Genomic DNA, 267,162 nt, shown 5'->3' on the forward strand with positions numbered 1-267,162 from the left:
AGTTGGCAAGAAATTCCGTAGCAGCACCGCACCCGCGATGCTAGCAGGAGCGCACCCGCGGTGCTGCTACAGTAGGGTGACCGCACCCGCGGTCTAAACCCAAGCGCACCCGCGGTCCTCGAATCCAGAAAAATAAAGACAATGCCGAAGCATGAGCGCACCCGCGATGCATGACACGACCGCACTCGCGGTCATGCGTGTTGCATGAAAAATGATGCCACGTTTCCAGATTTGCATGCAGTATATATATATCAGAATGACGCGTTTTCCCTCAGAAAACTCAGAATAAGGCCGAAGATTTTGATAGAAAATCCTTACGCCTTTTAGATTGGCGATTGTGGAAGATCCGTCCATCAGGAATTCGAATTTGAACGTAGTACCGTACTCCTCTTGACTCAAGCTACAAAAGGACGTAAGTTTTATTAAGTTTTGAGATGTTTTGAAAATATGATGTTGTCAGAACTGAATAGAATTCAGATATGGTGTTTCTGCTATCGTAGATATTATAGAATTGAAGTCAGATTAAAGAACGAATTGTTTCTGTAATTGTTATGATTTTTGAAAGATATTGACTGAGATTCTATATCAGAATTGTGTTAGTATTCAGAGTATGAATTATATTGACACAGATTATGAGTTCCAGTATTATATTTGTGATGTTCAGATCGACGGAGTTATTCAGATAGTATTGTTATGCCGTCGAAACATCAGTTGATTTAGATTGATCAGAATTAGTATTGATTTAGATTGATCAGATATGATATTGATTGAGATTCATGGTTATAATGTTGATTTGGATCAGATTGTATACCGATTTGAGTATTGATCAGAACAGATTCTGAACTGAGATATATACTGATATTGTATTTCTGTGATTTGTCATTATCAGATTGATATGGACAGATTTGACTTCGAGACTTCGTCTTCGTCAGACCGGGACGACAAAAGTATAAGTCAATGTGGTATTGAGAGATCGACTTGAGTCGGATTAGACTTGAGTTTCCCTAAATCACATACTTTACTTTATTGCATTGATATTTGCATTGATTTGAATGATGTACTTGTTTTCTTGAATTATAGATAGCAGGTATCAGATGAGTAATCTTGTGATAGAAGTTCCTGATAGTGGTGGAATCACCACGGGAACATTGCACGATGTCTCAAGATAATGATATTAGCGATAGAGCTACAGTCCATGACGGATAGGTCAGGACACCGGATGTTGGTTATATCGAGTAATAGGATTGGAATTCTTCTATTACGGAATTCGATATAGGAACACCATATTTGGTTATATCGAGTAATAGGAACAGAGTTCCTTCTATTAAGGAATTCGATATAGGAACACCACATTTGGAAACCGGGATCCCTAGACTAGGATTGAGTCTAGTCTGAGTCTAGTCTGAATTGTAGAATTGTAATTATGTTTCAGATTGTGATACATATTACTGTTACCTGATTACATGTTTTATATTTGTTTATATGATTGCATGTTTCATTGGTTTATACTGGGATTTATTCTCACCGGAGTTATCCGGCTGTTGTCTTGTCTGTATGTGTACATGACAACAGGTGGGACATGATCAGGGTCCAGGAGATGAGGAGAGATCGTGATTAGAGTGGAGGCTCCGGACTTGGATTATGATGTATAATAGGGTTGTAACACTGGACATTAGTTGTTAAACCTTAGTTTATTTTGAATGCCTGCAGTACAGGACTTTTATTGTAGTTTATACTGATATGTATATTTTGTAGATTGTCATTACGTTCCGCATTTAAAAAAAAAATTTAGACCCTGTTTTACAATTGATTAATTAGTCCCAACGATGATTAAGAAAATGATTAGCGTCCGGGTCCCCACATATATATTGATTATAAATTTGTAAAAAGTGATCCTTTAACCGCAGATTATATCATGGCAAAAACTCATGTGAAACGGTCTCACGGGTCATATTTTGTGAGACAGGTCTCTTTTTGGGTCATTCATGAAAAAATATTATTTTTTAATGCTAAGAATATTAATTTTTATTGTGAATATCAGTAGGGTTGACCCGTCTCATAGATAAAGATTCGTGAGACCGTCTCACAAGAAACTTACTCTTATATCAAATAGGGTCCGCATAATATGTATTGATTATTATAAATAAAAATATGGTATATGGAGTTTTAATATAAAATATAATTTGGAAGAGGTATAAAAAAGAAAGACGAAACTGACACGTTTCTCTAAAGAATAAATATCTTTTATTTGGCAAACCTAGCTTTCATGGGGTACCCTCTTGGAGATCAATTAATTCTCTGTTTCATATGTCTCTTTTATCTTTTAATGTGAGCCGCTCGATCTTTGACACGTGGAAAATGAATTCGAAAGTTAGTGTGTTATATAGATTTTCGTGGCATATAGATACATATAATTGTTGGTGAAGTCCTTTTTGTGATCACGAAAGTCTAAAATTGGCTAAATCATTTGAATAATTAGTTGCATGTAACAATAATGTTGGCATTGTATCTTTTTGTAAATAATAATAATAATAATAATAATAATAATAATTATATTGTATTGGGAAGGTATTACGTTCATGTCATTTCATGCTTGTCCTTTTTATTACATTATAAGATATGGGAAAGTAAACGGGGGGTCAATTGTTCATACATTAAACAAATGAATATATGTGTGTAGTACGATTCAACCACTTTTGGCTTTAAGTATCTGGATCAAATCCTAGTTTAAACGACATTCTTTCTTTCTTTATATATATATATATATATATATATATATATATATATATATATATATATATATATATATATATATATATATATATATATATATATATATACCAAGAATGTTGACACAACTACTCCTCAACCTAAAATTTAACAAAACTCCACTACATTCTCCTATATTTGTAATAGTAGGATTGATTGTTACCAATAAATTATATAGTGGTAATATTGTAACTCAAATATTTTTAAAATATTTGTCTAATTGCACTGATTGCAATCAATTAGAATCGAACATATAATATTGTCTCTAATATCAATTGTTATGATCAAACCAGTAGGCCGAAAATATATAGTTGTTTAGCACAGAAGCAACTTTATTTCCTAATAGTCGTGACAATGCAGAGTGCAGCCTACTTGGGTGCTAATGGGTCGGGCTATTAGGTCCATGAGTTCGAGAATATACGTGTGTATCTGCTGATGCTGTCTCATATCCCTTAGAGATCAATCTAAATTTTTTCTTATTGTTGGTCATGTCCCCAACAGATGCAGTATTAAACATTAAGATCTGGCATAACTATTTTACTGCTCACATAGCCAACCAGATCAAGCAGTGCAACGTTAGTAGCTTGAAGTACGAGAACTTCTTAGGAGATTACTCATCTCAGTACTACTCTCATTCATGCACGCTTAATAACCTAACATTCCGTTTAAGAAATATAGAAACATGTTTTTTGGGATTTGTGAACCTATTAACTCTCTTTGATACCAATTATAGGATCAAATATTTGTCTTTTTACTAAAAATTATACTGGTGATAATAGTACAACTCAAACTTTTTTTTATAAAACCGTTAACTAGTTCTAATATCATGTTTCAATTGTCTTACACAACATAAACGATGAGTGCAACCAACAATAAACCTTGTCAAGATTTCCAGCAAACATTGCAGTTTATCAACTGAAACATTAATATTATTATAAAAATGGTTTCTGTTCACGAAAAATATATAACCAAAAACAGCCCTCGATTCAACAGCAAAATAGAAAGCAAACGTAATTCAATAAAACTACCTTTCAATGTTCACGTATTGATATTTCAACATCTAATATTGTACTATTTATATTCACTCTTTAATTATAGATATTACACAACTGATCATACTAGAAAATTGACCATTAAACGAATAAAATAAAAATATTTGAATTAATTTTTTAATTTATAAATTAGTAAAGAAGACTACTATGATCTTATTTGGGAGAGACGAGATTCAAACGTGGAGATAGGATTGCACCGTAATCCAAAGCCATGCAGATTTTATGGCTTACTCCCATGAGCCCTTCGTTATACAACTTTTCAAATAAAAAAAAATCAAAAGTTTGATGATATTTTTTCTGTAACTTTTTTAAAAATGTTTACATTATTATTTTTGCAAAGATATTATTTTTTTAATTATTTTATTTAAAATTTAAAAATCATATAAACAAAAACCACAATTTTAAGAAATTCATATTTTTGAATCAATTGAGTTAAGGGTGACTCGAGAAACCCTTTTTATACTAACAAACAAGCATACTAAATATGATTATAATTATTAAAATTTTAACTTTTTGAACATATTATTATTATTATTAATGTAAATTAGATAAATAACTGATAAATTTGAAAATAAATAAAACATGTGAAAATGAAATGCAGAATTTCCATAAAAATTTGTTAAAGTGAACGATAAGCTAGTAGATTTCTTATATTAAAGAAAAAATAATGCATAATAAAATAAATTTATTTCAATTACATTGAAAATTAAATTTTATTTGAAAGCTTAATGTATATGATAATTATTTTTCAAATAATTTTACATGATAGGCGTGAAGAGATTTTTGTGGAAAGATCAAAATATGTTGGAACCACGACATGATAGAATATACCTGGTTTGTTTTATGTTAATTATTTTAATTTTTTTTCCAAATATTTTTTTTTCTAGGATTTGCATATGGGTTTTTTACTCATATATATAACTTACATATTTTATTCTACAAAATTGATTAACAACATTTTCACTTTCTTCCTTAATAAAGCTTGAATGATTGTGACTGAGAGAAAATATTCGAAGCAAAAATGAAATGAATTTAATATGACAAATAAATTTAAAAGTTTCTAACACATCCAAATTATTCTTATTTTATTATCCAAAAATAATAATAATTCTTATTTTACTAAGTTGTAATTAATCAAGATCTTGAAAAGAGTAAAGTAAGGATATTTTAAGATTTTTAAATTATTAAAGGCTATATATTATATAATATACAGGAAAGAAGGCTGTATTTTAATAGGTTTAATGAAATTTCTTGATTCACCATAGCAGGAGGCATAGTTATGTCAGCAGAGGATTTGCAACCGAGTTGTCTGAAAAATATGTACCAGCCAGCCAGCGATGTGGGAGGCCAGACCGAATCTGTATATAAACACAGATACATACAGGCGCTTGCAAGAAAAGAGCCAAGGGAACAGAGCACATGAATTCGGGAAAATTAACACTAAATCAATATCTTTATTAATCACTTGAAAAATAGATTGAAAGATGCTGAAGAGATCTTATAGAAATGTGAAATCATATAGTAATGTGATGATTTCTCTTACCAGTTATGCAGAAACTTGGAAGAGAGCGGCAAAACCCATGGAATCAAAAAATGACCTCAAGACATAACTTCTTGTCTCATATAGATGAATTGTGGTTAACACTGAAATGATGAGTGTTTATAAATAAATATTCAAATGTATAAATACATCATAATCCAAAGAGAGACCAATCCCTGAAGGACGAAAAGAGAGGCAGAATGCCAAACTTCAGTTCTTGCAATTTATCAGCACAACAGCAAAAAATAGATGGAAGTCTGGAGTCAAGAAACAACCGCGCTAGAGCAACTGATTCGTGGTTGACCTACCCACCCCTGAGATCGTGGGAGACGGGGTTGTTCACGCGCAATTGCATTAAACACAAGATCTCATCGGTTGAACTCTCACAGAAGAAATTGAGAAAGATAAAATAAAGAATTATTTCCTCAACAAAAGAGCAAACATGAGAGGATGAAGTTTCGTAAGGATTCCATTCATTCAGTGGAGTCTATTTCAAAGTCCACTCATTTCTAACAGCATGCATCAGTGAAGGCCATTGGCAACTGGAAGGAGAAGCATCTCGACTGTTAGCCTATATCATTGGTCACAAGGCTTCGAACGTTGCCACTAACGCTCTGTTTTAGCCACATATATTTGTTTTATTTTCGAAGCAGGAAAACCCCTATCCACACCACTGGAATGGCTCCTTCCATGGAAACCAGTCCTACGATGAGACCATTCATTCCCAGCATTGTTCCTGTGAGAAATACCCCCTCTCTGATGACTATGACCAGCAGACTTAACCTGTTGGATGGGCGGACTCTTCTGTAGAATTTGAGCATTTACAGAACTTGCATTCTGGAGTTTGCTATTATGATTGCCATGGCTATCCTCGTGAGGCGTGCCAACCTTACCAGATTCAGCATTGTCGGTGCAAGAAGAGCTATGAATCATCATACCCTGCCCAGATGTGACAACCCCATTGGATCTCTTTGAATCTACTAGCCCAAGTTCAGCAGAAAATGGGGTAATGTTCGATTCTGTGGCAACAGAAAAACTTGGGACACTGACTGATGTTTGAATCTGAGATTCAGAGAACATACTGGCATTTACAGGGTGGTCGACGGAATGCCCATGATGGACTTGAGAAGGAAGTTCAGCTTCTACTCGCGGCTGCAAGGGTGACGAGACTGAGCCATTGGAAGTGGGAATATGCCCCCATTGAGCTTGGACGGACATATCAGGGGCAGACTGAAAAAAGAGAGAACTTAAGTTTTTCTGAACTAGAAGAATTTATATGGGGAAAATGTTTATAAGAGTGCACTGACAAAAAATGCTCTAACAAAATAGAAGAAAAAAATCATCTCGTACGGTTCTATAGCGCTTCCAATCCACTGTCTCATTCCTCAATTTGCAAAGGAGCTACTAAACAAGCTGAAGCAACTAACAGAGGAAGCAGTATCACATATAAGATGATCTACCTTATAGCTTTACTATTATCAAAAACTTGAAAAAAGAAATGATGACTAATATGCAAAATAATAGCACGGTAATTTCAGCAACACAACATGACTTGCAGAAAGAACTAGATTCTTTTACCTGAAATGGAGATAAATTAAACATGGGCAAGGGGGAGGCCATAGGCACTAGTGGAGATCCAGGGGAAAGATGCCGAATGGGAGCCATCATATTGGAAGCATTATGCTGAGTGGACGTCGTATTTATGCCATGCACATCTCCATCATTAACTTGAACAGAAGTTGAAGTATGTCCAGAAGGGATGAAGGTGGTTCCCATAAAACTTAAACCAAATTGCCCATATTGACCAAATTGCCCATATTGTCCAACTGGAGCAAAATGATTGTAGACAACCATATGTGGGGGGCCCTGAACCCCGGGAATGCTTCCAGATGGACTAACTAGACGGCCTGGATACCCAGTTGGAGGATTATAAAATGAGTCCAAACCAGAATGCCATTGCTGCCAGTTACCGATAGGTCCTGAACTGGGTGCTGTACTCTTTTGTGGCTGAGATAATGTGCCAGAAGATTCTTCATGCGGACCAAAAGCAAGAAGTGGACCGCCCAACATTGGATTTACTTCATAAAAAGGTAAGTGGGAAGGACCACCAGAAAAATGAGAAGGCATCTGGGTAGAAGAACTCTGAGAACTTGGCAATGGTGACCACAAGGAGATTTGAGTTGTCTCGACAGAGAGGTCTGCTGGAAGAGAAACGCTTAGCAACTCCTCACCTCTTGAATGATTTACCGATTGCAGACCTCCAATTACACCTGTGAAAAGATGCACATTCAAGATTCTAATTATAATTATAAACATGTAAAGGCCACTCTTAAAGTTGAGTCACACTTCTGTATCACCTGTCGTGATGACATCAATATCAGCACGGGTAAAAGTTTTGGTATCTGGAACATTAGCTGCACTTAATGGCCCCAACCCATTACTGACAAAATCATCAACACAGATGGCAGCGACAGAAGTAGCTGTTGCAGCTTCAGCTTCAGCCTTACAATCTTGTAATGGAACACAGCCATCAGTGGAATGGTTTTCTTTTTCGAAAAAAAGAGAACTATCATTTTCAGCCACTGAAAAGTTGCGAGAGATTTGCACATCGTGTCGATTGGAACCTGGAGCACCAATCCCAAGTGATACTGCACGGCTACTAGGAGGAAGAACAGAAGGAGATGTCACAGCACCTAACATGGAAAAAATATATATATTAGGGGATACACTAATGCCAGAGAAACTACACTTGTAGTAGCGTGAATCTACCAAATTGGATTTTCTCTCCAGCAAGCAAGGAATTGATTGGACTTGCACCAGAAGAAAATTTTTTCTCCTTGACCGAAATGGACATCGTTGGCAAGATGGGATCACTAGCTGTGCTGGAATGACCTCCAACAATAGAATTGTCTGAATTGTATCGCATAGGTTTCATAGCCTCCTCGAGTTCGGTCTGTGTCAGTGACATGACCTACCAGAAATCAAATTCATTGATATACCTTTTAACTTGGAAAAGATGCAAAAAGTCAATTGTCCACAATGTTGACAAGTGCCCTTTTTGTAAACGTTACATAGTTTAAGGTGCTGTCAGCATTTAACAATGGGATGCAAAATAGAAAACTCGAAATGCAGAGGCAACAAGCTATCACTTCAACTTTCCTCTCCAGCTAAAAGGAAGAGATAATTAAACTAATGTTCCACATTCAGTCACTCAACATCGACTTCATCAAGGCTCAGCATGTAAAAAACTCTATTCAGGAAAAAGGACACCCACGACGATCCAAAATAATGATTACAATACATAATTAATATAATCCACGGCCTAATTACCATACTACCAACTGTTAAATTGAAATGCCAATGACTTCGGAAGAGATTAAAATGGGCAGGTTTTTAACTCACTCTCGTTGAATTTCAAAGATACATACTCACATGATGCACCTGGGACATTTCAAGGAACGGCAACCACAATTTAGAAACGAATAGCAACCAGCAGTTATAACTCATCAAAAAGCCAACCGCCTAACAGAAGTTCAACATACCTGTTGGTTCATCCCTGAAGTGCTCCAAGAAGTTGATGACAACTTGATTTGGTTTGTGTCATTGTTTTTATTCTCATATCCTTTTTCGCCACTAGATATAACAGTCATTGAACCTGTTCGGGGCCTACAAAGATGCGTTACAACAAATTAAAAATACCGTTAAATAAGATCCAAAACTTAGAGCTTCTGTGAAGAGGTAAGTACTTGATACTCTGGGATTCGGAATTTATAGGAGTGCCAATTGGGGCCAGAGGTTGGAAAATAGATGTGGTATACCCTGTTGATACTTCATTATGTGCCAACTGATGGCTCTCTGAGACAGCAACATCCAAGCAAGATTCTTGGTTCTCACATGGCATGGCAAGCTCACTTGGGCCTCCAGAGACAATAGAATATGGTTTCCGAGCATGCAATTTGCAAGGTGGCTGCTGAAAAAATGATAGCCATAAGTTTCATAGATAACGAGAAAACATAACCAGCCACATTTCATCCAAAAATTACTAACTGTACTTAGAAAATGAAAAAAAATGCATTGATACCTGTGTGGTGAGTAACTTCGCTTTAATTTCTTTTTCCCTCTGTTCACACAAATCAGTCAACCATTACACACCATCGGAAAAACGCCCAATAGAGATAGGAAAATAATGAGACATATATGCATTGATACCTTTGTGGTGAGTGATTTCGCTTTGATTTCCTTTTCCCTTTGTTCACGTCGATCATTCAACATTTGTCTTTTGGATCTGACTTCAATAAAATCATCCTCATCGCTGGGAGTTTCTATACCAGGTTGCTCATAAACGCGAACAACACCCTTCAGCAAGGGAGCATCAACATCCTCGGAAACCTTTTTTGGTAAATTTGCTTCATTGGTGTAGGAAATGTTTCGACTCTTAAAAGATACATTTTTTCCCATCTCTTTTGCTACCATGTCTCCAGGATTGGCCACCTCCGAATAAATACCATCAGAGACTTCTGCTTTAGTTCTGTGCTTCAGTGGTCTATTAGAAATGTTACCTCTCTTAGACCAGCTTCTTCTAAAATCTCCCATAGCCTTTCCTGCATAACTTGACTTATAATCTAAGCCAGAATCTTTAAAGGAAACCATCAGAGGTCCTTTCCCCCTGTCAATGCTCTCCCGAATTCGAAATTCAGTATGTCGAACAGTCCGTTGAGATCTTCTCTGGAAGCCAGTTGAATTCGTGGGCATACCATTAGTGAAAGATGATCTGGTATCTGCTTTTCTGACTATATAGGAATTGTTCTTTCCCCTGCCACTATACAATCGATCAAGACGTCTAGGTCCACTGAAAATTTTATCCCCAGAAGCAGCGCGAACTGGCAGTTGCATAATCTTCATCTGACTTTCAGATTCCTTTTCTTCGGATGATGGTAAGTAATTCTTTGGAGCTGAGTCATAATGCCCTTTCTCTTCCATCCGACGTAGAGAATTTGATTCCATTTCTTTACCAGTGGCACTTGAAAGACAAGTTGTACGGCCAATATTTTGGTCAGAACGACTCTCTGCTTCCCAAACAGAATTAATTCCCACGGAAAGGCTCCCATGAGATTGCTCAGGTGGTCCTGAAACAAAACCTGGAAGCTTGTTGAACTCGTGTTCTGCCACATTCTGGGCAGAAACATCTGGAGCAGGCTGATTATACATAGAGTCTCCAGTCCTCTGATTCAGATTAAAAGGGACCTGCATGTTAGGCTTAATAAAAGACATTGATTGGGGGGGCATGGGCAATATTCCCTGTGAGATAGGAGATGTATACTGCATCTGGCCAAACTGGAACACTGGGGGCTGCGATGGATCCAAGTAAGTAAAGGATTGACCAACAGGTAGATGGATGTGGAGAGGCATCTGAATGGAACCAATTTGAATTGCCGGCACAGGAGAAGGTATCAAAGATGGACCAGAAAACAGCCCAAACTGTAGTTTAACAGGTAAATCAGTAGGGCTTCCAGCAGAAGATACAGATGATATACTAGTCTGGCCAACAGCAGCTGTGACATCACCCGAACATGCGACTGATTGCTGCAAAGCTAAGCCAGTGCTAACCGAGGAATCAACACAGTCTAAAAGATCTAATGAGGAGGAATAGGAAGCTTCAACAGATTGACCAATAGAACCTTCCGATATCAATTCACTTTCTTTGATCTTAACAGAGGAGGTATTTGCAATTATATTAGACATGTCATTTGCATTCAGAAGGCCCTGTTCTTCAGCAGGAAGCCCATCAATTGGTCCTCTTCTATCCCCTACATCACCTGAAATGTCGGAGATTCCGTATGTTCTATCTTGGGTCCTTGAGCTATTTTCAAAGTCATCACTCGGTATTACCACTTCAACACCCTCGTCAAAGCCTAAGACCACGTTATCCACCATAGCAGATGGCTCTGTTTCTTCAAATTCCAGGGCTTCAAACTTTTTACTCAGCTCAAGATTCTCATCATCGCCATCACGCACTTCATCTTCTTCTATATAACCATCTTCGTCCTCATCATATTCTTCTTGATGTTGCAGTGTATCATCATTTTCAATAGTCCATTCTTCATCCTCGCTAGCAAAACCAGCAACCAATACCGCAGTGCTAGATTTACCATTCAAGACAACAGATCCACTCTCAGCTAAAATATTACCTCTCACTTCTGTTATACCAGATTTTACTGGAGAATCTTCAAATCCATCCAACTCATCATGGGAAAGCTGAGGAGGAGAATTTGGAGGGCTTGAAACAGATAACGATGATTGTGAATCACACCTAGATTTATTGTTTTGAATCTGGTCTTCAGGGGTTATATTTTTAACCTCCACTTCAGGCAGTTGGAGACCCTTTTGATTACTACCATTATAAGATGTCCGCCTAATTGGTAAACTTATTGCAGAATTGGTATATCGAATTTCATCGTCAAGCACAGCCGAGGGGCCAGAATGGTCAATAGGTCGCTCAAAAGGAGCCCTCTGAGATAAATTAAGCGAGGGAGGAGGAAGAACACGAGGCTGTCTCATAGAATTCCTTGCCCTCCCATAAGAATTATCCCTTGACACTGCTCTGCCACCACCAAATGCATCTCTTCTTGGACTGTAATGATCAATCTCCTGTTCCAACGGTGGCGGACAGAAGCTGCCACCATTTTCAAAAGCATCTCTATGAATTATTCCTTTTCTTGCATCAAGAAAGCTTGAAGAACTTTCACTAGGAGGGTAAGGTCTCCAGCTCATCTCGTAAGGCCTGCTAGGAGCAAATGGATCAAATGAAGCTGAAGTTGTCAACTTATCGACCATTCTCTCACCATCTTCCCAAGTATCCAAAGTCCTGGAGAAATCTTTTTCCTTCACTGAAGCTTCTAGTTGCTCATCATTAACCATGTTAGGAGCAGATATATTACCCCTGGAAGCTGAAGCCGCTTGAGCCTCCCTCTTAGCTATCTTAGCTTCCAACTCCAGAAGCTTCAGTTTGGCAGCTTGCTTCCTCCTCTCTTCTTCCACATAAATTCTTCTCATTTCATCCTCCCTGGAAATTCTGTGTTCTTCTGCTATTCGAATTGCCTCTAATCGCTCATGTTCTGCCCTCCATGAAGCTTCTCGGGCTTCCTCTTCAATCCTTCGCTGTCGTACCTCCTCTTCCCTGATCCTTCTTTGTCTCTCCTCCTCCTCTCTTCTAGCTTGCTCCAAAGCTTTTTCTTGTTCTCCAATGATTCTCTGTCTTTCAAGCTCTTGCATTTTCTGAACTCTTTCAAGTTCTGCTTGAAAAGATTCTCTAACGGGATCATGAAAATCAGTTGATTTTGCAGCATCTCTTTTCTTTCTGATAACACCAACAAGGCCACCTGAAAATAAATCCCTTTCATCAAAACCTACAGTTTCATTGCCACGTTGACCCCATCTGTCATATGGACTCTGAGCTACTTTATGAGATAAAACGCTCGGCCTGTGTAAATCAAGATTCCCATCCCAATAACTATCACTCTTCGAATATCCAACATCTCTTCCACGTTCGGAAAACCCATGACTTGTGTCACGCTCATCATCTGCCCAGTCCGACCTTGGATTCATGCGAACTAGCGGTAGTGGAGAAGTAAAATACTCATCCTCTTTACCAGTTCGATCAGCCAGTCGCCCCCTACCTGTCCCACGACCCTCACCAGTGTTCTCTACTGACAAATTTCTGATAGAATTCCACGAAGGCTGCCCTGAAGGCTGTGCATTAGCCAAAGAACCTGAATGATAGATGTCTCTCTTCTTCTGATTGAATTCCTCACCTACAATCTGCTTTTGTTTCTGGTTTGAAAATTCCTTCTGTTTCTGGGATGTCTCAGAAGAGACAGGCCTTGCAGCCTGCAGAGATGGAAAATCCTCACCTTTTAAAACCGTAACTTTTGCGATAGAAGGTACAAAATCCCGTGAGACAGAACCAGAACTGGAACCCACAAGTCCTAACCCATTAGAACGAGCTGAAGGAGGAACATAAGAACCAGTGCCCCGACTTATCACATCCTTAGCTTCCATCGCATCAGTCAAGGGAATATGAGCATTGCTCTCATTCTTTTCGGACAAGGCAGAAACAATTACCGGTTTGGTCCAGCCCACATGCGTTGAAGAAGGCCTCGCTCCACAACCAGGAGCCATACCACGACTGCGGCCGGATGTATCGAATCGCTCGTGTTCTTTCCTCAACGAGGGCAAATTTAAGGGGGGTGGAACAGATAGCTTCGAACCAGACTTCTGAGCAATGCCCCGGTTCTTGGACAAAACCAGCATTCCACCGCCACGGCCCCACCCAACAGCGGAAGCCTGCCCGTGATTGCCTCCACCACCACCATTAAACTGCTGCTGCTGCCCATAAGACTTGTTCAGATTTGCTGACACAAACTTGGAGCCAGGGTTGGCCATCTCCAAACCTAACACGAAGCCAAAACCAGAATCTAGAACCACAGCAAAGCATCAAAACCGAAACCCAAGAACTTCCGTCAAGCTCTTTCTCCCTCCCTCTATTCTCCCCTCCCCAGAAACACAATAAATAACGAATCAACAATCCCACCAATAGATCTCCCTAGCAAACACTGCATAAAATAACTAAATCAAACACAATGGGCTATCACAGTTACGATAATAGTAAAAGAAAACGTTAAAAGAAGTAATCTTTCGGGACGGTCAGCTAATTAGTGTTCATAAATATAATTAATGGTGTAATTGGGAACAAATCGGGGCTAAAGCAAGAAGATGAGCTGCGCGAATCAGAAAATGAGAAGAGCGTACCTCGGACGGCGTAAGACGGAGGACCGTACGATTATTATCGTGAGATCGGAGAGGAGAAGCCCTAAAATAAGCTGCCGACTACAGAATCGAGAAGAGATTATAGATGCTTATAGATCCGGACATGGAGAGGAGTTTGATTTTGTTTTGTTTTTTTTTAATTTATTCACATCACAGCCTAAAATAGATATTATTTGGTTTTCCGATAGCGATTTACGTCGGTAATTTTATTACTTTTATTTACAGATAATATTTATCCCCAAAAAAAAAATTACAAGCTAGCTAGATGTAAAAGCTCATTATAAAATTTTTTAAAAAAAAAAACTATCAAGAAAAGTTATTTTACTAAAGTTTGGAAATAAAAATCATGTTCAAAATATTTTCTTTTTAACTTAATTTTATGGATTTGATGTGGTCAACATTCTATTGTAATATCAGTTCGAACAGAAAAATTAATCCTCAATTGAATTTATTATTTTTTATTAATAATATATTGAAAATATGTATCCCTACTTCTTTTTTAAGAAATAATACTCGCTATCACAATATTGGATAAATTCTTATACTAATATAATAGCTTTCAAACCAAATTAGTCGAATAAACTATGTTGAACAAGTTATGTGAAACAAGCTCCTCAAGAGTATGTTATATAAACTATTGTATCTTTATATGTTTTGTGTGCATATGCACTTAGTGGAACGTATTCAATTCAGAATTTTGATGATTTTTAATGACCTTTCAAATGATAAAATTTTATGGATTTGATAGATTTTTATTGTCTTTTACAGAATCTCTCAGATTTATAAACAGGTTGATGTAGATTCATGTAGACTTTTTTGCAAGATTTTTATAGAACTTTTGTGAATTTTTTTTATTATAGAATTTTATAAATTTTGTACTTAATTATAACATATTATTTTTTATTAATTTCTTTGAATCAATAATTAATTGACATATATAACATATTCAGTTTGAAATAATTTTTCAATATTTATATTAATAAATATATTTAATTATTTAAAATTTAAATCATTTAATCATTATATGTGTATATATATTCAACATTTAATCCTTACATGTGAGTTTGTATGCATTTTTGTAAATTTTTTAAAATACATCAATTGATTAATCTGTAACATTGTTTTTGAATTGATAATATACATGTGAAAAGAATATTATTTAGCATTGCGTGGGGATAATTTTGTATAAAAATATCATATATTACATATTAATTGAAAATGCTAAAAAAATTTAAAAATTCATGGTTGTTGTGAGGCTATTCCATTATTAAGAACTAAACGATATTTTTTTGGATTATCTTTTATTATTATTAAATATTACATTAATTTGTATAAATTATAAATTATAAACCACAAAATCAATTCTAGAATTCAAAATTTCATATAATATTAAATAAAAAATTATTGAATGAACAATCAGCCAAAAAATGAAAAATTTGAAAAAGAAATATGAAAATATATATAGAGATACACTTCGAAAATTTGAAAGAGTGATAGAGATAGATGAGATGAGAGAAGATAAGAAGATATGTGATGTGAAGCGACGAAGAGCAAAATAAATAGATCGTGTATGAATTAGAAGTTTTAAAAATCCATTCAAATCTTTGTGTTGAACCAAATACAATTTTTGACAATTTATAGTTGTATCTTATGTTTCAATGTTTATATGTTAATGAATTTCATGAAGTTATTAAAAGTCTATTGAAAATTTGAATACCTATAGACTTTTATAGAATTTTTAAAAATTAATGTTAAATACCACTTGATTTTTTTAAAACTATATGAAGTATATTTTGAATATCACTAGACTTCTATAGAGTATATAAAAGTCTTCATTGAATACATCTAGACTTTTAAAATCTACAAAAGTCAATAAATTTCCTACATTTAATACCCCCTCCTTAAATAATTATCTACACATGGTAATATTTATTATTTTCAAATTAATTTTTTTTCATATTTTTTAATAGGAGATATAGTAATCTAACATTTTAAAATTATAGATATTTAAAATATAGATAATATAGAATGGTTTTCTTCCGGACTACTTTACATGCACTATATGATATTGAGAGAATGTATTCAATTGTATGATAAACCTTCTTAGTAAAGACAAAAACTTGTATGAGAATGTCGCACAGGTCGTAATTTGTGAGACGGATATCTTATTTGGGTCATCTATGAAAAAATATTACTTTTTATTGTGAATATCGGTGGGGTTGACCCGTATCATAGATAAAGATTCGTGAGACCGTCTCATAAAAGACCTGCTCCTGAGTAAATAGTTTATTTCGAGAAATCAACGCACACATTCAGTAAAGACAAGGAGGCATGGGTGATGATAGTATTAAAATAAGGGTATTTAGACTTCGAATAAAATCAAAAAAACTAAACATCGAACACAACTGAAAGTCGAATTTTGTAGTTCGGATCTAAATGTTAAAATCTAAATTTATTTGGTTCGATTTCGGATTATATATGTCAAAACCAAACTCAACGAAAAAACCGAGATTTCATTAAATTTATAATTTTATTTATAGATATATTTAGTGAATGAAAAGTCATTTTGAATAATTTTTAGTTAATTGTTGTTTATTTGATTCATTTAAACTTTAAATTTAAATGTTTTACTAAGATATCATATAAAAAATAACATATTATATTTTACATTTTATTTATATTATTAATTAAAATACTAGTACTAAAACCAAATTAACCGACTGAAATAATCAAATCGTTTTGGTAGAAGATCGATACTAATGAAAATAGTTTGGATAATGTATTATATATTTTTAAAACCGAAAAAACTGCAATAAAAAACAAAAAATAAAACAGATCGATGAACACCCTAATTAAAACAGCCTTGGCCATTCCAGTGGTGCATGGGCATGATCTATATCTCGGCATGCCAATATTTTGTCAACGTAGTAAAAGAGTGCAGTTCGGTTATCTATCGGGAAGACAGCAGCGAATTAAAGTTGGGGGAACAAGTTTTTCCCTATTGCAGGGAAGGAGGTGATGATAAAATCGATCGTCCAAGCAATTCACTAATTTGTAAAGCCATAGAAAATCAAATGCACAAAATTCTGGTGGGGAACTGATGAGTCACAAAGGAAAATGCATGGTAAAACATGAGAATTCCTATGTCAACCGAAGTGTACTAGTGGACTTGGGTTTCGAAATCTGAAAATTTTCAACATGGCTTTGCTGTCTAAACAAATATGAGGCACTGTGAGATATTCAACCGAAGTATAACATTGCTTCAAGATGGTATCTTCTCAGATTGTAACTGAGGAAATATTGCAAATTCATAGTTCTACTGAGGCTCGGTGTGAGACATGCTTTTTGATGTGTGACACAAAAGGGATTTATTCAGTGAATGAGAGATATTGCCTTGGGGTTGGACGGGATGAAATCCGGATAACCGATCAGAGCGCTCATTGACAAAATGGTGGAAATTTTTTTGATCCCTTGTGATTCCTCATAAGGTCAGAATGTTTTGGCGGGGAGCTACACATGACATACTTCTAACTGAAAGAAACTTGTTAGTACATCATGTTTCAGTCTCTTATATTTGTCCTCTTTGCAATAATCGAGGCGACTCTACCATTCATGCACTATTTAAGAAGGAGAGTGAGTTCGAGTATCTGATTAAGCCTATGCAACATCAAGACAATTTGCAATTGATATGTTGGCTGACGGAAAACTTTCAGAAGAGAGTGATAATTTGATTGTTTGTCGCCGTAGTAAAGAAAATAGAATTTTTTTTCGTCTTTACAAAAAAAATATAAGTTAGCTGTGATACGTTTACTAAAAAAAATCTTTTTTTTTTAGTCTGGGTCGAATGACGGGAATTGAACCCGCACATGGTGGATTCACAATCCACTATCTTGAACCACTTGGCTACATCCACCCGTCTACAATGATTTATATTCTATTACATTATAATTTATTTATATATATTATATATTCAATTTTTTAGATATTGACTTTCGATTAGTTCATATATCTTTTTTCTTTCCATTACAAAAAAAGGACATGCAAAAAGAGTATAGACAAGTACAATACTTTTGTGCGTTTAGTTTGGAGGATTAGGTAGGTTTATATGGCACAATGAGTGTAAAATAGTCGCTAATTATTAATATATACTTAGTATAAAAATAAATTTTTCTATTTTAAGTAATTTACTACCCAAATTACTTACTAAAAAAGAAATACAATATTTAATTAGTTTAATTAATTTTTCTAAAAATAAAATTGGTTGAGTGTTAAAAGTTATCACTACAAGAAGGTTTTTCAATGAACATTAATTTTTTAATCTCAATTACATATTATTTCGAAATTACCTTAATTTGAAAGAATTAATGCGTTGTAGTTTTCTTCCAAAACCATATGTATATTGTATATCTTGAATTGTCTTCTTAAAAATTTAAATAAGACAAAAAAATTAAAAGATACTCTATTCAAAATAGTTTCAAATGAACATTAAATTACTCTCAATAAACATGTATATTATCCTCATAATCAAAAATATTTGACACCCAAAGCATGCAATTCGAGATTTTCATAATTTGAAAGAGTTAATGTATGATATAATTCTGTCAAAAGCATTCAATGTATAATTTTTGTCCCTTGAAAAGTCTTATTTGAATTTAAAATTATAAATAATGCAATATTGCATATTATATTAGAAATCAATTTTATTCTATTTATCTTACTAAATTTATCTACTCCAAGATTGAATTCTGAAATTATTCCTCTTTTCAGCACCATATATGAGTTGAATCCTTCCAAAATGTAATGTTCGTTTAAATTTATATTTGTTCGTTGTTATGAACTACCTACATATGAAAACAACGAGAATGACAAGACACTTTGAAATATGTCTTTAATGATCGAGAAGTAAAAAATATTATTCATCTATTTGTACAAAATTTTAATTATGACGTATTACTAATGTGATAATTTTCTTCTATATTACAAAGTTCACATATACATGATGGTATAAAATTTCCTGTAATGGAAATGATTAAATCAATTCTAAAGAAAACAAGCATCTTAATTATTAGAAGACAGTAAGACGCCTTATAAAATTTATTAAAATTGTTTTGAAATACACATAATAAATGTGAATTAAATAACTTTTTTGATTTATACATAATTTACTTATGATCACATGTTTCAGTTTTCTTTCGAAATAATAGGCTGTTGTGTATATTATAAAAAGATTTTGTAAATAAAATCACAACTCATTTGGATAAAGATATTGATGAAATAATTATTGTTATCATTCAAATGTGTCAAACACGTGTCATGTCACAAAATTGTTTGTGAATGTGGATCTAGGCGAAATTACTGAATTTTTAAAAAAGTATTTCTCATTAATTTTATTGAATGTGATTTAAATTTTTTTCATCACATGTTAAAAAATAATAATATATAGCTTTCGAAAATTAAAGAATTAAATATATATTAAGGTTGGTGGCCGACATCAATACACTTAACACGATAAGCATCATGTCATTGCTTTAGACTAACACAATCTAAAATTTTTTGACAATTATTATTAGCCAAAAAAATTAATCTACATGCGTTGTATTTAAGAATTTTTTTTTAAAATTAACGAAAAATAGTTTTTATTTTTATTTTTTATAATTATATTATTTTTTTCAATTTAAATATCTATTTATTTTCACTAATTTTTAATAATATCATCCCGTGCATCGCACGGGTTAAATACTAGTATTTTTTATAATTCATTTTATTTATATTTAAATGATAATGAAAATATAATTATAAGAAATAATGAATGATTACACTGTAATTTGATATTTAAAAAAAATGGTGAATTTGTCCATAATAAAAGGACAAAAATGGATATATATATTTTGGTATCTTTGACGGTTTCTATCATGTCCTCAACTTTAATAAAATAAAATAGATTCGCAACATCATATTCGGGCAATAGTAATAAATAATTTTGGGTTTCTAAAATGCATCGCTTTTTTTCCCCCAAATACTGCCCATATTATTTTAATACAGAGCTTATATCCAAAACAATTTTAACTCAAACTAATAATTATTAATTGTGTATGTAATTAGCATCTATTCACCAATTGGTCGAACGCAATATTTATCGTCAAAATTGATAAATCATCTTCTAATCATTGTATTATTTTAATTCAGTTTTAACTTCAAAATAACACAATTTATGCTTCAAATATAAAACTCTTCTCCAACCTCGAATATCTTTGAAATATTATTTATTATTTTATTTACAACATTGATTTTATTTCATACAATTATTTTTAATTAAAATAATAAATTTTATATTCAACAAGCTTATGAAAGAGAGATTAATTAAAATAGTAATACAACAAATGATTTAGTAAAAACAATATAAATAAACTAAAAATATTTAAAGATAGATATTGAATTATTTATTGTTAAAAAAATTAAAAATCCAGTCAATACACAAATAAATAAAATAGAGGTTATTAAAAGAGAAATAAAAATGAATAAATAAAACAAAATTACGCTACGCCATGTAGTGCTACTGCTAGGGATCCAGCCCTGCACTATTTGACATGGAGTGTGTTTCATTTGAGACCGTCATACGGATTATAATCTGTGAGACGGGTCAATCTTACTCATATTCACAATAAAAAGTAATACTCTTAGCATAAAAATTAATACTTTAATAGGTGACCCAAATAAGATATTCGTCTCATAAATATGACCTGTGAGACCGTCTCACACAAGTTTTTGTCTTTTGAGACATTTGAACGGTGCAGGGTTGGAGGAAAGACGTTTAAATAGTGCAGTAAAATTTTAAATTTATCCTTTGCAGTGCAGTGTTAAAAGTAAAATTGGCCATTAATTCCCACGTTAATTGTACAATTTTCAGATAGAAAAAATATTTTAGAAAATTGTTATAAAAACAGAAAATTGCGAAACCCCCATGGCTTTCTGATTTTTGCCTTTTAATCTCTTTAAAAAATAATAAAACATTTATAATATTGCATTCAGTTAATAAATTTGACCTCCTTCTCCCGATATTTGTATCAACTTCCATGTCTAATTAGCCTTAATATTATATGAACAAAACAAAACAAACTAGTTGCTTTGGGTTGCTTTGTATGTCGAGTAGATTAGCCTCAGATGGTAAATTAAGCAGATCTCACGGCGCCCCCTCAATATCAAAGAACATTCGGATTCAGTTCGTAACATTTTTTTTCATACGTGATTCGATTTTTGTTAGTAGGCGGTAATCTTTTATTTATTTTGAGAAATCACATAAAAATAAGTGAACCAAATTTATTTCATTCGAATTATTTTATCGATTATAAATGAATGCAAAACTTATTTTTTTTTAATCCTTATTGAAATATAAATCAAATGAATTATAAAAAAATATTATACAAACACGCAACACATGCGTCAGTACAACAGTGTATATAGATTGTTGAGTTTAATAATTGTCCATATTGATCATAACAATCGAAACGTAATACTTGAGTTATTGTACCATTAAAAAAAATTTGAGTTACAATATTAACAACAACTATAATTTTTTGTAAATCGACATGCTCTCTCCTATAATTAGTATCAGACCCGAAATCACAAGTTAAATACTTATATTCTGCAAAAATACAATTATCGAAAAAGATTTTTGGATATAATAATTGTTCATAAAACGTGATACTTGAACTATTCTACTATTTAAAACGATTTGAATTATACTGATATCATCATATGTATCGTATATGGTTTTATGTAAAACGTCGTACACTTGATCTTAAACATATCCATCCGAAATATCCGGATACAACCATAGCATTATTTAAAACGGACGAAAATAGCTACAGCTGAGTCAGAAATAACAATGACTAAAATTTATCTTGCATCACCTTGTGCGATTCAATAATGGATAAATTCTAAACATCGACCTTATCTTTCTCCCCCCCTAAATTCGTAACAAATATTCCATGAATTTGTAATAAAAATATCCGGTCATCAATTTGTGAAGTGTTTTAGCAAAAAAATAAAAATAAAAATAAAAATAAAAATCAGACTAGTGGTTCTTGCATGTACCCACTCAAGATCTCACTGACAAATGTTTTTAAAACAAAATCACCGATGATGCTCGAAGGAAGAAAACGGATACGGCAATCCTCAGTTTAAGTAACAAAAGACTGGATACTAGATATCAGTGAAATTATTGGAACTAGCTAAGTTGAGCTCAAGCCCCATCACTACAAATTCAGAATTCAGTAACACAAGATCTGGACGTGAGATTCTCTTTTATGATGATGCATTTCTTCCAAATTCAAACACCTTTTCGAAAAAGTCGATTTCAAAAAACTAACCGTGGGCTCGTGAATTATTACATCGATGAACCCGAACCCGAGATCCGATCGACAGGAGGCTCAGGCTTCGGATCTGTAGCGATAGAACTTCCCGATGACGTGGAGAGCGGTGACGAAGCCGATGAAGCAGAGACTCATGACAAGAACCATCGTAGGGCTGATTTTCATCCCCGGCGCGTCATCCGTGTAGAAGCGAAGCATGTTGGCACCGGATCCAGCACCGCCGCCGACGTCAGAGGAGGATCCGCTTCCAAGCCTGCGACGGCGCATTCCAGCCGTGGCGGCGGCGGAGCCGCGCGGGGCCGCTCCCACGACACCCGGGCGAGAGGCGGTTCCGGAGGAAGCTTGCGATTGGGAAGAACCGCGTACCATCGTCAATCAATGTACTGGAGGTGTGGGTAAAGGCAATAAATTTTCGGAGAAATCAATAGGATAATCATAATTATATAATATAATATTGAAAATCGGAAGTTGTTTGGATAAACATGATCAGAAATTACTTCGTGAATTGGTGTACCAACGCCGAGGGTGGACTTTACTCAATCTTCAATAGGTCTTTTTTTTTTGTATAGAGAAATTGTCGAGCACTTTACTCAATCTTGAATATGTTATTTTTTAATAGATTTAAATGTGAGATCGTCTCACGTATCATAATCAGTGAGACGGGTCAACCTACCCATATTCACAATAGAAAGTAATAATCTTAGTATAAAAAGAAATACTTTTTAATGGGTGACCCAAATAAGAGACTCGTCTCACAAATATGACTTGTGAGATCGTCTCACACAAGTTTTTACATTTTTTTAATATATTTTTAATTTAGAGATTATGTCTTATTTTAGTAAAGGAATTGGGAAAGTAGATAATATATGACATGTCATCTAGATTTAGGTTTATTAACCGGTGTAATCTCTGAAAAAAGTGATTATTCAACTTAATTTGCCCTAACAAATCGATTCTCGAACCTGTTAAGTACACTTAAATATCTAAGTTTCCAACTAATGATGATGTGTTATGCAAATGATATATACTGTGAATCTTATGTCAAAACTGAGATGTATAATTTTGATTGACAAAAAATGTCTCTTTAGTATGAATCGCATTAAAGCGAAAAATAATATTTTTCATGAGTATCAACTCGATCTATATATTGAACTAATTTTTTTTTTACATAAAAAATAATATTTATTTATAAATTGGATAAAATATATGTTTCAAATAAACGAGGGAAGTAAGAATTATGAGTTAAATTCAGTAGGCCGGAAAATTCAAAACCATCATGGATCATGACCCGATTAATTGGGCTGCGCTAGTTCTGTCCAGAATCCTAGATTTTCCGAGTGGATTGACCTTAATGAAATTTTAAATTTCTGGGTTATGAACTATCTGTAGAAGGGTTATTAACATTAGCCTCCTACAATTATTACTTTTATGATTATTATTTATTTTTCAATTATTATTATTTCCAATATTATTCTATTAATTATTTGATTATATCGTAGGGAAAAAGTAATCGACATAAGCTGAAATATTTATGACAAAGATATATCTGTAATACTTTTTCATGGATTACTCAAATAAGATATATGTCTCATAAAAATATGATCCGTGAGACTGTCTCACACAAATTTTTAGTACTATATATTTTTGTATTGTTATTAATGTCTTACACACGTGATTGTATAATTATTTTTTAAAATTATACTTGTGAGACCCCGAGACTAAAATAGCTTTTATGGCATTTTGGTAAATAAGTTGAAAAATATTCAATTTATTTTGATGGTATTTTCGTAAATAAATTGAAAAATAATCAATTAATTTTAAAGACAAAATAGTAAATAGTGACATATCTTTTTCATATGAAGTTCAAATGATTTGAAACTTGGATATAACATAGAAAACTCAAAGATATAGAAGTTTCATGTTTTGAGTTTTGAAAAATTTGATTGTTTGACTGATCCGAAGGGATATACCGAAGTTAAAATGTTAAATAGTATATATTATATTATTAATAATATAATATAATATTAAAAAATATTAAAAAATAAAAATTGAAGATAAATTCGGAAATGTTGAATGGTGGAAGCAATCGTTTCAACTAGAGAGAAATGAGGAGAGGAAAGAGAAAAGAAATAATAGAGTTTCGGGTTTTCTTTTCGGTCGTGCGACTTATCGGTTTATCCAATTGACGAACCGACTTCAATTTTGAGATCGTTGACATGAGATCTTCGATTTGAGGTATAAATTTTAAAGTTTTGGTGATGCTTGAAATTCGTCGATTTTTAGAATAAATCCGATAAATTGTTAAATCATACGGAAACTGAAGATTGTTGAATAGTGTATGATTTTAATGAAGAAGAGATGATTATAGTGATGTTGTTTTGAATTATTCTCAATTTATTATAATTAGAGAATTTTAATCGTTGGATTGAGATTGAAGAATTATGTGTCGGTTATATATGCGATAGAATAACTGACAAGAAACTAAGTTTTGAAGTCGGAATTGAATTATGTTCTGATTTCGATTTGATATGAATTTTTGAAGTTTCAAAAGATATTTGAAACTTATATTGTTGTTATTGAACATTTGAATGATGTTATTGATTGGAATGAGTGTGTTATTGATGTAGATAAAGTATTATACCGATATCTCCAGGCTACATCAATTGGAAACGAAGAATTGAGGTATGTTGCGACCGGGTAACATACGACAGTTATCTGTATTATATGATATATGATTGGATTGATTGGATTGGAATACATGTCTATATGCCTATTTGTTGATTTGATGTGGCATACATGACATTATGATTTGAATATCGATGTATAAAATAAATATTTTGTTAACACACATCATTTTATGCATACATCGATACATGACATGCACGTTGAGCTATGATCCTTGGATACCTTGATATGATTGGATTGGATTCCGGGGTTTGTGAACACGATCGCTATGCCGGTATTATATGACCCGTAAAGCATAGACAATTGTGGGCCCATATGATTGAATATGAGATTTGGGATTTGATGGCGCTTTGCCGACGCTATCATACGAGTATCCCATATTGGCCGGTGTGCCAGCTCGAGCATTGATTTGATAGCGATTCGATTGATTCTGACATGTGCTCAGTGGATGGGCATTTGACCCTATACCTCCACGACATACATGCATTGCATACCATATATCATTGTTTAGATATCTGTGGTATATATGATTGGTTGTTTCATACGGAGCTTTGCTCACCCCCAAGAAGGGCTGTTGTTGTCTTTGTGTGTGGATAATGGCAGGTACTCCAGGATATCAGGAGACCGGAGAGGGTAACTTTGGAGGGAGCCACAGCTTGGGCTGAGGTTTATGTTTATGTCTTGTTCCCAGTATATATGTATATGTATCTATATACCGGGGCATGTCCCGAGGATATGATTTGTTTGTATGTGATTGACTTTGATTACGTGTGGGCGTGTATTTTGACTTGAGATTAAATACTATTTTTAGTATTCAAATTTTAGAAGAGTTGTTTTGGACTCGTCGTAAAGAAATTTTAAACTCGTTTTCCGCTGTGATTAATTAACCCTAATCAGATTGTGTTGTAACAACGATTAGGAGCTAAGGGCCCACAATACTTGAATTAATTCAATTTATATTAAAAATTAGTACATTGTTATAGAATAATAGCAATAATGTTTAAAATTGTCAAAATAGTAAAATGGATAATTATCAAAATATGTAAAGATTAAAGATAATATTGAAAATTAGTCATATCTGAATATAAATTAAATTAATTATAAAAAAATATTATACAAACCTGTAACAAATACGAAGTTACGCGCGCACGCGCGCGCGCACACACATATATATATTGTAATCAATTTACATTTGTCTATTTTTGTAATAATCAATTTTGGTACCCCGTGTCTCCAAATCATTGAATATCATTAGTTCCCACCATTACCATTTTCCATCCATGTACTCTTTTTTAATACATTCATGCACTTTTTGAATGTATTGATATTGAAAATTAAATTTACAACAGGAAATCATATTTTATTAAATAAATTACATGGAATTAAAATTATTGTTGCTTTTTAGCCAAGAAAATTATATTGTCTTTTCCCATCAATCTTCACAATAATTATGCAAAATATGATTTTTCATCGTAGATTTTATAATTGAAAAATTGGGTTTCGTCTATATTTGATCTACTCAAATATTACATCGATATATGTTATAAAAAAAATCAAAATTGCGGGCACAAAATCGATTAACTGGATAAATTATTATCGATAATTTAGATTTTACGAAAGCAGATTTGTTATTATAATTTATTGATATGCAATTAAAAGGCCCGATTTTATCCCTCACAAACAATAGTTGGATTATTATATGTTGTATATAGACTATTTTTCGTTCTATGATGTGATCAAATATAATCATTAGATCATCGACATATATGTCAACTTTTATAAAAAAAAACGATGAATTCATACGATCTAATGATATTTGAGAAAGAGCGAAACACTTTTCAGTATAGCATAGACTAACACATAATTGTTAAATACTCGAACTAGTCATTTGTACGGTATTGCGTTATAATTTAAACAAATTATATTCGCAGAATATGTTTTACCAAACCGAAATTTTTAGACATTGTTTGATTAGTGTGTGTGCTAATGTGACAAGGGTATATAGTATGAGAATGAAAAATTGAAAAATACGAATAAAATTATTTTTTTAACTTAAATTATTATATAACTCGTACCAAAAAATTATCCCGAACCAACGGGTGGCTAGTGCAAGTGTTATTACATACCAAACCTCCAACAACCAAAAAGGGATACATAATGATAATGACAAGAAACATGTTATGTTAGAATGACGACTCAAAATGGGACAACGACGAGACTCATTTGGTCAAATTGTCAATTCAAAGAGAGAGGCCCACATATAATAAAAAAATCCAGGCCCAAAATATAATGGGCAGGCCCACAAAAGCCCTCGAATCATAGTGAGCCAGCGATTGATGATTAAAGTTGAAGGCCCACCTTTGGGATAATATACGAGACATGTCGGGCTATTGCGAGTGCTGTCAACCACTAAATAACTTCATCCTAACAACACATCATAAGCAAGCTGCGAGGAATCTCGATAGATTTTATGCTGCACTCAGTTGGATATCGTTTGATGGAATGTGTGTAGCATTTCGAGTTCGTGAATACGACGACGCATGGTTTTTTTTTTTTTTTTTATACGGTAAACGATTTTGTTATCCGACTATCGGATCACTAAATCTTGAATTTTCCGGTGCGACTATCTGTACATATACTACTATTATGAAATATATAGTGATAGTTGATTGATAAGTTTTTACCAATTTGGATGGCACATCGCACCGACGAAAGTAGAGGCAGCTGCGGTCTCATTCTTGATTAAAATGGCACCTTTTTATTTGGTCACAATATAAAATAAAAAAGTCCAATTAAGAATCGTGGCCAACTTTAAACAAGTGTCGGAAATGTAATATATCGCTCGGAAACACTCGTACGAAAAGAAGTTACAACCACAATTTGTCTGGAAAATCATCGTAGTTTCCAAAATGTCGGGTTCCGGGCGTCATTGATTTTGTATTTTGCCCTTGTTTTGAAACATATGGCGCAAATTATATCGGACCTAGGAACTTGCATTAAAATTTAAAAAAGATTCCGGGACGAATTTTTATGAGATGTTTTCTGTAAGGATTATTTCGTCAGACAGATATAAAAATAATGAGAATATCAGAATAGAATGAAAAACAGTAAATTTGTGTTTTGTCAGAATTAGGTGTTGTGCCAGATGTTACAACATCTCGGACAACATCTACACGCAGCGGAAAATTAATTTTTATAACACAAATTGATTTGAAATAAATAGATGGACAAGATTAAATATGCACAAGTATAAATACTTGTGCGGTGCCTTATGACAAAAATTAATCACTAGAAAACCACAATGTTTACACAAAAACCTAACACTAGTGATTATGACAAAAATCAATTTTCTCAACAAGTTGAGAAAATAAAGCTTTCTAAAAACAAACAACCAGAATAAAACTAAAAAACAAGAAAGCAAAAAAAACGTGTTGCCCAACAGTAGATCCAAGAGAACCAATCTTCAGCCAACGTCTGCAAGGATGTTGTCTTCGGATGCTCTCAACATTCACGGCAACACTTGATATCGGCAGTCTTTAATGGAACGATGTTCCTCGTGATTTTCTCTGAACTTTAGATCGTGCAAAGTATGTATATGACTCTGGGTGAAAAAGACGGCCACGCCCAACGTCCTAGGTTTTTCCTTTTTATAGATGAGAGTCTTATCTTTTAAGGAAACCTATTAAGCAAGGAAAGTGAGAGTTTTATTAGGAATAAACTCTTTTTAAACATTAAGATCATATCTTATCAATTCACTAAATCTTTTAATATCTCATTAGAAAAGGAAGGCAAAATCAAAACAAATATTTAGTCAATCAAAACAATAAGGAAAATATATCGGAGGAAATAATTAATTATATTAATTGAAAACTTGGAAAACATTATTTCCCTTCAATCTCCTCCTTTTTGCCTTTCTTGGACAAAATGAGATCAAACCCATATATCATTCTTAGTTCATTTTAACTCCCCCTGAGTTCAGGCACTTTTGTCTCCCCCTGAATAAGAAACTGTTAACAGAGGTGTTGTTAGTAAAGGTGACAACATTCAAAGCAACACCTGCACAAGCTCTTGATATATCCAAGCAAAACAAAAGGGAGAGGCAGACTTACACACTAGAAGAGCACAAACAGTTAACACTATAGGAGCATAGACAGTTTAAACAGAAGATCAAAACAGAAAAAAAATTAGTCAGCTCAGCTTAATCAATCCTCATCATCACTATCCTCCTCATCTTCTGTATCAGTGTCATCCTTAGTGCCAGAGGGACCAGCATCATCTCCCCCTTTTTGTCCATGAAAGACTCCAACAGCCAGCAGTGCTTGGATGGTAATAGCTAAATCCTCATAGTAGGCCAAATCAGCTTTGGCTTGTTCAATCTTCTTCAGTGCATGATCGAGAACCATCTGGGCACCAGCTACTGATATTTTCACATAATCAGACAAGGATGGAGTAGCGGTGGTAGGTGCAGACGGACCAGTGGTAGGAGGTACAGTGGTGGAGGAGGAAGGCTGAGTAGGGCCAGTAGCAGGAGGTACCGAGGCAGAGGCACTCCATGGAAGATCAACCTTCCGCTTGCCGTGCATAAGTGCAGAGGCAATCTTGAGCGGATCAGTGGGCAAAGATAAAGGTTCTGTAATGTTCTTAACAAACCCCTGTGACACCAAGATTCCATAAATCAGAGAGGGAAATGGGAGCTTGGATGACTTCAAACCACCAGCAGCGTACTGCAACACTGTGTTGAACACCAGGCGGCCAAAGTTTAAAGTTGAATTCCCAACAGAGAAGAGAGTCAGCGCCTGAGCCTTGGTGACAACAGTGGTATTCGTAGTCGGGGTCCAATTATGGATGGCAATCTTGTGCAGCACCGAATAGAGTGAAGTAAGGGTAGCAGCTGAGACCTTGTGTGGATGGAGAGGAAACTTGCTGACCATGCCACCAGTGAGGACAGAAATTACCTCACCTAAATCCGGAAAAGAGCCTTCAGCAGCAGCAGGTGTATCATAGTGTGCATTGATTACATCGGCTGTGAAGTTGTATACCCTGTTGCGGACAAAAACTTGTCCAAATTTTGCCGATCTTGGATCCCCAACACTTAAAGTAAGATAACCATAAAATTCAAGGATAGCCTTATGACAGTAAGGGAGAACAGAGGAGCAAGTAGAGAACAGACCCCTAGATTTGAGAAACTCAATTAAATTGTACCGATAAAAGGCTTCCACATCCACATTACGCTCCGCAACAAACTCTCGATTTTCATAGAGAGGCCAGTTCGAGAATGCAGTCTCAGAGTAGAACATGGTGTTGTAACAAGTGGCCAAATCATAGGCAGATAGATCAATGTCATCCTCAGTGTTCTCAACATCTGGGGCAACATCCATAGGTTCAGAGTCATTTGCACCACCAGAGATCGCTTCATCAGCAGAGGCACTCTTTGACTGGCTGGAGACGGTCGGATTTGTAGCGGAATGGTGAACAGTAGAGGTTGAAGGAGCCTTTCCCTTCTGATTTTTCAAGTTGGCCATAAATTGGGCCAACGAAATTTCAACCTCATTCTCATCAACAGGATTCTGAGAGGATAATGTGGGAGAAGTGACCGGGTTAGAGGGAGCATCATCGTCATCCTGGATAGAAGACGAGGATGATGAAACCACAGTAACTCGGGGTGCAGGTCTTTTACGAGCAACCAATTCGTAGTCCCCATCAGCGGAGTCATCTCCCGAAGTCTCTGCAGGGTCAATCAACGATGGACGAGTGGATGGTTGCCCTTTGTGCCGAAACCGTTTCCCTGGTGTGAGGTCAGGATTATACCCTGCCTGCCGCTTGGATCGACGAACGGGCGGACGCGGAGGATCGAATACTTGAATGATTGGTGGATTCTCTACGTCAAAGGCATTTCCAGGTTCGCCTGGAGCAATTATCTCCAAAGGGACTGGATCTTCAGTTGTAATTACCAATGGTAGAGGCGATTCGACAGCGGGTGTCGTAGCAGATGTTGTCTCAGTACCGGCAACATTTTCGGTGTGCCCCATTTCACTCCGGATGTCCAGGGGATCAAAACCAGTGCCTGCCATTGATGATAAATTGCAAGTCAGACAGAGAGACAAGAATTTCAGAAGGAAATGCGAGAGTGTTGGTGCAATGTCTTAGGGTTTCTATGGTGAGTGTGAAGTAGGTGAGAAGTGGGGAGACCGATAATCACAATTAAGCGCAAAGGAACTGCCTGTAAGTCTAACGGTAACAAAAATTCAATTTAACCAAATCAGCCGTTAACCCCTTTAATTAAGTACATAGATAATTTCTCGCACAAATTGGATTCAAAAATTCCAGAAGTAACCCACATCGATTATCGCACCACTAGACATCGTGCATCACGAAGATTCGAGAGTTTTGCACAATCTGGATTTTCATCGAATTTTCGTTGTCGAGATACTCATGTCCTCGTGACACAACAATATTCACAATGTTATGTTTATGCATGACCTATTTATGCCTAATAACAGAATGTAACAGAAATAGAAACATGAAAACAAATGTGAGATATGTTTACAGAAGAGGTGTTGTCACAAATGTCGGCAGCATCTTCTGACAACACGTCCAATTCCAACAAAATAATTTTGATTTTTCTGCACACTTGGAGATTTTTTTTTTTTTTTCTGACCATAGAAGTGGCAGCTCCCACACTAGAAGAACGGTCTTCTTTAGGACTCCTCTAGGTAGCTTTTTCCATTTTCTTCTATTTTGCCTTCTGTATTAAATTCAGAAGAGGTAGCTCCCACACTAAAAGCACAGTCTTCATTGGACTCTTTTAGGTAGCTTTTTCCCATCTTTTCTTCTGATACAGAGCATATGCATAATTGATTTTTCTTTTTACTCACTCTTTGCAAGTCACTTTTTGTATGGGACAATGTCATGGAGTACATGATCATCCTTCAACTATTTTGTGATTTAATCAGATTGTTAACCATATCCAAGTGTGTCAAATAAGATAGAATAAGGAATTGTAAGTGTAACAGAAGATTAAGCAACATCATTCCAACACATCATATCACAGAATGCATGAAAATACAGTATGTCTAAATCCTAGAAATGCAAATGCATGTTAGATGTTGTCCGAGATGTTGTAACATCTGGAGAAACATCGATCAATGCTTAATCAGAACACATGCTGAGAGATTTCCTGAGATTGGAGAATCTCTCAAAGTCTAATGCTTTTGTGAATACGTCAGCCAGTTGGTTATTTGTATCAACAAAATCAATTCTAATCAAACCTTGTTCGACTAAGTCTCGAATAAAATGATGCCTTATGTCAATGTGCTTTGTCCGAGAGTGTTGTACTGGATTTTTTGAGATGTTAATTGCACTAGAATTATCACAGTACACCATTAAAGGATCACTCTTAAGACCATAATCCTCTATCATTTGATTCATCCACAGAAGTTGGGTACACGCATTTCCAACTGCTACATATTCAGATTCGGCAGTGGATAAGGACACACAGTTCTGTTTTCGACTATGCCAAGAAATTAAATTATTGCCAAGATAGAAACACACCCCAGAAGTACTTTTTCTATCATCTATATCCCCTGCCCAGTCAGCATCTGAGAATCCTACTAGATTAGAATTTGTTTCATGAGTATACCATAATCCTAGATTAATGGTTCTGGCTATGTATCGTAGGATACGTTTTACAGCTTTTAAATGAGAAATCTTAGGATTAGATTGGTATCTAGCACGTAAACACACACTAAACATTAAGTCAGGGCGGCTAGCAGTCAAGTATAAGAGACTTCCTATGATGCTGCGGTAAAGGGTGTTGTCAACATCTTCGGCCGCAACATCTTTGGATAGTTTTTCATTTGAGCCCATTGGTGTTCTCATGTGCTTGACGTTTTCATTAGCAAATTTCTTAATTAAATTCTTTGCATACTTGCTTTGGCATAAAAAGATGCCGTCATGCATTTGTTTTATTTGCAAACCCAAAAAGTAGTTTAGCTCACCAACCATACTCATTTCAAACATAGATGACATGCACTCAACAAAGTCATTGGCATGCTGTTGTGATGAAGAACCAAAGATCATATCATCGACATAGATCTGACAAATAAGAATCTCACCTTTGGCCTTTTGAATGAAGAGTGTTTTATCTACCTCACCTCGTGTAAATCCGATGTCAAGGAGATAGTCAGTCAACCTCCCATACCATGCACGGGGTGCTTGCTTCAAGCCGTAGAGAGCTTTTTTCAATTTGTACACATGATTTGGATGATGTGGATCCTCAAATCCTTTTGGCTGTCTCACATGAACTTCTTCATTCAAGAACCCGTTCAAGAAGGCACTTTTGACATCCATTTGGAAAAGTTTTATTTTCATGTAGCATGCAATGGCAAGCAAAAGTCGGATTGACTCAATACGGGCAACAGGAGCAAAGGTCTCATCGAAATCAACCCCCTCAACCTGTGTGTACCCCTGAGCAACCAGCCGTGCTTTATTTCGAATGATGTTTCCTGACTCATCAGTTTTGTTTTTAAAAACCCATTTTGATCCAATGATATTGCCATGGTCAGGGGGTGGAACTAGAGTCCACACCTCATTTCGAACAAACTCTTCAAGTTCATCATGCATAGCATCAGTCCAAAATTCGTCTTTTAGTGCTTCCATAACATTTTTTGGTTCAATTTGAGACACAAAGCATGAGAATCTAACCTGCGAGTACATGGTACTCATGCACACAAGTCCAACCATTTTTCGGTAGTCAATTTTATCCTTCTTCCTGGTCTGGATATCTTCACTCATTCCTCCAATGATTTGAGACGACGGGTGGTTCTTTTGGATTTTGCTTGGGATACATGGTCCATCCTCGACTTCCTCATTATCGCTGTGAACATATTCTTGCGATTTGTTGACATCAGTGTCACATGTTGTGCCAGATGTTGTAGCATCTGGAGCAACATCTGTCGTTTTCAGCGGTATTTGAGTTTCTAACAGATCTTCAACATCATCTTCTGCAGTTTTCTTCCTAAGATCTGCACAATCATCAAACACAACATTAATTGATTCCATAATAGTCCTTGTTCTGAGATTAAACATACGATAGGCACGACTATTAGTGGCATATCCGAGAAACAGACACTTATCACTCTTGGAGTCGAACTTAGCCAGTTGATCCCTGTCATTCAAAGTATAACATACACAGCCAAAAACATGAAAGTATCTAAGGTTAGGTTTCTTTCCCATAATGATTTCATAAGAGGTCATGGTTGATCCACTCCTTAGATACACTCTATTTGAAATATGACATGCTGTGTTTAGGGCTTCTGCCCAAAAACGCTTTGCGAGGTTCTTTGAAGTTAACATTACTCTTGCCATTTCTTGCAAAGTCCTGTTCTTACGTTCAGCAATGCCATTCTGTTGCGGTGTTTTTGGTGCTGAAAATTCATGAGAAATACCTTTTCTGTCACAGAATGATGAAAATGAACGATTTTCAAATTCTTTACCGTGATCAGTCTTGATCCTTCTTATCTTCAAACTGTGGAGGTTAGTGATTCTAGTGATCAAGTTTTTGAATACATCGAAAGTATCCGACTTCTCTTTAATAAAATTAACCCATGAGAAACGGGAGAAGTCATCCACACATACGAAAGAGTATTTCTTACCTCCGAGGCTCTCAACTTCCATAGGACCCATAAGGTCCATGTGTAGTAATTCCAGACACCGTGTTGTCCCAGGTGTTGACAACACTGGATGGGACACGTGAGTCTGTTTACCCTTTTGGCAGTCACCGCACACATATGGTATACCAGAGGAGAGATTAGGCATACCTCTTACTGCATCATACTTACTCAAGTTTTTCAGGGTTTTGAAGTTTGCATGTCCTAGTTTTTGATGCCAAAGGTCAAGTTCGGTGATCTGCACATGTTTGCATGAAAGGTCTTCTCCTATTTGGTAGCAATTGTCTGACGACCTTGTACCTGTCATAACACACACATTCGATTCATCAAAGACTTCACAGTTATGTTTATCAAATTTAACAAACAAATTATCATCGCATAGTTGGCTTATGCTTATCAAATTTGAATTCAATCCTTCAACATGAAGCACATTGTGAAGCTTTGGCAATCCTTCAACATTCAGTGTGCCCTTTCCTATAATTCTTCCTTTTGCTCCCCCTCCATAGGTCACTCTACCACATTTTAGTTCAACATACTCGATCAGATGTTCTTTAGACCCCGTCATGTGGCGTGAGCTTCCACTATCAAAGTACCAATGACCTGCAGTATTAGTTTTCAATGAAGTGTAGACAACTTTACAGTGAGTTGTTACCTTTGGGACCCAAATTTGTCTTACTATAGGTCGATGGTGGGAGGTGTTGCGGAAAGTGTTGGACAACATTCGGGGCAACATCTGGCTCGACTTTTGATTCATGCGATCATCCCTGAGTTTAAAACAGTATGGCCTGATATGACCAGGCTTAAAGCAGTAATGACATACGTACCTTCGTTTTCTTTTCCTAGGGATGGGTGCCGCAGATTGTCTTTTTGGAGGAGAGCTTTTGATGGGGGACTTGGATTGAAGTTGTGGAGATGTATCATCTTTTCCTTTCACAAAGACTGTAGACTTGGAAGATTCACCTGTTTCGAACACACTGTCCTTGAACCCTAAGCCTTTCTTGTCATCTCTTCCCATCAAAAGTATGGATTCAAGCTTGGATGTGCTTGTATTAAATTTGGACAGGGTTTCAGTTGCTCTTTGAAGATCTTCTCTGGTCTTACCAAGTTCCAAATCCTTTTTGCTCAAAATTACCTCGAGTTTAGCAACCACTGCTTTTAGATCAGCATTTTCTTTCATCACCGATTTCAGTTCAGCATTTTCTTTCACCAGATTGGCATTAAGCTTGTTTCTTTTGGTCCAATCTTCAAACAGTTCTTCATAAAGCTCTTGGACACTCTCAAGAGTAAGTTCTTCACCTTCAGCCTCCAGATCATCTTCATTCAAGTTTTCAGAAACTGTAGAGTTGAAACAGACTGGTTTTTCACAAATGTTGTGGCCAGGTGTAGCAACACCTAGGGCAACACCCAAAGGATTCACTTGTAGCCAGCGGGTTTCTGTCAGTAGTGCAGTTAGAGAGGTTTGATTGTCTTCATCCGTGGACTTCTCCTCAAGATCAGATTCTTCATCGCTAAGGGATGCATTATACCCTTTGCTCTTGCGTAATCTGTTTGCACATTCGTTGGCGTAGTGACCAAATCCTTGGCATTCTCTACACTGCACAGAATCAGACTTCCTTGATTTGAATTGTCCCTTGCCTTCATTCCTAGTTTGAATTGGTAACTTCGCAGGTAACCTTTGTGACTTTTCAGGAAGACTAGAATGTTTAGAAGGTTGTGTATCCTTTTTCTTTTCCCGGATTCTTTTCAAGTAATCCCCAAATTTCTTTGTGATAAAAGAGATAGAATCCTCACAGAGATCAGAATCGTTGACTTCTTGAGATATTTGTAGAAGTTCATTGTAGGAGTCATTAGAAGTTTGAAGTGCAATTGTCTTCCCTTTGTCCTTTCTTTGCATATCCAGATTCATCTCAAACGTGCGTAGTGAGCTGATAAGATCTTCCACTGACATCTTAGACGTGTCCTTAGCTTCATCTATTGCACAGATTTTTATATTGAATCTTTCAGGCAGAGAACGGAGGATTTTGCTTACTAGACGATCACTGGAGATAGATTCTCCAGCACTGAATGCCTCATTAGCAATCTCCCGTAGACGTCGATCATACTCAAGTATGCTTTCAGATTCCTCCATCCTCATCATTTCGAATTTGGAGGTAAGCATCCTTAATCTGGTTCGTCTCACACTCTCAGACCCTTCGCAATGGCATTGAAGGATATCCCATGCACTTTTAGCCGAAGTACAGTTTGTGATTAAACTGAACATGTTCATATCAACCGATGTGAATATAGCATTCAAAGCCTTTGAGTTATGATTTGAATTTTGCACTTCGTCAGCAGTCCAGTCATTTTCAGGCTTTGGTCGATTGTCCCCCTCTTGATCTGTTGCGACTGGTGGAGTCCATCCGTTGATGACGCGCTGCCATGCCCGTTCATCTAGGGATTTTATGTAGTATCGTATCTTGACCTTCCATAAGCTGTAATTAGTACCATCAAGGACTGGTGGTCGAAGTGCTGCACTTGCAAATGTGATGTCCATTAAATATTTCTGTCAAACAAAACAAAAACCAGAATCAGCACTTAGTATATCAAGAGTTGGCTCTGATACCACTTGTAAGGATTATTTCGTCAGACAGATATAAAAATAATGAGAATATCAGAATAGAATGAAAAACAGTAAATTTGTGTTTTGTCAGAATTAGGTGTTGTGCCAGATGTTACAACATCTCGAACAACATCTACACGCAGCGGAAAATTAACTTTTATAACACAAATTGATTTGAAATAAATAGATGGACAAGATTAAATATGCACAAGTATAAATACTTGTGCGGTGCCTTATGGCAAAAATTAATCACTAGAAAACCACAATGTTTACACAAAAACCTAACACTAGTGATTATGACAAAAATCAATTTTCTCAACAAGTTGAGAAAATAAAGCTTTCTAAAAACAAACAACCAGAATAAAACTAAAAAACAAGAAAGCAAAAAAAACGTGTTGCCCAACAGTAGATCCAAGAGAACCAATCTTCAGCCAACGTCTGCAAGGATGTTGTCTTCGGATGCTCTCAACATTCACGGCAACACTTGATATCGGCAGTCTTTAATGGAACGATGTTCCTCGTGATTTTCTCTGAACTTTAGATCGTGCAAAGTATGTATATGACTCTGGGTGAAAAAGACGGCCACGCCCAACGTCCTAGGTTTTTCCTTTTTATAGATGAGAGCCTTATCTTTTAAGGAAACCTATTAAGCAAGGAAAGTGAGAGTTTTATTAAGAATAAACTCTTTTTAAACATTAAAATCATATCTTATCAATTCACTAAATCTTTTAATATCTTATTAGAAAAGGAAGGCAAAATCAAAACAAATATTTAGTCAATCAAAACAATAAGGAAAATATATCGGAGGAAATAATTAATTATATTATGGAAAACATTATTTCCCTTCATTTTCTAAAATGGTACGAATATTTTGGGTATTATGCAGCATGACATCAAAATATCACCATGACTCCCCTCAAATTTTTAATAATATGTGTATGCGATGGTAAGATTAGTACCCGATTTCCTTATTTTCAAATTTCTCCAATTTAATTTTGTTAGTTTTAATGTTTTATTGTCATTCAGGTTTCATCGGAATTCGAACTATTTATTGAGTTTTTTTTTTAAAAAAATTATTTTACATGATTTTAAACATTTAAATAATCAATTTATTATAATTCGCATCGAACAATGTTTAAATAAAATATTAATATGTACATAAAATATTTGCTCTGGTCCCTCCTAAAATTTTTAATTTTTTTTTTGTAATCAATCTTTATTTTCTGGCTCCGTCCTTACTCTCATGCGATGCGTTTATATATACAAAAGTTATTGTCTTAAATACAGTGATTATTATTTATAAATAAAAATGCTCCTTAACACACATTGATTTGTTTACCAACGAACACAAATAATTTGTTAATATTTATGTTACTGTTCACAGCTTTTTAAGCTTTCACCGATATTGCTTTTCCTTTCTTTTGGTACCTGAACAAACGTCTCAAAAACAACTTTAAACTTCAAAAGACTAAATAGTGGTATGTGGTATGAATTTTTGTTAATTATCAATATTACATTTATATGTTTTGAAAATTATTAATCACTAGTATAAGCACGCAACATGTGAATCGAGACATAATAGATTATATATATATATATATATATATATATATATATATAAAATCTCGAGTTTGGAAAGTGGCTTTGTTATTCGTCCCGTAACTTTCTTTCTTTCTTGATATCATATTTATAATTCCCAAGTTAGTGATAAATTGTGTTGGCAGAAAGCGAGAGATGAAGGAAAAGAGAGAGTACGACGAAAGCGGGGGAGTGAAACATGGGAACCCACCCTACTTCCTCCCCCCGACAAACGTGCATTGTTCCATTAAAGCATTTCTTTATAACTCATCTATCCCTTTCCGGCCATACCTGCACATAACGCCAATTTTACTCCTACACACACACACACACATATATATATATATATATATATATATATATATATATACATATATATATATATATATATATATATATATATATATCCTTTTCTTTTTATTATATTTTAGAAAACATCAATGGACCAAAAGGACTGATGAGAATTATAATCATCTAGCCATGGAAGATATCTTTAGGCGTAGTGACAAAGGTGAAGTCCCGAAAACCCGTATGGTTTTGAGTTCAAATCCTACTTACGTGGGTAATATAAAGTAGTTAGATCAGATATGAAATTTATCATATATATCATTTCCATTTCCCTAATTAATAGGCATTGCACATATATTATCTTATATTTTGAAAACTGTGTTTTGGTTTCTTAGATCTTTATTTGGTAATTATTTCGTATCATAACGTAAGAGCATCCACAAGGGGTGGGTGTTATCTTATAAAAAAACATGGGGTCCACTGTCACATACTCATTATAACGACATATCTCTTTTCTTCACATTCCTTGTAGCATTCAAACTCATTATTTATGGGTCTCACGGTCCACTCAATTATCTTACAATTTTTCATATTAAATAAATATGTTTTAAATATATTTTACATTATTTAAATCATTATTCTAATTTTTAAAATAATCTTACTTCTTAATAAAATAATTTTATTAATTTTAATAAATAATATTAAAAATTCCAACCGTTAAAGAGGAAAAGAAAAATTTTAAAAAATAAAAAACAAATTTTATTTTAAATACACGTGGTTCGCGTGAAAATTTTAAAAAAACAATAAAATAATTCAAAATACGTGGGATCTGCGTGTCAGGGAGGGTTTGTGAAAAACTATCGCAAAGAGCGATGGTTGTTTCAAAACCCGTCACTAATTGTCCAATTTGTTTTAAAAAAAATAAACTAACAGAGGAGAACGCCCCCCTCTCTCTCCTGGTTGGGCATTATAACGCCCATTCACAATGGAGAGGGGTATTAAATGGAGTGTTATAATACCCCCATTTAACACCCATTGTGGATGCTCTAATAAAACCCAAAAAATAGAAGGTTGATGTAGATGAATATTGAGTGACAATAATAATGAAATGAAAGATGACCAAAAACTTATCTTTAGAAAATTTTAAATATGTTATCTCACAAGGGATAATTTACGTAATATGCTAAAATTTAAAATGACATGTTAGACTCTTTTTTTTTTCGGTGATACCTTTTGTCATTCATGAATGATGAATCATAATTCAAATTCATTTTATCATTGGTTTAGTATCATAAATTTCAATTTTGTTGATGATATCAAGGTATTCTCTAACAGTGTATAACATTTATAAATAAATTTGACTTCCACACTTTTTTCGACACACACATTGTGCGCGACAATAAATGTATAATGTAAAAATTTGTGTGAGACAGTCTCACGAGTCGTATTTTGTGAGACCGATATCTTATTTGAGTCATCCATGAAAAAATATTACTTTTTATGCTAAGAGTATTACTTTTTATTGTGAATATCGGTATGATTGATCCGTCTAAGAGATAAAAATTCGTAAGATCGTCTCATAAGAGACCTACTAAATGTATATATAGTGTTACTATATAATTACAATGTTCAATAAAAGTATACATGACATGATTAAGTAAGGCGATGTTCTTTGGAAAACCCATATCAGTGTTTCAATTCTCAAATATTAGAATATATACTGAAAAAATAAATAATATTTTTTTAATATCTGATAAGACGGTCTCAAATATTTTTATTACAGATTGATTAGTATATTATTATCATGAAAAATAATAATTTTTATATAGTTTTTTGAATTTAAAATAATTTTTTTTAAAGATGAGATTCGAACTAAGAAACGTCACATCTGAATTCATTTAATATTGTGTAGGTGTGACCTCTGCGAACAGGCTTTTCAAATACTCGTGCGACAGAGATTAAAGTTTGGACAGTTCCGCTAAAAGTGGGGGATCCGTGGCATTCCTGTCATTATATTCAAACTTTAAGGTCAATTTATTTTGAGAATTTTCAGGCTAAATAGTTGTATACGTTTCATAGATCCAGACGTATTAAAGATCTAGTAACGGGGTGAGCATAGGTGGATTAAAATCGAAAATCCAGTTTTAATGGTTTGGTTTTATCGATTTTTCGACCGATTACGGTTTCAAAATTAAAGAAATTCGATTTTTCGGTTCGATCTACGGTTTTGATCCTTAGAAAACCGAAATAATCGAACCGACCATATTATATTTAACTATAAGACTTTTTGTATAATGAGTTAATAAATGAGCATTAGTCATTTGACAAGTCCAATATTGAAATTTATGACACATATTCTTTTATTGAGAGAACTATTGTTTGAAATTGTATTTCAAATTGTTATTGAAGCTTAGATTCTTAAGTCATACGTGTATTGTAATCATATATGTTCTACTCATCTACTGTTATTGTTTTTTTTTATATGTGTTGCATCCATCCATCAAGCATCAAGTGATGTATAATTTTATTTCTTAATAAAATATTATAAAACCGTATATATCCGACCATATAAACTGAACCGTATTACAAAAAAATAGGACCAAACCGTGATAAAATGGTTTGGTTTTGGACAAGATATATTCAAAACCGAAAACCGAAAAATCGAACCATTATAGAGAAAAATCGGACCGAACCGATCGACGCCAACCCCTAACGAGCAGGTCCTCCAAAGATAAATTCACTTCATAAATATTGTATATTATAATGTTTTGATTATTATGTCAAAACTTAATAAAATACAAACATTTTTTCCATAATGAAATATAACGTGATTAAGGAAATGCAAAAATTTATGTGAGACGGTCTCACGGGTCGTATTTTGTGAGACAAATATCTTATTTGGGTTATTCATGAAAAACTATTAATTTTTATGCTAAGAGTATTACTTTTTATTGTGAATATCGGTGAGTTGACTCGTCTAACAGTTAAAAATTCGTGAAACCGTCTCACAAGAGACCTATTCTTAAGAAAAAATGGAGCGCAAATAATATTGATCGACGATATTTAGCTAATAGAGAAATTTATCTCTAGGGACAAACAGATTTATAATATACGTTATCTTAACCGATTTTTATGGTAAATATCCACTATATCAAAATTCTATATTATATACGTGACAAAATTTTGTTATCGAAACATAAAATAATTAAATTTGATCTTTTTAATTTATTTACGGAGGTAATGTAAGGCCCGAGAATTTGATTATTGTAATCTGAGATTAATCAAGAATGATTTCTTGATTAATTGATGTGGTTATAGACGGAAGGGATTAGACCGGAAAATATGAGAAATGACGCGAAACACATGTGCGAGGGTGTGCATTCGCGCAGATGCGCGACGTGGACAGGCGCACATGCGCGAAGTAGGCAGAATCTTTCGCGCACATGCGCGGCGTGTAAGCGCGCACATGCACGGAATGTCCAGAACCTTGGGCGCATATGCGCCGAGATGGGGGCGCATATGTGCGAGTGGGTGTGTGCACGAGACAGTAAGTCTCGTGCATATGCGCGACAATGGGGCGCGCATATGCGCGAGCACTACATTAGCAATTTCCGGATAAAGCTTCCGGCGCATATGCGCGGATGTTGGGCGCGCATATGCGCGCGGCATGCAACACAAAATAAGCCACTCGCCTTATATGTGCGACGTGTGTGTGTGTATATATATATATATACACACATACATATCAGTTTAAGGAAGGAAACGAGAAGAAAAAGGGAAAACCGAGGGACGTAGAGATTTGGAAATTGTGAACGATCCGCCCGTCTGATTTTGAATTCGAGGACAATATCGTGTTCTTAGCGACGACAGCTACAACATGACGTAAGTTTTGTTACATTTTGACATGCTTTGGAAATATGATATTGTCAGAACTGAATATGAATCATATATGATGTCCTTGACATAATAGACATCGTATAATTGAAGTCAGACTGAAGAACAATTTGTGTATGTAATTGTTATGATTTTTGGAATCGATTTGACTGAAATTTCATATCAGATTTGTATTGTTATTGAGATTATGAGTTGAATTGATACCGATTATGATTTCTGGTATTATATCTGTGATGTTGGGACTGACGGGATTATTGAGACTGTATTGTTATGCCGTCAAAACATCATTTGATTGATATTGATCAGATTCGGTATTGATTTAGATTGTATTGTGTACCGTATGTTGATTGACACCGATTAGAGTGTATTTTAATTCGAATATTGATTAGAACATGTTCCAAATTGAGTCATATATTGATATTGTGTTTGTTCGGTATTATTATTACAGATTGGGAATGGACAGAGTTGGATTCGGGACTTCTTCTTCTGAGCGAGAAGATAAAGGTATAAATTAATGTGGAGTTGGGGTTACACAACTCGAGTGAGGTTTGGCTCGAGTTTCCCTAAATCACATACGTTATTGTATTGCATGAATAATTGCAATGAATGTATTGAAAATGCGTGTTTTCTTGATTGATAGATAACATGTATTAGACAAGTGATCTTGTGACAGAAGCGCATGATAGTGGCGGGATCGCCACGGGCACATTGCACGATGTCACAAGATTGTGTATTGGCGATAGTGCCAGAGTCTGTCACCGGATGATTGGCTATCAATGTGAATAGAATGGTAGCTTCTTCTATTACTGGTGATCGGTACTGTATCGATGTGGATAGAATCATAACTTCTTCTATTACTGATGATCGATATCATATCGATGTGGATAGAATTGGAGTTTCTTCTATTACTGGTGATCGATACTACACCGATGTGGATAGAATCAGAGCTTCTTCTATTACTGGTGATCGATACCATATCGATGTGGATAAAATCAGAATTTCTTCTGTTACTGGTGATCGATATGGAATGCCAACATCTAGGAACCGGGATCCCTAGGATAGGATTGAGTCTAGTCTAAAATGTGGAGTCACGAGTCTAAGTGACAGTTTATATTGATTTGTTTTGATTTATGTTCTTGATGATGGTACATGCTGAGAATATGATGTATTCTCGATATGGTTTATGTGCTGATTTTGATACATGTTATGAATGTTTATTTCATGCTTTTATACTTGTTATATGAAATGCATGTATACATGATTTATACTGAGAATGTAATTCTCACCGGAGTTATCCGGCTGTTGTCTTGTTTGTATGTGTGCATGGCAACAGGTGAGATAGGATCAAAGTCAAGAAGAGAACGAGACTGGACTAGATAGCGTGGAGATCCGGGCTTCAAAGCAACTTAGGATTCAGCACTGATATATAGTTGAACCTAGTTGAATTCTTGTAGATAACACAAGATTGTATGTTTATGTTTAATATGTAATTTGAAGTAAATTACATTACGTTTCGGCTTCGTATTTTAAAAAAAAAAATTTAGACCCTGTTTATACTAATTGATTAATTAGTCATAATTATGATTTAGAACATGATTAGCGTCCGAGTCCCCCACAAATAAAGTGGAGTTTGTTTGCATTGAAAGGCAGAAGACTGATCATGAACAGAACCCTCTTTGTCTTGGTTGGTCTATGGTCTTAATTAAACAACTAAATTATATTTATAATTCATAATAATACAAAAAATATTTATTTGAATGATGAATAATTTTATCCTTTTTTAAATTAAAAATAATCATAATAACAATAATGATAATACTATAAATAGTACAAAACGAGTGGGGTTAGCCAATGGCTGTGGGTTCTGTACTGTCTGACCTTGTCCCCTCCACTTCAAACAGTTCCTTTATTATTATTATTACTAATAAAAAAGTTTTTTTCCCCATAAAATCCAAATGACTGTAAATATATTTCTCAGAAAACTTAGGGGGGTGTATTCAATCTAAATTTTTAATGACTTTTATGGAATTTTAAAATCTAGAGGTATTCAATCTAAACTTTTAATGACTCTATATATGTTTAGTGGTATTCAACATAGATTTTGGTAGAGTTTTAAAAAGTCATGTGATATTCAAACTTGACTTTTTAAAACTCTACAAAAGTCAAGAGGTATCCAAAAAATCCATAGATTTTCAAGGATTCTTATTTTATTATTCATGTACAAACCTTGAAGCCTTATGTACAGTTGCAGAAAATCTAAAATATTCTTCCACATATACCAAAGATTTTGATGGACTTTCTTTTTTGAAAAATACGCTATCTCTCTTCTATCTCAAGTCATCTCTAGGGTTCTTCTCTCTCTCAAAAAAATTTCTTCTATTCAAAGGTATGATTGGTCAATCTTGAATTTATTATATTGCCAATATTTATGTGTAAAAATAGATGAATTGTTGTTTTTTTCTTGAATCATTATGATTATTGTATTTCATAAATTGTTCATTTTAATAAAATTTTATTATGAACTTATAAAAATATTGTTCATTAATATGTTGAATTGACATAAAGAATTGAAATTTTGATTTCAATAAATTGGATAGTTCATTTTTCGTTTTTCACAAATTAAATTTATTTAACCTTTAAATAAGTAAAATTTATTTACATTTTCATGAAATAAAAAAAATTTAAAATTTAATAGGTTATACATGTCCAATAATTATTTAAAAGAAATTAATAAAAAAATAAATCACAATTATAAAAGTTTACAAAAGTTTACAAAAGTCTACAAAAATCTTGAAAAAAAGTCTATAAAAGTCTATGAAATATGTTTTACAATTCCATGAGATTCTATTAAAGTCAATCAAAATCCATCAACTCCACAAAAGTTCACCTTTTAAAAAAAGTCATTAAAAATTTAGATTGAATACACCCCCTTGGTTATATAAACAAATCAAAATAATATATATAATTTTTTTAAAAAAATTAGATATATTGTCCGGGCTTACTAAAAACAGTCACCAAACTCGAAAAGGGGCGCCACTAGATTGGCTTATTTTGCCTTTTGCCTCTGTGCTTCCCGAGCAAGTGTCCATGTCTGCTGAAACTGCTCCCTTCTCACACAACTGCCAATGGGGAAGGAATCATACTTTGAATTTCCTGTTACTGTTTGATGCCATTTCTTGTATTTGCATCTTTTACGAACAAAACTAACTATTCTTGGTGTCCATTTTAATTTCATGTGAAGTTAATTTCACTACACTTTCTGCTTTAAAGGCGCAACCTGTATGTGTTCACCAGTTTGAGGCTTTGTGGGAACACCATAACTATCTAAAAAAAAGGAACTTGATCACTCACAGCGCACCTTGATCAGTATATCTGACTCTTTCTTTTTTTAGTGGGTTTGTGTGAGCTTGGGTGTTTCTGAACAAACGAGAGAAGGTAAAGTTCTGGGGGAACTGATGGAGTTTGATTTGAACCATGCTTTGAGTGAGATAGAGAAGAATACATGTGAAGAAAATGGAGGGAAATGTGATATTGGAGGGTTTGGTGGTTGTCTTCAACGCTGTTTATCCGCTTCAACTTCATCTTGTTCTTCAAATGCTGCATCAGATTCCAGCTTCCCAAGTTCAGAATCTCCTAAATCATCACTGTACGCAGAGTTGTGGCATGCCTGCGCAGGCCCAGTCACCAATTTGCCTGATAAAGGGAGTGTGGTGGTGTATTTTGCTCAAGGGCATATGGAACAGGCTACTTCTGCCTTGCCTTTTCCGCCATTGGAGCTGCCCACTTTTGATCTCCCTCCGCAGATCTTTTGCAGGGTTGCGGATGTTCAGCTACTTGTAAGTTGTTTAGATTCATTCCTAACACCCTTTTGGTTTCACTCTATATGGTAATTTCTTCCACTCTTGTATAGCCATCCTGAGTTTGCCTTTTTCCTTTTTGTTTTGTCTCGAGTAGGCTAACAAAGAAAATGACGAGGTCTACACTCAGCTGACCCTACTTCCTCTACAAGAGGTAAGGATAATTGGTAATTATACTGCTTTAATTGTTTTAAATCTTCCTCTCGATGTTTGTTTTTTAGGCATCTTCCTCTCAATGTTAGCGTGCTTAATTGGTGAATATCTTGTTCCCTCTTACCAGTGACCGTTGTTTCTTAATTCTTGATTACTTCATCTTTTTTTTTTTTAAGTTATTGTGGATTTTCTTTAAATTTGATCTTGTTCTATAAAATATATTTTCAAAAGTCATTGTTTTCCTGCTCTAAATTTAAGTTTGGTGAAAGCTCAATTTCAATTCTTGATACTGTCATGGGATTCATTTAGCTGGTCGGCCTAAAGTTGGAAGGAAAGGAGAAAGAAAACGCAGGAGTTGAAGGGGATGAGAATGGAGCTTTACCCTTAAAGTTGACGTCCCACATGTTCTGCAAAACTCTTACTGCTTCCGATACTAGTACGCACGGAGGGTTTTCGGTTCCTCGTAGAGCTGCTGAAGATTGCTTTCCCCCTCTGGTACAAAATCTTTTGCTTAACATGAATACTCTAACAAGTTCTCATTGTTTTTGCAAGATTCGAGTGAATTTCAGTTTGCATTGTAGGATTATAAAGAGCAAAGGCCCTCTCAAGAACTCAAAGCCAAAGATCTTCAAGGAGTGGAATGGAAGTTCAGACACATTTACAGAGGTATGAGTTTCGATTCTATCTATGGTTTTATGTAGAAAATCATGACAAACTGATTTTAAATCGCAGGCCAGCCAAGGCGGCATTTGCTTACAACAGGGTGGAGTATTTTTGTCAGCCAAAAGAATCTTGTATCGGGAGATGCAATATTGTTTCTGAGGTACATTTTCATCGAAACACGGGACTTCTGGATCCACGCATATTCGCTATACATTTTATGCGTGTGAAATCCTTAGTCCTGTATTTTTAAAAGTATAATTAATTGAAGAAATCAAATGACAGTTCTGATTCTTGCAACAATGTACACTTCATTCTCAATGGTTTTGCTCAGTAGTCCATTGGCACCCAAAAAAATAAAGGTTTTGGAGATAGGTTCTTAATCCTCTTTATTAAGGCATTCATCTAATCTTCTCCGTTGTGATGAATTCAGATTATCGGAAATAAACAGTCTCGTTTTAATTAGTCTTCTGAATGCATCTTATGTGACAATGTAGGGGAGAAGATGGAGACCTGAGATTGGGGATTAGAAGAGCCGCTCGACCAAGAAACGGCCTTCCTGATTCCATCATTAAAAATCAGAATTCTTATCCCAATGTCCTTTCATCAGTAGCCAATGCATTATCAAGCAATATCACATTTCATGTTTTCTATACTCCTAGGTACTATAACGTGCAAATATATTTGAAATAAATTTCTCTGATAGGTTGTGTTTTCATGTTATCCCTTGTGGTTGTAATGGATTATGTTGCACATATGACGCAGGGCAAGCCGTGCTGACTTTGTCGTTCCCCATGAAAAATACGCCAAGTGTACCAGAGGCCAGATACCTATTGGAATGAGATTCAAAATGAAATTTGACTTGGATGATTCTCCAGAAAGAAGGTCCCTTAGACCGCAGATTAATACCTGAGATGTTTTGTCTTTTTGGTGCATTACTATGTGATATATAAATATACTTAGAAGAAGCATCTTTGATCCTGCAGGTTCAGTGGAGTTGTCACTGGAATCAGCGACATGGATCCTTACAGATGGCCAAACTCAAAATGGAGAAGCTTGACGGTATATTAAGATTTTACTTAATATCACAACTGTCACTTTCCATTTACATGACATGATTGCTACTGCCATATAACTTATAGGTTCGTTGGGATGACGATATTGTGAGTAATCACCAAGAACGAGTTTCTCCATGGGACATTGAATTCCCAGGTAATTTTGCGCCTCTGAGCATCCAATCCTCCCCAAAAATCAAGAAACTGAGGTCAAGCCTACTGGCTACCCCAGTTGGGAGCCCGATAGTTGGTATACAGTTTTCAGTTTGTTTTTGGCTTTTGTACTGCGTTATTAACTCTCATTTGGTTGATCCAACTTCATGCGCGACCTTGAAAATGCCGGGTTTTCTTCTATGCAGATGGGGGTGCTCGTTTTGACTTTGGGGAGTCTATAAGATCCTCTAAGGTCTTGCAAGGTCAAGAAAATGTAACTTTAGCGTCACCCGTTTATAAAAGTGACAGGATTAACCACCAGCTCGATTTTGAAACTCATCCTGCGGCAACAAATCTTATATCAAACAAGATGAAAAAAATTAATTACAACGAGTTTGTCAGAAATCGGGCTCCTTCCTCTTTCTCGGGCTTTCTGCAATCCAGTTGGTCACCTGAGGTTTTGCAAGGTCAAGAAATTTGTACACTGAGATCTCTAGCTGGTAAAAATGATACAAATCTCGGTGCTTGGTCCAAGCCTGAACTGGGTGGCAATATTTTCGACGCTCATCAAAATCCTCGACCTTGTTTTTATCCTCTAGCTTCCGAAGGTTCTAGACGCATGCTGTTTCCGCAAAAGGGCGTCTACAGAGCCAGACAAGGCCCTCTTACGCTTTCCAATTTTTCCAATATTCAGACCGGAGATCTCTCATTAGACTCGACCTCCGTTTTAAGTGGAACTTCAAAAGACATAGGAAATGTGCCACTTCTCTCAAATGAGCAGAGGGCGGTGGATGTTATATCAGCACCCCCCACTACAATAAGGCACCTCAAAAAAGTGAATGATGAAAATAAATTGAAGGATAAGGTCCCAGAATGTAAACTTTTCGGGTTTTCACTGGCGGACGATCACATTTCATCTAATTCCCAAGGACCAAGTAAGAGGAGCTGCACAAAGGTAAAACTAAACAAAGGACATTCAAATAACTTTGATGCTCGTTTTGAGAATCTACGGCTAATTTTTCACACACACACATATATATAGGTTCACAAGCAAGGTAGCTTGGTGGGGAGAGCCATCGATCTCTCAAGACTACAAGGTTATGATAACCTGTTGACAGAACTTGAAAGATTGTTTAGCATGGAAGGACTCTTGCGTGATCCCGATAACGGGTGGCGTATTTTGTATACAGACAGCGAGAATGATATGATGGTTGTTGGTGATGATCCATGGCAGTAAGTTCCAAACAGGATAAACATATATATTTTCCTTTAAACGTTTCTATTAACTGTCAAAATCAACTCTTTTCAACTTTTAGACTAGAGCTTCCATGCCAATGAAGCCTGTGGGATCACAAGAAGAAACGAAAATGTTATTTTCCTCATCATTGCTAATTACCTTTTGAGTAGTTAATTAGCAGTATAAAGTTGGCGTCACTAATGGTAAAGGCATCATTCCGATGCTTTTTCGCTATTCGAACACAACATTTTTTGATTGGTCACGTACCATTTCAAATGTTAACTTTTGTGGGATATTCAACTTACACCGCAGTGAATTTATTGAAGTTGTTTCAAAGATCCACATATACACACGAGAGGAAGTGGAGAAACTGAGCATTGGAATAAACAGTGATGACACTCAAAGCTGTTTGGAAGAAGCACCACCCATGACAGATGCATCTGGAGGCCAGTTGGATTCTTCCGCAACTCTTGTTGGGATGTGAATTTATGGGTTGTTGAGCTATTATACAATGCCTGCTGTACTTTTACGTGCTCCTGAGTTAGTTTTTCTGTGTCCATTCTGTTATCGACTATGCGCCCATGCTATCGTCATGTGAACTTAGTTATAATCAGTCTTGTACAATGATCAAATTGTGCGGGCTAATGAGGTGGTTCTGTTGAAATGTGTCGATCGTTGTAATGAAATCTTGACTTCTGAAAAAGGAAAACCAGCAGTGTCTTAAGCTGTCATGCAAAGAATGACAACGATAGATAGGTTGTGTAAGTGTCAATTATTAGCCGTCTTTTTTATTCAGGATGGGATCGAAGTGGCATTGTTTGTTGAAATCGTATGCAATGTTTGTTGTTTACATCTTCTGTGATTCTGTTTCATTTTTTCCATGTACTGATATAATATTTTCCATATGTCTCGTGCGATGCGACAGAGTGAGAGAGCACAAAATATTGCAAATATCTACTTTGAACAATAAACATTTATAGTGATCTATCAACTGTATACAGCTTATCCAAACAACCGGAAGAGGTTCGACATCTGAATTTCTTGATCAATCACAAAACATATTTGCCAGAAATAGAAATCTTCGACACTGGAGTTTTGTGATTACCCTGTCCCCCTGATTTGTAGAGACAAAAGAGGTGGTTAAATAAATTTGACACTAAATTTATAATCTTCATGTTTTTTTCATCAGCTGTCAATTAATTCACCTGACATGCCCCAAATCCAAAACATTTTCTGCCAAGTACGAAATAATACCAGCAAATCACTTGTTTAATTGAAATTAAATAATGTTTGTAATAATATCTTAGAAAATGCTAACATAAGCATTGAGAATCATGATCACATAATGAATGTTTCTACCTGACTTCAGCCTCACTGTTCTTTGGAAAGCTCGCCACCAATTATCGTTCTTCTTATTTCACTGGTGCCGGCTCCAACTTCGTACAACTATGCCTCTCGAAGAGGACGGCCTGTTGGATATTCGGTCAATATTTGATGCATGCCATTCAGATCTTCCAGTAAAGGATCCCATTAAATTATTATAATCTAAGTACAACAATACCCTAAACAAAACCTAAGATAATTTGGTTAGATTGGCAGTCTTATCTAAATTAACAATTTTTTCAAAAAACCAAGTTAACTTTGGCAAAAACTTGTGTGAGACGTCTCACGGGTCGTATTTTATGAGATGAATATCTTATTTGCTTCATCCATGAAAAAATTTTACTTTTTATGCTAAGAGTATTATTTTTTTATTGTGAATATCAATAGGATTGACCCGTCTCACAGATTCTTGAGACTGTCTCACAAGAGACCTACTCGTCAACTTTTAGTCAAACAAAAGTTGTAAATATGGGTGCACCTCTAATGTCAGTTAAAGGCACATAGCCAGGCATGCCTTTCTCTGTTATAAATGCTGTTATTCCTTTCAAGCGAGCAGCCAAATCTGTTTTCGCATAGACAACCTGATTCAATCTGAGTATCAACAATGAGAAATGATGATAATGGAAATGAATTGAGCAAATAGATGTGAATGGTAAGACCTAATCAGCATGTTACAGTATTACACTGATTCTTGAGGTCCACACCAATATACAAAACATCAAGGGACCATATATAATTAAGACATTTTACTGCTCATCAAAGGTTTGACATTTCAGTTCACTCTCATTCAGAAAATTATCTTCAGCTTCCGTCAAAAGCTGTCAGCAAAATTGTCAAACCACTAATATTCATTTCTGCTGCGGCTAACTAACTACAAGAGTACAAGTGGTTTCATAATAAATGTCACAGTGGTGCTAGGTCTCATTTCTAGCACATATTGCATCACACTCTATTTTCTCCACACTTCAGTTATGGAAAAAAGTAAAACCAGTGATAGAATGCCCAATTGAACGACCAGAACCTTACAAGATGAATTTCAATTTTCACATGAAATGTTCTATTTCCCACTACCTACTGAGGCAATTTTCTATCTAACTATTCAGTTGTCATTTCTTTTTAAATACTATTGCATGTATTAAAGAAGCGTTCCCTGAAACTGATGCTAACTCAAAGAAGACAACCCAATTTGAATGATTTAAATTCCAATTTTTCAAATAAATTTATGTGAAGTGAATCATGTTGATTAACAAATTAGCTTTTAAGATTTTATTTAGAGTAACAGAAAGATGAGTTCTCTCCAAAAGTGTCACGACCCGAAACCGAGGTGTGCTATCGACATTGTTTAACAATTTAAAATCGTAAACAACAAGCTACGTAGTACATAAAATAGCCAAAAGACAATCTATTATTACATAAATCAATAATTTTCTTTACTAAACGATTAAAACAAAATGTGAAAGCGTAAAATACGATAATATAATTAAAAGAATAACAAGACTTGTCTTGAATTGGATTGTCTTCAGCACTATCCCAAAAACATTCTTGTTCTTTATCTTCGATTTGATCCTCGTTCTTATCTGGGATGTGAATGTAAGTGGTGAGTATTTGGATAAATACTCAGTAAATGTTACTCCTCTAAGGGGTGAGGCCAAATGAACAGTTATTATCTCCCACCGCATCAGGACCTAAACAAAACATATCAAATATCGGAATTCTTTGTCATTTCTGATTTGAATCATTACAGTGCATTTCAAATGTTTCGAATATGCTTTCAAATATTATAACTAATATAAAACAACAAATTGTTCAAAGATTTTCATAACAAACAGAAACGAATATATCATGCCGATCAAATTTTCAAAGACATACATATATCATTTTTAAAACAATAATAAACCCACTTACTTTTGCAAATCTTGCGCGAAAGAATGCTGCTCGTTTTGGGAACCTAACTTAGCTGCTGCAAGGTTTCGAAATAGCTGTTGGTGGTGTGATTCCTCATAACCTTTGGCCACTATTTATAGGTGAAATAATCAGTTGAAACGGTATATGTTACCATTCATTAATGGTTGTTAATGGACCTTAAATTGGCTGTTACAACTCCTCCAAACTAGCTGCATATGTCCATTTAAATTTTCAAATTTTGAAAGCTGCATGCTTGGGCCGCTAAAATTGGGTCAAATGACCTTTAATCCTCTTTTATTGTGCTGTTATAACTTGCTCAATTCAACTTAGAATTAAACAGAGGAAGAACATTATACACATTTATTCAAAATGCATGAAATAATGCAAGACAAAATTGATTGGGGTTTTCACAAGAAGAGCGTGGGAAACCAGCGGTGATTTGTGCTCATCTCCAAGAAATACTATTACACACATTAATTTTTTTTATTAACTTTTGAATTGTTGAAATAGAATCCATATTAAAAACCATGGGTAAATAGAAATAATTAAAGAAATAATCAGGATTAATTTGTGATGTCTCTACTATGTTATTTTCGGGCAACAATGTATCTTGATATTTTTATTTTATTTTTTTTTAAAAAATATATAATTAATAAAGGATTGAAAGTGAAAGTGGTGTGGATTTGGGTAAGGATAAGAAAGGTGATGGCATTGTGTTCATTGTTGGGCTAAAATCACAACTAAAATACTTAGGTAATTACACCAAAACCTTAAAACATATAACAAGAAACAATTTAAAATCTTAAGTTTCATCATATTTTTCACATTATGAGTTTTTCCAATCGGTCAAAACAGTTACCAAATAAATCCATTGATTTTTCAGGGGTGTAATAGACTAGTCTCCATTAATGTCACACCAAAATAATCATTAACTTTTCATAAGATTTTCAACCACTCTTGTAAAAAAAAATGTAAAATAAAAAAAAAAAAACAAACAAAAAACAAAAAAAAAGGATCCCATTTGCTAAATCTTTTGCTTTTTTTTTGGCTCTTGTTGGATCAATCATGGATTTATGACAAATAGCATGATTACAGAATCACTTTTGTAGGTTTGCAAGCTTTTGGATTAGTTCGAGAGTTTTATCTCGTGTGATGTACCTGACTAACGTGATTTGCAAGATATTGTGTTGATCCGGGAGTTTACCTAATGCATATGGAAAGATAGCGAATATCATTACCCCCAAAAACCCTATATTACCAGGGAAGTTCGGGTTTTCCAAAATAATAGGACAAGAAAGTGACATATAACACTAATAGTTGAGGAAGTTGAACAAGGTCGAAACTTCCAGAAAAACTTGGAAGCTAGTTAACCAATGAGTGTTGAGTTATACGAGGCTTGTTCTCTTTTTTATAAGGCGGGGAATAATCCACAATTATGCTCTTATTGCTAGCTCTTTTTATTTTTTTCTTGGAACTGAAAAAGAAAGAACCGCTTACATAATCAAATCTTGTTCCACAACATATGCTTGATAAAAGTATTAAAATGGCCGAAGATATTTAATCCCTTCTTATCATTTCAGTAGTAATTATATAATTCTATTCTAAGGGGCCTTGGGTGGTGCGTATGAGTAAGAGTGGGATCAGTAGTCGGCCTATGGTTCCGGACGCACGCATAAATGGCTTTGTGGTTAGTAAGGCTCTGGCAGGGACGGAGCCACCCCAAAGGCTGGGTAGGCTCCAGCCCAGGCTAAAAATTTTAGGCCTAAGAATTTTTTTTTATTAACAATTGATTAATAGATCTAAGCTGTTAATTTTGTCCCTCGTCATTTTTGTCCCTCCAGCTCAGCCCAGACTAAAAATTTTTTTGGCCTAAGCTGCAAATTTTGTCCCCTCATCTTTGGTTCTGCCTCTTGTTACCGTAACCACCACCGCTGGCGGAGGAACTCCCGATTGAAATTTATCGATTCATTAAACTTTTTGAGCCCTCATTTGTTGATGTAGATGTCAGTCACTAAGGATCGTGACATGGCATATTTATTTAATTTAATGAAAAAGAAATAGAAGTCACGCAATTATCTTCAAGTACAAAATTGAACTTTTTAAGAGCAGCAAAAATAGACAGGGCCAAGTTTGTCCAATTCTTTAATCAGCTTCTTTGCATTGCAGATTCAGTGTGGTAATTTAGGCTTAAAATAAGCCGTAACGAAGATGTTTATCTTTTAGTATAAATATGAGAAGAGTCTTTATAATGGATGTGGAATTTTATACGAAGATGCCCGCTGGAGGAACTTGACAATAGACCTGCTTATTCTGGAGAATGGACGATGGACTTCCCGTGGAATATCTCCAGCTCTCTTGGTGCCACCATGAGATTAATAATCAGTGACCCACCCGAACATCCAAAGCCGGGTACAATAATTTCTTACTAAATTAATTTTGAAATTTTCTATTTTTGTTAGATTTCGTTATCCATTTATAGCAGCATTGGCTTCGCTTTGCTCGTGTGGTCAGATGAAAAATTGAAAAAAAAATGATAACATAAGATATTTTTTTTTAATTACAATTATTGTAAAATTTAAGTACAATTCCGGAATCATGCATCAAAGTTGAATCTCGTCTTTCGTACCAAACGGTGCCTAAAAGCCGACGATAGTTGTCATTGGCACTCATGAAACGGAATAATTTGGACCGACCTGGAAAACCCAACCTTGTACCAGATTCAACCGAACCAAATAACAAGGAAGGATATGTAACATGTTAATTCTATCATCGGACTTGAGTTCTTTTATGCCAACTGAATATAATTCACCTGAGGTAAACTTGATTGACCGAAAAGATAAACACAAATAATACTCCAACATCCACTAGATTTTTAGAGCATCACATAGCAGATATTATTACCAGTATAATACATATATATCTATATAGAAATTATTTCTATGTTATGAAATATACAGGCTACAATCTCCTTAAGACCACAAGGGAACATGCTTCCCCAACCAACGCCTTCCCGCTAACTTAAAAGCAAAACTAGATGAAATTCTTTCCCATTTTCCAAATAATGCAACTGTCGAATATACAGTTTAGTAGCACTAGACCTGAAAATCACCAAGAAACCTGGCCAAAATGATGAATGCTAACCTGTTTGTGTAGATATATCCTGCCTGGATACAAATTATTCCGGGACCTGATATCAGCATGATGAGTCTTATTGGGGTAGGAAATGAAATGCAGTTAGCACTTTCAATACCAACTCAAAGCAAGAACGAGTCCTGAATCATTTTAGAAAACGTCTTCTCCAATTGGGGGCATCTGACAGCATCGAATGCTGAACTTTTTCGATGCAGATGGTTAAAATATGTTTCCCTTAAATACGCCACTTGATGGCTTTACTCCGATTCTGAATCAATAGATAGATATAATCTAGGTCTTACAGAACGTCTTTGGCGAGGAAATGAAAAGGGACTATCTGATCTTTCTCTAATTGTCTTACCAGACCTATCGTCGTTGTTCATCGCAAGCAACAAAGATGCTGCACATAAAGAAAGAAAAAATTAATGACACAGGCAGGGTGACAATTCTACAAATGGATATCAAAATCGAACCATAAACAACTAACAGATAATTCAATGACATACCCGTGTCTGCTAGTGAACCCAGGGCACCATCCTTTGATTTTAGTTGCTGCCCTCGTCGCAAACCGTTATCGGTTGTAGAATCAACCTGACCAGCTGCACCACCATCGCCCAGCCTAAGAGAAATCCAGTCCTCGTTACGCATGCTACCATGTGAATGGTCTTGATGGTCTCTCATATTAGACTGCGCCACAGGTGCATCAGATGGCCTTGTGGGGAGAAATATTTGAAGCGAAGGATCATTTCCATTGACCGCCAAAGGATTATCCAGTAAGCTGTTATTTATATCTGAACGCTGAGCAGTAGACTCGGGGACGAAGGCTGAGGGTCCCATGCCGGTCTCTGCGGCGGCCAATGCGAAATCATTCATGGTGGATGAACAATTAAGAGAACCATGCTGAATGTCAATTAAAGGATCAGGAACCTCTGCATCAGAATCGAATAACTGAAAGCTAGGGACTCCCTGACTAGTAGAAGGCAACGACCAGATATTGATCCCAAAGTCATCATCGTTTGGGCTGTAAAGGCCGAGGCATGTACCTCCACCATTATCAAGGTTTGTATTATCATAATAAGAATCAGGAATTGCATCTTGTGGACCTGTAAATGGGGCTTCACCAGCATCTGACATAGAATTATTGTAAACTACTTCAGAAGGTATTAACGGCGTAATTTCTTCATCTGAATCACTGAGTACAATAACTTCAATATCCCCAGCTGGTGCAGAAGGATTTCGGTCATTGAATCCACTTGATGGGTCAATGTTCAAAGAAAAAGATTCATAATCAATGCCATTGGCCGTGGAAAAATCGAGGTTTCCACCACCATCTTGGTTGACGCTACCATCCTCGCCATCCCTGCCACTTCCAGTGGCACTACTGCTCATTGGAATTATATTTTGAATCAGAGTTTTGTTCCCAAAATTTTCTTGGAACCTATTTTCCAGTGGGATCCCATGCATTCCATCAGGTTTGTTGAGTTCCCAAAAACCATTTTGGTTTTTTTTAATACCCAGTTTCAGACCAGCATGATTATCAGAACCAACTTCCTGTTTAATTGGTTTAAAGTCAGGTTTCGGTTTTGACTCATTCTCCATGGAGGCAGCACAGATGGTACCATCAGGCAAATGCCATAGCCCAAGCTCTCCAAGACCTCTACAATCGCCATCTGCCTTTACACGCCAAGAACCATCTGGCTTCACCTCAATCTCCGTGACATCTTCCCCACAAGTTCGCATCTATAAAATAAAATGAGAAGGCATAGCATTCATAAGAAAAGAATAACAAGAAATATTCATCATCGAGGCATAATGTAGGTAATACCTGAGATGTGATTCTATTGAAATATGGGTCTATAATAATTTTCTCCAAAGAATAGTTCTTCAAACAAATAGGGCATTGCCACTGGATCCAGTACAACAACAATGGAACACAAGTGAGGAAGAAGGGCAAGATACAATATTTTAACAAGCTGTAAAAGTTAGATGACCATAAAGATATATGTTACTACCGGAGAAATCAGTTACGTGATATTCACAAAAATAGAAATTCAACTACTAGACAAGAAAATCTCTGCAGGAATGCTAAATATATATATATATATATATATATATATATATATATATATATATATATATAGCATCGTTTTACTTGCCTTCCTAGAGCGTTGGTTCATTTCCACGAGAACTTCAAGATCAAAACAGCCCATATGCACACAGGGCTTAAATCTTCCAGCAACCTTCATCCTTAAACCACTCATCTGAAGAATGCACGCACACCAATACAAATTCTAATCAGGTAGGAGAAATAAGCTCAACAAGGTAGTTTTTTTTGAGAATGCATAATCAGAAGCACCGACCATACCCTGATTTCCATCAACAATATAGATGAAGACAAGTCAAGAAACTCAACAAAAATAGTCTTGTATGGAACAAATCAATGACTGTTAACCAAAAACTGATTTAAATAACATATAATATTTAAAAAAATCAAATGTAATTGTACGATGTAGCATCGACAGTGGCAAAATTGACACTTAGTTGATTCATGCGTTAGTAAAAGATGATGATATTTGTATCTATAGATGTCTTAACATATCAGGGATATTGCAAAGTCACAAAAAGCTAAATTTAGAGCATACTAATTGCAATAAGAAACAAGATTCGATCAAGGTAAAAGACGTTAGACCTATTAGTCTTACCACTAGTTCATGTGCAAGGATGAAGAAAGTTTGTCATACGCAATATCAGAATCTCGGAATGCATTCATTGAGGGAGAACACTTGAATGTTGTCTTGTTGCAAATGAAATAGTGGAAGAAGGAAGGTGGAAGGGGAAGAAGGGGCTAGTTTTGAAGGTTGATATTGAAAAAGCATATGATAATGTGGATTATAATTTCCTAGATTTGTTATAAAGGTAGAACGGTTCGGTGAGAGATGGAGAAGGTGTATCAAGGGTCATGTCTCGAATGTGTCATTTTCGATAATGATTAATGGGAGACCAATGGGTAAATTTCAAGCACAAATATGGCTTAGACAAAGGGATTCTTTGTCCCTATTTTTGTTTAACATGGTGGTGGATGTGTTGGAGAGGCTGATTGATAAGGCCAAGGCCATGGACTTAACTAGAGAGATGGTGGTTGGGAGAGATGAGGTAGAGATAACTCATATTCATTTTGCGGATGACACTTTCCTTTGTCAAGAAAGAGAATCGTGTCTGATTTTTGGTGGAAGTTGTGAGGTCGTTTTGTAAAATGCCAACGTTAAAAGTCAATTTGGAAAAAAATGTTTTGTTGGGTCTCCATTACAAAGAATAAGAAGTAGAGGAGCTAGCTCAGCAAATTGGATGTGGTACGTAGAAATGGCCAATTAAGTATTTGGGGTGCCTTTATGAGCAAATCCATTAAAAACTGATTTTGACTAAGATGTCAAAGAAGTTGACAAGTTGGAAGAAAACATTTATGTCAAGAGGGGGGAGGTTAACGTTGATTGCAACTGTTCTGAATGTTTTACCGATGTATTTCATGTCTCGTTTCAGGGTACCAAAAGCAAAGCTGAGGTGATAGAGAAGATTATGTGGGATTTTTTTGGAATGGAGTTGATGGTGAATCACAGTAGTCTCTGGTTGCCTGGAAGCAGGTGTGCAAACCAAAAAATAGAAGGGGTTGCATATTGAGAATATTTGTTAGAGGAATAGGACCATGTTGGGGAAATGGTAGTGGAGGTTTTAAGCAGAAGAAGGGACAAGTGGAAAAAAATTATAGTTAGTAAATACGAGGTACAAGATAATGGATGGAATGCGGGTTAAGCAAGAAACGTGGCGTTCAGATGCCCGTGGAAGTTTATTTCTAGATCTTACTAGACTTTTCATCAATTAGTGACGACGGTGGTTAGTGGAGGTACCAAGGTCAGGTTTTGGGAGGATAGATGGTGGGGGGATTCTTCCTCTCAGGATCTTTATTGTCTTTATTTCAGCTTTTTTCGGTTCATAATATGCCTATATCTCATTTTGCTTTATTTGATAATTCATCATCTTCCCTGTCACGGGACTTCCATTTTCGGAGGGTTTTGATAGATGAGGAGTTGTGTGAGTTGAGTGCGTTATTAGGAGATTTAGATATGATCAGGTTGATTGAAGGGGTAGATGATGTCCGAGTGTGGGGTGAGGATGTGTCAGGTCTCTTTTCAACCAAATCTTTCTTTGAGTCTATCTTTTCGAGCAGTAGCTTTCCCTGTTTTCCATTTTACAGTGTTATTTGGAAAGATCCAGTTCCAAGTTCCAACAAATATTCAAGTATTCTCGTGGACAGCGGTTCTGGGTAAGTTTCCGACTTCGGAGATGATGCAAAAGAGATGGTTCACGCGTGCTCTGTGCCAATTGGTGTGTGTTGTGTCGGAATGATAGGGAGACGCATGATCATATGTTAATTCATTGTACATTCACAAGTGGGTTGTGGGCGAGAGCTTCAAAAATCTGAGATTGGTTTGGGTGGTGCCGAAATCAAAGCAAGATTTATTCGATACAGATCTTGGAGAGTTTCTTGGCAAAAGAGACAGATTTCTTTGGAAAGCATTGGTTCATGGCATATGTTCGTTTGAGTGGATAGAGAGAAATAGATGAATTTTTAACAACATTGAAGATACGAGAAAAGAGTTCTAGGAAAATATCAAGATCAAAATACCTACTTGGCTTGGATCTCATGTAGACTTCCAAATGTCTCAATCTCAGATTTATTGAGAGATTGAACTATTGTATATTATTGATAGGGACTAGGTCTTGTCTAGTATTTTGTCGTGAGTGCATTATTAGTCCGCTTATTATTATTAAAATCTATTAAGTATCTAATAAAATATTGTTTCTTATCAAAAAAAAATTTGCACTAAGAACCAGAAGACCTTAATATCTTATCGATGTAATCTCATTCATTTGAATGCAGTTGACCGTGAAATTTTAAAATGCCAAAAGAAACAGCAAATCTATAGACATCCTCTTTATCAAGTTTCCAGGCCTGAAAGCAACATTCAGCAAAGAAATGCCTGATCTGATGTACAAAAGTGCAGAAAAAGTTTTCTCCATGACAAACCACAAGAAGGTATGTTTGGTTTTGTTTCTGGAAGTTTGGTTTTGGAGAACAAATTTTTGAAAATGTATGGGGAAATCAAATGAACGTTTTGGTTTTGTTTTAGGAAAAAACAAAAAAAAAATACTATAACAGTCAAATAGTATAATTTTTGTCTAGCTATTTATTTTTCTATATTATGCGTGTAAACAATAATTGTAGAAGACATTGTACTACAATATAATATAATATAATATTTGGGTATTTCTCGGGAGAGAAGAAAATTTGAATTACGATAATTATGATGGTGGGAGACGTAAAAATGAGTTTTCAGAAAATAAAAAAATGAGATAACAGCGCCTTTGTTCTTATTTTACAATGGGAAAACTGATGTTTGGAAACAAAACCAATCAATCAATTGATCCAAGGATTCCCAGTATCCCTGAGCCTCATCGATCGCCCTCATCCCTTTCCTCCGGCGCCGGCCATCGGCCGGCGGCGTCATTCAGAACTCTAAAAATCAGATCTCTAGCGTATCGCCTTTCTTCTTTTTTCGCTCAAGCTCTCTTCCGATGTCTTTATCTTTTGTTCCGTCCCTTTCCGATCCTTTAGCTTCTCTCTTTTAATCCGTCCCTTAACCTAAACTTTGTCCCCCTTTAATCTACTACTTTATCCTTTTTACCTTCGCAGTCATTGTGCCCTTCTTCTCAGGTCTTCCGTTAATATGTCATCAGCTAAGAAGTTTATGGGTTTTGCTAGAAACCAATTCAAAAAAAGATACGAGATCAAAGTTGAACAAAAATTGTTCCTAGTCAGCAGAGGAAGGTGGGGTGACTCGATCTTGGTAACTGAAAGAACTAGAAATGCAAGCTACATACTGGAAATGAATATGGAAAGTTTGGATTGGATCATATCAAAACAATGTGATTTCATTAATAAACCACAAGACTGCCCTAGTTTCAATCGATTTAGAGGCAGAGAATCAGTGGTTTATATGCAGAAATTTGTCAACGTTCGAGGAAGCTATTTAGAAATATCTAAGTTAGTTTGGAGAGGAAAGACACAGCGCATCATCATTCCAAGCGGACGTTTCAATGGGGGATGGAAATGGATGGCATCCTATTTGTCTAGGTTCAGGTTAAATGGCAGGGATGCTGCATTGAAATTCAGAGATATTAAACGGCCGATGGACCAACCACAGAGACGGCATAATGTTCGGTTGAATGGCGGTGAAAAGGTAAGTCCAGTTGTGGTAGAGAAGGAACATTTACCAGATATGACATCCAAGGACTGGGATAAGGCTATTATCATCACAAGAGATTGCGTGAACACATCATGGGAATTGGTGTGCAATACACTCGGAAAGGAAATCCAGAGAATGATTGAAGTTTTCCCATTCCAAGCCAACAAGGCAGTATGGTGGCCACATAATGAAGAGGTTGCTGTATTCTATTTGCGTTTGAAGAAATGCTTTCTGGAACGTAAAGTTACTTTGTCCTTTCAGAAATGGAGTCACAATATCAACAGGGAAGAGGAAGTGTTCGAGTGCTGTCACAGTTGGATTCGCGTTTTAGAGATTCCTTGGGATTTATGGTCCAGAGATCTTTTCATTAGCATCGGGGATCAATGTGGCGGTTTGTTAAGCATTAGTCAAGACACGATCCTTTTAAGAGATTTATCAGCAGCAAAGCTAAAAGTTGTGGGCATCGAAGGAGGTTTCATCAATAGGAATGTCCAGATCAAAACTAAAAGAGGACCTATGTTCGTTCGCATTATCGTGGATTCGGTTAAAATATCAGAGTATGACACGCTGGAAAAGAGAACTTACGCTCAAGTGGTGATGAATGCAGTCAGTAATGTGAAAGGCTGGGCCAACAAGGATGGTATCAACGACAACTTTCAAAATGCAGAGGTATCACAGGACATCCAAAACAAACAGGAGGATAACACCACAAACCTTTCAGTAGAAAATCAAGAAGGATTTATCAAGAATAAACAGAAGTGCGAGTCAATGGAAATGCTCAAGTTCAGAGAAAATATTTATCCCAAGATCGTCGAGCAGGATGTTAACGCTGAAAATCGGAGATGTGTTTCAGAACCGTGGTACAGGGGAAAAAACATCAAGATACTGAAAAAGTTAAAGCCGAAAGACGTACATGACTTTCAGAAAGGAAAGATTGACTCTACAAACATTTGTGACACTCAAGAGATTGGACAGCATACCTTAGAAGAGGTTTCTGGCCCTGCTGAAAGGAAATTTGAGCACGTATATCGTAGGAAACAGATCAAGACTCAACAAGATTCAGATCAAATGAGAAAATTAGAAAAATCAAAGATATCAATCCTTGATATCGATAGAGTTTCAGCAATTGGGGAAGAAGGAATTTGGGAGGATCAATCATATCATGGCGCTAAAGAAGACTCTTCAGAAGATGGCGGAGCTTTCAGCGATGCCGACAGTCACATCTCCGATCACTCGGATAAGTCATCAAGAAAATCAATGCAATTCGAGGACTTGGGTGACTTCTTTGATCAGTCTCCGTTGAAGGTACGCAATTTACCCATAAAATCCAATCCTCGTAGTCATCCTAGTCATTCTTCTTCTGTTTCAGATTCTTTTTTTGAGTCGAGGGGTGGGGTGGAGGGCCGGGTTGAGCGGGGAAATTGTTCAAAGTTTAAAAAGTGGGGTTTATCCGGAAATAATTTCTTGGGACATCTTGAGGGGTTGGATAAAGGGGACAATTCAACAGGCTCGGGAAAGCAGGTATTCAGCTTTGAAGACAAGAACTAGTGTCTCAGAATGATGGGTGTGGAGAGGGTAGAACTTAGAAACTTTGATGATGGTGGAAAAATGGCGGATTGTGAGGAAATCGGATGTAGTAAGAGTAATAGGGCTGTAGGAGTGATCTAATGAAAGTTCTATCGTGGAATATTAGAGGAGCAGGATCAGCCACTAAGAGGGGACTGATAAGAGCCGTCATCAACAAAGAAAAACCAGATTTAATAATCTTGCAGGAGACAAAAAAGATTGTGGTGGATAGGAGACTGATTTCTGCTCTTTGGAAATCGAGATTCGTGGAATGGTTAAGCCTCCCTGCTTTGGGAAGGTCGGGGGGGATCATCATTATGTGGGATCCGAGAATTATAAGGGTTAAGGATAATTTGATTGGCGAATTTTCTGTCTCAATTCACATCAACAACGATGCAAATCATGATTGGTGGTTCTCGGCTGTTTACGGCCCGTGCCATCCGAATCTTCGAAATAATTTTTGGGATGAGCTTGCGGGTTTGAGCGTGATATGTGGAGAAAGATGGTGCTTGGGGGGAGACTTTAATGTTGTTACGTCGACTCAGGAGAAAATTAACAGTAGTTCAATGACTTCGAGTATGCAATGCTTTGATAGCTTGATACAGGAACTTCAGCTATGTGATCCGCCTCTACTGAACGGTAAATTCACTTGGTCGAATCTTAGATCTTTTCCCATTTGTTGTCGCCTAGACAGGTTTTTATTCTCGGTGGGTTGGACTGAAATTTACCCATTCTATAGACAATCGCTTTTACCAAGAGTCACTTCGGATCATTTCCCGTTACTGTTAGATTTGGAAAAAACGAAATGGGGACCAACACCTTTCAGATTCGAGAATGCATGGTTGAGGGACTCTCGCTTTAAAAACTTGACACAATTCTGGTGGAATAATTACAATTCTCAAGGATGGGCGGGCTATAGGATGATGATGAAATTAAAATCAATTAAGGGAGATATCAAAAAATGGAACGAAGATGTTTATGGTAAGACGGAGTTGCAAATGGCTGAATTATCGAACAAAATCAGAAGACTTGACAGTTTAGAGGGAGAGGGGAAGGAATCGGTATGTTTGACGGCCGAGAGGAAGGAAGTGAAGATGAGGCTAGAAGAGATGATAAGTCGAAAGAATCTCATGAATTTTCAGAAAAGCAAGATAAACTGGATCAAAGAAGGGGATCGAAATTCCAAATTCTTTCACTCGCTACTTAACTACCGTAAGAGTAAGGCGATCATTGACAAACTCGGGTAATAGAAAGAACTCGGAATGCAAGCTACATGCTGGAACTAGACCGTGAGAGTGCTTACTGGCTGAGGAAGATAATGTGTGATTTCATTATCAACCCAAAATCATATTCAACATTCCACAGAAGGCGTTGGGGAGAAGTTGTGGTTTCTGTGCAGAAGTTTGTCAACAACAGAGGAAGCTACATTGAGGTGTCAAAATTTGAGCGATCCAGTAAGAAGCAGCGAATTATTATTCCAAGCGGAAGATATGAGGAGGGCTGGAAATGTTTGGTGTACTATATTGAAAGAATTTTGAACAACAGTAAGATCAAAGAAACATTGAAGATCAACCAACAACATCGACAATCCTTGTTACGTGGAAAGATTCTTTCAAAACCTACTGACTCAGGCTACATTGATGCCCGCAGAGAATTCCGCCAGTGCTTGACCAAAGAGTGGAGCAAAGCTTTGGTGGTCACGAAGGAATGTGTTAATACTTCATGGGAGATGGTAAAATCAGTCATTGGAAAGGCGGTTGCCAAGAAGATAGAGATTTTCCCTTTCAATGCAAATAAAGCAATGTGGTGGCCGAATAGTGGAGAGGATTTCGAGTTTTATCTGAAAATCAAGAAATGCTTTTTCGAGAAGAGGATTTGCTTGAATTTTGAAAGCTGGAGGAGTGACATCAACACTGATATAGAAGTTTATGAATGCTGTAATAGTTGGATCAGGATTGTTGGACTACCATGGGATATGTGGACAACAGAGATGCTCAAAAGTGTGGGGGAAAGCTGTGGGGGATTGGTTGATATTAGTCAAGATACATTGATGCTCAAGGATTTGGCAGCTGCAAAGATTAAAGTTGTGGGGTTGGAAGGGGGTTTCATTAATAGCTCCTTGACAATTCAAACACTTAATGGGCCCTTGACTGTGCGCATTTATGTTGACTCAATCAACACAGCTGCGTATGAAATTTATGAAAAAAGATCCTATGCTCAGGTAGTAGTTGATGGGGCAAGAAAGTTGGCGGGTTGGGGCAGAGCGAAAAGACCTACTGAGGAAATCGCTGAAAATTTCAAACAACCAGCAGATGTAAGGGAGGTGATGGTCACAACAGCACACAAACAGATTACAAATGTTGGTGAAGATTCAAAACAAAAGCTTACTGGAATAGAAAAGGTTTTAGAAGAACAGGTTCAAGTCCAAGACAAAGCAAGGGAATACAGCAATACTACGATTGTTCAAGGGATAGAAGTCTTTATGGCCAAAAAGAAGGATGGTGAAACGACTTCAAGCAAGGATGGAAGTAAAGGTCCTAAAGTGGTGGGATCAGAACCAACGAGAGGGAGCAAACATATCAGAATACTCAAAAGGGTGAGTCCGAAAGGAGTACACGATTTCAACAAAGGAATAGTTCAGTCTTTGTGCAACAAAAGGAATGAGCATACATGGCGCTGCGATCAACAAAATGCAATCGGTGAACAAGAACAGAATTACCAGATTGTTTATACTAGAAGGAAACCAGGGAAAAAGCTTGATTGGGTTAATGCACAGGAGGAACCATCAACAAAGATCAATACACAGTGGCTGGATGATGAAATATTGCATAAGGAACAGGACAACATATGGGATGACAGGGATTTAACAAAGGACCAAAGCCATGATTTTGAAGAAGACAGTGATTTCAGCGATGCCGGGACTCATATAACCATTACCTCAGACACAACGACACATACCAGCTTGGGTTTGGAGGACATAGGAGATCTCTTCGCATCACCTTCGGCAAAGGTACATCACACAACTACTGTTTCCCATTCTCTTTCTTCCAAGCATTCCCTTCATTCTTCATACCGTTCTTTCAAAATCAAATCTGGGGAGGGGAGATCTACGGAGGTTGAGGGAGTTGATCTGGTTGGTGATAAGTCGGGTATGTTAGGAATTAATAACCACGAGGGTGAGAGGGATAGTAGGGGGTTGACGATGGCCGAAGGTTTAAATGGAGATTATGATTGCTTGAAGATGATGGGAGTTAACAAGGTACAGATCGGGGATGAGTTTATGAGAGAAGGAATGCGTAATTTGGGAAAAGAGGTGATTCCATGAAGATTCTGTCTTGGAATATAAGAGGAGGGGGATCGGCAACGAGGAGAGGATTCATCCGAGATATGTTACGAAAGGAAAAACCAGAGTTAGTTATTCTGCAAGAAACAAAAAAGGAAGTGATTGATAGAAAATTTATATCCAGTGTGTGGAAAACAAGGTTTGTTGATTGGGTTCATCTACCTTCTATTGGATCAGCGGGGGGGATTTTGGTTATGTGGGATCCGAGGGTGGTATCCATCACTGATAATATGATTGGGGAATACACGGTTTCGGTCTGCATAGATAAAAATAATGACTCAAACAGCTGGTGGTTCACAGCTGTTTATGGACCATGCACAGCAACAATGCGGAATAGATTTTGGGATGAGTTGGCGGGATTGCGAGTTTTGTGTGGGGATAAGTGGTGTTTGGGAGGGGATTTCAATGTTGTGAGGTTTCTGAGTGAGAAAATCAACAGCCTATCACAAACAACAAGTATGGCTTGCTTTGATATGTTGATACAGGAACTAGATTTGTGTGACCCACCTCTGATGAATGCTAAATTTACTTGGTCAAATATGAGGACAAATCCTATATGCAGCAGGTTAGACAGGTTTTTGTTTTTGGGAGGGTGGGTGGAATTATTTCCACATTATAAGCAACTTGTTTTACCTCGCATTACATCGGATCATTTCCCAATTGTATTGGAAACACAGAAAATTAAATGGGGGCCTTGTCCTTTCAGATTTGAGAATATGTGGTTGCAAAATGACGGTTTCAAGGATAAATTCTCTATGTGGTGGGATAGCACACAAGTCCAAGGATGGGAGGGCTATAAGTTTATGAGAAAACTTAGGAACATTAAAGAGAAGATCAAAACATGGAATGAGGAGGAGTTCGGGAGGATTGAAATGAGGGAAGCAGAAATGATAAACAAAATTGGGAGTTTGGACGAAAAGGAGAGTGAGGGGAGGGGAAATGCGGAAGACGTGGCTGAAAAAATTAAGTTAAAATGGGAATTGGAAGAATTGGTGTGCCGGCGAAACAGAATGCTCTATCAAAAAGCTAAGATTAAATGGTTAAAACAGGGTGATCGCAACACCAAATTCTTCCATTCATTGTTGAACCACCGAAAAACAAAGGCAATGATTACAAAGCTGGAAATGGATGATGGAGGGATCATAGAGGATGGGGATCAAATAATTCGGTTCATTGTTGATTACTTTCAGAAAATGTACAGCAAGGCAGATGTTGACAGATTTGGGATTCAAGGCGTGGAATGGTCGCCAATTGACGATGATAAGAGGGAACAGCTTGAACAACCTTTCTGTGAAGATGAGATCAAGAAGGCGGTGTTTGATTGTGATAGGAGTAAAGCACCGGGGCCCGATGGTTATACCATGGCGGTCTACCAGGATTGTTGGGATGTACTTAAAGGAGATTTAATCAAGGTATTCACAGAATTTCACGGAGGGGGCATCATTAATGGGTTGACCAATGAAACGTATATATGTTTGATACCTAAGAAGCATGACTCGTTAAAGGTAAGAGATTTCAGGCCAATTAGCCTCACTACGAGCTTGTACAAGATTATTGCAAAAGTTATGGCTACAAGGATGAAAAAGGTGTTGTCACATACTTTGTCAGAATCTCAAAATGCATTTATTGAAGGTAAGCAGATTTTGGACTGTTGTTTGATTGCGAACGAGCTGGTGGAAGAAGGCAGGAAGAAAGCGGAAAAAGGATGGGTTCTGAAAATTGATTTTGAAAAAGCATATGACAATGTTGAATGGGATTTTTTGGATTTCGTCTTAAAAATGAAGGGATTCGGGGAAAGGTGGAGAGGATGGATAAGAGGTTGTGTATCTAATGTATCGTTCTCAATCATGATTAATGGGAGACCAAGGGGGAAATTTAAAGCATTCAAGGGACTTAGACAGGGAGATCCGTTATCACCTTTTTTGTTCAACATGGTTGTGGATGTTTTGGGCAGATTAGTTGACACAGCAAAAGGGAAAAAACTCATCAGTGGAGTCGAAGTAGGGAGAGAAAAGGTGGAAGTGTCTCATATACAGTTTGCGGACGACACATTGTTTTTCGTCAAGAGTGAGGATCACTTGGGATTTTTGGTCAGAATTTTGAGAGCGTTTTGTGATATGTCGGGCTTGAGGATCAACTGGGATAAAAGTGCTTTGATGGGAATTAATCAAGATGCAGTAGTGGGGGAAAATATGGCAAGGGGAATTGGTTGTCGCAGGGAACAATGGCCCATAAAATATTTGGGAGTCCCTCTCGGTGGAAACCCATTACAAGCATCTTTTTGGGAACCTATAATCACTACAATGAAAAAAAGATTGGCATCATGGAAAAAAGCATTTTTGTCTAAGGGAGGTAGACTCACATTGATTGCCGCGGTGTTGAATGCATTGCCTATATACTTTTTGTCTCTTTTCAAGGTACCAAAAGGAATAGGGGGGGCGATGGAAAAGGTAATGAGAGATTTTTTGTGGGATGGGAACGAGGGTGATTCTCATTGTCATATGGTTAGGTGGGAGAAAGTTTGTAGGCCAAAGCAACAAGGAGGGCTGGGCATTGGGAATATTTGTTTACGAAATATAGCTTTAATGGGGAAATGGTGGTGGAGGTTTATTGTTGAAAACGACTCGTTGTGGAAAAGAATAATAAGAAGCAAGTATGGGATGCAAGAAAATGGATGGGATGCGGGGTTGGCTAAGAATGTGACTTTTAGATGTCCGTGGAAGTTCATTTCTAAAACATACCCGACTTATCACCGACTAGTGAGATTAGTGGTTCGAGGGGGGAATAAAATAAGATTCTGGGAGGATATTTGGCTGGGAGTCTCTTCTTTCCGGGAGTTGTTCCCAGCTTTGTTTCGTGTTTCATTGGCACATAATTTACCTATCTCTTATTTTGCTCACCTTGACTGTTCCTCAAATGATTTTTCTTGGGACCTTCATCTCCGTCGATCACTCCGAGAGCAGGAGGTTTCGCAACTTTCATCAATACTTAGCATTCTGCAGGGGGTGAGTTTAGTAGGGGGGGTTGATGATTTTCGGCAGTGGGAGGGGGATCCATCTGGGATATTCTCGGTCAAATCTTTTTTCCAATCTTTTTTCAAAAGAGAGAATGGCGCCCAAGAGTTCAAATTTTTCAATATCATCTGGAAAGTGCCTATTCCTTCAAAGATTCAGATTTTCTCATGGACTGCAATCCTTGCTAAATTACCGACATCGGAGGTGATGCAGAGCAGATATCCTAATTGTTCTTTTTGCCCAAACTGGTGTGTGTTGTGTCGTCAGGAGGTGGAAACACAAGATCATTTGTTCATTCATTGCAAATTCACCCATGCAATGTGGGCAAAGGCTTTGGTGGAATTAAAACTGTTTTGGGTTGTGCCGAGGACAATTAATGACTTGTACAGTACGGATCTTGGCAGTATGCTCGGTAAGAAAGGAAAGATTTTCTGGAGAATGGTGATCCACGGCGTAACATGGGAAATATGGTTGGAGAGAAATAGAAGAATTTTTCAAGAACTAGAAGAAACAACGGAAGAAATCTGGGGGAAAATCAAGTTCGCTTTAGCCAATTGGATTCGAGCAGACAAGAACTTTTATGGAGTCTCTACTTTTGACATTTTAAGAGATTGGTCCTATGTGTATTGTTAAAATTAGAGTTTTCATTTGGCTACAGTGGATTTCTAGCCCACTACTTGTAATGTTTAAAACACAATAATTATCAATAAAATATATGTTTCTCATCAAAAAAAAAAGAGATTGTTTCGATCATTTCTGAATTTTTCACGACACTGTACAGTAAGTCGGGAGAAAAATGTTGGGGTATCGAAGGTGTGAATTGGAGTCCAATTGAAGCCGAGATGAGCAGACAACTTGAACAAAAATTTGAAGAAGACGAGGTAAAAGAGGCAGTCTTCAAGTGTGATGGAGGAAAGAGCCCCGGTCCTGATGGATTTACTCTCGGTTTTTTTCAAGATTGTTGGGATATAGTAAAGTCAGATATCATGTTGGTTTTTCAAGAGTTTTTCAATAATGGCATCGTCAATGGAATCACCAACGAGACTTATTTATGCTTGATTAGAAAGAAGGCCGATTCGTATAAGGTAAAGGATTTCAGACCCATCAGTTTAATAACAAGCATATATAAGATTCTATCCAAAGTCCTAACAGAAAGATTAAAGAGAGTGATGGCGTCAACAATTTCTGAATCCCAAAATGCATTTGTGGAAGGGAGACAAATTCTTGACTGTGGACTTATAGCGAATGAATTGCTAGAAGAGACTAGAATTAAGAAAACAAAAGGATGGGTTTTGAAAGTGGATTTTGAGAAGGCCTATGACAATGTGAGTTGGGAGTTTTTGGATTTTGTTCTAATGATGAAAGGGTTTGGAGATAAATGGAGATCATGGATGAGAGGTTGTGTATCGAAGGTAACATTTTCAGTTATGATCAATGGCCGACCGAGAGGTAAAATCAGGGCTTTCAAAGGTCTTCGTTAAGGAGATCCATTATCTCCCTTTCTATTCAACTTGGTTGTTGATGTGTTGGGAAGATTGATAGACAAAGCTAAGGAATCACAACTTTTAAAGGGGATAGAGGTTGGCAAAGAAATGGTTGAGATATCTCATATCCAGTTTGCGGATGACACGCTATTTTTCGCAAAGAACGACGAACACATAACTTTCTTGGCACAAGTGGTGCGTTCATTTTGTGATATGTCGGGTTTAAAAATCAATTAGGAAAAGAGTGCACTGTTGGGAATTAACCGTGAAAGTTACCAAGTCGAAAGGTTGGCAAGACTTGTGGGATGTGGTACAGAGTCATGGCCTATTACCTATTTGGGTGTACCTTTGGGAGGTAATCCTTTGAAAGCAACATTCTGGCAGCCGGTGGTTGCTAAAATGTCCAGAAAATTGGCCACATGGAAGAAAGCATTTTTGTCAAAAGGGGGTAGATTAACTTTGATACTTTCGGTTTTGAATTCCATGCCCATTTATTACATGTCATTATTCAAGGTTCCAAAATCTGTTGAGGCATCGCTGGATAAGATATCAAGGGATTTTTTATGGGACGGGATGGATGGAGAGAGTCATTTTCATTTGGCCGCATGGGATCAAGTTTGCAAACCAAAGGAAAGAGGTGGATTGGGGATTTCTAAAATCAGTTTCAAAAATACAGCATTGCTTGGGAAGTGGTGGTGGAGATTTTTTCGAGAAGAGGGCACATTGTGGAAAAAAATTATTGTGAGCAAATATGGGTTACAAGAAAACGGTTGGGATGCGGGTTTGGCAAGAAATGTAACGTACCGATGCCCATGGAAATTTATTTCTCGGATACACCCAACTTTTAATAACTTGATTTTAAAAAAGGTGAGAGGAAGGAATAAGGTTAGATTTTGGGAGGACAATTGGGTGGGCGACTCTTCTTTCAAGTTTTGTTTTCCTGCTTTATTTCAGCTTTCTTCTTGTCACAACTTGCCCATCTCTTCTTATGCTCATTTCGAGGGCTCAAATAGCGACCACTCTTGGGATTTTCACTTTAAGAGGGGAGTGAGAGACGTGGAGATTGATCAGCTCACACAGTTATTAGAAGTTTTAGAGCCGGTTAGATTAGTCGAGGGGGTGGATGATTTTATTCAGTGGAGAGGGGACTCGTCGGGTTTGTTCTCGGTTAGTTCTTTCTATGATTCATTTTTCTCTTCCAACCTTCATCCAAAATTTCAACTCTTTGATGCAATCTGGAGAGTTCCTGTTCCTAGTAAGATTCAGTTTTTTTCTTGGTCAACAACTCTGGGTAAGCTACCGACATCGGAGATGATTCAAAAAAGATGCCCCGGGCTTGCGTTGTGTCCAAATTGGTGTGTTCTATGCAGAAACGACTCAGAGTCTCAGGATCACATGTTCATTCACCGTCCATTTTCGACTTCTTTATGGATTAAAGCTTTGCAGGAGTTGCGGTTGTTTTGGGTTACGCCAAAATCAACCAAAGACTTATTCATCATGGATTTGGGACGGACAACAGGCAAGAGAGGAGGAAAATTTTGGCGAGTTGTGGTTCAATGTATATGCTGGACAATTTGGTTGAAGAGAAACCAGAGAATCTTTGAAGACAAAGAAACAGACGTCAACAAATGCTGGGAGAAAATCAAGCTTAATGTCGCCACCTGGATTGGAATTAACAAGGAGTTTAGAAATGTATCGGTTTTTGATTTGATTCGACAATGGGATTTTGTGTATCACTAGATCACTAGTGTGACTTAATGTGTAATTAAGAAGGTCATCTGCTATAATCGATGACTTTTGTAATCTTTTCAATCACTTAAATTAATATTTTGTTTCCTATAAAAAAAAAAACAGTATTTTCCTACTCTACGATCATCAAAATTAGCAACTACCAAAAAAAAATACTGGGATACATATAGATACAAGACCAGAGCACAAAATTATGATAGTTGATACAAAAAGTAAGGAAAATCAGCATAAATAAAAATAATTTGTGATTAAATGGTGGGGGGAGGGGTTCTTTAAATTTACTGATCAGGAGCAAATGCAAAAAAAACTAAACTACTTACAGGACACCGAAGATTGACAGGAATAAAATCAGCAACAACTTCAATATCACTGTCACTATCAGCGTTTTCTGTGGTATCCCCACCACCAACACAACGACGAACACGGGTCAGTGCATCCTCAAATAGCTCACCTTCAGCCTCTTTTGGAATCATGCTTAGGACCTAAGAAAGCGATGGTCAATGTGCCATTATGTCAGCCAATCACAAAAACAGAAACTAGAACAGAAACGCCGAAAAATCACAATTTTTGTTTTGAAGAAATTCAATCAGAAGAATGCAATCATACAAGGTAATGTGCAATCAATCAAAAAATTGAAGAACACGAAAAATTTATAGTGAAGACCTAAAAAATCTTTGTAAACAATGGCCCCTACCACACACCCAAACAAAGGCCATTTATAAATAGACAAGGATACATTACTGTGTATAAATAGCACAGATGGAAGGGAACTAAAAAACGCGATAAGCACATCAGAAAGTCTTGATGATGAGAATCAGACCAGGAAAATCAGAAAAAAAGTGAAATTATCTCATGAATTAATCAAGAAATGACACAAAAACGATAAAAAAAAGTCCAAAATAAAGAGTCCCAGAAGATTAACTAACATGTTGCAGGGTACGCCGCTTTACAATTCTAACTCCCACACAAAATAGACGAGCATCACAGCCTGTCACGGTTATATTATTTATTCCGTCTCTTATGCATGGTGTAATCTACATAAAAACATGGTTATAATAAGAATAGCATAAAAATAAACCAGTGAAAACTGAAAATCCAGAAACAAGGAAGAACATAAAAAAGGAGTAATAAAGAGACAACCAAGCAAAACTGATGTGGAGTGATATTATTCTCATTCTGTGGATAAATTTTCAGATGAGTCCATCATAACAATAATGTGAAGTTTCTATCTTTTATTAGAACTCAACAAAGTTTCTGTATAGTGAACCCAATTAGTTAAAGAAGACCAATACAAATGAAATATTAATTAATCCATGTATTGAAATTGTTGAGGAAAACTTGGATTTGAATTTTCTGGTATACAAAAAGAATAAGCTAAAATGACAGCAGATGGATTCTACCCCGAGTAGTTGGCTCTTCTTTACGGAAAGGCATGCTTTGGCAGGACTACTTCCCAGATAGATGTAAAAAGATGAATTTTTTTTTTGGAACATATATGTCTCAAAATAAAGCACAAGATATATTTTGTAAAAAGAAAGCCTCGTGATAGATGAAGTTCTACCCTGAGTGGTAGGCTCTTCATTATGGAGGAAGCTTTTCTACACCTAGGGATTTACAACTAAGTAGTTTAGACACTTACTTTTCTTTATTTATCGCTTCCATGATGTCTCACACACACACACACAAAAGTTAGATAGCATTTTATTTTTTTATGCTAGTTTCTACTGCCATGTCCAATGGGGGTTATTGTCAACGAGGTCCGAGCAGCATGCTCCTTATTTCCACGTCTCACAGTACAGCACTTCAATTGATGATATAATTTCTTTTCTTTTCTTTTCTTTTTAATGATGTCCCCAACCAATGAAAAATATTGAACAGCTCTGGCTGAATGTGCTTGAAATTATGATTGTCCATTAATAAAAGCAAGAGACGGTTTCAAAGTTTGATAAACAGTTATAGAGACTTGTCAAGAAACTGAAAACTTACAACCGGCCCATCATCTCGACCATTTGCTCCAAGTAGCTGAGAGCCAGGTCTGTTTATTGCTCTCACCGGTACACCTGTGAGGTTAAATAAAAAAAATGGTTATTTAAATAAACAAGAAACGTGAAAGAACATAATAAAGAACATTGGTTGTGTTCAAATTTGAAAAGTATACATCAGAATATACCGTAGGTACTTAGCATTTAGCATATACAAATGATATGTTTTTCATATGTTTTAAAGGACAGAGCATGATTTGCTGTAATGTACACAAAAAACAGTATCATAGATGTTAAATCTCCATGTGTAAGTCAAAAAACATTTTTTTAGCAGGAAATGGATGAAGGGGAAAAATAAACTCTGCTATTTAATAAATCATTGTTTTACAAGGTTGAGCAACCTCAGAAGAAGTAATACCATTGACCTGTAGATCCGCATATTGTGGCCACTGCATCCTAAATGTCACCTTGTCATTAAGAAGCATGCACCATGCCTGGTCAATCAAACCCCAAGTTCAGTATGCAATGAGCATAAATATTATAAACCTGCACAACATAAATTGCTTATATCACAATGAACCCTAACCAAACCTGAATTTCGTATTCTTGTTTTGACAGCAAATCTTTGTCTGCCCTAGAGAGTTGAAATGTTTTTTCAATGCTCTGGCCAGGATTTGAGCTGGAAAATGTCAAATGTCTATCAGTTGCAGTCAGCGAGCAAAACTTGCATGGCCATATAGCAAACATGAAATTACAATCATAAGCATTAAAACAAAGAGATTGAACCATCACTGAATCAGATCCAAGATAAAAGTTATCTTCAGTGGCAAACATATCTCCAGAATGCAGGTCAAGGCAGAGCCCAAATGCACATCATAAGATAATTGAAAAATGAGTTCACACCAAGAAGTATAAAATGATATCCAATCTAAGACAGGCACAATTTTGAATCCCACCATTCTAGACTGGCTGCAGCAAACTAATGTAAAGCAGATATTTGGTGTACACTCTTGAATAATCTTTTCAAATAGCACCAAAAACAAATTCGATGATTCAGTTCGTTCTTAACTTCTTTTTTCTGAAAATCTGTTTTCTGTCAGGTTTCAATTACATTGAAGATTAAGCTTCTGCTTGGTTTTGATTGCTACATCAAGGGCTGATTAACCAAATCGTACCAATAAGTTTTAAAATTTATTTCAGCACACCCAGAAAAGGACAGATACTTGTCGGGGTAAATGAATCCCAAACATGCTATCACTTGTATGAACTGCCTTGACCCAATCAATAATCATGTTAAGATTAATATTATTTACCCTAAAACAAATAACTAAAATCCAACCTATTTCGGGCATGAAAAATAAACCATATAAGCCCAACAGTTTTACAACTAACGGATTGATTGATCATAACTAAGTTGTTTTTGAATGCCACGTTTGGCAAATCAACTCGCTCATAGGAAAACTGATGGCCGTCGAATGGACATACTAATCAATTAAAACCACCTAAAGTGTTACGATAATTTGTGAATTCTTGACGCCAGAATGGCCATATAATCTGGTCCTTGAAAATCTCTAAGCAAGAATAACATATACCAAAAAAGTTGTTAAAATGAAAAAATTACGACACAAATTGTACCAACTTTCTCTATTTCAGGGTTAAAGATTTATTTTGTGTATGTATTTTAATGATGGCCAGAAGAAATGGAAGTTGGAGGGAACTCTATATTAAAAATTTGTGACTTTTAACATAATTATCCCACTCTCCGAAATTCAAAGGTGCTACTTAAACATTTCCCGATTGACAAGCCTAAGTTGGCAATCCAAATTGCTAATACCAGTAATCTCATGATAAACCAAGTGTCATTTAGTCTATAAGTTAAAATTAGGAGCCACCAGCCAAAAATACAAATTCATGTATAGAAATAAATCACTGACAATTGCAGATGATAAACCAATGCATGATATGGACCAAAAGTTTGTATCATATATTCTCTCACTACATATTTTGAACACACCAGTCTGCTATGCATTAACTAATAACTATTGCTTAAATTTTCAAGGTCTTACACGGAGTTAATAGATAGGTAGAAATTGTAATTTGACTTTATGAAAAGTTCTTGGGACATTCAAAAAATGAAATGTTTTAGATACGACTGAAATGGGTAAAAATAATGACAATACCACCCAAACAGTAAACATAATGACAATAACACCCAAACAGTAAACATACACAGGATTGGTAATCTGGTAATCTGCAGACAAGTAAATTAAATAAGTGCCATCCATAGACCATAAGATACTAAGATGGACAACAAAATAGAAGAGATGCGTCGACACTGGAAATTTTCTTTCAACGGATTCCTACATAAATAGGACTGAGCAAATACAAAGTCACTTACATCTGATGGTTAAATTTCAAACTTAAGATAAACGAAGGGATACCATCAGCTTACCCATCTGTTGGAACGTTGGTGATATTCAGCTTTGTAGGATAAAGAGGATGTGAAACTGTCACCCAGAAGCTGCATATGCGAAACAACAAAATCCACCATATTACGGAAGACACAAAAACAAAGGAAAAACAAATTAAGAACAGAGAATTGGGCATTCCTTGACAAATATTAACCCAAAATCACAGGCCAAAATATCTATGAAAACAAGAACTTTTTACCAGGTATAAACAAGTCAATGAAACACATTATCAGATGGTGAGAGTCCCTACCCTTTCGACCACTGGAACTATACACAGAATTTTCCCAAAAAAATATTATTCATTTGCCATTGCCAGGTATACCAGAAGTAACTGTTTGACCAACGTTGTTATTCAGCATATCACTACTGCAGCCTAGTTGAAAGCACCCACTTGATTCAAAAGCTTGTTAAGCAGCAGAAAAATGATTAATATCTATTTTATCAAAGTTCAGATCTTTAAGAAGCAATCTCTTAGGAAAAGTGTGTCAAGAGTCAAGACACGTTGAACCAAGGAAAGTTAGCATTAGATAATGAAACACTCAAATCCTCGAACAACAGAAAATTAAGGCAGATTGTAAAAGAGGGAAATTACGAAACAAATTGACAACAAAGCAAAATTATACCAATGTTTTCCAATTTTTTAATAACCGACTTAATAGAAAAGCTACCAAATGAAAATTGAAAATAAAAAATAACTAGAAACGTGATATCACATAGAAAAGCAACAAGTTCCAGCAAGAACAATAAGCTAGGAATGCACATAGATAGGATCTGAATTCACATAATGAAAATACAAAGAGAAAACATGAAAATAGCCACTTACGGGTCGGCCCGACTTAGCCTACAAATTTCACAATAAAAAATCTCTGGAGTATCTGGTAGAACACCCTCAATAGGTTTCTCCGGAATTACCACACATGCTATATGCTGCCAGACATTGCATCTAGGATCTTCACACTGCTTGAGAACGAATATGGTTAAAAACATTTGGACAGGTCATTGAGGCTCAAAAAACAGTGGTGGCAAAATCCCTACTCCAGCAAGAAAATTACCATAACAAGAGAGATAAATAGTAAACCAAGGATAGAAAAATATGCAGCGTGTAAAACGTACCTTGATCATAGAATCAGTTGGCAGCGTGTTTCCACAGAGACAGTGTATCTTCTCTTTAACATAAGATTCTTCAATTTGTTCTTCAGCTTTTACATTTTTACTATTTGAGACACCTTGTGATTTTGATGCCAAGTCCGCTGTACCTGAAACTTGCATTTTTCTGAAAATAACAGAGAAGCGGCATAAAATCAACTATGGAGCAAAGCAGAATTCAAATTCCATTACATTTTCCATAATTTATCATCCACAGGTGTTGCAACTGTCCGACTCCTGAGTATTACCTCCCACACTTTTCCTCTATCTTTCTTTTCATAAATTTCTTATAAATATCGACACAATAACCACAAATATTTAAGTGAAACACTGTAACTTTACAGACTGGATTGTTTATGATGAAAATACATGAGGAAAACTATGGCTATAATAATTATCTAAGCAAACGGAAGAAATGTGATATGGAGGACCATACGATTCTAATTAGTAAACACATATCTTCATATAATTGTAAGAGAACCAGACATAAAATCACCTGTAAGTGTCATCAACTAGTTTTGCCACTTCCTCTTTTCCAACCGCATTTTTCTTGGCCCACATTACTGAAACTGTTAGACACAACAATAGATTGCATTATGCAAAGCCATGTAGTCAAAGATTTAAAAAGACATGCAGACTTGTGCATAACATTGTCACAAGTTGTGACACCAAAATATCTCATGTTTCAGCGAAAAGAAAAAAAAGATGCATTTTGAATTTTCGTATGTGAATCTGTAATTTGTTTATTATTCAAACAAAGTAAATTTGGACTGAAAGGGTTCTAACCAAAACTTTCGCTTGCACAAAATAGCGTAAGAAATTTAGATCAAAGCCAAATCTTTGAGAAATCAATGAATTTATTGAGGATTTCCGTACAGTTCCTTCCCAATGATTATTGTTGTGTCATTAATCGGCTTGGCGTTTATGAACATGAAAAATCGTTGATGAACAAACTAATTTGTTCAAGAATTGTGCTAATGATGCATGTTAATGATGTAAGGACAAGATTATCAAAACGGACACCAATAAAGAAGATATTACATGCATTGGCTCACAACATGGGATGACCTTCATGGTTTAACTGTGAAACCAATTCAAGGGAGACAGTTAACATGCAATGAGGGAGCCACATGAAACGTTGAGGAATCAACTTATGAAGATTGGGATTAGTTTTTTTCTCATGCAAGTATGCTTCTTTTTAATAGGTTTGGCCAAATCCAAGTTAATATACTACCTAAAATGCACACATGAGACAATCTAGATATACTTAAGCTTCTGATGAAGAAAATTTTTCAGTTCACAAAGTTTTATCTATTTCAAATACAGCAGAATAAGGACATCCCGATACTTGATAATCAATTTGAGGCCAGAGGAGGAGCTATGATAAGTTAAGAAAATGTTTACTTTGTCTGAATATTAGCAGACACAAAATTATCATGTATCCGCTCTTAAATATTTAGCATTAGAATTGAAAATTATTTATTATCTGATCAGTTGCAAGTTGCAACAGTATTGAAAATTAACCCTTTCTATGACAAATTACACAAATTGATGCAAACCTGATACAAGATGAATGCTACATTATTTCTTGATTAAATATGTTAAGAATGACGTTCGATTATAATGAGACATTGATCACTTCCATCATATGATAAAGTAACTTGGGTATCTATAAACAAAATCATCTTTTTTCTTTACCAGGGCAAGTCTTTTAAGCTGAGGTTAAGTTGACAGAAAACATTTTCAGGCTGCGCCATTTTGACATCGTAGTTCAAAAAGCCTAGGATGTAAATCGCCAGACAAGAAACTAATGGCAACTAATCATGGCAAATAATTCCTTTTAGTTTGCAATATATAAGCAGCAAAGGAAATTGGAAGAAACGTAAAACAAGGAATCATCATGTACCTCGGTCATCAGTGAGAATAGCCAATATTCGATCAGCAAGGTCCTGTTCACAACCAATGCACATACATAATTGATGTACTATTCTATTTACTACCAAAAAATGCCTTATTTGATATTTACAAATGTCCAAGAGCTGAAGAGATAATGACATGGATAGTGATGCCAGCAACAAACAATGGTTGCACGAAGCAAAAACTCCTTATTTAGTCTAGAAAATAAATTAATTTAAATGATTCAGATTTTCAAAAACTGAAAAATGGAACACGGAACTTGGAAAATACTTCAATGTATTAGAATTCGCAATAACATGTGACGACCAGATCAAGAAGCTCTCTATTTACATCCATAGGAAAAAAGTCATAAGTTAGGGGAATGAAAACCACAAAAGAAACAAACTGGATATTGAATTGAACCTTCTAAAGTCTGACTTGGCCACAATAAGAAAATAAAAAAAAGGTCAAGGGCAGAGAGGCGCAAAACTTCTATAGTAAGAACTCTCCCACATCAAATATATTTCTTTGATCTAACCTGCTTCTTTCCCTGCTTCGAAAGCCCTAGCTGCGTGAGTACATCCTTGAGCTCCTTTATTCGAAAATATGCTAGTTTGTCCTGCAGAAAAATAAAATAAATAAGTTTAACATAAACATCCCCAACTCCCTTCAAATACAACAAAATAAAAACAAGCCTACAATGTAGATAAATGGAGCAATAATTGACACAATTTCTAGGGAACAGGAGATCCTAATGTGATGTAGGTTCGGTTTTTACTATATTCAATTTGAAAACTTTTGAGAAGATTTTTGTAGGATTTTTTGATATTTTTGAAATGATGTTTGGATGAGAATTTTGAAAAATGATACGACATGTCATGGTAGGCTTTTTTGTAATGATTATATTAAAAATGTGAAATATCAATATGGCAGGTTAATATGTAAGAGAGGGAAAAGGTATGATTATGCAGTAGTTGCATCTTAATATGATTGATTTGAAAATGCAAACTCACAAGTTGATTGAAGACAGGTAAAATCGTGTTTTTCGAAAATTAAGCTCCAATCGACTATTCAATGGGGAAGATCCACTCCAAATCGAAACGGATAAAGCATATTTTCGGAATCAGACACTCAGAGTAACTCAAAACTGCAATGAATCAACGATCTAACACAAGATGCACGGACCATACTGGGTAGAAACATCTATTCTATTCCATAGAGCCACACACCACCATATAACAGTATAATTAGGAATTATAGATATGGTCTACCTGGGAATCCGTCAGAAGTCAATTTTTAGTCAAAAAACACTAGTAGAAGCAACTGATGAGATAAATTATGGTAGAGACTGTTGTAAAAACAGATTAACTGCATCCCGGGTGGGCTTGCTTAGAAATCTAAGCAATGTACAATGATTCAAACAAGACAGGTTCAGGTCAAGACCTCATTATTGAAGATTTTCTAACTTAATTCACACACAAAAAGAGTAAATTCAGCTTATTATCTGATATCACATCAGGTCAAAAGCGAAGATTTTGCTCATTGATTAACTTCCATGACTGTAACCATTTTTCTCGCAAACAGCAATTAGCCGGTGCTTGTTTAAAGATGTTATGCATGAAATACTTGGCAACATTAAGGGACGTGTCCTCATTGCTGAAATGGTTCAGTCAAAAAGCATGTGCAACAGCACAACACCAGTGCAAATGTAACCATGAAGCATCAGCAAATGTTGCCTCCACATAAATCATAATTTATTTAAAATTTGCAGTCACTCTGCAACATTTCCAGCATAGCAATCTAATCTAACAGTAACAAATATAGCAACCATTGTCACGAGACAGAATAACAGACAAAAAAATCGCAGCACATTAGCATAAAAAAGGAAAATAGGATACAATTCCATTCACTAAGAATCAAACAAAATCCTGAATCGAGACTAAATTTACCCTGCAACTTGCCACCAGGTCCATCCTATTAACCCTTCTGGCACTATGCCACAGCCGACCTCAGCAGAAACAGCAAAAAATCAATTACCCTTCCAGCCCATGCATCTCTCCAATTAGCTGATCCATTCCCAAAAAAAAAAAAAAAAAATTGGCGATCACATCATCCGTATTAATGGAACCAAAAAAAAAACATTTTTTTCATTACTTCACGCAAAATCAGTAGCATGGCAATAAAGACATGAGAAAATTTACAATTAAAGCATTTCTCCAAACAAATATGGATTTTTATTTTTTTTGCGAATTACCTGGAAATCTAAAAAAATCGAAAGTCCGCCGGTTGTGTGCGCGATTAGGGTTTTGGAGAGAACAAAGTATCCTTTCAGCTGACCCTTTCTCTCACGCATACAGGTAAGAATTGTATGTTTTTTTACCCAAAAATCATCAGCCGGAAAGAGAACTTCACCAAATTCCGGACGTATCGCCGTTTATAATTTCCGGTTAATTCCTGCAAACATGTCCGGGTCTGGATCGCCTGCTCGCAAGTCCACGCTCAACCATTTTTAAATTATTAATTAAAACATTTTGAGGCCGTGGCATTTTCAGAAGTCAGAACGATCTTTCTTAAAAAAAAAAATTGAAAACAATAATTGGATTAGCTTGTTGTACTTTTATGACATTATGGTACTTTTTCCAGTTTCAAAGTCAAAAAGTCAAACGTACAATCCTTAATGATTCTAGGAAGAAGTACTGTTGTCGTCGTATAGGATTATCCGTTTTGATTCACAGTGGTCTTCCGATTTAGGGCCACTGAGACCGGCGGTTGGGATACCAAAGTGAACAGTACCCTATGGGATATTGACTAACAGGAGGTGAAACGCATTCCATGTTTGGGGAATGCTTTTCAACTCACTCTCCGCATGAGCCCATCTTTAATGAAGAACAGTACTCGTAGATCAATGATGTCCAACATGCAATTTCTATTAAATACTTCACACATTTTTTGGTACTCCTATTTTGCAAGAAAGGTATGGAAATTATCATATCTTAGGTTTGTCTTGAATGGTTTCTGTTTCTCACGAAATTTGCGGGGCGTGTCAGGCACGTGATTGTACCAGATATGGAATAATCCAACTTCCTGTTAAGTGTTGTGTGTTTTGATTCAACCGTCAGTTCTAATTCCCTCGATATGACTTCAAAGTGAAAAATATGAACTGAAGAATATAATGAAATTGTAGAGAAAATCCATGAACAACATCAAATTTAATTTTGTTGTTATGAACTTGAACGACTTTTTTACAAAAAAGTTAGAAGAATATGCCAAAATCTACAGAAAATAGGAGGCTAGAAATTGGGAAATATGCAGATAAAATATTGAGAGAATGGAAGAAGCTTTGTTGCTGCATTGTTGGATGTTTTGTTGTGCTTTTTCTGATATTTCTCTTCTTTTTGCTTAATTATCCAGAGCAGTTTTGACATCTTCCATGATCATTGGACATGGGTCGTGGCTAATGTTCCTCAACAGCTTCGACCATTTGTGGAACAAACCCTCAACCGCTCAATTATTTTGATTAGATGGACTTTAATCTTATGGGCTTTCAATTATTGGGGTTGACACCTGGGCCTAACAGTTCAAAACAAGGTTCGTGATCTATTCCAATTGATTGTGGATTATAACGCAACAACTGAGTTATAGGTGTTCGTATTGATTTGTGAAGTCTCTAGAATGCAAGAAATCTCCATGAATTCCAAGGTAAGGAACAATCTTGTTCGCGTGAATTATATCGCTTTTTCTCTCTGTCAGCACTTGCTTATGGGATGGAACCTACTCGCATTACCCGATGGCAACCATCAATTCCTGGAGTAATAAAAGGTAGTGTGGATGCATCAATTATTACAACTATGGATCGTTTTGGAGTGATAATTGTGGGCAGAGATAGTAGTGAACCATTTAATGTGTTGAAGGTAAGAGTTTTACCCGGGTTGATCGAGTTGGTTCGGGTTCAAGTTCGGGTTAAGAGTTTTCAGGTTGGCTCGGGTTTGGGTTGAGCAATTTTTGAATAATACTACTGCTCAACCGATTCGACCAAAATTTTTAAAATAATGAATGGATAGCGACAAATGATCTAATTCTGTAATTAATAGGTCTTTTAAGACAATGTATCATATTTTTATATCTATAAGACGTGTTGATATGATAAATATATATAATTAAAAATAATATTTTTGATATAAAAAATAATAATTTTATTAGAGATAAGTTTTATAAATGTTTTTGTGTAGTATAACGCTCTATTATTCTCGAAGTTTCGTATTGATTGCGATAAGTAGCTAGTCCAAAAATTGCGCAATGGCAAACGTAAATAGAAAACGTTTAAAATTTGAAAAAATAACACGGTAAGAGAAAAGGGCAGGTAAGACGTGAAGAGAAGTCAACATCAGAGGTGGGGGAACATCGCTCCCACGGAATGAACGCAAAATCTGTCTTCTATATATACGCAATCGGGTGTTTGTGTTTCTGCCTTGTATTTACTGTGAAAGTTGCTAATATAATTGAATCGAGGGAGTTCTTGAAGAAGGAGAAGATGACGATGGAGACTTTTTACATCTCCCATGGCTCGCCAACGCTTTCAATCGACGATTCCCTTCCAGCGCGTGGATTCCTCGAATCATTCCAGAAGAAGGTGTTTCCGGTGAAACCCAAAGCGATTTTGATAATATCCGGCCACTGGGAGACGGCCGATCCAACGGTCAACGCCGTGGAAGGCCCCAGTGAAACCATATACGACTTCTACAACTTCCCGAAGAAAATGTACCAGCTCAAGTACCCGGCTCCCGGCGCTCCGAAATTGGCGAGCAGGGTGAAGGAGCTGCTGTCGGCATCGGGATTTAAGCGCGTGCACGTGGACAAGAAACGGGGGCTGGATCACGGCGCATGGGTGCCGCTGATGCTGATGTACCCGGAGGCGGACATTCCCGTGTGCCAGCTCTCCGTGCAGACGGAGAAGGACGCGTCCCACCATTTTAATATGGGGAAGGCTTTGGCGCCGCTGAAAGACGAAGGTGTTTTAATAATCGGGTCAGGCGCCGCCACCCATAATTTGCGGACTATGAACGGGCAGGCAGGAAATTCGGTGACACCGTGGGCTTACGAGTTCGATAATTGGATCAAGGAAGCTCTTTACGAAGGGAGGTACGAAGACGTGAATGATTATGAAGCCAAGGCGCCGTATGCCAAGGTAGCGCATCCGTGGCCTGACCATTTTTATCCGCTGCACGTGGCGATGGGTGCGGCGGGAGAGAATACGAGAGGTGAGCTTATTCACACCAGCTGGACCGCTGGCACACTTTCTTATTCATCCTACAAGTTCACTGAAAAATCTTGAAATAGCTGATAGTTTGGATACTTGTGTTGTTTGTGATATTCGAATGAAATGTAGCGATGTCTCGCTGTTTGATTTATTCTGTAATTCGTTTGTCAAATTTAGTAAACCAAATAAATAATTCCTCGTAACGTTATCGCGATGCAGAATCAAGAGTTTTTCTTTGACATAACTAGAAATTTGTTTCTGTAGTCCTTGGTTAGCTCGATGTTAAATAATTGTGAAACATTTGAAATTGTTTACGGTCATGCAAGAGCCCGGCACTCGTGCAATCTTTATTTCTATTCCCCCACGAATCCCATGTCCTTCTACGTCAGAAGGATTTGTGCCTTCCCGTCATTTAATTGTAGGAAAATATAGAGGAATTATGATTTTATGATCCATAAGGAGCCGTTCACGCCATTTCAACTTGCGAAAAAGCACTTGGGATCACAGGCTATTCGCCTTTGTACCTTTACCTGGTTCTTGAGAAAGTGCTTTAAGCACAATTGAGAGAAAACAAGAATCATAGTGTGTCTCTGGATCATTTAGAAAGACAAACTATTGCCGAAAGGAGACTTAAAGCAAAGGTATAGGCGTATAGCAATCCTTTATGCTTTACATTTGCATGGTGTATGAGGCTATCAGACCTGGTTGAAAAACCGAAGCTAAATTTCTCAAGGTTTACTGCAGTATCAACATGAATTCTTTTACGAAGGTGGTTAACAGGGCGGAGCCAGAAAATCCAATTTAGGGGACGGAAATAAATATTCTAAATAATTCATACTAAAAAAACACAAATATAGATATAATAATTGACAATGTATGCACAAAGTAAAGTCATCAATGTGTGCTCAATTGCTCATATACCTTCAAAAGTATGATAATTATTAGATTCTCCTAAATAAACGAGAGATCTTTCCTTTCAAAATAACGTCAGCAAAAGCAAAATAACACAAACGCTACCCTTAATTAATTAGAAATCCAAAGATACTCTCGGCATATACGAATACAGAGTCTGCCAAATTTTGGTTCAAGAGTTACATTAAATGTCAGGGCAAAAAGGATAAGTTGCTACATCAAATAATCAAAAGCACTAACGTGCAACTGCAAACCTTAAAAAAGGGCAGAAAATAACAACCCGTGAGTGAGAATATCAAATTAACACTAAGGAGATGAAGAATCTCGAAATCAAAAGATAGTCAAAAAAAAAAACAAAAGAAAGTCATGAAATGAGTTTATCAAGAACAAAAATTTGGTCACGGAACAACAAACTCTCCTGAACAAGAAAATCCGTTCCATTTTAACATCTTTCAACAAGCTGTGTCATGCAGCTCAAAGCTAGCAAAGAACATTGCGCTTGTATATCTGCTAGGATCCTCAAAATGCCATCCCTTATCAAGCTAACTATCTTCGATTGTCAAAGGTGTCTATATCCAGGAAAACATCCCATCTGCATCTAAACGTGATAAATTTGTCGAGCACAACCCAATTGCCACTGCTTTTACATATAAGTAGTTCATATCTTCACAAATTTGGGACACCGAAAGGCGAAAGTTCACAACTATGAGGGAAATCTCAATAAACGTGATATAAATAAAATAATCTACACTGTGGCATGCTAGAGAACTCATGCATCCACTTGCTGGAAGAGGGTAAGAGAAAACAAAAGGTCAAAACCAACTTCATCGAGAAAGTTTACAACTCAGCATCATTGTTGAGTTGAGCTTTTGTAGCTGCCTTCTCTGTTTCTTCCAGTGCAAACGTTTTAAGTGATTCCACATTCCTGGTTCCTGAAACATTCAGTTTTTTATCAAACAGTTAGTATTAGTAAAATCTGGAATTCTTCAGCTCCAGCAATAAGCTTAATACATTTTGAGGTTTTTTATGAATGGAAAATGTATCACAAATTCTCTATAAAAAGAACAACGATAAGAAGGTAATGATGGGCAAATCTCCATATAAACGCACGAGGACTTTTGATCTTGAGAATTATGAGCTACTTTCGTAATCATTTTTACACATGCTTTATTCCCAAACAATGTAGCTCGGACACTCATAATTTTTTTTAAAAGTATCGGACACGAATACGACACGCGGATACATGTATCAGATACGACAAAATCGATGTCGTTGAATTTTTGCATGTTTGACCAGTCGGATACGCTTTGGACACGGCTAGAATACGATATGGACACGGCGGGAACACGTTTTTGGATACGTTTCGAATTTTTGTTCTTTGGTTTTTTCTTTGTAAACCACTGCTCTAAAGTTGTATATTGTATATATTTACATAAATATGTATATATATTTCTACAATATATTTATATAAATATGTGTATCTCTACAATTTTTAATACTAAATATATATGTATATATATATATATATATATATATATATAATATTTCTATATATTTTAATAATTGTCGTATTCTACATTACCCTATCCATGCAACATAGTTCCCAAAACAACTTTATATGAAAAATCGTTCCAAAAATCAGAAAAGCGTGTTCAAAGCTGGGAAGAAAACTTTGGTAGTTGTGGTATCAATTCTCCAAGATGATTTTATTGAACTATTCAAGAAATCTGAAAAATTTTATATCACTGATGCACGGTAAATCACTCCAACAATTTGTATGATTTATTTTCAGAAACCAAGAACTTTTATTTACATGGTCGTTACTAGCTCATTGCAAGATAGTTGGGCAGGCTCATGGGCCCTAGGCCTGACAAATGGAGCAACTCAGATACCTTGATGGTATGGGAGAGTAAGAGTATACTATTCAATTAGGTATTTGCTTATGTTTAATGTAACGGTTTGCCCATCAGAGAAAATATAATTCCGAGCCATTACGCGAAAGGGCATGCCTCTCAAACTTTAAATAATCTTATAGTTGATGATAAAGCTCGCACGAAGGAAGTAATTAATATAATAAACATCAAACAAAAAGTAACTAAAAACTCAAACCGTGAATATAAAATCAAAAAAATCATTACCTTGATATTTCACAACTTCTTCTCCATTATAAAATAACTTGAAAGTAGGATATGAATGAATATCTACTTTAGAGCACACTGATTTATTTGTTCCACAATCAACTTCACCAATCTCAATCTCATCCGCGCCTTCCATCTCCTTTCCCAATTCCTCCCACAGTGTCCCCAAGTTTTTACTGGAGACAAATTAAACCAGAGTTTAGCCAATACCAACTGGCATTCGAGTTTTTACATGCAGACTGATCCTAAAGTTGAAAATAGCATTCATAATTGAAACTTACCAGTGCTTGCACCAAGGAACACAAAACTTTACAAACCATGCCGTGTCTTTCTCCTGAACCTAAATTATACATAAAAAGGACTTTAAAACAAAAAAACAATGGAAGCATGGATACAAAAAGATATCCACAGTACAGAAATAATCTTCATTTTACATAAAACATCCTCAACTCTTATTTTTCCATACCTACCTTTAATCTGGTGCTATTCACTATGCATTGAAGGAGTGAAAAATCCAACAAAAAGATATCTTCGGAAAAAAAGGTAAAGCAAACTAAAATTCGGTTTCACATAAAACAATAAATACAACACAAGAAGGGCATCGAGCAGATCATATAAGGCCACACGCTTCTGATATAACCGCACCACCAGGGCCAATATTTTAATTGTGGTGACCAGACAAATCCAACAAAATTCCAAGGAATATCACGTTAAACAATTATTCAAATATTAGTACAGATCTCTATACGATGATTTCCAAGTACCAAAGCCAAAAGTTACGATCTTGTATAGAAAATAAGATATAGAAACATAAAAATTTTCTTACCTTGTCATTAAAAGTATCGGTTGTTAGGGCAATAACTTCAGCTCTTGCAGAATCATGTTTCGAGCAGAAGAAGAACAAGCAGTATAGCAACAAGATTTGTAGACTACTCAAACGGTGTCGTATCATCGCTTACAACGGCGAGGAATTGACCGGCGTACGGCGATCGTCGCTTACCAGTGAGAGCGTTTGTGTGGAGACTTTGAAATCCCAAATCAGATGTAAATAACCATTTTGGCCTTGTTTTGCAAATGACCCCTGAAATGTCAATTTACGAAAACCACCCTAAAATAGAATTAAGAAAAATATGTTTATAAGAGAATATTATTAGTCTGAGTTTTAAAAAATTAATTTGAATTTAGAAACCTAAAATTTACTCAGTAGGTTTTTAGATAATCTCACGAATCTTTATCTATAAGTCAACTCTACTGATATTTACAATAAAAAATAATATTATTAGCATAAAAAATAATATTTTTCATAGATGATCCAAATAAGATATCCGTCTCACAAAATACGATCCGTGAGATCGTATCACATAAGTTTTTGCCAAACTGAGTAAGTCGTGATACGGTCTCACGAATCTTTATCCCTACCGATATTCAAAATAAAAAGTAATACTCTTAATATAAAAAGTAATATTTTTTCATGAATAACTCAAATAAAAGATTCATCTCACAAAATACGACCCGTGAGACCGTCTCACACAAGTTTTTATCAATATTTAATCCTGACGTTATATACGATATATTTACTCTTACAATCTAAGATCCATGCAATATACCAATAGATGTATTGATAAATAATAAATATTTCATTTTAATGTAACGTGTGGATAAATATTTAGATAAACTTTAATATCCTTACAGGTTGACATTTATGAGAGGTCTGCTTTGTATGATTCTTGTTAAAACATATATACTCGGAAATGTGTGTATGTAACAAGCGCATATCATATATATTTAAATTTATGTTAAATTTTAGATATAATTTTAAAATGTATGATGATTTAAAATTTAAATAGTTTAAGATATATTAGATATAGAAGAAAGAGATTTTCATGATATTTTTATTAGAATGAGTTTTATGTAAGATCGTTATAAAACAAGTTAATTATACTGATATTCATAATAAAAAATAATGATCTTAACATAAAAAATAATATTTTTTTATTGATAACTCAAATAAGAGATCCGTCTCACAGATACGACCCGTGAGACCATCTCACACAAATTTTTGTTTTTTTATTAAATAAAATAGAACTTACATAACATGAGAAGGAATTTTTTTTATATATTTATTATTTATCTAATCTGATTCTTCCAAACATAATATAAGCAGCTCTGATTTAAGAAGCTTACAAATGAACATAAACCAAGGAGAGAAATCACAGTTCGAGTTTATTCACTAGTTTGCAGATGCACAAAACGAACAAGAAAGAACTCGGACTCAAACCATGTCCACTGCCTTGAAGAACCAAAAACATACCAAAAAAAGAAGAAAGAACTAAAAGCCCATAACTATATCATTGCCATAGGTGTCGATAACCTTTGCCATCAACTTTGGTGCTGCTTTTTCCCCGGGTGGTGCTACGGCTGCCGAAGGTAGGATTACCGACTCCTTTTGCGCTCCAAGAATCTCCTTTAACCTATCTTCGCTCAACCCGAATGCTGCTGCGAATTCAGGCCCTCTCATTGTGTCGAGCAGTGAGTTGGCTCCTGCGAGGAATTGAGGCCTGTTATCACGGGCTGATGTGGTGAAGCCAAAGAACTCGAACGGGCCGGTTCTTGAAGCGATTTGGCAAAATGGGAAGTAGCGAGGTATCCAAAAGACGTCGCCTTCTGTTACTTTGGCATTCATCGCTAGAGTTCCGTTGGGGTAGACGATTTGGATGGTGCCGGCTCCTCTCAACACGATTCCGTACTCTGTTGCTCTTGGATTCACGTGGGGTGCCATCATTGATCCCTACGTTCATTTGATTTGGAAGAGAGGCCGATTTATCATTTTGCAATGCAACGAATTAAAGCTTATTAGATCAACTTGTGGATGTGCCAACTACATAGTACGCTAGTGTAGTTCTATAGATCTATGTTATTGCAGGGAAGGACAATTATCAATAATATTAATCATGATAAGATTTTTACCGCAGTGAGATTGACAAGATAAACACCAAAATCATCATGCTTGAGGGGGGAATAATCGGACTCATCCAAAGCAATGCTCCAACCGTAATCGTTCTTGTAGTCGGGCTTCCTATCGTAGATGTTGTAAGAATCCGGCCCCTTGCCAACCCGGCCTCTCTTGTCCCCCCTCTTGCCCGCCTTTCCAAACATAGAGATCAAAAGCTTCCTAAATGACCATGTAGGTTTCGCCTCCTCTTCTTGTTCAAAATCTCCTCCTCTGATCCTAACAACCCTCTTCATATGTGCAAGTTTCTCATCTTGTTCCATGTCCAAAAAATTGGACCACATGCTAGGTGAATGGGGCTCCGAATGAGGCTCTGATAAGTAAACAATGGGACCCTTGTTTTGCCCTGTCAATAGTTCGCTCAATTCGCCTTCCGAAACCTGAAAACCACAGAGTTTAATCAGTTTTCTACTATAATAGGGAAATAAGAGATCAATTTCCACTTACATTGAAGGCTGTTGACAATGTCAAGGGATCAAAACCCGAAAGTACTGATCTTGGATAAGTTCCACCAGCTACGTAGAAAGACTGCAAACAAACACATTACGACAAACATAATGTCAAGAAATTATCATCATTACTGATCCATTACGTTACAAATTAGCGAAGCATCGATCAAGTCCTAGATCATTCAAACAATTTGCAAAATCATTCTTGAAAATGAGGGGGTTACCTGGAATGCATGCCATCCCAAGCTCTCCGACGTATCTATGCTGCACACCACATGAAGCCTCTGCCCTTCTCCTGTATTAATCAAATAAAAAGCCGAGCCCGCCCCAATTCGATATATGTCCCCCATTTTCAAACTTCTTTCCACCAGTTCATCTTTGTATATATTCCCAACTCTGGCTTCCCCTGTTCATACAATCAAATAATTTGGTCTATTTTTCAGCACCACAAGTTCCACAAGGCCGACAATATTCGAACCATCTGGTTCTGTTAGAAATGGAATCCGTTTGGGTAACAGTTTATTCCCGAGAAAAATCAAATGAACAGAGTACAAAAGAAATTGAACTTAATAAAGTATAAAAGGATTGTATATCAGTTGATGTAAAATAAGAAACCAAGTCCAGCTCTCATACGAGTTGTAGTCTAACGACAGTGAACTAATAATTCAAATACTTAAAAAATACCATTTTTTTACAAAAAAACGAACATGCAGAAAACCACAGAGACATCAAACTAAACTTTTGATTCTTTAACTCGCATGAATCGGCCATATCTTTACACATTAACGAACACGCAGAAACCAAATTAAAATTTTACACTACAACTCATATATACTAATGAGCAATCAAGATGAAGATCCACAGTCAGGTATAAACGAACACGTAAAAAGAGTAATTTACAGATATTTATTCACCTCTGCGAATGAAGAGAATGAGGCTGGAATCCAGGTACTGAGGGACGAAAAGGCTTCTGGGCTCCATCGTAATGAAGCCAATATGCATCGGGCTTTTCATAATTCTGCCTCCAAAACCCTTCACCACTTTCATGACCCCGGCATCGGTCTTCACCACATTCTTCGAATCCTGCAACACGAACCAGTCCTCCCCTTCCCGCCGCCCAGACCCACCCTCTTCTCCTCCTTCACCACCCTCTTCCCAGCCCCTTCCACCTCCCTCCCCCCACTCCTCCTCTTCATAAGCAACCGCCGTCGCCGCCAGTGAGAAACACACCAAGAGGGCCAGCACAAACAGTGCCTTGATCTTCCACATTGTTCCTCTCTTCTTCAACTCGATTTGTAGAGTTCTGTTCTAACTTCTTTTTCTTTCTGGGATTTTGAGCTGCGAGAGAGGTCGGCTTATGTAGAGAAAAAAAGGGCACAGATGGCTGCCATGCATGAATTGCTAAGCACGGTGGCATTTTCTGTTGAAGACAGCGGTGTGGGTGAGAAATATCCGCTCCCCCTCCTTGAGACAAGGTCATACATGCATCGACTGACTAATCAATGAATGCCGCTCACTTCCTACATTTTGTATTTTTATTTATTTATTATTACATTCTAATTTCACCTTTTCTTTTGATACAAATTGCCTGTAATAGTTTTTAACTGCTCTTAATTTTTTAAGGTATACATATTTGTTAAAATATATATATTTGATTTCGAGACATATACTCCACATGAAGATATATTTAATGTTTTTATACCTAATATTTTTCAAAATATATAAAATTTAAGAATAAGTGGCAAATAATATATATTTTTTAAATACTTTAAAAATATTTATTTTATTTAGTTTTTTATAATAAAACTTTTAGCTAATGTAATAAAGAATATATCAATTGATTATGTATGGAATATTTCATTGATACAGAGCTAATTCTATTAGGCTTATGGAGAGTCTGATTGGCGTGCATTCAGTATGAATTAAACCTACGAATTCATTCAGTATGAATTAAACCTACGAATTCGTGAGTCGAGCGCTTCGATTATTTCTAAGATTTATAATTCGAATATGCATTTTATAACTTATAGACTCTTAATATATTTATTTTATCAAATATTTGTTAAAATATAAATATATTGTTGCACCACATTTTGTTTCTTTTCTGTCAGACTTTTAGGAGAAGCCGTTTCAACAAAATTCATATAGTATAGCTTGTGGAGTACTTAAGGGATACATTAAGAATGAAGTCATTCTTTTTTCTAAAAAAATATTGTGAATTTGCTTCTGGAGTACTTATGCGATATATTAAGAATTTTTTTTTAAAAAAATGTGTCCATATTTAATTTTTGAGTAGGTATTTTGTGAGACGATCTCATTAATCTTTATCTGTGAGACGAGTCAACCCTACCGATTTTCACAATAAAAAGTAATACTCTCAGCATAAAAAAAATAAAATTTCATGGATAACCCAAATAAGAGATCTGTCTCGCAAAATACGATCCGTGAGACCGTCTCACAAAAATTTTTACATTAATTTTTTTAACAACGAGAGAACTTGGGAGAAATTTACTGGCTACTGATAAATGCCTAAAAAAATAAAGTACTGTTTCAAAAAAAAAATAAAAATAAAAGTAAATTGATTAGCTGTCATTTACCAACCAAACTAACTGAATCAGACCTTAATTAAACGAACCAGGCTACATTTATATTCATGCAGACGGAGGACGAGAAAATGGTCGTGTCCATTACACGAAGCACTTCCTCCATTATAAGTGGATCACGTCTTCCTTAGTTCCCTCAAAACCAGTCGCTGAATCGCCCATAAAATCCTTTGCTACCCCTTCTGATGCGCAAATCCTCATAGAATATTGAGCAGAATGGCATTCATCAAAGTTACCTTTGCCGCCACTTCGTTGTTACATCGGAATGCAAGGCTATTTCGACCTCTTACTCTATTTTCTATTCGAACCGTATATAGGGGAGCCGAGCATCCTGATGTCAAGTTCTCAGGTTCTTTTCTACATCAGAACCGGCGAGTATCATGTGGTCTATCTGTTACGGACCTAATTGATTCGGTAGCATATCTATTTCATTTGGTTCTGCTGAGAATACGAACATTCCACCGTGTACTTTTGTCTTAAAAATCTGTATCATTACAGGAATGGTGTGAAAAACAGAAGGAGTTTTCTCTAACCGAAAGGTCCAGGAAGACTACAGCCATGAAAACAGGCAATGCTCGCCACTCAGCACTTGAGGAAGAGGTGTGAGTTACGTATTGTTCTTTCATACTTTTTACATCATGCCTATTACGTGCATGATCTCAGTTTTCAACCTTTTCATTGTACTAATTTTAGGACTTTCCTTGAGAATCTGGACAGGTGATCAAGAAAATAAAATACCGAATTCGATCAGCTGAAAATGCCTGGGAGAATAAGTTTATGAATTTTATCGTTCATGCAAACGAATTATTAGTTAATGGATTCACACGTGAGTTACCTTTGTAAGTTTAAGATACTATATATCATCTTTACAGTTGTAGAATTCTTTGGATAGTATAGAAATGTATGTGATGTATCTGTAATACTAGGCACTATACACAACAGCCAAAAAACCAAAAATGACTTCAAATTTTCTGTACGTACAGAGTAGGCTTTACACAAGGTGAATGGATGGTGGGAAGAATAGATGTAATTCGAATGTTAAACTCGAACTCTGAGAATTTTCTAATGATCGTTGAAAGGAAAACACGACGGCGAGCAACGCTTCCTGCTGAGCCACAAATCAGAAAGGGGAGGTATAGATTCATTTAAATTTGGCTTCCATAGATATTAACAAATTGCTGAAGCCCTCCACTTCTCTTGTGTTTCGGACAGGTTCCAAACAATGTGCTACAGAATGTTGTGGGACAGTTTAGGTGAATTTACATCGGAAAAGTTCTATGACCACTTTGCATTGAATCCAGAACACATTTTATCACCAGACATTGTAAAGAAAACTGTGAAAGCGGGTTTCCCTTGTGAGGTAAATGGCTCCCTCCTGATCGTGGCTTCCGATGTCATGTTTCTTGCACTAAAGTTGAAACTTGAAATACAAGTATCAATTTACGCCTATTTGTCATAATGGGAGCTCTTCATTTTCGAAGAATTTGAAACCCATCTCATTCGATTCATCTCACATGAATCGTAGAGTTGAGGATTAGTGCGATTTATGAAAATATTTTCCGTTGGCCATGTCATCTCATCTAAAATTTAAAAAGCGTAATATACAATATTAGAATATGTCATAAAGTAGATGAAGAATCGAATGTAAAATAGTGATTATATAGGAAATTTTGAAAGTGGAACAATATGTCGAGGAAAATATTATAAATACTCACTGTACGACCAAATTTCAAGTTTTTGCATTCATCTCTCCTAGGATAAAAAGTTATAACATCCTCAGGATATAAATGTCAAATACATCAAGTACAAGGAAATCCCACCAACATTCCTAGGCCGAATTCGATAGGTGGTACACTGGGTGTCCAACGCAGACTCGAATAGGATCTCCTAATAGGATCTTCACTGCTTCACATCAAACATCCCTATCCGAGTAGTGTACACGTTTCAGCAACATCTAGTGATTTTTTCTTGTTAGCCTATTTTCGCTACCAGCTCTTTATGAACGCATTAGGTGTGATTCGATGTTACCATCACATAAAATGCAGGCTTTGTCAATAGCATACGGCAGCCTATCTCGAGTACGCAGCTTGGAGTGTGCCACCAACCACAATGTGAATTTATGTTTGGGAAGGATACACGAACGGCTGAGCAGAGGTTTCCATGGCCATTTACCAACCTTCTTAGTGAAGAAATCATATGCTTTACCAATTCCCTCACCACTAGAAAACCAGGATTGTAACGTGGTAGAAGCCGCATCAACCGAGCCCATCCGAAGGACAATTTCATCACGAATAGCTATTAGCTGTTTAATCAATGGAGACTCATCCTTATGCCAACCCCAACTCCAAACCCCCCCAACTTTGCTATAAAAATGATTAACCCATCTAATCCACAAACTCTCCTTTCGCATTTGAATCTTCCACAACGTCTTAGCAATCAAAGCCTTGTTCCAACATTTCAGATTCTTAAGTCCCAGCCCTCCATCATCAATCGATTTGCAAAGAGTAACCCAGGCAATGGGTGGGTGCTTCGTTGGCCAAACAAATTTACGACAGAGAGAGTGTATGGAATCAATAATGCAATTGGGGATAGGCAAAATGGAAAGCCAAAAACATTCAATACCTTGCACCACCGATCTAACAAGCTCGATCTTCCCAGCATAAGAGAGTGATTGTCTAGGCCAACTATTAAATTTCGCTGCGATTGATTCCACCAGCTTTGAGTAATCTGAAGATCTCAGATTCCTAGCTGCAAGAGGCACGCCCAAATACCGGAATGGAAGATTTCCCGGGCTGAAACCTGTAATCTGCAATATCTCATCACGAACTCTGTCATCAATGGCAGCCATGTAAATGTTAGATTTCAATAGGTTGACACGCAGTCCCGCCATATCTCCAAAGTTATTCAAGCATTCCATGATCATCGATACACTACGGGTGTCGCCCCTCGAAAGGAGTAATAAGTCATCCGCATAAGCCAAATGAGTGATACGAAGATTAGCGCATTTGGGATGGAAACCGAAGTGAGCTGATCGAGACGTGCGTTTTAGAGACCTAGATAGGACCTCCAAACACAGAGTAAATAAGAATGGTGATAGAGGATCACCCTGTCTAAGCCCCCTCTGTCCTTTGAAATGCCCATGATAATTCCCATTCAAAGAGATGGAGTAGGACGTGGTAGATACACATTCCATGATCCAATCAATAAAAACTCTAGGAAAGTTAAGGCCAGATAATACCTCTTTCAAGAAGGACCAATCCACCGTGTCATAGGCTTTTTGAATGTCCACCTTGAGGATGCAACGCGGTGATCCACGCTTACGTGCATATTTCCTCAAAAGTTCTTGGGCTAGGTGTATATTGTCAACGATAGACCGACCCCGAATAAAGGCAGCTTGTGCCTCGTCAATCAAGGAACCCACAACCTCACCCAATCGCTTAGAGAGGATCTTTGCAATAATTTTGTAGAACACCGTGCAACAAGAAATCGGTCTGAATTCATTCACCGATGAAGAGTCCACCGATTTTGGGATAAGAGCAATAACGGCATGATTCCATTGCTTAAGCAACCGAGCACTCTGAAAGAATTCTTGGACTGCTGATGACCAGTTACTGTTACGGTGAGTCTAAACCAAGATTTGATACAATATCTAAGATATGATCCCATTGTGATAGAATTTTCTTGAGACAGATACGAATTGAAAGGAAATAAAAAATTGCTAATGGAGAACCAATTTCCTTACGACCCTGATTGGGTAACGGGAAAAATGAAGTATCATCTCGAGTTTTTGCGCGGAAAGAGAGAAGCTAGTTGTACCCCACTTGAGGAACGCTGGAAATGTAGCTTCTGCCCATTTTCTTGTGAATGCCCAGCAAACTCTAACTTCAAGCAAACCCGAGATTGAAAGCTCTTTCCTTTTTTATTCCTATGTAAATTGGTTTTTCCCAATACTCTGTTGGCATCCCTCGGAAACACGAAGAGTTTTACTAGTTCAAGCTTCTTTTTGGCTCAGTGTTGTGATACATAACAAATATCAAATCCATAATCAGAACACATGGTGATATTTAACCGATGTCGCGTTGGATGTAGCATCAATGTTAAGTGGACATCGATCAAAACTAGTTTTAAACCTGTAAAATCTATACTGCGCTTGTGATTTATAGCACAACAATGAAAGATAGAATAAAACCGTGATCATGTATAAACTTGTTCATCTTGTACTATAATTTATTGACGCATACCAAAATGTGAACAGTTTCTGAAAGATGGAATCAGAAAAGCTCTCGAAAGTGTTCAATCTAATCCTCGATCCTAAATTGTTCGACTGTTCAAACGAGCAAAAAGTTCAATACAACATGGGGTAAAAGGCAGCACGTGCTTCTCAAAATTGTGGGAGGTGAGAGTTTGTTTATTTGAGAACCAAAACAGAAAAAAGAGCTAAATTGAAAAAAACCACAGTCAAAAGAATTCCAAAATTCCTGTTATAGTAACAGGTGGGTTGATTTCAATCCGAGTAGCCTCACCTTGTTTGAACAAATGAGGTAACATGTTTGCTTCTTTGGCTGCAACTCCTTCAGCAGTCCATATTGTAACATGTGGCCACTCGTTTTTCGAACTTATTTTCTCTCCATCAACAGTGCCAGGCTCTGCTTCTAGTGCTGCTGATCGATCCGAGAAAAACAGCGCAGTTATATTGACAGGGACATTTTGGTTGAGATAGGGACCATAACTGGCTACAGCAGTTACACCATGACTTCTCTTATGAGCTAGGGTGACATGGGCCTTTGTTAAGCTGCTCTTCAAATTCATAGTGTTGAGTATTTCTTCCATTTTCGGGTCCTTTCCACTTGACAGCTTCAGACGTACAGTGCAGAAAAGAATTGTGAATATTCATAGCCTAAGCATACGGGACGCAGGCACTCGAAACAAAACAACAAAAGCACACACAACACACGCATATTATGCAACCATTGATTGATAACACGGGAAAGTAGCATCTGAAAAACTAGACATGAAAAGAAAAACCTATGCCACTCTCCTGTTGCATCTATTTCTTAAACAGATACAAATTACGAATCATTAATCAGCAACAAGCTGTAGGAAAAACTAACTGTTACCAATTACTAATATAATTCATTTTAAAAATATATAAAAATATCATTTGTTTGATCAGGGATTAAGCCTGAGTGGACGACACATAATCCACATCCCCCTCGATCCAAAAAAATTAAAATCACACATGTTCTCCAAACTCGGATTCAATGCTCATATCAAGAAATTAGTCATTATTTTTTAAGTTCTTTAACAAAATGATCTCTCCACAATCAAAAGACAATTCAGGTGATGGCAAAAGGAACTTATGCTTACCCAATTTATTAGTTTATCAATAAAAGTAGCCTTGTCAATGGATTAATCAATAACTCACATTCTCAAGGAGATCTATGATTTCCGACACAGGCAGGCTGACAGCGGAAAAGACGATGGTTCCAAACCTCCGCTTTTCAGTGCTCGGAGCAGCATACTCTCCCTTAACAATTGCTTTTAACTGTTCAAGAACCTTTTCAACGGCAAATCCAAATGGGACCTGGAAACACAGAGTACATTACTAGAACATAATCTTTCCCTACATGGGACCAAAAGCAGAGACTGGAAAGGACATCGATTTTAGAATAAAGGGGAAAGATAAATTCTCTCAGCAACCAAAGCCGAAGGTTGGTACTGCACGTAGGTATGCTACATGATAAATGACAACCATATGTTTTGTAAAGCGTCAACTTGAGCTAATTAAGATTGACGGAGGCTTCATATTTAAATCAACAAAAAGCTAACCTATGGAATGAGAGTTAAATCCACTTGTTTGAATAATCATAAACTAACCTGAATAGAATTGAGATATACAGCATTCCCAAGTAGTGTCTCACGCAATTGCTTCTCCCATTTAACCCATTCATTGGCATATGTTCCTTTGGTGGACTCCAGTCTACCATAAGAAATAATAAAGGAGATATTATCAAACTAAATCCGTCAGTCCATCCAGAGCTCCAAAATTAATACACATGCATGACACTGACCTTCCATGCCTGTTAGTGTGAAGATTGTATAGATTAATCCCCTCCTTCAAAATATATCTCACGGATTCAGGTAGAGAAGATCTTCATATGCAGATAGAAACATAAAAAACTGTAAGTCTACAACAAGATAGGACAATAGAAAGTATGCATACGCCTTCAGGAATATGCTGAAAAGAAACCGGAAAAAAGGGAAAAAGTAGCATTTGAATTTCCTTAAAACCAATCACATGAATGAAGTTACAGCAGATATTATATGCTAATTAATAGCCTAAAGGAAAGTAATAGCCAGAAAAGGTAGGAGTATAGTAGCAGGACATGTAATGCCTTATTTGTTTTCATTGCACTCCATCATGCCTCACAGAGTATCATGCCGACCATTATTCAAATGACAACACCTAAGCTGACCTCTGGGGCCCAAAAAGTGGGTGACTCGTTAATAGACTGCCAGTGATTTCGAACACTGTTATGAACATACTGTGTGCATAATTATGTACTGCACTGCACTTAGTGTGCATAATGAGTTATTGATGTGCCCTACTACATGCTTCCTGTTTACTGCCGTCATAAAATTGCAACAAGACTTTATTCACGGTAGACAATTCAAAAGAAAAAAGAATTCCGGAACTTGTTCTTCAAAGAACAAAATTGAAGTGCATTTATCCCACAGAATAAGCCGAGTAGACAAATAGCAGAAAAGAAGCACAACCCACCACTTTACCTTAAAAATCAACTAAGGTTGACATGCGAAGAATGAAGCCTATTCCAAATCAGGGAGATACTATGAAAATCACAAACCTGTCAGGTTCTAAGAGAGGCATCTTCACAAGCGAGCCAAAACGTTCTATCAGCTCACTCTCAAATTCCTGGCGACTCTGCAAATGTAGGACAATGGCATTGTGAAGTATCTAGTAGAAATGAGACATAAATATCAGAACTACCCAAAACAGCAGTACCTTGCCATCGTATAGGTGATAGAACATTAGCAACACATAACCAGCATTTGGCGATGACTTGTCAAGATTTCCCTTAAAGATGCAAACCAAATTGAATTACAAAGTCTTAATTATGCCGAGAGTGGAGGAGGTGGCAATAGAATAGCAAGATTGATTATTACAGGATGGTTGACACGGTTAAGCACCCGTAACATGAAAACAGCGAGAGCATCAAGAGAGAATGGATTTGACTCGGTTCCTGAAGATGTGAGAGGACAAAGCAGATCCATACATTAGAACAAAGGCAATCAACAACGGAAAAAGTGGACTATTGAAATCTATGTGACTTTTATCAATGATGTAGATCCATCTTGTATGCACATCGGAACAGAGACTAGACAGAAGTATCAAAGAATAAGGTCATCATATAGCATGCATATATCTAAATGATGACAAATGTAAAGAATTCTTAAGTGACGATAAATAAAAGACTAAAGCAATAACAGATAACCTTCCGAATCAGGAATTACTGGAACAGCAGATGCTTTTGTGCTGCGGCACATGTCCTCAATCTACAGGGATAGGTATAGTGAGTTGATCAAACCAAAGTCCAGGATCAACAAAATCACCTACTATTCACTTCTTTTATAGAATAGCCCTAACGAAAATCTAAAGACAAGGAGACAAGACCCAGGGAATGTGGAATGAAGAACAGATGAAAATGAAGAAAAATGAACAAAATAGTCAGTATCCGATGTCCCATCTATATCTTCCAAAGCCAAAAAGATTCTTGGTCGCAACAAGGAACACTGAGAAATCAGCATTGAGATATCGAACATTAATATTTTTAACATAATATGCAGAACACAAACCACCATTCTGTAGTGGACAAGAAACTACAAGCTCTCATGGAATGGGAATGTCGTGCAGAAGTAGTCTGCAGGGGGAGACTAATAATGAAAGATCTAAAAGTATCACCTGTCTCCAAACTTCTTCATTTGGCGCATTTTTGTCTGCAAGCAGAATAGAATATGGTTTCTTACGGCGCTCTTCAGAAACTTTCACCCAATATCTACCTGTCACATTACATGATGCAAATTACACTCAGAGAGATATACGAGTAGTAAGAGGTTTAGGTGTCACGAAAACAATTTGGCAAAGAAATTAATCTTTTCTTCAGGACAAATAGCTACACAGAAATCTTTCAGCTCTGTTTACAATAAAAAACAGTAATCCAGAGGCCCTTCGAGAATATAGAGAGGATTCGAAGACCTAATAAACCAATAAATACACATGCTCAGACATCTGGTGTAATAATTTAAAACAGAGATTGTACGGCAAAATGCATCTTTTCCAATAAATCTCGGCATGCTCTTCGTTTTGTTCATATGCTTCCAAAAAATCCCTTCAGTTGCATCTTGCACAGACGGATGCCTAAATGTTGGATCATAACAGCAAAATGAACTGAATATAAAACTAGAAACATGATTGAGAGTTTCTGTCATCCCACCACAACAAAATATCAAAAATCAGATCATATGCATATAAACACGAAAAACTTCATGTCATCTCTTTCTTAGAACAGAAATTTCGTGGTTGGTGTCTTACTGTTGAATGGTGGCTATTAAATTGTTATGAACAAGAAAATTTCTTTATAAATACCATGATTAGATATCAAAAAAATATAAAAAAATTGTAAAATACTAACCAAATACCTTTAATAAGATCACCCATTAAACTACGAACAGGTCGATCATCACCAAGTCCTCCAGGGGCACCCAATATCTCTTTACAAAGGGCAGACTTAGCACAACCAGGTATTCCTAAGATGCATCAAATAAAGGTACAGGTCAGAAAAATACAAGATTTAGATAAAGGAAATACGGCAAACTTGAGTCATGTAATGGCAGATATTTTATCAAATCCAATAATAAGAAAACCAAACGACATAAATCAATTAAAAAAAACTATTTTAAATGGATCGTGTCGATGTCAAGAACAAGCATGATAATAGAAATGTTCCTGAATTTTTTTAGTTAGGTAGAGTGGGATAGAAAGGTTACTAATAATAGCCATAGATGCATCAGGAGTGCAGGATATCAGCTTCTACCTGGGAAAAAAACAATGAGACCCTCATCCTTCCTAACAGCTTCCTTCACTGTGTATGTTGGACTTAAAGGAGTTATTTCTCTCTCTGGCTCCAGGTCACCCTCTTCGTCTTTGCCTCCCTCAACAATAGCCAAGAAATCTTCAGTTCTCACCAAATTTCCAGCAGATCCTATCAAAGCCTGAGTAAGTGGACTGCGCTTTGCATACTGTTCAAGGAATGGCTCTGCTTCACTGAGATATGTGGATGAAGGCAACTGTTTGTTTCCAAATTTTCTACAAATCGATCCAGCCCTTGACAGAAGTTAAGACATCATTAAATACTGTAACAAAACTCCAGCTGGAAGGTTAAAGGAAATCCAGAAATACCATTCGTCCAGCATTTTGCTTAATTCTTTCTGCTTTGCAGCTGAAGTGTTCCATATCTTCATCTGTCTAGAATGACCACATAATAGTATAGAGATGTAATAAACTATATAAATACTTTAAAAAAATCAAATAGACACGGTGACAATATTCACATTTTCAAGAACATTGCTATCCTTGGCCCTGAATGCGTTCAACATTTTTACTTGTCAGAAATTCTGCTTTAATTCGAAAAAGAATATACCATAACCAGAAGCAAATGCAACACACAACCTAATAAAATAAATCTGTTCAAAATTTTGTTTCGAAATGAGGGTTCCAATAGACACAGAATGGTACTTTTTCCACCGCTATGTTGATATGGATATTATTTTTAAATTAGTATATTGATATGGAGATTAATTTCAAATTAGTATATTATGAATAATTCTTCCAGAAAAAAATAGACTAAAGCAAATAATCACTTATAATTGGTAATAAAAAGGAAGTCTCTACAAAAAGGTGGTATATGATTTTTAAGATGAGACACAAGAAGCTAAGCAACTGATGACACACAATCATTCATATCATTGTCTCAAATAAAATAAAATAAATCATTCAGATAATTCATCTTGAGCATATGCCAGATATTTGACAATTGTCCTCGTACGCTTCCATGATACAAGTAAAGATCAATCGCATAAATTTTGTAGTATAAATGCAACTGAAAAGTGAGGCCACTAGTGAAACCAACCTCAGGTAGTAGGCTTTGTAAGCAGCTGGACCTTCTTTAAAAAGAATTGACAAGCCATTTCGTATCAAAAAGGTCCTTATCTGTAAATTAAAACTATCAAGAAAAATAAAAAATGGCCATTCATTGCTTTTCAAATCACTTTGCACTGTCGCATAAAAGATGGTATGACTCAAGCGAAAACATGACGAGGTCAGAAAATTTCAGCCTGTTTGTTTCTGTTCATCTCATATGCTGATATGCATGTCCATGTCCACATCGGTGCTAGTCAATTTACATAAAGTAAAAGTGTTTAAACTTGATATCCAACTGTTTCAGATGTGCTGATCTTTTTAGTGGGGAATACCACAGAATCAACTAAAACAGCCCATTAGAAGTAGATAGAATGGCGCAAACAAATCTTGTTTATGATTAGGCAGCTAGCTGTCAGTTCCCTTATGATTAACAACCTAGCAACATACCAACACACACAAATCAGATCTTCAGATGCACCACAACTAAGTCTTGCACCATACTTATTTGGTGTTGGTTAGACAATAACCATTTTCTTTATCTCTGCTAAATGCTATGAGATCCACCATTAAAAGGAAAAATCAATTTCACTTTTGAAGATTTTAATCAAACATGTTATTGTTTAAGAAGATTTACCGCGACTTCAAGTCATCATGTTGTTTATCAAATACAACATCCTTAACCAGAAGCTAAATGTTGAAACCAGAAACCGCATATCATTTTCAACTCTACAATCACCTACTTTTTTCATCAATTCATCGTTCAAATAAACTGAAAATTGATCATGAAAATTGGTGACAGTTGACGTTGAGATATTGGTTCATGTTAATCATACTTCCACCTGACTGCTTAAAGAGTTAGATAGCTACATTGGATTGGAAGAACCCAAGCACAAATAAAATTCAATTACTTTTTTCAAGAGATTTGGTCTTCTGAAGAAGATAATTGGACTTTTGCACCTAATTTACATGGAAACTGGTGTCCTATGTTGTGCGTGTGAGAATAAATTCATATAATCAAGTCATGCATTTCTTTTATAGTCTTCAGATAACGTATTCACGGGATAACGAAAAAACTTTAACCACTCGTCAAGATGAAAATGTTTAATGACACACTGACACATAACAGTTTAGCATCATTCCTTCAGCCAAATATTCTATAATTCAGATGATAATCTGCCACCAATATTACAAATAAAAAAGACGAAGGAATTAATCAGCCACTGAATAATGGAATCCAAATCATCTCATAATCTCAGACCTTATATGTAAGAAACTTCAACTTGATCATTAGGTTTGCATCTTCGTCAGCCAAACCATATTTGGCAGATGCACCATTGGTGTCACCATCAGTTTCAACCACCGCATTGTTTTCCGTTGAGAACTCTGTGAGCCTCTCCTTGTTAACTTTGAACAAATTTAGGTCCACAAAAAAACCTGCGCGGGTTTTTTTTTAGTGACCTAAAACTGTTGTCATTTCAAGTATTAGGGAAAAAATGAAAGAACCGAGATAATTAAGCAAAAGAAACCTATAAAAAACAAGAGGGAAAAAAGGATGGTGAAACTAATGATGTGCGGGGGGGCGCGGAGAGATTGGGAAAGTGATGGGTGTGGAATGGTATGCTTCAAATCAATGAAACATGGTACAATCATAAACATTGTTATTAAATAAAAACTGACAGAAAGGCTTCCGACCTTTTCATGTATAAAATAAAGAAACTCAAGCTTGACTCAACATTTAATGCTCTTAAGCACGCGCTAATTCAAGCACACTCGCAAGGCTTACTGGCCGGCTCGTCTTACATACTTACCATGGTCTCCACAGCTGCACTTTGAAGAACAACAAATACATCATAGAGAATGCATTCTTTGAGAAAACAAGGATGTATACCTCGATAAAGTGGCCACAATCCTGGTTTGCACCTGCACGCAACATCTTGATCGATAAAGAATGCAAAGGCTAGGTAGTTGAGCACATAGTTCTTTACTTAAATGGAAGAAAGTGAAAAGTACACACAGGTAAAAGCACACCTCATCTCTTTCTGGTAGCGTCTAAAGGCTGAGTCACTGAATACATGGATTACCATCTTGAAATGAAGATTCTCGCTTGTCACAGAGTTGATCTTATGAAAGTTATGATAGCACTTAAAGGCAGCAGGGAATCGCTTTTCCCTCATTAGACGGACCATTTCCTGATGTATGAGTTTAGTAAAGTTTATATATTGTTGAATTAGAAAACAACAGCGCATCATGTTGAAGAAACTTAGTTATCACTGACCTATGTAGCACGGATACCTTAAATTTTTTTTTTGAAGTATCGGATACGGATACGACACGGATACGGATACGACACGCGGATACGCGTGTTGGATGCCTCAAAATTCGTATCGTTGACTTTGTTTAGGGTTGACCATCCGGATACGTTTTGGACACGGCGAGGACACGCCATGGATACGGCGTGGATACGTTTTTCGGATACGTTTGGGCAAAATCGCTAATATTTAAAAGTTTTAGGGGTTAATTAAAAAAAAGACTAAAAGGAAAATAATTTAAAATAAATTAGGATGGGCTTTTAAATCCCTAAATACATTTGTCCATCTCTTTCATTCCATTTCTGCTCAAGCGTCTCTCAATTCAACCGATATGGATGTTTGATTTCTTTTTACTTGCTTAAGATGAATTTTGCATTTAGTATTTTGTACTTAAGATATTATGATTAATGAAATATTACATCTATCTCTATAATTTTTATTTTTCAATAATAAATTTATATAAATATAAATATATATAATATTTATATATTTTTTAATGATTGTCGTATCCTAGCCGTATCGTGTCTTATATTTTCAAATTTTGACGTGTCGCCATATCCGTATCGTATTCGATACGATACTCGTACCCGTATCCATGCAACATAGTCACTGACATATACTCAATTTTACTAGCCAGGAAAGAATCAGAATACACACATCCCAGAGAATCATGAATCCAATGCAAAAGAACTGTATGAAACGTGTAAAACATCAATGAATAAATGCCTAACATATGTATACACCCCCAAAATGATGATTCACAAACTCCCTCAAGATCCCAGATCATCAAGCTGATTAATAAGAGAATAAACTACCTGAAGTTTTGCAGTGGAAAAATCAGCAGGACGAGATTGCAGAAATTTGGACAAAACTGATCGATCTACATTTCTTGAATGAGATTGAGAGACCTCATGACCAAACCAATCCAAATGATTTGGGCAGAAAGAAGGACCAACACCATTAAGAAGTGCCTTTATTTGCTATAACGTTATAATCAAACATCAAACAAAATACAAATGTGTAATGTTTCAAGTACAATATCAAAGACTGAAAACTGGAATTTCCCAGAAAAGATAATCTTAATTACCTGCTTCTCATCATTTCTATTAGCGGCACAAATTTCCCGTAGGCTAGAACCCAAATGATGATCAGCTGATACAAAATGTGCAACAATGAACATCAATAGAGAAAAAAACTAACAACGAGTAAGCGACCGATATAGAAATGCATCGAGGTAAAATCTCAGGTTGGAACATTTAGTTTAGAGAAGTGAAACATCATTAACACAATTTAACAATGAATGTGAAGCATCAACATAATGTTACTCATATTTGGAGTCCCAAATATTAGTAGGGGAAAACAAGAGATTGATATACATTATAGACTGCTATAGTGTTCTTCATAAATAGATGCATCCTGAGCAAAGACATCTTCAAAAGGAAAAAGTAATTGACTCATGTGCCCATGTATCACAGCAGTTGCATAGTTGATATGATCATAATGTTATATCAAACAACATGGAGATATTTGGAGATACTTCGTCAAACATTCTTAATTATCAGCACTAAGAAAAATGACACATAATCGACAAAATATTTGAACTATTTCCTCGGTTAAATCTTTATACTTGCATCCAAATAAACAACTGACTGGTTGAGGTTTCCAACAAGCCTTTTGAAATGGTACACCTCATAAAAACTTTTATCAGTAAATAGGAAGAATTTTCCAGTCAAAAAATCCTGCTCATATAAAGTCACGATTGAACTCTCCTGACTTAAAGTCATAAAACACCATTCTGTGAGTTCTTAACAGGGAACCTCAACCTGAAACAACCACTGCAAGTGAGGCGTGGAATTAACACTAAATTTGTGGCATATCATATATGATCATACTTTTCCAGATGTTTTTATCAATTAGGAAAATCATAAAGCACACCTCATCAAAGAATGGTAAATTGGGTAGAGCTGAAGTGGGGGCAGAAATGACCACACTTCTCCAAAGAGAACAGGCAAAGGGAACAACCTAGAAGGTCAACTTGAATGACCGTGTGTATTCTCAAATGAAGATATATTCACCTTGAAACAGAATCATTTTTCCAACTAATTCAGTCACGGACAATAAGAATGATGCCCCACAAAAGGATAATTACACAAAGGGCATATTTTTTTCTTCAAGCTATATGTTTGATGTACTCCAAAAAAATACTATAAACTAAATATCTTTTAATAGAATATAATCAGCTCACCTTGAAGGAAAACAGTCTATTTCATGTACAAAAGAAACATGTCCATATAATATAATCAGCTCACCTCCATTTGATGGAGGTGGAGGATAATCTCTCAAAACCTGTTCCATATGTTTTGAGCTCTCATGGCTAACTATTCGAGCCACTAGACCTTCCAAGATTTCTCCCTGCACCTCTACATGGTCTTTTGATCCTGCAGATAATGAAAAGCAAGAGTTCAACTTCGCATTCAACCCAATTGACAAACTATCCTTTCCAGTAACAAATCAATCCATGTTACCGAATTTGAACGTTAAATACGACAGACAGCACCAGGCAAAGCAACAGCAGAGATAAAAAGTAAATGATAAGTATCAAAACTGTCTGCCAATGACACGGGTGTTTTAAGACTCCAGCTTACAATTTCGCACGTATATTAGACAAGTCTCACAGAGCCTGATAGGGAATTTTTAACAAAATGTAGCAAAGAAAGTCATGGATGTGGTCAATTCCATTAAGTGCCTCACAACAACACGGCTACAAAAAAGAGAAGAGGACGATTTTAACAGAGATAATACAGTAATGTTCATGTATTTCTAGCATATGATAGTGACTGCCGTCCGCAATCGTACTCTTGAGACCATATAAAAATATACAAGGAAAAAATGTGATACAAGGACTCGAGTGACAATGTTTGCTGTAACTAAGAAATCTCTCCCTTGCATTTCTATAATCTTTTTATCTCCACTGTTGTATTTTCTCTACGCCATAAATAACTTATTTAAGTATCAGAGAATTCTGTTGGGCAGCCCCAACATAATAATAACAAGAATTGCAGGATATTACGAGAATTTCGAAGAGTAGGCAGCCTAGGATGACTGGTCAATAAGGTTAAACTTGGTCACAGTTTCAAAGTAACATCAAAAGGCATGAACACAACAATCAGAGTATCAGTCAACAGCTAAAAGTAGAAAATAATTTTGCAACATAAATGTAAATGGCTACATAAAAAGTTCCAGTTTCACTCGAAGCATACACCTTACCAAGTACGGATATATCTGCAATGTCATCAAGTGCCTTGCATACAGGTGTAGCCGTTCCTTCCTCACAGAGGGCATCATAAGCAGCAAAAAATGACATCACTGACTTCCTAAAGTGAAATAACATAAAATGAGCAGTGTAAAAAAGTAAAGTTTTGAGTTACTTTTGCTAATGGCTAAATGTATATATTTCAAAATATTGTCATGTATCTTCTAGGGTGATTATAAATAATCAGCCAGTTTGCAAATTATTTTTGCCTAAGTTTTCATCAGAAATTTGAAAATGTAAAAAATTCACATTCAACTCCACAAGCACATTTATCATTGCAACAACTTAGTTCATAACACATGTATCCACCCAAGATCTTCATTTCCATTTATGATTTAAGAAAGATAGCGGAAGAAAAAAATCAATACCTTGTAGAGAATAACCAAATATGATTTGTTGGCAGCCGCCATTTCCGACAAAAAGCAATAATGTCTGGAGTTGGATAGAATTTTGGTTTTCCAGAACCCTAACTCAGTGACTGCAGTAACAACCACTGCCCCAACAAGGAGAAAAGTATCAAGAGTAAGTCCTAAAAATACCAAAAAGATGACAAACCTTTCTTAAACAATTCCACACAAATGTCGAAATGAAAAGCGCAAGCAAAGTGGTAATGGTAGGTTTTTTTTTATAGGAAACATTAAATTATATATATTAAAAAGTTTTTGTTACAAAAGAAGCGGATGAGTAGTCCGCACAGAAGGATAAAACAACACACTATCGTCAAACCATTACAAACTTCCAATCCCTAACAAGATCCGATATAGTGAAATTGTTTAACTCTTTAATCCTTGATGTCGACGATGCAACTCTGAATGTGATAAGCTCCCAAACTTCATTGACATTATTGTTTAAGTCGTTGAAGATTCTGTCATTCCTCTCGAGCCAGAGTGACCAAAAGGTTAAATGAAAGATGACATACCAGAAGACCTTAAATCTTGTACCCGATGATAAACCTGGCTCAATAATGAACATGTCTCGTGCTCTCTCTGAGGAAAAACCCAATAACATATGAGTTCTTGCATCACCATAGTCCAAATAACTCGTGAAAAAGAACAGTGAAGCAATAAATGATCCTGTGTCCTCGTTGTGTTTCTGACATAACGTACATCATTGAGGACTTAAAGCACAAGTCGGCCATCGTCTCTGCACTGAATCTGCTGTAGGAAGTTTACCCAAAGCCATAGTCCACGAGAAAATCTGAATCTTGTGTGGGATAGGAACTTTCCAAATATTCTCATTGCAAGAGAAAACAGGAAAGGATTGGACATGAAAGAAAGACTCATAAAAAGATTTGACCGAGAACACGCCCGAAGAATCCCCCAACCAAACCCTGAAATCCTCAGAACCCACTTGAACCCTAACCGTATCTAGAACACCCTGAAGAATAGTAAATTCCCCCAACTCTGACATCATTGAGATTTCTCCTAAAACACACATCCCATCGGTAAGATTGACTTGCACCTACATCAACATATTCTAAGAAGCAGCGAATAGGTTTATTAGTCAGAGTACAAATAGAATACAAAGAAGGAAAACGATCTCTGAAAGACGTCCCCACTCCCTCCCAAACATCCTCCCAGAAACGAATGAAATTTCCCCCCCTCAAAACAGCCCCACTCAACCTAAGAATTGCCGGGAATGTACGAGAAATATATTTCCAAGGGCTTCTGAATGTATCATTCCTAGACAAACCCAAGTCCCACCCATTTTCTTGAAGACCATAAATGCTTGTTATCACATTTTTCCACAAAGTCTCATTTTCCTTAATACATCTCCACCACCACTTTCCAAGAAGCGCTCTATTTCTCAACACAATAGTCCCCAGCCCCAATCCTCCCTTGTCCTTCGGTCTGCAAACCTGCTCCCACCCAACAACATGACAATGTTTATCCCCATCCATTCCATCCCACAAGAAATCACGCATCATTTTTGCCACCTTAACTGGGACCCTGAACAAAGACATGTAATAGGAAGGCATTGCACTCAACACGGACTTAATAAGAGTAAGTCGACCCCCTTTTGACAAGAACGCCTTCTTCCAACTTGAAAGTTTTTTCGACATCTTAGAAATGATTGGTTCCCAAAGTCTAAAGTCAAAGGCTTACCTCCCAACGGTACCCCGAGGTATTTTATTGGCCAATCTTCTTTTTTACATCCAATTTCATGTGCCAGATCGAGTACTTCATTATCATCGAGATTAATCCCCAGAAGAAAACTTTTTTGAAAATTAATCTTCAACCCCGATTTAAGTCAGAATAATTTAATTATTTCCACTAGTGTCTTCACATGTCTCTTTGTTTGTACCAAGAACAACGTGTCATCTACAAATTGAATATGCAAAATTTCGACTTTTCCTCTCCCCACCACTAACCCTTTTAACTCATCCAAATCCTTAGTCTTGTCAACCAACCTCCCCAAGGCATCAACAACTAAATTGAAAAGAAATGGTGAAAGAGGATCTTCTTGACGAATACCTCTTTCCTCTTTTATATTTCCCCTCGGTTTTCCGTTGATAAAAATCGAAAATGAGACATTTGACACACACCCTCTTATCCACTTCCTCCATCTATCTCCAAACCCTTTCTTATGTAACACGAAACCAAGAAATCTCCAGTCGACATTATCATATGCTTTCTCAAATCAATCTCAAAACCCAACCCGCCTTCTTCTTCTTGCGGTGCTCTTCAACAACTTCATTGGCAACAAGGCAGCAGTCCATAATTTGTCTACCTTAATAAATGCACATTGGTTATCGGCGACTATTTTGCTCAACACTTTCTTAGCTCTGTTAGTCAACACTTTGGCTAAGATTTTATACAAACTTGTTGTCAAATTTATTGGCCGAAAATCATTGACCTTAATGGCGTCTTGTTTCTTAGGAATGAGGCAAATGTACATTTCATTAGTAACGCCATTTACCACCCCTCATTCGAAGAATTCAGCGAAAACTTTCATAAGATCCTCCTTAACCGTTTCTCAATTCTTTTGGTAAAATGCCAATGTGTAACCCGTCAGGCCCTGGAGCTTTGGAACCATCACTCTCAAACACCGTCTTTTTAACTTCAATCTCCGAGAAAGGAATCTCCAGTCCTTCCGCTTCAACCGTATCCAAAAGGCACCACTCCAATCCATCCAACCTCCACATCCCCCTCTGAATTCCTATAAAGATTCCTAAAATATTTGATAATGTTTTCCTCAATTTCCCCCTCGTCCGTAACCAGTGACCCATTTTCCAACTCCACCTTATCTACAATCGATCTACTCCTTCTATTAGTCAACAATGAATGGAAGAATTTTGAATTTTGGTCACCTTCCCTCAACCATCTCAGTTTAGCTTTCTGACTCTCCAATTGGAATCTTTTAAATACCACATTTTTCCAGCTCATATCTCGTTGCCCTTCTCTCGGATTGCAAATTCTCTGACCATCCTCGATCAGATTCTAACTCATCGAAAAGCTCTATCTTGGATCTCAACTCCTCATATCTGACACCTACATCGCCGAATACCTCTTTATTCCAACTCACAATCTGAACTTTCAATTTTTTAAGCTTTGTCATGAATTTATACCCTTCCCAACCTTGATTCACCCCTTCATTCCACGAATTCTGAACCAGGGCTTTAAACTGTGATGTGAAAGCCAAACATTCTCAAATCTAAACGGTGACGGCCCTCATTTCGACTTATTTGTATCAAACATCGCCGGGTAGTGGTCCGAGGTAATCCTGGGTAACACTGTTTGTCTGACGTGAGGGAAAATATCCCTCCATCCATTAGTGAAAAGAAATCTGTCTAGTCGACAACAAATTGGATCCGCCTTGAAATTTGACCACGTGTACTTTGCATTCAACAGTGGAGGGTCATGGAGGCCTAGTTCTCCTATCAATCTGTCAAAACATAGCATACTCGTGGTGGATGTAAGACTGTTCATCTTTTCTCTGGTATTCCTGACCACAGTTGAAGTCACCTCCCAAGCACCATTTATCCTCGCAAATAGAACTCAAACCTGATAATTCATCCCAAAATCTCTCTCTATCTTGCGGCTTAACAGGTCCATAAATCGCCGAGAACTACCAACTGGTATCGTCAACACCCCAAATTCGAATTGAAACTGAAAATTCCCTATCAAGTTATCACTAACCACAACCAACCTCGGATCCCACATGAGTAGTATACCTCCCGCACGTCCTTCCGAGGGCAAAAAGACCCAATCCACGAATCTGGACTTCCACAAGCTAGTCACAAAACACTTATCAATTTGTTCTTTCTTAGTTTCTTGGATCACCACTAATTCCGGATTTGCTTTCCGTATCACCGTTCGAACTAGTTCTCTTTTTTTCACGTCCCCCCTCCCCTGATATTCCAAATGAGAATCTTCATAACAAAACCTCATGACCCTTCAAGGAAAAACCTCTTTCAAAGTTATATTCACACCTCAATCTATTTATTTCCTTCTTCAACAGCACCGTCGCAAACTTCCCCTGATCCCCACAGTTTCCCTCTTCCCGAGATAGCCGAATATCCTTAGAAGCCGGCCCCTTCCTCATCGAATCAAGCGCTTGGAGATTTTCTTTCTCGTGACCCGACAATTCATCTACCCTCTCACCCCCTCCTTCTAACAGGCCACTAGACAACCCCAATGCGTTGAAAGATGAAGGAAAAATTGAATGAAGCTTGAAGGAGTGATTTAGAAATGAGGAATGGAAATTGGTTAGTACCTGTCCCACAGCCGATTTAGCAAATTCAGGTGGATTTGGCGCGGTAGTTGACTACATCCTCCTCGATGAGAACAATCCCTCCATTATCTGTTCCTGCTGTTTGATTTTCAAAGACTCCTGTGACCGCAGCGATCTTTGACTATCAGTGTCAGATAACTGGAATTCATTATCCAGCAAATCATCTTCTGATTCAGTAAGCTCCAAAGGTACTCTGTTCTCTGAGCCATATTTCCCACCATACATATTGTTGACATTGAAGCCGATAGCTGCATCATTCTTCTCATCTTCCCAGCAACTCCCAAATGTCCGATCAGTTCCTCCTTTATTCCTCCTGCAATAAACATTCCCATATTTTGGCAAAAATGGTTATTTATGTCCTTGCACTCTCCATGTTTCTCCGACTCATCATCGGTGTTGTTCATCGATTGTATTGGTGATCTTCTGAATTCTGCTGCAACCTTCGGAACAACTTTATTCAGGATTTTATACACTTTGGCCGCCTTTGCATGCATCGATTATCCTTATGACCCCCTGGACTGCTGTCTTCTGGCTTCGAATCAGAAGTGCCCTGCGTTTCTACCCCTTGCTGGCCATTGTCCCCGCAATTATCATTCACCCTCGTTCCATTGTTCTTCGTTTGGTTCCCTAGAACCCTCGATTCTGCATTTCCTTTGACAGGACATGTTATTTCCTCCTCAGCTCCTCTTTGTGCCTTTAGAATGTTTCTGTTCCCCAATCCCGCCATTGTCCTCTTTCCATTAACCACTGCTTGTGCGTAAGTTTGTCTCTGATAGTGCTCATATGCCCCTGAGTCAAAAGATTCAACCTGAATGTTTATCTCTACAACCCCTCCTGCCAATTGTGTAATCGACCTATTCCGAATAAACCCTCCTTCTAAACCATTAACCTTAATCTTAGCCGCTTCCAAATTGCAGAGGCAGTGTATCTTCGTTAATTTCCAGCAAGCCTCCACAATGCTCCCCAATGACATGAAACGTATCCTTCGACCAAAGGTTCCAAGGTAGTCCAAAGATTAAAACCCAACTGTTGCAACACTTCAGTACCCTATCTCCCGTGTTAATATCCGTCCTCCATTCCTCAAACTCCAAGGTGACCCCATTCTCAAAGAAACCTCTTTTCAACTTAATGAAGTAATTTAAATCTTCCGAGCTCATTGGCCACCATACAGCCTTGTTTGCTTGAAAGAGAAATACCTTAACCTGTTTATTGGTAGATTTCCCAAGGACGTGTTGAACCAGCTCCCAGGGAATTTTCACCCTACCTTTGGTAATCACAATTGCTTCATGCCACTTAATCTCCATCATTTGCTTACCACTATCCTTCGTGTCTATCAACTTCGTTAAATTCAAATCCCTCTCTAAAGCTCCGGCCTCTTGTTTAGCTGAATTGTTTCTCATCAGGTGATTATCACGGACTAACCCAGACGTAAGACCCTACCTCTGATAATTTCCGGCCAACAATTTACCCAATGTAAAGGAAATCTTCTTCCATCCCCTGAGTTATATCTGCTGGGCACAATAGCACTTTGCTTTCTTCCGTTGTAGCTGACTTTGACACCTCAATAAACCTTCCGCGTTTGTTAGCAAATTGTTGCACTGTGAATACCGCTGTTTGTCCCCTAAATCGATGGAACGCCGTTTCTGGAGAAGGGTAACTGACAAATGCATTGATTCTTTGACTTATCCAACGCGCTTCTTCTCTTCCAAAGTCCATCACGTAACTCGTCTTTCTGGTTCTTTCTTCCCACCAGATCGATCTTCCCCCGAAACCCAACCGCAATCTGAAAACCTTGTGTTCAATGTGTATAACTTCATCACAACCAGGTTAAGAGGTAATGTTTCTTTTTTCCCATTCGTCATTTTGTACGACAGATGCGAATCTGATCGAACGAGGTGATCACGGATATCGATGTCAGCGCCGATCGTGAAGAAAGGTATACAAACGACGGGCGAGTAGGAACTCGAATCACTGAAAAGAAAAAGACATAGGTCGGAGAGATGGGTGGTAACGGGATGGGCGAGTGGAAACGGGGTTTTTGTTTTAATTCTTATTATTGGTAATGATAGTTGAGCGATCATGAATCACATGATAACAAGTAAAAATAATTTGCAGAGTATAAAACCCTAACACTAATACACACGTGACAATTTATGATTTAGATCCACCACTATAGTTACATTCCTACCACCTATTTTTGTTTCCTAACCAGAAACGAGAACACATAATGCCATCATCACAAAATCCACCAGTATCCAAAAAATTTGTAAACTGATTACGAAAATCTCATAGGACATATCCGCTCAAATGAGATATAATGATGTCCGATCTAAAATTGAATCCAAGGAGATTTTCTAAGTGTTGACAAAACCATAAAATAGCTGCTGAAAAACCCATAGCAGCTATAAATATTGGGTTTCTGTGCAATTGAAGTTCAAAAAAAAAGGACAAGGCTGATCGACTCACCATAATCTTCACGAGGACGTTGGCCATGGTCCCCTAATACAGCAGTAACCAGCTCCATTGATATGCACATGTGGTTACGCTGAATTAAACAAACAGTAAACATCAGTTTGAGAATTACAGTAAAAAACTATAAAAGAATTAACTCAACGCATACAGATATAAGCAGAAATATTTGCACATGGAAACATAATATGAACTGAAGCTAGAAAGCATGTGATTCATATTGTGATGCATGTGTCAAAGCAATATCAAACTTATAACGGGTAAGCACTGGCTTTTAGATGAAAAACAAACAAGAGCTATGTAGCTTTAACTTTATTCATGCATAAGAAATCTTTATTTAGTTAAATTAATTTCACAAACTTCAACCAAATCAAGGTTTTAAACTTTTCACATTACCACACACCAACCTGTAGACCAAACTAAGGGCTAATGGTACAAACCAAACCCAACCACAAAAATGGGTTGCAGTACTGCATCAACTGAAATTAAAGGTCAATAGCTTTTATTCCATAGCAAAGCTTCATAAAAGTTTTAGCGATTTCCATTAATGATCGAGCACAATCAGGATTTACCTCCAGAAAATCATTGAACTCGGCTTGCTTCATGTTGGCTTGTGAACCCCATGCCTCACGAAACATGCGTCCAAGAACGAAGACACCAACAGCAGTGTAACTTTCGTATGTGCATAGCATTCAACAATCATTAGAAAAACATAAAATAAAGGCAAAGTGTACAACTAAGAGATCTCCAAAACGCCATGGGAACCAAATTAGGCAACTATTGATACTTATCTCCAGTTGCATTATGCCTATGTGACAACATGAATAAGGTCCTTCCACAAACGGACAAAACACATGACTGAAACACGTTAGCATCATGGAAAAAAATTAGGTATGGGAAAAGCCTAGACAGCAGCTTTAATTTTGGTTATTTACTTAGGTGTAACAGATGACAGGGGCCTGGTTTAGCTCCATCAAAAAAGAAATAGTTAGGACAATGTTGAACTTCTACAACAGTGATATAACAGCAATGGTTTAGACAAATTGGTGCATTAAAAAATTTAACCACTTAAAGATTTAGCAGAATTCTCACACTTTTATATGAGACAGTGAAACATAACAAGCATTTTTATAACAAGTATCTAGAAATCCACCAAATCAATTGATACAAACAAAATTTATAGTTACACATTGAAGAGATATAGCACGAAGACAGAACATCACAAGGGAAAAAAATCCAAATATGGGCCCTACATATTTCCATAGCTATTTTTTGCATATGCTCCTCCCTCGTGTCCAGCATACATGAAAAGTGATCCCGAGTGCTTGAGTGAAACCTGTCAAATTTTACAAGAATAAAGCGACAGGGAATGAAAGTGAGTGACTTTTGAGGGTTTGAGAAGTTGGAGCGGGTGAGAAAAATGATGGGAGCCATGCAAAACAGGGTGAAAAAAAGTTTGAAAAGAAGGGCGATTAACCATACTGTGGAAGAATAATAGTTATTATTCAGATTTGATTAGATTTAGAGATTTGATTAGATTTAAGTTAGGATTTGATTAGATTTTAGTTATTCTGTTTCCTTAGTTTATTATTTTGTTTCCTTGCTTGATGGGATCCCATCAACTATAAATTGGACTGTATATTGTTATTGGGAAGATAATAAGAAAAAAGGATCTTTATTCCTACATGGTATCAGAGCCGAACTCGGTACCCTAGCCGCCTCTTTTCTTTCTTATTCGTCCGGCAGAAGTTGTCCCTAGCCGCCTCTTTTTCATTCTTACGGCAGCCCTCATCCGTTCAGCCATACGCATGACTAAATACGGCACTAACTATGGCATGACATCAAATGCCTCCTTCTCGGAAGTCAATTCCCTCGAAGTCAATTCCCCAATCTCCTCCATCCCTGACTTCTCTTCTAATATTGTTACAAACCACAAACTCCGTGGCCAGAATTATCTTCAATGGTCACAATCTGTGTTCATGTATATTTGCGGTAGAGGGAAAGATGGACATCTCACGGGAGAAACTGCGGCTCCGCTAACTACGGATCCCAAACACCGATCTTGGAAGATAGATGATCACCTTGTTATGTCCTGGCTGATAAATTCCATGACCACTTAAGTTGGAGAAAGTTTCCTACTTCACAAAACAGCCAAGGACATATGGGAAGCAGCACTCGAAACATACTCAAGCACAGAAAATACCTCTGAACTACTTGAGGTTGAGACGAAATTGTATGATCTTAAACAAGGGGATATGAACGTTACTCAATACTATAACACTCTCACACGCTACTGGTTGCAACTAGACCTATACGAAGTCCATTCTTGGAGGTGCGCTGATGATTCTGCATTGTATAAGAAGATTGTTGAGCAGAAGAGGACAGTTCGATTTCTCCTTGGCCTAAATAGAGACCTAGATGAAGTCAGGGGGAGAGTCATGGGGATCAAGCCATTTCCGAACCTTAGAGAGGCTTCTGCAGAAGTCAGGAGAGAAGAAAGTAGGAAAAGGTTGATGTTAACAGAAAGTAAACCCGGAGTGGAAGGCTCGGCTTAATTCACTCACAATTCCTCTCAACCCAATAGGTTTGGCAAGGGACGGCCCTGGTGTGAACTGTGAACATTGCAAGAAACTGGGCCATGTCAAGGCTACTTGCTGGAAATTACACGGCAAACCAGTAGATTGGAAGCCATCCAACACTCGGGTTGAGAAAGAAACCCGTGCAAATAATGCCACCACCACAGAGATTAGTACCGAGGGTAGTCCTTTCACTAGAGAGCAAATGGAGGCGTTGCAGAGAATGCTAAATCAAACATCGAGCCCCGGACAACCATCCCACGCACCTGCCGAGTCACACACGGTGCTTCTTGCACACCAAGGTATCATGTCCTACGCTCATATTGTAAAAAATAAATCCTTACAGCCATGGATAATCGACTCAGGGGCCTCATATCACATGACTGGAGACTCCAGCCTCCTAAAAAATTATCGGCCGTGCTCGAATAATTCTGGAGTCCGAATAGCTGATGGCTCCTTATCACCTGTGGCAGGAATAGGATCAATTCATTTGACAAAGGACATTCAAATCTCTTGTGTTCTTTATGTTCCAAAATTGAATTGCAATTTAATCTCTATCAGCCGTCTTACGCGGGATCTTAACTGTGTGACTAAGTTCTATTCCAATTTTTGTGAGTTTCAGGCAGTGGATTCGGGGAAGGTGATTGACAGTGCTGAGATGCATGATGGCCTGTATTTGCTCAAAGAAAATAATCTCCTCAGTAGACAAGTTCACTCACTGAGCCATGATCCTACATCAAATTCAGTCAAGTGTTTTCCAAATTCTGTGTCTTTTTCAAACTTAGCGTCTATTGAAAGCCAAGTTATGTTATGGCATCTTCGCCTTGGTCATCCTAACTTTGATTATATAGGAAAATTGTTTCCCCATCTATTCATTAATAAAAGTTCAAGCGTTTACCAATGTGAATTTTGTCAACTTGCTAAACATACAAGAAGTGTCTATCCGAGCTTACAACACAAACTCTCATCTCCGTTCTCTATAATTCATAGTGATATCTGGGGACCCGCACGCATCAAGAATATTAATGGGGCTAGGTGGTTTGTTACATTCATAGATGATCACACAAGAATTACTTGGACCTTTCTTATGAAGGAAAAATCAGAAACATCCATGATCCATGATCTTCCAAACCTTTCACTCCATGATATCCACCCAATTCCAGAGCAAGATCAAAGTTCTTAAGACTGATAATGCTAAGGATTACTTCAACTCTGTCCTTGGATCTTATTTTTCCAAACACGGCATCATTCACATAAGTTCTTGTGTGGATACCCCACAACAAAATGGAGTAGCAGAAAGGAAAAATAGACACTTACTCGAAGTTGCCCGTGCGATCATGTTCACCAACAATGTCCTAAGTATTTATGGGGAGAGGCTATCCTTACTTCTACCTACCTCATCAATAGGATGCCAAGCCGGGTCTTAAAATTTCAAACTCCTCGTAAGACACTCCTCAATGCTTATCCTCACATTCAGTCTTTTTCTTCAGATCTACCACTCAATGTTTTTGGATGTTCTTCCTTTGTTCACATTCACCAACATCATCGCACTAAATTCGATCCAAGATCTCTAAAATGTATATTTATTGGATACTCCTCCAACCAAAAAGGTTACAAGTGTTACTCTCCAATCACTCGAAGAGTATACAACACCATGAATGTAACATTCTTTGAACATCAGCCCTACTTCTCCAAATCCAACTTCCAAGGGGAAACCCAAACTTCGGATCCTTTTCTAGATATCAATGATCTACCAGCCCAACAAATACCCGATCCTGTGTATCTGCCCGAGCCTGGAATTGTTCCAACCTTGACTGCCCCTACTACTGAAACTGCTCCACTTGATTTAAAACAACCACAAGTCGAAACTCACAACTCCGAACTACGTGTCTATAGAAGGAGAAAACCCATCGAGCATATACAGGACATCATTCCAACTCAGAATTCTCAGTCACCAGCACCAGACTCTCCTGCCCATGATGATTATATGATTGATGATTTAGATCAGCCAATCGCCCATCGAAAAGGTGTTAGAGGGTGCACTACTCATCCTATTGAGAAGCATGTTGCATATGGGAAGCTGCTACCTACATACAGAACATTTATTTCAACTCTTGATAGCATACAAACGCCGAATTCTGTACAAGAAGCTCTAAGGATTCCAGCATGGAAGAAGGCAATTGAAGAGGAGTTTAAGGCTTTGGAAATGAACAATACATGGACTCTTGTAGAACTGCCACATGGCAAGAATCCCGTTGGTTGTAAGTGGGTATTCACAATCACAGTAAAATACAAAGCTGATGGCAGTGTTGAAAGATTCAAGGCTAGACTTGTGGCCAAAGGTTTCACTCAGTCATATGGGATTGACTACCAGGAGACATTTGCTTCAGTTGCCAAACTCAACACAGTTCGAGTTTTACTCTCTCTCGCAGTGAATCTGGATTGGCCTCTTCACCAACTTGATGTAAAAAATGCCTTCCTGAATGGGGATTTAGAAGAAGAAGTTTATATGACCATCCCTCCAGGAATGGAAACCAAGCCAAACAGCAGGTTAGTATGTAAACTTAAAAAGTCCTTGTATGGCCTGAAGCAGTCACCCCGAGCTTGGTTTGATAGGTTTGCTAAGGTTGTGATCGCTAATGAATATCACCAGTGTCAGGCCGATCATACATTGTTCGTAAAAGGCAAACCAGGAGGGAAAATTGCAATTCTCATAGTATATGTTGATGATATCATACTGACAGGAGATGACTCAGAGGAATTATCAGTCTCAAAAATATGTTGGCAGCGGAGTTTGATATCAAGGACCTTGGGAACATGAAGTATTTTCTAGGACTGGAAGTGGCTCGGTCCAAAGAAGGAATTATCATATCCCAGAGAAAATATATACTAGACTTGTTGACCGAAACAGGTTTACTTGGATGCAAACCTGTTGACACACCTATGGATCCTAACAAGAAGATGATCAGAAGAGCGGACAGCAGCCTTGTGGATAAAGGAAGGTATCAGAGACTAGTTGGTAAGCTCATCTATCTATCTCATACTAGACCTGACATTGCGTACTCGATCAGTGTAGTCAGTCAACACATGAACGATCCAAATGAGGATCATATGGAAGCAGTGATTCGAATTTTGAAATACCTGAAGATGACTCCAGGACACGGTCTTCTATTTAGAAAGTTTAAAAATCGGGATGTGGAAATCTACACTGATGCAAGTTGGGCAGGAGAACTAATAGATAGAAGATCAATCACTGGTTATTGTTCATATGTTTGGGGTAACCTAGTGACATGGGGAAGCAAAAAGCAAGCTATTATTTCTCGCAGTAGTGCTGAATCAGAGTACCGTGCCTTGGCATTAGGAATTTGTGAAGGAATGTGGCTTCAAAGGCTGTTAAACTAAAGAGCTCACAGTTCAGATACAAGACAAAGTAAAGATGTTTTGTGATAGTCAAGCTGCCATCAGTATAGCCAAGAATCCTGTTCATCATGACAGAACTAAACATATTGAGATTGATAGACATTTCATATCAGAGAAGGTGAACAATGGAATTGTTCAACTCAGTTATGTCCCAACACAACAGCAGCTTGCAGATATTCTCACCAAAGCCCTTCCAAGAACTGCTTTCAATGAATTAAACTCCAAGCTTGGTTTGCATAACATATACAACCCAGCTTGAGGGGGAGTGTGGAAGAATAATAGTTATTATTCAGATTCGATTAGATTTAGAGATTTGATTAGATTTAAGTTAGGATTTGATTAGATTTTAGTTATTCTGTTTCCTTAGTTTGTTATTCTGTTTCCTTGCTTGATGGGATCCCATCAACTATAAATTGGACTGTATATTGTTATTGGGAAGATAATAAGAAAAAAGGATCTTTATTCCTACACATACCTCCAAGGTAGCTAAACCCGTAGAAACCATTTCGATCATCCTTGTCCTAATCTGTATAAATGACATAAAAACTTGTAAATACAAAGAAATGAATTTTTCGCCTCAAATGCAAACTCGAGATCTCCTCAATCAATACCTGGAAAATCATGTCCACGTATCCCTGAGTTCCACTCGAAATAATAATACGTATTTGTTTAAATGAGTGAAAGAGACGCTTTGGTAAAACGTTCAAAACTCACATAGCTAACAACCGAGGGCATTCGAATATTGTTTTCGGAATTAAAATTTTTAAAAATGGAAGGACAATAAGAAAAGATACATGAGATATATTACCTCTTGATCAGACTTCTCATTTTCGAATTTCGGATAAAATGTAGCTCTAATTTGTGCAATAGAGTACGTTGAGTTGTCCACCGTAAAGTTCTCCAATAAACTACCACTAAACAACTTACTCAAACCAGCATCAGGTTTCTCAGTGGATGCTGTTCGAGTTTTGTTGGCCAAGACTGCCATGCTATCAGCTGGAGCATTGTTGACTTCTGCTGCTGTGGTTCCAATCACTGTTCCGTATGCCTTGGACTTGGGCTTCCATATAGATTTTTTTCCATGAATAGGTGCATGACTTGTCAGCCCAATGTTCCCAAACTGTATTGATGGTTCTGACGCATCAGACTGCTCATTTTTTTCTGCAACACCCAATGAATTGAGCCTGTTTGTGATGATTTCAGTGGTTGCACTAGTAATACTATCCGACACCGAATATGAGGTGGATGGTCTATTTGGATTTGACTTTTCTACCCACCTATGCCCTTTGGAACCTCCACCACGCTACATTTTATGATAAGTTCAGTTACCACCAATCTCCATTTATGGTCGACAGAAAAGCAAGGTATGTTTTGAAAAAAAGGATTAAAAATAACAAGAATCAGCCGTAGTCTACATGAGAAATACAAGAGAACATTCATAACACAATATAGAACCCCATATCAACATTGAAACCAACACACCAACATAATTTGGAAGATGAAAACAATTTCACCACAGTTTACAATGACTGATGGCAGCAAATAAGTTAAAACAATGAATAGACGTGCATGTAGCATGCAAAAATTGAGGTGCAAGGTGCACAAAGTCGCATTGGTGTCACAGGATATTCGCGCAAAACAAAAACATGGGCCTTATCAAAGTGAGGTGCGCTAGCAAGTAATAACCGGTCAATCTTAAAATCTGTATATTTGATGAAAATTTTGTCATTTATCATACAATATCAAAGATAAAAACTGTCAAATGCTGATAGAGCAAATATTTATTGTACGTAAAAATGGATCAGCCCCACATTTAAGGCTAACTTAAAGAGTGTTTTGAGCATTTAAGAGGCGATAAAACTCATGCAGCAACACCGAGACACATACTTTATGGAAGTATTTGCCCTGCTAGCATCTAGGAGAAGCATTGAGCCTTGCGGCCCCTGGAGATATGCGCATGTCTCGAGGACACTTCTAATAACTATGTATTACATACAGCGCACATTATAATCCAGCACCACCCATTCTGTGATAGATATTTTCAAAGAATGTATGCGACAAAAATAGATGAACAGGACTGAACACGGATGCATAAGCGCATAGAGAAAAGTGAGGTACCTGATGACGCGGCATGGTCAATGAGAAAAGCGGCGAGGAATAACCGACATGGTTAAAAAAGATGTGAAGAAGTTGGAAACTTCCACACCGAACGAAAGACAATGATTGAGAACGAGAATATAATTTGGGCGAGAAACCACAGACAATTCTCTGCGACACGGACATCCACCGAGATCGCGATGAAGTATATAAACAGCAAAAAACTGAAACTTTGTGAGATTTTTAAATCGGAAAAAACATGAGAATATCAGCGTCAATTTGCAGAGACCGCCGCCTTTGATCGGAGTGATCTTTCTCAAGTTTCCACTGCTCCAGTCAATCCCAACAGACTCAGAACAGCAAGAAATCTACACAACCTTCATCCCTTCAATAATACAGAACATATTTCATCCAAAACGTGGCACGATTCCTCCTCGCTGCGGCCTTCGCTGTTGGGCTGAATTCAGACAGGTTCTTTGGGCTGGTTTCGTGGGCTTGAACTTCTTGAAAGAATGTTTTGTCTCACCGTTAGGCTTCCAGTTAGAATAAACGGGCGTGAATCGAATGAATCACTCCGAAACCCAGGAGAGATGAAGATTTGCGGATAAATTGGTTTGGGGAAAAGCCAGAAAATAGGCAAAAATGATAAACATTTAACAGTAAAATTAGTAATTTAAATATATGATTTTAAGAAAAAAAAGATTAAAATTATTTTTTAAAATATATATATGATTAAAATTGACATTTTGTAGATATAACTTTGTTTTCCCTAATCCAAATCTTCGAATCACACATCTTTCAGGAAAAAAGAATTCATTGTTTTACTAAAAAGTTTTATTTTTTTTAGAGTACATCTACGATATTGTTCTAAATTATAGAGATATAATGTCATTTATCATGCTACCGACAGTATTTGAGCGTGGACTCGAGATTTACTTATCTCGAATAAAGAAATTACAAAGAAACAATTAAATCTACCTGAGACTCGAATTAAAGACCAACAAATTTCGGGAACTCAACTTTAATCATTGGACCAAGACATCATCTACTAAAAAAATTTAAAATTTAATCTCACTTTCGGGTTTCATGTACAAGCATAGACAATCCACTAAATTGTCATAGTTTTGACGGAACATTTAAAATAAAAGAATTTCTTGTTAATATTAACATATAACTCATCTCCAGGAAAAGCTCTCATCTTACTCCAACTTCTGTATTAAAACATACTAGAGTTTGGTTCGAATGACAAGAGTTTGATCAATAAATAATCCGTCACAATCATTTGTTTTGTAAGATTTTTAGATTTTTAGCTTTTTTTATTATCTTAAAGGCATGCATGTGGCCCACACTGTGCACAAAAAAATGAAGATAATTCGACCTTTCTTTCACCAAGTAATCACTTTTGTAGTTTCCATGATAACGTGATTTTTACTATTTTATCTTTTATAAATTAATATAATATTAAACTTAGACTTTTCAGCATCTGTTTTTTTTTATCTAATATGATCTGTTTTCTTATCTAATATGAAAACAAATAGATAAATTGAAAAACTGTAGTTAAATTGAAAATTCAAAATGTATATTAAAATATAAAATTTTATGCAATAAAATATGATTTCACAATTTTAAAAATCGTCTTAAACCCAATTAACGGACTCACTATTTAATTTTTAATTATTTTTCAAATTATATTATTCAAAATAATAATAAGATGTAAAATAATAATAATAAATGAGAGAACACAAATTATTATCAATAATAAAAAATTAAATAATGATAAATTTATAATTTTTAATGATATTATTATTAATTTAATACTTTTAATTAATGAAGACATATAATTAATTTATGATTAAAAGAATATTCATTTATTAAACGAGAATAAATTTAAAACTAATTTTAGAAAAAAAACAATGATTTTAAAATTAATTATATTTGTATTAATACGAAATAATTTTTATAAATAATTATCTTACAGTCTAATAATAATAATATTTTAATTAGAATGAATTTAAAAATAATAAGTTAATCAATGGTATTTTAAAAAAGTTACAAATGCTATAAACCCAATTAGTAATAAAATAGTAAAAAAATAATAAAAATAATAATAATTAATTGAATATTTTTAAAAATTATTTATTTATTTATTATCATTATTATTTTATTTTCTATTATTTTTTATTTTTTTATTATATTTTAGGTAATTATATACACATAGTGAGGATATTTTGGTCATTTCAAGATAATACACAAAATTAATTCATAATTTTAAAATCATATTAAACATCATATATTTTATCTCACTATGTTATTTATCACTATCTCTCATTTTTAATCACTCTAATTACTAATTATTTATTTATCCTATTATACACATCAAACATATATGTGTATGTCAAATGTACCTAAAAATCACATAAAATTTGATTTTTCGCACACTAAATCCTCTAAACATATACAATTGGTTTTTTGCACCCTAAAATTAATTTTTGGCTCTAAAAATAGAGTGAGTCTCATATAAGACCGTCTCACGGATCATAATCTGTGAGACGGGTCAACCCTGCTCATATTCACAATAAAAAGTAATACTCTTAGCATAAAAAATAATATTTTTTAATGAGTGACCTAAATAAGAGATTCGTCTCACAAATACGACCCGTGAGAACGTCTCACACAAGTTTTTGCCCTAAAAATATTATCAATTGTGTGTGTGTGTGTGTGAACCTGAATTTCCAGCAGCTGCTAGCAATATTCAGTAGCAATGGAAAATTCCAGCATAAGCTAACAATTCCATCAGCACTCATATTTTAGAAGATGATATTTTTCAGCAGACAAAATCCAGCATATAAGATCCAGCAGCAGAAGAGTTCAGTAGCGACATTCCAGCAGCTGCTAGCAATATTCAGTAGCAATGGAAAATTCCAGCATAAGCTAACAATTCCATCAGCACTCATATTTTAGAAGATGATATTTTTCAGCAGACAAAATCCAGCATATAGGATCCAGCAGCAGAAGAGTTCAGTAGCGACATTCCAGCACATAGCTACTGATTCTACTCATTACTTGTAACTGAAGCATTTAACATGGAATAAAGGTTGTTAATGGCAGATTATGATCATTAATTGGAAGACTAACAGTCAGATTTTGGCATATAAATAGCACCCTCAATCTTTGAAATTGTTGTTACCAAAATCTTGAGTTATCACTTGAAATTAGAACTAAGAAAGTGCATTTTTCGAAGCTGTAAAATCCAGTAGCGAGAGCAACCAGAGTTCCAGTAGACTTCAACCAAAATTCTAGCAAATTACGGTAAGTGGGCTTATGTATAAAATATCTTGAAATCAGTTTGTTAATTTCTGTTTTAAAGCACAGTTTATGAATGTTTGATTTCTGATATATGATTTTGAAGCACTGAAACTCCCTAGTGAACTAATGGTAGAAATATATATTCTGAACATTTCTGAATTATGATTCTGGCCTCACCCCTTAGAGTAGAGAACATATAGGGGACTGATATCAGTTTAACCATGAAATTCACTAACGTACTCAGTGCTTACTAATTTTGATTTCTGTTCTGAAACCTGTGATTTCTGAATACTGATTACTGTTCTGAAAATAAGAGTTTTTTTTACATTATTGTATTACTGTTTCTGTAAAAATGATTTTTGAAATCTGGGAGTTATTCCCGCCCCTGCTTACTGAGTGACAATCATATCACTCACCCACCAAACTCATCTCAGATAAGAACGAAGAAGAAATTTTAGAAGAAGAAGAGCAGATCCAATTCTGGGATTGGTGAAGAAGACTATTGTTCTCAGTTTATGTTTATGTTAATTTCGCTGCATCTGTTAAGACGCTGTTATGTCTGATTTTACATTTCCGTTGTAAAACATTATTATTCGAGTTGTAACAGACAATTGATTTATTCTGTATTATGAATAAAAAGACGTTTCTGAATTTTGTACTTATGAGGCTTGTTGTTTTCGAACGTAAATTTGAGAGCAACGCCGGTATCAACCAATCCCTGTCCCGAGGCGTGACAGTGTGTGCACGTGTGATTAAGGACCTAAGGTGTGTAATGTGTAGATTATCCAAATCTCATCCATTGATTAACTAGTCTTTCCATATTAGGAATGAGTCGATGATCAGCAAGTTATTTTCACGCAATGGGCAAGAAATTTTTTACAGAAACTGATTTGAAAATATCATAAGAAGATGAATTTCGTTCTCGATAACAACTTAATCCGCCATCCTAACAAGCTGCTGAAGATGAGCTGTGAGAGCATCATGCATTACAAAACCAAGAATCAAACAGTGTAGGTGCAATAGAGATGAAAAGAATTGAAGTTTACAAGCTCTTCAATTTCTTCGCAATCTGTTGTTTTAGTCCCTCTTTAATTACAGTGCATGTGATACTAAACTAAACTAAATGTCTCAGTTCGACAAATGGTTGGATTCGTGAATCGTAATCATATTTTCTCATGCAAGTACTTGTCTGTATGTATCGTATTCTATACTTTTCGTTAGCTTGCTTCAATTACAATTAAGAAAACCAGAGTAGATATCAAGAAAATCTGTGTTTTCCAGCACCAACGTTTTCAAGCTAAAGTAGAAACATTTTCGCTGTCAATTACCGTATCATTGAACATCCCATCTGTGTTTTGATCCTCACTGATCCAACCTCGATCCACATTTCCGGAAAGAGGGCCTCGAGGGTTCCCGAAAACTGTACTAAACATATGGTGGTGACATTCATCACAGAAGTAGAAATATGTAAAATGGCCTTCATATGGGAGTTTATGCAGCATGGCGTCTGGTAGAACTCGTTGCACAAAATCGCTCATTGATGGAGGGATAACTCTGTCTTCACCTCCCTATTTCAATAGGAATTTCAAATACAAGAAAGATTGTTGGTCTGAAGTGAATAAACATAATAAACAACCATCTAAATAGGTATTTGAAATCCATCATCGAAACTGCTTTCTCTCAAAAGGTCGAGCCCATAGGAAATTGAGCATAAAAAAGTACCACGTTAACACACTCGTGCATCAAGCAATAAAGGTATAGAAACAAGCACCCAAAACTAATTATTTACATATATGGGATTTTGCGCACCAAAAGTTTTTAGAATTTAACCTTATGTCATTGATATCTTCTTGAAATCATTTTATCCAAAAGGTTCGAGATAATGGAAGGTGTGGCCAACAATAGTTTTGTAATTTAACAGAAATGTAAATTGTTAACTAACCTGCCATATGTGTACAGGGCCAAGAAAACCATCAAATCTCTTTTCAGCAGAACCGTAAAGTGATTTAAGCCAAACCATAAGCCCTTTGCCCTTGTGTTTGTTCTGTACTTTGAGGTCTGCAATGCTGAAACCCCAGTTTGAAACTTGCAAGACTGCTTCCTCAACAAATGGTTTCACGTTTAACTGTCGAATTGATTCTTCGACGTCCCTCTGCCAAAAGTCTTGAAACACCTGTCTCTCTGTCAAAGCTCTATCCTATGGATTTGATAAACATATTAACTAAGAACGTATAAAATTCTTTATTACTTTTATGGCTTTTAGTTAAGATGGCTCACCCTTTTCCCAAATGAGATGGAAAGCAAGTTTTCCATCTGACCATGGTTTCCAGAAAGGAAACTTCTACGATAGAAGTATCGAAGTAATCTAGGAAATTTCCGGGCTAAATGGTACGACATTTTCTTCTTGGTTGTCCATTTCCCCCATATTTTTCGTGTCTCTTCCTTAGTCAGTCTGGGTTCATACGGATTAATCATTGGTGCAACCATGATAGCACCTGAAAAATTAACCCAGAATGAGTCAAAATGACATGTAGAAGGCAAGAGTCACTCATTTGGTTTCCACCATGAATCGAAGCAATAGTGGTAACTTTCTTCCGCTCAAATAACAGAAAGACATCAATTAATACATGAACTAACCCGCTATCCTATCAGGAATGTACCGAAGAGCAGCCCAAGCATGCATACTTCCTATAGAATAGCCCACAACCCAAAACTTATCAGTAACATTCACAGCATAAGACAAGTGGAACATATCCAAAGCTGATGACTCGAGATTCCTATCAGGATGAGGATCGCTTTCACCAAAGCCAGGAAGATCGTAGGACACAAGCCGAATACCAAACTCTTGCAGTAAGGAACCCTTGATACCAGGAATTCCTAGGTTTAAAAAAAAAAAAAAAAAGCAGAGCCCACACAAAAAGTTCAGTGAAACTTTTAGCCTTCATTTTTTACTGTACATCAAACTCTATACCAGTCAAACAAAATATGGTTAATATAAAAAAAGTACCTGCAAGTCGAGATGAAAGGAAAGAATGGGAAACAATCATTGAGTATCTAGCTTGATCAGAAGGAATGCCTTGTTCCTGATAGGCTAAGCGTCTCCCATCTGGAAGCAGTATGAGGCTAGCGCTAGTAGGGTGAATCTTCATTTGTTTAACCAAAGGAGTTGTAGGGTGATTAGTATTAACAATTAAAGCTGCAGATCATGTTCATTCTATCAGTTATCAATCTGAACGGACAAAAGAACTATTATTTCATAACACAGCAAATTCCATGTTCAACAACTAATTTAAGACAAAATTTTGCAAACTTGGGTTTATTTTTTATCGACCACCATGTCCAGTCAAGTACGCCCATTGTGCCTTTCATTCCGAGGGAAACTATGGGAATCTAAAAATTTACAAGAGAAGATCGACAACGAAGAAAGTCACATATTTCGAAAGAACTTTGAATAGACTTCCCATCACTATTTTAGTTTAATTGAATCCTCATTCCAAGATCTTACACATTGCTAGATATTAAATCCAATTTAGGATCTTGGAACTACAAGATCTTGAAATAACAACAGTTGCTACAATCAGACCAAATCCTTCCATGTGTTTTGTGCATCCTATCCCCAGAATCTTAAAAAGAATCAGTGCATTTAGATACATGCAGTCCTCCCAATTTGTCCAGAATTCTTTTATAACTTCACAACCAAATAAGACATGGTCAGGAACTACACAACAAGTGATGCCCGTTTAGAGTTCACAACAGCAATTCCTGAAAAATAAACATGCTAGTTTCCACATTAATTTAAATGTGCAATCAAATTTGTGGTAAATTCACTGTATAAGAATCACAGTCCCATTCAAGAAACAGAATCCAATAAAATCCCACAAAACAGGAGCAAATTCACACCGTACCAACACTCACCTGCAAGAGCAAGGATCCAGACACAAGCGATCACGCTCCAAGCATGAAAAGGGTCACGATCCTCTGGCAGGTACCGATTCAAAAACCTCAATTTCGTACAAATCTTGATACATGGCCCCTTAAACTTTCTCATTATCAAAGAATCATCCCGCAACAAGCTCTGCTTCAACACATCCCTCACTCCCTTCCCGAACTCTACACTCATTTCCGCAGCCCCTTTCGCAAACTCGGCCACCTGAAACCTCCAATCTCCAGCAACCGCGGCCGGAGCTCTTCCACCCACTCCGGATGAGCTGTAATCGTCACCATTTTGTCCAACACCCTCGTCAAGAAGAACATTCGTAAATTCCGGTCTCCAGGCCGTTGACTCGTTGACCTCAGACATTAACAGAATTCGACAAATGGGTTCCGAAAGAAAATCCCACAGCGGCGTCAGTTTCAAGCTTTCACACGCTATAATGAAAGCTTATACTCGAATACGATTACAATAGACAAGAGGTTTTCTGGCAACTATTCCATTGTATTCGTACATATGTATTTCTGGCAACTATTCCATTCCATTGTATTCGTACATATGTATGAAATGGACAGCCAAGTCGATCGACAATCAAACGCCGTTTTCTTGATTATTTATATATTATGTAGTCTATAATATAATATTTGCATTAGTTGTTCTTGTTTGTCATTAATGGACAGAGTAGGGGTCCGAACTGCAATGTTCTTGAGCCAGTAGGTAGGAAAAGCAAGCTTGGGCACTGAATCAAGGGCCAGCCTGATGCCACATCGTCAATACTGGCTTTGCGATTATGGGGGTGGTGGGATTGATGACAGCGGCGGTGGCGTCGTCGTGGGGTCCGCCGTGCACGGGGGGCTAACGGCCGTTAACTTGCTGCTGTTCCTCCCAATAAAATTGCTGTGAAAATAGTATTAAAAAATTGGAAATATCTACGTTTAATTTTTCTTAATGTTTGCTTGACTACAAATAACAATTAATTTAAGTTACGGATCTTATATTCAGTCTCTACAGAAAACTCAGTTTGAATTGGTTCAACGTGTTTTTTTTCATTTCAATTTCATCAAAAATTTTAGTCCAAATACGTATATATCGTTGAAATTGTGGCATAAATTTAAATGTTTAGTATCAATAAATTTTAACTCATATATTATTTATATCATATGTAAGACACGAAAACAAAAACAATAAACATATATACAAATCATTGAGATTATCGCACAGATATACAAATGATCCCGGGAATGCTCGGGTCATGGGTCAGGCCCATGAGCGATGCCCAGGTCAGGACAGCCCATCTCCCGAGTGGTTGATTCAGGACATAGCACCAGAGTTCTGGTATAACTTCTCTTCTGACATCTCGAAGCGAGGGAGGCATTTAATGATGTTAACTTAATAAAATACACGCGGCCGACCTGTTAACATTAATGAGTGACTGGACAGATGGGATATGACCCATATATGATTTGACATGTCAGAACAATAGGGTATAATCAGCCGCCCTAGTATATTTAATGCGCACGTCCCAAAAAACGAGGTCATCATTATTTCCTCCACTATAAATACCAGGTTTTGCATTTATTCCTTCATTCAGATATTAATGAACATTTAACACACTCATTTATTGTACACCAATATCACGGCCATCACTTGGCTACATTGGTTTTATTGCTTGAGTACTCTGCTGACTTAAGCATCGGAGTGGCCACGCCGGGGACCCCCTCCGGCGCCCATTCACGTGGTTGTTTTTCTTATTGGCAGATCTTTCAAAGGCAAACGAATAATCTTCTTTCCAGTCCGCCGTCTTAGCTCATATTTCTTCCCGTATTCTTGATAGCTTACCTGGTAGAGTTTCCGACCCGACTCCACTGTTCGACCCGGGTGGCATCAACAAATTTTAAGTATCAACTGAATCACATTATAGTTTTTATATGGAATGTCAAAACTATTTTGGAACAATATGATATATATATTATTAAAAATATGATATAAATGCATGTATTTCAGGTATTAAATGACTTAAATTGAGTATCAATCAACTTAAATTGAGTATGTGTAATATAATATTCGAATTTTTAACTCCGAGGAGTTGAAATAAAAAAACATATCAGACCATAGAATTAGAACTAAGTTTTTCAGATACGACGAGTAAATTATAACATATGTTCGGACTACAGAATCCCAAAGAACCCTTAAATTTATTGCTCAATATATACTGATGTGATTTCGCTGAAATGAATTAGTCGGGTAAGGGGCTCCAACGGGTCAAATCAATAATTTATATTGTTTGAGAATTTGAGTGAAGATAATGGCTGTGATAACACCTGCAAACAAGAAAGGAAACTCGTGAATGGGCGTCGGAGGGGATGTTCTACGTAGCCAGTCCAATGCTTAAGTCAGCAGATTTGAGGATAAATACAAGCAAATATATGTGGTGCGATTCTCGAGATAGTCTGGGTGACTAGGTACCCGGATGATTGTGTGAGTGTCTGGGCTCTCGATTGCCCGGGAAGAGAAGAATTGCCTGGACATTAAGTAATGAGTCGGGTTAATGATGATCCGAATCCTTATGACATATCATCATATACATAATGAAAATAATATTAATGGACAAGAATCATAATATTTTCTTTCACTCTTTGGAATTAAAAAATGGGAAAGAAATCCAACAAAACAGATTATGTCACCGCAAGCGTTAGTTTTTTCGTCGCATTGATCATTGCAATGAATGCAGCGACAATATTCCACTACAGAAGATTATGTCATACCAACTACCATTTTTTTTTGTTGGTGATATCACGTTTCCATTTTTTAATAAATTATCGAACTATATGTAAGTGGGTATAATGGTAAAAACAAAAAAACAAAAAAATTAATTTTTTTAAAATACTACTCTATTTGTAAAAAATAAAGATGGGAAAAATCAGATAAGGCATGACGTTATTGTGCTTCACTCGTAAATATTAAAGAAATTAAAGAAATCAACCTTCCAGCTGCCCTCAATCTCAGCACAATGCCAACAAATATGGTAATTTCTCCATTTACGATGAAGTATTGCAAATGACATATAGAGCAAGTTTTTGATGCCGTGAAAGTGTTCTCCACTGTCAAACACTAATGCTGAGAATTTCGCTACAAATTGACACTCAGCCGGCATTTTAATTAATGGCAGAGGGTTATTTTACTTTTGATGTATATTTTCAAAAAGCAAGAACAGCAGTAACGAAGCAAAAATAATGGATAGGCAGTACAAAATATCTATCGTTCCTGTATCAGGAAATTACGCACAAAACTTGATGAGATATATAGTGCCACTAGCCTTTGGCTCAGTTGGCATGTGCGATGCATTGTGGCATAAATTAATCACTAGAAAATCAAATCGTTTACACAAAAACATATTACTAGTGATTATTATACAAATCAATTTCCTCAACACTTTGAGAAAATAAATCTTTCTAACAACTATCAACAATATTAAAACATCAATAAGAAAGCAAAACTTGATCCTCGAAAATACGATCAATTAGATATAATCTTCAGTCAACATCGTTATGGATGTTGTCTGTAGATGTTGGCAACATGCAGAGCAACATGATGATCACCCCTCTTCAAACAGCAACAGCTTCAAGAATTATCCCTCAATGAGAAATCTTCACACCGTGTATGTAGATCGATATTCAAGGAACCCTTTTCACTGTCCTTGACTCCTTATTTATAGACGAAGAGTTTTAGTCCACAAAGAACCTATTTCATAAGGAAGGTAGAGTTTTATTAGAAATAAACTCTGATTTACTACTATGAGAACCGAAAATCTTTTAATAATATAATGAAATAGTTGTAAGGAAAATTTTTGAGATTTTATTACTATATTTTTGGGTACACATATTTTGAGGAGATATATTGGAATGCATTGGAGATCCAATACTAAGTCAAACATACCATGCAATTTAGAAGCAAATCTCCTCACCTAATCCTCATATTTTCGAAATATTGAGGGGCAAGTGATTAAGGAAGGGATCCCACAAAAGTGGAAGATAAATCAGCAACAATGGCAAGGATATTAGAGTTAATATTAGGAGATTTGACACGATTTTTGGTATGATTTTTGTGCCAAATTTAGCTCCACCCTCTTCCCCTATAAATAGTGCATCAACCCTACTCATTCAAGACACAAATTTTCGAAATTTCTTGCTGCATATTTTCGAAAATTCAACAACTTCTCCTAGCCAAAACTCTGCCGAAAATCTTCCAAGAAAAATCGAGCCGTAGTACCGCCGAGTGAAGAACAAGGAACGATCCACTTCCCGAAGCCGAGCACCTACGTTTTTTTTAGCATCAATAACTACAGTAAGTGGGTTGTTTTAAATGCTTATAAATTCGGTTTTATGCATATGTGATTTTCGTTTTTGTGGTTTAAAAATTCGGTCGAGCTTCGTCTCCCGTCTATACGTTTTTACGAAATTTGATACGTGTATGTGTTGACACTGTGAGGATTCCCTGAAAATGGGTGAAATTCCAACATATGGCCCTTAACAGTGGGATAGAACTGTTTTATGGCCTCGCTCCCTTAGAGGATCAAAACTTAGGGACTGACGTCAGTAAACCGTTGAAAGGTGAAAAATCGCAGTGTTATTACGTTATGGAATTTACGTTACGATTATGAAAAGCATGCTGTACGTTTATGATATGTTTCGAAAATGTTATAAAATTTTCATATTGTGTTCAAAGTCCCCCACTTGCTGAGTATTCCCAAATACTCACTCCCCTTACAACCCTTCCCAGATAAGTCCGAAGAACAGGTTGAGGAAGAAGAGTCGGAACAATTTTGGGGTTGGTGATCTGCCAGATTAGTAATAGGATTTACTTCGAATTTATGATTTAATAATTGTAAGACGCTTCCGCATTATTTACTATTTCGTTGGATTTCGTTATTGTAAAGGCGATGTTTATTTAATTGAAATTATGATATATAAACTGGTTCGGTTTACACACGAAAGGCTTGAAATTATGATATATAAACTGGTTCGGTTTACACACGAAAGGCTTGTTGTTTTTAATTGTTTGATTGATAAACAACGCCGATGTCGACTAACCCCGGTTTTGGGACGTGACAACTACTACCTTATCTCATCAATTCATTCTCACAAATAACATATCTCTGAATATATTTGAATGATTTTCTCGTTATCTAAGAAAGGCAAAATTGTGTTAAACATGAGACTCAATTAAATCAACAAAGAAACAAAATATTAAAGAAATAATTTAAATCAATAAGATATAAAATTGGAAATAATATTTCCCTTCAACTTATTTGTTTTTATGCTCTTGATATGTTTATTTGAGCTATTCTTGTGTTGGATTATGTTTGATGCAGCTAGTCGTTCTGATTAGGAGCATAATTTTATTTGTTTTGTCTATGGATATTTGCTTTCTTTATTATTTCATCCGATCCTAAATTGCAAAATTCTTCGGTACCTTTCATCCACTTCTATGCGCTCATTGCCGTCATCGGTTGTCGCTAGTCTCATGTTCATATCTCAAATAATTCGATTTCTCTCTAATAAGGTCCGGTTAACTTTCAGTGACTGTTTGTAATAATTTTGCGATGTTCTTAATGTGAAATTACGTAAACTCTCATGCTTTTACGCGTAAACAATGTCCGATTTGCGGGTTACAAATGGGACTCTGATAACAATTGCACGGTTTTGCTACTGAATTTAGTGGGAAGCTTTAATTGCGCAAGTTGTTCTCCTATTTTTTTTTTTTTTTTAAAACAGTTAATTCGGTATGATTTTGATTCTTTCCCGGCTGGAAACATCAACTGTTCATTCACGAGAAATCATAAAAGAATCAATCTCGGTTTTTAAAAAGATTGTTGTATAAAAAAAAGGTTCGGTTGGTTACCGAGCGACAAAATGCTCACCTGCCTGCATAGTTCCAACATAAAGTACGTTAAAATTTGATTGGATTTCATTTATATGCACATTGTATTATTAAGTAATTTGAAATACTTAGAATAATTAATTTTTGATATTGTAATCTGTTTTAATAACTATATATATTAATGAAATGATAAAATTTTAATGCAAGTCATTTGTCGCTTAGACCATCTCCAACCCAACATTATGTTGATGTAATACTCCATCATAGTGTGAATTTTTCTTCTCCAACCAAACACCATTTCCTACTCCATTTTGGTGGTGTGCTACAGTATTACACCAAATTTGGTGCAATACTACTGTAGCAATAGCGTAAATCCTTTTTTGTTTTTGTTTTTTTTTTTTTTTTTTTTTATGTTTTTTTAAGTATTAAGCTTAAGTATTTAAGATAATACTATTAAATACTAAAAAAATTAACGTAATTCAAAAAAAATTATTTAATTAAATTTTTAATTCATGTATATTTATAATGAATTTCGATATATACATTATTTTAGATATTAATGATATTTTAATTATTGTGTTTAAAAATATTTTGTGAAATAAATTATTTGTTGTGAATAAAATAATAGAGAATATTATGAGAATATTCTTTTTGGTGTAGAGTTTAGAGTTGATGGGTTGGAGATGAGTTTTAGATTTAGTGTAAGAATTACACTATCTTAAAGTTAGTGTGACATTAAGATAGTGTAATGGGTTGGAGATGACCTAAGTGGATAGAGTCCTTTATTCTTAAACATAAAGTTATACCAAATGAATTATAAAAAATATTGTATAAGTTACACAATGCGTTGTTCTTTTCTTTTATTTTTTATTCATATATCAAATACAGTTAGATCCTCATTATTTATATAATTATATTTTGATCTCCATCTAAATATTAACCAAAAGATTATAAAAAATATTGTATAAATACGCAATGCATGAGTCGGTGTATAAGTTATATTATCAAATTTAAAATATTTTAAAGAAAGAAGAAATTTGCAGACGAAAAAGGAATCAGTCATGATGAGATTGTTAATGTTATCAAAAGTCTGAACGGTTTCCGTCTCCTTGATGCTCAGGTCAGTTTTTTTTGACTTCAGAATTTATTCAGTTTTAATTCAAACTCTAGATTTGATTTAAATTTCCAGCAAATTGGAGAGGTTAAAAGATGTTGAATTCTGTTTACTGTTGTTCAGGAATAAGGATGCTTTATTAGTTTTCATTCAACCGAGGTTGCGATAGTATGTGCTGTCACATGGCAGTTCTATTCATATTCAGACACTTGAACTGAACCAAAACTTTGGGATTGTCGAAAACAATGAAGCCATCATGGTATTTTTGTTCCATCCCTTTCCTCTTGACATTTGCTCTTATAATGCTGGTTTCCCCCTTCGAAAAATCAATTTAGAATATTGTATATATGGTTGCCACCATCACTGTTTGAGAAAAACGAAAAAAAAAAAGGATTGCAATTTGCTTATTCACTTTCATTGTTTTGTAAATATGAACACTTTAATTGCATCATCTATGAGAAGATGGCACTGTTTCTGTTTGCATTATCTCTCTCGACAAGTACTTACTTGACCTTGCAGCTTCTGGAACTTTGATGCCCTTTTCCAACCACAACAACATCCTGCTCGTGATTCACACGATACATTCTTTTTGAAAGGTGTGCTTAGAATTTCATATTTATATTTAGCAGCAATCCAATTAAGTTTTCTGGTTCCATCTTTTAAAGCGAGTAACAATTTAACTATCTTCACTAGCTATGGCTATGAATGGAAGAGAGAAGAAGCCAACAAGAATCTTCTTCGAACTCATACAACTGCTGTTTCCTCCCGGATGCTTTATGCACTTGCGCAGGTTAACTAATCTTTTACCTGGCATGACATTCTAAAGTTTCACCTCTGCTGGATATGCACAAGTGCTTCGTTCCTTCTTAATTGTATATACTGCAAGACTATACTTTGATATATTTATTTTTTGCTGAGCTTTTATCAACCTTCGGGTATTATTTGATGTATGAAAATAAGAAAAAAAATGGACGCGTTACCGGCTAATTTCTGAGCATCATTTTTTTCGTAAAGTACTTTGTTCTTAGAATTGCCTTACTAAGTTATCACTCGAGATGTAGGGGAAATGTTTTTGGTACAAGTAATTCAGTTACTGGCTTTTTTATGTTGCCCTTGAGGTTTTATTTTCCTTTTCCTTTCGCTTCTGTGGGATTTCTTGATTGATCATTTTTTTGCAGGGAACATTTGCTCCAAAAAGTTACTATTCGATAGATCGGGTCTTCATAAATGAAGCTGTGGATCGAACTCACCTTGCTGAATTCCACCAGATAGAAGATATCCCACGTTCTTTAAAGAAGTGTATGTTTAGTTCCATGGCTCGACTAGCCACACCTTGTTAATAATGTTATTCAATTTCTAGCTACATCATGGGAGAAAACAAAAAAGGTGATCTGGTCGCAGTAGTGTGACCTTTAAAAGATGATATGTTTGTTATTGCCAACATCTATATATATACACGTTATATATATACAAAATAGCTGAAGTGGTTGTAGAGGAACGGATTTTTGACATAATTGAAGAAATTTACTTTCCTACTTTGGTTCTATGGGTAGATCTTTTAAGATTGGACCGCCCCGCCAAGCCAAATAGACAGGTTGGGTTGGCGATTTCTTGACCAGTCCAAATGGAGGGGGCTGGGGTGGGTTGTGGAGGGCTGTGGGCCAACCCACCCCCCAACCCGCTAAATATAACGTAACTAAAGAGTGATGGGTTGGCCAGTCCCACCAAATGGCGGGTTGTGATAGGTTGCGTGCCAGCCCGCCCTGCTGGCCCGTTTTCACAACTCATCTATGAGTTCTCTGTAAATCGGAACATTCTCTTTCTATAAACTGATGGCTTTGCTATCTAGTTAGATTGTATTTTCTTTGACTTGAGATGTGAATTGTGCCAGTTATATTTGCTATTCTGAGTATATAGATAATGTTTGTTTCTTTTGGCTGAGTGGTAGTTTTCACTTTTTTCTATGCTTACTTTCAAACTGTCTTACTGTTGGCAGGCTTAATTTGTGATCGCGGACTTACCCTTGAGCATTTGATTGGAGTTTTGCACGACTTCTTTTCTCATCTTGGTAAATACCTAGTGTTCAATGTGTTTGAGCTCAATAGAATTGTATCCAGGGGCGGAGCTACATGCTTTTGTACCCGGGCTGACCCAATTTTTTTAAAAAAATTTATGTGCAAATTTTTTATAATTTTGAAATAATATGATATTAGTCCGGGTACATCAATTTAAAATATTAAAAGATTTTAGAATTAAAAATTATAGTCCAGTCAGAACCATATTTCTGGCTCCGCCACAACACTGAAATAGATTTGACAAGATAAGGTTGCTTAACGTTTAATGAACAAAATAAGAGCGATACACAGAAGCACTTAGCTTTAAAAACAATCACAAGCAGAACATATTTATGTGTTTTTTTAAATAAGTTGTAGTTTTATGCTTTGTATATGATAGAGATTTTTTAAATAATTTAAAGAGAAGTAAAAGCTACATTTTCTGGCTTCTTGACTTGGCTTTTTACATGTTTTTTAGGAGTAACAATCCAACCAAACATCAGTTCTTATATAAACTCTTTTTAACTGAAAAACGTCCTGTTTTAGTAACAGTTTCTTCATTCAAACATGATTGCTGACTATGATTCTCCCATCTTTCCATTTTAGGAATGTCCAAGCTTAAATTCAAACCTGCACATAATCCATATACCGAACCCAGCATGGAAATCTTCAGGTCAGAACCAAAGCATCCCAAGTGGCTAAATCTTTTTACTTTGATAAATAGTCTAACTGAAATTGTTTCACAGCTATCACGAAGGTTTACAGAAATGGGTTGAAATTGGAAACTCGGGCATGTTTAGACCGGAGATGCTTCTTCCTATGGGGCTTCCAGGAGATGTCCATGGGGGCTTTCTCTGGAAAGGTAGTAAATTTTTACACAACCTCAAGTTTTCACTTTACCAAAATGATATATTGTTGTTTTCTTATTATATGTTGTGTTCTGTTTTCTAATTCAACCGCAGTTTTCTGATTAGTCATTCTTATCATGTAGTTTTGCTCTGTCTTAATACCTTTGGATCTCTTTTTTTACCAGACCCACAATGATTCTGTATGGAATCGATAACATCAGAGATCTCTTTGGCCACAAGGTGCGTAAAACTGTCCTTTGGTCGGTGGTGGAGCCAAAAATAAAATTCGAACAATACTGTTGATGTTTCCAAATTGTAAGCGATGTAGCAAGATTCAGAGCACATTGTCTTATCAAATTAGACTGCCTTCGACACAACCCGCTACTGATAAGAATGGTACTTGGGGTGATTTTGCAATTCCATTATAGAGAAATATATGAAATTTTCTCTACAATAGATCTCGAAGTGGTTTTTTTTTTTTTAAATCACTGATTTGATCGTTGAAGATTTGATATCTGAACCAAAAGATGACATTAAATTTGATGTTCAATAACATCTCTACTTAATATTATACATGTGATCTTGCACTTATATACGTGTGATATAATATATGAATATTTTCTGTTACATATGTCTGATAAATTTTTTATTTTAAAATTTGAAACATAGTGTGGTTATGAACTTGACAGTTGAATTGTATGATTTAGCTGAGTGATATGAAGCAGTTTTTTTTATTATTTCTTCCGGAGCAGTTTTCATTTGCCCATATCATGATTTTTTTTTTCTGGATAATTTTTTTTTCAAAAAAAATTGTAAATTAGCTATAAAAAAAATGGGTTGTGTTTGCAATTTTGGAGTAGTCTTACCAAATAGCCGAAGAGACAAAGATTATTCTAGAATTACTTTCTTTGTAAAATAACTAAGATAGGAAATGGATTGTTCCCTCAACCTGTGTTGCATAAATATTCCTATTCATCTTGTCACGTCCCGAAACTCGAGATTTGACACTGACATCGTTTAACAATCACACAATTGAAAAAAACCAGCCTCGTAGCATAGTATAAACCGATAACTAGTTTATTAATCATAATTTTTCAAAAAAACCAAGTCTTACAACTGAAATAAAATAAAATTGCGGAAACGTCTTACATGAAATTTAAAGTACTAAAATTCGAAAATCCCTTTACTAGCCAATCTCGCAATTTCCTTCTTCGACCGCTGGACAGTGGCAGCGCTTCGCTATACTCGAAAATCCTAAGGAGACTAGAGGGGAGACTCTCGAAATTTTGGTGTAATTTTCGAGATACCAGGTCCTCCTATTTATAGGGGTTGGCTGCTATCTTGATCGTATATTGTCCGCGCGTTTAAACTTGAATCAAATCTTCATCGAGAATCGTGATCTATCCATGATCTTGGATGATAATCGAAATCTAAATCTTTTATCTCTATCAAATTTCGAAATTTGCATAATATATACACTGTATAATTTGAATTCTAGGGATTTTATTATCCCTGCTCCATCTTTTATCCCGGTATCTCCATCTCTACTTAAATCTTAGATCTTTATCTGCTTATATTCGAAATTCCTTATTTAATTCTTTGGATGGAGATAGATTTATTCATCCCAAAATTTCAAGTTGCACGATAAATAATACCATCTTAATTTCGAGCTTCAAAATTCTGCACACGATAAAATTATCTACACGACTTAAGTAACCTCAAAAGGAAATCTTATATTCTGAATAATAATAATATCAATATCCAAAATTACATCATCTTAGTATAATCTAATTATTAATCTGATACGATCACGATTGTACAAAATCCCGGATTTTACATATCTTCCACAACGATTGATGCCTATCTATTTTCAACGTTGAGATGCATGAGAAATGGGCCACATTTTTTACCTGGGTTAACAAACATATACTGAAACCATCGGGTGTTTATCCTAAAATATGCATTTTTCCAAAATTTTATTATAATAGCATTCCATTTTTTGGTAGCCTTCTAAATTAAAATCACGTAATATTTTACATATAATATAATATATTACTTTAATATTTTTAAAATATGACACATTTTTGACCCCATGTGCATACGCATACCGGATTTTTAACACATACAACCATCAAACCAGAGACCAAAGTAGGGCTTTGTCCATTTCAATTCAAGAATAGAACCTCGTCCGTTAACTTATATAGGGATTGATTTCCTGCTGCGAAGCAGTTCTTCCATACCAACTTGGTGCTCATGTTCTTAGAGAGAAAGTTTCTTGACTGACTGATCTTGCATCGAAGAAAATATATCAATATAAATTTAGCTTTATTTTCTACAAAACCATCATTCCATTTTTTCACCACCCATTTAATATATGGCTTGTTTAATAGATCATATACTACATTGTCCAATTTTCACTCACTACACCATGGAAAAGCCCAACATCCAACAGAAAAAAGGTTATTCAAATATGAAGTACAAATGCAACCTTTATATTGTCGGCAATAGGTTGTCACGCCTCGATATCGGGATTAGTCGACACCGACGTTGTTCATCAATCACACAATCGAAAAACAACCAGCCTCGAGCATAGTTAAAACGAAACCAGTTTACTCCATAAATTCCAAAATACAAATGTCTTTACAACTGAATAATAAATAATTAATTCGAAAGCGTCTTAAAGAATTTAAAGTATGAAATCTCAAAAATAAATAGCTAAAACATGGCTACTACTAATCTCGTGAATCACCAGCCCCAAAATTGTTCGAACTCCTCTTCCTCAACATGTTCTTCGGATAAATCTAGGGAAGGGAGAATAAGGGTTGAGTATTTTGAGAAATACTCAGCAAGTGGGGTCGTTCGAGCACAACACAGAACATGAAAAATTCGAAACACACAAACATCACAACATGACTTAAACCACATACATAACGTCGACTAGACACTGAGATTCCTCCACTTTCAATGGTTTACTGATATCAGTCCCTAATTTTTACTCCTCTAAGGAGGCGAGGTCATATAGCGGTTACATCCCCACCGCGTAAGGGTCATATCATGGTTGGGATTTATCACATATCGAGTAAAATCCTCACAGTGTCAAAACATAACTTATGCAAAAATCTTAACCAAAAGGGATAGAAGAAAAATTTGCATTCGACCGAATTTTAAAACACGCGAAATGCATAAACAAAAAATTTAAACATTTAAAGCAGCCCACTTACCTTAATTCTTGACGGACAAAAAAACGTGAAAGAGAGGGGGTTCTTGCACTAGAATTTCGAATTCTTTCCTCGGCTTTGGACTGCAGCAAGCGCTTCGATACTCGGAGAACTATGAGAGAAAAGGCTCTAAAATCCTAAGGGAGACTAGAGAGAAACTCGAAAATATTGAGTGATATGAGGTGTGATTTTTGAGTTCAAGGGACTTCCTATTTATAGGGTTGACTGTCATCCTGATCGTGTATTATCTTCGTGTTTGAATTTTCGAATCAAACTTAAATATAAGATAACTATCATTCTTTATCTTTGATCATTGATAATATTTCGATAATTGAGTATTCATCCTTGGATATTTCGAAATTTATACCTTGTCCAGTGTAAAATTTTGAATTTTGTATCCAATTTCTAATATTCGATAGATCTTTTTCCTATATCCACTATTTTAGAAAATCTATAGTTCAAGATTTCGAAATCCTTGATTGAATTATCATCTCGCTTAAATATTTATCCAGGTATATCAATATTATCTCAAATCTTTGATTTTTGTCTGCTCATAAGTTCGAAAATATATGCACAATATTATCTTAGATCTTGAACTCAAAATATTGTACATGATAAAATTATCCACTCGACTTTAGATAATCTTACATCATAAATAATGCGATAAATCTCCAAGATTGCACAAAATCCTAGTACCATTAAATATTATCACGGTTAAACGTAAATCTTGGATTTTACATAGGTGGCAGACTATATTTATCAGGGTTGGTGGCAAAAACGTTAATAAAACGTGGGTTGACATATTTGACTAATAATTCAGACAAAAGACTGGAGACGCGTATACACGGACAATGGACTATATAAATAGAGCTTCCTCCCCTCATTCTGATATTATCCATTTTTCGAGTTTTCTCTCATCTTATAGCATTTTAGTTCTTAGTTCTATAATATTTGTGATATGTTTGTTCTATTATATATATATATATATATATATATATATATATATATATATATATATATATATATATATATATATATATCATCCTCCAAAATTTTAAATATTTAATGTATTACATACAACTTTTTTTATGTATAAATTAATGATGTCATTCCATGAAATCCATGTCTCCTCGCCCCCCTGAACGATCGGGAAATTATATCATCCGTTTAAAAAATGTTCCAATTTTAACAGATTATATTACTTTCAAAAATAATTGTCAAATTACAGTGTTTTTTAAATAATCTATCAAATTATAAATACAAAAATTAAGTGACATTGCCCCGCCAAAATGCAAATTAAACATTAATTTTTTGGCTCCCCGTCTCTTGTACGGCGGGAAAGTGGCAATGTTAACCGATCACATACCGGAATGAGAGAGATTCTAAGATTGTTCGATATAATGGACTGTACAGTTGAAGAGGATTAAAAGATTTGATTGGTACTACTCATATCACGAAGGTGCATCTTCTTTTCGATAGCTCATCACATAAGAACTCCAAAATTATGCGTGCTTGACTTTGGACAATTTTGGGATGGGTGACCTCCTGGGAAGTTTCCCAGGGTACCTGTGAGTGAGGACATAAGCACGCTGGAAAGACATGTCTTGGTACAGTGAGGACAATATTCGAATCTAGGACGTTACAGTTGGTATCAGAGCCGACCTCTCTTAGTACGGTGTTGGTTTAAAAAAAATTACACCCCGCGTATATTTCTCTCCATTTAAACCGTCGCCGATTCAAATTTTTGCGACGGTTTTTAATAAAGTTGTCGCCAGTTTCAAAAAAATTCATTCCCGCCTATTTTTCCCTCCATTTTCTTCCACCACTCTCTATAAATACTTATAAATTCTCACCAATTTCTTCCACTTCACTTCACTACAATTAAAATTTTTTCTCACTTACACGATTTTACAACTTCACAACACTTAAAATTTAAATTTCTTACACGATTTTACCACTTCACAATACTTAAAATTTTTATCTCTTACACGATTGTATCAATTAATAACACAAATTTATTAAATTGTTAAATTTTTTATTTTACCGCACCTATTAATAAAACAGATTTATTAAATTATTTAATTTTTTTTTATTTTACCGAACAAATTAGCGACGGAATTCATACATAGACCGTCGCTAGTTAGCGACAGTTTCTAACATGCATTCCGTCTCTAATTAGCGACAGTTTTAATATATATATATATATATAAAAATATATATATATATAATATATATTATTATTTTATATATATATCTATCTATATATATATTATCTATCTAAATGTTTTGATATGGTGGCACACCTATGGGGTGAGCACCGATGAGGTGTCACTCACCCATTAGATTCACAATTTTTCTATATTTCCATCACATCCAATAGGTGAGTCACACCTCATCGGTGCTCACATAGTTGTGCACGGCAGGTGTACACATATCAAAACTAGATATATATATATATATTATATATTATATATATATATATATATATATATATAATATATGTTAACAAAACTCGTTATTATATTTCTAACATATTTTCACAAGTGTGCAGTTGTTAGATGTCAATTTAGAAGACTTGAGAAGCTGGAATTCAAATGTAGTCAAGTTGAAAATCTAGCGAGCTGTAGTATGTCGATGATATCTTTCAAACCAGCTATGCAAATGATCTACAGACAAACTGGTTGGAAAACCAATTCAATTCTATATTGTTGTTGTTTTTAGATACCGTTGAACATTTAATATATTTTTCAAATACCAAAATATTGCATACAAATGTTTCATAAATGCTTCAATCAAACCATTTTATTATTTCAACTTGCATATCTTTTAAATTAATTTAAATTATTTAATCAGTTTTTTAGAGGGATTATTTTGAATTTTTTCTGCTTGTTTTTTAACCGAACTCAATATAATTTTTCAATGTTCGGTTCATTTTTGAACATTTTAAGAACGAATTGCAGCTCCCATAAAATCTTATTCAAGATATTACATACGGACATTTCTAACGTGATGACATTTCTTGAATTTAAGACCCCAAAAATAACTTAAAATACTATTAACTACGAAGAATTAGTCCAATTTATGTACATCATTACATTTAAATAAAAATAGTTTAGATTTAATTTAAAATAAATAATTCACTAAAATAATATTCAAAATATGTTATATTTACTTATATTTAGATAATAAAAAAAACTTTATTGGAAAAATTATTTTGATTAATGTAATTAAAAATAAAATTCTCACAAGTACAAAAAACCAAGTACAGTATTTTTTTTAGATAATAAAATGAGAAAAGTAAAAATAATTTAGATTTAAAAAAAACTTTATTAAAGAAAAATTATTACTAACATAGTAAAAATATGATTTTATTTTTATAATTAAAATAATATTAATAATTTATATTTATATAATATAAAAAATTAATACATAATTATATATAATATGTGAATACCAAAATATATATTCTTATATATATATATATATATATATATATATATATATATATATATATATTTATACACACACATATAAACACACACACACACAATATAACTTTTGACTTTTGTGTCCTCCGCCTGTACAAGAATTATAAAAAAACACCATGTTTTAATAAAACTTTTTGAAAAATACTATATAATATATATCTGAGAATTCAATCCAATATTTAATGTCAGATATTACATATTATATTATGTCTTCTGTTCGAAGAACAAGACCCTACCTTACGTCTTTTGTTTCATTCCACGTTCGATCAACTTTTACGACAACTATAATTAATTTATAGTTATGTGTAATCTACGGGAAATAGATAAATTAATATTAATTTGGTAAAATTATCCCCACGTCCTAAAAGTCAGATGATATGAACAAAAATACAAATAATAATTTGGTATTTGTCAAATCATTTTGACATATAACTAAAAATATATAAACTAAAATCATTTCTACTTTTTATGCGTAGTTTGTATTTAAAAACATGGTTCATTGTATTTTAAACGAGGTGTAATTTCTGTCACCTATATATATAAATTTATTATTATTTTTAAAAAATCGATAAAATTAATGATGTTTAAATAAATATGATTTTTTTTTACACAGATATACAATATTCTTTATAAATATTTGCCGACCATATAATTTATTTTCGGTCTATTCAATTTATTTACAGAAAAGCGGTCTACTTTTCCAATCAAAGTAGATGGCTACTCGCTGTCAATACTCTAATCCAGCATTTGAATTTTTGTATAATTATTTCGATTAATCAAACAAGATTTAGAAATTGTGGGTTTTTTCCAAAAAAATACTGTATATAAATTTTAATTTTTGTCTTTTTTAAATTGTTCAAGTTCTCTAAATCCATCCAGAGATCATTACTCAGTTGAATGATTTATTTACAATTATTTTTTTTATAAAAAAATAGGACTGAAAAAACGCAATAAATAGTTTCCATCTGTAAAAACCCGAAATCTTGCTACGAGAATAGCTTTATATATTATAGAAAATTTCAGCTCATTTAACACAACGTTTTCGAGTTTCATACAATCATAATCTTGGAAATTTGAATAATCATTGTTCTCCCCTCATTATTGACAATTTATCATCATTTTAATGACTAATTTAAACTGAACTACGATGCTTATTGTTTGACGATTATGTGATTGATGAACAATATTGGTGTCGACTAACGACAGTCTCGGGTGTGACACCATCGAAATTATTGAATTGGCAAATGTTGTTAAATGAATATGTAACAGCTGTTTAAATAGCACATATTCCAAAGTCGAAGACAGAATATAATTATGCTAAGGTTGTCCGCAATCGTTTTTTTTTCAAATATAAAAATAAAATAAAAACAGTACCACAAATTATATAAAGTCGATTTCATACTTGGCCTGCTCAAATGTTGACAACCAATGTAAATCGCGTGAAATATTGAAATGTGATTCCATTTGTACAAAGTATAAACAAACAAATAAATATTAAAAAAACATGCTATTTAATTATCTGGCTATTTAAATGTTTTGCAATATTTATATTATAGCATTCTAAAAACATGACAATGGGACGGGCTGGCCGGCAACTCGCCATTTTGGGAGACCAATTTTTTGTTGAATGTCGCTATAGGTGGTTTGCATTTATTTTGATGGGACATAATATTTTCCACTTAATTCACTAATTTTACGTAACTAAGTAAGTCAAAATTTACATATATAAAATGTAATGTATGTGCATGTCTTGCTGAAATATTTTAGTTTAATGAATCGAAATTAAGCAAAAAAAAAAGTTAATTCGATCGAACAAGAACGTTTAGATGTGTGGTTTAAAAGCTACCAGAAAATTTTTCAAACAATAAAGGAGGCGTCTCAAGTCCAGGGGCGGAGTCAGAATAGTTATTCAGTGTAGGCAATAATATACTACAATTAATAAAGCAAAAAAAAAAAAAAAGACTGGTTAAACAAAAACCATAAATAATGTGTTCTAAGGTTAGAACACTAGCTACACAAAGCCAGAAACATCTGTTAGTTGATGGAAAACGTCAGAAAAATGACAAAAAATATTGCGTACAAAACTGACAATCAAAACAAAATCTGATAGAAAATATAAATTTTACAGACGAAAAATATACATGAATTCATTCTCGATTGCAAAAAAAAAAAAAAACAGTTGAATGATCGAATAATATTGAATGAAGAAATCAATCTTAAATTTCATAAAATTCTGATTTTACTCGGAATATAAAAAATGAGATATTAAGTAATATGAATTGGAATGATTATTAATCAAATCATATGAAATATGGGGCTTATGTGGAAAAAAATTGTATATAATATTACATATTGTCAATCAAAATAGTAGTATCAAGTAAAAAATTTAAAATTTGAGTCTAAACTTTTGGGTCTATAAATTATTGCCAACACTGGGGCTTAGCTGACTCCGTCCATGGTCTCAACACTTGTACATGCCCTGGAATTTCCAGGTCAGAGAGAGAGGCGCATAGACATCTGGCGATGAAAATAGCAAAAATTGTGATTCATCATGGTACATTGTATTCATGATGTCTTTTGACGATTTTAATAAATTATTTGGATAAAGAGACATCTATTAGATGAAATATGTCTCAAATAATCAATACATGTGAACAAAAACATCAAAAAGAACTTTTGATAGTCAAATTTCTGCATATACACATTGCATTTATATTGCTTCTTTCTTTACAAAAGATAGTATAATAAATTGTGTGGTTATTATTTTTACAATTCAGAGCGCTCTTATTTTAAGAAAGAGTTGTTGTATCTTGAGAAAAAATTGTCAAAAACCAAAACACTAATATAAAGCAAAATTTTTCCTCTAAAAAAATATTCAACACACCTCAACTTAAATTTTTCCAAATTTTCATTTTCATTCTCAAATTTAAGGTACATCACCACATAGCCTAACTATAGTATATTGTAGATATTTAATTATTCATATATTTATGTAGTTTTACTATGAACGTGTAGAAAATGTTTTATTGCAATAGCATTACCCAATTTGTTGATTTTCAAAAGTGTACGATAATTTGAAATGATTTTTATTTCTTTTGTATCGATAACATCTCCATGATTTGAAATTATTTTCTTGCTTGGTTTTCTTGGAACAAGCGCTTGTATATATTACAAGTATGGCAACTGCAAAACTGCAAATAATCCTTATATTTATCGATTGATTACAAGAAATTTAAAAATAACTATTTTGAATGTAACGTGAGCCAAGGATAAATAAATCGTCGTTCCAATAGTTAAATGTTTGTTGAGTCCTTATTAAATCGATTTTTTTTTTTTTTTACAGTTTTGATTAACCAAAAAATGTTTGTGCACCCCCTAGCACATATGTGTTTTTCGGATAAAATTCGATATAAAACATTGAAATTTCGAACAAAATATATGAATTTTAAGAAATAAATAATTCTTTTGACTTGACACTAAAATATGATTTTTGAATATTCAAACATGTATAACAATTTTGTTGTTAATGATAAGTCTTTTTCAGATGAAAATTCAGTACTAAACCTTGAAAATATGATATTAATATATGATATTTGAGTATTAAATATTTCATATTGAGAATAATATATGATTTTTGAGTACTCAAACATTACTAACAAATTTTGGTATTAATGACTGTGTTTTTTCCGGATATAAATTGATACAAAAAATTGAATATGTGATATTAATATACAACATTTCAGTATAAAATATCTGGTAATAATATCTGATATTTGAGCGCACAAACAAGTGTGGTAAGTTGATATTAATATAGTTGTTTCAGTTGGATACTCAAAATTTTATCTTTTGTATCAGATCTAAAATAATTTTTTCTGCACTATCATATATATGTTCTAGATTTATGATGTTTTATATCGAATTCCATCTAAAAAAATAATTATGGGAGCAGAGAGTGTATAAATATTTTTGGTGTGAAGCAGATATTGCAAAGAAAGTTTTGATCTGATAGTGACCGAACACACAATTAATTATGTTGTTGGGATTTAAAAGCCAGTCTCACATGTGTTAAACGTATATACCTAATCAAATATAAAGATGTATCTATGTATGTATGAACTTGTGTGTGTATCAATGAGATAAAACAAAATTGTAACAATTGAAGGGAAATAATATTGTCGAGTTTGTTAGAATTATAGAATTAAATTATTTTTCTAATTATATCTTTTCGAATCAATTTAAATTAAGTATGATAATATTATTTGATTTTGCCTTTCTTAAGATTATGAGATAACTGTGCAAATATATTGTTGACTATTGAGATATTATATTTATGAGTTGATAAGATATGATATCAATATTTAAATAGAGTTTATTTCTAATTAAACTCTTTCTTTCCTTGCTTAATAGGTTTCCTTATGAGATAAGACTCTCATCTATAAAAAGAAAAACCTAGAACTTTGATGGGGCCGTTTTTCTACTCGAAGTAATACGAACACTTTGCACGTTCTGATTCTGAGAGAAAATTGCTGTCAACGTTGCTGCTTTGAAGACTGCCGATAATAAGTGTTGTCTTGAATGTTGGGAACATCTGAAGACAACATCTATGAACAAGTTGGCTGAAGACTGTTTTCGTGGATTTCTTTTTTGGCATCACGTTTTTAGCTTTCTTGTTTTAGTTTTATTCTGGTTGATTGTTTTTAGAAAGCATTTGTTTTCTCAACTTGTTGAGAAAATTGTTTTTAGTTTTAATCACTAGTGATAGGTTTTTGTGTAAACGGTTACGTTTTTCTAGTGATTAATTTTGCCCTAAGGCACCGCAAAAGTAGTTATACTTGTGCATATTCAATCTTGTCGATTTATTTATGTCAAGTCAATTTGTGTTATAAAAGTTAATTTTCCGCTGCATTAAGATGTTGTCTGATATGTTGTAACATCTGACACAACATCTAATTCTGATAAAACATGAATTTACTATTTTATATCATATTCTGATATTTTTCATTATTTTCGATACCTGTCAGACAAAATAACCTTACAACAATATATTTCTATTTTACAATCCATAATACGATGCATATATGTGTATGTGTGTGTATGTCTCTACTAATTATAATTTCAGGGAAATCAAGATAAAAATTTTCAAGTCCACGTTGCTTAAAGAAATGGGAGCAAGAAAGGTTGTTGGTCAAACAATTGATTCCATTTTCCTCATCGAATTTTTTAGTTGTTAGATTGGAAAATTCAAACAAACAACCCCCGAGAAAAAAAGAATTCAAATTTTCCGGACCTTATATTCAAAATGTTATCGACTATCAATTTTATTTACTTGGATATAATATGACAAGTGTTTTCACAAGATTTCCAAAAAAAAAAAAGATCGAAGAGAAAAATCTATAGCTTATTTTATACCCAAAAAAAAAGTGAGATACATATTAAAAAATATTAAAAAAAAATCAAGATAGATGAAAGACCAAAGAAAAAGAATCGGAAAAGAGAGGAAAATGGACTATTAAATCGAAAAAAAACTACACATAATTCAGAAAGAAAGAAAGAAGAAAGGTTGATAACGAAGACATGAATTAGTAGGTAACCAAAAAGTTGTTACGAGTTCAACGAATAAAGCAAGAGACGAGACTTAGATTATGACATGTCTCGTCTTTTAAATGATAAAATAACATGGAGGCAAGAAACATGTCTTTGCTTTAGAATAATGATCATTGGAAATTATTAGATTTACCTAACTATAAACTTTTTCTCTAACATTCTCCCTCAATAGTACGATAATACAATCCAAATAGTTTACTTCTGGATTTTGATCTTTATTCTAATTATACAAGAACACAATATCCCACAGAAGTCCAATATGCCTCAATCTTTAATCATGTGAAACTTGATCTCTCGTGTGGAAAGGATCTCCCACAAAGTACCATTGTTGTTGTTGTTTTCATCTATGAAGCTGCTCGAGTTAGTCTCGAAACTATTTAGGTTGTCACTAACATCATCGAACGATGGCTGATCGTCCGACGATATCGCGCGAACCGGTTGTGTCATTTCCATGCAAATGATGGCCATGAGGTTGGTGTATTGGCATTGCATGTTGACAAGCTGTGCTTGTGCTTTGGCTAGTTGTTCTTGGAGTAGACTGACTTGCTTTTGGAGTTGGCAGATTGAGCCTGCGCATCCGTACACAGGATCTCTAAGTCTTGCATTGGCTTCATACACCATGCTACTCACTGCATCAGCTCTTTGTTGCTCGGGAATGTCCTGTAATAAATAATTCAAGAATTTGTCCAATGTTTCAGTTTTTTTTATAAAAAAAATAATAATTTGGGCTGAATATTTAATTTTTAGAAATGTTTGTGTAAGTACTCAGTATAAAATATATATATATACCTGCAGTAACTTGATAATGTTACTCGCGCCAAACACACGGTGAGCCGTAGTGAATTTGAGTGGCTCACTCGGAGGGAAATATGGAGCCAGGATACATTTCTCGACACATCGTCTACGCAAAATCTTGCAAGCAGCACATGGGCTTACAATTACAGATCGCGGAGGAGACGACGGGAGCGAGTGCGCAGCAACTGTTGTTTGTGTTGATTTGCTAAACTCCATTGTTGATAAAGAAATAGAATCCAAGAAATAGAATTTATATTAATTGGAGGGAGTTCCTTTGATTGGCATGCTACACGAATATATTAATGTTATTTATAGGCAAAGGAAAGGGCTTTAAATCCTGTAATTTTCTTTGAAAAGTATTGGCTTTCAAACTCGACGTCACAATGGGACCATGCAGAGTTGTTTGCTTTCCCAGGGTTCGTTGGAATTAGTATCATGACTAAAACATATTGGTTTCAATGCTAAAATTATGAAATTTTAATAAACATGCGAGTGTATAAGTTCATTATATGTATGCAGCTTAGGATTCCATCGATTATATAAGTACTTTTTGAATGATTATTTTTATTTTGACTATTGTATTATCTATGCCCAAATATTTTTCAAATATACAAATGTAGTATATCGCAGAATCATATAATTTTTATCATGTCCATTGCAACGCCTCTGATTCGATAATTCTGCTTATTGTATTAATACAAGTTTCTTCGGCGTACACAAGAAAAATGATTTATAGACATAAGGAAAAAATATATTTCGTATTTTTTTTTTTATTTTTTTGATGATAAAAAAGTTCATCAAAAATAAAGTTGAAATAAATTCACCGAATTATGATAAATTAAGTTTCAGGATTAAAAAAAGAATTGTCTATAAGAAAAAGAAATAATTTAATAATTTTTAAAATATATAAATATTTTTAGTTGATTTCAAAATATTTTTCAATTGTATGATAAAATTTGTGTTAATTAAATGTAATGATTTTTGAGAAAATGATATTGTATATTTGTAAAAAAAAATTCAAGAAATCAAAAGGTAGAAAAAGGAGAATGGGTGCACTGCACGAGTTGGTTTACAACAAAAAAGATTTTGATGTAAGATTTTTCTCCATGTGGGTGCGTGTTGATTATTTTTTAAAAGAATGAAAGGGTGAAAGAACTTTTTCCAAGAAGTGATTATTAGCGGTGTCAATTCGGGTTGGTTGGGTCGGGTTGAGTAGCAGTACTATTCAAAAATTGCTTAACCCGAGCCAAACCGAATCTGAACTCGAATCAACCTGATAAACTCGTTGTGGGGTCTTTAGCTCCTAATCGTTATTACAACACAATCTGATTATGGTTAAGTAATTACAGCGGAAAACGAGTTAAAATTTTCTTTACAATGAGCCCAAAAACGTGTCAACTGTAATTATAATACTAAAAATACTATAAAATATAGTCTCGTTGATCTCAATCACAATATAAAAATAGCCCACATATAATCCAAAAAAACTACAAAAAACCAAACTCATATCCTCGGGACATGCCTCGATATATATAAAGATATATACATATATACTGGGATAAACACTAAACCTCAAATCAACTATGACTCCCTCCAGAAGTACCATTTCTGATCTCCTGGTAACCTGAAGTACTTGTCATTGTCAACATACAAATATAACAACAGCCTCCTCTAGGGTGAGCAAAGCTCAGTCTGAAGCAACCACAATATATACCACAGATATCTAAACAAAGATATATGATATGCAATGCATGTATGTCGTGGAGGTATCAGGTCAAATGCTCATCCACTGATCATATGTCAGAATCAAACAAATCGCTATCAAATCAATGCTCGAGCTGGCACACCGGCCTCAATCAGGGATACTCGTATGATAACGTCGACAAAGCGCCATCAAATCACAAATCTCAATCAATCATCGGGGCCACCAATGATTATGTTTTAAGGGTCACATAATGCCAAACATAATATCGTGTTCACAAACCCCAAAATCAAATCCAATCATAACAAGGTATCCAAGGATCATAGCTCAACGTGTATGTCATGTATGACACATTAAATCAATAAACAAGGCATATAGACATATATTCTCATTCCAATCAATTAAATTAATTCAACATATATCATATGATACAGATACCTGTCGTATGTTACCCGATCGCAACATACCTCAATTCTTTGTTTCCAATTGATGTAGCTTTAAGATTTCAGTATAGAAACTCTATCTACATCAATAACACATTCATTTCAATCAACAATATCATTCAAATTCAATAATATAAGTTTCAAATATCTTTTGAAACTTCGAAAATTCATATCAAATTCAAATCATCGCATAATTCCATTCCGACTTCAAACCTAATTTCCTCGTCAGTTATTCTACCGCATATATAACAGCCAAATAATTCTTCAATCTTAATCTAACGAAGATTATAAAACTTATACCTCAAATCGAAGATCTCGTGTCAACGATCCCAGAACTGAAGTCGGTTCGTCGATTGGATAAACCGATAAGTCGCACGATCGAAAAGAAAATCAAAATTCTTATTTCTCATTCTCGAACCTTCTGTCAAATTTCATAGGTAAGTTATATATATATATATATATATATATATATATATATATATATATATATATATATATATATATATATATATATATATATATATATATATATATTATAATATAATATTTAATATTTTAACATCGGTATATCCTTTTGGACCAGTCTAACGATCAAAATTTTGAAAACTCAAAACATAAAACTTCTATATCTTTGAGCTTATTCAACGTTATATCCAAATTTCAAATCATTTGGACTTCATATAGACCAAAATATATCACTAATTATCATTTTGTCCTTAAAATTAATTCATTATTTTTCAACTTATTTAAGAATGTGCCATCAAAATAAATTGAATATTTTTCAACTTATTTACAAAATACCATCAATACTATTTTATTTTCGGGGTCTCACACTCGTGTAACTTGATTTTGAAATTTTTATAATTTTTTTTAAAAAATAAATAACATAAAAAAATACTTATATTTTAATTTAAACACATAATAATAAAATCTCTCTCATATATAAGATTTAAATTTGAAAATCTAATTGTAGAATAATAAAGTATATTTACTAAATCAAATAAACAATTATTTAAAAAATAAAATATGTTCAAAATAAATAATAAATTATGAAAATTTATGATATAAATATACAATCATATTTTTTCAGACATACAATATATAAAAATATAAGCAATATTTTTATATATTGTATGTCTGAAAAATATATTAATTATATTATTTTAAAAAAAAATAAAATTTTCGGGTCAACTCGAACCAAAACCAACCCGATCATTTTTTTGGGTCAGCTATCGGGGTCCAACTCGATCTGACCCGAACCCGAAAAACCAAACCCAAACTTGATTTTTTTCGGGTTGAACCGTGTGGGGTCGGTGGGTCGTGTCTGATTTTGACATCTCTAGTGATTATAAACTTTTCAAAATAAAGAAGAGTCTCGGTCAGTACGTATTTCACGAAAAATCTACAAAATAACAATATATTTGGATGAATGGCGTGTGATGATTAGCTGTTTTAAGAAACTTGATTTGAGACGGTTCATATACGATATGGATGAATAATTTTTTTTAAAGATTTTGAACGACTAGTGGTGAAGTTATGACTAATATTAAGAATTTTGAACGTCGGCCTTCATGTAGGTGTTGCTCTGCCACCATTATGGGCTTTGGGAGTTGGTTTGCGGGTCGGTTTTGCTCTACAAATCTTAGATCCTTGTATGTTTGACAAACGACCATAACCGATAACTTTTTTAAAAAAATTTCCAGCCATATTTCATATAAAACTTAGTGATAGAGTCTTTGTTTCTTAATTATCAAGTTACAGATTCAATCATTGCTTATGTCTTTTTTTTCTCTTTCTTTTTTCTATTTATTTTTTAATTCATATATCAAAATAGCAGTGTAGTCACTCACTATTTCTTATAATTACATTTTGTTCCTCATTTAAATATAAACGACATGAATTATTAAAAATATTGTACATGCACGCAACACGTGCGTCTGTGTACTAGTATATATTAAAAATTAAAATATAATGTTGTTGGACTGACTTACTATTTAAATTCTTAATTTTTTGTTGTTGGGCTTTTTAGCTTTTATGTGATGAGAATAACTCAAACTTTTTTAAAATTTTCGGTATAGACAGTATTATATCGACATTATCGAAATTTTAGTATAACGAGATTTTTTTGATAAAAACGGTATATAAAATTTCGATACGGTGTCGGTATTCATTTTTCGGTACAGTATACAGTAGTTTTTGGAAGAATCGGTATACCGTATCGAATCAGTCCCATTTTTTTTATACGACACTGTTAGACATATATGCTCATTAGATATTTTCGATATAGGTGAGGAAGATTGAGTGGTGCTGGCTGGCGAAGAGTGCAGTCTAGTGTTGAGAGGCGCTTTTCTACCCCTTTTTATGTTTCCGCGAATTTCTTTCACGTTATGAATTTTACTTGTTAAGTTTAAAAATTTTGTGAAGGAAAATATGCTATGTTTAATTTGTCTAATTATGATTTTATTAAGATTTTAATTTATTTGGAATTGCAATTCTTGGATAAATAATTTTCGTGCATTTAGAAATAAAATATTTTAAAGGCTTTTTTTATTATTATTAAATTTTATGTTAAAGTTTGATGCATGCTTCGAAAATTTGGTGTACAGATTTTACTGAATTTTATTTAGTATTCGGCATGTTAAAAAATTTCCTGCATTCATTTAAAATAAAAGTACAGACGTTTAAGGAACAAAAAATTTGTACAAAACTTTTATTTACAAAAAATATATACTATATAATGTAGTAAAATATTTTAGATATAACAGATCTCCAATCATCGGCAACAATGAGAATTCTGCTCAACCTTTATTGTAATGAAGCAGCAAAGATGAAAGCATGATGAACGGTTTACTTAAAAAAAGATTATACACTTTTTAATCGAAGTTATTATTACATTAATATTCTCAAATAAATGTATATGCCAAATTTTTTTTAGGATTTATAAACATTTCAAAAGACACAAAAACTTCTGTGAGACGGTCTCACAGATCAATTTCGTGGATCGAATATATTATTTGAGTCATCTATGAAAAGTATTAATATTTATGCTAAGAATATTACTTTTTATTATTAATATCGGTAGGATTGACTCGTCTCACAGATAAATATTCGTGAGACCGTCTCACAATAGACCTACTCTACTTTTATATTGAACAACCTACTAAAATTAAACTCAAAAGGGTGACTAATGGAAGAAAATGGATAAAAGCAAAAGGAATTCAAACTTTTAGTTTAGGTTTGCATTTAGGGAGATAATTTGAAATTCATAGATTTCGATTATAATTTTATTGTTGATAATAAAACAATAGATAAAATCTTAAAACCATATATTACTTATTTACACATTTGTTAAATAAAGTATAATGAATTTCAAATATCTCCTTCGTTGGGTGAACTTGAAATCCATAATGATTAACGTGAAACACTATATAAATATGTAATGGCTGAATTTGAAGTTTATGGTGTTTCTTCTCTAAAATTATAAAAATACATTTGAAATCCATGAATTTGAACAATATCAATCCAAATGCAACATTATAGTTTATAAATATAAAGAGGATTTAAGTATAAAATAGTCACTTGAGTTTTATCTTAAGAAGCAACTAATTTTTTGAACTTTTTCTATTATCTATTTATCTATCTATCAATCACCTAAAAGGCACCATCTTTTGTTTCCAAAATTGTTCTTACATCAACATTTTTTTTCAACATTGTCATTGAAATTTATTTTTAATATTACCCATTCAAATTGTACTATGAATCCTCACTAATTTCTGTCAATTATAATTAAATTAAACATAAAATTGTGCATTTAATAAAAATAAAAATAATTTACATAAATATGATTATAATTTTACACATGTTGTCATAATTTACTAATCTATACTATCTTATTAAATGTGAGACCCTATAGTAACTACTTTATAGGACACCAAAATATTTAATTTCATAATTACCTTCTTACCCAATATAAAACTTCTTCTAGGTCACTCCATATTTTACATAGAAAAATATATAAACAATTTTTTTTTTTAAATCGAACAACTCTTCTAAATTGAAAATAATCTTGTATTAATTTTATAGTATTATTTAATCAAATTAAAAATAACAATAACACATACAAGACATGTATATCTTTTACTAGTTCTATATAAAGAATCTCTCTAATAGAGACAAAAATAGGGGTGTCAATCCGGGTGGATTGGGTCGGTTGTGCAATACTACTATTAAAAAATTGCCCAACTCAAACCCAACCTGAACCCGAGCCAACCCAAAAACTCTCAACTCGAACATGGACCCGAATCAACCCGATCAACCTATCAACCCGTATAACTTGGTTTTGAATTTTTTAAAAGAAAATTAAATAAAATTTAAATAACAATAATAAAAATATTTTAATTTAAACACATAATAAAAAAACTTCCCTCATATATAAGATTTAAATTTGAAAGTCTAATCGTAGAAAAATAAAGTATGTTTACTAAATCAAATAAACAACTATCTAAAAAATAAAAAAAAAATGTTCAAAATAAATATTAAATTATGATAAATATACAATAAATATTTTTTTAGACATAAAATATATAAAAAATGCAAGGAATATTTATTAATTATATATATTTTTTAAAAGTTTAAATTTTCGGGTCAACCTAACCCAACCCTCTCATTTTTTTCGGGTCAGCTATCGGATCCAACTTGATCTGACCCGAACATGAAAACCCTAAATCCAAATCTTTTTTTTGGGGGGGGTTGAACTGTGTCGGGTTAGTGGGTCGGGTCAGATTTTGATACCCCTAGACAAAAAAGACATCGTCTTTTTTTTTTTTCCAAAATTGTCCTTATATGTAGTACATATTACACTTTTGCTTTGTCTTTGGGTTTTTTTATTTTATTTATTTCAACATTTTAAATTGCAATTCAGTCATTCGGTAAATTTTAAAATTATGATATGACCATCATCAATTCAAATGACCATATTATCTTTTATTAATTTTTACAACCATGACATCATCCTCGTGTATAATATGATTAAAAATCGGATAATATGAAAATTTTGGCCATGCAAATAAAACGTTAGCGGAAGTATGCAACCAACGATTCCTCGTTTATTAACATTTTCCTAACATGATAAGCGTTTGTACTCATATTTTACCTTTAAATTTTTTTCGTTAACGCACATTTGAAGAATGACAATAATAGAGTTTCCTTTAATGATTATCTCAAGTCATTAGATCATAGTGAAGATAAACATGTGATATATAATATAAAGATAAGTTAAGTATAAATAAGAAGTATGATATTATATTTAATGTTTGGTATAATTTTAATAAGAGTGATTAAATTTATATATTAGATTGTAATGACAAAATTAACCTTATCATAATAAATTTTATAATTTCAAATTTGTTGTTTGAGTTTATATTTCTTATCTGTTAATGCGCCGACAGTGTTTGCATGATTTATTTATTTTTACTTAATTTTATATATTATATAATATGATAATTGAGAACTTAATTTTGTGAGTCAAGTCAAATATAAATTTTTAAGGTTAATCGAATGATACTAATAATTTTATTGAGATTTATACAAATCATTTATATAATTATCTCGAGTTCATTTATATATTTATCATATTATATAATATATAAAAATAAATAAAAAAATTTATTTAATTTTAATTTCTACCTACAAGTAAAATGAGAGAACAATAGGGTTTAGGATTTTTATATATTGAGGGTAATTAAGTCATTTGTGATGTTTTTATCATTAAATTAAAATTATCATATCTCATAAAAGGGATATTTTATCCTATATAAAAATATTTATCACGGGCCTATGATATTATCATGGGCTTTCTAAAAAAATACCAAACATGAGATAAGAGAGGATTATTTATCAATCCTTCTCCTATCTCATGTACCAAACTATACCTATAGGCATAGTTTGGTACACATGATAGGATAAACATGTGATATATAATATAAGGATAAATTAAGGATAAATAAGATGTAAGATATCATAGTTAATGTTTGGTATGTTTTTAATAAGAGTGATTAAATTTATATATTAGATTGTAAAGACAAAATTAACCTTATCATAATAAACTTTATAATTTCAAAGTTGTTGCTTGACTTCATATTTTTTATTTGTTTATGCGTCGATAGTGCTTGCATGATTTTTTTATTTTTACTTAATTTTATATATTATATAATATGATAATTGAGCCTTTGATTTTGTGAGTCAAGTCAAATATCAATTTTTAAGGTTAATCGGGTGATACTAATAATTTTATTGAGATTTATAAAAATCAATTTACATAATTATCATTTTATATAATATATAAAAATAAATAAAAAAATATTTATTTGATTTTAATTTCTACCTAATAACATAGATTTATAAAAATCATTTATAAATTGAGGGTAATTAAGTCATTTGTAGTGTATTTTATTCTTAAATTAAAACTATCACATCTAATAGAAGGGATATTTTATCCTTCAAAAAAATTATTTATCAAGGGCCCATGATATTATCATGAGCTTTTTAAAAATGTATCAAACATTGGATAATCCCTCCTTTACCCTATGTACCAAACTATGCTATAGTGTACATGACCGTCCACAATTTTTTGGCATCAAAACTTAAAAAAATTAAATAATGATAAATATTTTTACTCATAATTTTCAAAGACAATGTTGATTATTTTTGTAAATCGGTTAACAATCTCTTTATTTTGTGGGAAGTCTAGCTACCAATTTGTCCTGAAAATCAAAACAAAATATAATAGTTTAAAAAATAGAAAGTGTATAAAATAATTATGAAAATAGGTAATTTAAAAAGAAACAAAATCAACTTACCAAAAAAAAAATCAATTTAGTAAATGGATTGAATTCATACATACGCGGCTGATGAAGTCTTGATCCAGTGGTTAAGGTTGAGGTTCTTAGATTTATTGGTCTCAGTTCGAGTTCCGCTGATTGAGAGTAGTTTTTCCAATTTATTTAAGTAGAGTTCACGCTCAAGTCTTAGAGCCAGTAGTTACAGTATATCTTTGTAGTCATGAACAATTCATATTTGTATTAAAAAAAAAATTACACGTACACATGGATACAATCAGATCGAACTAATAAACATACCTAATTAGAAATGAGTTTGTTTTGAAACCAAAATATCATTCCAGATATGGGAATTTTCCATGGACAAAAATTACATAATAATATCCACATGCAACACCAATCTCCATTGTCTGCATTTTGTCTTGATTACTTCTCTCACACACACGCGCTCTCTCACCTTCTTCTGTTCGAAAAACCAGGCTCAACGCAAAGACTAGCAAACGCAGCAGGTGCCGTCAAAAAACGAGCTCTTCCTCGGCAGTAATGACTGCCTTTTATCTTCTTTTCTCAAGATTTTTCTGGGTGATTACAATGGCAGCCATTTATGCTCATTGTCTTATTTATTTTGCCGTCTTGGCCTTTTTTTGGTGGTACAATATCCTATTGAAAAGAGCGCAAAATAGTTTAGTAAACTTGATTTTCCATACTTGGTTGTCGCTTGTCATTCCCCACGCTTCCTGAAAATCTGTAGTACTGAATGATCTCTTGAAGCACTCTAGAAAAACAAGAGGGGCAACTGGCAAGTGGAATGCTGCTGTATTTTGAGTTCCATTTTGTGGTCTTGAATCTGTAATACTGAATTAACTCTTTCTTGTTTTAGTGTTTCTTTACCTTTTTCAAAAATAAATAAATAAATAAATTGAGCAAGGATTTCTTCCATGTTTCCTCCTTTTTGGTTGGGTTATAGAGTAGCAGTGTGTAGAATGCGATGATGGCCTCCTTTTGAGCCTCTTTTGGTATGCAGTGTGGTCTCTCTTGCTTGTTTTACTCGCTCTGTATAAAGCATTACTGATAGGTCTTCGATATAGTTTGATAGCTTCGAAACTGCACTAGCAGTAGCATCTTTACAGGCTTTGTTTGTCAAAAGCTTTCGAATATCAGAAAAGGTTGATGGTCCCTTTTCATTTAAGAAATTTTTTCTTTCTTTCCTTTGTTTTCTCCTCTTGCTTGTGTGACTTGCTTTATCTGAACTTCCATTGCTAGTTGGTTTTCAATGTTTTCTTGTTTCGCTTTCATTCACTTGACCACCCCCCGCTCATACTTGTCATTTCTTCCTGTCTTCCTTCTTTTCGTTTCATAGTTGAATGTGCTGTGCGTGTATAATTTGTAGCCGCATTTCGCATAATCTTCTGTGATAACGAGGGATTCTTAATTTGTAAAATGCGCTGAATGGTTTTCAAAATTTCCAAGTGTTCGCACTAGCCAAGAGGCAAACGCCTGTACACTAGGGGCTAGAATGGTCCATTCTCGTGACCATATTGATTAGTACTGGGTATGAAGCAGTCCATGATGCTCGAGTAATCAGTGCTGCAGAAAGACACGCACTTTTATAGTCTATTTTGGTCATACAAGAAAAGAGTGCAGCATACTTAAAATCATGTTGCTTGAGTTTAACCGTGTATTCTACCCGAATGGAGTTAATGTCTCCTTTCAGCTGTGTGACTTGTTCAATTTGAACAGCAGAATGTGTCTTAAATGATCCACTTTGGCTACTTATAGTGCAATAAATTTCTTCGGATTTCAATATTTTCTCTCTTTTTCTGCCCTTTAGCTTGTGTTATTCATGTACTGTTGCAGATCTTGTGGGACAGAAGCATTCAAGTTTCTCTTTTTTTTTGCCAGGAAACATTCAAGTTCTGTGAATGTCAATTTGATAATGTGGCCAGAGAGTATTTGAGCTATGCAGACTCCTAAAACAAGGTGACTTTCTTGTAGCTTTTAGAGAGTGATCATTTTATTAAAATAACTGTCATTCTGGCAAGTCTTATGTGGGAATTATTTAGTTGAAAGATCACATTTTAGTCCTTCAAATGTGTGAGATATTTGTTAAAATTTGGATAAGATCTCAAACTGAAATCCAGTCTACATACCTATGAACAAGAATATGTATGGATCTATATGCAAAAAATTTAAAAACAAGAACAAATTCTAACCTTTCAGCCGTTTATATTGGATTTGAAACAGCTCCTCATAAAATTTCAGAAACACACGTTTCATCTAAACCTCATTCAATTGTTGAAATGGCAATTACATTGGTTTAGTGATCTCATATATGTCACAATTTGTTTTAATTATCTCATGGTAAATCTCGATGTGGTAAGGTTTTTAGTGTAATCCAAACATTTGACTTATTTCCTTAAATATGTGATGTTTCTCATTTTTAACATAATAAATATATTGACTATAAATGAATTATTTTACGAACTTTAATAGAACAGTTCACAATATTTACTTGAATTTGTGATAATTATGCTGCATTAGGCAATTCCTTCGATTTTCGCTTGTTTGTTTAGTCGATATTGTTTTCTTAAGAAAAGCAGCTGCATGGTATACCCTTCATAAGCCTGAGATTCTCTTGCTTGATCCAAATGGCCTTTCCATTCTACTGCTAATATGAAAAGAACTTTTTCTATATCAACTACTTGTGCTCTTTAGTCACATGTTCTATTGTTTCTTCCTTGAGTCTAAACTACAATCCTAAGGGAATGTGATCTCAATATTGACATAGTTACGTACTAACGTGCAAAATCGCGCATACCAGTGGTGATCTTTTTTGGAATAATCATTTACGTGGATTTTGTGCTTCTTTGCTGTAATGCTTTATCATTCTAATGTACCTGGCCAGCTAACTGATCCAAAGATTTATATATATATAGGCATTATTGTTTTCATGTGAACATGTGATGTCCTAACTTCAAACAACATTTTGACCTTCAAAACGTTTCAGATTTAATTTCAATTTTCTTGATGCAGAAACAGCCCCTCTGGAGGGGGCCTAAGAGGACTTCTCCTCGGTCTACTTCCTCAGAAGCATTTCAAAAGAACTCAAGCCCTCGAGCTGCGTCTTCTGAAGGATCCCTAAAGAGTTCTCCAGGAGTCAAAAGCCCAACGGCTCGATATGCAGACCACATTGGATCATCTTCCAACTTAGCCAGTAGAGCACTGAAAGAGAGAAGTCCTAAAGTTGCAGATCGTAAGTCATCTAGGAGTCCAGTCTCTGAGGTATACAAAGTATATCTTACGGATAGTGTTATATTTTGTGATTGTTAAGACCATGATAGTTTGGCTCGTATTAGTCTGAATCATATTATTTGCTGCGTCAATTTGTCTTTCCTTTTCCATTCAACTCTACGGTGGCCATTATTTGAAATTCTGGATCTGCTAATATATCTGAAGATTTTTTCTTGAAGTCAAAAGTCTTTATTTTTGTGAATTTCAGAGTAAGCATCCCGGCGAAGTTTCTGAACTCGAGTCTCAGATTTGTCAGCTGGAGACTGATCTTAAAACCGTGAAGGACCAATTAAGCTCCACTGAGGCATCAAAGGACGAAGCACGGAAAACTGGTGAGGAATCAAACAAACAGCTCTTAGCCCTGTCTGAAATGCTCGAGGGTTCTCAGAATCTACTTTTAGAGCAGTCGGCTACTGAGGAAGTTCATAAGCTAGTGCTTCGCGGGGCATTAGAAGGACATGATCTGGCATTAAAATATGAACTCGAGGCCATCCAAAAACAGTATTCGCATGATTTATCAGCACTAGCTTCTGCTCTTAAGGAGATTAAACAACTTAAATTCCAGCTTGAAATAGTCTCCGAGTCTAAAGCAACTCAGACCAAGCATTCAGAATCTACACGACAAGATTCTGATGCACTGAAAGAACACTTGGGAGAGGCTCACTTACTCGTTGAAGACATGAAGAAACAGCTAAAAGAATGCAAAGATTCTGAAACACATGCACAAAAGCGAGTGGTAGAAACTCTGACTCAGCTTGAAGTTGCTAAAATGATGGTGGAAACACTTAAGTCCGATGGACATAAGACAACGGAAGCATATGAGGATGTAGCTTCTGAGCTTGGCCAGTCGAAGGTTCAAGTTAAATTCTTGGAAGAACTTGTGAGCAAACTCAAGGTTGATATTTGTAACAGAGACTTTGAAAATCAAAAGGAAGATAGTGAGTCTGAAATTGTCAGAAACAGAACCGGGGAAGAATCCATTGAGGCAGAGTTTGCTTATGTGAAAATTGAAGTTGAACAATTAAGCTCAGCTTTAGAAGCTGCTAAGATGAGATTGTTAGAGTAGATGTCCTGCAAGTCAACGGTTGGCTAGGGATTTTATTGACTCAGTTGTAATAAACAATCTTTATTTTAATATAACTTAACTTTGTATGGTCTTGTTATACTTTATCTGTATACCTATGCAAATAACATAGATAAAGTCCTTGATTATGCTTTAATACAAATGAATCGTAATTCGATGTTGAAACTCATTTGTAAACACTGCATATTCTAAATCTGTTCCTAGTCGAGTCAGCCGCCTAAAACAGGGATAAAGGCCGCTTGAGCTCGAGACTAGCATCTGTGATGTTGTGTACTGCGTTTCTTGGTAAGGGCATAGAGATGTCCAAACATGCAGATGGGTAGTCATATGATGATTATACCGAACAACCCTCCTTCGAATTTTCCAAGTGGTTATCATTCATCGAGAGGATAAGTCCGTGGTTATGATTGTACACCATTAGTCCTTACGACCCGGGACAACACCGAGGCTCTATATGCTATGGCTGTGCTTTGACTCGTTTACCGGCTCCAGGAGAGTCATTAGGTGGCGAGGTTGGGTACAGTTGCGACACATATAGGAGCCAGTGCATTGTAGTCGGGGATTCACCGCTCACCTACGGTTGTGGATATCCTGTGTGATCTGATGAAATAATAGTGCATGGAATCTTTGGCCAGAGTATGAGATGTACGTTGGAGAAGGAGTTCTCCAATAGTACACGTGATGCCACTATTATGGTTATCACATAGTTATCGAATTATTATGCAACCCTCGATGAACCAATGATTGCAGATTCGATCGGGATATATGAGATGAAGGGACCGTACTGTACGCTAATCATAATCGACTGGTTCTTGCAGGCACTATCAGTGATACCTATGGGATCATGGGGCGATGCTACTAGACGCTCTTACCATGATCCGATGGGTGCAATCAGAAATGAGTTCTGACATTCTTGATCAAGGTGTTGATGAAAAGAATGAGGCTAACTAGGGTAAGCCCGAATAAAGGATTATGTCCTGAATCACAAAGAGTTGTGAACCTACGGCTAGCTGTATCTCTGAACCATTGAGGGTCACACAAGTATTGGATGTATGTTCCCGTTGAGAGAATAAATTCAAGAAGTTGAATTTATATTATATAGTAAATATTCAAGTAGTTGAATTTATAAAATTTGAAAATTTAATTTATTAAACTCAAATGTTGGGTTTATTAAATATTAAATTTTGGAGGTCATGTAAATTCAAGTAGTTGAATTTATAATTTAAATAATAAATTCAAATGTTGAATTTATAATGTATTTAATTTATTAAGCTCAAAAGTTGAGTTGATTAATTAATAAATTAAATATGGTGGATAATATGTTTAATGGGCTTGTAGGGGTACAAGTCCAACATATTAAATAATTAAAGTTTTAATGGACTTTGATTAAATTAATTAAACTAGTTGGACTAGCTCAATTAATTAAATCAAGCTCATTAATGTTAATTATGTAATTAGGGTTTAATTTAATTATATATAACACAAGCAAACAAAAAAAACCCTAGCCACCACCACACAATCCTACGTGAGCCTCCACTCAAAAGGAAAAGGAATTCGGCCACTTGTTTTGAGAATAGAAAATATTGAGCCGTCACTCAATTTCCTCTCCTACGAAAAATCTCTTTCACGGAGGATTTCATTGAAGAAATTTCGTAGGAAATCAACAAGAGCTAATCCGTTTATACCGGATTAGTTGGAGTCCAGTGATTTATTCACCAAAGGTATAATTTCAACGCCCTATGAATGTTTATGATAAAATCATACGAGCGCCCAAACAATACATTGAATGTCAAGATCTAAAAATTTTAAAACTTCCGTTGCGTTTGGACGTGTAGAAAACCCAGATCTTATAAAGATACGTTGGAGAACAAGCTCAAAACACAGAGAAGATGAGAAATATGGTCGAAATGCTGGAACTTGTAAAATCTACATCAATTCAGTGAGAAGCTGGACTTGAGGAAATCTAAATTTGAAATTCAAGAGTTAAAGGCTAACCTGATTGATAAAGAAACCGAGGTACAAGGTATAAGCGAGGAGAATGAGGGATTGACACTAAAATTCGAGAAGATGCTATCCGGAGTGAGAGAAAATGAACTTGAGTTGGAGCTCGCAAAATCTAAGGCAGATGTAGAAAGTTTTGAAGCCCTGATAGTGGATAAAGAGAGAAAGTGGCTGAGTGCATCTGGGGAAAATGAAACTTTGAGAATGGAAATCAAGAACATCAGCGATTGTAAAGCTAGTGCTAAAGTTGTTTCTGCTCTCAAGTCAACGGGAGCTGCCGAGAGGCAGGCTCTTATAAAGATCCCGTACATGACGGAGGAAGTTGGGAAGAGCAACAGAAGAGCGGCACAAATGGCTGAGCAGCTGGAGGCAGCACAAGCAGCAAATGCAGAGATGGAAACTGAGTTAAGAAGGCTAACTGTTCAGTCAGATCAGTGGAGGAAGGCAGCAGAGGCACCAACCGCAATGCTTTCAGCAGGTAACAACGGACATTTCACGGAGTTAACAGGATCAATGGACAGCAACTGCAGCCCTTGAATGGGAAATATTAATTCTACTTATGCAGATGAGATCGATGAAGATATATTGAAGAAGAAAAATGCCAACTTGTTCAGAAGGTTTGGAGTGTTGAGGAAGAAACAACAGAAATAGGACGGCTCATTTGTTAATGATGATCACTATCTCCTACACCATATGCCTTTTTTTGTTAAACTAGCCACTTTGTTAAGACTATTTACCATGATTTCTTATTCTTATAGACACGCTGTTGTCTCGCTGCCAAGTTCACTCCTCCCATTTCCCCTCTTCAAGTACTTTCTGGACATGGTGATTCAGAATCTTGGTTTATGGTAAACCAATTTGCTACCAGTTATCAGAACAATTTCTGACATTATTATCCATGTTTACAGTTTCTTTACTTTTGCCCTCCTTTACTATTTGTGACTAATATCAGTCGCTTGGTGTTTTCCTCTTCAACTCGTCAATTAGCATGTGAAAAAATGAATTTTCATCATTTTTGTGGATGGATCAATGATGTTTGAGTTCATGTTCTGAAGTCCATCTTGGCAAATCAGAGGAGTTTTGAATTCTTTTCTTTTTCAATACTTCTACGATGGTGTTTCAAATAATAGGATACGAAAGTATAGGCAAAGCTAAAATTCTGAACTATTTTCGTAAAATTGGATTTGAGTATCACTACAATTCACGTTGATGTCTTCGGTACTTGGAAAAATACGAATGATTCTCATAAGCAAAATTGCTCGAATCCATTTTAATATTAACTTTGGGCCTGATTTTTGAAATATTCAACTGGTATAGGAGTAGAAATGGGCCTTAGTCCACTAAATTCAGCCCAATTATGTCCATTTATAAAAGGCCTTTCAAATTAAATTTTTGGATACTCCAAACTCGTATCGGGTACATGTCTGGATCCGAGATTAGGTACCCAGGTGGACCCGTATGCATAGGAATAATTTTTCAATATATTAATATTATATAAATATTGGGTCAGTTTAGATGTATAAGCATTTGGCTTCTAAGCAAAGTTTTTTCATTTTTTTTTAATATTTATAAAAATCTAATCATTTTTTTGTTTGGATATAATAGTTAAAAAAAAGTGTTTTTTTTTCCCGGGTTTTTCCTTCTTAATTTTTGACCAAATTAAAATTCTTATTTTAGGAAAAATAAGCTTTTATTTCAGGCAAAAATTTGTGTGAAACGGTCTCACGAGTCGTATTGTGAGACGGATTTCTTATTTGGTCATCTATGAAAAAGTATTACTTTTTATGCTAAGAGTATTACTTTTTATTGTGAATATCGGTAGGATTGATTAGTCTCACAGATAAAGATTCGTGAGATCGTCTGGTAATAGATCAATTTTTTATTCCAATATGTTTATGAATGACTGATTTAATTTAGCATTAAAATTAAATACATGTTGTCGTGGAATATCATTTTATACCATTCAAACTAGATAGGTGTTTTTTTTCCTGTGGCAGGTTAAGGCATTAATCAGTTGTTGCAATAATTTCAAGCTCTGATTGGCTGACATATTTAGCAGTAATATTGACTGTCCAAAAAATCAGTCTTGTCGACAATGACAACGAGACTATGATTTAAAAAAAACGATTTCATATATTTTCTACGAAAAAGAAAAAAAAAACAAAGAAATAAAATTTCAAAAATAATTATCTGAAATGGGCAGCTGTCCCTTAGTAGAAGGCAAAAATTTAGATCTAATAAAAGTTGAAGTCTTGAATTCAAACATTTTGATCGTAATCGTATGTTGGATAAAAAAATTGGGCAAAAACTTGTGTGAGACGATCTTACAGATCGTATTTTGTGAGACGAATATCTTATTTACGTCATGCATGAAAAAATATTACTTTTTATATAAGCATATTATTTTTTATTGTGAATATCGATAGGGTTAATCGTCTCACAAATAAAGATTTGTGGTATCGTCTCACAAGATACCTACTCAAAATATTGTTGTTTTGATCCTTTAAAATTCGGTTTATTCTTCCTTCTTTCTTTTCATACGATAGAGTTGGAGGACTTTCTGATCTAACTTAACTATTATTTACGTAAATGAGATTTAGAGGGTGTTTTAACTAAACTTATTAAAAACATCTATAAGTTCTTAGAGTTTTATAAGTTGTTTTAAGAGCTTATTTTAAAAATAAATTGTTAAACTGTTCTGATAAAATAAATCTTAAATATGTATATTTGTTTTGAATTATAAGATTTTTTAAATAATAATTACCAAAACACATAACATTATAAAATAATACAATAATTATTTTTAACATTTTATTTATTAAATATTATTTTTTTAACACGATTATAATAATTATCGATATTATTATTACTGCGACAGATATTTTTAATATTAAAATAATAATTATCCATTAAATTAATATAATAAAAATAATATTTTTAAGATTTTAATAAATTATTAAAATTAAATTATTATAATAATAGTAAAAAAATTATCAAACAAATTTTGAGGCTTTATTTATAAGTTCTCAAACATATTACAAGTTGAGCCAAACAACCTCTTAAAACCAAGACCACATGGGTTTTAATAGAGATGTCAATGAGGTGGGTATGGGGCGGGTATTGCTAAACCCAAGACCCGCCCCATGAAGAAAACTCCGACCCATTACCCACCCCACCCCGGTTAAATATTCTTTGGACCCGTCCCACCCCGAATACAAAACGGGACGGGTTAAACCCATGAGACCCGTGAGACCCGAATTTTTTTAAAATGAAAACATTAATCTTCTTTGTCACATTACTAAATTATTAAACAAACAAGCCAATAAGTGCAACACAATAGAAAACTAATCATGTGTTCGACCACACTTAATAATAACAAATAAAATATTTTCACGACATAATGAATTATATATAAAAAAAGTTATTAGCTCTCCAAAAAAATCTTGACATCCCCAAAAATAAGTTATAATAGAACTTAAACAGATCAATATAAAATCAGCGAGTAAAAAAGAATCAGTCATTTCTATGGTTGACCTTGAGGTGAGCTACTAAAAAAATGAAAATTAATAAAACTAATCCTAGAATATTTATATTCACATATATGGGGTGGGTATTATAGGACCCATGACCCGTCTCATACCCACACGGGTCTGAAAAACTGGACCCGAGACCCACCCCATGACCCATTTAGTATGCTTAAACCCGTCCAGATGAGGTGGGTCCATTGCGGGTCTGGGTAAAACCCAGATCCATTGACATCCCTAGGTTTTAAGCCATGTTTTCAAATTGAATCGGATCGACCGGTTCGATAGATAACCGGTCACTAGTCCGATAGATTCATACCTAAAAATTGTTTGAACGGTTAAAATAGTCAAATTGATCAAGAACTGGTCAAACCGACAGTGAACCGGTAAAAAAATAATCGATTCCATTCACTATTAAAAAATTTTGATGAAATTTTAGAGAATTTAATAATTTATATATTTAAGATATTATATGTATTCTTGGTTATACAAATATATGATTATTTGAATTTTGAACAATGTTTAAAATATTATTATTATACTATTAGAGCTTATTTCATTTGTAATTTTTTGTTTAAAATATATATAATTACATTTGATATTTTGATTATATGTATTATATTGTTTAGATTTTAAGTTTTGGTAAATATTTTTGTATGTACAAACTTAAAATTGTTAGAATTAAAAATTTATTTTTTACTATATTATATTATTATTTTATATTATATAACAGTGTTTCGGTCATACCATCTGGTTAAACAATTCTGACCGATTGAACCGTTATTTTAATATAAATCGGTTCGATCATCGATCCGATTTTGAATTCATTGATTTTTAAGTCTTAAGGTCTTATTATCCTTACCATTTGGTAAAAAATCTTAACCAAATTCCATGAATTCTTATGTCATATTATCACACTTTCTTTAATTATCTCATTTTAGAACGTAGTTTTTTCATGGAGAAATTGATTATTTTAACTCATTTCAAAGTTATAATTTAAAGAATAGCTTTTTTTACGAAACATTTTACATTATGTTTTATATAATTGAAATATCCTATATTATCTTTTTTTATTCTAAATTATTTGTTCCAATTCTTTATTGCCTAGTTATTAGGAAAAAAATAAATAAATAAATAAAGAGGCTGATTCATGCTAATTGCCATGTACCTCATTCTCATTCTCCTTCTCCGCCATTGCTCTACATTTATGTTCATTATTTCAAGTAAATTACTTTCAATCATTGTTCAATCCGTGTTCTTAATTTTTATGCACTTATAAACTCGCGTCATTCAATATTTGATTACTAATTGAAATCTAATCTTATAAATATTTAATTAAACATAGGAGGTTCCATCGGAGAGGGTTCGAGTCCACCGTAACCCGATGGCATTCCATCAATTCCAAATAATTAGATCTTAGAACTCGGGTTTATATGATAAGTTTGTATGGTTTCCAAGAACTCAACAAAAGAATTATTTCAACAATCAGCAAGAACACATGAATATACACATTTCAATACATACAAATAAAAAAAATTCAGACATATTTTAATTTCAAAATATTTTTGTTGCAATCAATTTATTGCGAATTTTCCACTCATTAATATATAAAAATATAATAATTCACACATATTTCAATTGCAATAAATCACAAATCATCCACTTATTTCAACTTAAAAATATTCTTAAATAAAAAACCTTAAAATTATGGAAAAATCATGACAATGATCAAGTCAATATATATTCAACAATTTGACAGAAATAAAACTGTTTTGCCATAAACAAAAAATTATCATTATTTGTGTAAAAAAATTATGTGGACAAAAAAAATAAAATTCATAAATATTTGAAGAACTATAATGGATGTGCTTCAAAGCTCCTAGCCATGGAATTGATGAGAGAAAAAAAAGATATTGATGATGAGTAGAGTTTGTTGGAACATTTCATGTTCGCAATCTTCGCATGATTTTGATGCTAACAAAACTTGTTATTTTGTTACTAATAATCTACCTTAGTACGCAGATAGCTAAAACTGAATTAATCAGTTTACGAAGCCACAACTAAAGCTACTGGAAATGCCAACTGAATGAATCAAGTTATCGCTGAAACTGAATCAGTCAAACTGATTAATCAACAAGCAGTTCAGCTGACCGTCAAGCTGATAATTGATTCATCAAGTGAACCTCAGAAGCATGGCCAGCCGATGATGTGTCCAACTGACGAAGAGCCCAACTGAGCAGTTCAACTGAAGAAGTGAAATCAGTTCAACTGACGAGTCAACTGATTTCACTAGCTCAACTGAAGATCAGTTCCACTGACCAGTTCGAAGCATCAGTCAGAATCTTTCAGTTGCAGATCAAGACAAGCTTATTCAAAGTGGATCCAGCTGTGCGTGAAGGTACAAAGTCATTGTCCAGTCAAAGGACAATAATGGACGTTGCATCAGAGCGTTAAAGACAAAGCGCTCCAGAGGGGCAGTCAAAAAGACGAGACACAAATTCCAAGGAGCCGATTCAAATTGCAACAGATACATTATTGAGTCTCACTGAACGGTCGAACTTCGAGCCTATAAGTAGAAGAGAAGATCAGTGAAGACTCAACAAGAAGAAGCAGAAGAAAAAGAATGATATACACAAACAAAAAGCTTCAACAAGAGAGAAAAGAAAAAAACACGCACATTGCACATCAGCTTTCAGAAGCAATCAGCCCAGAGGGACATTTTAAGGTGTTATCTGCTTAGTTTAGAAGCTTACTTCCCTTAGTGTGTGAGAACATCCTTGTTCAGTTCTCACACACAAACACTCTCAACCACTCAAATACAGTGTTGCTCAAATACGTTAAACTTGTGTATGTAGTCTTTGACACATAGACGTTAAAGAAGTGTTGGCTGGAAGGTTATGCCTTCAGTCGTAGCCAGGAGTTCAGTTTAGGCAGTAGTGCAAGTCTTAGCTGAGTGAGTTTGTACAAAGTGTTGCATAAATCAAACTCTTTTAGTGGATCCTACCCGTGGAGAGAGAATAGGTTACGTAAGAGCAGTTGAAGTCTCTGAACATCCATAAACATATCTTGTGTATCTAAATGAGTAATTGTTGTTTTTAAACGGCTTGGATTAGTTAGAGTATCCGTCAGTTCAGTTGTCACCATAACTGAACTTTTCAGTTATTCAGTTTACATAAGTTAAAATGTTTTATAATATAACAGTTTTCTCTACGAAGGATTACTCGGGAATATTCCGCTTGGTTTTTCTATTAAACCAAACTTGATTTAATTTCTCGGTGTTAACATTTTTAGAACATGAGTTATTGTAGCTCATTGGAGAATATTGTGTTTCGAACATCCCTTAGAAGCCCAACACACACGATCCTTCAAGGTTTGAAAGATACTTTTATAATTTCATATAATAAAACGATTATTTTGATATATTAATTTAACGGTAATTTAGAGAAAAATGCACATGTCCATCATTTACTTAAAATTCAGTACCCATAAGTTTTTTTTTGGATTTTGATACCTGACACAAGATCAACTTAATATTTACTACATGTTTCAAGTATTTTTACCTTTTTACCCTTTTTAACTAATAAAAAATTATATAAATTCCTATTTTTGTTGGTCCTTCTATTTCCATTTTCCACTCATCATTCCCGAATATATTTGGATGACATGTACATTGAATTAAAATATTTTTGTATTTTAAAAAAAATTCACAATTAAGCATTGAACTTTTTGAAATACTTTGTTTTACTTGGAAATACTAAATTTGAATTTTAAAATACTTGATTTAGTAAATGACATGCTCGGAATTGGTATTAAAATACTGGAAATTCGAAAATGTAACGCAACTTCACCAAGTGCTCGTATTTCCATCCAAGATCAATTTGGATGACATGTACATTTCATTTAATTATTTTTTTTATTTTTAAAAACACAAATGTGCAACTAAGCATTGAACTTTTTCAAGTAATTAGTTTTACTTGCAAAATACCTAATTTCAGTTTTAAAATACTTGATTTGATAAATGAGATACTCCGAATAGGTATTAAAATACTGGATATTCGAATATGCAATTCAAGTTCACCAAGTGCTCGTATTTCCATCCAAGATCCATTTGGATGACATGTTCATTTTATTTAATTATTTTTTTATTTTTAAAAAAAATTCGCAATTAAGCATTGAACTTTTTCAAGTACTTAATTTTATTTGCGAAATATCTAATTTCAGTTTTAAAATACTTGATTTGGTGATTGAGATACTCATAAAAGTTAATAAAATACTAGATATTCTAGTAGGCAATGTAAGTTCACCAAATGCTCGTATTTCCATCCAAGATGCATTTGGATGACATGTACATTTCCTTTAAATAATTTTTTATTTTTAAAAGAAAAACAAATCCACAACTAAGCATTGAACTTTTTGAAGTACTTATTTTTACTTGCGAAATACATAATTTCAATTTTAAAATACTTGATTTGGTAAATGAAATACTCAGAATGAATATTAAAATACTGAATATTCGAATATGCAACGTAAGTTTACAAAATGCTCGCATTTCCATTCAAGATGCATTTGGATGACATGTTCATTTCATTATTTTTTATTGTAAAAAAAAAACAAATTCGTAACTAAGCATTGAATTTTTTCAAATACTTACTTTTACTTGCGAAATACCTAATTTCAATTTTAAAATACTTGATTTGATAAATGAGATAGTCATAATGAGTATTAAAATACTGGATATTCGAATATGCAACGTAAGTTCACCAAGTGTTGGTCTTTCCTTTAAAGATGCATTTGGACGACATATCTTTCTCATGTGATATCTATTTTGTAAAAAACAAAAAACAAATTTGTAACTAAGCATTGAATTTTTTCAAATATTTATTTTTACTTGAGAAATACCTAATTTCAATTTTAAAATACTTGATTTGATAAATGAGATAATCATAATAGGTATTAAAATACTGGATTTTCAAATATGCAACGTAAGTTTACCAAATATTGGTCTTTTCTTGAAAGATGCATTTGGACGACATATCCTTCTCATGTGATATCTATTTTGTAAAAAAAATATCAGATTCTCAACTAAGCATTAAACTTTTAAAGTACTTAGTTTACTTGATAAGTACTTAATTTCAGTTTCAAAATACTTGATTTCATAAATGAGATGCTCAGAATAGGTAATAAAATACTGGATATTTCTAATATGCATCATAGTGCAATTTCAATGCAATTGAAATTTTAACAAATACATTGTTCATCACTCCTCATGAAATAAAAATAACAATTTATTTCGGTATACAAAGAAAGAACTTACTTTTACTCCGAGACAAGTATGCTACTATATTTTTATTAAAAGTAAGTGCTTATTTTGATCTACAAACAACTTACTCTTACTCCACGATCAATAATGAACTGTGTTCATTTCTTTAAATGACATGAATAAGTATTCTAATAAATCTTAGTTGGAAAAACCAACCATGACTGAATTTAAGTTGCATATTCAAATATCAGTATTATATAACATATTATGAGTATCATATTTAGCAAATCAAGTATTTTAAAATTAAAATTAGGTATTTCGCAAGTAAATGTAAGTATTTCAAAATGTTCAATGCTTAGCGATCGAGCAAAACTTTCATTGTAAAATTCTCAGTAAAAATTAATAATATTAAAGCTCGAAATAATCGCAAGTGCACGATATCAAGTAATAATATAGTGTACAAGAGTATGAATATCATTCCTTTAAGGACTGTATTTCTCAATTATTATTCTCAGTTATTTAATTTTTAGCAGTGATACTTCAGATGATTGTTTACTACTATAATTATTAAAAAAAAACTCAATGAAATGGTTCAAGGATTAAATGATGAAATAAATAAGCTAGAATGATTGATTAAAGTTCAATGATAAATGAATTTGTTGAGAATCTCGGTTCACTTACCTCTTGCTAATCTACTTAATTCGTTCGACAATGATCTATTCTTTCGAAGAGATTTCCTATCCAATTGAACATGCACTCTCAAGCTATGTCAAACTAATTCAACTCAATGAAGTAATTAAATCTCTTTAATTATTTATCAAGGGTGAATTGCATGTCATTTTATTTCGACCTACTGGACTATGACTATCGACGGGTATCCGACTTCATATTTCTATGTAAATTATAAATCCACGAATTATGCTACTCGTTCCTATCAGAGGCTATTCTCTCGAAGAACATTGTCCGGAAATCTTCAAATATTCGCTTCAAACCTATTTTTCTCTTTCAAAGCTTTGTAGATGCTGAAAAGTCCTTGAACATGTCATCCAAATGCATCTTAGAAGGAAATCCGAGCACTTGGTGAACTTACTTTGCATATTCGAATATCCAGTATTTTAATACTCATTATGAGTATCTCATTTACTAAATCAAGTATTTTAAAACTGAAATTACGTATTTCGTAAGTAAAACTAAATACTTGAAAATGTTCAATGCTTAGTTGCAAATTTGTTTTTTTTTACAATAAAAAAACAATTAACTTAAATGAACATGTTATCCAAATGTAGCTTGGATGGAAATGCGAGCATTTGGTGAACTTACGTTGCATATTCGAATATTCAGTATTTTAATATGCATTCTGAGTATCTCATTTACCAAATCAAGTATTTTAAAATTGAAATTAGATATTTCGTAAATAAAAGTAAGTACTTCAAAATGTTCTATACTTAGTTGCGTTTTTCTTAAATAAAGAAAATAATTAAATGAAATGAACATGTCATCCAAATGCATCTTGGATGGAAATGCGAGCACTTGGTGAACTTACGTTGCATATTCGAATATCCAGTATTTTAATACCTATTCTGAGTATCTCATTTGCCAAATCAAGTATTTTAAAATTGAAATTAGGTATTTCGCAAGTAAAACTAAGTACTTGAAAAAGTTCAAAGCTTAGTTACAAATTTGTTTTTTTAACAATAAAAAAATAATTAAATGAAACGAACATATCATCCAAATGCATCTTGGATGAAAATGCGAGCATTTGGTGAACTTACATCGCATATTTTAATATCCAGTATTTTAATACTCATTCTGAGTATTTCATTTACCAAATCAAGTTTTTAAAATTGAAATTAAGTATTTCGCAAGTAAAACTAAGTACTTGAAAATAATTCAATGCTTAGTTGTGAATTTGTTTTTTTTTTTAAAATAACAAAATATTTAAATGAAATGTACATGTCATCCAAATGCATCTTGAATGGAAATGCGATCACTTTGTGAACTTACATTGCCTACTAAAATATCCAGTATTTTATTAACTTTTATGGGTATCTCAATTATCAAATCAAGTATTTTAAAATTGAAATTAGGTATTTCGCAAATAAAAGTAAATACTTCTAAATGTTCAATGCTTAGTTGCGATTTTTTTTGTTTTTTAAATAAAGAAAATAATTAAATGAAATGAACATGTCATCCAAATGCATATTGGATGGAAATGCGAGCATTTGGTGAACTTACGTTGCATATTCGAATATCTAGTATTTGAATACACATTCTGAGTATCTCATTTACCAAATCAAGTATTTTAAAACTGAAATTACGTATTTCGCAAGTAAAACTAAGTACTTGAAAAACTTTAATGCTTAGTTGCAATCTGTTTTTTAACAATAAAAAAATAATTAAATGAAATGAACGTGTCATCCAAATGCATCTTGGATGGAAATGAGAGCATTTGGTTAACTTGCGTTGCATATTCGAATATCCAGTATTTTAATACACATTCTGAGTATTTCATTTATTAAATCAAGTATTTTAAAATTGAAATTAAGTATTTCGTAAGTAAAACTAAGTATTTCAAAAAGTTCAATCTTTAGTTGCGAATTTATTTTTTTTAAAATTAAAATAAAAAAGTAAGTACTTCAAAAACATTCAATGCTTAGTGATCGAGCAAAACTTTCATTGTAAAATTCTTAATAAAATTAATAATATTCAAGCTCGAAATAATCGCAAGTGCACGATGTCAAGTAATAATATAGTGTACAAGATTACATGTATCATTCCTCTAAAGACTGTATTTCTCAATTATTATTCTCAGTTATTCAATTTTAGCAGCGATACTTCAGATGATTGTTTACTACTATAATTATTAAATAAAAACTCAATGAAATGGTTCAAGGATTAAATGATAAAATAAATAAGCTAGAATGATTGATTAATGTTTAATGAGAAATGAATTTGTTGAGAATATCGGTTCACCTACCCCTTACTAATCTACTTAATTCATTTGACAATGATACATGTTTTCGACGAGATTTCCTATCCAATTGAACATGTCCTCTCAAGCTATGTCAAATTAATTAATCTCAGTGAAGTAATTAAATCTCTTTAATTATTTATCAAGGGTGAATTGCATGTCGTTTTATTTCGACCTACTAGACTATAACTATCGACGGGTATCCGACTCCATATTTCTTTGTAAATTGTAAATCCACGGATTATGCTACTCGTTCCTATCACAGACTATTCTCTTGAAGAATATTGTCTGAAAATCTTCAAATCTTCGCTCCAAGTCTTTTTTTCCTCTTTCAAAGCTTTGTATCTGCTGAAAAGTCCTTGAACATGTCATCCAAATGCATCTTAGAAGGAAACCCGAGCACCAGGTGAACTTACGTTGCATATTCAAATATCCAGTATTTTGATACTCATTATGAGTATCTCATTTACCAAATCAAGTATTTTAAAACTGAAATTAGGTATTTCGCAAGTAAAACTAAGTACTTGAAAAAGTTCAATGCTTAGTTGCAAATTTATTTTTTTAACAATAAAAAAACAATTTAATGAAATGAACATGTCATCCAAATGTATCTTGGATAGAAATGCGAGCACTTGGTGAACTTACGTTGCATATTCGAATATCCAGTATTTTAATACTCATTTTGAGTATTTCATTTACCAAATCAAGTATTTTAAAATTGAAATTAGGTATTTCGCAAGTAAAACTAAGTATTTGAAAAAATTCAATGCTTAGTTACAATTTGTTTTTTTAAATAAAGAAAATGATTAAATGAAATGAACATGTCATCCAAATGCATTTTGGATAGAATTACGAGCACTTGGTGAACTTACATTGCATATTCGAATATCTAGTATTTTAATACCTATTCTGAGTATCTCATTTACCAAATCAAGTATTTTAAAATTGAAATTAGGTATTTCGTAAGTACAACTAAGTACTTGAAAAAGTTCAATGCTTAGTTACAAATTTGTTTTTTTAACGATAAAAAATAATTAAATGAAATGAACATGTCATCCAATGTATCTTGGATGGAAATGTGAGCATTTGGTGAACTTACGTTTCATATTTTAATATCCAGCATTTTAATACTCATTCTGAGTATTTTATTTACCAAATCAAGTATTTTAAAATTGAAATTAGGTATTTCGCAAATATAACTAAGTACTTCAACTAGTTCAATGCTTAGTTGCAAATTTATTTATTTTTTTAAATAAAAAATTTAAATGAAATGTAAATGTCATCCAAATGAATCTTACATTGTCTACTAAAATATCTTGTATTTTATTAACTTTTATGAGTATCTCAATTACCAAATCAAGTATTTTAAAATTGAAATTATGTATTTCACAAATAAAAGTAAATACTTCAAAATGTTCAATGCTTAGTTGCGAATTTGTTTTTTTATAAAAAAATAATTAAATGAAATGAACATGTCATCCAAATGTATATTGGGTGAAAATGCGAGCAGTTGGTGAACTTACGTTGCATATTCGAATATCTAGTATTTTAATACACATTCTGAGTATCTCATTTACCAAATCAATTGTTTTAAAATTGAAATTAGGTATTTCGTAAGTAAAACTAAGTACTTGAAAAAGTTCAATGTTTAGTTACAAATTTGTTTTTTTTAACAATTTGAAGTATTCAAATAGCCAAATCAAATATTTGGAACCCCAAAATAGTTATTTTATCGGCCAAAATAATTATTTTTTCTAATTTCATGATGAGTGAGAAACTGTGTTTTTTTTTTAAAATTTTATGACATGATCTATATGCATTTTCAATGAAAAGACCTGCGATTACTCAATTTATGGCGATTGCCTAAATATCCAGTATTTTATTACATATTTAGAGTATTCAAACAACCAAATCAAGCATATGGAACTCCAAAATAGGTACTTTGTAGGTCAAAATAAATACTTAATCTTATTTAATGATGAGTGATGAACTATGTTTTTTTAAAAAATAAAATGACATGAATAAGTCATCCTAATGCATTTTTCATGAAAAGACCCACAATGACTGAATTTGTGGTGATTAATCGAAAATATAGTATTTTTTTACACATTTAGAGTATTCAAAGAGCGAAATCAAGTATCTGAAACATCATAATAGATATTTTGTATGTCAATAAAATAATATATTTATTTAAATAATATAGAGGAAAAATTAAAAAAAATATAGTATTTTATTATACATTTGAAGTATTAAATAGCGAAATCAAGTATCTGAAACACCATAATAGGTATTTTGTATCTCAAAATAAGTATTTACTCTTATTTCATGATAATTTAGAAATAATATTTTTTAAATTATATTTAGATGGAGAAGACAAATGTAATTTTGTGAATAATATAATATATTTATTTAAATAATAGAGGACAAAAATGTAAATTTAAGTTTGTAGGTACCTAAAACTAAAATAATGGCATTGTCAGGTACTATTTCTTAAAAAAAGATGACTAGGTACTGAATCTTAAGTTAAACTTTCACAGATGAATTTTTCACAAATTTACCCTTAATTTAATTGAAGGTTAAAATTAATTATAATAATTGGTAGACACGTATCCAAATGTAACTCCGTACCTAGGCAGTCTTAGCAAAGAGCCAAACCTTGAATTATATGAAATATTAGAATATATATAGTCTACATTTTTTATTATTTTACATGGAATTTGAACTCACGCCCAAATCTTAGTAAGATTTGGTCCGGCAAGAACGTGAAAACTGAGTCGTCCCCTTATTATATAATAATTATAGAATCCCAATCACAATTTTTTTATGAGGTACATCAACCTAAAAATAAGAAACAATTATGAAAGAATATATCTCGAAAACCCCATCAAAAATAAAATATATGAGTATGTACTCTCATTTAATAATATAAGAACATTCTTGAGAACATAACACTGCCAATTCCAAGTACTTTGTCCAGAGTCTCAGATCGTTCACATTATGAACATCAAATTCTTCAGTTGGTCACTTTCTTTACATAACCAAACAAATTTCCCAAAAAACACAACCCAGATCTCATGTTATGCATGGAATATATTTGTGTGGGTCTGCGCACGCGCGTTAAAACCAATGCATACTGATTATATTGACATTGTGTTGATTTATCGATAAAAAAACATGTTAGAACCCGAATATTATATTGTCGAATTCATTTTAAGACCATTCATACGATATATCATGATGACTATCATGTTGTAGATTGCGTCTTGGTAACTCGTGGATCTGGGAAGTTAAAGAGACTTTACGACCAAAAAAAGAAATAAACAGTAAATTTGATTCAAAATGAATCAAATCCCCCTTAGTACAGACCAAATCCATAGGTTTAAGATTAAAATTTAAGTTATAATGACAAAGAAAACAAAATAACCATCAAATCCCTATAACCACCCTTACCCCGCCACTCTTCTTGCATACATGTTTTGATTTTACCCATTTTTAACTATTTCTTACATCAGAGGAGTATTCAAAAGTCCATGCCAATTTGTCGATCCAAGCGCATTATTCCAGCTTGTGTTCACATCCCCTCCAATGTTCTGCCACGGAAATCCCCACAAAACCTTGTTTTCACCTTCTTTCGAGCTGCAGATTTCTTGCTTCACTGTTGCTGTGACGGCTGTGGAACTTGTCGTACCGCTGTTAATTTCCTCAAAACCCATTCCCATTTGGATTCCCAGGTTTCCATTGTACAGATTGTGATTAAACCCAAACGGGTTTTCGAGATATCCACCCCTGACAGAATCAGATCCAAGAACATGATCGTTATAGGGCATGTTTGGATGATTTCCCGTGTTTAAAAAGTCATAATCATCCAGACCCATCTGTCCTTGTTTCTGAAGCCTGGCGAAGGCGAGACTAAGATCATTGGAATCATAGGACACATTCGCCAAACATGGAATGATTGAACCTGGAATCGGGATCAGCGGCTGTTCTTGGCTTGACCGTTTCGATGATGCCGATGATGATGAAGAAGACGAAGACGACGATCTTCTGTTCCTCCTGCAGCCTCCGCCCACCGGAACATTTCTCAAAGTCCCACCTTTTGTCCAATACCTTCTGCAAGATTTACAAAAGTACCTCGGCTGTGAGAGGCTGTAATTGTTGTAATAACAAAACTTGGTGTTGTTTGAGTCGCATCTAGGGCATTTCAGGGCTTGTTCTGCAGGCCTTGGTTTCTTTTCTTGCTGAGGTTTCGAGCAACCCAAAATGCTTTCTAGTGTTTGATCAGAAGCCATTTCCTGCATCATATAGTTGATTTCCAGCTTAAGAAAGACTTATTCATGTTTAGAAAATGAAATCTAACTAGGATCTGCAGAATCAGTCATTTTAACAAACCCATTTCATTTAGCTTCAAGAACACCGAAAGAAACAGAAAACCAGTAAAACACGAACCGATTCTGCACTGTACATTCAAATCAAACCATATTTTCACTCGAACATCAAAGAAAAATACATATAAATACAGACGACACCCACATCCCACCTGGTGTACTTGGAGTTGGTGCTGTGCTTGACTAGAAGAATCCATCCCCATTCACACCTCAGCTTCTCAGAAAATATACCTCAACTTCTGGTACAATTTAACATCAACTATGTGAAAATCATGCAGAGGTATTCATACATATAAATATAAATACTACAAGGACAACAACATATATATACATCTATATATACTGATGGAGAGAGAAGACAGTGTGGGGCTGTGGATACAGAGATAGATTGTGTATGTAATGATTACGGGGCTCGTACTGAAGTTGGGAATAGGGTGGCTGAGGGCCCTTCACAGCTCATCCCACAATCCTCGTTCAAATTTGGACTATAACATTAATTTAATTTTTTACAAAAAAAAATTAGCTTCAAAAAAACTAATTTTTTGGTGAATCTGTTTACCCATTTCAAATTTGTCCTTTCATGCTATTCCGAAATTACGAGTATAATCCTTATTTTTAGTTAATTTACAATTTGTTTGATGCAAATTTGATTCAGAAAAAGATAATTAGAAAGAAAATTCTTCAAAGTAGGGAAAATGAAAAGAAACCGATTAGGGATTTTGATAAATCTATATATAAAAAAAACTCACAAATGAATTTTGTGAAATTATAAATATATATATATATATATATATATATATATATATATATATATATATATTACACTTTTTTTAAAAAAATTCAACACACACTTTTATTTTTATTTTTTATTTCAACCATTCAAATATCAATTTAGTCATTTCATAATTTATCAAATTTTACTTTAGTCCAATAATGATAAAAAAATATTGTACACACGCGCATCGCATGTGCAGAATAACTAGTATTTTTTGAAGTTATATGCTTTCAAGAACAGAGTTGATAGATCTAACATTACCGCGTATCATAATCAATTATATTCTCAAGTCTCATATTATATATATATATATATATATATATATATATATATATATATATATATATATATATATGTGTTGTGTATAAAGTCGAAGATAATAACGTATAAAGTCTGAGTCTGAGAATTGAATTTGGGCAGATTTTGCAGAGTGGGTCCATCGGCGTGGAAAATGCAACGGTATTGGGCCCTACTCGGCAACCATTTGAAACGGACGCCAGAAGGGGGGACCATGCTGCTGCTCCTATCACCTCCATATGTTTCTTGGATCAATTCACTGTTCTACTATTTTGGTTTATTTGTTATTAACGAGTCATTTTTTTATTTTAAATAAATACAAAAAATTTACAAAGAGATCAAATTTACGATGCCAAATCACACACTAGATAATCCGGTTTTTTCATTGCAAATATTTATATTGCACTATTGAAATCGAGATATTTAAAGTAACTATCCTGATATGTAAAACATGTTTTTTAGAAATCAAAAATAAATTCCCTTCATCAAATTACATATAGTTTTTTTATTTAATAAAAATTTCATAAAAACATATTTTAGTTCATTTCTACAACTATCATTCCTAATAAATATTTTTGTTTATTTATTTATACGAAGTTTTAAATGGTTATATCACTTATAACATATAAAATAGGTCTTTGATGTGACCGTCTCGTGAATATATCTCTTCAAAATATTAATCTGCAGTAAGATGGTATCAAAAAATCTCTTCTTTTTTCCTCAAAAATTATTAAGCTCGAGCAATTTTAATGTGTGTGCATGTAATCGTGTGGGAAAGGGACAAATATTTGAGTTGAGTGATTATTTCATATTTTCCATGGCGTGGAAAACGAAATGTTTGACGAGATCGGGCAACTTAATTTGGAATTTTGTGGGCTCTCAATCATGTCTCTTCTGAGCCAAGTGACGTTACGAGTTCTTCACCAAATCTGCTGGTTTTGGGATATGCACCTCAATTATTTTAAGCCCTTGTTTCGTTTCATGTTCTCCATTTTTCGTCTCTCTCTCTAAATAATCCGTAGGTTGAAACGTATTATAGTAATTTGCTCCAACTCCAAAGACAAAGTCCGAGTCCAATGTATAAATAAAAATATGTTTTGACATGAAATAGATATATTCATGAATTTGTTCTCTCCAGATTTTCTAAAGTTTTATTTAACCTCGTATGTTAAAATCGTACCTCCATTATTACATATAGAGTTTTCAAAACGATTAACAGAGTGGGTCCGACTGTAACCTATCACAACCTAGCATTTTGTGAGATTGGACAACCGATCGAGCAATCTAAGAAATTTTTTAGTTATATTATGTGAGTCAAGGCGAGCCGTCACGTCATTTGATCGGGTTGAGAAATTGCCAATCCGATCAATCTATTTGACGAGACGAGTCTAACTAATTTTGACGATTCTAATCACATTTATTTCTATTATAAACTCAAAACAATATAGTTTTCTAATTAAGAATAACCGGAGGCTCGAGAAGGAGGTGAGGAAAGATATTATAATAAGAATGAGGTGAATAAATTTTCAACGCCTAGTTTGAAATATTTAAAGCCATCCTACGAAATAATGTTGTTGGTCACGTTAAATCATGAGAAGTACGTACATATATATAATATATATGTATTATTAATCAAAGTTAAATCCAACAATACAATCATTAGAAAAAATTTGTGTGAAACGATTTCACGGGTCGTATTTTGTGATACAGATATCTTATTTGGGTTATACACGAAAAATATTACTTTTTATGTTAAGAGTATTACTTGTTATTGTGAATATCTCACAGATAAAGATACGTAACACCGTCGTACAAAAGACATATTCACAATCATATATGTTTGTATAAATTTTTTATAATTTCAAAAATATTATTTAAACATACACGTAGCATCATACGTCATATTTATTTTTTATTATATTTTTATCATATCATTTTAATTTATAATTTTGATATTTGTTTTATATGCTAACACACTTTATGTATATCACGACATGTTAGAACAATATTATATAATATACAAAATATAAATCAACCATATTCATGAATAGAATATGCCTCTTGTGAGATGATCTCACGTATCTTTATCTGTGAGACGGGTCAACCCTACCAATATTCACAATAAAAAGTAATACTCTTAGCATGAAAAGTAATAATTTCTTATTGATGATCCAAATAAGAGATCCGTCTAACAAATACGATCCGTGAGACCGTCTCACACAAGTTTTTGTCTCATGAATATTATAATCTCTTCTCCCTTATCAAGCAACACTTAATTTTTGTACTAAATTATTAGTAACATGGAATTGATTCTCTCCATCGATCGATGGATCAAGAAATAAAATCCACACCACATGCCACCCACTAAAGCCCTTAATTATCATCCAATCAAGAAATTTAAAAATCCCCCAAAATAGGGCCTAATCCATATCCGATTTTCTCTTCTCTTCTTTTTCTTTTCCCAACATCTCGATCCAAGATTCTTGAGATTGGTGAGGAAAATCAGCGTCACCCAACAAATATTCGAACATGTCATCTTCTGTCAGCTCGCCATAAACGAACAATGATTGAGTCCACTCTTCATTATCTTGGGATCCCATGAAAATGTCGCGTGTCACACTTTATACATCAATTTCTAAAGACATAATAATAGCAATATAGGAAATATGTTTGGCTGGAAACAAGGCGAGGAAATCTCATTTTTGGTCGATTTTATTTTATGTGGTGTTCGTTTTTTTTAAAATATTTTTCTGTCTAATAACTATTATAAGTAATTGATAAATGAACAGTAAAAATTTCAAACGATTTAAATAGATAAAATAGAAAGTTCATTATATATCTCGGGATGAGGTTTTTCGGGTACTCCAAACCTCAATCCAAAGGACTAAGAGGGAGTAGTCGATCTCTTGTGAGACGGTCTCACGAATCTTTATCTGTGATACGGGTCAATTTTACCGATATTCACAATAAAAAATAATACTGTTATCATAAAAAATAATATTCTTTCATGGATGACTCAAATAAGAGGGAGACATGTTTTTTTAGGTCACATTCCAATTCATGGAAAAAAAAATCGTGGTTCCTTTATATCCTTTAAGATCTACCGTTGGGATACTACTTTGGAACAATCCCTTGTGAAGTATTGGTCTCACGAGATAATGAATATGAAATAATTCTATTGTAATATTTTATGATATACAATCACCTAATGTATTTTCAAAGAGAACACACACTTTTTTAATATATCAGAACAAATATCTTATGAAGTATCTTGTTTTACGAGATCAAAGTATTTCAAAATAAAAAAAGTATTTGACATGCTGATATCATTTATCTAAAAAGTCGGGGAATCTGATGCGATTATAGAATTGAGTTAGAGAGAGTGTTAAAATAAAATCAAAATCTGAAATTTTTGTTATAAACTTAATAATATTATGGCAAAAATTTATATGAGAAGGTCTCACGGGTATAATTTGTGAGACGGATCTCTTATTTGGGTCACCCATAAAAGAGTATTACTTTTTATGCTAAGAGTACTATTTTTTATTGTGAATATGGATATTGTTGACCCGTCTTACAGATTATGATCCGTGAGACGATCTCACATGAGACTCACTCTAATATTATATCATATGATCAAACGTATAGGGTTGGGATTTCTATTATGATGATTCCACAAAACTACGTGGGCCAATGTGTCTTATGGCCAATCAGCATCAGTCAGGCCAGTTCGTTGACTGGTCAAAATTAGGACCAGTCCATTATAAAACAAAAAATGGAGAGACAAATTAAAGCTAAAGTAGGTTCGAAAACTGTGCTAGAAAATATATGGAAATTGGTGGTCATCATTATGAAGAAAAGAATCTGCTTTGGGAACATGCCACACAGATTACCCAATCTTCATATTTCAATTTTTACATTTTAAATTTGAATTAATTGAAAAATATTTCAAAGTTTTTTTATAGACCGTGTTGGGTACAATAATTGTCTTTGTTTGATAGAGCAATCGAATCGTGGTGATTGAGCTGTTGTGCGGTTTAAAAGATTTGAGTTGCATCATTTCCACTAGCTGATAAAACGACAAGCGCTCGGTCCTACAATTGTTATCAGAGTCAAGGTCTCGAGTTCGATTCTCATTGATGGCAAGAAGTGCAATTATTGATAGGGAGATTGTTGGGTGCAATAATTGTCTCTGCTTAGTAGAGCGATCTAATCGTTGTGCTTGAGTTGCTGTGCGGTTTAAAAGATTTGAAGTGCACCATCACCACTAGTTATAGCTTTTGGTAAAGCGGCAAACGTCCGGTCTTACAGATCGTCTCACGATTCAATTTTATAAAAAATATTTTATTCGATTCAATTTATGAAAAGTTATTATTTTTTTTATATTAAAAATATTATTTTATATTCCAAATATAAATCGAGCTATTCTCACAAAAAAAAAATATTTTTAAATTACAGACCTACCAAAAAAGGTCGGAGATTTAACAGTGCTTATTTACCCTAGTTTTAGAGGCCAACGTGATGTAAAATTGGACAAACCGTGAGTAATTATTGATTTATATCAAAGAATGAATAGGCGTCAAATAGAATTCGGTGCATCTGGATTTTCAACAATCTAATGATGATTCCACATTAAAAAAAAAATTGTATTATTTTTTAAAAAACCAATGTAAAATCTGTTATACTTTTATAATAAAAACCTGAATAAATAATCTTTAAAATTCCTTAAATTATTTTTTATACTTTTCCATTTATTACGTAAAATTGTTTTGACATGAAAATATTGTGGTCGGCAGTGGCAGAGGCACGTCGTTTTTCACCCGGGCTGCCCGGGTGGTTCATAAAAAATTTAAAAAATTTATATGTAATTTTTTTTAAATTTTGGATATATTTGATCTTAGTTCGAGTAGATCAATTTAAAATATTAAAAGATTCAGAGTTTAAAATTTTAGTCCAGATAAAATCGGATTTCTGACTCCGTTATTGGTGGTCGGTTACACGCATAAAAAGAGAGGATTGAACAACTAATACTATTGGTCTTATCATTAAAATTGCTGATCGGAATTTTTAACCCGATTCAAGTTCTATGTTATTGTCTTCTTTCGTCAGTGATTTTATTACCCAATAATTGATTTTTTTTCCTCATATCTGCTTCAATCCTAATCCTAAGATTTTAGACCTGTCTTGTCGGATTGTAGACAAGATTTTCGGGACATAAATCCAAGTCATAGATCTATTAATAGTAATTATTATTATAATAATAATTTTATTATTATTAAAAGGAAAAAGAGACTATAGTAATGTGAACTCAACTAATACAAAAAGGAGGCTCGAGAATGAATGTGTGTAGATTGAATCGTGATAACTGATAATGACTCAAATATTTTAATATATTTTATGCAAATAAACTATGCGTTAAGAGTTAATTACAAATTTTTTTACGAAATATTCTTCATGTCAGAATTTTTTGAAATTAACATATTTTTATTGACTTTGTAGAATCACACTTATTTCTAAATATCACAAAATATTGTAAATTTATTTTTCACGAGTTTTATAGAAATTTGAAATTTTTTCAAAGAGCTCTATACGAACTTTGTAATTTATGATTGTGATTTTTTATTTATTTTTTTGAACTAGTAGTTGAATGTGACTAACTTTTATTTATTTACAATATTTTTTGTCTGTCAATATAAATATTTTATATTTATAATTTATTTATAAAAGATAATAAATATGCCAATACGCTAAAATATTTGAAACTTTTCATAATTTTATAATTATTTTTATATGCATGTGTGTTCATAAATTTTTAAAAGTATCTTAGTGTACCAATCAATCAAACATTATATGTATTCAAGTGAGTAAATTTTTTATTTACTATCATATGTATTAATTTTGAGTTATGAGTAAAATTAAGATATCGATTATTTAAAATTATAAAATATAAACCAACATCGAATGTTATATAATAAATAATAATTAAAATTTAATTTTAGTTATCAAAAATAATAATTAAAAATTTCAATTTACGAGCCAAAAAAATATTATAATTTTCGTGTAGTGTAATAAACTTTTATTAAAATTATAATAAATATGATCTAAAATTTCGTGATCACAAATCGAAAAATAAAATGAAGATGATTTTAATAATTTGATTTTAAATTACTGTTAGAAACAAAAAAGACCATGTCTTTAAAAATCTAATAAAAGGAAAGACATTGTGTGTAGGGAAAAAGAATAAATTTTAACTAGTATTTGTATAGATATTTTGTTAATAAAAATGAAAGTGAGTATGTTAGTTTGAGATATTTTTTAGTTAAATGTTCTATCAATTCTTTAAGTTGAATCGAAGACAAATTTTGACATTTTTTTTTGTGTTAGTATCTTATGCTTTAATTCTTGTACTTAACATAATTACTCGAGTTATTAAAAGTCTGACTAATATTTTGAATACTTCTAGATTTTTCAGAGTTTTTAAAAGTCAAATGAAATATCACATTGATTTTTAAAATTTTATTGAATGTTACTACTTTTTTTATATAATATAAAAAAATATATATTAAATATATCTAGATTTTTAAACTCTACAAAATTGGTAAAAATTTAGAACCAATTAAACCCTAAAAAAAGAAATTTACTCTTGATGACCAAAAGAACAGAACTAGTTTTCATTTGTACGACTTACACCGTTAAATTCAAGGAATATCTAGATTTTTGTATACGTGTACGATGGACTTTGATTTGCTAATTTTTAAGGACAAATCAAAATGTTGTTTGTTCTTATTATTTATTTGATAGTATTGTCTCCATTTATGTATATTATTTTTGAGTAGATTTCATGTGAGACCATCTCACGGATCATAATCTGTTAAACGAGTCAACCATACTCATGTTCACAACAAAAAGTAATAATCTTAGCATAAAAAGTAATACTTTTTCATGGGTGACCCAAATAAAAGATCTGTCTCACAAATACGACCCGTGAGACCGTCTCACACAAGTTTTTGTTATTATTTTTTTTATAAATATAAGTGGGCCCCATTACATAATTCAAAAATCGAAATCCACCTTACACGTGGCAGACAGAGGGGGCTTGAGTAGGAGTAATGGAGTCTTACGAGGAAAGAAAATGACGACACTGCTACACTGTCTTAATCCTCACCTCATCATCATCCGTTGTTCGTAGTGCGTGGGACCCATCTCTTGTCATAGACAAGTAAACCGGTTCATGTGTGTGAACGAATCGGATGAGCCCGAAAATCGCAAGAAGTTCAAAAAAAGAATGTGAAAAAGGTCGTTGCCAAAATTTGTAAATACTCCATCCTAGAAAATAAAATTTGTACCAACTTGCCCATTGTGTGCCACAAAGACCATGCTTAAATTAACAAAGTAGCTTGTTGCGCATCTCGTGATTGTTCGAGTAGGTGTAATAAGTAAATGTTTGATCGATAATCATTAAATTGATTCCTAACAACATAGTTTACAAATTACCGTCTTAATTAAAAAATTTATCCGATATTAGCTGATAATAACAATTTCTGTTGATAAAATAATAAAAAATGGCTAAAAATACTTAAAATGTGTATTTTTAAAAATTTGACAAACATAAGTTGAGATTAACATACCATATATTAATAAAACATGAAATTAATATACATGTATGTATGTATGTATGTATGTATAATATCTAAACTATTAATTTTTTTACACGAAAAATTGAAACAGTGTTCGTGATTCAAATTGGTGGCGGGCGGCTGATTCAAATGGAACAGAGAAAATCTGATGTCGTGGCATTGATCCCGCTAAGAATTGCAACACTCCAGGGCAGGAGATTGGACGCCAAGGGAATAGGGATGTTACTAATGAGTATAATTATTTTATTGTGATGGAATATCGTTTTTCACATTCAAATATCAATATATGTTTTAAAAAAATTCTTGTTTTCACACTAAAATTTTTATTGAATGTCGTATTATTTAACATTATTCATTGGATGTTTAGTTAATTTATTTTTGTGTTCTAAGGTTGGTTCGAATTATTTAGATGTTTAGATGATAATATTTCTTTCTGTATATCCCCACGAACACTCTACTAGAATAAACGTCTTCTTCGATTAACTGAATTAGATCTGCGATCAGAAATTGTATCCCTCGTCAAGATAGTAATATAAATCTTGATGAAATTTGAGTGTTGAGAACGTTCACGGAATTGTGCAATTACTGTGGCGGCAATGCACGACTAGTGGCGGAAGACATCGGTCGTGGGTGGGTAGTCTACTCCAAGACGGGGTGGGCGATTTTGGTGTTCGTGAGTAGGGATGGTAACGGGGCGGGGCGGCGGGCGGCAGGTTTGCCATCGCCATCCCCGTCCCCGAATTCCATCCTCACCCCATACACGTCACGATTTCCGTTTTTTCGGGTTCGGGGAATTCCAAACCCCAAACTTCGAAGATCAACTTCTCATCTTCATTTCAAAAATATTAATATGACAAAACAATGACGGATTTAGATATTTTTCAAACCAAAACTTATTATTATCTATTATTATTAGTGATAATATTATTATTAATATTTTAAAAAATATTATTATTGATACTATAATACTATTATTTTATACTGATATTATTTTCGTGACAGGTCCGGGATGAGGATAATAATCCATACCCGTCCCGAACTACCGAAAAAATCGGGGATCCCCATCCTCAATTCGGGTTTTCCCCGTGGAGTGGGTCTCATGTGAGACCGTCTCACGGATCTTATTCTGTAAGACGGGTCAACCCTACCCATATTCACAATAAAAGTAATACTCTTAACATAAAAAGTAATATTTTTTCATGGACATCCCAAATAAGAGATCCGTCTCACGAATACGACCCGTGAAACCGTTTCACATAAGTTTTTGTCTTCCATATGGAGCCCCAAACCCATGAGAAAAGTTGACATCACTATTCATGAAGGAAGAGAGAAATCACAATATTTGCCTAGATTGTGTTGATTAAATTGTGTTCTTTTTTTTTAATCAATTTTTTTGTAACATATCTTTAATAAACACACTCTATTAATCCTATCAAACTTATTCTTGAATAATTTTAATTGAATCGGGATTCTACTTGAAATAAGATTATAAAATATTCATTATTTAAAATTCTCATATTTATTTTTCACTCTTAGAAATACTGTGTAATTAAATAATTGTCAGCTATTGATAATATATTATCTAGTATTAAATAACTATTATTTAATTACTTGATCAATTATTGGAAGATAATTTTAAATAGAAGTCAATATTACTTAATTGTTATTTAATTAATATATTCTAAATTCATAATTAAATAATTGTGAACTTATTAACCTCAATCGATGATTGGACATCGTTAATGTGATTATTGTATAAATTTTGTTCATATAATGAAAAATGAAAATTTCAAAGGGACAAAATCTTCTAGTAATTCATTTTTGGCAACTGCCTATTATGTGAACTCATTCTTTTAATTAGTCACTTCCGCTCTCTTGACTTCATTAACACTTGAGCTAACTTCCACAACTTTAAATAATGGAATCTACTTATAAACTCTTTTATAAGCAATACATTTGATCTTTATCAAACTATAGTCGCTAAGTTCAACTCCTTAATTTGACTATTTCAACGAAACACATAATCTGATAATTGTGTGACCCTCGATGATTCATGAATACATCTAGTTGTGGGTTTACAACTCCGTGCAATTCAAGGCAACATTTGTCCTTATTCGGATTTACCATAATTAGCCCATTTATTTTAATCAAGCTCTCGATCAAAAACGTCACAACTCAATTATGATCGCACATATAGGATCATTGTAAAAACATCTAGTAGTATAGTCTCATGATCCTCTAGGTATCAGTGATAATGTCTGCAAGAACACATAAGTTAAGGTTATCGTACAATACAATCTCTTCAACTTATATATCTCGATCGAGTATGTAATCATTGGTATATCGAAAGTTACAAATGAATTCAATAACGATATGATGTATTTTCGAGTAATAATATTGACATTGTATATGCAACTTGGAAAACAAATTTTTCTAAAGTACATGTTTTGCTCGAGCCAAATACTCATTGCACTATTAACTCGTCAGATCACAAATGATATCTTCACCCGTAGGTGAGCGGTGAATATCCAAGTACAATGCATTGGCTCCTATTTGTTTTGAAACTACACCCAATCTCGCCACCCGATAACCATCATTGAAGTGTGTAAACGAGTTAAATTGCATGCTAATACGCATAGTCTCCATGTTGTCCCGAATCAAAGGACTAATGATGTACAACTATAACCGCAGATAATTTATTCAATAAGTGATAATCATTTGTAAAGTTCGAGAGAGAGTTGTTATGTGGCTCATCAAATGAGCAATCATCTATATGAATGAGACTTCTTCATGTTCTTATCAATGAAACATGATATTTATATCACATATGCTAGTCTCGAGCTTAAACGATCTTTATCCTTATTTTAGACTGTTGAATCAGTTAGAATTTACTTTAGAATATACGGTACACTTCTTAATGAAATTCACTATCTACGTTGAGAAGCATACGTCATGTTACTTAGGATATATTCATTAAGATTTTTTGCGTTTTGATTTTTTGCGAAGAGGCAACCAGCCTTTAAAATTGGAGATTGTTTTTAAACGTGAATGACTTGTTATATTATACAGAGGTTGGGATATACATAAAACTAATATAATAATCATTAACTAGTGAGAAAAATGTATCCGCAAGTTTTCAGAAATAGATTTAAAAAATTTTAGGTCCATTTTTAACGGTAATTTTAACCACTTTCTAATATTAGAGGATGACGTTGAGTGAAATAGAATATTGATTTATAAATATTTACATTTGTAGAAAACGAATACATGAAAATGGGCTCCGCTTATTAAAATTGGGTACGTGAAATTATGATGGAAGTGGGCTGGTCCAACACATCTGCAAACCTTACTAAAAATCTTAATACATATTTCTTGCTTTTTATCTTTTGGCTGTTGCTCACCAGATAAAATTTCACAAAGTTAACTCGATCCAGCCCCAAAATAAATGATTCAATCCATGAGAAGCCATGTTTCCGAGTAGAAAATTCAATTTGGAACGACATTTATTTTGTGTATATTTCGAATCCGTCATAATTTGTTGGTATGATATTCTTTTGACTTGAGAAATCTGGGGATAGATATGGGTGAACCAAATGGCTAGGTGAAAATAGTCGAGGCAAGAGTTTGACTCTTTTTCCTTAAAACGATATTACCCCGCCCCGGTGCTCACGGTTATTGGCAATTCGTTTCCCAAGATACAACGACTACGACTTTAAAATAGTAGCACTACAAATTTTAAAGCCACACGAACTTGAGATGTTTAGAACGCTATCAAGATGGTATGCAAACTTTCTAATTTCGAATTCTAAGCGTTAAACTTAAAAATCCAATTTCCAAGAGTTTATATCTTGCAAAACTTGGATTTAAGCGCAAATGCTTAAAAAACTCAAAACTAGAAGACAACTCTCAAATTTAATCCCAAAGTTCGAATTAAGCGTATAAGCTTAGAAAATTCAAACTCAAGATTTTATATCTTGAAAATTTGAACTTTAAGCGCGAGTGCTTAAAATTCGCATAAAGAATTAAACTTGAGAGAGAAGGAGAAGAGAAATGGTGCAATCAAAACAAATGAAGGATGTCCTATTTATAGTTGATGAAAAGCCTTGAACCAAAAGTCATGCCTCTTCATGAAATGGTACACCATTTCATAATACAAAGACACACATCTCTTCATTAAAATCACATGGCCTTTCGGCCATTGTGATTTCAAAATTAACTTTAATTTTTTTATTTATTATATATACATATTATATAATATTACAATAATATATTATAATATAATAATATATGAGTTTTGATATGCTGCACACCTACCGTGCACATCTATGTAAGCACCGATGAGGTGTCACTCACCCATTGGATGTGCAATTTTTCTATATTTCATCACATCCAATGGGTGAGTGACACATCATTGGTGCTCACATAGGTGTGCACGATAGGTGTGCAGCATATCAAAACTCAATAATATATTATACATATTACAATAATATATATGTATATATAATCCTTTCGATTCAATCTTTTAACTCGATAAAATTGGAGCTTAATTAATTTTTCATTCACCCTAATTGATAATCGAGAAATAATTCCGTTGGCTACGTAGCTTGTTTATTTTATCGATTCTAAATGAGTAAAAAACTCATTATTCTAACATAATTATCATTGCATCTACATGGATTAGCTAAGGATGAATTCGAAATTCACCGGATATAAATTAATTAAAGTAATCAAATATATTTAAAATAAACAGATATGAAAATTCATAATTTCAAATCATCCTTCTCAAGTCCAACAGATATATTTTGTTATTGTTCTTCATCCCTTCTTTCAACCAAATCGACATAGAAGCAATAGGTTGGCAAGAAATCAAGGAAGACATTATTTCGATCATCTAGGGCAAGAAAAATTGAAGGCAAATAACTTGAAAGTGGAGAGCATTGCATATCCCGTGCGTGAAAGAACGTTGTAAATAAAGAAAATGGATAAGTTTTGGATTTTGCTAGGGAAGGCTCTGGGTTTTGTAGTTTGAATCGTGATTGCTGCACTTATTGTTCAGTCAATTGAGTAAGATTTTTTGGATGGTTTAAGCATGTTCTCGCTGCATCTTCAGGGCAACATCCTAATTTTCTTTACATGTTTGGTAATTTCCTGATTTGAAATTTTTTTCGGGAAAATTTGCAAAATAAATTTGGTCAAATACACTTGAGTCACTTGAGGAGGTCATTTTCTCAAATAAACGGTTGACCAAGATTAAAAAACAAAATACCCCACTGACTTCCGGTTCCAGTATTTTTTTTATTCTTCTAAAAAAATGTTTATAAAGTGTTTCATTTTTTTTTATTTTATGTTTTTATTTTATTTATATGAGATTTTATTAAAAATACAAAAGACACGTGACATCCGAAGCTTAAAATCTTATGGCGGTATATAATCCACAATATGAGTAGTTAATACCTGAAAGATAAAAATTTCACCAATGAACGAGCGACAAGGAGCGTGAATGAACTGATCTTACATCAGAATTAGAGACATAAAATATTTGATAGTTATTATTCATATTAATAAAATGTACTTTTTTTGGGAACTTATAATTTAAAAAACTCAAAAATTAAGCATGTTTTACTCGAAACAATTCTGATATGGGTGATCCCGTGAGAAATTTCTTAGGGAGCATATAGGTGAGATCGTAAGCATATTGGAAATACTCGTGTTGAGCGCTACATAATGGTATTGGAGTATGACATCTCCTAATACAGTGCCCTTTGGGGACGAACGAAACAGAAGCTGACGGGCATGTAAAACTCGGAACTGAAAATCCTAGAGTTGTACAATTGCTCAAAATATGAGTGGTTAATACATGGAAGATGAAACTCTGTATCTTTTTTTGGGAGCTCATAATTTTAAAAACTTCAAAATTAAGCGAAAATTTCTTATAAGCTTATTAGTCAAGGCATAAGTAAGTTGGAAAAATACATGTTGGTATAATGAAAATCTGAGCGTTACACAAAACGACGAATATGGAAAATATATATTTCCTAACTAAAATTTAATTATATATATATGGGTGATATCATAAGCATGTTGGAAAGACTCGTGTTGACCGTTACATGGTAATAGAGTATGATCTTTCCTAATACGGTGTCCTTTGAGGACAAACCAAACAGAAGCTAATGGACTATGTGACACTCGGAACCGAAAATCCTAAAGTTGTACACAATGGCTCAAAATATGAGTGGTTAATACATGGAAGATGAAACTCTGCATCTTATTTTTGGGAGCTCATAATTTAAAAAACTTCAAAATTATGCGAGAAGTTTCTTAGAAGCTTATTAGTTAGGACCTAAGTAAGTTGGAAAATACGCGTTGGTACAATGAAATCCGAGTGTTACACAAAATGACGAATCTGGAAGAAACATCTTTCCTAACTAAAATGACTAATTTACAAATTTTAGTGAGTTATCAAGTTTTTGTAAATATACAGGTGAATTGCACGTATAATTGGCTTCTGAAAATAAGAGGTTTATGGAGTAATATTATATATTAAAACTAGTGTCGTCACGCATAGACAGAGTCAAAAGGAGGCGATCTCCTCCCTTAATTTTTTATTTCTATAGAGTAAGGTGTCAAATATAATTACTTATTCAATTTTTTCCCCTTAAAATTTTCACTTACACCCCCTAAAAATTGTAATATTTTTTTCGTTACTTAACTTCATTTTCCTAGCTCCGTCCTTTGTGTACGGCTTTGTGTTCATCTACATTGTGAATGCTAATCAATCGAATATAATATGCAAGATTTTGTTCATAATGTTAGCAGTGCTCTTATCTACTCAACATATGACGTGTGTGTTGAGTGAATAAATCATTGTTACTCATCAAACCATGATGTATAGATGAGCGATCATGATTTATCATTTAACATACGTGTCATAGTTGGACGAGTGACAATAATTCATCACTCAACACACATTTCATATATTGAGTGAATAAAAATACTATTCTTATCGATATCCCTGAAGCAATATAATGGCAGAGCTGGAGGTGTGGATTTCTTCAGAATATTAATACGATATTTTTTTAGGTTCCATCAAGTTTAGTTGGAAAGTGCATGGGCTATTGTACGTTACGATTTTGGTATGATCGAACAAATGCAGACATTTGTGTATTTTGCCTAAAAAGTTGCAATGCTTGTTTTAAAATTATATCAAGAAAGTACAGATAAGTTGAACAATGGATAGATATGTTAAAAATAAGATATGATTTTGTTGTGTTAAAAACTCATATAATAATGGTAGGAATTAGGCGAGACAACATTGATTATATTTCTATAAATTTCAGTCATTCATGTGCATTAATTTTCAATGTAAATATAAAATTTATTCACATGTAAATAAATTTGTTGAAATCAATGAGATGATAAATTTGATGAATTATCATGGAATGATTTTATTATTTCTGAATCTGAGAGATTTATTATATTGTGATTCGAAGTGAATTGATTATGTATTTTATTAATATCAGTCAATGATATATTTTCAGTCAGTGAATGATATATATGATTTTACTTAGTATTGATGAGTTTGTCGATGAATGATGTACCTGGCTAATTTTCGAAGTTGGTCATTGGATGATGTATTTGGTTGATTAATCAGTTCCATATTTATAATGACAAATGAATGATGTATATGCTCCATATTTATGAATTATCTTATTTTCAGAAATTATTTGATCTTGGCTTTATTTGAGGATGAATGATTGGAATAGACAAAAATTTGTGTGAGAAGGTCTCGCATGCCATATTTTGTGCGACATATATCTTATTCGGGTCATTCATGAAAATTATTATTTTTAATGCTAAGAGTATTACTTTTTATTGTGAATATCGGTAGGATTGACTCGTCTCACAGATAAAGATTCGTGAGACCCTACTAATTGGAAAATACCAATAATATTACTTATAGTTGATTAAATTTTTATATTTCGAGTTCACCCTTTTATATAGGGATGCAATCGAGTCGAGTCGAGCCGAACTTTTGAATGTTTGAGCTTGGTTCGTTTATAATCGAGCCGAGCTCGAGCTTTATTTAACGAATATATGCATGGCTCACAAGCTTATTCAAGCTTTTATCGAGCCTAAACAAGTTTAATAAATATGAATTATATATTTAAATTTTTATTGAATTAATTAAAAAGTAAATTATATATTTAAAGAAAAATATATTATTCTTATTAAAATTTGTAAATTTATTATAATAAATAAATTTAATAGATTTTTTCTATATATTTCATAAATAATATGCAAAATCAATAAATCAAATATCAAAACTATTATTTTTTCATCTAAAAGATTACTCATGAACTTACCAACGAACATGTTAACGAGCTAACGAGCCGAATACTGTAAAACTTGAGTTTGGTTTGTTTATCTTAACGAGCCTCATTAAACGAGCTCAAACGAGCTTTTATCGAATCGAGCTACGAATAGCTCACAAACGGTTTCATTAATTCACATCCTTACTTTTATAGGATTTGTTTTTAGGTACACCTCTAAAGCTTGGGTTAGAGATTAACGTGAACTTGTAGTAAAAGGAACAATGTAGAATTATTGTTATTTCTGTTGAGCACGTACACGATTGAGTAGTATTATGTGTATTATTTTAATGGATGTTTAGATTTATTTATTTTTATTATTATTCCAAAATATTTAATAATTAAACTACAAATTTGTTCACTTGAATTTTTTTTTCATATTTCTCCCACTAGCCACGATCTTATTGTCTGAAATTAAAAAATATAATTAAATTAAAATTTACAAAATAGCTTTTAATTTAAATAATATTTATGTTGCATATGGTCCTGCACTAACAAAGTAATATCATTACTATCAATACCATTTTATATTATATTATTAAGTGTAAGATTTTTAGAATAATCGACACTAAAATATTTAACTCCATAATTATCTTTCTCTCCATATTCAAAATCTCCTCAAATTACTTTATATTCCACATAGAAAAAAAAATCTAAACAAAATTTTTCATTTAAATCGAACGATTTTTCTAAATTGAAAATAATTTCGTGTTAATTGTTAATATTATTTGATCAAATTAAAAATAATAATAATACATGCAACACGTGTACATATTTTATTAGTATATAATACAGGGCAAAAACTTGTGTGAGACGGTTTCACGAGTCGTATTTTGTGAGACAGATCTTTATTTGAGTCATCCATGAAAAATATTACTTTTTATGCTAATAGTGTTACTTTTTATTGTGAATATTGGTAGAGTTGACCTGTTTCACAGATAAAGATTCATAATATCGTCTCACAAATATGAAAGGGCATCATTTCCTAACCAACATACCCAGAATTTCGGTATGTGTACTGGGAAACTTCTTTCAAATTTGATTCGAATTTAATGCATAAATGGGTAAATAAATATCGCAACACATCACGTCTTCGTTACCTTCAAATCGCAGTTTGATGGCGGCCACCGCGTCCCGTTCCCTTATCAACCCTCTCCAATTCAAAAACCGAAACCCTTGTCAGGCTCCTTCTATCTCTGTTCGTCTCCCTAATTGGCGTCGTAGAATCTGCCATCAAGCATGCAGCATCGGTGACGAAAGTAATCAGAAGAACGGAGCAATTGAGCTGCAAAAGCTCATTGAAGACGTCCCGTTTGAATTTAATTCCAAAGATTCTCTTCCCTTGCTTCCGAGTATATCTTGTTTGATTTTTTTTTTGTTTTTTGCTTGATGGGATTATCTCATGAAATTTGTGAAATTCTTGGATTTTAGGGCCTCTCACGTCCGCGCAATTGACTAATGTGACAACCGAAGGGTCTCGTCTCCGTGTTGCTTATCAGGTTTTTCTTTCTGTTTATTAGGAAAGATTGCGGTTTTAATTCTTCTTCACTGGAGCACGTACTTACATGAATGTGTAGGGGAAGGGAGGCCTATTGCCATAGCTGAAAACATTTTAATTGTTTTTTGTGCAATTTTTCTAGGAATTTAAGTGTCACCACCATATGACTACTGTTCCCTCGCGCTAATCATCGATCCTTGCTCGTTCGATGTGTTTTTGTAGTTGCATCTTGATTTTATTATGCGTCCCCTTCATTTTCCACCATTCATGTATTTTAAATGAAATGAATTTTAATGTGACAGGGGGTTAGAGGTGCATATAGCGAGTCTGCAGCAGAGAAGGCATATCCAAATTGTGAAGCCGTTCCCTGCGAACAATTTGACACTGCTTTTCAGGTAAGAAATATGTTGCATTTTGGTGTATTTTATGATGCGTGTGAATCGTTCATGTATTAGTTGAATTATTCAGCAAATGGCTGTTGTCTCAGCGGTTCCCCTTTGGCATTTGTTCAATTTTGGTGGTGTTCATGGAAGGCTGCCATCTAAAACATAATTTTTCCACAGTGTTACATGGCCACAGAGAAAGCGAGGGTGGGTTTTGGGGGATATGTTAGTTTGGTAATACAATAATCATTTGTGGTCACCCTTTGAAATTTTTGACATAGATCATACATTTAGCGGTATAATTTGTTATAAAGTTGAAAAGGGTCAAAAAGTTGATCCGTTGAACTGGTGGGAGTCCTTTTCACTTACATGATCATTTTCAAAGAAAATTTACCAAGTAAAATTGTCTTGAGTAGATATATATGAAGGAGACGTGGTTCATCACTGTTTCTTTCTTTTTTTTTCATCTGGGTCAATATGTTACAGGCTGTTGAGAGGTGGCTCGTTGATAGAGCGGTACTGCCGATAGAAAATTCTTTGGGTGGTAGCATTCACAGGAACTATGACCTTCTTCTTCGACATAGATTGCATATTGTTGGAGAAGTGAATCTTGCAGTCAGGCATTGCTTACTAGCAAATCATGGTGTCGCGGTTGAAGATTTAAAGAGGGTTCTTAGCCATCCACAGGTACCTCACTCTGAATAAAACCATTACTGTCTTCCCCTTTAGGCATGCAATCCACAAGGTAACCTTTGCCATTCAGGCACTTGCACAGTGTGAGAACACGTTAACTAAGTTAGGACTGGTGAGAGAAGCTGTGGATGATACTGCTGGTGCAGCTAAGGTAATGGAACTTGTATAGAATTAAATATACGATATGCAATATTTCTTCTACCAATATTCATGTTAGAGTTTTTTGCTTTTCATGGATTTTCTACAGAGCGAGAGAAATAGCATTGAAAACCAGATGTCACCAGATTTTTGGTTTTGGCAAAATAAGCAGAAATACCAACGTATCAAAATGATAACACATAAGATAAAAACGTAAACACTTAATAACTCTCAATGTTTTCATATAAACACAAACTATTTATTTATTTTTTCAACTGAATGAATGAAAGTATTTTCTTTAGTGTTTTCCACTCCAAATCTTTGTTTTAAACACAGGATCCAGGTATTCGAAGCCAATCTATTGAATTCCGGGCTGTTATTTTAGGAGTCAGCGAGACTGAATTCAAGAACTGTACATCTCATTCAGTTTTAATAACTAGTCTTAGATATAATCTCTTTTTGAATTTTCAGTACATTGCTTTCCATAAACTCAAGGATGCCGGGGCAGTTGCTAGCATGACTGCTTCTCAGATCTATGGTTTGAATATACTTGCTCAAGACATACAGGTCCGTGGATTAGTTAATTTAGGTTTATACAATCACTTTTATATGTTCTCATAAGCCATAACATTATTTACAAATTCGATATATTATCACATGTCCTGTTTTACTTTCAGGATGATTCTGACAATGTCACTCGATTCCTTATGCTGGCTAGGGAACCTATTATACCAGGCACGGATAAACCTTTCAAGGTTAGTGTTCCTTAGGTGTGCAACTGTTGGTGGCTGCTAAGTAAATTCATTACTCAATTTTAATTCTATTTTCTTTGGAAGAGTAATTTTCTTAACATTTTCACCCCAGTCCCCGTGCACCTAGTAATTCATTTATCAATATCAATCATTTATCAGACGAGTGTAGTCTTCTCTCTTGAGGAAGGTCCGGGTATGCTTTTCAAAGCACTTGCCGTGTTTGCTAAGAGGGATATCAACCTTACCAAGGTGAATATATTTTGTACCGACTCTTGTTAAGGATATATCCTGGTATTTATTGTCTATGGTCCCATTACAATTTTCTTTTTTACTGCTGACGTAGATTGAAAGCCGTCCGCTGCAGAAACAAGCTTTGCAGACAACTGATGATAATACAATAGGATTTCCCAAGTAAATGCAGAAATTTCGGATGTTACTGTAGATGAAGTCTCTATAGATTTTTACTATATTTTATATGCATATCTAACTGTATCATATTGTTGTATCATGTGCACCTGCCTGAACTTATTTCAATAAGTAGATTGATTCTCATGTTTCTCTTGTGACTTTGCAAATGCTGATTCTTGAGCGATACTTTCATTAGTTTGATATTATTTTAAGCATCACAGATGTTATCCGCAAAGTGGAAAGTTAGTGTAAATCGAATATAATATATGATTTGACAGTTATATCTTTAGATAATCAGTTGAAATGGCAATGCTATTTCAGTCACCGGTGTAGTCCTCTTATCAAAGCTCCCGGCATCCTTTCGCATTTTTCAACTTTTCAAATGCTTTGCTAAAATATCCCTAATATTTGTATGTCTCAACAGATATTTCCCATATCTTTTCTACATCGATTTCGAAGCATCCATGGCTGATAACCAAGCACAAAATGCCCTTGGTCATCTAAAGGTATTGTTTGGTCTATTGTAAGGTCTGCATGAAATAATTATATTTTCTTTTTCTGAGTGCCGTAACAAGAGTACACTTTTTGCAGGAGTTTGCAACATTTTTGAGGGTGCTTGGGAGTTACCCTGCAGACACTAGCTTTCAATGAGTAACCATAACCTTGTAAGCATAAATATCCAATTGGGTTCATACAAACAGAATTAACTACTGAGGCTTCAGCAGAGCAGGCAGTTGCAGCACTTAGCATCGATGGGAAGTTCATCAGCAAGCTTTATATTTTTAAGTTACGCAAATTTTGCAATAAACCCATTTTTTCACATTGTTTTCCCTTTAGTCGTGATAGGTTAGGTTACTCTTGGCTTGAGCAGGAAACCACACTTTTTTGTTCTTGTTAACATCCGTTAATTAATATTAAAGGTCTAATAATCCTCTTCGGTTATATATTTTTGGAAAACGAAATGCTTAGTTATTTCATGTTTGACATGAACGATGCACGATAGAAGCAGACTGGTGGGATGAGTGACCATAGGCCCCTTTATGAAATCAAAAGATTGCATCATTTTTATCTAAGTAGGCTAGTTCCTGTATGGCTGTATATCAAATTCTAACAGAAAGATTTAGAATTTCGAAACACGACGCCTGTAGACTTCTTACAACAGCTACCAATAAAAATAGATGCTTTATGCGAGGACATGGAATACATTTTGGCACTGGAATTTGGTGGGGGCGCAACACGGGCGAGGAGAGCCCGAGCAGCAGGCTACTGTTGATATGGACTCTTCCCTTCCGTAAATAAGTTTAATCTTATGTAAACTGACTCACATTTCATTTGTTAAACTCACAAACAAGATACTACATTAGATCTTAGCCAAGAGGCCGAGAAAGGGATCATTGAACAATCCGTAAGGACGTCGTTAATAACTAGCTTGGCTGTTCTTGATTTCTTCACCAGACGTGGGGTAAGAAAACTCTATGAAAACTTACGGCTGCTTAAATTTTTGACAGAGAATCCCAAGTGAAAATAAACTTGTGCTGCTCGCCACCAACGCATTTGACAAGTTTTTAGAATAAAAGGCAGCATTGGTAAGGTTGCTCTGTCTCTGCACGTAAAAGGGTTTAACATGTTGACGGATTCGAATGTAAGTAAGTTGAGCTTCTCATGAGCTAAGTAAGTTGAGCAAGCACATGCACACCTCAAAATTGCAACGTTTCCTGCAACGATAAAAAAAAAAAAACCAGAACTGAAACCCTCAATGCTTCGTTAATCTTGTTAACAACAATACTTGATCAACAAAACCTGCAATGCATTCAATTCTTATGTCTACCCTCAGTTCTAAATACAATTAGTACTCAACCATTAGACTCCGCACGAGTTCAAAGATTTCGTTCATTGCGCATCTTAGAAACAAGAAAAGACGTAATCTGCTCCTTAACAGCAGAGAACCACAAATCCTTCACATTCTTAGGTAGTCCATCACTCCCATACCAACGGCAGATTTCTCTTGCAATGGCTGTAACATATAGGGCAGCACAATCATAACCATTTACTTGCTTAGGTGTATGGGAGCAGTCAACATACCTATCAGAAGATGACATACAATAGATTACTGCTCTAGAAACCATATTGGCGTGCATCTTGTTGATGCCTCCGCTGGTATCATCATGATGTACAAAAATGTTGTCGTTTCTCTCGAATGAAAGCAAGCTCCAAGGACTTCCACCTTCAGCAATGGTCACATCAGCATTATCATTGATGGCGAAGATTATCAGCTTCTTTCGAGAAAAATAAAGGGGTTCTACAAAATCTTTGAGGCTTGCAATGTCTGGCCATTCTTTTATCCAGAAAGTGATAGAAGGCGGAACAAGAATGTCACGCCCCGAGACCGAGGTTAGTCGACATCGGCGTTGTTTATCAATCACACAATTAAAAACAACCAGCCTCGTGGCACAGTATAAACCGAAATACCAGTTTATTAATCATAATTTCTCAAAAAAACAACTGTCTTTACAACTGAATTAAAATAAATATGCGGAAACTTCTAACATTAAATTAAAAGTACTAAAATTCAAAAAAAGAATAACATAACTAAACTAAATCGCAAAATTCATCATCCCCAAAATTGTTCAGATTCTTCTTCTTCAACCTGTTCTTCAGATTTATCTGGGGAAGATTGTAAGGGGTGAGTATTTTGGGAATACTCAGCAAGTGGGGGAATTTGAATACCACATAACATTTTATAACAATTTCGAATCATAACATAGCATGCTTTTCATAATCGTAACATCATATTCATAACAACACTGCGATTTTTCACCTTTCATGGTTTACTGATATCAGTCCCTAAGTTTTGATCCTCTAAGGTGGCGAGGTCGTAAAACAGTTCTATCCCACTGTTAAGGGCCATATGTTGGAATTCCATCCATTTTCAGGGAAACCTCACAGTGCCAAACAAAAACGTACCAACTTTCGTAAAAAAAACGTATAGACAAAACGACGGTACTCGACCGCATTTTTAAACCAAAAGCCGAAAATTCATATGCATAAAATCGAAATTTAAAACAGCCCACTTACCTTAAATTCTTGAGAAAAACGTGAAAAACTAGGATTGCTTGCACATGAATTTCGGAATTCCTACTTCTCTGGCTGGACGGCGGCAGCGCTTCGGTGTACTCGAAAATTCGTAAGGGGACTAGGGGGAGATTCTCGAAATTAGGTGTGATTTTTGAGCTTACAGGGCCCTCCTATTTATAGGGGTAAGCTGCTATCGGGATCAAGTGATATCGCGTTGAAATCTGACTTAAATCTTTTATCTCAAATCGTGATATATCTATCCGTGATTTGTTCGAAATTTAAATCTTTTATCTCATGTAATTTTCGAAATTTGCATATACATACACTGATTAATTTCGAATTCTAGGGATTTTATTATCTCTTGCTTGATCTTTTATCCCGGTACCTCCATATAAACTCAAATCTTAGACATTTATCTGCGAAATCTTCAAAATTCCTTAATAAATCCTTAGATTGATAACCCAAAAATATCTTATATTCTGACTGATTTAAATATTAATATCCAAGATTACACCATCAAATTATTAATCTAATATTATTCTGATGAGATCACGATACTTTAAAATCCCGGGTTTTACAAAGAAGGACATCTTCAAATGGGCAACAGGATGTGAGATAGCTGAAATAGAATTCAATGATGCGGTCATTGAGAAAGTAAGGACCACTTAGAATGTCAAGATCAGATATCGCCTCAACACAACGTCGTTGTAGCTTAGAATTTTTTCATCAACATTTGTTTTCTCCATGATCGAGCACCTGTAAATTCATTAGAAAATGAAAATAATAATCATGAAGGATTACATAAATTTTTTTAAAAAAGGATTAAAAAGTATGATTTTAGCCTTCAAAGGAATCTCACCAGATTTCGTACAAAACAACACATGGAAAAATACATGCAGACGAAGGAGGAGAGGTCCAGTTGTTTACTCAACTAGCCAAGAGGGCAGGATGTCCAGGTGGTAAGCACATTTTGAACTAGAGTACTTATTCTTTAGGCTTGAACATGCCACGACTGAAACAGCATTCCGCCGACCGCAGCCTTATTGATGAATTTCGTTAAATCAAATGAAAAGAATATATAATTTTTAATTTTTTTTTCCTTTTTTAATTATTAATATCTGTTCTATTCAACCAACACATCTAATACAATAGTAAAATTACTCAATTTGATACAGAAGATTGCTATTTATCTCAAACAATATAAAGATTTTTTTATAAAAATTTGTGTAATTTACGTCGAAATACCATTTTTTTGAATATCATATAGAATTTTTTTTAATGTCATATTGATACTCAAATTAACATTATATTATAAAATTAAAATATATGAATTTTTTTGGGTATTTCGGTACCGAATTTTTTTGAATGTATCACCGGTGTAGATATAGATACCGAAAACCGTATTGAAATTTACTTATACACCATTAAATTCAATATATATAATATTTTACCATACTATATATATAAGTGTGATATCAGAATGTTTCGTATTTTTTCTCACAGCTAATTAATATATTGACGGTAGGTCTATAGGCACTTGTGATCATCCATCCATGTTCGAAACGGTTTTTCAATCTTTCAAAATTAAAAAAAAAAAAAAAACAGGTAAATAAATTACTCGGAGAATCAGGGATCATCTTGTACAGAGCAGTGAATCTTCAGTGGTGGCAACGGCATGCCTTTCTGCTTGCTTTAAATAATTACAATAATTCTCATCGTTCACGTCATTTGGAGGACAATGTAATAATTGAGGTGAGGAAAATATACGATTTTAAAATTGGATGATAACACATTCATATATGATTTTTGTAAATGAATGCATGTAAAATATGATCCTATTTAAATTCAAATATTCAGAATATCATTTCATGTGTATTTTTTTGAATCATATTAAGTTATAAAATTGATTTAAATAAAATTCATTAACTCGGTTTAATTATTTGCTAAAAACACATCGTGAGCCAAAAAAATTTAAGCGATGTTTGTCCATGACAAAATATTATTCAAAGCAAGGTAGTATTACGCTAAATATAATACCTAATAATAAAAAATTTGGATAAATTGAGAAATTTCGATCCATTCAAACATTTTTTTTTTTAAAATATGACCTCCTCAAATGTATTTGAAATATACTACAGTAGATTATTTTTTAAAAAAACAATTATCGACCAGTAAAACTTCCAATAAGGACAAAAAGATGTGAGAACCACGATTTTTTGGGATGTAATTGTTTATTTAGATGTAGACATGTATAAGAATGTATTTTCGAATTATGGTATTATTGTAAAAATAATAAATTTGAAAATATTATATAATACATGATATTTGAATTTTCAATAAATATATTCAATTCGAAAATCCAGTACATGATATATTCAATAATTTTGAAATTTAAATATAAGATATCAATCAAATTGGAAAGAAAATATTACATGCAAAACAACTTTTGCTCAACGAGAAAGCTAATAAATTCAATGCAGTATAGGTATGTCATGAACATATATAAGAAAACAGTCTACATTCAACCACCCAAACCAATAAATTACGAAAATTGCATATACCTGGGGGCCAGGTTTTCAAAATTTGGTAACGTAATATGTATGGAAAATATCTCAAATTATAGAAAAATATTAACCAAATTATGGTAAGATTTTTATCTAACCACCTATAAATACCTCAATTCTATTCTAAAAAATACACTTTCAAATTCAATGTATATTTCGAAAATCCTCACCCAAGTACTGTAGCATTTTCGAGGATTTTTCAAGGTGAAGTTTTGTCTATTTTTCGAGCGTTATGTTCAAACCAAGTTCAGTCCAAGTCCAATATCTACAGTTCATAATACACTATCATATGTTATGAATCTCATATCCAAAATTCAGCCAAATCTATCATGTCCCGAGCCCAAGTCCGCGGCTGCGTGACTTCACAATGAGGTCCATATAATAACTACTTCGTAGTACTCATCGCTTTACGAAAATTATTAACCCAAGTTGTTCATTGTAAGTCCATTATAAACTCATTTTTAAATCTTTAATTTTTAAGATGTGGGACAAAGATATCACAATCACCACTCCTTCAAAACGCGACGTCCTCGTCGTGGCATGACCTCTCGATTCACCAGCGCCGAGAATCTAGAGGAGGCTCCTACATTTTCAAAGATATGGCTCCCGTCATGTAGCACTTTGCCCCGCATGTTCAAGAGGTGGCTCTCATGCACGTAGCACTTTGTCCCGCATTGCACTTATTTCCTGGTGTTCCATGCCGGTGACCGGCTTTAATACCATTTTGTCACGCCCCGAGCCTGGGCCGCAGCTGCGTAACTGCACATTGGGCCCCTATAGCAACTACTTCATATTCGTTACCTCTTTACGAAAATGATTAACCCAAGTTGCTATAGAAGTCTTTTGTAAGCTCATTATAAACTTATTTAAATCTTTAATTTTTAAGATGTGAGACAAGGGTGTCGCAGGATGGGCTACAATGGACGTCTATAACAACTTGGGTTAATCATTTTCGTAAAGCGAGGACGAATACGAAGTAATTGCTATAGATGCCCATTGTGCAGTCACGCAGAAGCGGACCCGGGCTCGAGACGTGACAAAATCCAATGGTTATTTTCTTATATATAGTATTCATAAGAAAACTGCTCAAATTACATACGATAATAATATACATACGGTTTTTCATCCATAATCAGGATAACACAACTTTCATACCCCTCCACCGTTCACAATTTATTTGACTTACTTTGAACGTAGTCGTCAAGTTTAAGCCCGATCTAACGGTACAATAAGCCGCAAATAATTCTGCAATACGATTGATTTTTTGGCCTAAGAGTGACTATGTTTTCTAAGAATCGTTGGCGTGATTCTTCTGTGGTTTCGGATTATTCAAGCAATATTAAGGTAATTGAGCTTGTTTTAAAGTATAATTTTGGTTATGCCTTATTTCGTTTTCGAAAGTTTTTATCCTTTTTTTTGGCACTTTGAGGATTCAAGTGGATATGAATAAGAATATAAATACAATAAGTTTATGGCTCTTATACGTTGGGATTGTAATTGGTATATGGTCTCATCCCCTTAAAGGAGTAAAATGAGGGACTGCTATCGGTAAACTATGAAAAGTAGAGAAATCTCGGTTCCTAAGCCAAGCTATGCTTACTTTTATGCTTATAATATATGTTAAACGAAATATGTTTGTATGATATGTTATTTTGAAAATCATGTGTATTTGGTATGTACGTGCTCTAACGACATTCACTTACTGAGTGACGACCATATCACTCACCTTTTACTCTACCCTCCTCATATACGTCAGAAGAGGAAATCGAAGAACATGAAAAAGACCAGTTTGAGGCTGATAACAAGAGGGGTCAAGAATTTTATTTTAATTTTCGCTTATTTAAATTTTAATTCAAGTTGTAAATGCTTTTGTAGATTTTTATCGTTTTCAGAGTTTATATTTTGTGATATTTATGAAATAAGCTGTTTGATATATAATATACTACGAGTCTTAGCTTGTTATTTGACAATTATGTGATTATTAAACAACGCTGATGTCGACTAACCCCAAAATCATGCGTGATGAGACTAACAGGCAGAAAAAAATGCAACAGTTCTTACATTTTTTTAAGGAAAAAAGACGAGCAAGAGCTATCGAACGCAGCAATATCAGTTAAAATCCAATGCATTAAGAAATATAGGGGTAAAATGTGAGAACCTAAATTCCAGCAGTAGCAGCAGCTGGCCAATTTCAGCAGAAGCCAACAATTCCAGCAGCAACTCATATTTCAGAAGATGATAAAATCCAGCAGACCGAATTCAGCAGACAAAATCCAGCAGCAGAAGAGCGAATTCCAGCAGACAGTTACTGATTCAGCTATTGAGTTGTAACTGAAGCATTTAACATGAAATAAAGGCTGTTAATGGCAGATTATGACCATTTATTTGGGAGACTAACAGTCATATTTTGGCCTATAAATAGCACCATCAACCTCTGAATTAGTGTTACAAAAATCTTGAGATTATTACTGAAATTTTCGAGCTAAGAGGGTGCTGATTTTCGAGCAGCAGAAACCAGTAGCAAGAGCAAGCCTATTTCCAGAACTCAACCGAAACTCTCCAGCAAATTACAGTAAGTGGGCTTACGTATAAATATCTTGAAACCCGTTTGATGATTTCTGATTTAAAGCAAAGTACTCTTGATTTCTGATATCTGATTTTGAAGCACTCAAACTTAGTGAACTAATGGTAGGAATATATATTCTGAACATTACTGATTACTGATTACTGGCCTCACCCCTTAGAGGAGAGAACATATAGGGGACTGATATCAGTTTAGCCATGAAATTCACGAACGTGCTCTGTGCTGATAAACTTCTGATTTCCGATTACTGAATACTGATTACTGATTTCTGGACACTGAACACTGATTTCTATTATGAAAATAAGAATTTCTGTATTTTTTCCTATTACTGTTCTGTATGAAAATGATTTCGAAAACTGGGAGTTATTCCCGCCCCCGCTTACTGACTGACAACCATATCACTCTCCCACCAAAACATCTCAGATGAGAACGATGAAGAAAGACTAGAAGAAGAGGAGCAGATCCAGTTCTGGCGCTGGTGAAGAAGATTGTTAATTCTCAGTTTTATTTATGTTGTTTTCCGCTGCGTCTGTAAGACATTGTGATGTCTGGTTTGTTTTACATTTCCACTGTAAAACATTAATTATTCGAGTTTATATCGGACATTGAAATATTCAGTATTTATGAATAAAAGACTGGTTTCTGAATTTCGTACTTCTGATGCTTGTTTTTGAATGTAAATTTGAGAGCAACGCCGGTGTCAATCAACCTCCGTCCCAGGACGTGACATAAAATCCCAGAATTAGAACTTAAAACGGCAGTACAATATTCATGTATATAGGTAGCATGGAATATTTGCAATTTTCACACAGCAGGTTTCAAAAAATGTATTTCATTCCCACGTAATGAAAAATATATACGACATTGTATTGGCGTAGACAAACACGTATATATTCCAACTCTTTCGTTCTCGACAAGCATTTTCATAAAACTTTGATGACTTCGAGAACTGCAGCGCGACCATTTGCTTTTACATCCAACAAACCACGTCAATGGTTGAAATCTCCAAAAGAGCAGATTCCTCCGAAAATACCAGTAAAACAACAAAGTTGGTTTCCCGTATATAACCACTTAAAAAAATGGCACAAAGGGAATCCTAAACCTATGTACATTTGATCCACCGTTGACCAAGAAACTCACTAAGGTGGTGGCAAAAATGGCCTAATATGAGAATAATACTGAGAAGTATGTGTAGATATATTAGGATACGAGGTGGAGGAATGGAGTGCTGTTGGATACAAAGTAGCAGTCAATGATGGGAATCCTGATGATGCTGCAGTGCTAAACGAAGTTGATATCGGGAGGGTTCTACTTTTCTCGTGGACTTGCCATGCCTGATTTGCTAGCCCTTGCAGGTTGAATTCGACTCCTTGTCCAGCTACTGTCTCCTGCAAAGTCGGCTGTATTCATAAAACTTGACGCTGTCAAACAAAAAAACGTACACATCTATATCACGTATTTCAAGAAGCTAGCATGAGAAATAAAAAGATTTTGATCTTGTGTTGTATTTCACATCATATCTTCGTTACAAGAATGAAATTATTGGCAACCAAATCCATACATCTAGGAGCAGACCTTCATTTTGAAAGGACCAAAGGTATGCGTGCAGCGACACTCACGTGGTTAGAAGAATTACATATAAAACTTAAAAATGTCTGCTTTCCAAACGAGGAGACGGTAAGTTTAGCAGCAATAGAGAAATAGAAGATGGCTGTGTTTGATTTACCTTATAATTTGGAATAGATTTAGGATTTACAGCATTCCACATAATGGGATGCTCCATAGTTACTGGAACTCCATTGAGAAGTGGATTCGCCACTGAGCTGTGACGGAATTCAAATAAACCCAAATTTCCACTCTCCTTCGAAGAAGATGTTGACATCCCCAAATTCAAATCAAGATCGTGTTGGCCACCTGCATTTATGGTGCACGAAAGCATCAACACAGAGCAATTGAACCACATGCAATAGAATACACAAATTTCACATTCATTTCCTATGTTTTGGTCCTAGTTTTGCATGGAAATTTCGCAATAGAAAAAGTGAAGGCATCACCTTCTTGAGAGGGTTTTGGTACACTATCATACGAGCTTGGTTCAAAGTTTGTGACTACATCCCTTCCATTACTTTGGATGGCTGCCTTGTCATAGGCCCTAACAAGGGAGAATGTAATTTGAATAAAACCCTATTGCGTTCATTTAGGATGTTTCAATGTAATAAATCAATCAAGAAATTTTGGCGATTCTGATGATCACTAAACGACCTTGCAGCCTCTACTTCAGTGTCGTATAGTCCAAGATATATATACCTGCAGTTCAACCATCACTCCCACAATAAAAACAAAGTACATATCGTACAGGCCTATATATTCGTGCAAACGACTTGACACAAACCCTTCGGATCCACAATCAAAAATATATATTTTTCAAGTTGAGCATCAACTGATCATGGTATCACCACAATTATTCCTTCTGTGTTCTAAATTGTGTGCAAGTGACAGTCTATTTTCTTGATGTACTTGAAGGATTGTAATATTTTTTTTCCTCAAAAAAAGAGTGAACAAATATATAAATATATATAAATTTTCACTTACTTCTTTCCTAGTAATTGGCCCATCCGAGCTTCCCATCGACCACACTTGTGTAGCGTCACTCCTCGGTATTTAGAACTCCCTCGGGAAAACCCTGTGCTTTGTCGACGTAAAATATGTACAAATTCTTCCTTTGACAAATTCTTCACCTATATCAATATTTATAAATACCATCATAATTTAATACACTAAGACATTATTTGAAGACGTCATTTTAGAAATTGCATCTCAAGTACTGATCTTGAGAATGTTGATTAAGGGAAAATAAAAACTCGAAATTAAAAAGGGGTTTAATTTCGATTTCCAAATTATTAATTTTACAAAATCTCATGTAACACTGCCTCGCGGCTCGAATCTCCTATCCGATCTTTATGAGAATATTTCAAGTGAGACCTACTCAATCGATTAACCTAGTGGAATTGAATAGTTCGATTTCCCACCTCATGCTTCATATCGTCTTCATAATCATCGAGGATAAAATTAATATCGGCATCGACACCCCGGAATTTAATCGCAGCTCTATCATATGCTCTGATGAAATAAAAATTGACAAAATTTATCAATAAACGAAGTGTAATACGTACATTATTACATGAAAACAACAAAAATAAATAACATTGATTTACCTAGCAGCAGCTAGAGCAGTGTCAAATCCACCTAACACAAATCAACACCAAACCCCATCAAGATTGTTTTTACCAAAATAGGAAACAAGAAAAAAAATGACAGTAGTACTCTGTACATATATGGAAATAAAATAATCCATACCCAAGTAAACTTGTTTCCCGCAGTCCCTACATCCAAAAGAAATCGCGATAACATGGGAAAAAATACCATTGTAATTCAAAGAAATTAAGGACAACTTAATTTAAAAGGAGTAATTACCAAATATGGGATTCCCATCTTCCAGTTCTCCGATAAAAAGTAACCCCTCTATACTGTGAGCTTCGGGATCTGGGCCCCCTCCGGCTCTTCTTAGCTTTCACCTGTTGTACGTGCTGCTTCTGTTCTTGCACGATCGGTTGATGACGGAGGAGATCTGCCGTGTCGTCCCTGTGGCGCCACCCCTCCAATCTCAACTCTCCGATCCCACCCACTGGAAAAAGCTCACGAGTCACCAATCCTGACCCAGTCAAAAACCCCCGATCATCACCATCAATATCCTTGTCAGCCGTGTCATCGTCTCTGATGCCTTCTCCGTTGTTTAGGATATCGAAACTGAAAGTCAAGGCTGTGGTTTCGGCGCCTGAGCCAGGGGAGGCACGTGAGGAGCACGCTTCGCCGTTGCTGGAGCTGGTTTCTCCTTCTGAAGAAATCGTCGAGCGTGCAGCTGATCCTCTTGCAAGTTTTTCCTTTACATTGCTGTTATCTATGCTGAGATTGAGATCGAACATGCTTCTTCCTTCCTTAATATATTTTCTCCGCAACTCTGTCGAGAAAATTACGAAGAGCTGAATTTCATACAATTCTGTCTTGTAATTATCCACGGAGATCCATCTTGTCAGCAAATATCTTCAATTAATTAGCTTCACAGATATACATATATATATATATATGTGCATATGTATCTATATGCTCGGAGAGAGAGAGAGAGAGAGAGGGGTGTCAAAGTACAAGGAGATGGGAGGTACTACCAATGTACTGCACCTCTAGTATGGTTTCCTTTGACTATTTAACGTTGGTGGCAAGGGTTTGCTATCTGAACCGGGATAGCAGGTCTCCAGTGTGTTCATGTATTTTTTAAAAAAAATATATAAGTGAGAATTATACCAAATTTAAAAAATTTAAATAAATTATAGAAATTGGTGGATCGATGTAAGGTATTCTTATCATGTTTGTGAACTTATTATATTACTATTTTAAGGTTGTGTGATGATCGTTTGATGGAACTATACCAAGAAGATATTTTTCGTGTTGCAGAAGATTGAGATGTCACACCAATTTTTGTTGTTTAATATATATATATATATATATATATATATATATATATATATATATATATATATATATATATATATATAAAAGATAATTTTTTGTGTTACAGAGGATTGAGATGTCACACCAATTTTTGTTATTTAATTTTTATATTATATATAAATAGACGTTCATTTTCAACTCTAATAATATTCATTTCCACATTCTGGATACTTCTTATAAACTAGCTATATTTCGCAGACGCAGTGTGGGTATAGGTTTTTTTAATAATTATCGAAAGATTAAATTAAAACTTAATAAATTATCGAAAGCTTAAAGTGTTATTTGAATTGTTGTAATTAAAAAAAATAAAAATAAAAGTGTTTGTTGAAATTAAAAATAAAAAATAAAAAACAAAGTTGTAATATTAATATAACATAATGACAAAATTTTAAGAGCAAAAAACAGACCAATACATTATTTTTGTTTTTATTATAGATATTCTTAATAATATTAATAATAATAATAATAATAATAATACTAATAATAGATAAATATAATATGAAAATCAAGTTCAAAACTATTCCGAGTAAAAGAAAAACATGCGTGGAATCTAGACTACCCTTTGGGACACACGTACTGCCGAGTTGCCACGCATTCGACACGACTACATGAACTGCAGCTGATCTAATTCTTTGCATCCTACAACCCATGCGCCATTTCGTAGGAGTTAGGAGTAAAAAAATCAAATAATAAATAAAATGATATAAAATTAATTATCATTGTGTCATCTTACTATTTTTTTTCCGTCCCATTTTTTAAACGTGTTTTACTATTGCTGTCGACCTTCAATTTTATTTTATCCTGTAAATCTGTGAAGTCTTTTCGGGTGTTGCGATACAACAATTGTTTGACCTTTTTTTTTGTGTTTTCTTGCGTTAATCGTGATTTTATTCTAGGTGTTTTGGGTCCGTTTTGTAAATGTACTTGTATTTTCCAGTGTCTGTTTGGGATAAAATATCGTAAACTTTTGTCTTCTAAGTATTTCTAAGCCTGAAGTAATTTATTTATTTTGAATTGAATTTTTTAAAAAATTATTTTTAAGGATCATATTTCTTATAAATAAATGTCTACTCTATTATTTTGTGATTATTCGTTAACATGATATATTTATTTTAATTTTTTTTATCGATTAGTTATATATAAAAATTCGTCTCGAGAAAAAATCTTGCTCCGTCTCTGAATTCAATAATTTGGATACAAAATTTTGATGGAAACACACAATAGCCCCAAGTTAGGACCATTGTAGTTAGTCCGATGGGTGTTGTATTGAAATAAATGCGAAGGAGGGAGCGGTCCAGCACTTGCAAGGGGATCTTATTGACTCATTCTACTGATGAAAACAAACATTCTTTTTCAATTCAAAGCTGCATATGATCAATTGCAAGTGAAGGAATAATTGGCAGCACGTTAATGAAACATGTACCCTGATGTGGCCGGGTGAAAATGGCTGTGAGATACGTGGACAATTTCACCGGTCGGATTGTGACAATGATAAGGAATATAAGAGCCTAGTGAGATGTATCCAAATCAGAGGTTTCTTCTTCTCAGAAAAACCAGTATTGACCTGTAAACACGAAGATAACCACGTGAATTGGCGCAGTATGATGTTTGGCACCACTCCGATGCTAAAATTAGCAGGTACGTGAGAAAAACTATGTAGCAAAGAAAAAAATGATGTAGGAATGGTGTTGGCAAGATATATATATATATATATGAATGAATGTTTTAAATTTGAGCAAACCTGATATTTATAGCAAGAAAGTCAATGATGACTTTGTTTTCATTGCCTCCTTACTAATTTTGGCAAGATGGTTGCACATGCCCTACTTAATAAGGTATCACATACTTGTACACTCCAGAGCAGTGCTGCTATCGAGATAATCCAAATAGAAAAACCAGTATCCGGGAACTTGTTTGGAAGCCCGGGCTTCTGATAGCTCCGACTGATAATAGCCCGGTGAAATTATGTATCCATATATTTTCCTGGTTATCTATCAGATTGGCCCAAAGATTCTCATTATCTTATCCATGATACGAGATCATCTGATATCCATGACCCGAGCTTTCCCGGGATAACACTATACCCATTACCATTATCCTTTGTATCGTATCCATTTATATACATAGTATTCTTATAAGAACTTTCAATTCATCCCAAGGCTTTGAAATATGAAGGTTGAGCTCATAGCTTGTAGCATAAAAGTGTTTTTTTTTTCCGTACATGATGCTCTTAGCTGGCCTATGCAGTAAATTGCCAAAAAAGTGAAAGACGTAAGATTAAGATTGAAACTTGATAATACATTATATCAAAATCACGTGGAAAGAAAAATACACAAATGTATCGATTTTTCTTATATAAATGACAAAAAAAATTATAAAAGTTCAAAGATCGTGATATTCTACATTCTAATCAAAATTAAGTACACATGCGATACACCACTGGTCGAGTAATTGGGCGTAGAATTCAACACGGATGACTAAATGGATTTCAAAAGAAGACAACCGACAAGTTCAGCAATAGTCGACTACCAATAAGAATACACAATTTATTTAAACTAAATCTCGGAAAACGGCTGATTATTGTTATATACCCATAATGTTCGGGGTTTTATATAAGTCGCATTTTTTGACTTTGTAGGATTTCGTTGGCCAGCAAAATCTACGACTATTATTTCAGCCAATTTGTATGTATATATATATTGAGTGAAAGGTATCAAAACCTTTTGCTAAAGTACTGTGGTTGGAGTAATTGGTCGCTAAAACCTAGCTACGCTATTGGTTGCTTTCACTTTTTGCTTGCGGATAGGATATGATTCCAAGTGGTGTTCGTTTTCCCAATATTCTATGAAAAATTAAAATTATCGAAAAATAAATGAATATGACGTAAAAATAATATATAGGTTTTGTATGCGATATTTAATATAGACAATTTAAATAACAGGCCACACGTATATATCGTAGCTTATTTATTATTATTGATATTTCACAAAATATATCTAGCAAGGACTAATTTGAAAAGTATTTTAATTATACCAAACTAGTACCGATCTCTAATATACTCTTGATTTATATTGAATGTTGGTCCTTCATGTTTCGTAACTACTATAATTAAATGAACAAATATCGAAGTTATCCTAATATATCGATAATTAAGATAATGGACGAAGTCTGTTCGATACTTCTTAAATACAAAACCTACATTTTTACAAGTTATACAAGAAATCGATTATATTCATACTCGTTTTTTCCTGTAGTGTCGATTGAGCTTACACACACATGTTATATAAGTACGCCAAAATATGTACATGTTTTTTTTTAAAAGGAAACAGATATGTATTAAACTACTGAATGTATCTCAGAATTTAAAACAGATTTTAAACGAAAATGGTAACAAATCAACAAAGTCTAAAGAAACCCATAGAAGTTAGCAAATGGGCAACCTGATTTGTCGACTTACGGCAGTGATGAAACAAAGCACCATGCATTTGATCAGGGCAAGCTTTGTGAACATCTGCTACAATCGGGGAATATTGAGAATCGATCACTGCTTAGATCGCTGTTAAAACACCGATGTGTGTCGCGTAGTAGTCAAAACTCCTTATCTAATTGCACGAAGCTCCGCGAGGGTGGGGATAAAATAAACCCAACAAACAGGACACCATCCCAAACAACGCCAATTCATTCGCACGGAACAACAACTTCGACTCCAAAGTAAGGAATTGATGGGACAACCTGGCATCGATTTTGATTTTAATTGACCCATTATTTGAAAGGGGAAAAAAATGTTGCATTTTTTACATTTTGTTATGTTCCATTCCATATTACTGACTTAGATGTCCGGAAGTTTTTTTTTTTTTTGGAGAATCCTCAATCCATTTTCTTTGTAATAAGTAGGACTCAAATATCTTAGGTTATATTTGGATGGATAACTTTCAATACATATATTTCAAAGGTATTTTTATAATTTAGAAGAAACAATACCATAAATTTGAAATACATTTTTTGCAAGTTTGTATAGTGTTTCATATTAATTATGATGAACTTCAAGTTCATCGAATAATGAAAGTATTTGAAATTAATTCTAATTTATGTAACTAAGGTCTAAGGAGTAAATAAATAAAACATAAATTTAAGATTTTATCTATTGTTTCATCGTTAACCATAAAACTATAATAAATTTCAAATCTATATTTGCAAATGCAGCTTTACCGTAGCAGGGAGGAGAATTATGACTCGGTCATCAATATATATGTATGTTAAAGTAGTTCAAAAAGGAAGGAGAGTGTGAATGTAAAGCCACATGGAGAACTTGGGAGACGGACAAATGTGGGTCCCTCTCTTATTGTAGTAACCCTACAACCTTAAAACACCTTTGTTGCGTTACTTGGTTTCCAAATACGGTAACATATATGGAGTCCGATCCACCCGGTCAAATCTCTGGTGTTCTCCATCTAACGGTCAGGGATGGATCAAAGGTTTATTATTACACTATCTTCAAGCGTGATCCGAATAATCCACGTTTAATGTTCTTTTTTACGTATCTATTACTATTATTAAGAATCTGTTTAATAAAGTCAAAAATATTGGTCTGTTTTTGGATCTTTCAATTTTGTATTTGGTCTGTGTTTTGCTTCCTAATTTTGCCCTCATTTGATATCAAAATTACATTTTTGTGTTTTTTTTAAAATTTCAAAAAACATTTTTGTTTTTATTTTTTTTAATTACAACTATTCAAATAGCACTTTAGTCCCTCCATAATTTGTCAAATTTCACTTTAGTCTATAAATATTTATAAAAAAACTGTACACACCGCGTGTGCAAAGTACCTAGTACAATAAAATTTTTTGTCATGCTTCAACGAGGTACAACAATTCTTACAAAAAAAAAATAAATTTATCAAAATTTCGTTATAAATTCAATACAATATATTATGAAATGATAGTACCAACAATTGTTGTAAATATCGATTCAAGATATACACATATATATATTCTAAAAATTTATCTATCCTTTTGCTTTTGAATCAAACATCGTTTGGTAATCTAGGAAAATATACGGTCAGAAAAATAAATTATTATCTTATCAGAAATAATACATTTTAATGTTCATATAATATTTGTAAAATGTTTATTTTACTATAAAATGTGTGAAGTATAGAGCATTATGGTTGTACAACCAATTGCCAACTTGATAAAATTTAAATCAAGTGGGGATTATATATATATATATATATATATATATATATATATATATATATATATATATATATATATATGTATGAATGTACATGTCATACGTGTTTGTATCTGATTGCGCATATATACTAAGGAACAATTTGATTTTGAATATTTTAAGGGAAGTACAATCTTTTTAGTATTAGGTACACTGTCGGCAGAGAGGTAAGTTGTCCGAGGTTTGTACACAGGGAGACGTGGGCACGTCTCCTCCATTCATGGAAAGTATTTGTAATATCATGCGTCTCTCTCCTGTCTTTTTTAGTCCACCTTTCTTTTCATATTTTATTAATTAAAATCTTGTTTGCTAGAATTTTCTATGAATAATATAATCATGGCATTATTAATGTGCACTCTCTTTACCCTTCTTCCTTTCCGTTCAATTTATTTTATGGGATTCCAATCTTCGTACTTCAATTTTTTAAAAAAAACTTGATCATATTTACTATTTTTATTTTGGTCAATGCAACTTATTTCTTAAATTTTATAATAAAATTTGTTAAGATTATAGATTTTGGTCTATAGTAGGTCTCTTGTGAGACGGTCTCACGAATCTTTATCTGTGATATAGGTCAACCATACCGATATTCACAATAAAAAGTAATACTATTAGTATAAAAAATAATATTTTTTCATAGATGACCCAAATAAGAGATCCGTCTCCCAAAATACGACCCGTGAGACCGTTTTACACAAAATTTTGCTTTTTGTCTAACTCCACCACAAAAATTATCTCAAGAGTTATGAAAGTTCACGTGTATATATACAACTCGTAATTGCTTAATCCAACCGACGTGAGATATCTAACACACCATTACACACCTAAAAATGACAATTTGAGCGCGAAATTTACAAAATATTATCGGACGACACATAAGATAGTCCAACAAATAATAATAGATCATATGGAATATGATACCATATTCATATTGAGACTTAAACAATCCTATATCCTGAACTAACTTTTGAGGTTTCAAACTTAACCGAACTTTAGGTTTAAGTACTCTAATTTTTATCTTTTTTGTTCTTCCTCTTCACAATTAATAGGACCTCTGTTAGGTGGGAAAATGCACATTAATTGACCTCATAAATTGAAATACACTACAAAGAAGATATCAAATCAAAATATTTTGCAATCTTAGACTTTTGTACTTCTTGAAATCTGAATCCGTGGGCCATTAAGACTAATTATTTCAATTCTCATATCACAGTCTTGTGAATCAAAGGCATTTGTTCAAACTTTACATCTGTCCAAAGTTTCATTTCTAACAAATCACAACATAATGGTAGGGTAATTTATGTCGGGTAGATTATCATGACCCTCATTATTGTTATTATGCCACACAGAATGTGATAACATAGAAATTCACTCATTTTATTGTTAATTATAATTAGATATATAATCGTTTTGGGAAAAAAAATACCACTTGTATGATATTAAGTTAGAATTAAATGCTCGAAAATTTTAATTAGACAAAAATTTATGTAAGACAGTCTCATAGGTCGTATTTTGTGAGACAGATATCTTATTTGGGTCATCCATGAAAAAATATTATTTTTTATTGTGAATATTGATAGGGTTGACCCGTCTCATAGATAAAGATTCGTGATACCGTCTCACTTAGAAACCTACTCTTTCAATTATATACGATATGATCTCCTCGCCAAAAATAGCAATTATACCTATATGTAACCCTGGTGTACACAATAATGATCAGGTAATTAAAACCCTAGATTTAAATTTTAGACACAAATCCATAATGTCGTGCTTGGATGAAAGGATTTGATCAAATTTATAGATTTTAAGTTCATTTGATTGCTTAAAATAAATGTAATATTAATTATGATGGATTTGAAAAACGTATAAAATGTGTGTCATTCAAATTCAATATCATTGAAATTTCTTTCAAATCAAATCGTTCATTTAAAATAAAATTCTCTCGTCGAAACACGAACTAAAAGTCTACGAGTTGTTGTCGGACCAACTTGTACATCCCGAAGGTGCCTGATCAAGACCCCGATAGAAGAATTAAAACCACACCAAAGGCGTAGCCATCAGATGCAGTAGAAGTAGAACAAAGGCATCAAAATTCTATCTTTTCTTGAAAGCTAGACGCACATGTAACGTACCTATATCGACTAGTCCATTCCAGCATTTAATTAGACAAGTGGGTTTCGTAAAATCCACATCTCAATAAATTAAATTTGAGAGGGGGGGGGGGGGGGGGGGGTGTGGGTGGGTAGGTTAACAGGGGCATTATTTTGAAAGAGAAGTCTTGTTGTCGAGCCTATTTAATTTTTTTTATATATAGATATCAAACTCCAGACACTTGGCATTATTCTATTGCATATACCTTTTAGAAAATATATATTCTAACCAATCAATAATCATAGGATAGAAATAGACATGATCCCATGATTCCTAGGTTTTTTATTACTATTAAATCACCAAGAAACATAGGTTAGCCAAAATATATAGTACAACTTGCAGATAAAGACACACTCACACACACATACACACACGTGTGCTTGAGAAGTATCTTTAATTTTATGTAAAACAAATGGCAAAATTTTCACTTCGAATCGTTATTCACATGATTTTTATTTCTTTTTCGGGTTCGAATAGAGGTGATAAATGTAATGTAGGTAAACCGAACTTTACTATTCCAGGATACATTAAAATTACATGAAGAATAGCGTGAGAAAAGAATAAAAATAGTAAGATCCCATTTTTAAATGTTTTTCGAGAAATTTAACTTCTAAATAGATCTGGAAGTGGGCTACAGATTAGAAAAACGAAACTTTGAATGGACCGGCCCATTGGTATTGTAAAGCATGACTCCGAGTTTCGACAAAAGCCTGTCATCACGATATAGCTGTTGGGCCCATTATTCACTCAATTCAAATTTATGGGCCGTCCAAAGATAATTAAGGGGGCCTGAGATTCAAATTTTCAAACGAAGCAGCCCCCACACAGGTCCACAAAAGCCAAACCCTTCCCCCGCGCTTTCCTACTCTTTAGTTCTCTTGAATCTAATTCCTGTACTCGGAAAAGGAAATGGAGAAGGAAAAGGAAAATGAATGCAGCAATCCTTCAATCCAAGAAGGAGTTCCCATCTATGGCGGAAAATTCGTTCAGTATAATGTCCTCGGTAACCTTTTTGAAGTACCCGTCAAGTATATCCCTCCAATTACTCCCGTCGGTCGCGGCGCCTACGGTCTTGTTTGGTAATTTTGTTTCCTTTCGTAATTGTTGCATACATGTGTTTGATGTGTGTATGATTTTGCGAAATTGGTGTGTATTATCTGCTCTCAGCTGTGCTACGAATGCCGAGACCAAGGAACAAGTGGCAATTAAGAGAATTGGGAATGCCTTTGATAACCGAATCGATGCGAAAAGGACTTTACGGGAAATTAAACTTCTTACTCATATGGATCATGAGAATGTGAGACTTTTTATTTTCCCTAATTTTTATATCTGACTGTTCGTCATTTGTTTGATTTCTCAGAAATGGGCTGAAATTTTTGAAATTTAGATTATAAGAATTTCCGTTCTCAGATGTATTTTTATTTTCGGGTTATTAATTGGTAGTGTCACACTTACTTTCTGTTTGTAGATTATTAAGATTAAGGATATTATTAGGCCACCGGACAAACAGGAGTTTAATGACGTGTACATTGCGTATGAATTGATGGATACTGATTTACACCAGATTATATGCTCATCCCAGGAACTCACCGAAAACCACTGTCAAGTAAGTCCACAATGATTTGGAGAATTATTACATTTGATAACTTTAGGTTCACTATTTTATATTTATTCGCAATTACGTTTTGATTAATGTTTGTTAGACAAGATTAATCAATCACTTAGCGCGGTATGGATGTTTGATTTTGGTTCATAGCTGTCAAAGCGTGAGGCACAAAAAATAGCACTAGTTTATGGGGCTTAAATTGCAAATCGAAGTGCAAGTTTTACGGAAAAAAGCTTAAGAAACAAAATATTCTCAAAAAAATAAAAAAAATTCAATAGATGAAATATCAAATAAAAAAATAATAGTAATTTTCATCTACATTTTCCAAATTTCCGTAATCAGTTTCATTCTTTGATTTGTATAAATCTTCTTCTTTGGTTTCATCATCAAGGTAGATCTCTTCTTCATCTACTAGATTAGTTCGAGCCGAAGATTGATTTTTTTGGAAAGTAGACAATGATGCTCTTTTTGAAGTAGATATATGTCGAGATCGAAAGTTGTACGCACTTTCACCAACCCCAGCAGCTTGTGCTACATTAGTCCAACACAAATCTTTATCTTCGTAGACAAAATCATTATCATCGTTGTCACTGTCCCATTTTTCCAACAAACATTCATTGCTATCATCTATTCCTGACAACGAAATGGGATTGATCTTATCTCCCATAACATATTTTCGTCCCAAAGCTCTGTTATACTTGATATATGCCATATCCTTATGTTTTTTTGGTGTTTTTCCAATTGAGTCGTAATCTTATCAATTGACTTGAACGTCTTTGTTTGGCAGTTTCATCAACATCTTTCATAAAATAAAGATTAATAGGCCTGGTTTGCTTACACTTTTTACCTCGGACCGTAGGATGAATGCTTGAACCGGATATTGGTCGTTTCCTTTCATCTTTAGTTTGAAGATCAACTTCATATAATCATATCCTTCCAAATCAACAATATCACTCAGAAGAAATATCATATATTGGATTTTTCAATTTACTCTTTTTCTCTATTTAACTTCTTCTTTAACATGTTTACGACATTTTGGACAAGTTTTCGCATTTCTGTTGCCCCCAACTAAATGTAGCTTACGTCGATAAATTCAGTTATTTGTTGTTTTACTACCGCAAAACACACACCTAACAACATTTGGATTTTTAAGATACGAAAGTATTAATTCCAAGCAGTATCCTTTCTGTGGATTTGTATTTGACATGGTTAAGAATTAATGAACTGAAAATCATAATAATCAACCAATACATTGAAAAAAAGTAAAAAAATAAAATAAAAACATCAATCTAAAATAGAGAAGATTCTTACAAAAGACATCAAATGAGAGGGCAGAAGATGTGCGCGGCGGCGGCGAGGTCAGAAAGAAGTACAAGAGAGAGAGTCAACAGATAAATTTAGGCTTTAGCTCTTCTTCCATTTTTTATTTTTGGTTTAATAGCAGAGTGAAAATCGTACTAAGACTTCTACTCTGCAGAAATAAACAAAAAATATAGGGTAAGCACTTTTCTCTCAAGCCCAATTAAGCGAGCAAACTGAAGCGCACACTTCTTAGTCGTCGTGCGCTTCGGGGTTCTCAGAAACACTAGCCTTGTGCTTCACGGCGCTTTGCGCTTAAACGCAAAAAGCGAGCGCTTGTAACAACTATGATTTGGTTTCAATGGTCTGAATTTGTAATTTATTAATGACGCGCTTGTTAGATAAAAAATGCAATTCACATCCAGTTTTTGCTTTGCTTGAATAAATCTCTACCTTATTATTAATCCGACAGTGATAAGGGTAAAGAGGTAAAATTATATTAATCTAATTAGACAACTACAAAGTGGGCCTTAAATAATTTCTTATTTTCCTTCTTCATTCTAGACTTCAGATTGAGAGGAGGTAATGTCATGAAGTTTGAATGCGAAAGACATGTTACCTGATAATTAACTGGCTGAAAGTTGGAGATGACTTACTGGGTAGCTTTCTTTATCAATACAATACTGTTTACCCTCCCTAATGTTACTAAACACTCGAGTCTTTGAGATCTTTACTCCTTAAATGGGTTGATCTCCAATTGTCAACTGAACTGGTTAATATGCGAGAGTGAAATTGAATGGAAAGTAGCTTTTCCATTTTTTGCTGAAGGAGCAGTTTCAATTCCCTGAAACAATGTTTGGCTTCCCAAAACCCCCTTGCATTACAATTTTAATGTTGACAGGGATTTGTACTTGACTTGCTGTGGTACATAATGTTCATTTTTCCGCTTACAGTGCATTCAGAAATAGCATGCCAGTCATTCTCTCATTCATGCATGAAGATACTAATATTTGTATTAATTTCATGTCCTAGATTGTAACATACGGGCTAGTTATTCAAGAAAGTTATTATAGCATCATGTTGTCATTTTGTTGGCAAGCCTTAAAATTTTTGGTATGGTATAAATATTTCATCTTTTACAAATGTTAATATTTCGTATGTCACCTGTTTCTTGCATTGTAGTATTTTCTGTATCAGCTGTTGAGGGGACTTAAGTACATACATTCTGCTGATGTTTTGCACCGAGATCTGAAGCCCAGCAATTTACTTCTTGATGCAAATTGTGACCTCAAGATTTGTGATTTTGGGCTCGCAAGGACCACCTCAGAGACAGATTTCATGACGGAGTATGTTGTGACCCGGTGGTATCGAGCTCCTGAATTATTGCTCAACTGCTCAGAGTACACTGCAGCTATTGATATGTGGTCTGTTGGCTGTATATTAATGGAGATTATCAAACGAGAGCCCATTTTTCCGGGTAAAGACTATATTCAGCAATTGGGCCTGATAAATGAGGTACTCTCATCCTTCCATCGCTACCACCTAGGATAACCTGTTCCATGAAATTTTTGTACAAAGTAAAATTTCTTTTCTTTTAAGATGGCATTGTTGCAGAATGAACTTAAAGCCACGCATTGTTTCTTCTTGACAACATAATAGTAGGCTGTTACCTCTTGGCTTAACTTTTTTTGCCAACAAAATGTGGTAGCAGCTACTGGGATCCCCTGAAGATTCTGACCTCGGATTCCTGAGGAGTGACAATGCTCGAAAGTACGTCAAGCAGCTCCCCAGTCTCCCCAAGCAACCTTTGTCCAAAAAGTTTCCGGACATTTCCTCAGTCACAATAGATCTCGTGGAGAAACTGCTCGTTTTTGATCCAGCTAAACGTATCACTGGTATGCTTTCCAAAATCTTTTATACCATAAGCTTTCTAGTTTAACACATTTCCATGACCAGTTGGTAAATTTAATTGTTCTGCTGATAAAGTTGAGGAGGCACTGAACCATCCATTTTTATCAAGTCTCCATGAGATCAACGAGGAGCCTGCATGCCCTTCTCCTTTTGTGTTTGATTTCGAGCAATCATCATTGAGTGAAGATGAAATAAAGGATCTAATATGGAACGAGTCTCTTAACTTCAACCCTGAATAAATGGCAACACCCGTCCTTTTCTTGGTTTATCCTCATCTTTGTATTGGTTGTGGTAAAGACCATGTTTTGGTTTCCCGTGTGTGTACGGGCTCGTGAGGAAACGAGTGCTTGCATTAGCCAAAGCTGTATGAGTGAGTTATGAATGAGGATTCAAGAGGGGAACTTGGATCCAAATCCGTTCCTGTTCGAAAGCTGATACAAAGAAAGGAATGTATCCTTTCGGCCACACTGTTGTAATCAATTTTGTACTTGGTGACTTTGGTGTATTTGTTTACAGTGCGAGACGCAAAAACTGATGAACTTTTGATGAGTTTTATTGCTTGCGATTCTCTAATATAATGAGTCGGTTAATTTTTATTTTGTTTTAATTTTTTTGTGAGCACTTTATTTACTAGTTTTGTTCATTAATCTTTTTCCCTATTAAAGGTTAATAAGAAAAATATAGCACGAACGATGAATTAATCATTTTTTTTTCTGCAAATAATAAAGAGGTCGAATTCAATCTATTAATTATTCTAGAAAAATAGAAAATCAAATAATTCCTGGGAACATTATTTTGGCACCAAACAATCACAATATATCTACCGTGATAACTTTTGTGTGAAGTGATATATTCACCTATTAATACGATGAAATCATGTTAAAAAACGTAACTCCATATTTCATGGGTGAATGTGATTTTTAAATTTATTATTAAATAATTTTTTTCGAATCTAATTATATAATTTGTGCGATACATATTTTATAAATCATTACAAACTACTGTGAATAAATCTAATGGATCACATTTCAGATACAAATGTAAAATATATTCGTCGCTTTGTCATATTCTAAGGTACTAACTAAAATCTCATTAGAAAATGACGCCTAAAATCCTCTGATAATATATCTACATGTGTATTTTTTTTTTTTGGCGCAATTTTACTACTACTCTCCTCCTCCCTAGTAGCTATCTTAAATACACTTTTGTAATGTCAAAAAAATTGAATATTTCGTTATTATTTTCCATGAATAATTAGCACGTTTTGATTCATTCGGATACATTTAATAATAACAGCAACAAATAAAAAAAATTATCATAAAAAGAGAGACGTAAATCTTGAAATTTTAAGTGTATATATACGTTGGTGTCACACTTCAATTTATTATTTTTCAGAGAGGGAAAGAGAGAGGAAGACATGGGGTGTTTTCCTTGCTCTGGAAAATCGAAAAAGAAGAAAGCCGAGAGAGAGAGCAGGGATAACCTCAACAATGATCAGCAGCGTGGAAGAGATGATCGTGCACAGGTGTCACAAGGTGTGTGTGCTCGAAGCAATGTCCTGCTTTTCCATTTCTTTACTTGAGTTCTTTTTTTCGAAACTGTTTTTGAATATCTACATGGGTTTTTGCAAGATTTCATTTTTGTATTAATCACCCTTTTGGGTTTTATAAGTAAACTGAATGAATGATTTTCTTTCATTTCTTCATTTCTTTGATCGTTGTTCGGTTATCGGCAGTTCGTTTTTCTATCTGCATGGGAGTGTTTCTCCTCTTTCTTTGTGATGGATTTGCGATCCTACTTGCGGCAAAGAAAATATTTTATTTGCATGGTTTTTATGAATTTTTATCTTAGTTTTCAGGCCGAAGGATAGCTGTTATTTTAAAAATTTTCTGTAGCATGACATTATATATATATATATATATATATATATATATATATATATATATATATGCATGTGTGCCTGTTATTCTAGCGTCTTAATTTATTGAAACTAGGGTTCTTGGCATTTTGTTGATTGCTCACTGAAGGGTTTTAGATATGACAGGTAGAATAATACCCACTGAAAAACTGAAAGAGGGCGATATTTAATTTTTCGAAACAATCGAACATGGATTTGAAAAAATTCACTTGATCAGGGGTCCGTGGACAGTTCATGCTTTCTTGCATCATCAATCGAAGATATCATTTTATGTTTTAGTGAAAGAAAATGGTGATTCCTTTTTGACGTGCTAGCAACCATATTTTGAGAAACTCCTGTTTAATATATGTTCTTTGTTTGTTTCCAAATTTGTCGTTATATAATTTCTTTTTTTTTCTTCTTATTTTGTTGTTTAGATTCAGTGGGAGTTAATCCACCTGGAGTTGGGAATGAGGTGTCCAGAGTTATAAATCAATCTGCCACTGGAAACACGACAAGTGAGGCTGGACCTAGTAATGTAGAGGCCAATGCTGTCCGAGCACGGAACTTTGCCTATGTTGACTTAGTTGCTGCAACACAGGATTTCAGGGATGAGTTTTTTCTTGGTGAGGGGGGCTTCGGAAAAGTTTATAAAGGTCTTTTGCAGGATACTGGTGAGGTTGGTGGTCGAATTTTTTTATCGTTTAGATTCGCTTCATCTGATGGTAGATTGTTAGGAAGGTGTGTTTAAATGCCAGTTTATGGTGGGTGTCCTGAATTTGTTTTCCTGCTTTTTTGCAGGTTGTGGCTGTCAAGAAACTTGATCGTGATGGATGCCAAGGGAATCGGGAATTCGTGGTAGAAGTTATGACATTAGGCCAGACTGACCACCCGAATCTTGTCAAATTAATCGGTTTTTGTGCAGAGGGAGATCAGAAGCTGTTAGTCTACGAGTACATGCCTCTGGGTTCTTTGGAGGAGCATTTACATTGTATATCTCTAGCAACATTGCTTCAAAATACTACTTTTTGTATAGAATAGTGTTCAATGGGCTCTTGTAATTTATTCATACAGATCCTCAACCCACTAGAAGACCATTGGATTGGAACTCCCGGATGAAGATAGCAGCTGGTGCAGCAAAAGGGTTGGAGTATTTGCATAACAAGATGAATCCACCTATTATATACCGTGATTTGAAGAGTGCCAACATTTTACTTGGGAACGAATATCATCCAAAACTCTCTGATTTCGGTTTGGCAAAAGTTGGTCCTTCTGGTGATAAGACCCATGTTACCACCAGGGTGATGGGCACATATGGATATTGTGCGCCTGAGTACGCAATGACTGGAAAGCTTACTTTCAAGTCCGATATTTACAGCTTTGGCGTCGTTCTTCTGGAGATCATCACAGGCAGGAGGGCTATTGACGTTCAAAGAAACCGTGTGGAGCAAAATCTTGTCTCATGGGTGAGTGTCTTTGATTTCTACTCTTTCCCGTGTTCACTTGCTGTTCCTTCAACTCTAGAGCATATATTTTCCGCTCATTCCATAAAAAATATGTCCTCAAAATTAACTAGTATGTTATGATATACACTGATGCCAGGGACGGGTAGGCGATAGGTCTAAAAAAAGTTCAAAATTTCAAGTCTCGGATCTATTGAGTCGACCCCAGTCATCCCATGTTGCCTCCTTTCGTCCAAAGCGTGATGTGCCCATGCTCTGTTCATTGCTAGATCCTGAACTTTTTCTCGAACTTGCCAATTTCCTATCCAACAAGATGACAACCCTGAATTTGCAAAATTTGATGTTGAGTGAGAATTCCTCTGGAAGTTGGATTTGTTCATTTTATAGCCATATCTTAGCATCCTTTTCATACTTTTTAACTAGAAATAATATTGACTTGAAAATTACACTGATGGAATTTTTCAGTGTAATTTTGGTCCTATGCTATTCTGGTATGCCAATGTTTCCCAGGAAAAAATTAAAACTTGCACTTTTTATTCCTTTCTTTTGGTAATTATGATAAATGGAAACCACATTTTTTGCGATCTCGAGTCTTTCTTTTACCCTGAGGTTTTTTACGTCTTCTGTCACCATGAATTCTTTATCTAAATACAAACCTATAGACTACGTATGTTTTCATTCCAATGAACTATTCTAGCAAGCTTATGCACATAATACTTATTTTTTTTAGGCCAAACCGTTGTTCAGAGACCGTAAAAAGTTTTGTCTAATTGTGGATCCGGCACTGGAAGGTCGATATCCTGTTCGAGGCTTGTACCAGGCTATTGCAATAGCTGCAATGTGCGTTCAAGAACAGCCTAACCTACGTCCTATTGTTGCTGATATTGATGAAGCATTGAGTTTCCTTGCTTCTCAAACATATGATCCCAGTATCCATCCGATCCAATCTTTGGGGGCGAGCTCTTCTTCACATAGACCTAGAAGAGGCACCATCTAATGGTTCGTTCGAAGAAGCCCCGAATGAGACTTTTCCTGTCCTATGATTACAGGTTCTGCTGCTTCACGGTTCCATGTAAATGATAGTTTTTGAGGTTGATATAGTGGACATGTCTTTCATTCGAAACTAAAGTGCAAAAAAGTAGATATATAGATATATTTTGCTATAGAAGAGTTTTAGCCATTGATACTTTTAAAGCAGCTGCAAAATGCTTGAAACTGGCTACTGCGTTACAGGGCTACTTTTAGCTCAGTTTAATGAGAATTCAGCCATTGTTAACATCTTTAAGCATAAAAAAATTCATTGTAACCGATCTTTCACACCAAATGGTGGCTAAAAATTAATTTTCTTGTCCGTAACAATAATGCATTTGCATAGTCAGTCCAATTTGTAACCAAGCTAAAACAGACACATGTTCTCCTTTTCCTTTCATTTCCTTTTATATAGTAAATTTTTTGTCATATGTATTATATTTATTTTTTTACGATTTTGATAACATTGTCAAGTTTCAATTTTAGTATGATATAATTCAATTGCAAAAAAAATGCATTTTTTTTTAAATAACCACTGCCAAGCAGAACTTCTCCCGCCTCACATAATTCATAAATTCTCAGTAGGACTACATAACACTGCTACATCTTCTCCATATCCTAGCGCAGCCCCCATTGAAAGACAATGGGATGCACCAAAATGGATGCCCTTAATAGTTAATACATTGCTCGTTTATATAATGTGAAAAAAATAGTTAATTTGGAGAGGAAAAATGAAAGAATCATAGAGTATGAAAAAGAAGCTATGCTGGAGCTAGTGAATGTTGCCAATGCTCATCTAGTTTTCTCCCATGAATATCTACGTCGTATCCATTGGTTCCATGTCGGCAATATGTTAAATGTACATTAAATGGATGAGCTGACAAAGTGGTGGTTGGGTACTTGTGCAACGGAAGTTTCGGATAGAAATTCAAAGAACACGTTTTATACGCGTCTTCATACGGACAAGAGGCTCTATAAATAGAGATATCTCCTCTCATTCTGAAATCATTCTTTTATCGAGTTTTCTCTCATCTTATAACATTTGAGTGCTTAGTTCTATAATATTTGTGAGATGTTTTGTTCTCCTGTATTAAGATAAAATGTGTTCTTTTTAGAAACACAGTGAGTGAATTGTACACCATAAAATATTATAGTGGAATTCTTTTCATCTTGCTTGTGGTTTTTAACCTAATAATTTTTTAGGGGTTTTCTACATAAATCTCGATGTCCAATTTATTTTTTGTTTTTATGTTATTTCAAATTATCGTACTTGGGACCAAAATTTCATTCGTCCATATTCTGAATAACAGTAGCAGAGCAAAACGAGCGGTGGGTACTGAATAAGATACAGCTTGGTGACAATTTTTACATGATGATCGATTTGAATAGAAAGAGATGCAAATAAAGAACCAATGCAAGTTAGAATCTTTGCCGTTGTAGATTTTATTTTGCGGCATTCGAAATGGTTCGATGCGTGCATTTTTCTTTTTCTTTTCTTATTTTTTTTTTTAGCAAGATCAAGAAACCACGAGCTGATTCTTAGACCATGCATCTCCAACCCATTGCACTACATTCTGCACTACAATAGTGTAACACTAAATTCATCTACAACCTATCTACACTACATTCAACACTAAAAAAGAATATTCTCAGAATATTCTTATAATATTAATTTTAATTCAATAATAACTATTTATAATTCCATTACACAATTATACATAATAAATATAATTATATTATTTCATTATTTATAATTCCATTACACAATTGACGATATTGGAGGATCAGGATCTGGTTTACCAGATTACTAAATATCATTTAATAAATTTTATTGTTTGTATCGTAATTTTGTTGTTTGTTTGTTGTTGTTTTTAAAATGATTTCGTATTATGTTGTAAAATGTATCATTTTAATGTACTAGTAATATAATTTGGTTGTTTATTAAATTAATTTAATATCTATTTAATTTTGTAAAAAAAATTTAAATTAATATTTAAGTTTCAAGAAAAAATTATTTTAAAATTTAAAAAATAAAAATATTAATTATATAATTAATATATAATAAAATATTAAATATTTATAATTATTTAAAAACAAATAAAAAATTTAAAAAAAAAATAAAGCACACTAGAGTGATTCTAATGACAACTCCAGTCCAGCACCAAAATGGTGCTAGATTGGAGTGAAAAACCTTGCTCCACAATGGAGCAACTTCATTGTGGAGCAAAGGGTTGGAGATGGTCTTATGTACTAATCCAGTCTGAAAATTTGCTGTCATCTGTATTTTGCTGTAATCGATTTGTATTTATTTTTTTTTCATAATTCAAACTTCATGTATCTTTATTAAAGATCGATTATTAAAATATTTTATCTCAATGTTTATCAAGTTAACTTTTAAAAATATGTGTTGCATGTTGATGTAGGATATAGAAATTGTCACTTTACTAAAAATTATAGCTGATAGTATAAGTATAACTCAAATATTTTAAGTCGTATATCACTTTAATCAACATACTTGAATCACTTTTTCAACAAGATAATTATTATATCCAATAATCATTTATTGACAGATTTAAGATTAACAGCAGCGTACAGTCAAGTTGTATGTACAAAATTTAAAATTAACAGCATCGATCGTACTAGCAAATCCGCACATAAGAGAAAGTGAATTTTTTTAAAATAATATATATATAAACAGTATTTCACAAAATAATATATAATATAATATTATCATGTGGAGAGGGCGATTGAGTGAATATCTTGACTTTTACGAAGAGTTAGATCCCACCCCACCATATATGCATGAATTAGTGTGTCGTGTGTCACTATTCGCCTATCTATTTAAAAAGGCGATTCTCTTTCGATGTTGAGTATTGCATTCAATGATCGATCTATGAAACAAATTCGTAGTTTTTTTTTAAAAAGTTCAAGAAATAACAAAGAATAAAAAGCAAACGCTTGTGTGAGACGGTCTCACAGCTCGTATTTTGTGAGACGGATCACTTATTTGGGTCATCTATGAAAAAGTTATACTTTTATACTAAGGCTGCGTTTGGTTGGAAGGATAGGATAAACTAATGATTAGTACGTAAATGATAAAGAAAATGACTTTGGTAGGATTGTAATATATGGTGTAAAATAATATTATGTTTGGTAAGATTTTTAAGTGTAAGATAATTTTGAATTTTTGGATGAAAAGACGAAATTGTCCTTCTCCTTCGCGAAGGGAAAATTAACGACGGATTTTAAAAACCGTCGCTATTAGCGACAGTTTTTGATAAACCGTCGGCGATCTAGTTTTGAATTATTTTAGTTACTAAAAAATTTGACATTTAGCGACTGTTTAAAAAAAACCGTCGCTAAACAGCTGTCGTTCTTCAGCTGGGCCAGTACTCTGATGTTTTGATTTTGACATCGTTTGTGAAAGGGTATTATAGGAAAGTGGCGTGTGATAGAGATGAGGACTAATAATAAAGTCATTGGACATGGGTTAAAATTAACCTGCCTTGTCCCACTTTGTCCCTTGCACAAGAGATTGAGTTGGTTTAATTAAATTTGAACCAAGCAGGGGATTAGGCTGGAAAAAATTAGTGAATCACACCTAATCATGCCTACCAAACACATCATAAGAATATTACTTTTTATTGTGAATATCCGTAGGATTGATCCCTTTTAAAATAAAGATTCGTGAGACACCTACTCGTAATAAAAATACAGTTTTCCTGGAATTATTAGTGTACTTTTAAAATAATAATGATTTATGTTAGAAAGGATAAGGGGACCTTTGTCTTCGACATTTTCCTCAACCTTGAGACTTTCACGAAAGAAACAAACAATGAAATGGTAAAATAAATGACATATACCTCCATCGTCTTCTCTCTTAAATTTCAAAATCTTGACTAATAAATTTTAAAATGTGATAATAAAATAATGTAAAATTAAATAAAAATGATAGCTAATATATGAACTGATCTTAATGTCCAAACTTTTCAAAATTAATAATAATATTAAGAATTTTTAGGTTGTTTTTATTAAGACCAACAAAAGGCTGCAGCTATACGTGGATAATAATGCATGACGTGACATACAGATAAGATGGACGAGTATTTCACGTGAAATGGACCTACAAATTCTTTTTATTTATTTCAATTTTTTCGTAATTAATTTTAGTGTATTACTTTTTATTTTTGGTAAACCACTGAGTAAAGTAATTCATGATCAAATTTCCATAATTTTCTGAAGACTTATTTAATCATCTCTAAATTTGTTCAATTATTACTAATATAAAGCTTTTGAAATTTAAAAAAAAAATCATAGATAAAATAATTAATAAATATTTGAGAAAAGTTTGAAAAACAATTGCTTAACGTGAATCAATTGATATATATTTTTAAAATGCATTTATTTACATGGAATTATTTTAATAAAGTTCCTTCCCAATTTTTTTTTAAACAAAGTATTAAATTTTATTGTATATATATCATTTATGTATATAGTTTTGTTTTTCCAGTGTTTTCCATTAATTAATAATTAACATATTACATAGATTCTAAATTTGAAATATTAAAAAAGGATGGAGGTGGTCCATTCTCTTAAATTAATTGCAAATTAAACCCTATTAGTTAATTAGATCCTCGAGTTTTGCAATATAAAAAAAAATGTTATGTTTGGAATCTTTGGATTTGGTATTGGTCTTGGTCAAAGTATTATTGGACCAAATAGACCAAGATTATCTCAAATTTTTAATTTACTATTTTAATTTACGGTTGTTAAATATAATAAACTCACAGTTAATCTGCAGCATAATACAATCTAAGTTGCAAGTTGTTTAGCTAATTAATTAATTAGTGAACATTAAATATTTCTCATTAACAATGAAGCATCAATCCACACAGAGCGACAAAGCTAGTTCAATCACTTCTTTTAATTAATTATTCAAATAAATATTATTTTAATGCAAGCACGAATGCACATGTGCTGTGTCTGTGAAAACAGTTCGATACTGATCTTGACCTATTATCATATTATTATAAATTACTTTATGTAATAATAACATCATTAATTATTAAATGTTGAGATTAGTTAACTGATCATCTGCACGCATAAAATCTATTAATAATAATTATATATATGTAAGGTTATCCACATAAAATAATTACAAAAACTGATAATGAGACGGTCTGATTGGTCAATTTTGTGAGATACGTATATTTTTTGAGTCACTCATAAAAACATGTTATTTTTTATTGTAAATATAAACAGGAAAGTCTGATATCACGAATAAATATACGTCAGTTCGTTTTTTTTTTTGTTAAAATAATTTAATATGTGTGCAGAGTGTGATGTTGTTAGCTTAAAGTGGAAAATATCTGCACACATGTACAGAATTCGCTCTCGTCGTGTACTAATTAAATTCTGCTGATAGACAATATATATATTTCCAACGTTATCTGCTAATCCAATCCAACAGTAATATATATATTAAGCAAAACTATGTTGGGAAAAAGCTTGCATAACATGTTGTGTCAGTGATGCGAATGGGCGAGTAATGCCCGCAGAAGCAAACGTGTATTCGAGTTCCACCCCATCAAACATCCATCTCGCCCTACCATGCTATGTTTGGGGTTTCCATATTCAAAATTTTTTTTTTTTAAAAAAAATCATATAAGAGATTTAATTAATTAATTCATGGAATTGAATATTTATTGATTTGAGAGATATTGTTCGACTCGTAAGATGAGATGTTAAATTGATTTGCACCAATCGATGTCATACTTGAGAGCACTTCTAGCAATGGTGGAGGCTGTTTGGCTGGCTACTTAATAAATTACTCTTAGAACACATTTGTTTATATAATAAGATAAGATCTAACAGCAATCTTCCTACTGCTGCTAAATTATGTACGAGGTTGTAATAACACTATAATTACATATACAGTTTATAAATTTAAAGTGGTTACTTCTGTCATAATTTTTAGAATTGGGAACTGCCATCTTGCAAGAATTGAATTGTATGAAAATATTGGATGATTTGGTTTCAATGATGGGGTATTTATATCGGAGAGTATAGGGATCAGTGTAAAGGCACGTGAAATGGAGCATGGGATGCCTAACCCTTTTCGACAATTATTCTCTCTCTCTCTTTTTTTTCCCCGTCGATGGCCATAAAAGTGTAGCGCCCTTTTATATTCTAACCCCATCCATGTACACGATCGAAAACAAAATCTAGTCTCTATATATTTCAGTGTTTCGATCTCTTGCAAATATCGATCCCATCCTCCTTCAAGTTAATCAGTGCAGCAGGCAACCACAGTTCCGGGATTTGAGGTAAATGTTTGTTGAGTTTGCACGAGATATAGATATTAAAGCAATATTGATGAATCATGACTTCTTTGATATAAAATAACATTAATTTCTCTGTTCTAAAGATCTGCTACCATGTCTTTATCTTGGCCATGCAGCAGATAGCTCTAGCTAATTAATGAAGTACCCACGATTGAGGTTGGGACTTTAGATAATGTACAAAACTGAATCCTCCAGTTTCCATTAAATTTGATGTTCATTGCCAGATTCTAGGCCTCGTCAAATTTTGTTTGACAAAAAAACTTCCCTTGCAAATGTGAGGTCTCAAAACTTCTGGTCCAGTGTAGACTCCACCTATGGACACAAAAATTTGTCTAGCATTATCGATACAGGTGAAAACCACCACTTTTTCCATGTTATTACTTTGTAACCTTCAAGACAATGACAAAAACATCATTTTCCACCTCCTAAGTCTTGCCCCTCTCAAGCATCTGTCCCACCATTGAAAACTATCTATCAAAAATCTGTATGTATTTTTAATATGAAATCTATTTAATTACACGTATAAAAATTATTAAGACACATCAACGTTCTACAACTAATAAAGGATTCAATGACACCCACACAATACAGTCCATATCTTGCATTAAATTGAAGCACATTGGATACAAAAAGCTGGTCTGATCATCTTCACTGCACTGATCGATCGATATGTCCTATTTTACTCTTTCGAACGGGCTAATGATAGTATGATCTTGCAGATATGGAACCCACTGAGCAAAACCCGCGCAACAAACCGCCGGCGGCTGCGGCGCCTCACATTCCAACCCTGCCGAGGGACTCCCGTGGCTCCCTCGAAGTCTTCAATCCATCAAACTATTCTTCTCTACCTTCTCGGCCAGCGAATCCCGTCTACCGACCCCAGCCCACTTGGCAGAGTTGGACCGAGAATCCTGAACCCGAATCGGAAACGAAAACATTTGGCTCCAAAGCCGGGAGACCGAATGCCGAAGGAATAACATCATGGAAGGCTCTCAAAGAGCCTGAAATCACTCCCCCGCCGCCGACACAACCAGCGCATCACCAGTCGCCTCCGGTTCCTTCCAAGACTATAGCGGAGATATTCAACGACCATGACAGCAAGACTTCCCCCTCGAAATCTCCGGCCACGGGAGAAAATGGTGCTGCTGCTCAAAGGGCTGCGGAGTGGGGGCTTGTACTGAAAACTGATGAAGAAACCGGTAAACTTCAAGGGGTAAAAGTGAGAACTTCGGGAGATGAGAACACTAACAGAGTCGGGAATTCAAGAAGGGATTCCGGGAACTCTGTCCGGAGCTCCGGCGATTTATCCGATGATGGAACAGGTTAACTTGTTACAAATATAATTTGATAATCTTACATAAAGCTGTTCAAATATGTGATGATCGTTAAAAAAACAAACGAAAAAATATTATATATACAGGGAAAGAGAGAGGGTTTCCAAGAGTATCGGAGGATTTGAAGAATGCACTATCGACGTTTCAGCAGACATTTGTAGTATCAGATGCAACTAAAAATGATTATCCAATTATGTATGCTAGTGCTGGATTCTTCAAGATGACTGGATACACTTCAAAGGAGGTCATAGGCAGAAACTGGTACTTTTTTCTTTTAAGTTTCTACAATTAATTCTGCAACTAGATTACATTTTCAGCTTTACTTGGCTCTCATTTGTTGAAAACAGTTGAAGAAATTACATTCTGGTTATTTAATTCAGATTGCTTGGCCTAGCTAATGTAAAAGAAAAAAGAATGTTCACTTGTTCAGTACACACATATTGACAAATCCATTTTGTATCTTCTAAAAAACTGAACAATGTAATTATTATTCTTGGAATACATGCATATTCCAAAATAGGAAGATAAAATAGAATTTACAGTAAACATGCCAATGATCTCTTGATCTAGTGGTAAGAGTGATACCCCAAGAACCTTATGGTATTGGGTTCAAATCACACTTGTGCGGGTACATAAATTAGATTTCGTTTAGTATATAAACAAAAACATTAATTTGAAGAAGGGCGCTTCTGATTTTCGACGTTGCGGGTGGTTCAGCCGGTTCTTGCAGGGGAAGGATACGAACCCGGAAGATGTGTCGAAGATAAGGGAGTCTCTTGAGAAGGGTTTGCCTTATTGTGGGAGATTGCTTAATTACAAGAAAGATGGCACCCCTTTTTGGAATCTCCTCACCATTTCACCTATCAAGGATGAAAATGGAAAGGTCCTCAAATATATCGGGTAATAAATACTTTTTTAACTCGTCATCAAAAAAAAAAAAATATTTTCAATTTTGTCAATTTCTCATTTCAAATCTGAAGTGTAATATGTTATACATGTGCTTGTGGCCGTTTAGCTAGATTATAATATGTGTGAATATGTGATGAAAGAATTAATAATATGCATGTTCAATGTTTGATGAAAATTTTAATTAGTGGGATATTATATGATTAAAAAGACCTTATTTATTGCTGCTAATCTTTGAGTTTTGTGTGTGTCATTCCAACTACAAAGCGGCCCATCCAGAACATGCATGTCAGGTCACCCGTCGGGTTTTTGATTCGGATTTCTCCCTCTCCCGCGTCCCTACGATAATAATTCTTGCTTTTTTGGCCCATTTTTCTACTTCTTTGAAGATTATGAATGATTTTTTCCCGTATTTATAGAATTGATATAGAGTGAGGAATCATTAAAAGAGACAGGAAAGTTCGTAATTTGAAATGTGCAGTGTAGCCCCAGTCTGATTTATGAATCAATAATTCATCAGATTAAAGGTTATTAGTTTAGGTAGCTTGTGGGACTTAAATTATTCTCAAAGAATTTTTATTACCTAAATGGATGAGGAATACCATTTATTCCAGAACTGAGATAATATTTATTTATTTGATTTTGTTAAATATTTTAATGATTTCGAATTTAATTTGGGGCCTTGACAGAATGCAAGTGGAAGTGAGCAAGCATACAGAAGGGACTAAGGAGAGTATGACTAGGCCCAATGGGCTTCCTGAATCATTGATCCGTTATGATGGTACACCTACTCTATGGGCTTGGGCTTAATATTTCTAGTGTCAAATTAAATCGAAGATTCCCCTAACTGTCCCCTGAAGGACTGTTTTGAGAAATATATTGTGGATATATAGTTTTTCGACATTAGTTTTATGGCGCCACCCTCCTTGACTTGTGCATATTTGTAGCTGGTTCATTTTTTTTATTTTTTTAGTTTTTACATTTTTGTAATGTAATTATTCAAGTACATAAATTTTCACATAAAAATTCTGGTGAGACCGTTTCACGGTTAAATTTATAATCGCTTAGCTGATCAATTCATGAAAATTATTATTTTTTTATGTGAAACATATTAATTTTTCAATATAATTATGGATCAGGTCAATGTGTCTCACAGATTAAAATTAGTGAGATTGTATCACAATAAACTTAAAAAAAATTCAGTGAATTAGTCTATTATTTGTATATTGTCGAGTAGAATATATTTTTCTCTTTTCTTGACCTCTCGTGCTACGAAAAGGAGAGTGGATAGTGATGTACGTGTCAGTACGTGTTAATTTTTCTGGATATGACTTTATGCATGATTTTTTTAAAAGTACAAAATTTATTTTCCCCTTTCGAAAAATTTATTTGTGATTGTACCTCTGCATGTTGTTCGTTGCATGCATGGAGCTAGCTCTTCCCCACATATGCTCAAAAGTTAGTTTATTTTGCAGCTGTCTTTGAATTGTATGCATGTGTTGGTTTGTGCAGCTCGGCAGAAGGAGATGGCTAATAGTTCGGTAACAGAGCTGGTTAATGCGGTGAAGAAACCACACCGGGCGAGGGCTCTCAGTGAATCAGCTAATCGGCCATTAACCAGAAAATCTGAAGGAGACGGCGGCCACCATAAATTCGACACTCCCGGCTCCGGTCCCACCAGGCGCCATTCGCATACTAGCGCCAGAACCTCCATGGAAAAAATTAGCGAGGTCCCCGAGAAGACTCCCAAAAAAGCTAGTCGCCGCTCTTTCATTGCGTGAGCACCAAAACCATTCTACTTACAGAGTTTTAGGATTAATTGTTCCTGCTTGTGAGTTTATATATTACTCATGAAAGGGTGAATTTTGTTTTTTATGCTTTTTTTCATGCAATGATTGTAGGATTTTGAAGAAAGGAAAACGTGAGAGTGCTAGTTCGGTTCCAGAAGAAGTGGTGCCGGATTTCAATGTGGATGATGAATATCATGAGGATGAAGAAGATAGGTTTTCCTCGGGGAGTGATGATGATGATAGAAGGCCAGAGAGTGTGGATGACAAAGTGAGGAAGAAGGAGATGAGAAAGGGTATAGACTTAGCCACCACGCTCGAACGTATCGAGAAAAATTTTGTGATTACTGATCCAAGATTACCCGACAATCCCATCGTAAGTAAATGAATTTTTTTTTTATTAATAACGATTGAAATTATATTTTATCCTGAAATGGAGATGATATTTTTTGTTTTGATGGCGAAAATTTGTCAGATTTTCGCGTCTGATAGTTTCTTGGAGTTGACAGAGTACTCTAGGGAAGAAATCTTGGGGAGGAACTGCAGGTATATCTCAGTCTCGAAATAGAATGATGGTTTTTCAGTAGAGGTGTGGTCGGGATATGGTAAAAATGCGACGTTTTAATGATCTAGGAATCGAAATTTTAACTTATTATGCATTTTTCAGGTTTCTTCAAGGTCCTGAAACCGATCCTTCAACTGTTAAGAAAATTCGACAAGCCATTGATAACCAAACGGATGTCACTGTGCAGCTCATTAACTACACAAAAAGTGGTATGTCTCTTGGAATTTGATGCTCATTGAAGAGTAACTTAGCTTTTCTAAAGGATATGTTAAGACTGTCGTGTCATTTCGATTCATTATGTTTCTCATGATATGCAACAAGGGCTGTTCTTTGTTTTTTTCTAAAAAATCTGTGTAAAGGATATACTGGTCAAGATATAAAATCTAATTTTTGTTATACAGGCAAAAAATTCTGGAATTTATTCCATTTGCAGCCTATGCGTGATCAAAAGGTAGACATACACAAAATTTCTGAATTTTACTTACATGTTATCACTATGTTGCTCGTGGATTTAAAGTTGGAAGTATGAAACAGGGAGAAGTGCAGTACTTTATTGGAGTTCAACTGGATGGAAGTGAACATGTAGAGCCGATATACAACTGTATCCCCGAAGCCACTGCTAAAGAGAGTGCAAAACTGGTAATCACCTTTGGCACTTGACCATTATGTATTGGTAACATTTATGTAAACCGCCTTTATTTTGAATACAACTTTTCTTGGCTTTGTTTCATTTTTCAGGTGAAACAAACTGCGGAAAATGTTGATGAGGCCGTGAGAGAGCTTCCTGATGCCAATACGGTATAGTCAACAAAAGTATTGAAAGGACTTTTTATCATGAAATTTGACGTTCATGAAAGTGTGATTTCAATCCCACGTGCAGAAACCAGATGACTTGTGGATGAATCATTCAAAGTTTGTTCATCCGAAGCCACACAGGAAGGATAGTCCTCCATGGAAAGCTATTCAAAAGGTGTGTGTTTTGTTTATATGTGAAATACATGATTTCTTGATCTTGTTAATGGTTAGAAAAATAAAATAAAAACCTATGTATATTTGTAGGTTCTTGCTAATGGAGAAGAGATAGGATTGAAGCATTTTAAGCCTATAAAACCACTAGGTTCTGGTGATACTGGAAGGTGTGCTGTTCATTTGCATTTTGTAACTGGGAGAACTTCTAGTTTCTACGGGCATGATCGAAATAAAACTTGTTGAGCTTCTTGCAGCGTGCATCTCGTGGAACTCTGTGAAACAGGACACTACTTTGCGATGAAAGCAATGGATAAGAATGTAATGCTGAATCGAAACAAGGTATATGTAAAAAGGAACTTATCTGCCAGAATGATTTGCAGGAGAAATGCGTCGTAAAGTCCTTAAAATTCTTGATTGTAGGTTCATAGAGCTTGTGCGGAAAGAGAGATCCTAGACGTGTTGGACCACCCTTTTCTTCCTGCATTATACGCATCATTTCAGGTTATTTATAAACGCAAGAAAATAATTCTTTGAACTTGCATCTGTCTTTAAGATTCATTAGTGGAACCCTATTGGATTGCAGACAAAAACTCATATCTGTTTGATAACTGATTATTACCCTGGTGGAGAGCTCTTTGTTCTTCTCGACAGACAGCCCACAAAAGTTTTAAGAGAAGATGCTGTAAGGTAAAATATCATTTGAAATTTAAGTTAGAGCGACCATTTTACTTGGCAATGAAACTGAAATAAGGCCGGAAATCCTGTTAGATTTTACGCTGCAGAAGTCGTAGTGGCACTCGAATATCTTCATTTTCAAGGTGGAGTTTATTCATGAACTTTCTTTGCTTAAATTTCTTCTCCTTGCGTAATTTTCGTGTTATCCAAAAGAAAATTATTATTCCTGCAGGTATAATTTACAGGGACTTAAAGCCAGAAAACATACTACTTCAAAACAACGGGCACGTCTCTTTGACAGACTTTGATCTATCTTGTTTGACATCTTGCAAACCACAGGTTTGTGTATATCTATCTCCCAATTTATTTTTTGGCAGATTTATGATTCAACAATACATATTGATTCTTGTTACGTCATTTGCAGCTTCTGATTCCTGAGATAGACGAAAAGAAAAGGCGCAGAAAAAGCCAAGATGCTCCAATCTTTATGGCTGAACCAATGAGAGCTTCAAATTCATTTGTTGGTACCGAAGAATACATAGCTCCGGTTAGCATCTTCTGAAACACAATCATGGTTTCTTTCCTTTATGACATGTAGAATTTAACACAAGTTGATTGATTTGGCGTTGAATTTATCAGGAAATTATCACTGGGGAAGGTCATACTAGTGCTGTTGACTGGTGGGCTCTTGGTAATACACTTTACATACAGATGATTCACCGACTTTTCTATTTATCTTATCAAACCTGGTACTTGTCCTCCTGACTAAATCTTGGGTATTTGTTAGGGATTCTATTGTATGAAATGCTATATGGATACACGCCGTTTAGGGGAAAGACGAGGCAGAAGACCTTTGCAAACATTCTTCACAAGGATTTAAAGTTTCCTAGGAGGAAAGAGGTACCTTCAACTTATCATATAGTCATATGTAGAACTGCAACAGAAGTTTTATGGAAATTTCTATCCGTACTTATAGGTCAGTGTCCAAGGAAAACAGTTGATGTATCGACTGCTAGCCAGAGATCCAAAGAACAGATTAGGATCAAGAGAAGGAGCCAATGAAGTGAAGCAGCATCCGTTCTTTCGGGGCATCAATTGGGCTCTAGTTCGTTGCATGGTAACCGAGAAAAACTCCTATTATTCAATCTCCTTCTCTTAATTTTCAGTGTAGAATCTGTTCTTGACATCGAATCATACGTCATAAAACAATCCAGTAACATTTATATGAAATTCACAGGACCCTCCAACACTCGACACTCCCCTTTTCGATGAAAAGGATAAAGAAGTTGATCCAGGACTAGAGGAATTGCAGAAACATTTCTAGGAGGTAAGCCTACAATTATTTTCCGAACACTCAACAATTTTATTATTTGTCGATGAGCTCAACATTTGCGTATTTCACGTGCAGATATCAAATGACACAGCTAAAGGGAAAGGATTTTAATCTGATCACGGTGATGTTCTTGAGAAAGTTGAGGCCTAATCACATTCCCTTTTCTACTTCTTCTTGGTTTTCTGTCTCTGATATTTGCACTTCTAGAAGGTTGCGTGATAGTTTTGGTTGTGTTAAGGCTCATCTTCACTCTTGTTGTTGTGATATACCGTGTGTTCTTTTAAAATTTGTAACATCTTTTTGTTGTGAGATTGGACCAAGATTTTAGTTCTATGATGTAGAAATGGTGAAGGGGTCTTTTGCATTAAAAAACTTTCATGTTTTGTGGAGTCTACGTATGGGTTGATGATATATCAGCACGAGGATAATATACTCAAAAATTCTACGCGAGGCCATATATTTCTGGTAAAAATTTGTGTGAGAAGGTCTCACGGGGTGTATTTTGTGAGATGATTATCTTATTTGGGTCATCAATGAAAAAATATTACTTTTTATGCTAAGAGTATTACTTTTTATTATGAATATCGGTAGACTGACACATCTCATAGATAAATATTCGTGTGATCGTCTCGCAAAAGACATACTCTATATTACTTGTGGACCTCGTTCAAATCAATTTTAGACATTTAGATATAGTATAAACATCAACTCTACCGGACATATGAATGCTTTGTTAATTGATAATTTCCGTTAACCACACGGATGAATATATATATACAAGAGTTGGTGACTATCAAATCTAGATTGGTACAAATAAAGGACTAATATAAACAGCTATGTAAGGCAGCAAGGCAAATATCATGTGTCTACCAAAAGGCAAATCACAGAATCAGCTGGTACGCGTTTGGTTGTCACTTACCAAGGATTTAGAGTTGCCCTATATATGAAAATTACATGTATTTTTGGAAAAAACTAAAGAGTGGGTTTCTTGATGGGTCAACTCCACTCCTATTTACAATAAAAAATAATATTTTTGATAAAAAAAATATTATTTTTTCGTGAATGGCCGAAATAGAATATATGTCTCGTAAAATTGATCTGTGAGATCGTCTCACGTGAGTTTTGTGAAAATTTTATATTTTATAAAATGATTTCCTAATCTATTTATCATTAACCAAATGAAAACTATAATATACACACACACACACACACCGACAAATACAATATGCTTTAGCAACACACAAACAAATTTTACAAAAATGATTGGTTATAATCATAAATTATGATACACGTACAAATAACGTCGCACAATCTTGGAAAAAAAAATTGTTGCATAAAAATACTCGTTAAATCATTACGGTGCATTCTTGAAAATTGAAGAAGTCAGGGATATATATATATATATATATATATATATATATATATATATATATATATATATATATATATATATATATATATATATATATATATATATATATATATTTGTCAAAATTTAGAGAAAAAACGGAAAACGTGAAATATTAAATGTTTTGTACAAGCAAACTTTTTCTTTCTATAGATATGGATAGAGATGTAAATGAACCAAATAATTTGCGAGTTATTCGAAGTTCGACTCAATAAAAAGCTCGTTTGAGTTTGTTTGTTAATCATATCAAACCAAGCCCAAGTTCGATTTTGAGCTCGAAAATTTAATCAAACCAAACTCAAGCCCAACGATATTTGGCTCGCAAGCTCGCAAACATGTTCGATAATAGGCTCTCGAGCTCGAGCTCGGCTCGTTTAGGTAGCTCGTACTCGAGATCGAGCTCGGCTCATTTAGGTGGCTCGCAAACATGATTTTGGAATGTTCAATAATATACTTATTTATGTTTTTTTTTGCTCTTATTTGTGTCGTTTTGGTTATTTATGAATGAATTTATATTTTTATGTCTAATTTAAAATTAGTTTATAGATATATTTAATTTTTAACAAGCTCGATTGAAACTCAAACTCGAGCACAATTCTATGCTTATCGAGCTCGAAAACGAGACAAGCTCAAGCCACACTTGTTAAACGAGCTATTAATGAAAAATCAAGCTCGAGTCTAGATTGATTAACATGCTAAACGAGCTTTTAACGAGCTGAGCTCGAGCTTTTAACGAGCTCAGTAATTTCAATACAAACCAAGCTCGAGCCTCCAATAATTTTAAACAAACCAAGCTCCAATCTGATACTGTTTGATTTGGTTTGAATCGTTTACATCCATAGATATGTAATCATACTCGACTCGCAAAAAATGGAAAAAGAAAAAATAAAAATCTGTCACAATATTTGAAATTATCTTTATTGGCATTAATAACAAAGGCATGCATGGCCATGGAATTTAAGAATCGAGTTTGGTTTTTTATATATATAGAAAAAAAATAGAACATTTAACTTGCAATAAAAACGAACACCTATAATTGGGGTCAGTGGATTTAAGGCAATTTATAGTTTGACGTCATCCTATGCGTGTACGATATTGTCATGCGAAATGACAGCTACACGTAGTAAGCATTAAAATAATTTTATAAAATGTGAAATAACGTTAAAAAGTAATAATATATTTATTTTAATTTATCAATTTTGTAATCGAAATTGAGATTAAACGACGAGTTATAAATTCATATGATAATTATTTTTGTATTGTGAAATTGAGATGTGATTTTTATTGAAGATTGTAAATTATTATTGATTCACATGTAACTCCTTTTCATTTACCAAAATTATTGAGTATAAATATTATTTATTTTTAAAAAATAAAAATTAATAAATTGAGTAAAAAAAATTCCTTTAACGAGGAAATATACATATGATTCATCAGATGACATGTATTGTATAATATCTTAAATTATTTATTTTTTAAATCATGTTTAATTAAAAAAATTCATATATTATTTTTGGAGAAATAAAGGATATAAATGTAAATTTTCTTATTTGAAAAGAGTGTTAATTGGAAATTATTATTTAATCATCTAGTATAAATATGGATTAGCTTTAATAACTTTATCAGTTAGTACGAGTCATAGAAAAACAAATTAACATGCGATTGATAAGATTATTGGTATAATCATATCCGATAGGTTCAATGCTACATGTGGAGGCAGTGTCCCTACATGGTTTGGATGAACAGATTTACACATACATGTGATTTAAAAAAAATTAGTGGATCCCATGTATGTGTGGCTAAATTTGAGCACTTGATTCTATCATGAGTGTAGTGTCTTTATATGTAGGATGAAATCAACCATCGTATCCTTATCATAGCAAGTAAACATAACCTTATAATTTAATGCTTGATTTAAGTTTTAAATTTCAAGAAAATATATTACATAATTTTAATTTCAAGGATAAATTTTTTGGGTCATTTTTTTCCGTGCTGGACAGGAGAAGACGAGGAAGTGTTAATTTTTCGTAGACACAATACTAAAATGCATATTCATGAACAGTAATCTTTAATTAGTGGGTAAGTACGGAAATTCCTTGCTAGTAATTTTCATGCATGTCTAGTGAATATATAATTTCCACAAATAATTACTATATTATTTAAAAATATGTGAAACGACAGCTCGATCAAAATAAAGACGTCTATACACACATTGATGGAGCGAGGATATAGTGTTCTGAGGATTACCAATGGGTGTAGCAGTAGCACAATCAGAAATATTGTCAAATATATACATATACATATACATATACATATATACACACACACATATTATATATATATATATATGTGTGTGTGTGTGTGTTTACTTTATATGTCAAATAACTCTTTCTTATTAATATAAACCAAAATGAAATTATGCAATTATATATTGTAGATCTTATACAGTGAAATATGGTTCATAATATGAAATAGCGTGTTGTCTCCGCCTAGGGCCGTGCTTTTTAGGAGGCAAATGAGTCCGATGATTCATGCTCATCTTTTTTTTGGGATCCATTTTTTTTAAAAAAAATTATTATATATAATATCAGTTATTAGATAGCCAAAAACCAAATATTTATTAAATGAAACTTGCTTAGCATGTTATCGATTTATTCCTCAATCTTCCCCAGTATTCATATGCAGACAAGCCTTAATCGACTCCAGTCGTTGCGTCGTCTTTAGACTTGACTGAAAGACCCGTGAGGAGCTGTAAGTCTATTTTCTTGTATTTGCTTTGTTCGGGCTTCTAATTTTTTATTGTAGTTTTTTACTTTCTTCGGGGCTTTATGTGATATCTATAATCTATGCTTTTTGACTGAAATTTTGATGGATGTAATGCTTATCCGGCTTTCAAATGCTCATATTGCTTATAAAATCTTGTTGACTGTCCCGGTCACAATAGCAAGTGCAGAGCGAAGTTTCTCAAAGATAAAGCTCATCAAAACCTTTCTCCAATCAACCATGTCACGAGAAATATTGAATGGATTGGCTATGATATCGATTGAGAAAGAAATTACTGAACAACTTGATTATACAGACTTGATTAGTATTTTTAGCTCTAAAACTGTTATGCGGATTGTTTTGTAGTGATCATTTTAGACATGTTTGATATTTTTATTCCTTTAGTTTTTTATATTGTCTTTGACGTATTGATCTAATTTGAAAAATTGCTATGGAACGAAAAAAAATATGAACACACATTATGATTCGGATACCTCTTTTTAAAAGTTAGACTCGGGTCCAAATATTGTTAGGATCGACCCTGTCCCCGCCGACCATGTTATATATATATATATATATATATATATATATATATATATATATATATATATATGATCGATGATAACTAATTTAGTAAATACGCATAAATGCAGAGGCATACGTGCAATTAATATTTCTTTATAAATTAATATCATGAGCCATAGTAGCTACACCTTCTGTAAAATTATTGATTGATTATGGTCCTTTGGAACCCAATGACATCATCTAAATCTGACCTTAAATAGTAAATTTTATGGACTTTATATATATAACATAAATGCTCTTACCATTCTCGAGTTTTGAATTCAGCGTTCGACTGAAAATACTTAGTTTTAGTGGATTGTGTGTAGTTTATTTGGTATCAAGATCTCAAATTTGATACAAAATTTCGAGTTTGAAATTTAATTTCGTAGTTCACAGTTCACTGATTAACAGATCCGCCAAGAAAAGTATAATACAATATTTTTGGATATTAACAACTAAAATTTCCATATTTTTGATATTACTTATATAATATAGTATTATAGTGCACTGTTTGTTAACATTTGTTGTTATAATTAGAAGTATCTTAATACAAGATTCGGAGACTATCGGAACTTACAGCTTCATAAAAATCATGCAACAGCTGCTCTATTTTTGTCTAAATTATGAAAATTCCAATCGATTGGTAATTAATGAAAATTGTTTCACTAAATTATATTATTTATATTCTAAACAGGAATTTGCATTTTTCCCTCTTATTTATGTGAAATTTTCATATTTTAAATAATGTTAGATCATTCATTGTATTTTCTATTTTTTCCCCAATAATTGATAATTAGCCAATTAATCGGCGAGAATAGTAATTAGCCAGTCCGCTGGACTAATTTACTAATGGATGATGTTGCCGTAACATATTCTCTCTGAATTATTTGGTAAGAGTTACAATGCTCATATATGTTCCCTCGAATTCTTGTTACTTCAAGGCCATATTTTTAAAAAGAGTAAGTCTCTTGTTATATGTTCTCACGAATTTTTATATGTATGTGAAACTGTCTCACACAAGTTTTTGTCTTTTAAAAAATATCAGTGACACTATCGACTTAAAAAAGTTTGATATTGGACCGAGTTATTTGGATAAAAAAAATCATTAGATTATACGCAGCGAAGGTAATACGTCCACCGTAACATCTCATTAACGCATATGCTTTATCTTGGCTCCTGCCAAGAAAGTTGGTCGATTAGTGCAGAGCATAGCGATGGTCCTAGGTGTTAACATAGAGCAAGACGATGAGCTGATGGAAGATTGTGCAAAAACAACCTAAAAATCGTTATCTACACACACACACACACACACATACATATATACAGAAAGACCACTCTATATGTATAGTGTTAAATATTATATATATAGTGGTCTTTCTGTCATAAAATGTATCTGCCATGTGATCAATGCCTAGAAATAATAATTAAAAAAAATAGAAAAAAAAAGAAGGACGAGGGTCTAAAAGTTGGTTGCAAATTGGTCCTTCAAATATTAAAAATAAATGTGTAGCTAGCTACTCAGCCTTTGATCAGCCTTGCGTTACGCTGCCTTGCAACAAAGCCTGCATTCGATTAATTGCTAGCTATACATCAGCATGACACCGTCGGTACTGATTTAATTTTTCCCTCTCTAACTCGGTCCGTATTTAATTTTTTTCCCCTTTTTATTTTATAAAATTATTTATGTAAGGAATTGTTGTACAGAAAATAAATATAAAATATTATATGTGTGTATCAGAAGTTAGTGTTGTGTCCGGTGTTGTCAACACTATACACAACACGGCGGCGGAAATTAATTATTTAACACACAAATATAACTTTAATAAATTAACACCATATTTAAATTATGCACAAGTACGAATACTTGTGCGGTGCCTCATGGCAAAAAATTCACTAGAAAAATTATGTAAATCGTTTACACCAAAAACAACAATACTATTGAGAAAACAAAACCAAATTCCTTGACACTCCAAGGAATTAAAAATGCATCAAAACAAACCACATAAAAACTAGATGCATAAAATAAAAAAGCGTGTTGCTTAAAACCAAACGACGACACTCTTCGATCAACACTCTGCGTCAGTGTTGTTCTTGAGTGTTGGCAACACCAATCGGCAACACGGTATAACAGTGAATCAATCACACAAACTTTGCACAATCTGAACTCTGTATGTGCACTCCTGAAAAACCTCCAGCAGATCCTCTCCACAACAAAGTGATCACACAATCACACAAAAACGCCTCAACAAAATATAGGTTCGGGTTTTGTATTTTTCTTCTATGTATGCGCTCTTCTGCCGACCTCACGAAAGAGTCACAGCAAAGGACTCACACGAAAAGCTTCAAACAAAAAAGACTCTCTTCTCTATCCCACGCGCATGACGGCTACAAGGCGCTCCATATTCATATCTAATGCTTGACCTAAATATCTTCCCATAAAAGAGTCCTACAAAATATAGAAAGAAGATTTCATTAGATATAAAAACATTTTTTAAACAAAGATAAAATATCTTAAAGATACAAATCATATTAAAAATAAATCATAAAATATAAAGAATAAATCAATCAAGATTTTATCATCTAGAAATAAATCAAGTAAAATCTTTTTAATGCAAAATCTTAAATTAATATTATCAATTTAACAAAATAATAAAAGAATAAAATATTCCTTTCAATTTACATTTTCTAACTGATCATACGTTTTGAAATATGTTCTTCTTTGATTAAGAAATGTTCGATTTACAGGATAATGTGTTTGTTCGAGAACGAAGAAATCATTTTAACAAAAAGAAATGTTTTTTTTAACAGTGAACAAAATGTATTACTAAATCGACCAAATACAAGTAACATAGGAATTCTTAGAGAAATACATCCTAAGTCAAACAAATTAAACAACGTCAACTATCCTATAATGAAAGTTCGGAGGATGAAATTATAAATAAAATCTTACAAAAATGTAAATTAAAAAATGACGATGTAAAATGTGCATGCAATAGACACGTGGGACCTCAAACTATCGCCTTCGGTGGATTCTTGTGGTGAATTGATGATCTCCTCCTATATATATTTGTATATCTCCTCTCTTTGCTTCCTCAGAACAAATTAAAGAACAAGTTAATATAGACTTGATTTTGAACGAAAATCGACCACAATTTTTATGCAAATCACATAAAAATTAATGGCTCCGTTTTCATCCACTCGGTGGTTTCCAACCGCAGAGCAGCGCATGATACTGAAGGAACTGTACAGCAGAGGAGTCACAAATCCAAATTCTTCTCAGATACAAAAGATCACCGCCCACCTCTCCTTCTACGGAAAGATTCATGGCAAGAACGTCTTTTACTGGTTTCAGAACCATAAAGCCAGGGACCGCCAGAAACTCAGGAAGAAGCTCGCCATCGCCAAGCAGCCGCACCACCATTGTTACTGCTTCGCAGAAAATATTCATCCACAGGTAGCTAACTTTCGAAACTAATTCATTGCATGCATATGGGCTCTATACATACAATCGATCCTGAGCTTTCGTGTAAATTGATTATTAATATAGTGTAACAATGGAGCGGTCCTGGAAGGAATGATGAAGCATGCATGGTCCACGACGATGGCTGAAGATCTCGGGAGAGATTGCTTTATCAGAACGTGTGGATGGGATTTGACGATGATCCCGACCGTCTCCTGCTGTGGGAATAGGCCCCTGAAAACTCTACAACTCTTCCCCGTCACATCTCCAGGCCAAATGGACCACCAACAAATTACAGCTTTCAATCTTTGAAACAACGGCGTAAAATGCGACATGCAACTCGAGATCGACGAGGAGTTGTGTTTTAGAAGATAAATTTTTATTGTATTTTTTTTAAAAAAGCCATAAGTAGTTAAATATATAATTTAACCTTTCTTTATGAAATAAAATTGTAGCAGCTAGCATTGTTGTTGTCACTAGTCTCAGTCTCAGTCTCAGTCTCAGTACTTCATCATGAATAGGGTGTATTTGTCGTTTCATCCGCTACATAAACATTACTAAAACAGTGATGTTTTCCTCTTTTATCTGCACACACACACACACACACACACACGGTTGTCTGCAGGGTAAACTTGGGCTTCAGCTCCAGTGTGCAGGGTAAACTTGCAGTTGCAGCGGCGCCCAAGTGTTTTTTATTTTTATTTTTATTTTTCTTTTTCTTTTTTCAAATTAAAATGTGCAGCCCACCACATGCTATCTTCTCTACTTAAGCCATCTCTTTGCTCCATCCACAGCTATTTTCAGTGTTAGATTGATGCAAAGACGGTAGTATTAGCGTAATTTTTTTAAAAATTTTTAAATTATAATTTTTTATTATAATGATTAATTATAATATGTGTTGATTTTAAGTTTCAATGATCTGATTATATTATTTCAAAAAACTTTAATTTTTTTGAAATTATATAACATGCGATGGAAGGAACGATTCCGAATGCGGAAATGATTACTGATCAAAATATAAGATATCAAAATTTTTTTGCTCGATATAAATAAAGTATCGAGAGATAGAGAGGCTAGGCTCACTTCACACTATAAAAAGCACTAATTTACCATTATATTTATGAGATTTATATGATAATTCAGTTAATTAAAACTTGAATATTTGTGTTTCATTTCTATTTTATAAACATCATTTTAACTATTTTTTAATAGTTAATTAATTACATTTAATTAAATAATAAGTTAAAATAACAAGATTAAATATTTTAACATTTTAAGTACTTTTTAAAATATATTTAATTAATTTTTTACATTCATTAATATTTTTTGATGAAATCAATGTAGAAAATATTTTAGATATTATTGATATTTTAATTGTTATGTTTAAAAATATTTGTTGAATAAATTAATTGATACGAATAAAACAATAGAAAATATTTATAGAATATTTTTTTTGATTTAGAGAGAATAGTTACAATAGTATCATGATGGGTTGGAGATGACTTTAGTGCCATCAACTTGTTATCGGCCGCCGTCGCAAAGCCGCCTATCTTAAACACAGAAGCATGAGGTCCGGTGCTTCATATTACACTGGATGGGAGGAAGAAGAAGACTACCGGTCCCATTTTCTTGATTCCTGCTCCCTCTGCAACAGACCGCTGAGCCACAACAGTGACATCTTTGTGTACAGGTTGGCCCATAACATTTTCTTCCTTCGATCTGTTTATCTATTGATGATAGGTTTTTAAGAACAATTTGTGACTTGAATAGGAACCTCACTGTACCAAAGGGGCAATGGACCACATTGTTCAGTAAACATTAAACCCTTGCAAAAGAGGGGGAAGATTGGGTTCGTAAAAGATTATTGGGCTCACTGATAAATCCTAGTTTTGTGCAGCAAAGGCGTGAAGGCGGCGGGGCAGATTCCAACGCCAAAAACTCTTACACAACGACTGCTCAAAACTCTCCAGACGCATTTCAGATACCATCTTCCAGAACTCATCCAGCCCCGCCGCCGCTCCGCTCGGATGTAGACGGCAACAGATGTTCACGCACCGTGAAATGACTCGTGAAAATAAGAAGATTGTCCTTTATATTTTTATTTCGAAAAAATTAAAAAAAAAAAAAAAGAAATTGAGCGTAGATATAACAATTTTCTTCACAAATTCGGAATACGTGACACTCGAAATAAATGCACCGTAATAAATGCTTAAAACATTTAAGTTTATACGATTTTGATTGATATATATTTTTACAAAGACTACTCTATTTTCTTTAAAAAAAATTAAATATGAATTGAAAATATTTGAAAACATAAGCTTCAATTATTACTTGTATTGATTATTATTAGTTCAAATTTGTATTTAATTCATTTTTATATCAATTTAAATATAATTTATGAATTATATATTTTTTATTTTTTTATTCAAATTGAATCTGAATTTCACTGAAAACATAAATTATTTTTAATTTTTTGTATTTATGATATCAATTCATTTAATTTGGGATATGCTTTAATGATACTGTGATAGATTTAGTTGTTATTATAAATTGTATAAATAATTCAGTCTGATTTATGCATCACATTCATACCATCAATTTTTAATCAGAATAAAAAAAATTAGTGCAATGTTCAGTATCACCCGTAAAATAAATCATTTAAAAATACATTTAACGCTTAAACTCTGATTAGTCCGTTGTACGAACTACCTGCATATGACAACAACATATATTCAAGTTTAAAATATATTTATCATTATCAAGATATTATTATTCTTTTTCCTATACATTTTTAGGAGTATTATTTATATTTTTTTGTTTTATATAGTTCACACATATATAAGTATATAATGTTTTTTTGACTTTTTAATTTCACCAACAATTTGTGCAGCCTAATCTAATTAAGAGAGTATTTGTGCTCACTAAAAAAATCAGTTTGCCGCTGATTCTTAGGTCAAGTGGCATCAGTTCTCCCAAATATGGGGATGTCGTAGTTTCTAACCCCACAATTCCCCTCCCTCATAGCAAAAAAAATATTTTGTGTTTCTTAATCTTGGATTTTGCTTCTGAATCTGTTCAATATAATTAAACTTACGTAGTTAGTCTCATGTTGATTTTGATTCTTTAAAAGTGGTTAAGATTTTTTGGTAAATAAATGAAAATTCTTCTTTGACACTGATACCCCTATAAGGGCCCGGGTCATGGAGGACCCGGGAAGTTTCATGGAGTAGCCCATATAGAAAACGGGAGGACGATTGTTACCCACGCGATTGGGCGCTTCATGCATGACCGGGTATTTACTTACCTCCCGGGCAACAAGGGACCGGGCTTTCATGCTAAAGCCGAGGGCTCAATACTCGAGTAACTTACTTAGAGGATCTTATAGATTGTAGGGAAGAAAACGACTGGGCGGGAAGTCAACGTCTTTCGCCTGAACGTATCCCCGAAAATATGGAGAAGAAAGGGACTGGACATGCAGTCAACGTCCCTTATTCTTGGAGTACCCACGAAGCTATCGGGTAGAAAGGGACCCGATAGGCCGTCAACGTCCGAGGGTACAAGTAGTAGGTGAGCACGCACATCAAAGTAACCCTAGCTCCTCTTCAAATAGCAGGTATCGTTGACATCTTACAGGTCTGAAATTTCTTCACTCTCGAGCATCCATACATATTGCTTTAAGTTTCTCTCTCGACAACCCTGCTGACTTAAGCATCGGAGTGGTCACGCCGGACACCCTTCCGGCGCCCATTCACGAGTTCCTTTCATTGTTTGCAGCTCACGATCGAAGCCATCTACCTTGCTCATTTTCCTAAACAACACTATAAATTCTTGATTTGACCCGGTGGAGCACCCGACCCTGCTCATCCATTTTACCCGGATCTCATCAGACACACTTCTCTCAAATTTTTGTATAATCCCAGATACTCCTTACATTGATTCATATAAATGAAGAGAGAGCTGCGTTATCTAATTAGATTATTATTTTTTAAAAAAAAAACTAATATGAGAATCACTTGATTATTTATGATTATTTATCACATATCCTACCTTTAATTTTAAAAAATTTATGTTTTCACTTTTATTTTCAAATAATATTCACTTCTTATTGTTCCAATATTTTCATAATCTATAAATTTAATCGCTCCTATAATTTTAATTTTTTTTACAAATACTCCCTAAGAAGAAAATCAGAACGAAAGCATCAAAGTAAAAAAATAAAAAATAAATAAAAAATTGATGTTTATATTAAAATCGACTAAACTATTACCTTGACATCAATACGTACAAAAATAATCCATCTATATACTAATTGAAATAGCTTATATATAGTGTGTTTAAATTTAGTTTGTGGGTCTACGAAGAAGACCGTTTATCGCAATTCGTTCATTAATTTTTTTTAAAGCAAAGTAATCGAATTGATTGATATAATATGATTTATTTTCGAATTAATAACCTACATATATTGATATAATGGAATAATTAAATCATCTTAGTCTTTCATTATTTCAATCTATGTATTTCCCCTCTCCTTTTTATGTCATCACTAAAATGTATAAAATTTAATTTTAATAAATATTATGAAAGTCAAGATAACCAAAGATTGGATGATCACATAAAACAGTAATCAAATATTTAGGAGATGATAAAGAATCGTAATCATTGATATCATAATTATCTTATTTAAGGATTTCTCATACCTATAAATATGTCATTCATGTAACAATTTTAATACATTGAATTTACTTGTTTTGATTTTGTTTTGTATCTCTCGGTTATTATTTTGTATTTATTTATAACATATTATCAACATGATTACACAGATATAAATATTCATAATTTTTAATTCTTAAATTTCTCAATTCGTGGGATATCATATACACCTTAATTATTTTGTTTTCTTTATTTGACCTCTATCAACGAATTGTCATCTCATAATATATTTGCAAATCATGTCGTATATTTTAAATTTTGTGTGTTTATTTATTCGATTGTTTATATATGAATGTTATATAATATGTTAACTTATAAATTGTTTTATATTGATTTGATCATGTCAAATATCTCAAAACTTGAATTCGTCGCTCTATATATATCCAGCAACAATTATCTATCATGGATACTAGATGCTGGATTATATCTAGATCCTATGGACATTGGAAATATCATCAAAGAGAAAAATAGTGAATCACTACAAAATCGTATGAAGGCTATGAATATTCCTTCTTCACCATCTACATGATGGTTTGAAGAATGACTATTTGACGATAAAAAAAATCCATTCGATCTTTGGCAAAATTTTAAAGAAAGATATATCCATCAAAAGACGGTGATTCTCCCAAAAACATGTTATGATTGGATACACTTGGGTTTACAAGACTTTACATCTGTAAGTGAATATCATTCTGCATTATTTCACATCATTTCACAATTGAAATTATATGGAAAAAAATAACTCATGATGATTAGTTGGAAAAAGCATACTCTACTTTTCATGCCTCTAATGCGGTCTTGCTGCAGCAATATCGTGTGACAGGTTAAGCAAAATAATGAACTATTGATGAAAAATCGTGATCCATCTCACTAGTGTCAAGTCTTTCGCAGAAGTGAATATGACAATGCATGATGAAAAAAGAAAACAAAATAAGACCAAATATGATCATGGTTGTGGACGTCGTGGAGGACGTTTTCATCCATATGGTCGTGGGCGTGAAAAAACTCGTAACTACA

General features: G+C 34.2%; 21 protein-coding genes and 2 pseudogenes across 31 annotated transcripts; 11 read left to right on the forward strand and 12 right to left on the reverse strand.

Moving 5' to 3' along the window:
• Window positions 1-5,415: 5,415 nt before the first annotated feature.
• On the reverse strand, window positions 5,416-14,346 carry LOC140808752 (uncharacterized). Of its 7 annotated transcripts, none has more exons than XM_073165985.1 (9): window positions 14,170-14,345; window positions 9,571-13,973; window positions 9,443-9,481; window positions 9,180-9,328; window positions 8,904-9,027; window positions 8,131-8,332; window positions 7,719-8,054; window positions 6,940-7,631; window positions 5,416-6,591 (listed from the first exon to the last, which is right to left on the reverse strand). In XM_073165985.1, the coding sequence occupies exons 2-9, from the start codon at window positions 13,801-13,803 to the stop codon at window positions 5,968-5,970; spliced, it is 6,399 nt and encodes a 2,132-aa protein (XP_073022086.1). In that variant the 5' UTR covers window positions 13,804-13,973; window positions 14,170-14,345; the 3' UTR covers window positions 5,416-5,967. The 7 variants fall into 7 exon arrangements, with proteins under 7 accessions (XP_073022086.1, XP_073022082.1, XP_073022087.1 ...); XM_073165981.1 differs by having other exon boundaries at window positions 9,108-9,328; XM_073165986.1 differs by having other exon boundaries at window positions 8,131-8,314; window positions 9,180-9,331.
• A 7,901-nt stretch (window positions 14,347-22,247) lies between these two features.
• On the reverse strand, window positions 22,248-23,097 carry LOC140809275 (protein transport protein Sec61 subunit beta-like). The gene has a single exon (XM_073166852.1). It carries the CDS (start codon window positions 22,926-22,928, stop codon window positions 22,617-22,619), a length of 312 nt encoding a protein of 103 aa, XP_073022953.1. The 5' UTR covers window positions 22,929-23,097; the 3' UTR covers window positions 22,248-22,616.
• A 23,188-nt stretch (window positions 23,098-46,285) lies between these two features.
• On the forward strand, window positions 46,286-51,239 carry LOC140808775 (auxin response factor 4-like). Its single transcript, XM_073166023.1, has 12 exons — window positions 46,286-47,107; window positions 47,226-47,282; window positions 47,591-47,776; window positions 47,863-47,947; window positions 48,014-48,104; window positions 48,439-48,603; window positions 48,707-48,826; window positions 48,928-49,003; window positions 49,084-49,246; window positions 49,356-50,104; window positions 50,192-50,382; window positions 50,699-51,239. Exons 1-12 carry the CDS (start codon window positions 46,727-46,729, stop codon window positions 50,868-50,870), a joined length of 2,436 nt encoding a protein of 811 aa, XP_073022124.1. The 5' UTR covers window positions 46,286-46,726; the 3' UTR covers window positions 50,871-51,239.
• A 5,466-nt stretch (window positions 51,240-56,705) lies between these two features.
• LOC140808774 (E3 SUMO-protein ligase SIZ1-like) lies at window positions 56,706-84,293 on the reverse strand. Of its 2 annotated transcripts, XM_073166022.1 has the most exons (18): window positions 84,014-84,293; window positions 83,709-83,825; window positions 82,298-82,378; window positions 81,770-81,812; window positions 80,360-80,432; window positions 79,831-79,990; window positions 79,541-79,674; window positions 78,699-78,767; window positions 76,838-76,925; window positions 76,665-76,740; window positions 76,251-76,324; window positions 75,191-75,298; window positions 74,585-74,746; window positions 58,963-59,067; window positions 58,632-58,712; window positions 57,313-58,546; window positions 57,168-57,206; window positions 56,706-57,074 (listed from the first exon to the last, which is right to left on the reverse strand). In XM_073166022.1, exons 2-18 carry the CDS (start codon window positions 83,730-83,732, stop codon window positions 57,064-57,066), a joined length of 2,562 nt encoding a protein of 853 aa, XP_073022123.1. In that variant the 5' UTR covers window positions 83,733-83,825; window positions 84,014-84,293; the 3' UTR covers window positions 56,706-57,063. The 2 variants fall into 2 exon arrangements, with proteins under 2 accessions (XP_073022123.1, XP_073022122.1); XM_073166021.1 differs by having other exon boundaries at window positions 56,706-57,206.
• A 1,827-nt stretch (window positions 84,294-86,120) lies between these two features.
• Window positions 86,121-87,224, forward strand: LOC140808770 (4,5-DOPA dioxygenase extradiol-like). The gene has a single exon (XM_073166012.1). It carries the CDS (start codon window positions 86,174-86,176, stop codon window positions 87,089-87,091), a length of 918 nt encoding a protein of 305 aa, XP_073022113.1. The 5' UTR covers window positions 86,121-86,173; the 3' UTR covers window positions 87,092-87,224.
• A 1,125-nt stretch (window positions 87,225-88,349) lies between these two features.
• On the reverse strand, window positions 88,350-91,156 carry LOC140808771 (protein disulfide-isomerase 5-1-like). The gene is made up of 4 exons (XM_073166013.1): window positions 90,893-91,156; window positions 90,348-90,406; window positions 90,067-90,242; window positions 88,350-88,860 (listed from the first exon to the last, which is right to left on the reverse strand). Exons 1-4 carry the CDS (start codon window positions 91,016-91,018, stop codon window positions 88,766-88,768), a joined length of 456 nt encoding a protein of 151 aa, XP_073022114.1. The 5' UTR covers window positions 91,019-91,156; the 3' UTR covers window positions 88,350-88,765.
• Window positions 91,157-92,272: 1,116 nt separating this feature from the next.
• Window positions 92,273-94,841, reverse strand: LOC140808769 (vicilin-like seed storage protein At2g28490). The gene is made up of 5 exons (XM_073166011.1): window positions 94,440-94,841; window positions 93,750-93,931; window positions 93,524-93,604; window positions 93,034-93,456; window positions 92,273-92,854 (listed from the first exon to the last, which is right to left on the reverse strand). The coding sequence occupies exons 1-5, from the start codon at window positions 94,792-94,794 to the stop codon at window positions 92,396-92,398; spliced, it is 1,500 nt and encodes a 499-aa protein (XP_073022112.1). The 5' UTR covers window positions 94,795-94,841; the 3' UTR covers window positions 92,273-92,395.
• A 1,385-nt stretch (window positions 94,842-96,226) lies between these two features.
• LOC140808868 (exonuclease V, chloroplastic-like) lies at window positions 96,227-97,588 on the forward strand. Its single transcript, XM_073166178.1, has 5 exons — window positions 96,227-96,542; window positions 96,627-96,728; window positions 96,846-96,967; window positions 97,112-97,261; window positions 97,341-97,588. Exons 1-5 carry the CDS (start codon window positions 96,345-96,347, stop codon window positions 97,585-97,587), a joined length of 819 nt encoding a protein of 272 aa, XP_073022279.1. The 5' UTR covers window positions 96,227-96,344; the 3' UTR covers window position 97,588.
• A 2,720-nt stretch (window positions 97,589-100,308) lies between these two features.
• Window positions 100,309-127,886, reverse strand: LOC140808867 (tRNA ligase 1-like). Its single transcript, XM_073166177.1, is given in 28 exon segments — window positions 100,309-100,982; window positions 101,554-101,712; window positions 102,006-102,108; window positions 102,200-102,280; window positions 102,995-103,071; window positions 103,153-103,224; window positions 103,314-103,390; window positions 103,643-103,703; window positions 104,110-104,207; window positions 104,847-104,954; window positions 105,242-105,531; window positions 105,607-105,672; window positions 106,337-106,416; window positions 107,606-107,781; window positions 108,236-108,267; window positions 108,376-108,536; window positions 109,472-109,636; window positions 109,744-109,808; window positions 110,966-111,094; window positions 111,924-112,030; window positions 112,338-112,435; window positions 112,437-112,462; window positions 119,170-119,248; window positions 119,745-119,844; window positions 120,426-120,508; window positions 125,644-125,694; window positions 125,977-126,471; window positions 127,287-127,886. Coding segments are annotated over 28 exon segments (3,600 nt in total). The 5' UTR covers window positions 127,452-127,886; the 3' UTR covers window positions 100,309-100,586.
• Window positions 127,887-131,720: 3,834 nt separating this feature from the next.
• On the reverse strand, window positions 131,721-135,146 carry LOC140809920 (uncharacterized). The gene is made up of 6 exons (XM_073167701.1): window positions 134,487-135,146; window positions 133,579-133,767; window positions 133,209-133,448; window positions 132,849-133,066; window positions 132,514-132,768; window positions 131,721-132,139 (listed from the first exon to the last, which is right to left on the reverse strand). The coding sequence occupies exons 1-6, from the start codon at window positions 134,869-134,871 to the stop codon at window positions 131,864-131,866; spliced, it is 1,563 nt and encodes a 520-aa protein (XP_073023802.1). The 5' UTR covers window positions 134,872-135,146; the 3' UTR covers window positions 131,721-131,863.
• Window positions 135,147-141,741: 6,595 nt separating this feature from the next.
• Window positions 141,742-144,911, forward strand: LOC140810446 (phenylalanine--tRNA ligase alpha subunit, cytoplasmic-like). Its single transcript, XM_073168301.1, has 7 exons — window positions 141,742-141,755; window positions 142,016-142,286; window positions 142,675-142,795; window positions 143,493-143,564; window positions 144,157-144,223; window positions 144,297-144,412; window positions 144,584-144,911. The coding sequence occupies exons 1-7, from the start codon at window positions 141,742-141,744 to the stop codon at window positions 144,592-144,594; spliced, it is 672 nt and encodes a 223-aa protein (XP_073024402.1). The 3' UTR covers window positions 144,595-144,911.
• An 11,935-nt stretch (window positions 144,912-156,846) lies between these two features.
• LOC140809966 (uncharacterized) lies at window positions 156,847-157,762 on the reverse strand. Its single transcript, XM_073167754.1, has 2 exons — window positions 157,498-157,762; window positions 156,847-157,368 (listed from the first exon to the last, which is right to left on the reverse strand). Exons 1-2 carry the CDS (start codon window positions 157,717-157,719, stop codon window positions 156,973-156,975), a joined length of 618 nt encoding a protein of 205 aa, XP_073023855.1. The 5' UTR covers window positions 157,720-157,762; the 3' UTR covers window positions 156,847-156,972.
• Window positions 157,763-168,842: 11,080 nt separating this feature from the next.
• On the forward strand, window positions 168,843-170,841 carry LOC140810447 (interactor of constitutive active ROPs 3-like). Its single transcript, XM_073168302.1, has 3 exons — window positions 168,843-168,860; window positions 169,518-169,766; window positions 169,984-170,841. Exons 1-3 carry the CDS (start codon window positions 168,843-168,845, stop codon window positions 170,839-170,841), a joined length of 1,125 nt encoding a protein of 374 aa, XP_073024403.1.
• Window positions 170,842-172,717: 1,876 nt separating this feature from the next.
• Window positions 172,718-173,780, forward strand: LOC140810872 (interactor of constitutive active ROPs 4-like). The gene has a single exon (XM_073168773.1). The coding sequence runs from the start codon at window positions 172,927-172,929 to the stop codon at window positions 173,395-173,397; it is 471 nt and encodes a 156-aa protein (XP_073024874.1). The 5' UTR covers window positions 172,718-172,926; the 3' UTR covers window positions 173,398-173,780.
• A 14,169-nt stretch (window positions 173,781-187,949) lies between these two features.
• LOC140810725 (dof zinc finger protein DOF3.2-like) lies at window positions 187,950-189,392 on the reverse strand. Its single transcript, XM_073168611.1, has 2 exons — window positions 189,153-189,392; window positions 187,950-188,907 (listed from the first exon to the last, which is right to left on the reverse strand). Exons 1-2 carry the CDS (start codon window positions 189,201-189,203, stop codon window positions 188,119-188,121), a joined length of 840 nt encoding a protein of 279 aa, XP_073024712.1. The 5' UTR covers window positions 189,204-189,392; the 3' UTR covers window positions 187,950-188,118.
• Window positions 189,393-207,077: 17,685 nt separating this feature from the next.
• Window positions 207,078-210,892, forward strand: LOC140809667 (arogenate dehydratase 2-like). The gene is made up of 11 exons (XM_073167363.1): window positions 207,078-207,430; window positions 207,510-207,577; window positions 207,879-207,971; window positions 208,446-208,646; window positions 208,723-208,803; window positions 209,262-209,357; window positions 209,468-209,545; window positions 209,702-209,791; window positions 209,886-209,953; window positions 210,375-210,456; window positions 210,542-210,892. Exons 1-11 carry the CDS (start codon window positions 207,196-207,198, stop codon window positions 210,599-210,601), a joined length of 1,152 nt encoding a protein of 383 aa, XP_073023464.1. The 5' UTR covers window positions 207,078-207,195; the 3' UTR covers window positions 210,602-210,892.
• Window positions 210,893-211,173: 281 nt separating this feature from the next.
• On the reverse strand, window positions 211,174-211,342 carry LOC140811033 (U2 spliceosomal RNA; annotated as a pseudogene).
• A 454-nt stretch (window positions 211,343-211,796) lies between these two features.
• On the reverse strand, window positions 211,797-213,771 carry LOC140810448 (NEDD8-specific protease 1-like; annotated as a pseudogene).
• A 5,395-nt stretch (window positions 213,772-219,166) lies between these two features.
• LOC140809290 (APETALA2-like protein 1) lies at window positions 219,167-222,447 on the reverse strand. Of its 4 annotated transcripts, none has more exons than XM_073166868.1 (9): window positions 221,648-222,445; window positions 221,531-221,556; window positions 221,389-221,419; window positions 221,203-221,293; window positions 220,766-220,911; window positions 220,436-220,480; window positions 220,228-220,325; window positions 219,900-220,087; window positions 219,167-219,573 (listed from the first exon to the last, which is right to left on the reverse strand). In XM_073166868.1, the coding sequence occupies exons 1-9, from the start codon at window positions 222,154-222,156 to the stop codon at window positions 219,313-219,315; spliced, it is 1,395 nt and encodes a 464-aa protein (XP_073022969.1). In that variant the 5' UTR covers window positions 222,157-222,445; the 3' UTR covers window positions 219,167-219,312. The 4 variants fall into 4 exon arrangements, with proteins under 4 accessions (XP_073022969.1, XP_073022970.1, XP_073022972.1 ...); XM_073166869.1 differs by having other exon boundaries at window positions 219,167-219,561; window positions 221,648-222,434; XM_073166872.1 differs by having other exon boundaries at window positions 219,437-219,594; window positions 221,648-222,447.
• An 8,509-nt stretch (window positions 222,448-230,956) lies between these two features.
• Window positions 230,957-235,534, forward strand: LOC140809723 (mitogen-activated protein kinase homolog NTF6-like). The gene is made up of 6 exons (XM_073167439.1): window positions 230,957-231,201; window positions 231,290-231,419; window positions 231,591-231,728; window positions 234,210-234,542; window positions 234,739-234,922; window positions 235,014-235,534. Exons 1-6 carry the CDS (start codon window positions 231,032-231,034, stop codon window positions 235,175-235,177), a joined length of 1,119 nt encoding a protein of 372 aa, XP_073023540.1. The 5' UTR covers window positions 230,957-231,031; the 3' UTR covers window positions 235,178-235,534.
• A 1,835-nt stretch (window positions 235,535-237,369) lies between these two features.
• LOC140809465 (probable serine/threonine-protein kinase PBL5) lies at window positions 237,370-239,393 on the forward strand. Its single transcript, XM_073167098.1, has 4 exons — window positions 237,370-237,514; window positions 237,637-237,826; window positions 237,910-238,301; window positions 239,029-239,393. Exons 2-4 carry the CDS (start codon window positions 237,703-237,705, stop codon window positions 239,293-239,295), a joined length of 783 nt encoding a protein of 260 aa, XP_073023199.1. The 5' UTR covers window positions 237,370-237,514; window positions 237,637-237,702; the 3' UTR covers window positions 239,296-239,393.
• A 6,895-nt stretch (window positions 239,394-246,288) lies between these two features.
• Window positions 246,289-253,629, forward strand: LOC140808590 (phototropin-1-like). The gene is made up of 25 exons (XM_073165669.1): window positions 246,289-246,307; window positions 246,391-246,993; window positions 247,092-247,266; window positions 247,723-247,905; window positions 248,601-248,692; window positions 249,424-249,688; window positions 249,813-250,074; window positions 250,174-250,244; window positions 250,366-250,472; window positions 250,665-250,714; window positions 250,798-250,902; window positions 251,002-251,061; window positions 251,144-251,233; window positions 251,323-251,399; window positions 251,487-251,571; window positions 251,653-251,733; window positions 251,816-251,919; window positions 252,001-252,050; window positions 252,140-252,246; window positions 252,332-252,454; window positions 252,547-252,598; window positions 252,695-252,807; window positions 252,884-253,024; window positions 253,145-253,234; window positions 253,316-253,629. Exons 2-24 carry the CDS (start codon window positions 246,393-246,395, stop codon window positions 253,229-253,231), a joined length of 3,081 nt encoding a protein of 1,026 aa, XP_073021770.1. The 5' UTR covers window positions 246,289-246,307; window positions 246,391-246,392; the 3' UTR covers window positions 253,232-253,234; window positions 253,316-253,629.
• A 7,524-nt stretch (window positions 253,630-261,153) lies between these two features.
• LOC140810450 (WUSCHEL-related homeobox 8-like) lies at window positions 261,154-261,747 on the forward strand. The gene is made up of 2 exons (XM_073168303.1): window positions 261,154-261,429; window positions 261,523-261,747. Exons 1-2 carry the CDS (start codon window positions 261,154-261,156, stop codon window positions 261,745-261,747), a joined length of 501 nt encoding a protein of 166 aa, XP_073024404.1.
• The last annotated feature ends 5,415 nt before the right edge of the window (window positions 261,748-267,162 follow it).

The sequence above is a fragment of the Primulina eburnea genome, chromosome 13 (assembly GCF_022965805.1).
Source record: "Primulina eburnea isolate SZY01 chromosome 13, ASM2296580v1, whole genome shotgun sequence".
Taxonomy (NCBI): Eukaryota; Viridiplantae; Streptophyta; class Magnoliopsida; order Lamiales; family Gesneriaceae; genus Primulina; species Primulina eburnea.

What these genes read in the sequence shown, in the direction of transcription:
- LOC140808752 (XM_073165980.1), bottom strand. Translation starts at nt 13,803, where the DNA reads ATGGCCAACCCTGGCTCCAAGTTTGTGTCAGCAAATCTGAACAAGTCT. An exon ending in CTTCAGGGATGAACCAACAG is followed by an intron (nt 8,333 to 8,903) that starts GTATGTTGAACT and finishes GATTTCTGGTAG; the next exon opens with GTCATGTCACTGACACAGAC. An exon ending in TGGAGAGAAAATCCAATTTG is followed by an intron (nt 8,055 to 8,130) that starts GTAGATTCACGC and finishes TTTCCATGTTAG; the next exon opens with GTGCTGTGACATCTCCTTCT.
- LOC140809275 (XM_073166852.1), bottom strand. Translation starts at nt 22,928, where the DNA reads ATGGTACGCGGTTCTTCCCAATCGCAAGCTTCCTCCGGAACCGCCTCT.
- LOC140808775 (XM_073166023.1), top strand. Translation starts at nt 46,727, where the DNA reads ATGGAGTTTGATTTGAACCATGCTTTGAGTGAGATAGAGAAGAATACA. An exon ending in GTTCAGACACATTTACAGAG is followed by an intron (nt 47,948 to 48,013) that starts GTATGAGTTTCG and finishes TTTAAATCGCAG; the next exon opens with GCCAGCCAAGGCGGCATTTG. An exon ending in GATGATTCTCCAGAAAGAAG is followed by an intron (nt 48,827 to 48,927) that starts GTCCCTTAGACC and finishes TTGATCCTGCAG; the next exon opens with GTTCAGTGGAGTTGTCACTG.
- LOC140808774 (XM_073166021.1), bottom strand. Translation starts at nt 83,732, where the DNA reads ATGGACCTGGTGGCAAGTTGCAGG. An exon ending in ACCTGGTGGCAAGTTGCAGG is followed by an intron (nt 82,379 to 83,708) that starts GTAAATTTAGTC and finishes ATTTTTCTGCAG; the next exon opens with GACAAACTAGCATATTTTCG. An exon ending in CGAAGCAGGGAAAGAAGCAG is followed by an intron (nt 81,813 to 82,297) that starts GTTAGATCAAAG and finishes GGTTGTGAACAG; the next exon opens with GACCTTGCTGATCGAATATT.
- LOC140808770 (XM_073166012.1), top strand. Translation starts at nt 86,174, where the DNA reads ATGAACGCAAAATCTGTCTTCTATATATACGCAATCGGGTGTTTGTGT.
- LOC140808771 (XM_073166013.1), bottom strand. Translation starts at nt 91,018, where the DNA reads ATGATACGACACCGTTTGAGTAGTCTACAAATCTTGTTGCTATACTGC. An exon ending in GTTCCTTGGTGCAAGCACTG is followed by an intron (nt 90,243 to 90,347) that starts GTAAGTTTCAAT and finishes ATTTGTCTCCAG; the next exon opens with TAAAAACTTGGGGACACTGT. An exon ending in AGAAGTTGTGAAATATCAAG is followed by an intron (nt 88,861 to 90,066) that starts GTAATGATTTTT and finishes TGAATGTTTCAG; the next exon opens with GAACCAGGAATGTGGAATCA.
- LOC140808769 (XM_073166011.1), bottom strand. Translation starts at nt 94,794, where the DNA reads ATGTGGAAGATCAAGGCACTGTTTGTGCTGGCCCTCTTGGTGTGTTTC. An exon ending in CATTGTCAACAGCCTTCAAT is followed by an intron (nt 93,457 to 93,523) that starts GTAAGTGGAAAT and finishes TGTGGTTTTCAG; the next exon opens with GTTTCGGAAGGCGAATTGAG. An exon ending in ATCTTGTCAATCTCACTGCG is followed by an intron (nt 92,855 to 93,033) that starts GTAAAAATCTTA and finishes AAATGAACGTAG; the next exon opens with GGATCAATGATGGCACCCCA.
- LOC140808868 (XM_073166178.1), top strand. Translation starts at nt 96,345, where the DNA reads ATGGCATTCATCAAAGTTACCTTTGCCGCCACTTCGTTGTTACATCGG. An exon ending in ACTCAGCACTTGAGGAAGAG is followed by an intron (nt 96,729 to 96,845) that starts GTGTGAGTTACG and finishes GAATCTGGACAG; the next exon opens with GTGATCAAGAAAATAAAATA. An exon ending in CCACAAATCAGAAAGGGGAG is followed by an intron (nt 97,262 to 97,340) that starts GTATAGATTCAT and finishes TGTTTCGGACAG; the next exon opens with GTTCCAAACAATGTGCTACA.
- LOC140809920 (XM_073167701.1), bottom strand. Translation starts at nt 134,871, where the DNA reads ATGTCTGAGGTCAACGAGTCAACGGCCTGGAGACCGGAATTTACGAAT. An exon ending in CCTTTCATCTCGACTTGCAG is followed by an intron (nt 133,449 to 133,578) that starts GTACTTTTTTTA and finishes TTTTAAACCTAG; the next exon opens with GAATTCCTGGTATCAAGGGT. An exon ending in CATTCCTGATAGGATAGCGG is followed by an intron (nt 133,067 to 133,208) that starts GTTAGTTCATGT and finishes TTAATTTTTCAG; the next exon opens with GTGCTATCATGGTTGCACCA.
- LOC140810446 (XM_073168301.1), top strand. An exon ending in CGACTTCTTTTCTCATCTTG is followed by an intron (nt 143,565 to 144,156) that starts GTAAATACCTAG and finishes TTTCCATTTTAG; the next exon opens with GAATGTCCAAGCTTAAATTC. An exon ending in CCCAGCATGGAAATCTTCAG is followed by an intron (nt 144,224 to 144,296) that starts GTCAGAACCAAA and finishes ATTGTTTCACAG; the next exon opens with CTATCACGAAGGTTTACAGA.
- LOC140809966 (XM_073167754.1), bottom strand. Translation starts at nt 157,719, where the DNA reads ATGGAGTTTAGCAAATCAACACAAACAACAGTTGCTGCGCACTCGCTC. An exon ending in ACATTATCAAGTTACTGCAG is followed by an intron (nt 157,369 to 157,497) that starts GTATATATATAT and finishes TATTTATTACAG; the next exon opens with GACATTCCCGAGCAACAAAG.
- LOC140810447 (XM_073168302.1), top strand. An exon ending in CTAGGAGTCCAGTCTCTGAG is followed by an intron (nt 169,767 to 169,983) that starts GTATACAAAGTA and finishes TGTGAATTTCAG; the next exon opens with AGTAAGCATCCCGGCGAAGT.
- LOC140810872 (XM_073168773.1), top strand. Translation starts at nt 172,927, where the DNA reads ATGCTATCCGGAGTGAGAGAAAATGAACTTGAGTTGGAGCTCGCAAAA.
- LOC140810725 (XM_073168611.1), bottom strand. Translation starts at nt 189,203, where the DNA reads ATGGGGATGGATTCTTCTAGTCAAGCACAGCACCAACTCCAAGTACAC. An exon ending in ACCAACTCCAAGTACACCAG is followed by an intron (nt 188,908 to 189,152) that starts GTGGGATGTGGG and finishes TATATGATGCAG; the next exon opens with GAAATGGCTTCTGATCAAAC.
- LOC140809667 (XM_073167363.1), top strand. Translation starts at nt 207,196, where the DNA reads ATGGCGGCCACCGCGTCCCGTTCCCTTATCAACCCTCTCCAATTCAAA. An exon ending in TTCTCTTCCCTTGCTTCCGA is followed by an intron (nt 207,431 to 207,509) that starts GTATATCTTGTT and finishes CTTGGATTTTAG; the next exon opens with GGCCTCTCACGTCCGCGCAA. An exon ending in ATGCCCTTGGTCATCTAAAG is followed by an intron (nt 210,457 to 210,541) that starts GTATTGTTTGGT and finishes CACTTTTTGCAG; the next exon opens with GAGTTTGCAACATTTTTGAG.
- LOC140809290 (XM_073166868.1), bottom strand. Translation starts at nt 222,156, where the DNA reads ATGTTCGATCTCAATCTCAGCATAGATAACAGCAATGTAAAGGAAAAA. An exon ending in AGATGGGAATCCCATATTTG is followed by an intron (nt 221,557 to 221,647) that starts GTAATTACTCCT and finishes TTTTGGATGTAG; the next exon opens with GGACTGCGGGAAACAAGTTT. An exon ending in GGCCAATTACTAGGAAAGAA is followed by an intron (nt 220,481 to 220,765) that starts GTAAGTGAAAAT and finishes GTTGAACTGCAG; the next exon opens with GTATATATATCTTGGACTAT.
- LOC140809723 (XM_073167439.1), top strand. Translation starts at nt 231,032, where the DNA reads ATGGAGAAGGAAAAGGAAAATGAATGCAGCAATCCTTCAATCCAAGAA. An exon ending in GGCGCCTACGGTCTTGTTTG is followed by an intron (nt 231,202 to 231,289) that starts GTAATTTTGTTT and finishes ATCTGCTCTCAG; the next exon opens with CTGTGCTACGAATGCCGAGA. An exon ending in TCACCGAAAACCACTGTCAA is followed by an intron (nt 231,729 to 234,209) that starts GTAAGTCCACAA and finishes CTTGCATTGTAG; the next exon opens with TATTTTCTGTATCAGCTGTT.
- LOC140809465 (XM_073167098.1), top strand. Translation starts at nt 237,703, where the DNA reads ATGACATTAGGCCAGACTGACCACCCGAATCTTGTCAAATTAATCGGT. An exon ending in TTTGGAGGAGCATTTACATT is followed by an intron (nt 237,827 to 237,909) that starts GTATATCTCTAG and finishes TTATTCATACAG; the next exon opens with ATCCTCAACCCACTAGAAGA. An exon ending in AGCAAAATCTTGTCTCATGG is followed by an intron (nt 238,302 to 239,028) that starts GTGAGTGTCTTT and finishes TATTTTTTTTAG; the next exon opens with GCCAAACCGTTGTTCAGAGA.
- LOC140808590 (XM_073165669.1), top strand. Translation starts at nt 246,393, where the DNA reads ATGGAACCCACTGAGCAAAACCCGCGCAACAAACCGCCGGCGGCTGCG. An exon ending in AGTCGCCGCTCTTTCATTGC is followed by an intron (nt 249,689 to 249,812) that starts GTGAGCACCAAA and finishes CAATGATTGTAG; the next exon opens with GATTTTGAAGAAAGGAAAAC. An exon ending in ATCTTGGGGAGGAACTGCAG is followed by an intron (nt 250,245 to 250,365) that starts GTATATCTCAGT and finishes TGCATTTTTCAG; the next exon opens with GTTTCTTCAAGGTCCTGAAA.
- LOC140810450 (XM_073168303.1), top strand. Translation starts at nt 261,154, where the DNA reads ATGGCTCCGTTTTCATCCACTCGGTGGTTTCCAACCGCAGAGCAGCGC. An exon ending in CAGAAAATATTCATCCACAG is followed by an intron (nt 261,430 to 261,522) that starts GTAGCTAACTTT and finishes TTATTAATATAG; the next exon opens with TGTAACAATGGAGCGGTCCT.